At 41.7% G+C, this 256,067-nt stretch overlaps 136 non-coding genes across 136 annotated transcripts; 11 read left to right on the forward strand and 125 right to left on the reverse strand.

The window, feature by feature from the left end:
• Positions 1–11,013: 11,013 nt before the first annotated feature.
• On the reverse strand, positions 11,014–11,095 carry trnal-uag (transfer RNA leucine (anticodon UAG)). The gene has a single exon. It is a non-coding gene; the product is annotated as a tRNA-Leu (tRNA).
• Positions 11,096–13,883: 2,788 nt separating this feature from the next.
• trnag-ucc (transfer RNA glycine (anticodon UCC)) lies at positions 13,884–13,955 on the forward strand. Its single transcript has one exon. It is a non-coding gene; the product is annotated as a tRNA-Gly (tRNA).
• Positions 13,956–14,074: 119 nt separating this feature from the next.
• trnaa-ugc (transfer RNA alanine (anticodon UGC)) lies at positions 14,075–14,146 on the forward strand. The gene has a single exon. It is a non-coding gene; the product is annotated as a tRNA-Ala (tRNA).
• A 2,792-nt stretch (positions 14,147–16,938) lies between these two features.
• Positions 16,939–17,010, forward strand: trnag-ucc (transfer RNA glycine (anticodon UCC)). Its single transcript has one exon. It is a non-coding gene; the product is annotated as a tRNA-Gly (tRNA).
• Positions 17,011–17,162: 152 nt separating this feature from the next.
• trnaa-cgc (transfer RNA alanine (anticodon CGC)) lies at positions 17,163–17,234 on the forward strand. Its single transcript has one exon. It is a non-coding gene; the product is annotated as a tRNA-Ala (tRNA).
• A 10,229-nt stretch (positions 17,235–27,463) lies between these two features.
• On the forward strand, positions 27,464–27,535 carry trnag-ucc (transfer RNA glycine (anticodon UCC)). The gene has a single exon. It is a non-coding gene; the product is annotated as a tRNA-Gly (tRNA).
• A 2,937-nt stretch (positions 27,536–30,472) lies between these two features.
• Positions 30,473–30,544, forward strand: trnag-ucc (transfer RNA glycine (anticodon UCC)). Its single transcript has one exon. It is a non-coding gene; the product is annotated as a tRNA-Gly (tRNA).
• A 152-nt stretch (positions 30,545–30,696) lies between these two features.
• On the forward strand, positions 30,697–30,768 carry trnaa-cgc (transfer RNA alanine (anticodon CGC)). The gene has a single exon. It is a non-coding gene; the product is annotated as a tRNA-Ala (tRNA).
• Positions 30,769–35,028: 4,260 nt separating this feature from the next.
• Positions 35,029–35,110, reverse strand: trnal-uag (transfer RNA leucine (anticodon UAG)). Its single transcript has one exon. It is a non-coding gene; the product is annotated as a tRNA-Leu (tRNA).
• A 2,305-nt stretch (positions 35,111–37,415) lies between these two features.
• trnaa-ugc (transfer RNA alanine (anticodon UGC)) lies at positions 37,416–37,487 on the reverse strand. Its single transcript has one exon. It is a non-coding gene; the product is annotated as a tRNA-Ala (tRNA).
• Positions 37,488–44,420: 6,933 nt separating this feature from the next.
• Positions 44,421–44,492, reverse strand: trnaa-ugc (transfer RNA alanine (anticodon UGC)). The gene has a single exon. It is a non-coding gene; the product is annotated as a tRNA-Ala (tRNA).
• A 2,041-nt stretch (positions 44,493–46,533) lies between these two features.
• trnal-aag (transfer RNA leucine (anticodon AAG)) lies at positions 46,534–46,615 on the reverse strand. The gene has a single exon. It is a non-coding gene; the product is annotated as a tRNA-Leu (tRNA).
• Positions 46,616–48,179: 1,564 nt separating this feature from the next.
• trnaa-ugc (transfer RNA alanine (anticodon UGC)) lies at positions 48,180–48,249 on the reverse strand. The gene has a single exon. It is a non-coding gene; the product is annotated as a tRNA-Ala (tRNA).
• A 126-nt stretch (positions 48,250–48,375) lies between these two features.
• Positions 48,376–48,447, reverse strand: trnag-ucc (transfer RNA glycine (anticodon UCC)). Its single transcript has one exon. It is a non-coding gene; the product is annotated as a tRNA-Gly (tRNA).
• A 1,489-nt stretch (positions 48,448–49,936) lies between these two features.
• trnag-ucc (transfer RNA glycine (anticodon UCC)) lies at positions 49,937–50,008 on the forward strand. Its single transcript has one exon. It is a non-coding gene; the product is annotated as a tRNA-Gly (tRNA).
• A 5,385-nt stretch (positions 50,009–55,393) lies between these two features.
• Positions 55,394–55,465, forward strand: trnag-ucc (transfer RNA glycine (anticodon UCC)). Its single transcript has one exon. It is a non-coding gene; the product is annotated as a tRNA-Gly (tRNA).
• A 152-nt stretch (positions 55,466–55,617) lies between these two features.
• On the forward strand, positions 55,618–55,689 carry trnaa-cgc (transfer RNA alanine (anticodon CGC)). The gene has a single exon. It is a non-coding gene; the product is annotated as a tRNA-Ala (tRNA).
• An 813-nt stretch (positions 55,690–56,502) lies between these two features.
• trnal-uag (transfer RNA leucine (anticodon UAG)) lies at positions 56,503–56,584 on the reverse strand. Its single transcript has one exon. It is a non-coding gene; the product is annotated as a tRNA-Leu (tRNA).
• Positions 56,585–57,105: 521 nt separating this feature from the next.
• Positions 57,106–57,187, reverse strand: trnal-uag (transfer RNA leucine (anticodon UAG)). The gene has a single exon. It is a non-coding gene; the product is annotated as a tRNA-Leu (tRNA).
• A 1,111-nt stretch (positions 57,188–58,298) lies between these two features.
• trnal-uag (transfer RNA leucine (anticodon UAG)) lies at positions 58,299–58,381 on the reverse strand. The gene has a single exon. It is a non-coding gene; the product is annotated as a tRNA-Leu (tRNA).
• Positions 58,382–59,516: 1,135 nt separating this feature from the next.
• On the reverse strand, positions 59,517–59,598 carry trnal-aag (transfer RNA leucine (anticodon AAG)). Its single transcript has one exon. It is a non-coding gene; the product is annotated as a tRNA-Leu (tRNA).
• Positions 59,599–60,124: 526 nt separating this feature from the next.
• trnal-uag (transfer RNA leucine (anticodon UAG)) lies at positions 60,125–60,206 on the reverse strand. Its single transcript has one exon. It is a non-coding gene; the product is annotated as a tRNA-Leu (tRNA).
• Positions 60,207–61,387: 1,181 nt separating this feature from the next.
• Positions 61,388–61,469, reverse strand: trnal-uag (transfer RNA leucine (anticodon UAG)). The gene has a single exon. It is a non-coding gene; the product is annotated as a tRNA-Leu (tRNA).
• Positions 61,470–61,990: 521 nt separating this feature from the next.
• trnal-aag (transfer RNA leucine (anticodon AAG)) lies at positions 61,991–62,072 on the reverse strand. The gene has a single exon. It is a non-coding gene; the product is annotated as a tRNA-Leu (tRNA).
• Positions 62,073–64,419: 2,347 nt separating this feature from the next.
• On the reverse strand, positions 64,420–64,501 carry trnal-aag (transfer RNA leucine (anticodon AAG)). The gene has a single exon. It is a non-coding gene; the product is annotated as a tRNA-Leu (tRNA).
• A 526-nt stretch (positions 64,502–65,027) lies between these two features.
• Positions 65,028–65,109, reverse strand: trnal-uag (transfer RNA leucine (anticodon UAG)). The gene has a single exon. It is a non-coding gene; the product is annotated as a tRNA-Leu (tRNA).
• Positions 65,110–66,290: 1,181 nt separating this feature from the next.
• trnal-uag (transfer RNA leucine (anticodon UAG)) lies at positions 66,291–66,372 on the reverse strand. The gene has a single exon. It is a non-coding gene; the product is annotated as a tRNA-Leu (tRNA).
• A 521-nt stretch (positions 66,373–66,893) lies between these two features.
• Positions 66,894–66,975, reverse strand: trnal-aag (transfer RNA leucine (anticodon AAG)). The gene has a single exon. It is a non-coding gene; the product is annotated as a tRNA-Leu (tRNA).
• A 2,347-nt stretch (positions 66,976–69,322) lies between these two features.
• On the reverse strand, positions 69,323–69,404 carry trnal-aag (transfer RNA leucine (anticodon AAG)). Its single transcript has one exon. It is a non-coding gene; the product is annotated as a tRNA-Leu (tRNA).
• A 526-nt stretch (positions 69,405–69,930) lies between these two features.
• Positions 69,931–70,012, reverse strand: trnal-uag (transfer RNA leucine (anticodon UAG)). Its single transcript has one exon. It is a non-coding gene; the product is annotated as a tRNA-Leu (tRNA).
• A 1,181-nt stretch (positions 70,013–71,193) lies between these two features.
• Positions 71,194–71,275, reverse strand: trnal-uag (transfer RNA leucine (anticodon UAG)). The gene has a single exon. It is a non-coding gene; the product is annotated as a tRNA-Leu (tRNA).
• Positions 71,276–71,796: 521 nt separating this feature from the next.
• trnal-aag (transfer RNA leucine (anticodon AAG)) lies at positions 71,797–71,878 on the reverse strand. The gene has a single exon. It is a non-coding gene; the product is annotated as a tRNA-Leu (tRNA).
• Positions 71,879–74,225: 2,347 nt separating this feature from the next.
• On the reverse strand, positions 74,226–74,307 carry trnal-aag (transfer RNA leucine (anticodon AAG)). Its single transcript has one exon. It is a non-coding gene; the product is annotated as a tRNA-Leu (tRNA).
• Positions 74,308–74,833: 526 nt separating this feature from the next.
• Positions 74,834–74,915, reverse strand: trnal-aag (transfer RNA leucine (anticodon AAG)). The gene has a single exon. It is a non-coding gene; the product is annotated as a tRNA-Leu (tRNA).
• Positions 74,916–76,042: 1,127 nt separating this feature from the next.
• On the reverse strand, positions 76,043–76,124 carry trnal-aag (transfer RNA leucine (anticodon AAG)). The gene has a single exon. It is a non-coding gene; the product is annotated as a tRNA-Leu (tRNA).
• A 524-nt stretch (positions 76,125–76,648) lies between these two features.
• On the reverse strand, positions 76,649–76,730 carry trnal-aag (transfer RNA leucine (anticodon AAG)). Its single transcript has one exon. It is a non-coding gene; the product is annotated as a tRNA-Leu (tRNA).
• A 522-nt stretch (positions 76,731–77,252) lies between these two features.
• Positions 77,253–77,334, reverse strand: trnal-aag (transfer RNA leucine (anticodon AAG)). Its single transcript has one exon. It is a non-coding gene; the product is annotated as a tRNA-Leu (tRNA).
• Positions 77,335–78,459: 1,125 nt separating this feature from the next.
• On the reverse strand, positions 78,460–78,541 carry trnal-aag (transfer RNA leucine (anticodon AAG)). The gene has a single exon. It is a non-coding gene; the product is annotated as a tRNA-Leu (tRNA).
• A 524-nt stretch (positions 78,542–79,065) lies between these two features.
• On the reverse strand, positions 79,066–79,147 carry trnal-aag (transfer RNA leucine (anticodon AAG)). Its single transcript has one exon. It is a non-coding gene; the product is annotated as a tRNA-Leu (tRNA).
• Positions 79,148–79,669: 522 nt separating this feature from the next.
• Positions 79,670–79,751, reverse strand: trnal-aag (transfer RNA leucine (anticodon AAG)). The gene has a single exon. It is a non-coding gene; the product is annotated as a tRNA-Leu (tRNA).
• Positions 79,752–81,483: 1,732 nt separating this feature from the next.
• Positions 81,484–81,565, reverse strand: trnal-aag (transfer RNA leucine (anticodon AAG)). Its single transcript has one exon. It is a non-coding gene; the product is annotated as a tRNA-Leu (tRNA).
• Positions 81,566–82,090: 525 nt separating this feature from the next.
• On the reverse strand, positions 82,091–82,172 carry trnal-aag (transfer RNA leucine (anticodon AAG)). The gene has a single exon. It is a non-coding gene; the product is annotated as a tRNA-Leu (tRNA).
• A 522-nt stretch (positions 82,173–82,694) lies between these two features.
• Positions 82,695–82,776, reverse strand: trnal-aag (transfer RNA leucine (anticodon AAG)). The gene has a single exon. It is a non-coding gene; the product is annotated as a tRNA-Leu (tRNA).
• A 521-nt stretch (positions 82,777–83,297) lies between these two features.
• On the reverse strand, positions 83,298–83,379 carry trnal-uag (transfer RNA leucine (anticodon UAG)). The gene has a single exon. It is a non-coding gene; the product is annotated as a tRNA-Leu (tRNA).
• Positions 83,380–83,734: 355 nt separating this feature from the next.
• Positions 83,735–83,816, reverse strand: trnal-aag (transfer RNA leucine (anticodon AAG)). The gene has a single exon. It is a non-coding gene; the product is annotated as a tRNA-Leu (tRNA).
• A 523-nt stretch (positions 83,817–84,339) lies between these two features.
• On the reverse strand, positions 84,340–84,421 carry trnal-aag (transfer RNA leucine (anticodon AAG)). Its single transcript has one exon. It is a non-coding gene; the product is annotated as a tRNA-Leu (tRNA).
• Positions 84,422–84,774: 353 nt separating this feature from the next.
• trnal-aag (transfer RNA leucine (anticodon AAG)) lies at positions 84,775–84,856 on the reverse strand. Its single transcript has one exon. It is a non-coding gene; the product is annotated as a tRNA-Leu (tRNA).
• Positions 84,857–85,431: 575 nt separating this feature from the next.
• On the reverse strand, positions 85,432–85,513 carry trnal-aag (transfer RNA leucine (anticodon AAG)). Its single transcript has one exon. It is a non-coding gene; the product is annotated as a tRNA-Leu (tRNA).
• Positions 85,514–85,866: 353 nt separating this feature from the next.
• trnal-aag (transfer RNA leucine (anticodon AAG)) lies at positions 85,867–85,948 on the reverse strand. The gene has a single exon. It is a non-coding gene; the product is annotated as a tRNA-Leu (tRNA).
• A 1,011-nt stretch (positions 85,949–86,959) lies between these two features.
• trnal-aag (transfer RNA leucine (anticodon AAG)) lies at positions 86,960–87,041 on the reverse strand. Its single transcript has one exon. It is a non-coding gene; the product is annotated as a tRNA-Leu (tRNA).
• A 523-nt stretch (positions 87,042–87,564) lies between these two features.
• Positions 87,565–87,646, reverse strand: trnal-aag (transfer RNA leucine (anticodon AAG)). The gene has a single exon. It is a non-coding gene; the product is annotated as a tRNA-Leu (tRNA).
• A 353-nt stretch (positions 87,647–87,999) lies between these two features.
• Positions 88,000–88,081, reverse strand: trnal-aag (transfer RNA leucine (anticodon AAG)). Its single transcript has one exon. It is a non-coding gene; the product is annotated as a tRNA-Leu (tRNA).
• A 523-nt stretch (positions 88,082–88,604) lies between these two features.
• On the reverse strand, positions 88,605–88,686 carry trnal-aag (transfer RNA leucine (anticodon AAG)). The gene has a single exon. It is a non-coding gene; the product is annotated as a tRNA-Leu (tRNA).
• A 353-nt stretch (positions 88,687–89,039) lies between these two features.
• On the reverse strand, positions 89,040–89,121 carry trnal-aag (transfer RNA leucine (anticodon AAG)). The gene has a single exon. It is a non-coding gene; the product is annotated as a tRNA-Leu (tRNA).
• Positions 89,122–89,697: 576 nt separating this feature from the next.
• trnal-aag (transfer RNA leucine (anticodon AAG)) lies at positions 89,698–89,779 on the reverse strand. Its single transcript has one exon. It is a non-coding gene; the product is annotated as a tRNA-Leu (tRNA).
• Positions 89,780–90,132: 353 nt separating this feature from the next.
• Positions 90,133–90,214, reverse strand: trnal-aag (transfer RNA leucine (anticodon AAG)). The gene has a single exon. It is a non-coding gene; the product is annotated as a tRNA-Leu (tRNA).
• Positions 90,215–90,737: 523 nt separating this feature from the next.
• Positions 90,738–90,819, reverse strand: trnal-aag (transfer RNA leucine (anticodon AAG)). The gene has a single exon. It is a non-coding gene; the product is annotated as a tRNA-Leu (tRNA).
• A 521-nt stretch (positions 90,820–91,340) lies between these two features.
• On the reverse strand, positions 91,341–91,422 carry trnal-aag (transfer RNA leucine (anticodon AAG)). The gene has a single exon. It is a non-coding gene; the product is annotated as a tRNA-Leu (tRNA).
• A 576-nt stretch (positions 91,423–91,998) lies between these two features.
• trnal-uag (transfer RNA leucine (anticodon UAG)) lies at positions 91,999–92,080 on the reverse strand. The gene has a single exon. It is a non-coding gene; the product is annotated as a tRNA-Leu (tRNA).
• A 522-nt stretch (positions 92,081–92,602) lies between these two features.
• trnal-uag (transfer RNA leucine (anticodon UAG)) lies at positions 92,603–92,684 on the reverse strand. Its single transcript has one exon. It is a non-coding gene; the product is annotated as a tRNA-Leu (tRNA).
• Positions 92,685–94,484: 1,800 nt separating this feature from the next.
• trnal-aag (transfer RNA leucine (anticodon AAG)) lies at positions 94,485–94,566 on the reverse strand. The gene has a single exon. It is a non-coding gene; the product is annotated as a tRNA-Leu (tRNA).
• Positions 94,567–100,592: 6,026 nt separating this feature from the next.
• Positions 100,593–100,675, reverse strand: trnal-uag (transfer RNA leucine (anticodon UAG)). Its single transcript has one exon. It is a non-coding gene; the product is annotated as a tRNA-Leu (tRNA).
• Positions 100,676–101,202: 527 nt separating this feature from the next.
• Positions 101,203–101,285, reverse strand: trnal-uag (transfer RNA leucine (anticodon UAG)). Its single transcript has one exon. It is a non-coding gene; the product is annotated as a tRNA-Leu (tRNA).
• Positions 101,286–102,422: 1,137 nt separating this feature from the next.
• trnal-uag (transfer RNA leucine (anticodon UAG)) lies at positions 102,423–102,505 on the reverse strand. The gene has a single exon. It is a non-coding gene; the product is annotated as a tRNA-Leu (tRNA).
• Positions 102,506–104,948: 2,443 nt separating this feature from the next.
• On the reverse strand, positions 104,949–105,030 carry trnal-aag (transfer RNA leucine (anticodon AAG)). The gene has a single exon. It is a non-coding gene; the product is annotated as a tRNA-Leu (tRNA).
• Positions 105,031–106,860: 1,830 nt separating this feature from the next.
• trnal-aag (transfer RNA leucine (anticodon AAG)) lies at positions 106,861–106,942 on the reverse strand. The gene has a single exon. It is a non-coding gene; the product is annotated as a tRNA-Leu (tRNA).
• Positions 106,943–108,122: 1,180 nt separating this feature from the next.
• On the reverse strand, positions 108,123–108,204 carry trnal-uag (transfer RNA leucine (anticodon UAG)). The gene has a single exon. It is a non-coding gene; the product is annotated as a tRNA-Leu (tRNA).
• A 1,131-nt stretch (positions 108,205–109,335) lies between these two features.
• trnal-aag (transfer RNA leucine (anticodon AAG)) lies at positions 109,336–109,417 on the reverse strand. The gene has a single exon. It is a non-coding gene; the product is annotated as a tRNA-Leu (tRNA).
• A 1,179-nt stretch (positions 109,418–110,596) lies between these two features.
• trnal-uag (transfer RNA leucine (anticodon UAG)) lies at positions 110,597–110,678 on the reverse strand. Its single transcript has one exon. It is a non-coding gene; the product is annotated as a tRNA-Leu (tRNA).
• Positions 110,679–111,806: 1,128 nt separating this feature from the next.
• trnal-aag (transfer RNA leucine (anticodon AAG)) lies at positions 111,807–111,888 on the reverse strand. Its single transcript has one exon. It is a non-coding gene; the product is annotated as a tRNA-Leu (tRNA).
• A 1,179-nt stretch (positions 111,889–113,067) lies between these two features.
• Positions 113,068–113,149, reverse strand: trnal-uag (transfer RNA leucine (anticodon UAG)). Its single transcript has one exon. It is a non-coding gene; the product is annotated as a tRNA-Leu (tRNA).
• A 1,129-nt stretch (positions 113,150–114,278) lies between these two features.
• On the reverse strand, positions 114,279–114,360 carry trnal-uag (transfer RNA leucine (anticodon UAG)). Its single transcript has one exon. It is a non-coding gene; the product is annotated as a tRNA-Leu (tRNA).
• A 1,178-nt stretch (positions 114,361–115,538) lies between these two features.
• Positions 115,539–115,620, reverse strand: trnal-uag (transfer RNA leucine (anticodon UAG)). Its single transcript has one exon. It is a non-coding gene; the product is annotated as a tRNA-Leu (tRNA).
• Positions 115,621–116,751: 1,131 nt separating this feature from the next.
• trnal-aag (transfer RNA leucine (anticodon AAG)) lies at positions 116,752–116,833 on the reverse strand. The gene has a single exon. It is a non-coding gene; the product is annotated as a tRNA-Leu (tRNA).
• A 1,179-nt stretch (positions 116,834–118,012) lies between these two features.
• On the reverse strand, positions 118,013–118,094 carry trnal-uag (transfer RNA leucine (anticodon UAG)). The gene has a single exon. It is a non-coding gene; the product is annotated as a tRNA-Leu (tRNA).
• Positions 118,095–119,222: 1,128 nt separating this feature from the next.
• trnal-aag (transfer RNA leucine (anticodon AAG)) lies at positions 119,223–119,304 on the reverse strand. Its single transcript has one exon. It is a non-coding gene; the product is annotated as a tRNA-Leu (tRNA).
• A 1,179-nt stretch (positions 119,305–120,483) lies between these two features.
• On the reverse strand, positions 120,484–120,565 carry trnal-uag (transfer RNA leucine (anticodon UAG)). Its single transcript has one exon. It is a non-coding gene; the product is annotated as a tRNA-Leu (tRNA).
• Positions 120,566–121,694: 1,129 nt separating this feature from the next.
• trnal-aag (transfer RNA leucine (anticodon AAG)) lies at positions 121,695–121,777 on the reverse strand. The gene has a single exon. It is a non-coding gene; the product is annotated as a tRNA-Leu (tRNA).
• A 522-nt stretch (positions 121,778–122,299) lies between these two features.
• On the reverse strand, positions 122,300–122,382 carry trnal-uag (transfer RNA leucine (anticodon UAG)). The gene has a single exon. It is a non-coding gene; the product is annotated as a tRNA-Leu (tRNA).
• Positions 122,383–127,121: 4,739 nt separating this feature from the next.
• On the reverse strand, positions 127,122–127,203 carry trnal-aag (transfer RNA leucine (anticodon AAG)). The gene has a single exon. It is a non-coding gene; the product is annotated as a tRNA-Leu (tRNA).
• A 1,132-nt stretch (positions 127,204–128,335) lies between these two features.
• trnal-uag (transfer RNA leucine (anticodon UAG)) lies at positions 128,336–128,417 on the reverse strand. The gene has a single exon. It is a non-coding gene; the product is annotated as a tRNA-Leu (tRNA).
• Positions 128,418–128,942: 525 nt separating this feature from the next.
• Positions 128,943–129,024, reverse strand: trnal-aag (transfer RNA leucine (anticodon AAG)). The gene has a single exon. It is a non-coding gene; the product is annotated as a tRNA-Leu (tRNA).
• Positions 129,025–131,973: 2,949 nt separating this feature from the next.
• trnal-aag (transfer RNA leucine (anticodon AAG)) lies at positions 131,974–132,055 on the reverse strand. Its single transcript has one exon. It is a non-coding gene; the product is annotated as a tRNA-Leu (tRNA).
• A 1,731-nt stretch (positions 132,056–133,786) lies between these two features.
• Positions 133,787–133,868, reverse strand: trnal-aag (transfer RNA leucine (anticodon AAG)). The gene has a single exon. It is a non-coding gene; the product is annotated as a tRNA-Leu (tRNA).
• A 3,482-nt stretch (positions 133,869–137,350) lies between these two features.
• trnal-uag (transfer RNA leucine (anticodon UAG)) lies at positions 137,351–137,432 on the reverse strand. The gene has a single exon. It is a non-coding gene; the product is annotated as a tRNA-Leu (tRNA).
• A 522-nt stretch (positions 137,433–137,954) lies between these two features.
• trnal-aag (transfer RNA leucine (anticodon AAG)) lies at positions 137,955–138,036 on the reverse strand. Its single transcript has one exon. It is a non-coding gene; the product is annotated as a tRNA-Leu (tRNA).
• Positions 138,037–138,559: 523 nt separating this feature from the next.
• On the reverse strand, positions 138,560–138,641 carry trnal-aag (transfer RNA leucine (anticodon AAG)). The gene has a single exon. It is a non-coding gene; the product is annotated as a tRNA-Leu (tRNA).
• A 521-nt stretch (positions 138,642–139,162) lies between these two features.
• trnal-aag (transfer RNA leucine (anticodon AAG)) lies at positions 139,163–139,244 on the reverse strand. The gene has a single exon. It is a non-coding gene; the product is annotated as a tRNA-Leu (tRNA).
• A 521-nt stretch (positions 139,245–139,765) lies between these two features.
• On the reverse strand, positions 139,766–139,847 carry trnal-uag (transfer RNA leucine (anticodon UAG)). Its single transcript has one exon. It is a non-coding gene; the product is annotated as a tRNA-Leu (tRNA).
• A 521-nt stretch (positions 139,848–140,368) lies between these two features.
• Positions 140,369–140,450, reverse strand: trnal-aag (transfer RNA leucine (anticodon AAG)). The gene has a single exon. It is a non-coding gene; the product is annotated as a tRNA-Leu (tRNA).
• Positions 140,451–140,975: 525 nt separating this feature from the next.
• On the reverse strand, positions 140,976–141,057 carry trnal-aag (transfer RNA leucine (anticodon AAG)). Its single transcript has one exon. It is a non-coding gene; the product is annotated as a tRNA-Leu (tRNA).
• A 522-nt stretch (positions 141,058–141,579) lies between these two features.
• On the reverse strand, positions 141,580–141,661 carry trnal-aag (transfer RNA leucine (anticodon AAG)). Its single transcript has one exon. It is a non-coding gene; the product is annotated as a tRNA-Leu (tRNA).
• An 8,540-nt stretch (positions 141,662–150,201) lies between these two features.
• trnal-aag (transfer RNA leucine (anticodon AAG)) lies at positions 150,202–150,283 on the reverse strand. The gene has a single exon. It is a non-coding gene; the product is annotated as a tRNA-Leu (tRNA).
• Positions 150,284–150,804: 521 nt separating this feature from the next.
• On the reverse strand, positions 150,805–150,886 carry trnal-uag (transfer RNA leucine (anticodon UAG)). Its single transcript has one exon. It is a non-coding gene; the product is annotated as a tRNA-Leu (tRNA).
• Positions 150,887–151,408: 522 nt separating this feature from the next.
• On the reverse strand, positions 151,409–151,490 carry trnal-aag (transfer RNA leucine (anticodon AAG)). The gene has a single exon. It is a non-coding gene; the product is annotated as a tRNA-Leu (tRNA).
• A 523-nt stretch (positions 151,491–152,013) lies between these two features.
• Positions 152,014–152,095, reverse strand: trnal-uag (transfer RNA leucine (anticodon UAG)). The gene has a single exon. It is a non-coding gene; the product is annotated as a tRNA-Leu (tRNA).
• Positions 152,096–152,644: 549 nt separating this feature from the next.
• On the reverse strand, positions 152,645–152,726 carry trnal-aag (transfer RNA leucine (anticodon AAG)). The gene has a single exon. It is a non-coding gene; the product is annotated as a tRNA-Leu (tRNA).
• Positions 152,727–153,248: 522 nt separating this feature from the next.
• Positions 153,249–153,330, reverse strand: trnal-uag (transfer RNA leucine (anticodon UAG)). The gene has a single exon. It is a non-coding gene; the product is annotated as a tRNA-Leu (tRNA).
• Positions 153,331–153,878: 548 nt separating this feature from the next.
• Positions 153,879–153,960, reverse strand: trnal-aag (transfer RNA leucine (anticodon AAG)). The gene has a single exon. It is a non-coding gene; the product is annotated as a tRNA-Leu (tRNA).
• A 1,153-nt stretch (positions 153,961–155,113) lies between these two features.
• trnal-aag (transfer RNA leucine (anticodon AAG)) lies at positions 155,114–155,195 on the reverse strand. The gene has a single exon. It is a non-coding gene; the product is annotated as a tRNA-Leu (tRNA).
• A 522-nt stretch (positions 155,196–155,717) lies between these two features.
• On the reverse strand, positions 155,718–155,799 carry trnal-aag (transfer RNA leucine (anticodon AAG)). The gene has a single exon. It is a non-coding gene; the product is annotated as a tRNA-Leu (tRNA).
• Positions 155,800–156,925: 1,126 nt separating this feature from the next.
• trnal-uag (transfer RNA leucine (anticodon UAG)) lies at positions 156,926–157,007 on the reverse strand. Its single transcript has one exon. It is a non-coding gene; the product is annotated as a tRNA-Leu (tRNA).
• Positions 157,008–158,951: 1,944 nt separating this feature from the next.
• On the reverse strand, positions 158,952–159,033 carry trnal-aag (transfer RNA leucine (anticodon AAG)). Its single transcript has one exon. It is a non-coding gene; the product is annotated as a tRNA-Leu (tRNA).
• Positions 159,034–159,555: 522 nt separating this feature from the next.
• On the reverse strand, positions 159,556–159,637 carry trnal-uag (transfer RNA leucine (anticodon UAG)). Its single transcript has one exon. It is a non-coding gene; the product is annotated as a tRNA-Leu (tRNA).
• A 548-nt stretch (positions 159,638–160,185) lies between these two features.
• On the reverse strand, positions 160,186–160,267 carry trnal-aag (transfer RNA leucine (anticodon AAG)). The gene has a single exon. It is a non-coding gene; the product is annotated as a tRNA-Leu (tRNA).
• A 2,548-nt stretch (positions 160,268–162,815) lies between these two features.
• trnal-uag (transfer RNA leucine (anticodon UAG)) lies at positions 162,816–162,897 on the reverse strand. The gene has a single exon. It is a non-coding gene; the product is annotated as a tRNA-Leu (tRNA).
• Positions 162,898–163,446: 549 nt separating this feature from the next.
• On the reverse strand, positions 163,447–163,528 carry trnal-aag (transfer RNA leucine (anticodon AAG)). The gene has a single exon. It is a non-coding gene; the product is annotated as a tRNA-Leu (tRNA).
• A 523-nt stretch (positions 163,529–164,051) lies between these two features.
• Positions 164,052–164,133, reverse strand: trnal-uag (transfer RNA leucine (anticodon UAG)). Its single transcript has one exon. It is a non-coding gene; the product is annotated as a tRNA-Leu (tRNA).
• A 548-nt stretch (positions 164,134–164,681) lies between these two features.
• trnal-aag (transfer RNA leucine (anticodon AAG)) lies at positions 164,682–164,763 on the reverse strand. Its single transcript has one exon. It is a non-coding gene; the product is annotated as a tRNA-Leu (tRNA).
• A 1,126-nt stretch (positions 164,764–165,889) lies between these two features.
• Positions 165,890–165,971, reverse strand: trnal-aag (transfer RNA leucine (anticodon AAG)). The gene has a single exon. It is a non-coding gene; the product is annotated as a tRNA-Leu (tRNA).
• A 521-nt stretch (positions 165,972–166,492) lies between these two features.
• Positions 166,493–166,574, reverse strand: trnal-uag (transfer RNA leucine (anticodon UAG)). The gene has a single exon. It is a non-coding gene; the product is annotated as a tRNA-Leu (tRNA).
• A 1,944-nt stretch (positions 166,575–168,518) lies between these two features.
• trnal-aag (transfer RNA leucine (anticodon AAG)) lies at positions 168,519–168,600 on the reverse strand. The gene has a single exon. It is a non-coding gene; the product is annotated as a tRNA-Leu (tRNA).
• Positions 168,601–169,122: 522 nt separating this feature from the next.
• trnal-uag (transfer RNA leucine (anticodon UAG)) lies at positions 169,123–169,204 on the reverse strand. The gene has a single exon. It is a non-coding gene; the product is annotated as a tRNA-Leu (tRNA).
• Positions 169,205–169,753: 549 nt separating this feature from the next.
• trnal-aag (transfer RNA leucine (anticodon AAG)) lies at positions 169,754–169,835 on the reverse strand. The gene has a single exon. It is a non-coding gene; the product is annotated as a tRNA-Leu (tRNA).
• Positions 169,836–170,384: 549 nt separating this feature from the next.
• trnal-aag (transfer RNA leucine (anticodon AAG)) lies at positions 170,385–170,466 on the reverse strand. Its single transcript has one exon. It is a non-coding gene; the product is annotated as a tRNA-Leu (tRNA).
• A 522-nt stretch (positions 170,467–170,988) lies between these two features.
• trnal-uag (transfer RNA leucine (anticodon UAG)) lies at positions 170,989–171,071 on the reverse strand. Its single transcript has one exon. It is a non-coding gene; the product is annotated as a tRNA-Leu (tRNA).
• A 548-nt stretch (positions 171,072–171,619) lies between these two features.
• Positions 171,620–171,701, reverse strand: trnal-aag (transfer RNA leucine (anticodon AAG)). Its single transcript has one exon. It is a non-coding gene; the product is annotated as a tRNA-Leu (tRNA).
• Positions 171,702–172,827: 1,126 nt separating this feature from the next.
• On the reverse strand, positions 172,828–172,909 carry trnal-aag (transfer RNA leucine (anticodon AAG)). The gene has a single exon. It is a non-coding gene; the product is annotated as a tRNA-Leu (tRNA).
• A 522-nt stretch (positions 172,910–173,431) lies between these two features.
• On the reverse strand, positions 173,432–173,513 carry trnal-uag (transfer RNA leucine (anticodon UAG)). Its single transcript has one exon. It is a non-coding gene; the product is annotated as a tRNA-Leu (tRNA).
• A 1,944-nt stretch (positions 173,514–175,457) lies between these two features.
• On the reverse strand, positions 175,458–175,539 carry trnal-aag (transfer RNA leucine (anticodon AAG)). The gene has a single exon. It is a non-coding gene; the product is annotated as a tRNA-Leu (tRNA).
• A 1,176-nt stretch (positions 175,540–176,715) lies between these two features.
• Positions 176,716–176,797, reverse strand: trnal-uag (transfer RNA leucine (anticodon UAG)). The gene has a single exon. It is a non-coding gene; the product is annotated as a tRNA-Leu (tRNA).
• An 8,760-nt stretch (positions 176,798–185,557) lies between these two features.
• trnal-aag (transfer RNA leucine (anticodon AAG)) lies at positions 185,558–185,639 on the reverse strand. The gene has a single exon. It is a non-coding gene; the product is annotated as a tRNA-Leu (tRNA).
• A 522-nt stretch (positions 185,640–186,161) lies between these two features.
• Positions 186,162–186,243, reverse strand: trnal-uag (transfer RNA leucine (anticodon UAG)). The gene has a single exon. It is a non-coding gene; the product is annotated as a tRNA-Leu (tRNA).
• Positions 186,244–190,561: 4,318 nt separating this feature from the next.
• trnal-uag (transfer RNA leucine (anticodon UAG)) lies at positions 190,562–190,643 on the reverse strand. The gene has a single exon. It is a non-coding gene; the product is annotated as a tRNA-Leu (tRNA).
• A 534-nt stretch (positions 190,644–191,177) lies between these two features.
• Positions 191,178–191,259, reverse strand: trnal-aag (transfer RNA leucine (anticodon AAG)). The gene has a single exon. It is a non-coding gene; the product is annotated as a tRNA-Leu (tRNA).
• Positions 191,260–191,784: 525 nt separating this feature from the next.
• On the reverse strand, positions 191,785–191,866 carry trnal-uag (transfer RNA leucine (anticodon UAG)). The gene has a single exon. It is a non-coding gene; the product is annotated as a tRNA-Leu (tRNA).
• A 533-nt stretch (positions 191,867–192,399) lies between these two features.
• On the reverse strand, positions 192,400–192,481 carry trnal-aag (transfer RNA leucine (anticodon AAG)). The gene has a single exon. It is a non-coding gene; the product is annotated as a tRNA-Leu (tRNA).
• Positions 192,482–193,006: 525 nt separating this feature from the next.
• On the reverse strand, positions 193,007–193,089 carry trnal-uag (transfer RNA leucine (anticodon UAG)). Its single transcript has one exon. It is a non-coding gene; the product is annotated as a tRNA-Leu (tRNA).
• A 521-nt stretch (positions 193,090–193,610) lies between these two features.
• Positions 193,611–193,692, reverse strand: trnal-aag (transfer RNA leucine (anticodon AAG)). Its single transcript has one exon. It is a non-coding gene; the product is annotated as a tRNA-Leu (tRNA).
• A 523-nt stretch (positions 193,693–194,215) lies between these two features.
• trnal-uag (transfer RNA leucine (anticodon UAG)) lies at positions 194,216–194,297 on the reverse strand. The gene has a single exon. It is a non-coding gene; the product is annotated as a tRNA-Leu (tRNA).
• An 11,596-nt stretch (positions 194,298–205,893) lies between these two features.
• On the forward strand, positions 205,894–205,965 carry trnaa-ugc (transfer RNA alanine (anticodon UGC)). Its single transcript has one exon. It is a non-coding gene; the product is annotated as a tRNA-Ala (tRNA).
• A 25,535-nt stretch (positions 205,966–231,500) lies between these two features.
• trnal-aag (transfer RNA leucine (anticodon AAG)) lies at positions 231,501–231,582 on the reverse strand. Its single transcript has one exon. It is a non-coding gene; the product is annotated as a tRNA-Leu (tRNA).
• Positions 231,583–232,077: 495 nt separating this feature from the next.
• Positions 232,078–232,159, reverse strand: trnal-aag (transfer RNA leucine (anticodon AAG)). The gene has a single exon. It is a non-coding gene; the product is annotated as a tRNA-Leu (tRNA).
• Positions 232,160–232,671: 512 nt separating this feature from the next.
• trnal-aag (transfer RNA leucine (anticodon AAG)) lies at positions 232,672–232,753 on the reverse strand. Its single transcript has one exon. It is a non-coding gene; the product is annotated as a tRNA-Leu (tRNA).
• A 494-nt stretch (positions 232,754–233,247) lies between these two features.
• trnal-aag (transfer RNA leucine (anticodon AAG)) lies at positions 233,248–233,329 on the reverse strand. Its single transcript has one exon. It is a non-coding gene; the product is annotated as a tRNA-Leu (tRNA).
• Positions 233,330–234,629: 1,300 nt separating this feature from the next.
• On the reverse strand, positions 234,630–234,711 carry trnal-aag (transfer RNA leucine (anticodon AAG)). Its single transcript has one exon. It is a non-coding gene; the product is annotated as a tRNA-Leu (tRNA).
• Between the last annotated feature and the right edge of the window lie 21,356 nt (positions 234,712–256,067).

Below are 256,067 nucleotides of genomic sequence, written 5' to 3' on the forward strand. Positions count from 1 at the left end.
TCTATAATGGTCCTTTGGCATGTATGAATGGGTCCCCCAAAGTAAGCTATTTAAAGCTTTTGGGAGGGGGCCCACACACACACACACACACACACACACACACACACACACACACACACACACACACATATATATATATATATATATATATATATATACAGACAAAAAAGCAACATAGTCCACATTTTAGTCGACTCATGCAGAGACAGCATGGGGTTAAGTTGTAACTCGAGCCTTACAGAATGTAAATAGATGGATGAGGCAGATCTACTGCCCCCATGTGGTCATGGTTGGGGCTGTTGTGTTTTTTTATTGTTTTTCACACCACATCCTGAATTAGGTTGCCTACATGTGCTGGAATATGATTAAACAAGGCATCCTCAGTGTAAAAGCCAGTTTTTGAGTTTTTATTTTTGGTTCTCTGTTTTTCCAGTGAAAAACAGCCAAGGCCTCTGACTCCTTTTTTTCGCCTTTTCTTTTCAATTTTTTTTTATTGGATCTCATTAAAATATTTGACATTATCAAAGCTTTTAAAGTTAAACTGTATGTTTCCCCATGAAATTCAGGGGACGTATGAAGTTGCTCTAAAGTACTTTAAAAAATGAACTTGGGGTTGTATATTTCTGTGTATCGTTAATGCTCAACTTTCAAATGCAAACTCAAACATACTTTATTAATCCCAGAAAGGAAATCAATTGTTGCTGAAGTCTTCATGATTTAAGCCTCCTCAAAGAGAGGTTTATGGGCAGGAAGGATCTCTATGTTGCAGCAGACCTGAAGAACCTCTGACTGAATATATGTATAGATGACCATACATAGTCTTTTTGAAAGAAAGCCTGTAACTAGGTGGTGTGCTAGCATAAAAGAGACATTTTAATGGAAAAACTAAACGGGATGGGAATTCCCCATTCAGATGTATAATGTGCGTCGGCATAGCTATATAGATCATTTGAACCATTGCCTGCCCATTCATGTGGTAGTACACCATGTACGGTCCTCTGGTAATGTTTGCTGTATTGGTGAAACTCTTGGCGTGTAGATATCCCACTGCAGGGTTATATTAGCCATCTGCTGCTCCCCATTTTACTAAACCACCGACAATCTGCAAGCCAGTCAAGTCAAAGTATAAGCAACATCCATGCTGGGACTCCACAGCTATGCTTCCACCCTCAGGATATGACAGGCAATGCCCGACTTTCAGGACATGCATTGGTGCGTGGGGAAGTAGTCCAACCTACATTCCCAATTTGCATTGGTAAGTTTAGCTCAGCATTTTGTCAGCTAGTTTCAAGTTGTCGGTTAACCAAAGACTGGTCACAGGCGGCATGATCAACAGTGCCAATATGTAGCTGCAAGGAGAGTCCTTTCCAGACCCACTGGAATAGGCCTACAACACAGCAGGTCCCAATACAGTCCAGTGACCTCTAGACAGGCCTTGCCCAGGTCCCCCCCATTTCTGTACCTTTATTATAAACAAGAATTCCCAAAACCATGTACTAGTCAAAATCTTTATTGGACAAAGCTGATTCAGCATCTTTTATGCAAACTGACAGAGGACACATCTCTGCCAGGCTTGAGACACCTTAGTATTTCCTGCAGAAGTCTAGGAGGCAGCTTGGAAGACTTTTTTCTGCTGCACAGAACCATGGTTGTCAGAAGCATGCTCTTTCAAGTAGTGGATGGCCTGAGAGTAATCTTTGCCCTTCTCATGGTGCTGGCTGAAGGTAGTCTGGGTGCCAGGAGGGTACAGGCCATAAAGGAGGTTGTAGTCAAAGTATGGATAGGGGTAAGCTGAAAAACCACCCACGCCAGACTGGGGAACCACCACCACACTTGTGAATCCCTGCTGTCCTTGGCCCAGTTGGTCGGCAGGGTAACCAAATTCTTCCGTCTGCTGCTGGAAGTTGCCAAGTTCAGCTTCCCTCGTAACACTGGAAGCTTCGCCTGCCTGGAAGCTAGGTTCAGGTTGTGGTAGAGGGGCTGAGAGTAGAAAGTCACTGGCACCCATGGTCTGGGCATCATCTGCTGCTTCAGTCAGGCTTTGGGGAGGAACAGCCCACTGGGTTTCTGTGGAAAAACAAGTGAGAATAAACTACCCAACCACAATAGTACTATGGCTCTACAGAATTTGGTGGACGAGACTGACCAGCTCCAGCTGGTCCTGGACCAACAGCTCCTGCTTGAAAGGGTACAGCCGAACCTGAGACAACATAGCCAGGCTGAAGGGGTACAACTGAGGCAGTGCCAACAGCTCCAGTCTGAAGGGGCATAGCAGACCCAGAACTGACGGCTCCAGTCTGAAGGGGCATAGTAAAGCCAGAACTGACGGCTCCAGTCTGAAGGGGCATAGTAAAGCCAGAACTGACGGCTCCAGCCTGAAGGGGCATAGCAGACCCAGTACTGACGGCTCCAGCCTGAAGGGGCATAGTAAAACCAGTACTGACGGCTCCAGTCTGAAGGGGCATAGCAGACCCAGAACCAACATAGTATCCCACAGCAGGTGCAGTTGAGTCCAGGCTGCTCACTACTGGAGTTGTGTAGCCAACACGATGATGGGGGTTAGCATCTTGGACAAGTACTGGTGCAGAGACCAGTCTAGGAGCATTGTACAGTACTGGTGCTGAACGACCTGTGGATGCTCCCTGGTAGGAGGCAAAGTTACCACCAGCACTGCCGTCACCACCACTCTGTTGGTGAGATTTTGATCCTGAAGAAAGAAAAAAAACAAATGATTTAAGCCGAGTGTGATACTACACGTCGTGTCTTCAGCAGATCAAAACCTACCTTTCAAATGCATCCCACATGACGCTTCAAACAACAATGAACAGAGGGAAACCCTGAAAGCGTTAAAAACAAGAACACAATCGAATTAGAAACTTCCAGAACCAGCCGCTTCAAACCAAGACCTCAACAAACCTCAGGAAGAAGCCTGCAGTCTTCATAGTGAAAGCCAGAAGTAAAGGAAGCTGCACGGCGGATAGTTTTTAGATGTTTCCAGAAACCAGTTCTGACCAATCACAGCTTAACGGGCTAACGACACACAGCTGCTGTTGTCTGCCTTCCAGTAACCGTTGTCATCTCAGCTGATGCTCCAACTGTGTACGTTTACATTGACCACAATACTCCAATCATACTCAGAACAAGGAAAGACTCGGATTAACAAACTTTCATGTAAATAGCAACTTTAAACTAATTAAGTCTCTTGGCCGTAACGTATCACTGCAATTCCTGTTTGTTGTTTGCAGTCTGTTGCTGTTTGCACAGTGTCACGGGCTCTGGTTCTTCAAATCTTTTTAATCTAAACTTAGCTTTTGCAAAGCTAGAACAGTTTACTATTCATCGTTGATAGGCGATAATAAAAGTAACCCAGGTTTTCTGTTCAACACTGTAGCCAGGCTGACAAAGAGTCACAACTCTGTTGAGCCAAGAATTCCTGTAGCTCTCAGTTGTGAAGACTTCATGAGCTTCTTAAACAGAAAAAATAATCAAAATTAAAGCTGCAAGCAGCGATGAACGGGCCCTCGCACCCTTGTGCACGTTCAGGCGTGCTGCAGTGGAAGCTCTTGTATGACTTGCATGTTGATGTCTTCAGGCCTGGCCATTTAGCGGATGACACCTCCCTCGACTCTCTATATCAAACCATTCAAAAGTTATGGCAGAAAGTAGGAACTATCAGATATCAACCAATCAGATGAAGAGGCGGGGCTAATTTGCACCAATTATGTTCAGGACTCAAAACTGAATCTGATGACAGCACCCACGACTCTCTATGTCAAACCATTCAAAAGTTATAAAAGAAAATAGGGACTATCAAATATTGACAAATCAGATGAAGGGGCGGGGCTAATTCCTGCCAATGAAAGTCAAGTTCTCAATACCAAGCCCGATGACACCACTCACGAGTCTTTATGTCAAACCATTCAAAAGTTATGGCAGAAAGTAGGAACTATCAAATATGGACCAATCACATAAAGGGGGGGGGGGGGCGTGCTTTTTGGCGTCTAGCGTCGCCACAGTAACGCTTTTGACTGACAAAAGTAATGCGCAACGTCGCAGGATCGAGACGCACATTTTGATGTATAACACACCTGGGTGCACGTTACGGTTCGGTCGAGGAAGCGGCCGAAGAAATGGCATAAATTGCACCAAAATTACACGATTAATTGAAAATGGCCGACTTCTTCGGTTTCGGCCATGGCGCTACTTGACTTTTCTTGAAGTTGCGACATGATACAGGTGTGTACCAATTTTCGTGCATGTACGTCAAACCGTATTGTGGGGCTTGAGGCACAAAGTTTTTTCTGTCTGAACCAATCAGATGAAGGGTGGGCGCGCTTTTTGGCATCTTGTGTCGCCACAGTAACGTTTTTGAAAGAAAGCCTGTAACTAGGTGTGCTAGCATAAAAAGGAGACATTTTAATGGAAAAACAAAACTGGATGGGCATTCCCCATTCAGATGTATAATGGGTGTAGGCATAGCTATATAAACCATTTGAACCATTGCCTGCCCATGCATGTGGTAGTACACCATGTATGGTCCTGTGGTAATGTTTGCTGTATTGGTGAAACTCTTGGCGTGTAATATCCCACTGCAGGCTTATATTAGCCATCTGCTGCTTCCCATTTGACTAAGCACCGACAATCTGCAAGCCAGTCAAGTCAAAGTATAAGCAACATCCATGCTGGGACTCCACAGCTATGCTTCCACCCTCAGGATATGACATGTAATGCCTGACTTTCAGGACACGTATTCATGCGTGGGGAAGTAGTGTAACCTACATTCCCAATTGGCATTGGTAAGTTTAGCTCAGCATTTTGTCAGCTAGTGTCAAGTTGTCAGTTAACCAAAGACTGGTCACAGTTGATATGATCAACAGTGCCAATATGTAGCTGCAAGGAGAGTCCTTTCCAGACCCACTTGTTCTATGGCCAGCTTAGATGGAACAGGCCTACAACACAGCAGGTCCCAATACAGTCCAGTGACCTCTAGACAGGCCTTGCCCAGGTCCTCACTGGTCTCCCCATTTCTGTACCTTTATTATAAATAAGAATTTCCAAAACCATGTACTAGTCAAAATCTTTATTGGCCAAAGCTGATTCAGCATCTTTTATGCAAACTGGCAGAGGACACATCTCTGCCAGGCTTGAGACACCTTAGTATTTCCTGCAGAAGTCTAGGAGGCAGCTTGGAAGACTTTTTTCTGCTGCACAGAACCATGGTTGTCAGAAGCATGCTCTTTCAAGTAGTGGATGGCCTGAGAGTAGTCTTTGCCCTTCTCATGGTGCTGGCTGAAGGTAGTCTGGGTGCCAGGAGGGTACAGGCCATACAGGAGGTTGAAGTCAAAGTATGGATAGGGGTAAGCCGAAAAACCACCCACGCCAGACTGGGGAACCACCACCACACTTGTGAATCCCTGCTGTCCTTGGCCCAGTTGGTCGGCAGGGTAGCCAAATTCTTCCGTCTGCTGCTGGAAGTTGCCAAGTTCAGCTTCCCTCGTAACACTGGAAGCTTCTCCTGCCCTGAAGCTAGGTTCAGGTTGTGGTAGAGGGGCTGAGAGTAGAAAGTCACTGGCACCCATGGTCTGGGCATCATCTGCTGCTTCAGTCAGGCTTTGGGGAGGAACAGCCCACTGGGTTTCTGTGGAAAAACAAGTGAGAATAAACTACCCAACCACAATAGTACTATGGCTCTACAGAATTTGGTGGACGAGACTGACCAGCTCCAGCTGGTCCTGGACCAACAGCTCCTGCTTGAAAGGGTACAGCCGAACCTGAGACAACATAGCCAGGCTGAAGGGGTACAACTGAGGCAGTGCCAACAGCTCCAGTCTGAAGGGGCATAACAGACCCAGAACTGACGGCTCCAGTCTGAAGGGGCATAGTAAAGCCAGAACTGACGGCTCCAGTCTGAAGGGGCATAGTAAAACCAGTACTGACGGCTCCAGTCTGAAGGGGCATAGCAGACCCAGAACCAACATAGTATCCCACAGCAGGTGCAGTTGAGTCCAGGCTGCTCACTACTGGAGTTGTGTAGCCAACACGATGATGGGGGTTAGCATCTTGGACAAGTACTGGTGCAGAGACCAGTCTAGGAGCATTGTACAGTACTGGTGCTGAACGACCTGTAGATGCTCCCTGGTAGGAGGCAAAGTTACCACCAGCACTGCCGTCACCACCACTCTGTTGGTGAGATTTTGATCCTGAAGAAAGAAAAAAAACAAATGATTTAAGCCGAGTGTGATACTACACGTCGTGTCTTCAGCAGATCAAAACCTACCTTTCAAATGCATCCCACATGACGCTTCAAACAACAATGAACAGAGGGAAACCCTGAAAGCGTTAAAAACAAGAACACAATCGAATTAGAAACTTCCAGAACCAGCCGGAAACAGTTGCTTCAAACCAAGACCTCAACAAACCTCAGGAAGAAGCCTGCAGTCTTCATAGTGAAAGCCAGAAGCAAAGGAAGCTGCACGGCGGATAGTTTTTAGATGTTTCCAGAAACCAGTTCTGACCAATCACAGCTTAACGGGCTAACGACACACAGCTGCTGTTGTCTGCCTTCCAATAACCGTTGTCACCTCAGGCTGACACCACCTCCACCTTTAAAAACAGACTTACACATTTTGGGTAGTTAGTGTAAACTCTAGTGTGTCTGGGCCAGTAATCATAGCTGCAGCTACAGGCCGAGACTAAAACAGTTCATCTTAAACATAGCTTAATTGTAGATTAACTGCCATAGGCCTGCTGCTGACATCCTGGCCTGCAGTCCCACCCTTTGACCACCTCAGTGTCCTTTCTCTGTTCTTCATTCTCTCTGTCTATTCTCTTTTCCTGCTCTGCCCAGCTGGCCTTCGGCAGACGGGTCCCCCCTTATGAGCTAGGTCCTGCTCAAGGCTTCTCTCTCAAAGGGGAGTTTTTTCTTAGCACTGTTTGGCTTTAGGTTTTTTCTGCCACTAGGGGAGTTTTCCCTCTCCATTGTTTTTATGTTTATGTAATATTTGCTTGGGGGTCATGTTCTGGGTCTCTGGAAAGCGCGGGGATACAATTTAAGTTGTTTTTTTCAGTAAGTGGTGAGTGGTGTGCACTGAACAACCTGGCACTGAACACCACCAAAACCAAGGAGCTCATCCTGGATTTCAGGTGGAACCGAGCCGCCCCCGTCCCCCTGTACATGAACGGTGACTGTGTGGAGCAAGTGCAGTCCTTCAAGTTCCTGGGCGTCCACATCACTGCAGGCCTCTCCTGGTCTGTCAACACCACTGTACTGGTGAAGAAGGCTCAGCAGCGGCTGCACTTCCTGAGGGTGCTCAGGAAGGTGAACTTGAACACACAGCTGCTGGTGGCCTTCTACCGGTCCACCATAGAGAGCCTGCTGACCCACGCCGTGACAGTGTGGCACTCCAGCTGCACGGAAGCAGACAGGAAGAGGCTGCAGAGGGTGGCAAACACAGCACGGAAGATCATCGGCTGCCCTCTGCCCTCTCTGCCATCCCTGTCTGACATCTACAGCTCCCGCTGCCTCAACAGGGCAAGGAACATTGTAAAGGACAACACCCACCCCGGTTTCCACTTCTTTGACCTGTTGCCCTCTGGGAGGCGCTTCAGATCCTTACGATCCCGAACAAACAGACTCAGGGACAGCTTCTTCCCCAAAGCTGTGAACTTTCTGAACTCATAAGCTACCTCACACTGTGCAATATTTTCTATTTCCTGTCCACAATGTCCCAATATTCCTTACCTATCTATGTGCAATACTCTTCCATCCTTTCAGTGCAATATTCTTCCACCCATCCAAGTGCAATATTCCTCCACCCACTCATGTACATTTTTATCCTCCCATTCACTCTTTTCTTATAGTGTGTGTATATATATATATATATATATATATATATATATATATATATATATATATATATATATATACACATATATATATATATATATATATATATATATATATATATATATATATATATATATATATATACATATATATATATATATATACATATATATATATATATATATATATATATATATATATATATATATATATATATATATATATATTTATGTTTACTTTTTTTGTTCATTTTTGTTGTTTACAGTACTTGCTTATATAGTCTTGCATTTGTGCACTTTGACGGAGCTGCTGCCTAATTTCATTGTAGAAGTATAATAATAATAAAGGCTTTCTATTCTATTCTATTCTATTCTATTCTATTCTATTCTATTCTATTCTATTCTAAGTAACAATCACATTAACAAGGTTGGTCCGCGGATCAACCGGATGGACGTCACTTATCGGTGAGCCATCAGTCCCGCTGAAGGGCTGCAGTCTGCGTGCGGTGAGCAGCACTGACACACACATCACACACCGGGTCGTAGCGAATTTGGTCATATTATTTAAACTGTGTTTTGTGATTAATAATTACAGTTAATGATCAGTTACGTGTTTCACATGAACAGAGTTTGTAGTGGCCGGTTGGCTAATGAACACTTGACTTAGTGCTATTTACATGGTAATCTTCTCAAGTCTGAATGCATGGGTAACCACAGACCATTGGTCCAGTAACCACCTAACTAAAAGCAATTAACTCATGGTAATTGTAGCCCATATGGCCTGCAGGCAATTTCCGGTCTCTCAAGTGGACTGATTGTAAGGGAAGTCCTTATAAGGATACTCCTTGAAGGGGAAGTCCTTATAAGGAAAAGGTCCACCTGGTTTCAGTAAGTACGTTCCTCAGGGAAGACTGGCTTTCCTTTTTTTTTTTAAATGCAGGACCACTTGTCCCACCTCCGGTAAAAATAATAGTTAATACATAACTGTGGAAAATTGGAGAAAATACGCCAAATGATAGGAGGGGCCCGGGGAGGAGTAACCCCAGGCCCCTAATTGGATAAAAGGTGGAAACTTTCAGTGAAACTTCAGACTTAGCTCCGGAGCTACTTCTCATGCATGGTACATTGTAACCCCTACAATAAACCATCAGTGGACTGTGAACCAGCTGAATCCGTCTCATCATTGATTCTTCGTGACTTCTCTTGAATTTATTGATATAGGTATTAGACTTATTTAAAGAAGTATAGTTTATTGAGTAATTGGGCATCCAGTACAAGTCACAACAAGTTCAGGTAAAAACGACAGTTAAATCAGCAAAAATGTCAGTTAGTGCACATAGTAAAATAAATGCATTGATGATGAATGTAATCTGTAGATTACAGACCAGACAGTATGTATGGGATTGAAAATAAAAGACTGCCTGAGTATGGCATGTTACATAATCAATATATTCTCATTCAACAGATACCTTGCAACTGGGGATTTGTTTCGCACAATAGCATGCAGCTACCGTGTGGGGCATTCCACAGTGTGCAGTATTGTGGCAGAAGTATCCAGGGCAATATGGGATTGCCTGTTGGAAGACAACATGCCTGTTCCATCCACTGAAGATTGGAGGGCCATTTCAGCTGACTTCTTCCACCGCTGGAACTTTCCAAACTGTCTGGGGTCGATAGACGGAAAGCATATAGTGATCTATGCTCCAAGGAACTCTGGATCACTCTTCTACAACTACAACCGGCGGGTCATTAATATGAGCCCTGAAAATGTTGAGGCATGTGTGAAGGCTACCTGTATCCTTCATAATTTCATCAGGAGAAACAGCAGGACCAGGAGTGAACCAGTGCCAGCGTCAGAGGAGGAGGTCTCAGTGCTGCAGGTCTTGAGAAGAACAGGGAGCAACAATGCTGCGCGGGAGGCCATCCGTGTGAGGGAGGTCTACGCTTCCTACTGTTCAGCTGAGGGTGCAGTAGCGTGGCAGCCCAGGGAATGATCTTCCACCAAAGGTTCTTTTAAGAACCATCCACCGAAGGTTCTTTTAAGAACCAGCCAACAAAGGTTCTTTTAAGAACCATCCACCAAAGGTTCTTTTAAGAACCAACCACATTAAACTAAGCAGCATTTCACTGGATTCATTGGTAAATGTGTATGTTGGAATCAGATTTTCAGATAACTTCTAAGTCTGAAGAAAAAACATAAAATCTCCTTATTAAAAGTTAAAAGAGAGATAAGTTTGTCAGTAGTGGGGTTGCACCTGTGAACAGATGCTGAAGTGCAGCCTGAGTAATACAGTAAGACCCAGTCTTTTTACACTTCCTCCACTCTTATAATTAGTACCGTCACAACACACCAGCTCCCACATCAGCTCTTCACATCTTGTTGCTGCTTTTCTCTCTTCTGTTGCATTCAAAACAACTACAATTTCTTGCTCCTACAGCGCCTCCACCTGGAGAAAACGATTAATTACAGCACTCACTGCAGCTTCACAAACTCAACTCATATATTCATTTCACCATCTTGCTCCACACACTTGTTGCTTCATTTTATTTCACTAATTAAATAAACACATTGAAATTTGATAATGTCCCTTTGACCACCGCTATACAGAGGGTTGTGTCAGGAACAGCATCCGATGTAAAACTTTTGCCAAATCAAACATGCGAATCAACATGTGATAATATTGGATCACATTATTAGATTAGACCCACAGGAAATATATTAATCACATTTTCTTGTGTGTCAGTGTCTACATCTGAAGACACTCGGCAGGTGAAGAGATTGTGTGTGACGCCTCGCCAGACAGAGCATCATTCCTATCTGACAGTTTGTGTGATGCCTCAACAAACAACATGGGAGCTGCAGACTCAAATCAACGTTCCACCTGTGAACCTGATGAATGACCTGCGTCAGGAGTTTGAGGTCAACTTCCCCTGGACTGCTGTGCCAAACTAAACCAGTACCCAGGACTTCAGAGGACAGAGACACGTCCTCTGACTACATTGCTTCAACTGTCCCTTGTACATTTCAATGGGGACAGCAGTAAAATAAATAAAATAATCAACATTAGATAAAAGAGATAAAAGAGATAAAATCAAAAAACTTTTTAAAATAATGAAATAAAGACCAATAAAGAAGAGCAGAATACCCCAACTGCTTTGAAGCCTTGATGGCAGTGGTGGGATTTGAACCCACGCCTCTTCCGAGACTGGAGCCTAAATCCAGCGCCTTAGCCCGCTCGGCCACACTACCACTTAAAGACGGAAAAAAAGCTGCTTTTTCTTTCCAGTTAATTTCCCTGTATTTTTCCCATTTTCATGTAAATTCACAACAAAGGTGATCTCAAGTCTCCATCCACTCATAGGTTTGTGCATTAACTTAAAATGGTTCCCATCTTGAATCTCAGACTGCTATTAGAACAAAGACATTGGATCCACTTTAAATGGACCAGAGATTGTTTCTTATCATAGTCTGCTTCGTTTGGATAATTGTCAAACTCATCTCAAAAGACCGTTGAGTGTGAACCGTCCCTGTCGTGTGCATTAGCGCACGCCTGTAATCCAAGTTATTGGAAGGTTGAGGTTGGTGGATTGTTTGAGCTCAGAGCTGCAGTGGACTATGCCGATCACACAAGTTAAGAAATGACAGCGTATACAAAGTGTCAGAAAGATTCCTGTAACAGTCAATATTTGTTGTTTTTACCAAACCAATGATCATCCCAAAGAAGGTTTAGTATTTGATGTAACATGTAGTCATCAACATATCTTTGAAGCCTTGATGGCAGTGGTGGGATTTGAACTCACGCCTCTTCCGAGACTGGAGCCTAAATCCAGCACCTTTCGAGATTGTTTCTTATCATAGTCTGCTTCGTTTGGACGTGTCAAACTCATCTCAAAAGACCGATGTGTGTGAAACGTCCCTCCAGACGGGCTGGTCTGAGTATTTCAGAACCTGCCGATCTCAGCAGCAGAACCACACTGGGTTCCACTCCTGTCAGCTAAGAACAGGAAACTGAGACTACATTTCACTCAGGCTTACCAAATTTGGACAACAGAAGTTTGAAAAGAGGTTGCCTGGTATGATGAGTCTCAATATCGGCTGCGACATTCAGATGGTATGGTCAGAATTTGGCATCAACAACAAGAACGCATGGATCCATCCTTCCTTGTATCAACGGTTAATGCTGGTGGTGGTGGTGTAATGGTTTGGGGGATATTTTCCTCGCACTCTTTGAGCCCATCAGTACCAATTTAGCATTGTGCCAATGCCACAGCCTACCCGTTCATTGTTGCTGACCATGTCCATCCTTTTATGACCGCAGTGTACCCATTTTCTGATGCCTACTTCCAGCAGGATAACGCAACGTGTCATAAAGCCGGAATCATCTCAGACCGGTTTGTTGAACATGACAATGAGTTCACTGTCCTCAAATGGCCTCCACAGTCACCACATCTCAAACCTATAGAACACCTTTGGGATGTGGTGGAAGGGGAGATTCACATCATGGATGTGCAGCCGACAAATCTGCAGCGTTATGCCATCATGTCAATATGGACCAAACTCTCTGAGAAATGTTTCCAATACCTTGTTAAATCTATGCCACGAAGGATTAACGCAGTTCTGAAGGGAAAAGGGAGTCCAACCAAGTACTAGCAAGGTGTACCTAATAAATTGGCCATTGATTGTATATAGACTCATCTCTAACCCTCAGGACACCATTGTTCAAAAGCAATCCGGCAAGATTGATCCAGTGGGGCTCAAAGGAGTAGGATCCTGAAATCTGGCTGTTTCAAGTAAGGGTGAATAAATACATATCCAGTTTACAATCAGCCCATGAATTTAAACGCTTTATTATGGCTAATCAAATTTACCCTCTCTGTTTAAAGGTTAGGAGGAGTTATGCAACATTGCCACCTTCGGAATTTCACGCAGACAGTCCAGGTCATAATTCACCCTGAAGTCCAGAAAAGCACTGCTGTCCAAGTGAATTCAAAACAGAGCAAAGCAAAGAAGCAGCATTGTTGAGGTTAGGGTCCCCCAGCATCTAGTCATCTAGTCCTGCCTTTTGCTGCAAAGCAGACAGACAAACCTCAGTCCCATTGAAATCCTGTTTTGCCCTGTGTTGTCAATGTCAATGTCAATGTCAATTTTATTTATAAAGCACATTTAAAAACGACCGAGGTCGACCAAAGTGCTGTACAGCATACAAGAAAATAAAACAATAGAAAAAGAAAAACACAGTACACAGTGTAGAAACAATAAAATCCCTAACATACTAAAATGATCAATAAAATAGTAATAAAAAATAGATAATAGAGAATAGACAACAAAGAACAGACACATAAAGTGCACAGTTGCCGAAATCAGTGGTGGACAGTAACGGAGTAAATTTATTTGAGTACTGTACTTAAGTACATATCCAGAGGATTTGTACTTTACTTGAGTATTAGATTTCTTTGGTACTTATTACTCTTACCTGAATACATTTCCAAGACAAATATTTTTACTTTTACTTGAGTAAATTTCTAGGAAGGCTGAAAAGTACTCGTTACTTTCAGGTCTGTTCTTTTTTCTTCTTCCCTAAAATCCTATTGGACAAAAGCTGTTTTTGTCAATCTATCACAGTGCACGCTCTCCACTGGGATGTACGTAAAGCGGAAATACGTCAAGCCTCCTCAAAACGATACCACCAAAGTAGCCTGCGTTTGTCAAGACAGAGCCGCAACAAGTCAAGACATAGACGCAACAATTAATTTAGAAAAAATATAGTAATTTACTGATGTGGAAAATAAGAAATGTACTCTTACTCTTACTCTTACTTTTACTTAAAGTAAATTTAAAAGCATTTACTTTTGGATACTTAAGTACCTTTAAAAGCAAGTACTTTTCTACTCTTACTCGAGTAATATTTTGACTGAGCTACTTTTACTTGTAACGGAGTAAATTTTGACCAGTAGTATTTGTACTCTTACTCAAGTACTGGGGTCGAGTACTCTGTCCACCTCTGGCCGAAATTATGACGTTTATGTGCCACATCTGTGCGATGGTGGTATAGTGGAGAGCATAGCTGCCTTCCAAGCAGTTGACCCGGGTTCGATTCCCGGCCATCGCAGCATGTCTTTTGTGAAAAGTCTGAATTTTCACAGGTTTGGATTTTGGACGGATAGAAATAAAGAGGCCACTTCCACTGGATACAGGGCTGCATATGCCACCTCAGGACCACCCATCGAAGGGGATGTAGCTCAGTGGTAGAGCGCATGCTTTGCATGTATGAGGCCCCGGGTTCAATCCCCGGCATCTCCATTAATTGTGTTTATAAATGGCATGAACTAAGAAAGGATAATTAGCAACACTTATTGTTACATAAAGGAGGAATTATGTTCACAATTAGACAAACTCACAAGATGAATTGGGCTTGCTATTTAACATCAATGCCTTCAAAAAGCTTTAGTGGTCATGAGGAATATATATGGGACACATACATATGTATGCATTCACACTCACCAGCCACTTTATTAGGTAAAATAACATCTCCAACTGCACTTCAATGAAAATTTCTAACCAGCCAATCACATGGCAGCAACTCAATGCAATTAGGCACCTAGACATGGTCAAGAGAATCTCCTGTAGTTCTAACCAAGCATGGGGAAGTGCGGTAATTTCAGTGACTTTAAACGTGGCGTTGTTGTTGGTAACAGACGGGCTGGTCTGAGTATTTCAGAACCTGCTGATCTACTGGGATTTTCACGCAAAAACCTCTCTGGGGTTTACAGAGAATGGCCGCAAAATGACAAAATATCCAGTGAGCGGTAGTTCCTTGGGGGCAAATGCCTTGTGGATGCCAGAGGTCAGAAGAGAATGGCCAGACTGGTTGTAGCTGATAGAAAGGCAACAGTAACTCAAACAACCACTCGTTACAACTGAGGTATGCCGAAGAGCATCTCTGAACGCACAACACGTCGAACCTTGAGGTTGATGGGCCTCAGGAGCAGAACCACACTGGGTAGCACTCCTGTCAGCTAAGAACAGGAAACTGAGACTACATTTCACTCAGGCTCACCAAATTTGGACAACAGACGTTTGGAAAAAGGTTGCCTGGAATGATGAGTCTCAATATCGGCTGCGACATTCAGATGGTATGGTCAGAATTTGGCATCACCAACAAGAAAGTGTTACAGGTCCAGGTCGAAGACCCATAGACAGATAAGGTATTGCTACCGGAAAGGCATGTTAAAACAGGAGTAAAAGACAGAGACGATCACAACGTGTTTCTCCAGTCAGCCTTCCTTAGTAGAATGAGGCATATTTATTACAGCCTGAATTATTATTGTCTTTTTTCATCTCTGGCTTGTTCTTTTCTTTTTTTTTCAATAAATCAAAAATAACATAGTCACAATTCTTCTTTTCTTTTCATTACATCATCTCACAATTCACATTTTGTCATCATAACCACCTTTCAGTCACATTCACATCTTAGTTAACTGTTAAATTCAATTGGCAGCTGTTCACCAAAACATAAAAAATACTGGGAGTGTCCCTTTAAGTGTCTGTCATATAGACAGTAGTGCACACATTGTGTAAGTGTCAAACTAGCATAATGCTATAAATATCTTATCATAGGCCTATAACATACAAACATACTTGGCTAGTATGTTTGTGCATGACTAAGTTCAACTTGGCTCTGGAAAAACGTTTTTATCTGAACTGCTTAAAGTGCATTAAAATAAAGAAACACATTTTACATTCAAAATACTGTCATCAAAAATCGTTTTTAACACTTCTTCAATTAATTCAAAGAATGTTCTAGAACCCAAAAACAAGGTCTGCCCTTGCACAGACAGAGGTGGGGAACCACCATTTTAGGCAGCAGCAAACTAAACAGAAAATAAACGGACTGGACCTGGTCACACAGTCACTCAAATCAACACATTAGCTTCACAAAAATCGATCTCACAGGGAAACAATAACTTTAGCAACAACTGTAGGCAGTTTAAGACACTTTGGTTACGTACAAACCTGTTAAAACAGGAGTAAAAGACAGAGACGATCACGTGTTTCTCCAGTCAGCCTTCCTTAGTAGAATGAGGAAGTACTCGGTCCGTCCAGCAGGTGGTCTCTGAGAGAGCTGTGAATCGTCTTACTGCCCTCTAGTGGTGGCACACTAGGATTGTCCCACTGTTCAGTGTTTTTGAGAGAGCTTGAAAGTAATAATTGTCCATGTTGCTTCAAGCAGAAATGTAACTCTTTTTTACAGAAAATATAATCTTTCACAATAAAACGAAAATAAACAACAAAAATGTGACCATACATTTTGTGTGCGTCACAAAAGCATGGATCCATCATGCCTTGTATCAACAATTAATGCTGGTGGTGGTGGTGTAATGGTTTGGGGGATATTTTCCTGGCACTCTTTGAGCCCATCAGTACCAATTTAGCATTGTGCCAATGCCACAGCCTACCCGTTCATTGTTGCTGTTCATGTCCATCCCTTTATGACCGCAGTGTACCCATTTTCTGATGCCTACTTCCAGCAAGATAACGCGACGTGTCATAAAGCCTGAATCATCTCAGACCGGTTTGTTGAACATGACAATGAGTTCACTGTCCTCAAATGGCCTCCGCAGTCACCAGATCTCAAACTTATAGAACACCTTTGGGATGTGGTGGAAGGGGAGATTCACATCATGGATGTGCAGCCGACAAATCTGCAGCAACTGCGTTATGCCATCATGTCATTATTTACCAAACTCTCTGAGAAATGTTTCCAGTAATCTTGTTAAATCTACCCAGTACTAGCAAGGTGTACCTAATAAATTGGCCATTGATTGTATATAGACTCATCTCTAACCCTCAGGACACCATTGTTCAAAGCAATATGGCAAAATTGATCCAGTGGGGCTCAAAGGAGCACTGATGTCCAAGTTAATTCAAAACAGAGCAAAGCAAAGAAGCAGCATTGTTGAGGTTAGGGTCCCCCAGCATCTAGTCATCTAGTCCTGCCTTTTGCTGCAAAGCGGACAGACAAACCTCAGTCCCATTGAAATCCTGTTTTGCCCTGTTTTGGTGAAATTATGACGTTTATGCATCACATCTGTGCGATGGTGGTATAGTGGTGAGCATAGCTGCCTTCCAAGCAGTTGACCCGGGTTCGATTCCCGGCCATCGCAGCATGTCTTTTGTGAAAAATCTGAATTTTCACATTTCAAAATTCATCCATCAGGTTTGGATTTTGGAGGGATAGAAATATAGAGGCGACTTTCACTGGATACAGGGCTGGATATGCCCCCTCACTACTTTCCTCTCAGGACCAGCCATCAAAGGGGATGTAGCTCAGTGGTAGAGCGCATGCTTCGCATGTATGAGGCCCCGGGTTCAATCCCCGGCATCTCCATTAATTGTGTTTATAAATGGCATGAACTAAGAAAGGGTAATTAGCAACACTTATTGTTACATAAAGGAGGAATTATGTTCACAATTAGACAAACTCACAAGATGAATTGGGCTTGCTATTTAACATCAATGCCTTCAAAAAGCTTTAGTGGTCATGAGGAATATATATGGGACACATACATATGTATGCATTCACACTCACCAGCCACTTTATTAGGTAAAATAACGTCTCCAACTGCACTTCAATTAAAATTTCTAACCAGCCAATCACATGGCAGCAACTCAATGCAATTAGGCACCTAGACATGGTCAAGAGAATCTCCTGTAGTTCTAACCAAGCATGGGGAAGTGCGGTAATTTCAGTGACTTTAAACGTGGCGTTGTTGTTGGTAACAGACGGGCTGGTCTGAGTATTTCAGAACCTGCTGATCTACTGGGATTTTCACGCTAAAACCTCTCTGGGGTTTACAGAGAATGGCCGCAAAATGACAAAATATCCAGTGAGCGGTAGTTCCTTGGGGGCAAATGCCTTGTGGATGCCAGAGGTTGTAATGGAAAATTTTGGTATAACACTGTCTGTTGCCTGTTTTCATTCCTATGCCAAGGTCATGTTCCTTTGACACAGATCATGGCACGGTTGCCAGGGTGATGGGTGATGTTTTGTCTTTTCCTGCTCTCAACTATAAAATAACCTGTCGCTAATCTTCTTCAGCTCACTCAGGACTGACGGTTTGTGTGACCGGTTGGACTGTGTGGCTCCGTTCAATTGAATGTTTGTCCTCTTTTCATTAAATCTTCGAAAGACAGCTGAGGTGTCCTGACATTCTTTTTGAACAACAATTTTTGCCACCACAATTTGGCGACCACGAAGGGACCTCATCTGTGCCGGATTTTTTCCTTCTCTCCTCCGGAATCGAAGGTGTTTTAAGCATGCAACAACCTCGTACTCCCCCATCAAGTGAAGGTCGAGTGAGGGCCTCTCGTCCGGAGGGGGGTTGGGAAGGTCCCCGCACCGACTGGGGTCGAACGAACCCGGTGGCTTCAGAAACGCCTCGCTGTTCTTTTGGGTGAGTTTTGGAAAGAAAACGGCCGAAATAAGGTGCGCGCTAACGTCTCCTCTCTGCCTATTCTGCTGATGTTGCCGGTGGTCCAAGTATTTGGAACCGGGGAGGGCTGGTCCAGCCAGGGTTTGAGGACCTTGGGCTGTTTGTTATCAATTTGGCGACCACGAAGGGACCCGAACCCTCAATCTTCTGATTCGAAGTCAGAAGAAGGAGAAGGAGTTAGTGATCGAAGGGCCAGATTTTGTCTGGGGGCGTCGTAGAATGCCTATCAATTCTAGCGGAAGAAGGAATTTTGTTTGTTACTGACCTAGGAGTTAGTGATCGAAGGGCCAGATTTTGTCTGGGGGCGTCGTAGAATGCCTATCAATTCTAGTGGAAGAAGGAATTTTGTTTGTTACTGACCTAGGAGTTAGTGATCGAAGGGCCAGATTTTGTCTGGGGGCGTCGTAGAATGCCTATCAATTCTAGTGGATGAGGGAATTTTGTTTAAGAGAAAAAGACTCGCCTTTCGGTACGACATCAGCAGTGGGTCGCCAGACGTGACGGATCACGAGTGCTCCTGTAGCCGTGGTTTGAGAGGGAGACTACTTCAAGTCGGGAACTTGAGGGCTCTGGATTCGGGGAATCCGAGTGTGCCAGACGGGGTCTGGGGGCGGCTAGGATGCCTCATTCAATCCTAGAAGGAGTCGGAGGTTTTGTGTTTGTGCTCTGAGCTGTCTGTTAATGTCTGGCTTACAATCTTGACTGTCTGGAGGATAACAAATAATTTTGAGAAATAATTGGAGTTGGAATGTTTTCCTGTTGATTATGTCGTGGGCTTCTGCGTCTAGAATCCGGTTTGAGTTAAGTGGGTAATCCGAAGTATACCTGGTAGGATTTAAAAGATGCAGCATTTGGAAGCAAACGGGTAATCCGAAGTACTACTCTTCTGTAGGATTTAAAAGATGCAGGACTCCAGTCAAATCTGAACCGTGACTTTTTCTAATATATTTTTAATCCAACTTTCTCTGTGAAAGAGCTGCGCGAGTGTTTCCGGCTGTTGTGACGTCACAAACCCTGATAAGCGGAAGACCTTGGTTAGCCATGGTGTTGTTTTTTTTGTGTTTTTTTTTTTTTTTCTCTCCTTCTGAAAATTTAGACTCGCAACACGTCTGAGAGGATCAAATAATCAGTTGTGGAGGCCAGTTTTTCAACAAGCCTTCTGGGAGTAATTTCTCCGAAGGACCAGATTTTTCAGCACTAAATGTGAGATATATGATAGTTAATTATGGAAAAGAATAGAACCCACAACCTTTGTCGGAGCTGTGGGTCAGACAACTTAAATTCCCAAAATAAAGAAAACACGAGAAACAGGAAGCCTGAGCGTTAAACAGCTGGAGGCTTTGCAGGTTAGACCAGTTATCACTCGCTAAAAAGAAGAATGAAAAACAAATTTAGATAGATTTAGACGTTGCTGAGTGAGGCAGACACCCAAACAGACTGTGCCCCAGTGTGTGAAGCTGGACCCGGTCTGGACTCTGCGCCCCCCGCCCCCCCCCGCCCCCCCAACTAGCGCCGGGACCTCAGGCAGAGCTCACCAGCGCCTGGACTTCAACCAGCTGCGTCTGTTTGCCCCCCACTGCCCCCAACTCCACCCGTGGGAGCACCCCTCCCTCATCTTCACCCGTTTCAACCATCGGAGAGATGAGGAAAAGTGCTGAAAAGGACATTTTTGACTGGCAGAGAGCCTGCGTTTCGCCAGGAAAATTGTGAGACTATTGCTGCAAAAGGCTGAAGGAGGCAACGGGAGAAAAGGGGGGCCGGACTGTCTAGGGGTGGCGAGGAGAGCCGGTGAGGTGTCCGGTGGAAACGCAGAGGCCGGCTGTGCTGTGAGGTCTGCAGAACACGTGAGCACCTGAATACTAAATACACATACACACAAGAACCTTGTTTTTCATTTAATAGGTCTGGATTTTATGTTTAATGTCAAAAGGGAAGGGAAATCAGCACTTGTCTGTTTAAGATTAGGTTATGATTTAAGATTATAACGTAATTTATTAATAGACGTTGGAATTGAGTATTGTGTCAGGAGAGGTTATTCATGACGTGTGGGTACACACCCCAATGCTGTTGTAGCTGCTTTCCCGTGATTGGTATCGTCTCAGACGTGGTTATTGATAAATAAAAAACTTCAAGTTACGTGAAGACAATTGTAAAATTAAATAAGTATCGGTAATTTTACTCATGCCGAACTGTTAGAGAGTTAGAGGCTTCATTATAATACTTTCAGCTGTTAGAACAATGTTGCAGGGGCTGGTTTATACTTTTTGTTTATTCTACAGCAGGAAAACTCTTGCATCACATGCCAGACTGGTACGCCTCATTCCCGGTTAATTAAAAATGAGGTACAAATAAGATGAGGTGATATAAATGGACTAAAAGTGAAATGGATTCGACCTGAATTCACACACTATTTTCTGTCAGGTTCCGGTAGAACGTTTTAGTTTTATTTATTTTTTGCTCGGCATTCCAGTCCATCCTAACAGTCAATTTTGTTTGCTGTTGTTTTGATGGTAAAATTTTGTTTGCTGTTGTTTTGATGGTAAAACTTTGTTTGCTGTTGTTTTGATGGTAAAATGTTACACGTTTGTTTTGATGGTAAAATGTTACACGTTTGTTTTGATGGTAAACTGTTACACGTTTGTTTTGATGGTAATATGTTATACGTTCACTCGTGTGGGGTCGGCTCGACCGGGGGTCAAGAGACCTGGTGACCAGCAGGAGTCTGGGAGACCCGGTGACCAGCAAGGAGGAGGGGTAGCTGATGTAAGAGACACTCCTCTCGATGGATCTAGTGGAATGGGAATTTTTGTTTGCCTGTTTTGGCTAATGGTTCTCCTGTCCAATGTTTTTGTCTAGTGTTCATGACTGGAACTGTTTATTGAATTGGGATTCCTGTAAATGCATTAAAGTGGGTTTGAGTCCCGCTGAGGGGTTGAGTTGAAGGTCAGGGACCTTCGGGGGTCTGGGACCCCCCCCTTTTTTAGCTAGGGATTTAAATTGCCAGATAAACTTGGATGTTGATGGCGTGGCTTCGTGAAGATACTATGTTGACATGAGCCTGAAAAACATAAACAGAGATGTTGAGATTGTGAACCCCCTCATGTATGTGAAATTCAGCATTAACTGCTGATGCGCCTGCGCTCTGTGTGTGCGTGTGTAAACGCGTGGGTGTGTGTGGGTGTGTAAGCTCCGTGTCGCTTGTCTGACTGCGCGTTCACGCAGGGAGCGTTCACGTGAGGCTGCGTGGATGGGAGAGAGATGTTGTCTCGTTTTCCTTTCTGTTGACATTTTTTTTTTTTTTTTTGTTAAATGGATACAAGTAAAATAGTTTTTTACTCGTTCTTTTCCCTGTGTGGGGAATTGATGATGTGGAATTGTCAGAATTGGGTTGATTTACTGTTCGAATGGTTGCAGGTTACTTTTGTGATACTGTATTTGAACCGGATTGTGGGTCAAGGACGTATAAGGCCTTTGAGTAGCCCATTTTTTAAAATACTTAAAATAAAGATATTTTTGGCCATTTTCCAAACATTTGAAATGTAGTGTACACGTACATGTATGTGAAAGCTTCAAACAAAGGTATTTTAGTGTTTTTAAACCTACATCTATAGGGCAACGACCCTGGTTTTTGTTGTATGGAAATGGGATTCTTGCCGTTGAGCTGTGTATGATTGTGTATGATTGTGAAAAGCATGTTACATATCAATCATTTTCCTTTATTTTGTCTGTCGTGAAGTCACATACTGTTGATTGACGGTTTCGTCAGGAGTGGGTTTCGTCCCGTAAAATGAGTGCCCTGTGTTTTTTTTTTTGGATATGGGTCAATGACAAATAAGGCTTCCGCAGAAGGTATTTTTAAAAGAACTCTGTTGTGTCTACAATATTTTAAGATTATTGCATTCCAGTGGCCAGGTATTTAGTATCTTTAGCGTCCAATTTTACTTTTAAAGACGTAATAATAATTATACAAATATACAAATGAATGCATTTAATACAATATCTATTCACATCATAGTTGTCAACCATTTGTTCACTTTAACCTATTATTTATTGGTTTAAGTGAATGTTTTATGTGGTCGCACCACCTGACATCAGTTGTGCCACCTGACTTTTACAGCTAATTTTAAATTAGACGGGCTTCTACTTGGACACCTGTATTGGCTACCTTGGCTGTCAAGTTCATACTTGTCATTTTTAAATAGAATAGAGAGTTTTATGATAGAATCACATTTTCCTGGTTTTACATTGGTTGTACCATTTGACATTTTGGGGGTTTGAGATGCCAAAATGTAAAGTAACATATATTATCTGAATGTACCTGGAAGGTATTCAAACTAAATAGGTTTTATAGAATAAAGTGATATATGTCATAAATTGATTAACATTATTTTAAAGGGAAATAATGCACCCGGACACAATATGCATGCCATGTCGTTGACCCATATAGTGTTCATGAGCCTACTGTCATTGGCTCTGAGGGGCAGTTTGGAAGTGCTTATTGCGGTATGTTGTTGTTATCTTGGTTGCGAGTGAGTCCTGAGACGAATGCGTTAAAGATTCTCTGGACCTGTTGACCCATTTTGGCTGAACAGGGGCATCAAGCCGGCCTGTCCGAACTGCAGTTTGTTGCCACAAGGGTTGCGTTTCTGGGTCATGTCATTTCGGGGGAGGGCAGATCCCTCTCACCTGGCAGAATTACGGCCATTCAAAAGGAGAAACGCCAGAACTGATCATTAAGAAACAAATGATGTAAATTCTGGGCTCCACCAGGTATTGTCGACAGTGGGTCTCGCATTATGCGGAAATTGAGGCACCATTGGCAGCAATTGCCCATGGAGAAGGCCTACAAGCATCAGACCCTGGTACCTGGACTGACGAGGCTGACGACGCCTTCACTGACCTGAAACTGACGTTACAGACGCCTCCACTACCTGGACTGCCTGACTGTTCACGACTTTTCGTCCAGACTGTGGACGGAAAGGGGGGTTACATGACTTCAAGTGCTACAGCAAGTTCTTAACCCTTACCCTTTTGCCAACAGCGGATGATGGAGAACCACTCGCAACGCTAACATCCATTTGTTCCCCAAGACCTGAATTTGAGTGAGGTTGCAATTGACAATGCTGACTTTGATCTTTTTTGTTGTTGGTTCTGCTTCCAGGGCTCCTGCTACGTGAGTTAACATTGCAGGTTTTGCTTTTGGGGCTTTTGTCCCCGATACGTTTTTTTTATTTTTCCACAGGTAGACCCATAGCGCATCACGTGGATACAATGTTCCTGCCTACACAAATTGCTGTGTGTAAATGTGATGATCACACTAACAATCTGATTTTGTCTCTCAATGAAATGTTCAAGCTGACGCAGCTGCAAAAGATACTGCGTCCAAACAACCCCTTGTCGCTAAAAGTACGATCTGTCTCCCTGCTACTTCCGTCCTCGGCTGTGACCTCGGTTGAGATTGGTGAATTGTAACTAAGGGCTTTGCACACTGAAATATGGTCCTGGGAGGATGCGGACTGCAGGGTAATTAACAGGGTGTGAATGGGGCCCGACGGCCGATCATGTCTCCCCAAGTATTTTTTCCCTCACTTTGCTTAATTGACACACGGTTTCATGTGTCAAGGGGTGGGGGATGGTGAGTGAAATACGCAATAGGAGTGAATATGAAGACACAACTCGCCCCCACCAGACAGACGTTTCAACATTTGCAGATGGATTTCATTGAACTTACACCCAGTGAAGACAAAAAGTTTGTTTTTGGTTATCATTTGCATGTTTTCTAAATGGATTGAAGCTTTTCCCACGACAAGACAGGACTCCGCCGCAGTGGCCAAGGCTTTGATGCACCTGATAATTCCCAGGGATTCCCGGGGGATTCTGGCGAAAAATCAGTTCAGACAATGGCGCTCCGTTTGTGAGCGCGGCACTGAAACAGGTCGGTGAGTACATGGGCATAGATATAAGACAACATTGCGCCTACCACCCAGCTTAATGTGGTGCTAATGTGGCGCGCCAGAGAAGCAAAAAAATGGCCTGAGCCCCTTTGAAATCCTGTTTCAAGAGACCTTTAAACAGGGATTGGGCCCGTTTAAGAGGCAGCAGCAAGAAACGGGCCTTTGTGAAGACGAAATGTTACGATATTGTGCAACCTTGTCGTCTGTTTTGTCTGATATCAACAAGCAGGTTAAGGCGGCCCTCCCCAAACCGGCAGAGACGAAACTCCATGACCTCGGAGTGGAGACTACATCGTGGTCAAAGACTTCAGACGTAAACACTGGAAAGCTCGGAGGTGGAACAGACCGTTCCAAGTGCTTCTGGTGACGGAGACAGCAGTCGAGGTTGCAGAGAGACGTACCACGTGGATCCACGCCAGCCACTGCCGACGGGTTCCTGATCCACGCGCACGCCATGCACCTGATCGAGAGGCCACGGCCGTACCATCCCCTTAGGCGGCTCGGATGCGGCCTAAGGGTGGCGACCAGCGTCCTGCTGGTCGTCTCCATAGGGGTGAGTTTGCTTCTGCTGCTGTTGGAGAGCCTGCACGATCACACGTCACAGACCAACTGCACGACAATCTCACCTCCCCCTGACCACGATTCTGAGGCGGCACCTACCCCTCTTTGGCTGGTGAGAAGGGCTGCTGTTAACACGACCAACATGACCAACACGGCGTTGCAGCTACAGGACAACATATGGTTCCGTACCATGACCACTGTGACGAGGCAGCTGACCAACGAGATCGATGTGACACATGTTGTCGGACACCTGAATGTATTGTTGCATTTGCAGAGGAGGTCCTGGTTTTCCATTTCAGGGTGGGAAACTGCACTGTTCAACCTCTCTGCCCCTGAACTGACTATTCTTTTGGGTTTGTGTGTTTTTCTGTGTTTTATTGTGCCATGGGTGAAGAAATTAGTAGCTTCTGCCATTCCCACCGCACCTGGACGGTTTGCCCAGGAGATGGACCACAATGATGAGTGGGCTCCTCCTTCCATGGAGGATCCAGAGCTACTTTAATTTATATTCTGCATTAATCCTTCCTCAGGTTGATGATGTTTTTTTTCATTTATGCTGTTTTGAACTGATTATGAGCTGTTATGTCCTGTTGACAGGTTGTGAGGGAATCAAGCATTAGCCCCGTGGTACGGTGGGTTAAAACATGGAGGGTTTTGCCAGGACATGTGGAGAATTTTGTCATTTTTTGATTATTATTATTATTATTATTATTATTATTATTATTATTATTATTATTATTATTATTATTATTATTTTACATGTTATCTCATTTTATCCTTGAACTGCATAGTCACACAGTGCCTTTGATTTTTTCTCTTCTCCTTTTCCCTTCATGGACTATTGTGCTGAATGTGATTTGTTTTGGTATTGTTTGAAGTAGATTAGTTTATATTCCATGATGGGTTTTTCCCCTACTGGGGTTTTTTCCTTCCTTATCTATGATAGGGTAGCTAGACAGATTGAGTCTTTTGACTCTCCCCCTTTTTCTAGTGGCGGGAGAGGTTTTGGCTCTTCTGTACCCGTGACCTAAGATCCTCTGTCGGGGTTTCTGTAACTCCCGCGTTGGAGAAGGGGTGTGCTAGCGTTTGGCTGGTGCGCGACAGAGCATATTGGTCGCGGGATAGGTCAGTGCAAAATTTCCTATTTTATTATGGTTTAGCATACAATGCTAAAAGGGGTGGAATGTAATGGAAAATTTTGGTATAACACTGTCTGTTGCCTGTTTTCATTCCTATGCCAAGGTCATGTTCCTTTGACACAGATCATGGCACGGTTGCCAGGGTGATGGGTGATGTTTTGTCTTTTCCTGCTCTCAACTATAAAATAACCTGTCGCTAATCTTCTTCAGCTCACTCAGGACTGACGGTTTGTGTGACCGGTTGGACTGTGTGGCTCCGTTCAATTGAATGTTTGTCCTCTTTTCATTAAATCTTCGAAAGACAGCTGAGGTGTCCTGACATTCTTTTTGAACAACAATTTTTGCCACCACAAGGTCAGAAGAGAATGGCCAGACGGGTTGTAGCTGATAGAAAGGCAACAGTAACTCAAACAACCACTCGTTACAACTGAGGTATGCCGAAGCATCTCTGAACGCACAACACGTCAAACCTTAAGGCGGATGGGCCTCAGCAGCAGAACCACACTGGGTACCACTCCTGTCAGCTAAGAACAGGAAACTGAGACTACATTTCACTCAGGCTCACCAAATTTGGACAACAGAAGTTTGAAAAAGGTTGCCTGGAATGATGAGTCTCAATATCGGCTGCGACATTCAGATGGTATGGTCAGAATTTGGCATCAACAACAAGAAAGCATGGATCCATCCTGCCTTGTATTAACAATTAATGCTGGTGGTGGTGGTGTAATGGTTTGGGGGATATTTTCCTGGCACTCTTTGAGCCCATCAGTACCAATTTAGCATTGTGCCAATGCCACAGCCTACCCGTTCATTGTTGCTGATCATGTCCATCCCTTTATGACTGCAGTGTACCCATTTTCTGATGCCTTCTTCCAGCAGGATAACGCAACGTGTCAAAAAGCCTGAATCATCTCAGACCGGTTTGTTAAACATGACAATGAGTTCACTGTCCTCAATTGGTCTCCGCAGTCACCAGATCTCAAACCTATAGAACACGATGTGGTGGAATGGGAAATTCACATCATGGATGTGCGACCGACAAATCTGCAGCAACTGCATGATGCCATCATGTCAATATGGACCAAACACTCTGAGAAATGTTTCCAGTACCTTGTTAAATCTATGCCACGAAGGATTAACGCAGTTCTGAAGGGAAAAGGGCGTCCAACCCAGTACTAGCAAGGTGTACCTAATAAATTGGCCATTGATTGTATATACACTCATCTCTAACCCTCAGGACACCATTGTTCAAAGCAATCCGGCAAAATTGATCCAGTGGGGCTCAAAGGAGCACTGATGTCCAAGTTAATTCAAAACAGAGCAAAGCAAAGAAGCAGCATTGTTGAGGTTAGGGTCCCCCGGCATCTAGACCTGCCTTTTGCTGCAAAGCGGACAGACAAACCTCAGTCCCATTGAAATCCGGTTTCGCTCTGTATTGACGAAATTATGACGTTTATGTGCCACATCTGTGCGATGGTGGTATAGTGGTGAGCATAGCTGCCTTCCAAGCAGTTGACCCGGGTTAGATTCCCGGCCATCGCAGCATGTCTTTTGTGGAAAATCTGAATTTTCACATTTCAACATTCATCCATCAGGTTTGGATTTTGGAGGGAAAGGAATAGAAAGGCCACTTCCACTGGATACAGAACCCGGGTTCAATCCCCGGCATCTCCATTAATTGTGTTAATAAACGGCATGAAGTAAGAAAGAGTAAATAGCAACCCTTATTGTTACATAAAGGAGGAATTATGTTCACAGTTAGACAAACTCACAAGATGAATTGGACTTGCTGCTTGCTATTTAACATCAATGCCTTCAAAAAGCTTTAATGGTCATGAGGAGTATATATGGGACACATACATATCTATGCATTTACACTCACCAGCCACTTTATTAGGTAAAATAACGTCTCCAACTGCACTTCAATGAACATTTCTAACCAGCCAATCACATGGCAGCAACTCAATGCAATTAGGCACCTAAACATGGTCAAGAGAATCTCCTGTAGTTCAAACCAAGCATCGGAATGGGGAAGTGTGGTGATTTCAGTGACTTTGAACGTGGCATGGTTGTTGGTAACAGACGGGCTGGTCTGAGTATTTCAGAACCTGCCGATCTACTGGGATTTTCACGCAAAAACCTCTCTGGGGTTTACAGAGAATGGTCAGAAAAAGAGAAAATGTCCAGTGAGCGGTAGTTCCTTGGGGGCAAATGCCTTGTGGATGCCAGAGGTCAGAAGAGAATGGCCAGACTGGTTGTAGCTGATAGAAAGGCAACAGTAACTCAAACAACCACTCGTTACAACTGAGGTATGCCGAAGAGCATCTCTGAACGCACAACACGTCGAACCTTGAGGTGGATGGGCCTCAGCAGCAGAACCACACTGGGTAGCACTCCTGTCAGCTAAGAACAGGAAACTGAGGCTACATTTCACTCAGGCTCACCAAATTTGGACAACAGACGTTTGGAAAAAGGTTGCCTGGAATGATGAGTCTCAATATCGGCTGCGACATTCAGATGGTATGGTCAGAATTTGGCATCACCAACAAGAAAGTGTTACAGGTCCAGGTCGAGGACCCATAGACAGATAAGGTATTGCTACCGGAAAGGCATGTTAAAACAGGAGTAAAAGACAGAGACGATCACAACGTGTTTCTCCAGTCAGCCTTCCTTAGTAGAATGAGGCATATTTATTACAGCCTGAATTATTATTGTCTTTTTTTATCTCTGGCTTGTTCTTTTTTTTTTTTTTTCAATAAATCAAAAATAACATAGTCACAATTCTTCTTTTCTTTTCATTACATCATCTCACAATTCACATTTTGTCATCATAACCACCTTTCAGTCACATTCACATCTTAGTTAACTGTTAAATTCAATTGGCATCTGTTCACCAAAACATAAAAAATACTGGGAGTGTCCCTTTAAGTGTCTGTCATATAGACAGTAGTGCACACATTGTGTAAGTGTCAAACTAGCATAATGCTATAAATATCTTATCATAGGCCTATAACATACAAACATACTTGGCTAGTATGTTTGTGCATGACTAAGTTCAACTTGGCTCTGGAAAAACGTTTTTATCTGAACTGCTTAAAGTGCATTAAAATAAAGAAACACATTTTAAATTCAAAATACTGTCATCAAAAATCGTTTTTAACACTTCTTCAATTAATTCAAAGAATGTTCTGGAACCCAAAAACAAGGTCTGCCCTTGCACAGACAGAGGTGGGGAACCACCATTTTAGGCAGCAGCAAACTAAACAGAAAATAAACGGACTGGACCTGGTCACACAGTCACTCAAATCAACACATTAGCTTCACAAAAATCGATCTCACAGGGAAACAATAACTTTAGCAACAACTGTAGGCAGTTTAAGACACTTTGGTTACGTACAAACCTGTTAAAACAGGAGTAAAAGACAGAGACGATCACATGTTTCTCCAGTCAGCCTTCCTTAGTAGAATGAGGAAGTACTCGGTCCGTCCAGCAGGTGGTCTCTGAGAGAGCTGTGAATCGTCTTACTGCCCTCTAGTGGTGGCACACTAGGATTGTCCCACTGTTCAGTGTTTTTGAGAGAGCTTGAAAGTAATAATTGTCCATGTTGCTTCAAGCAGAAATGTAACTCTTTTTTACAGAAAATATAATCTTTCACAATAAAACGAAAATAAACAACAAAAATGTGACCATACATTTTGTGTGCGTCACAAAAGCATGGATCCATCATGCCTTGTATCAACAATTAATGCTGGTGGTGGTGGTGTAATGGTTTGGGGGATATTTTCCTGGCACTCTTTGAGCCCATCAGTACCAATTTAGCATTGTGCCAATGCCACAGCCTACCCGTTCATTGTTGCTGTTCATGTCCATCCCTTTATGACCGCAGTGTACCCATTTTCTGATGCCTACTTCCAGCAGGATAACGCGACGTGTCATAAAGCCTGAATCATCTCAGACCGGTTTGTTGAACATGACAATGAGTTCACTGTCCTCAAATGGCCTCCGCAGTCACCAGATCTCAAACTTATAGAACACCTTTGGGATGTGGTGGAAGGGGAGATTCACATCATGGATGTGCAGCCGACAAATCTGCAGCAACTGCGTTATGCCATCATGTCAATATGGACCAAACTCTCTGAGAAATGTTTCCAGTACCTTGTTAAATCTACCCAGTACTAGCAAGGTGTACCTAATAAATTGGTCATTGATTTTATATAGACTCATCTCTAACCCTCAGGACACCATTGTTCAAAGCAATCCGGCAAAATTGATCCAGTGGGGCTCAAAGGAGCACTGATGTCCAAGTTAATTCAAAACAGAGCAAAGCAAAGAAGCAGCATTGTTGAGGTTAGGGTCCTCCAGCATCTAGTCATCTAGTCCTGCCTTTTGCTGCAAAGCGGACAGACAAACCTCAGTCCCATTGAAATCCTGTTTTGCCCTGTTTTGGTGAAATTATGACGTTTATGCATCACATCTGTGCGATGGTGGTATAGTGGTGAGCATAGCTGCCTTCCAAGCAGTTGACCCGGGTTCGATTCCCGGCCATCGCAGCATGTCTTTTGTGAAAAATCTGAATTTTCACATTTCAAAATTCATCCATCAGGTTTGGATTTTGGAGGGATAGGAATATAGAGGCGACTTTCACTGGATACAGGGCTGGATATGCCCCCTCACTACTTTCCTCTCAGGACCAGCCATCAAAGGGGATGTAGCTCAGTGGTAGAGCGCATGCTTCGCATGTATGAGGCCCCGGGTTCAATCCCCGGCATCTCCATTAATTGTGTTTATAAATGGCATGAACTAAGAAAGGGTAATTAGTAACACTTATTGTTACATAAAGGAGGAATTATGATCACAATTAGACAAACTCACAAGATGAATTGGGCTTGCTATTTAACATCAATGCCTTCAAAAAGCTTTAGTGGTCATGAGGAATATATATGGGACACATACATATGTATGCATTCACACTCACCAGCCACTTTATTAGGTAAAATAACGTCTCCAACTGCACTTCAATGAACATTTCTAACCAGCCAATCACATGGCAGCAACTCAATGCAATTAGGCACCTAGACATGGTCAAGAGAATCTCCTGTAGTTCTAACCAAGCATGGGGAAGTGCGGTAATTTCAGTGACTTTAAACGTGGCGTTGTTGTTGGTAACAGACGGGCTGGTCTGAGTATTTCAGAACCTGCCGATCTACTGGGATTTTCATGCAAAAACCTCTCTGGGGTTTACAGAGAATGGTCGGAAAAAGAGAAAATGTCCAGTGAGCGGTAGTTCCTTGGGGGCAAATGCCTTGTGGATGCCAGAGGTCAGAAGAGAATGGCCAGACTGGTTGTAGCTGATAGAAAGGCAACAGTAACTCAAACAACCACTCGTTACAACTGAGGTATGCCGAAGAGCATCTCTGAACGCACAACACGTCAAACCTTAAGGCGGATGGGCCTCAGCAGCAGAGCCACACTGGGTACCACTCCTGTCAGCTAAGAACAGGAAACTGAGGCTACATTTCACTCAGGCTCACCAAATTTGGACAACAGAAGTTTGGAAAAAGGTTGCCTGGAATGATGAGTCTCAATATCGGCTGCGACATTCAGATGGTATGGTCAGAATTTGGCATCAACAACAAGAAAGCATGGATCCATCATGCCTTGTATCAACAATTAATGCTGGTGGTGGTGGTGTAATGCTGTAACGCTGATGGACAGAAACGCCTATGGTGATTTTTAAAAGAAAAACTTTGGAAGACGTTTCCAGCCGGAGTCATTATAACGGCGAATGAAAAGGGGTGGCTGGATGAAGGGATGATGATCAAGTGGCTGAGACAGGTCTGGAAATTCGGACTGGCGCAGCTGAATTAGCGGAGCTCTTTAATGCAGAAACAGAGGATGAGGACTTTGAAGGATTTGCTTGATGTGTAAAGTGAAATAAAATACAATCAAACTAAGTTTTGCTCCCGCTTTAATTTTTAAATAAGCTCACTTGTGTGTGTGTGTTCTGCAGCACGTGTGATGCGCGCTGCTCCAGCCCGACTTCCTGGTTCCCAAAGTGGGGTCCGATCGAATTTTCCTGGTTCTCGGCCGCTTTATTTTTAAATAAGCACACTTGTGTGCTTGTGTGTGTGTTCTGCAGCGGGTGTGTGTGTTTTGCCGCACGCGTGTGTGCAGCTCCGTGTCTGTAGACTGCGCCTTTTGGGTCGGTGCGCTGTATGTGTGTTTTGAAACCAAAAATTACACATTACATAGTCTTGTTCTATACCTGCCACTATGACTACTGACTCTAACACACTAGAGTTTACACTACCTAGGGATTTACCAACAAAAGAGGAAAGACATGAGAGGAAGTTGTTGGAGACATCCTGCATTTGATGTTTTCAGCCATACTGCGGAAGAACTGTCCTGCATTGATCCTCACAATTCTTGGATTGCAGGGCTACATTCTTGAAGCACCCCACTGTCTGAGCTTGAAGAACCCTTTTTGTGTATGGGCCTGGTAAGGAAAGCATTGACTCAAAGAGTTGAACCTGTTGAGTCAGCAGCTTAGAAGCATCAGTCTCTCTTTTGGAGCAGCCTCGACAGATCACTGAGTTGTGTGACATCATCATACATCACTCCAACTTAGAAGCCTTGATGGCAGTGGTAGGATTTGAACCCACGCTTCATCCGAGACTGGAGCCTAAATCCAGCGCCCTAGACCGCTCAGCCACACTACCACTTATGGATGGTAAAAAGCTGCTTTTTCTTTCCAGTTAATTTCTCTGTATTTTTCCCGTTTTCATGTCAATTCACAACAAAGATGATCTCAAGTCTCCATCCACTCATAGGTTTGTGCATTAACTCAAAATGTTTCCCATCTTGAATCTCAGACTGCTATCAGAACATAGATATTTGATCCACTTTAAATGGACCAGAGATTGTTTCTTATTATAGTCTGCTTCGTTTGGACGTGTCAAACTCATCTCAAAAGACCGAAAAATGTGAAACGTCTCTGCCATGTGCATTGGCGCACGCCTGTAATCCAAGATATTGGGAGGTTGAGGCTGGTGGATTGTTTGAGCTCAGAGCTGCAGTGGACCATGCCGATCGCACAAGTTAAGGAATGACAGCGTATACATAGTTTCAGAAAGATTACTGTAACATTCAATATTTGTTGTTTTTACCAAAACAATGATCATCACAAAGTAAGTGTAGTATATGATGTAACACATAGTCATCAACATATCTTTGAAGCCTGGATGGCAGCGGTGGGATTTGAAACCACGCCTCTTCCGAGACTGGAGCTTAAATCCAGCGCCTTAGACCTCTCGACCACACTACAGCTTATGGATGGAAAAAAGATGCTTTTTTTCCAGTTAATTTCCCTGTATTTTTCCCCATTTACATGTCAATTCACAACAAAGATGATCTCAAGTCTCCATCCACTCATAGGTTTGTGCATTAACTCAAAATGGTTCCCGTCTTGAATCTCAGACTGCTATCAGAACAAAGACATTGGATCCACTTTAAATGGACCAGAGATTGTTTCTTATCATAGTCTGCTTCGTTTGGACGTGTCAAACTCATCTCAAAAGACCGAAAAATGTGAAACGTCCCTGCCGTGTGCATTGGCGCACGCCTGTAATCCAAGATATTGGGAGGTTGATGCTGGTGGATTGTTTGAGCTCAGAGTTGCAGTGGACCATGCCGATCGCACAAGTTAAGGAATGACAGTGTATAGTTTCAGAAAGATCCCTGTAACAGTCAATATTTGTTGTTTTTACCAAACCAATGAACATCACAAAGAAAGTCAGTATTTGATACACATAAGGCCTGATTTACTAAAGGTTTGCGTGTGTAAAAACGTGTGCAAACTTGACAGCACCCGCAAACCAAAGTGCCAGCTGATCTACTAACAGCGTGCAAAGAGGACTGTGCCTCTCAAATGCGCAAAATAGCACACGCAATTCATTTAGTACTTTTGCCCTGATGAATAATCAATATGGGGCGTACCCGCCAGAAATCGCTAAATACTGGGAGGGGAAGATGCAAATTGGTCCATTTACCACGCGCAATGAGATTTACCAAGCCTGAAAGTTATTGCGGGGATTGTGATTGCGTCTGTATTTAATACGTTCGAAAGGAAGGTGCTAATCTCCACATGCAAAAGGAGAAATATTTTATTTGAATGTTAAACCGAGTATTATTCAGCAAAAGGTTGCCACAGGAGGCACATTCATTTTTTATTTGTGATAATAAATAAATCACGTGTTTTCATGGAGAAAAAAGTGTTTCTTATTGTGCGCCTGTTCTGCAGTTGTCATACCCCGGTGTTGTGCCGTATTCAGCATCCCTGCCGTGAAAAGCACCCCCTCGTCTGACAAAAATGATATTCTCATTCCGTGTCATGTTCTGTTTAGCGTCAAGTTTTGTGTTAATGATTCATGTTTAAATGCGCTCATAAATTCCACAATAGTCATACTTTCCCACAATCACAGTCACACATAACAAAAATCGGGTAAATGGTTATTGATGTCATTAATTAATAGCCTGCTTACTGTGTTGTCTTCCATAATATTTGTAAATATATATAATATAAACTCCTAAGTATGTGTTTGTGTGAGTGTGTATATATAAATATATTGAAGTGTCAGTGTGTTGTTTTTTTTCTTGGTCTACTTATCATTGAATATACGAGGGGGTGCTTTTCACGGGAGGGGTGCTGAATACGGCACAACAATTTGCCTCTTCCACTAATATCTCTAACTCCAACTCGTCAAATTTCATTTTGCGCTTGCGACTATATCCTACTTTCCATCCAGACTCTCCATGGTGCAAAGTTTTCGCCGCAAACCGTAAGATGCGCAACACCTCGTTTAAATACTGCTGTTTGCACCTGTTATCAATTGCGCACGCAATCTTAGTTGATCACCGGCAAAACACACAACAACAGCACGCGCAAACTTTTTCAGCAATTCAGCAATTTAGTACTCTTTATTTAGGATCTTAGTAAATCTGGCCCATAGTCTTCAAAATATCTTTGAAACCTTGATGGCAGTGGTGGGATTTGAACCCACGCCTCTTCCGAGACTGGAGCCTAAATCCAGCGCCTTAGACCGCTCGGCCACACTACCACTTACGGATGGAAAAAAGCAGCTTTTTCTTTCCAGTTAATTTCTCTGTATTTTTCCCGTTTTCATGTCAATTCACAACAAAGATGATCTCAAGTCTCCATCCACTCATAGGTTTGTGCATTAACTCAAAATGTTTCCCATCTTGAATCTCAGACTGCTATCAGAACATAGACATTTGATCCATTTTAAATGGACCAGAGATAGTTTCTTATCATAGTCTGCTTCGTTTGGACGTGTCAAACTCATCTCAAAAGACCGAAAAATGTGAAACGTCCCTGCCGTGTGCATTGGCACACGCCTGTAATCCAAGATATTGGGAGGTTGAGGCTGGTGGATTGTTTTAGCTCAGAGCTGCAGTGGACCATGCCGATCGCACAAGTTAAGGAATGACTGCGTATACATAGTTTCAGAAAGATTCCTGTAACAGTCAATATTTGTTGTTTTTACCAAAACAATGATCATCACAAAGAAAGTGTAGTATTTGATGTAACACATAGTCATCAACATATCTTTGAAGCCTTGATCGCAGTGGTGGGATTTGAACCCACACCTCTTCCGAGACTGGAGCCTAAATCCAGCGCCTTAGGATTTAGCTGCTTACTCGACAGGTTCAAGTCTTTGAGTCAATGCTTTCCTTACCAGGCCCATACACAAAAAGGGTTCTTCAAGCTCAGACAGCGGGGTGCTTCAAGAATGTAGCCCTGCATGACAATCCAAGAATTGTGAGGATCAATGCAGGACAGTTCTTCCGCAGTATGGCTGAAAACATCAAATGCAGGATGTCTCCAACAACTTCCTCTCATGTCTTTCCTCTTTTTTTGGTAAATCCCTAGGTAGTGTAAACTCTAGTGTGTTAGAGTCAGTAGTCATAGTGGCAGGTATAGAACAAGACTACCGTATTTTCACGATCATATGGCGCACCGTGTGAAAAGGCGCACCCTCAGTTTTGTGTGTAATTTTTGGTTTCAAAACACACATACGGTGCACCGACCCAAAAGGCGCAGTCTACAGACACGGAGCTGCACACACGCGTGCGGCAAAACACACACACCCGCTGCAGAACACACACATGCTGCGCCAGTCCGAATTTCCAGACCTGTCTCAGCCACATGATCATCATCCCTTCATCCAGCCACCCCTTTTCATTCGCCCTTATAATAACTCCGGCTGGAAACGTCTTATGCAAAATTTTTCTTTTAAAAATCACCATAGGCGTTTCTCTCCATCAGTGTGGCAGGCAAGCACAACATAAATGAGTATGTGTGTGTTTCGCGCCGCAAAACACACACACGCGCATGTCGGGGATCCGGTACCGGGGTTTGTAACCGACAGATATTGCTGAAAATCTCGGAGGGTGAAGCTGATCCGACCTGGGACGGAGTCCCAAAATCCCTGCTCCCAAAGCGGCCGGGAACCAGGAAAATTCGATCGGACCCCGCTTTGGGAACCAGGAAGTCGGGTTGGAGCAGCGCACATCACCGCGGCATCAACCGGGGAATGTGACCGGTTCCGACCGGCCGGGACCGGAGGAACCCGCCTGGACTGGTAGCAGGGACTCCCGGGGAAAGAGATTTCAGCCGGATCTGCCCCGGGGATGCGGCGCGCTGGCCCCGCAACCCCACGGCAGGTGCATCCTCGGTTCCCGACATGCAAAACACACACGCGCTGCAGAACACACACATAAGTGTGCTTATTTAAAAATAGAGCAGGAGCAAAACTTAGTTTGATTGTATTTAATTTCACTTTACACATCAAGCAAATCTTTAAAAGTCTTCAACTTCTGTTTCCGCATTAAAGAGCTCAGTGGATGGTCTCATTCACGTCCGCAACTCACGGGGGCTTCACCCGCCCCCTTCCCAGTAGATCGGCAGGTTCTGAAATACTCAGACCAGCCCGTCTGGTACCAACAACCATGCCACGTTGAAAGTCACTGAAATGACCGCACTTCCCCATTCCGATGCTTGGTTAGAACTACAGGAGATTCTCTTGACCATATATAGGTGCCTAATTGCATTGAGTTACTGCCATGTGATTGGCTGGTTAGAAATGTTCATTGAAGTGCAGTTGGAGATGTTATTTTACTTAATAAAGTGGCTGGTGAGTGTAAATGCATACATATGTGTGTTTCCCATATATACTCCTCATGACCATTAAAGCTTTTTGAAGGCATTGATGTTAAATAGCAAGCAACACGCCTAATTCATCTTGTGAGTTTGTCTAACTGTGGACATAATTACTCCTTTATGTAACAATAAGTGTTGCTGATTACTCTTTCTTACTTCATGCCGTTTATTAACACAGTTAATGGAGATGCCGGGGATTGAACCCGGGGCCTCATACATGCAAAGCATGCGCTCTACCACTGAGCTACATCCCCTTCGATGGGTGGTCCTGAGAGGAAAGTAGTGAGGTGGCATATGCAGCCCTGTATCCAGTGGAAGTGGCCTCTTTATTTCTATCCCTCCAAAATCCAAACCTGTGAAAATTCAGATTTGTCCATCCTTAAATAAATCCATCACATTGTTAATCCCCCTCCTACTCCACAGTTGAAAAGATGAGTCTGTTAGGGATGGAGCAAAATTAATGTTAGCCAGAATTGGGGAAGCGACAAGAGCCTGTTTATGCTTAAAATGGATCCTAAACTGCAACCATATTCTCAGGCAGTCAGATATTACTGGGTTGTTTGTCCAACAGCGTTTACTCAAAGGTAGTGGGGCACAAATTAGGGAGCGGAGTGAAGCTGGTTTACTGGCATATTGTTCCATATGACACCATACTGGACATTCATCATCTGATGTATCCGAGAACCAGAATAAGATTTTTTGGATATTAGCAGCCCAGTAATAATACAAAAAATTGGGGAGGGAGAGCCCACCGTCCTCCTTCTTTCTCTCCAAATTCCCCCTCTGTATTCTGGGTATTTTTTTATTCCAAATAAAAGTAGATATTAACTTATTTAAGTCCTTAAAAAAGGATTTAGGTATGAAGACTGGTATCGCTTGGAACAGAAATAAAAATCTGGGCATGATAGACATTTTTATTGAGTTTATCCTTCCGGCGAGTGACAGAGGGAGTGTCGACCATCTGTCCATATCCTGTTTGGCTCCATTAAATACTCTTTTAAAATTACTGTCGAACAAATCTTTATGCCTGTGTGTGACACAAACCCCCAGATGAGTAAAACTATCCATATTGATGGAAAAAGGGAAATCCTGAAATGACATCTGGCGCGCTTTGGCATTTATAGGGAATAAGACGCTCTTATTTAAATTTAACTTATACCCTGAAATTTGACCAAACCTGGTAATAAGATCGAGAGCAATAGGTATAGTAGTACATGGATCTGACAGAAAGAGGATAAGGTCATCCGCATACAGAGAAACCTTATGCCAGTGTCCCAACCTCCATATCCCAGCTAGGCTACTGGTCTGCCTTAAAATCATAGCCAAGGGCTCGATGGCAATATCGAATAGCAGCGGACTCAATGGACAACCCTGTCTCGTTCCTCTGGAGAGGGAAAAATAGTCCGATATTATCCTGTTTGTTCTCACTGAGGCATAGGGCGCTGTATAAATAATCTTGATCCATGAACAGAACATGGGTCCAAAGCCAAATTTTTCCAGTGTGGTGAGCAAGTATTTATACTCAATCCTGTCAAACGCTTTTTGCGCATCTAAGGATAGAATCACTTCTGGTTCAACGCTGCCAGGTTGATATAAGATGTTGTAAACTCTGCGAAGGTTGTTTGACAACTGTCTGCCTGTAATAAAACCCGTTTGATCCGGATGGATCAGTTTAGGCATAATCTCTTCGAGTCTGCCAGCCAAAACCTTAGTCAAAATTTTATAATCGCAACATAACAAACTTACCGGGCGGTAAGACTCACACACTAGTGGATCTTTATTCTTTTTTAATAATAATGAAATGGAAGCTTGGGTCATAGTGGGGGGTAGAACTTTTTGTAATCAGGGCCTCATTCAATACCTTAGACAACAATGGAATCAGTTTAGGGCCAAATGTTTTAAAAAATTCTATTGGAAACCCATCAGGACCAGGCGCCTTTCCGGGTTTCACTTTCCTAATTGCACTACCAATTTCCATTACGGTTATACTTTTTTCTAATTTTAATTTGTCTGATTCCTCCAACAAGGGCATTTCCAGTTTACTAAAAAAATTCTCGATTGGCTCTCCCTCTACTGCCTCTGAGGTATACAAATTTTCATAAAAATACTTAAAATGGGCATTAATGCCTATTTGGTCTCTTACGATCTTACCTTCCCTGTCTTTTATTGCAGATATATAACCGGCTGCTGCTGATTGTTTGAGCTGGTGGCTCAAAAGCTTACTGGCACGCTCCCCGTTCTCGTATAGCTTGTGACGAGTTCTTAAATGAAGATCCACCGCTTTATCATTCGTCAGAGTATCGAATTCTGTTTGAAGCAGAATCCTTTCTCTGTATAGGTTTTCAGAGGGTGATGTTGAATGGAGTTGGTCTACCTTTTTAATCTTGTCAATTAGCTCAGTAACCCGTTTTGATCTCTTTTTATTTTCCCCAGACGTATATGAGATAATCTGTCCCCTTACATACGCCTTCATGGTCTCGAGGTTATCTCGAGGGACTCATTCATTTCTAGGAAAAAATCTATTTGTGCATTTATGAAATCGACAAATTTTTTATCAGCCACCAGTCGCGAGTTAAGACGCCACGTACGTTTAAAAGGCTTATTTTCCTCAAGCCGTAGCTTCAGAAGTACTGGACAGTGGTCCGAAATGACAATGCTGTCATATTCAACTTCAGTGGTCATGGGTAGTAATTTTTGGTCTATTAAAAAATAATCAATTCTAGAGTAGGTTTGATGCACTGGGGAGAAGAAAGAGAACTGTTTGGATGTTGGATATTTGAACCTCCAAGGGTCTATGATTCCACACGTTTGAAGGAAAGTATTAATGCATCGGGCTGATTTGCTAAGTGGAGTAACCTTTGTACTGGAGCGGTCTTGCCTTGGATCTAAAACGCAGTTGAAATCACCCCCTAATATTAAATCATGTGAATCCAGTCCTGGCAAAAGAGAAAAAAAGGTCTGAAAAAAATCAACCTTATCCCAATTGGGAGCATATACATTTGCCAGCACCACCGACCTATTGAACAGTTTTCCTTGAATGATTACATAGCGACCATTTTTGTCCCTTATAATGTTAGACTCTTCAAAAGGCACATTTTGATGCAAGAGGATAGCCACCCCCCTGCTTTTGTGACCGAATTCAGAGTGAAAAATTTGTGTGAATCCTCCCCGATGGAGTCTTGCTTGATCCTTATTTAAAAGGTTGGTTTCCTGCAAATAAACTATTTCAGCTTTTAATTTGTTTAAATGAGAGAATATCCTACTTCTTTTAGCTGGCTGGTTCAATCCTCTTACATTCCAGCTCACCAGCGTGGTATCAGCCCCAACTGTACTTTTATTCATCATCATCAAGTGGACCTTTCACATAATGACGCATCTCAATGGGGGTTTCTGAGCTTGATGACAGTGATAGCCAAAGGAAAAAAGGGAAGGGGAAAAAAAAAAGAAAGAAAGAGGGGATCCTGAACCAATATCATAAAACACATTTTCGACAAACATTAGGCTGTATGTAACTTCAGCCTTACACTTAGTACACAAACACCTGAACACACACATTACACCGTTTGTCTCTAAATAGAGACCTCCTCCTCTTCCAGTCACCTTCTTCTCCTAACCCGCTTACCATGCGTGCTCCCCATAGGACCAATATAAAACATAACAAATTCTTAACTTTTACAACATATTTATAGTCTCTTGACACAGTCTTCACTTTGACATCAATTTTCCCTTTTTCAACTTTAAATATGGAAATATTTATAGTAAAAGTAAGACAAGCCCGAACGTAACTCTATGAGATAAGAGATGCCCACGAAATTTTCAGACTAAAAGGCAACGTGCATTCAATGTGTCTTAGCCTCATCTCCCCGTTTAATAAAACTTACATCGGCCAGTGGCCACTTACCCAAAGCTGAACATTATGAAGCCTCATGTAACACAGTCTTTAGCACAAAGTCCTTAGCCAGCTTCGTATCTTTAAAGCTTGCCTCTCGACCATCCACCGTGGTTATTCTCAGCGTTGCGGGGTATCTCAGGCCGTAACGGACCCCGTCACAGCCCCGGAGCAGCCTCCGCACCTCAGTGAAGGCTGCGCGTTGTTTGCTCACAGTCTGGGTGAAATCCTGCAGGATCTGGATGTGGTCGCCATCCGCGGTGGTCACTGACTTCATCTCCATCGCCTTCTTCAAAAGTGACTCTTTTTCCGTGAAGTAGTGGCATTTGACTACAAACGCCCGGGGCGGGAGGTTTTCTTGCGTCGGTTTGCTGCGGAGGGTGCGATGCGCCCGGTCTATAGTCGGGAGCTCCTCCAGCTTCAGAGCCTCCTTTAACATCTCAGCTACAAACTGAGAAGGATGTTTCCCATGTTCACGGCCTTCCTTCACCCCCGTTATGCGCACATTACCCGCCGCGACCTCGCCTCCAGATCCTCGCAGCGGTCCCTCAGCGCGGCCAGCTCCATCCTCATCTCCCCGACACCTGCTTCCATGGCGGCAAACGAGTCCCCGCGCCCGCTCAGGTCCTTCTCCAGCGCTGTCACCCGGGACTCGGCCACCGCCACCCGTTTATCGACTTTCTCCACCGCAGCCAGGAGTTCAGTCCTGAATTGGCCAAACTGGCCTTGTAACTCTGCCAGTTGAGCTGTCGCCTTTTCCTCTATTTTCGCCATAAGATCCTGTTTTAAGGACTGAATAGCCAGCAGCACAGCCTGTTGACTGTCCTCATTGACGTCGCCTGCTCCACTCGGTCCAGCCTTAGCATCAGCGTTAGCCTCCAATTCCGACCTGATTCCCTGCTTTTTCGGCATTTTTTCTCTCAACAGCTAAGATAAGTTAGCTATTAATCTGGTTTAGGGAAATGCACAGGGTTGAATATGATAAGTTAAAACGATATGTTGAGCAGTAAAGAGGTTATTTTGTAGTCCTGTGGGGAGCTCTGCCAAAACACATCTTCACATGGCTCTGCTCAGACCGGAAGTCGCACCATCACACAGATGTGGTGCATAAACGTCATAGTTTCGGCAACACAGGGCAAAACCGGATTTCAATGGGGTGAGGTTTGTCTGGGCCGCTTTGCAGCAAAAGGCAGGACTAGATGACTAGATGCTGGGGGACCCTAACCTCAACAATGCTGCTTCTTTGCTTTGCTCTGTTTTGAATTAACTTGGACATCAGTGCTTTTCTGGACTTCAGGGTGAATTATGACCTGGACTGTCTGTGTGAAATTCCGAAGGTGGCAATGTAGCATAACTCCTCCTAATCTTTAAACAGAGAGGGTAAATTGGATTAGCCAGAATAAAGCGTTTAAATTCATGGGCTGATTGTAAACTGGATATGTATTTATTCACCCTTACTTGAAACAACCGGATTTCAGGATCCTGCTCCTTTGAGACCCACTGGATCAATCTTGCCGGATTGCTTTTGAACAGTGGTGTCCTGAGGGTTAGAGATGAGTCTATATACAATCAATGGCCAATTTATTAGGTACACCTTGCTCGTACTGGGTTGGACGGCCTTTTCCCTTCAGAACTGCGTTAATCCTTCGTGGCATAGATTTAACAAGGTACTGGAAACATTTCTCAGAGAGTTTGGTCCATATTGACATGATGGCATCACGCAGTTGCTGCAGATTTGTCGGCCGCACATCCATGATGTGAATCCCCATGTTCCACCACATCGTGTTCTATAGGTTTGAGATCTGGTGACTGCGGAGGCCATTTGAGGACAGTGAACTCATTGTGATGTTCAACAAACCGGTCTGAGATGATTCAGGCTTTTTGACACGTCGCGTTATCCTGCTGGAAGTAGGCATCAGAAAATGGGTACACTGCGGTCATAAAGGGATGGACATGATCAGCAACAATGAACGGGTAGGCTGTGGCATTGGCACAATGCTAAATTGGTACTGATGGCCTCAAAGAGTGAGAGAGAAATTTGGTGAGCCTGAGTGAAATGTACCCTCAGTTTCCTGTTCTTAGCTGACAGGAGTGGTACCCAGTGTGGTTCTGCTGCTGAGGCCCATCCGCCTCAAGGTTCGATGTGTTGTGCGTTCAGAGATGCTCTTCGGCATACCTCACTTGTAAAGAGTGGTTGTTTGAGTTACTGTTGCCTTTCTATCAGCTACAACCAGTCTGGCCATTCTCTTCTGACCTCTGGCATCCACAAGTCATTTGCCCCCAAGGAACTACCGCTCACTGGATATTTTCTCTTTTTCCGACCATTCTCTGTAAACCCCAGAGAGGTTTTTGCGTGAAAATCCCAGTAGATCGGCAGGTTCTGAAATACTCAGACCAGCCCGTCTGTTACCAACAACCATGCCACGTTCAATGTCACTGAAATCACCACACTTCCCCATTCCGATTCTTGGTTAGAACTACAGGAGATTCTCTTGACCATGTCTAGGTGCCTAATTGCATTGAGTTGCTGCCATGTGATTGGCTGGTTAGAAATTTTCATTGAAGTGCAGTTGGAGACGTTATATTACCTAATAAAGTGGCTGGTGAGTGTACATGCAGACATACAGTATGTATGTGTCCCATATATACTCTTGATGACCATTAAAGCTTTTTGAAGGCATTCATATTAAATAGCAAGCAGCAACTCCAATTCATCTTGTGAGTTTGTCTAAAGGCTGAAATATGGTTCTGCGTCACACACACGCAGAGCACACGGCGCAGTCGTGACGCCGTCACGAACCGTTCAGAGTTCTCCGTCTCTCCATTTGGTCGCGGTGCAGTACCCCCCGCGGCCACTAGTTAGCGATCTTTTTCTGAATGGTTTATCCGACTTTTTCCGGTCACAGTAAATCAAAGAAATAAGGACAACTATTGTGCAAAAAACAAAAACAAAAAAAATCACACATAAACGAAGAAAAAAGCCCTGGAAGTTCACTCCTGCTTCAAACCGGAAACCGGAAATGCTTCGCTTTCAAACGAACCAATCACAGGCCTCTCGGTCTGCGTGTGGTCGGCGTCTCCTCGACGCGTAGTTACAATTTTCGGGAGGTGCACGTCACTGACGGCGCATGTGACGGCGTGTCCTCTGCGTGTACAAAAACCACACGCCGTAGACACGGCGTCGTTTTGACGCAGAAGCATAATTCAGCCTTAACTGTGAACATAATTCCTCCTTTATGTAACAATAAGTGTTGCTGATTACTCTTTCTTACCTCATGCAGTTTATTAACACATTTAATGGAGATGCCGGGGATTGAACCCGGGGCCTCATACATGCAAAGCATGCGCTCTACCACTGAGCTACATCCCCTTTGATGGGTGGTCCTGAGAGGAAAGTAGTGAGGTGGCATATGCAGCCCTGTATCCAGTGGAAGTGGCCTCTTTATTTCTATCCCTCCAAAATCCAAACCTGTGAAAATTCAGATTTTCACAGGAAAACTTTGCACCATGGAGAGTCTGGATGGAAAGCAGGATATAGTCGCAAGCGCAAAATGAAATTTGACGAGTTGGAGTTAGAGATATTAGTGGAAGAGGCAAATTGTTGTGCCGTATTCAGCACCCCTGCTGTGAAAAGCACCCCCTCGTATATTCAATGATAAGTAGACCAAGAAAAAAAACAACACACTGACACTTCAATATATTTATATATACACACTCACACAAACACATACTTAGGAGTTTATATTATATATATTTACAAATATTATGGAAGACAACACAGTAAGCAGGCTATTAATTAATGACATCAATAACCATTTACCCGATTTTTGTTATGTGTGACTGTGATTGTGGGAAAGTATGACTATTGTGGAATCTATGAGCGCATTTACAGGCCTCTCGGTCTGCGTGTGGTCGGCGTCTCCTCGACGCGAATCATTAACACAAAACTTGACGCTAAACAGAACATGACACGGAATGAGAATATCATTTTTGTTAGACGAGGGGGTGCTTTTCATGGCAGGGGTGCTGAATACGGCACAACACCGGGGTATGACAACTGCAGAACAGGCGCACAATAAGAAACACTTTTTTCTCCATGAAAACACGTTATTTTTTTATTATCACAAATAAAAAATGAATGTGCCTCCTGTGGCAACCTTTTGCTGAATAATACTCGATTTAAAATTCAAATAAAATATTTCTCCTTTTGCATGTGGAGATTAGCACCTTCCTTTCGAACGTATTAAATACAGACGCAATCACAATCCCCGCAATAACTTTCAGGCTTGGTAAATCTCATTGCGGGTGGTAAATGGACCAATTTGCATCTTCCCCTCCCAGTATTTAGTGATTTCTGGCGGGTACGCCCCATATTGATTATTCATCAGGGCAAAAGTACTAAATGAATTGCGTGTGCTATTTTGCGCATTTGAGAGGCGCAGTCCTCTTTGCACGCTGTTAGTAGATCAGCTGGCACTTTGGTTTGCGGGTGCTGTCAAGTTTGCACACGTTTTTACACACGCAAACCTTTAGTAAATCAGGCCCTATGTGTTATATCAAATACTGAACTTTCTTTGTGATGTTCATTGGTTTAGTAAAAACAACAAATATTGACTGTTACAGGAATCTTTCTGAAACTATACGCTGTCATTCCTTAACTTGTGCGATCGGCATGGTCCACTGCAACTCTGAGCTCAAACAATCCACCAGCATCAACCTCCCAATATCTTGGATTACAGGCATGCGCCAATGCACACGGCAGGGACGTTTCACATTTTTCTGTCTTTTGAGATGAGTTTGACACGTCCAAACGAAGCAGACTATGATAAGAAACAATCTCTGTTCCATTTAAAGTGGATCCAATGTCTTTGTTCTGATAGCAGTCTGAGATTCAAAATGGGAACCATTTTGAGTTAATGCACAAACCTATGAGTGGATGGAGACTTGAGATCCTCTTTGTTGTGAATTGACATGAAAATGGGGAAAAATACAGGGAAATTAACTGGAAAAAAGCTGCTTTTTCCCTCCATAAGTGGTAGTGTGGCCGAGAGGTCTAAGGCGCAGGATCTAGGATCCAGTCTCGGAAGAGGCGTAGGTTCAAATCCCACCACTGCCATCAAGGCTTCAAAGATATGTTGATGGCTATGTGTTACATCAAATACTACACTTTCTTTGCCTGTAATCGCCTGTAATCCAAGATATTGGGAGGTAGATGCTGGTGGATTGTTTGAGCTCAGAGCTGCAGTGGACCATGCCGTGCGCACAAGTTAAGGAATGACAGCGTATACATAGTTTCAGAAAGATTCCTGTAACAGTCAATATTTGTTGTTTTTACCAAACCTATGATCATCACAAAGAAAGTTCAGTATTTGATGTAACACATAGTCATCAACATAACTTTGAAGCCTTGATGGCAGTGGTGGGATTTGAACCCACGCCTCTTCCGAGACTGGAGCCTTAATCCAGCGCCTTAGACCGCTCGGCCACACTACCACTTATCGATGGAAAAAAGCTCCTTTTTTTCCAGTTAATTTCCCTGTATTTTTTCCCATTTTCATGTCAATTCACAACAACGATGATCTCAAGTCTCCATCCACTCATAGGTTTGTGCATTAACTCAAAATGGTTCCCATCTTGAATCTCAGACTGCTATCAGAACAAAGACATTGGATCCACTTTAAATTGACCAGAGATTGTTTATTATCATAGTCTGCTTCGTTTGGACGTGTCAAACTCATCTCAAAAGACCGAAAAATGTGAAACGTCCCTGCCGTGTGCATTGGCGCACGCCTGAAATCCAAGATATTGGGAGTTTGATGGTGGTGGATTGTTTGAGCTCAGAGCTGCAGTGGACCATGCCGATCGCACAAGTTAAGGAATGACAGCGTATACATAGTTTCAGAAAGATTCCTGTAAAAGGCAATATTTGTTGTTTTTACCAAACCAATGATCATCACAAAGAAGGTTTAGTATTAGATGTAACACATAGTCATCAACATACCTTTGAAGCCTTGATGGCAGTGGTGGGATTTGAACCCACGCCTCTCCCGAGACTGGAGCCTTAATCCAGTGCTTTTCTGGACATCAGGGTGAATTATGACCTGGACTGTCTGCGTGACATTGCGAAGGTGGTCTAAAATTAGCTAAGGTGTCTGGGTCAAGAGAAGGTTTTTTAAGTAAAGGTTTAATTACTGAAACCTTTAAAACCTGTGGTACATATCCTAAACTTAGGGATAGGTTAATTTGGTCCAGTATTGTCGTACCAATAAGAGAAAAAATATGTTTGAATAGTCGGGATGGGGTCTAACATACATGTGGTTGACTTAGCTCTATTGACGAGTGAGGTCAGCTCAGGGAGATCTACAGGATCAAAACAGTCAAGGTTCGACGTGTTGTGCGTTCAGAGATGTTCTTCGGCATACCTCAGTTGTAAAGAGTGGTTGTTTGAGTTACTGTTGCCTTTCTATCAGCTACAACCAGTCTGGCCTTTCTCTTCTGACCTCTGGCATCCACAAGGCATTTGCCCCCAAGGAACTACCGCTCACTGGATATTTTCCCTTTTTCCGACCATTCTCTGTAAACCCCAGAGAGGTTTTTGCGTGAAAATCCCAGTAGATCGGCAGGTTCTGAAATACTCAGACCAGCCCGTCTGTTACCATCAACCATGCCACGTTCAAAGTCACTGAAATCACAGCACTTCCCCATTCCGATGCTTGGTTAGAACTACAGGAGATTCTCTTGACCATGTCTAGGTGCCTAATTGCATTGAGTTGCTGCCATGTGATTGGTTGGTTAGAAATTTTCATTGAAGTGCAGTTGGAGACGTTATTTTACCTAATAAAGTGGCTGGTGAGTGTAAATGCATAAATATGTATGTGTCCCATATATACCCCTCATGACCATTAAAGCTTTTTCAAGGCATTGATGTTAAATAGCAAGCAGGAAGTCCAATTCATCTTGTGAGTTTGTCTAGCTGTGAACATACTTCCTCCTTTATGTAACAATAAGTGTTGCTGATTACTCTTTCTTACTTCATGCCTTTTATTAACACAATTAATGGACATGCCGGGGATTGAACCCGGGGCCTCATACATGCAAAGCAGGCGCTCTACCACTAAGCTAAATCCACTTCGATGTGTTGGTCCAGCCCAGTATCCGGTGGAACTCGCCTTTATATTTCTATCCCTCCAAAATCCAAACCTGATGGATGAATGTTGAAATGTGAAAATTCAGATTTTTCACAAAAGACATGCTGCGATGGCCGGGAATGGAACCCGGGTCAACTGCTTGGAAGGCAGCTATGCTCACCACTATACCACCATCGCACAGATGTGGCACATAAACATCATAATTTCGGCAACACAGGGCAAAACCGGATTTCGTGGGACTGGCCCTGCCCCTTCTCAACCTTTCCCCGACCCTACACCCCAACCTGGGACTTGATGATTGGGCCGGAGCTTCGGGAGCTGCATGCTACCCTGCGGTCCCCACCCCTGTTCATCCCATTGCTGCTTCCACCTGCCTGCTGTGCTGTTGCCGTCCCTGACCCACCAGTCTGGCCTTCGGCAGGAGGGTCCCCCCTTATGAGCCTGGTCCTGCTCAAGGTTTCTTCCCTCCTAAAGGGGAGTTTTTTCTTGCCACTGTTTGGCTTAAGGTTTTTCTCCCACTAGGGGAGTTTTTACCTGCCATTGTTTATGTAATAACTGCTCGGGGGTCATGTTCTGGGTATGGGTCTCTGGAAAGCGTCTAGAGACAACTTTTGTTGTATTAGACGCTATATAAATAAAACTGAATTGAATTGAACCTTGAGGCGGATGGGCTTCAGCAGCAGAACCACACTGGGTACCACTCCTGTCAGCTAAGAACAGGAAACTGAGGCTACATTTCACTCAGGCTCAACAAATTTGGACAACAGAAGTTTGAAAAAAGGCTGCCTGGAATGATGAGTCTCAATATCGGCTGCAACATTCGGATGGTATGGTCAGAATTTGGCATAAACAACAAGAAAGCATGGATCCATCCTGCCTTCAATCAACGGTTAATGGTGGTGGTGGTGGTGTAATGGTTTGGGGGATATTTTCCTGGCACTCTTTGAGCCCATCAGTACCAATTTAGCATTGTGCTAATGCCACAGCCTACCCGTTCATTGTTGCTGATCATGTCCATCCCTTTATGGCCACAGTGTACCGATTTTCTGATGGCTACTTCCAGCAGGATAACGCGACGTGTCAAAAAGCTTGAATCATCTCAGACCGGTTTGTTGAACATGACAATGAGTTCACTGTCCTCAAATGGCCTCCGCAGTCACCAGATCTGAAACCTATAGAACACAATGTGGTGGAACGGGAGATTCCCATCATGGATGTGCGGCCGACAAATCTGCAGCAACTGCGTGATGCCATCATGTCAATATGGACCAAACACTCCGAGAAATGTTTCCAGTACCTTGTTAAATCTATGCCACGAAGGATTAACGCAGTTCTGAAAGGAAAAGGGCGTCCAACCCAGTACTAGCAAGGTGTACCTAATAAATTGGCCATTGATTGTATATAGACTCATCTCAAAACCCTCAGGACACCATTGTTCAAAAGCTATCCGGCAAGATTGATCCAGTGGGGCTCAAAGGAGCACTGATGTCCAAGTTAATTCAAAACAGAGCAAGGCAAAGAAGCAGCATTGTTGAGGTAGGGTCCCCCAGCATCTAGTCATCTAGACCTGCCTTTTGCTGCAAAGCGGACAGACAAACCTCAGTCCCATTGAAATCCGGTTTCGCCCTGTGTTGGCGAAATTATGACGTTTATGTGCCACATCTGTGGGATGGTGGTATAGTGGTGAGCATAGCTGCCTTCCAAGCAGTTGACCCGGGTTCGATTCCCGGCCATTGCAGCATGTCTTCTGTGGAAAAATCTGAATTTTCACATTTCAACATTCATCCATCAGGTTTGGATTTTGGAGATAAAGGAATAAAGAGGCCACTTCCACTGGATACAGAACCCGGGTTCAATCCCCGGCATCTCCATTAATTGTGTTAATAAACGGCCTGAAGTAAGTAAGAGTAATCAGCAAACCTTATTGTTACATGAAGGAGGAATTATGTTCACAGTTAGACAAACTCACAAGATGAATTGGACTTGCTGCTTGCTATTTAACATCAATGCCTTCAAAAAGCTTTAATGGTCATGAGGAGTATATATGGGACACATACATATCTATGCATTTACACTCACCAGCCACTTTATTAGGTAAAATAACATCTCCAACTGCACTTCAATGAACATTTCTAACCAGCCAATCACATGGCAGCAACTCAATGCAATTAGGCACCTAAACGTGAGGTGCGAGAGTTGAAAAAGCAGGTTGGTGAGAGAGATGCTAAAATTGTTTTCCTTGAATCCCGTGTTGCTGACCTTGAACAATATTCCCGTATGAATGATCTGATTGTGAGCGGGCTGGAAACAACTCACAGATCATATGCCAGTGTTACTGCTACAAATAATATTAATGATGACCAGCATGAGGCTGAACTAATATCACTCGAGGACCAGGTGATATCTTTCCTTGAGAGCAGAGACATTACTATCAACAGCAGAGACATTGAGAGTTGCCATCTCCTTCCACGCAAAGACAGGAAAATGAAACCTGCCATAATCATTCGCTTTGCAAACAGGAAAAATAAGACTGCATTGCTCAAACAGGGTAAAAAACTGAAAGGAACCAATGTTTACATGAACGATCACCTGACTAAGAAGAATGCTGATATTGCTGCACGGGCACGCTTTCTCAGAAAACAGAGTAAAATCCAATCAACATGGACTTTTAATTGCAAGGTTTACATAAAACTAAATGGCAGATCACCTGAAGAGGCTAAAGTTTTGGTCATCAAGAATCTTACTGACCTGGACAGGTACCAATGAAAAATTGAACTACTGTATAACAATCTAAATAACTGAAATGATTATTACATCTATGCATTTCATGTTGCTTCTTTACCATTTACCATGTCCTTAAACATTCAGAGAAAAGGACTTATCATTGCTCATTTAAATGTATGTAGTTTGAAAAACAAAATTGATGATCTATCTATATTAATTCACAATAACAATATACACATAATAGCCATTTCTGAAACGCATCTTGATTCATCTGTCAACAACTCCGAAATCGATATTACTGGCTACAATATTTTTAGGTATGATAGAGATAGAAGAGGAGGAGGTGTTGCTATTTATATACAAAATCATATACCAGTTAAAACCAGATACGATTTAATGAACACATCTTTAGAGTGTTTATGGTTACAAGTACACCTGCCTAATGTTAAACCTTTGTTTGTGGGATGCTGCTATTGACCTCCCAGTTCTTCAGTGCACTATGTCGATGACATATGTGATATGCTTCAAAAGGTCATAGATGAAGATAAAGAGACATATTTTCTAGGTGATTTAAATATTGATTGGCTTTCCAATACATGTGCTTTAAAAAAAAGATTACTTGTGATGATGAATGTATGTAATGTACGTCAGATTGTACATGTGCCTACCAGGGTATCCTGCAACATCTTGGGTATTATAACATCAACTTGTATAGATCATATATACACGAACGCTAGCGAGCTTTGCTCCAATACTATTTCTATCCCAGTGGGACTAAGTGACCATAATATTGTTGCCACAGTTAGGAAAGCTAAAGTACCTAAAACTGGACCCAAAATATTATTTCAGAGATTGTATAAAGATTTTAACCAAGAGGCTTTTATAAATGACTTAAAAGAGATTAATTGGGAGCCTATATGCATCGTTAATGATACAGATGTTGCACTTGATTTGTTCACAGACATGCTGCTGAAGGTAATTAATATACACGCTCCCTTAAGAAAGTTCACTGTGAGAGCCAACTCTGCTCCTTGGATTGATGATGAAATAAGATCTATGTTAACTCAGAGAGACCATTTTAAACTTTTAGCATCAAAATCTAATAATCCTTTAGACTGGATGAATTACAGAAAACTTAGAAATAAGGTTACAAAATTAAACAGATCAAAAAAGAAGGCTTATTATCAAAACAAAATGTTTGAGTATAGGAATGATGGGAAAAAGCTATGGGGTGTTTTTAACAATATTCTAGGTAGGTCTAAACTTAACCCCCCCTCATTTATTGAGGCTGATGGAGTTTTTATGACCAAGCCCCTTGAAATTGCCAACTATTTTAATAATTATTTTATTCAAAAGGTGTCTACTCTAAGGACAGGGATGGATAACTCTAGTGGTGAACTTTCTTCTAACTTAATTAGAGACAACATTATGAAAGATAAGAATTGTGGGTTTGTTTTAAAATCTGTTTCATTAGACAAAGTCAGTAAACTTCTTATGTCTGTGAAAAATAATACACAATTTGGGCTTGATAACCTAGATGGGAAACTGGTAAGAATTATGGCTGAATACATTGTAGTACCTGTTTGGCATATCTTTAACTGTAGTCTAAGGGAGGGAATATTCCCACAAGCCTGGAAGGTAGCCAAAATCATTCCAATTATAAAAAACCGTATGAGTGTTTTTAATGGAACTAATTGTAGACCTATTAGCATTCTCTCTGTTTTGAGTAAAATATTGGAAAGAATTGTTTTTGATCAAATATTAGAGTACTTCTATGTAAATGGACTTGATTCCATCCATCAACACGCTTATAAAGAAGGCCACTCAACAGGTACTGCACTATCAAATATGACTCAGGAATGGCTTAGTCACATTGATGAGAGAAAAGTAGTTGGAGCTGTGTTACTTGATTTTAGTGCCGCATTTGATGTAATTGATCATGAACTCTTATCCAATAAATTATATGCATATGGCTTTAGTGAAAATGCGGTTAGCTGGCTGAAAAGTTATTTGTCTCAAAGAAAGCAGAGTGTCTATTTTAATGGTAGTTTTTCTACTGCTCTAAATTTACAATGTGGGTTGCCACAAGGGAGCTGCCTAGGTCCTCTCTTATTTTCTGTTTTTATCAATGACATGCCTTTGGTTCTGGACAGGGCAGCCATGACCATATATGCTGATGACTCCACTCTATACACAGCCAATGATAATATTGCTGAACTTAACAGTGCTTTGCAGTGTAATCTTGATTTGGTGTCTGAATGGATAGATAAAAACAAGTTAGTTTTAAATGTACTTAAAACAAAATGCATAGTCTTTGGTTCTAGTCACTCTTTGAGCAAAAAGTTACAATTATCTCTCTCATTGAGAGGTATTGCACTAGAACAAGTCAACAACGTAAAACTTTTGGGCCTAACAATAGATCAAAAACTGGCTTGGACCACACATATTGATAACTTAGTGGTTAAAATGGGCAGAGCCGTGTCTGTGATCAAGCGCTGTTCCCACTTTTTGAATGTTCATTCTATGAGGCAGATTACTAACTCTTTGGTACTATCTAACCTGGACTATTGCTCTATGGTCTGGTCATGCGCTACTAAGAAAGATATTCATAAACTTCAGCTTGTGCAAAACAGATCTGCACGTATGGTCCTTGGCTGTCCGTTCAGAGCCAATGTTAATAAAATGCACAACAAGCTCAACTGGTTGAAAGTAGAAGACAGGCTGTCATCCAATCAGCTCATTTTCTTTCGTAAAATGTGCATTACATCTAAGCCCCGATGTTTATATTCTAAGATGTGCCACGCTGATGAAGTTCATGATCATTACACAAGGCAGGTAACCATGGGCATTTTTGTACTACCAGCTGCAAGATCATGCTCTATGCAAAAAACTGTTCTATATCGTTCTATTTCTTTATGGAATAAGTTGCCGGATTGCTTAAGACACACTACTTCTGTAATGGTTTTTAAAAAACATCTTAAAAAAAGTATGTTGGCTGAATACCATTAAAGTAAACAATTAGCAGTCAGTTAGGTTTTTACTAGGGTTTTTGATTTCATAACATTTAGAATTCTCGTTTTGTTTTGATCTCATGGATACCATGTTTAATTTCAATCTGTCTTGACTTCTAAACATGTTCTAATAGTCTAAACCAAGCTTTGATTGTGTGTTATCTTTAATTGTACCTAGTGATGATTTTTAGAACAGTGTTCTTGTAACACCTGACATTGTCTTATTTTGATTTTATTTTCAATGTTTTGTGCATGTACATTATTTTCATTGTTTTGTGCATGTACGGAGTAGGATGGAGTTGTGTGGTGGGAGGTGGATGGGTGGGTCGGGATTTTGGAGTGCTTAGTATAGTCCAAGCTCATTCAGTTTTATTCACGTAGTAATGTACAAATTTTATATATGTTACATTTATATGTATTTTATGTGTAGACCCCAGGAAGACTAGCTGTTACCATGGGTGACAGCTAATGGGGATCTTAATAAACAATAAACAATAAACATGGTCAAGAGAATCTCCTGTAGTTCAAACCAAGCATCGGAATGGGGAAGTGTGGTGATTTCAGTGACTTTGAACGTGGCATGGTTGTTGGTAACAGACGGGCTGGTCTGAGTATTTCAGAACCTGCCGATCTACTGGGATTTTCACGCAAAAACCTCTCTGGGGTTTAAAGAGAATGGTCGGAAAAAGAGAAAATATCCACTCCTGTCAGCTAAGAGCAGGAAACTGAGGCTAAATTTCACTCAGGCTCACCAAATTTGGACCAAATTTGGACAACAGAAGTTTGGAAAAAGGTTGCCTGGAATGATGAGTCTCAATATCGGCTGCGACATTCAGATGGTATGGTCAGAATTGGGCATCAACAACAAAAAAGCATGGATCCATCCTGCCTTTTATCAACAATTAATGCTGGTGGTGGTGGTGAAATGGTTTGGGGGATATTTTCCTGGCACCCTTTGAGCCCATCAGTACCAATTTAGCATTGTGCCAATGCCACAGCCTACCCGTTCATTGTTGCTGATCATGTCCATCCCTTTACGTTTCCAGTACCTTGTTGAATCTACCCAGTAATAGCAAGGTGTACCTAATAAATTGGCCATTGATTGTATATAGACTCATCTCAACAACATTGCCACCTTCGGAATTTCACGCAGACAGTCCAGGTCATAATTCACCCTGAAGTCCAGAAAAGCACTGATGTCCAAGTTAATTCAAAACAGAGCAAAGCAAAGAAGCAGCATTGTTGAGGTTAGGGTCCCCCAGCATCTAGTCATCTAGTCCTGCCTTTTGCTGCAAAGCAGACAGGCAAACCTCAGTCCCATTGGAATCCTGTTTTGCCCTGTTTTGCCCTGTTTTGGCGAAATTATGACGTTTATGCATCACATCTCTGCGATGGTGGTATAGTGGTGAGCATAGCTGCCTTCCAAGCAGTTGACCCGGGTTCGATTCCCGGCCATCGCAGCATGTCTTTTGTGAAAAATCTGAATTTTCACATTTCAAAATTCATCCATCAGGTTTGGATTTTGGAGGGATAGAAATATAGAGGCCACTTCCACTGGATACAGGGCTGGATATGCCACCTCACTACTTTCCTCTCAGTACCAACCATCAAAGGGGATGTAGCTCAGTGGTAGAGCGCATGCTTCGCATGTATGAGGCCCCGGGTTCAATCCCCGGCATCTCCATTAATTGTGTTTATAAATGGCATGAACTAAGAAAGGGTAATTAGCAACACTTATTGTTACATAAAGGAGGAATTATGTTCACAATTAGACAAACTCACAAGATGAATTGGGCTTGCTATTTAACATCAATGCCTTCAAAAAGCTTTAGTGGTCATGAGGAGTATATATGGGACACATACATATGTATGCATTCACACTCACCAGCCACTTTATTAGGTAAAATAACGTCTCCAACTGCACTTCAATGAAAGTTTCTAACCAGCCAATCACATGGCAGCAACTCAATGCAATTAGGCACCTAGACATGGTCAAGAGAATCTCCTGTAGTTCTAACCAAGCATGGGGAAGTGCGGTAATTTCAGTGACTTTAAACGTGGCGTTGTTGTTGGTAACAGACGGGCTGGTCTGAGTATTTCAGAACCTGCCTACCCGTTCATTGTTGCTGGCCATGTCCATCCCTTTATGACCGCAGTGTACCCATTTTCTGATGGCTACTTCCAGCAGGATAACGCAACGTGTCATAAAGCCTGTGTCATCTCAGACCGGTTTGTTGAACATGACAATGAGTTCACTGTCCTCAAATGGCCTCCACAGTCACCAGATCTCAAACCTATAGAACACCTTTGGGATGTGGTGGAAGGGGAGATTCACATCATGGATGAGCAGCCGACAAATCTGCAGCAACTGCGTTATGCCATCATGTCGATATGGACCAAACAAATATTTGTTGTTTTTACCAAAACAATGATCATCACAAAGAAAGTGTAGTATTTGATGTAACACATAGTCATCAACATATCTTTGAAGCCTTGATGGCAGTGGTGGGATTTGAACCCACGCCTCTTCCGAGACTGGAGCCTAAATCCAGCGCCTTAGACCTCTCGGCCACACTACCACTTATGTATGGAAAAAAGCTGCTTTTTTCCAGTTAATTTCCCTGTATTTCTTCCCATTTTCATGTCAATTCACAACAAAGATGATCTCAAGTCTCCATCCACTCATAGGTTTGTGCATTAACTCAAAAGGATTCCCATCTTGAATCTCAGACTGCTATCAGAACATAGACATTGGATCCACTTTAAATGGACCAGAGATTGTTTCTTATCATAGTCTGCTTCGTTTGGACGTGTCAAACTCATCTCAAAAGACCGAAAAATGTGAAACGTCCCTGCCGTGTGCATTGGCGCACTCCTGTAATCCAAGATATTGGGAGGTCGAGGCTGGTGGATTGTTTGAGCTCAGAGCTGCAGTGGACCATGCCGATCGCACAAGTTAAGGAATGACTGCGTATACATAGTTTCAGAAAGATTCCTGTAACAGTGTATATTTGTTGTTTTTACCAAACCAATGATCATCACAAAGAAAGTTCAGTATTTGATGTATCACATAGTCTTCAACATATCTTTGAAGCGTGGATGGCAGTGGTGGGATTTGAACCCACGCCTCTTCCGAGACTGGAGCCTAAATCCAGCGCCTTAGACCTCTCGGCCACACTACCACTTATGGATGGAAAAAAGCTGCTTTTTTTCCAGTTAATTTCCCTGTATTTCTTCCCATGTTCATGTCAATTCACAAAAAAGATGATCTCAAGTCTCCATCCACTCATAGGTTTGTGCATTAACTCAAAATGTTTCCCATCTTGAATCTCAGACTGCTATCAAAACAAAGACATTGGATCCACTTTAAATGGACCAGAGATTGTTTCTTATCATAGTCTGCTTCGTTTGGACGTGTCAAACTCATCTCAAAAGACCGAAAAATGTGAAACGTCCCTGCCGTGTGCATTGGCGCACGCCTGTAATGGAAGATATTGGGAAGTTGATGCTGGTGGATTGTTTGAGCTCAGAGTTGCAGTGGGCCATACCGATCGCACAAGTTAAGGAATGACAGCGTATACATAGTTTCAGAAAGATCCCTGGAACAGTCAATATTTGTTGTTTTTACCAAACCAATGATCACCACAAAGAAAGTTCAGTATTTGACATATCACATAGTCATCAACATATCTTTGAAGCCTTCATGGCAGTGGTGGGATTTGAACCCACGCCTCTTCCGAGACTGTAGCCTAACTCCAGCGCCTTAGACCTCTCGGCCCCACTACCACTTATGGATGGAAAAAAGCTGCTTTTTTTCCAGTAAATTTTCCTGTATTTTTTCCCATTTTCATGTCAATTCACAACAAAGATGATCTCAAGTCTCCATCCACTCATAGGTTTGTGCATTAACTCAAAATGGTTCCCATCTTGAATCTCAGACTGCTATCAGAACAAAGACATTGGATCCACTTTAAATGGACCAGAGATTGTTTCTTATCATAGTCTGCTTCGTTTGGACGTGTCAAACTCATCTCAAAAGACCGAAAAGTGTGAAACGTCCCTGCCGTGTGCATTGGCGTACGCCTGTAATCCAAGATATTGAGAGGTTGATGCTGGTGGATTGTTTGAGCTCAGAGCTGCAGTGGACCATGCCGATCGCACAAGTTAAGGAATGACAGCGTATACATAGTTTAACAGTAAATGTTTGTTGTTTTTACCAAACCAATGATCATCACAAAGAAAGCGTAGTATTTGATGCAACACATAGTCATCAACATATCTTTGAAGCCTTGATGGCAGTGGTGGGATTTGAAACCCACGCCTCTTCCGAGACTGGAGCCTAAATCCAGCGCCTTAGACCTCTCGGCCACACTACCACTTATGGATGTAAAAAAGCTACTTTTTTTTCCAGTTAATTTCCCTGTATTTTTTTTTACCATTTTCATGTCAATTCACAACAAAGATGATCTCAAGTCTCCATCCACTCATAGGTTTGTGCATTAACTCAAAATCGTTCCCATCTTGAATCTCAGACTGCTATCAGAACAAAGACATTGGATCCACTTTATATGGACCAGAGATTGTTTCTTATCATAGTCTGCTTCGTTTGGACCTGTGTCAAACTCATCTCAAAAGACCGAAAAATGTGAAACGTCCCTGCCGTGTGCATTGGCGCAAGCCTGTAATCCAAGATATTGGGAGGTTGATGCTGGTGGATTGTTTGAGCTCAGAGCTGCAGTGGACCATGCCGATCGCACAAGTTAAGGAATGACAGCGTATACATAGTTTCAGAAAGATTCCTGTAACATTCAATATTTGTTGTTTTTACCAAACCAATGATCATCACAAAGAAAGTTCAGTATTTGATATAACACATAGTTTTCAACATATCTTTGAAGCATTGATGGCAGTGGTGGGATTTGAACCCACGCCTCTTCCGAGAACTGGAACCTTAATCCAGCCCCTTAGACTGCTCGGCCACACTACCACTTGTGGATAGAAAAAAGCTACTTTTTTTTTCCAGTTAATTTCCCTGTATTTTTCCCGTTTTAATGTCAATTCACAACAAAGGTGATCTCAAGTCTCCATCCACTCATAGGTTTGTGCATTAACTCAAAAGGATTCCCATCTTGAATCTCAGACTGCTATCAGAACAAGGACATTGGATCCCCTTTAAACTGGACCAGAGATTGTTTCTTATCATAGTCTGCTTCGTTTGGACGCGTCAAACTCATCCCAAAAGACCGAAAAATGTGAAACGTCCCTGCCGTTTGCATTGGCGCACGCCTGTAATCCAAGATATTGGGAGGTTGATGCTGGTGGATTGTTTGAGCTCAGAGTTGCAGTGGACCATGGCGATCGCACAAGTTAAGGAATGACTGCGTATACATAGTTTCAGAAAGATTCCTGTAACAGTCAATATTTGTTGTTTTTACCAAACCAATGATCATCACAAAGAAAGTGCAGTATTTGATGCAACACATAGTCATCAACATATCTTTGAAGCCTGGATGGCAGTGGTGGGATTTGAACCCACGCCTCTTCCGAGACTGGAGCCTTAATCCAGCGCCTTCGACCGCTCGGCCACACTACCACTTACGGACGGAAAAAAGCTACTTTTTTTTTTCCAGTTAATTTCCCTGTATTTTTTCCCGTTTTCATGTCAATTCATAACAAAGGTGATCTCAAGTCTCCATCCACTCATAGGTTTGTGCATTAACTCAAAAGGATTCCCATCTTGAATCTCAGACTGCTATCAGAACAAGGACATTGGATCCCCTTTAAACTGGACCAGAGATTGTTTCTTATCATAGTCTGCTTCGTTCGGACGTGTCAAACTCATCCCAAAAGACCGAAAAATGTGAAACGTCCCTGCCGTTTGCATTGGCGCACGCCTGTAATCCAAGATATTGGGAGGTTGATGCTGGTGGATTGTTTGAGCTCAGAGTTGCAGTGGACCATGCCGATCGCACAAGTTAAGGAATGACTGCGTATACATAGTTTCAGAAAGATTGTTGTATCAGTCAATATTTGTTGTTTTAACCAAAACAATGATCATCACAAAGAAAGTGTAGTATTTGATGTAACACATAGTCATCAAGATATCTTTGGAGCCTTGATGGCAGTGGTGGGATTTGAACCCACGCCTCTTCCGAGACTGGAGCCTAAATCCAGCGCCTTAGACCTCTCGGCCACACTACCACTTACGGATGGAAAAAAGCTGCTTTTTTTCCAGTTAATTTCCCTGTAATTCTTCCCATTTTCATGTCAATTCACAAAAAAGATGATCTCAAGTCTCCATCCACTCATAGGTTTGTGCATTAACTCAAAATGGTTCCCATCTTGAATCTCAGACTGCTATCAGAACAAAGACATTTGATCCCCTTTATATGGACCAGAGATTGTTTCTTATCATAGTCTGCTTCGTTTGGACCTGTGTCAAACTCATCTCAAAAGACCGAAAAATGTGAAACGTCCCTGCTGTGTGCATTGGCGCAAGCCTGTAATCCAAGATATTGGGAGGTTGATGCTGGTGGATTGTTTGAGCTCAGAGCTGCAGTGGACCATGCCGATCGCACAAGTTAAGGAATGACTGCGTATACATAGTTTCAGAAAGATTCCTGTAACAGTCAATATTTGTTGTTTTTACCAAACCAATGATCATCACAAAGAAAGTTTAGTATTTGATGTAACACGAAGTGATCAACATATCTTTGGAGCCTTGATGGCAGTGGTGAGATTTGAACCCACACCTCTTCCGAGACTGGAGCCTAAATCCAGCACCTTAGAACACTCGGCCACACTACCACTTATGGATGGAAAAGAGCTGCTTTTTTTTCCAGTTAATTTCCCTGTATTTTTTCCCATTTTCATGTCAATTCACAACAAAGATGATCTCAAGTCTCCATCCACTCATAGGTTTGTGCATTAACTCAAAATGGTTCCCATCTTGAATCTCAGACTGCTATCAGAACATAGACATTTAATCCCCTTTAAATGGACCAGAGATTGTTTCTTATCATAGTCTGCTTCGTTGGACGTGTCAAACTCATCTCAAAAGACCGAAAAATGTGAAACGTCCCTGCCATGTGCATTGGCGCACGCCTGTAATCCAAGATATTGGGAGGTTGATGCTGGTGGATTGTTTGAGGTTTTGACTGTAATCCAAGATATTGGGAGGTTGATGCTGGTGGATTGTTTGAGCTCAGAGTTGCAGTGGACCATGCCGATCGCACAAGTTAAGGAATGACAGCGTATACATAGCTTCAGAAAGATTCCTGTAATAGTCAATATTTGTTGTTTTTACCAAACCAATGATCATCGAAAAGAAAGTTCAGTATTTGATGTAACACATAGTCATCAACATATTTTTGGAGCCTTGATGGCAGTGGTGGGATTTGAACCCACGCCTCTTTCGAGACTGGAGCCTAAATCCAGCGCCTTAGACCTCTCGGCCACACTACCACTTATGGATGGAAAAAAGCTGCTTTTTTCCAGTTCATTTCCCTGTATTTTTTCCCATTTTCATGTCAATTCACAACAAAGATGATCTCAAGTCTCCATCAACTCATAGGTTTGTGCATTAACTCAAAAGGATTCCCTTCTTGAATCTCAGACTGCTATCAGAACAAAGACATTGGAGCCACTTTAAATGGACCAGAGATTGTTTCTTATCATAGTCTGCTTCGTTTGGACGTGTCAAACTCATCTCAAAAGACCGAAAAATGTGAAACGTCCCTGCCGTGTGCATTGGCGCACGCCTGTAATCCAAGATATTGGGAGGTTGATGCTGGTGGATTGTTTGAGCTCAGAGCTGCAGTGGACCATGCTGATCGCACAAGTTAAGGAATGACTGCGTATACATAGTTTCAGAAAGATTCCTGTAACAGTCAATATTTGTTGTTTTTACCAAAACAATGATCATCACAAAGGAAGTGTAGTATTTGATGTAACACATAGTCATCAACATATCTTTGAAGCCTGGATGGCAGTGGTGGGATTTGAACCCACGCCTCTTCCGAGACTGGAGCCTTAATCCAGCGCCTTAGACCGCTCGGCCACACTACCACTTATGGACGGAAAAAAGCTACTTTTTTTTTACAGTTAATTTCCCTGTATTTTTTCCCGTTTTCATGTCAATTCATAACAAAGATGATCTCAAGTCTCCATCCACTCATAGGTTTGTGCATTAACTCAAAAGGATTCCCATCTTGAATCTCAGACTGCTATCAGAAAATAGATATTTGATCCACTTTAAATGGACCAGAGATTGTTTCTTATCATAGTCTGCTTCGTTTGGACGTGTCAAACTCATCTCAAAAGACCGAAAAATGTGAAACGTCCCTGCCGTGTGCATTGGCGCACGCCTGTAATCCAAGATATTGGGAGGTTGATGCTGGTGGATTGTTTGAGCTCAGAGCTGCAGTGGACCATGCCGATCGCACAAGTTAAGGAATGACAGCGTATACATAGTTTCAGAAAGATTCCTGTAACAGTCAATATTTGTTGTTTTTACCAAAACAATGATCATCACAAAGAAAGTGTAGTATTTGATGTAACACATAGTCATCAACATATAAACGAGACTGGAGCCTTAATCCAGCGCATTAGACCGCTCGGCCACACTACCACTTATTGATGGAAAAAAGCTGCTTTTTTTCCAGTTAATTTCCCTGTATTTTTTCCCGTTTTCATGTCAATTCATAACAAAGATGATCTCAAGTCTCCATCCACTCATAGGTTTGTGCATTAACTCAAAAGGATTCCCATCTTGAATCTCAGACTGCTATCAGAAAATAGATATTTGATCCACTTTAAATGGACCAGAGATTGTTTCTTATCATAATCTGCTTCGTTTGGACGTGTCAAACTCATCTCAAAAGACCGAAAAATGTGGAACGTCCCTGCCGTGTGCATTGGCGCACGCCTGTAATCCAAGATATTGGGAGGTTGATGCTGGTGGATTGTTTGAGCTCAGAGCTGCAGTGGACCATGCCGATCGCACAAGTTAAGGAATGACTGCGTATACATAGTTTCAGAAAGATTCCTGTAACAGTCAATATTTGTTGTTTTTACCAAACCAATGATCATCACAAAGAAAGTTTAGTATTTGATGTAACACGAAGTGATCAACATATCTTTGGAGCCTTGATGGCAGTGGTGAGATTTGAACCCACACCTCTTCCGAGACTGGAGCCTAAATCCAGCACCTTAAAACTCTCGGCCACACTACCACTTATGGATGGAAAAGAGCTGCTTTTTTTCCAGTTAATTTCCCTGTATTTTTTCCCATTTTCATGTCAATTCACAACAAAGATGATCTCAAGTCTCCATCCACTCATAGGTTTGTGCATTAACTCAAAATGGTTCCCATCTTGAATCTCAGACTGCTATCAGAACATAGACATTTAATCCCCTTTAAATGGACCAGAGATTGTTTCTTATCATAGTCTGCTTCGTTGGATGTGTTAAACTCAACTCAAAAGACCGAAAAATGTGAAACGTCCCTGCCATGTGCATTGGCGCATGCCTGTAATCCAAGATATAGGGAGGTTGATGCTGGTGGATTGTTTGAGGTTTTGACTGTAATCCAAGATATTGGGAGGTTGATGCTGGTGGATTGTTTGAGCTCAGAGCTGCAGTGGACCATGCCGATCGCACAAGTTAAGGAATGACAGCGTATACATAGTTTCAGAAAGATTCCTGTAACATTCAATATTTGTTGTTTTTACCAAACCAATGATCATCACAAAGAAAGTTCAGTATTTGATATAACACATAGTTTTCAACATATCTTTGAAGCATTGATGGCAGTGGTGGGATTTGAACCCACGCCTCTTCCGAGAACTGGAACCTTAATCCAGCCCCTTAGACTGCTCGGCCACACTACCACTTGTGGATAGAAAAAAGCTACTTTTTTTTTCCAGTTAATTTCCCTGTATTTTTCCCGTTTTAATGTCAATTCACAACAAAGGTGATCTCAAGTCTCCATCCACTCATAGGTTTGTGCATTAACTCAAAAGGATTCCCATCTTGAATCTCAGACTGCTATCAGAACAAGGACATTGGATCCCCTTTAAACTGGACCAGAGATTGTTTCTTATCATAGTCTGCTTCGTTTGGACGCGTCAAACTCATCCCAAAAGACCGAAAAATGTGAAACGTCCCTGCCGTTTGCATTGGCGCACGCCTGTAATCCAAGATATTGGGAGGTTGATGCTGGTGGATTGTTTGAGCTCAGAGTTGCAGTGGACCATGGCGATCGCACAAGTTAAGGAATGACTGCGTATACATAGTTTCAGAAAGATTCCTGTAACAGTCAATATTTGTTGTTTTTACCAAACCAATGATCATCACAAAGAAAGTGCAGTATTTGATGCAACACATAGTCATCAACATATCTTTGAAGCCTGGATGGCAGTGGTGGGATTTGAACCCACGCCTCTTCCGAGACTGGAGCCTTAATCCAGCGCCTTCGACCGCTCGGCCACACTACCACTTACGGACGGAAAAAAGCTACTTTTTTTTTTCCAGTTAATTTCCCTGTATTTTTTCCCGTTTTCATGTCAATTCATAACAAAGGTGATCTCAAGTCTCCATCCACTCATAGGTTTGTGCATTAACTCAAAAGGATTCCCATCTTGAATCTCAGACTGCTATCAGAACAAGGACATTGGATCCCCTTTAAACTGGACCAGAGATTGTTTCTTATCATAGTCTGCTTCGTTCGGACGTGTCAAACTCATCCCAAAAGACCGAAAAATGTGAAACGTCCCTGCCGTTTGCATTGGCGCACGCCTGTAATCCAAGATATTGGGAGGTTGATGCTGGTGGATTGTTTGAGCTCAGAGTTGCAGTGGACCATGCCGATCGCACAAGTTAAGGAATGACTGCGTATACATAGTTTCAGAAAGATTGTTGTATCAGTCAATATTTGTTGTTTTAACCAAAACAATGATCATCACAAAGAAAGTGTAGTATTTGATGTAACACATAGTCATCAAGATATCTTTGGAGCCTTGATGGCAGTGGTGGGATTTGAACCCACGCCTCTTCCGAGACTGGAGCCTAAATCCAGCGCCTTAGACCTCTCGGCCACACTACCACTTACGGATGGAAAAAAGCTGCTTTTTTTCCAGTTAATTTCCCTGTAATTCTTCCCATTTTCATGTCAATTCACAAAAAAGATGATCTCAAGTCTCCATCCACTCATAGGTTTGTGCATTAACTCAAAATGGTTCCCATCTTGAATCTCAGACTGCTATCAGAACAAAGACATTTGATCCCCTTTATATGGACCAGAGATTGTTTCTTATCATAGTCTGCTTCGTTTGGACCTGTGTCAAACTCATCTCAAAAGACCGAAAAATGTGAAACGTCCCTGCTGTGTGCATTGGCGCAAGCCTGTAATCCAAGATATTGGGAGGTTGATGCTGGTGGATTGTTTGAGCTCAGAGCTGCAGTGGACCATGCCGATCGCACAAGTTAAGGAATGACTGCGTATACATAGTTTCAGAAAGATTCCTGTAACAGTCAATATTTGTTGTTTTTACCAAACCAATGATCATCACAAAGAAAGTTTAGTATTTGATGTAACACGAAGTGATCAACATATCTTTGGAGCCTTGATGGCAGTGGTGAGATTTGAACCCACACCTCTTCCGAGACTGGAGCCTAAATCCAGCACCTTAGAACACTCGGCCACACTACCACTTATGGATGGAAAAGAGCTGCTTTTTTTTCCAGTTAATTTCCCTGTATTTTTTCCCATTTTCATGTCAATTCACAACAAAGATGATCTCAAGTCTCCATCCACTCATAGGTTTGTGCATTAACTCAAAATGGTTCCCATCTTGAATCTCAGACTGCTATCAGAACATAGACATTTAATCCCCTTTAAATGGACCAGAGATTGTTTCTTATCATAGTCTGCTTCGTTGGACGTGTCAAACTCATCTCAAAAGACCGAAAAATGTGAAACGTCCCTGCCATGTGCATTGGCGCACGCCTGTAATCCAAGATATTGGGAGGTTGATGCTGGTGGATTGTTTGAGGTTTTGACTGTAATCCAAGATATTGGGAGGTTGATGCTGGTGGATTGTTTGAGCTCAGAGTTGCAGTGGACCATGCCGATCGCACAAGTTAAGGAATGACAGCGTATACATAGCTTCAGAAAGATTCCTGTAATAGTCAATATTTGTTGTTTTTACCAAACCAATGATCATCGAAAAGAAAGTTCAGTATTTGATGTAACACATAGTCATCAACATATTTTTGGAGCCTTGATGGCAGTGGTGGGATTTGAACCCACGCCTCTTTCGAGACTGGAGCCTAAATCCAGCGCCTTAGACCTCTCGGCCACACTACCACTTATGGATGGAAAAAAGCTGCTTTTTTCCAGTTCATTTCCCTGTATTTTTTCCCATTTTCATGTCAATTCACAACAAAGATGATCTCAAGTCTCCATCAACTCATAGGTTTGTGCATTAACTCAAAAGGATTCCCTTCTTGAATCTCAGACTGCTATCAGAACAAAGACATTGGAGCCACTTTAAATGGACCAGAGATTGTTTCTTATCATAGTCTGCTTCGTTTGGACGTGTCAAACTCATCTCAAAAGACCGAAAAATGTGAAATGTCCCTGCCGTGTGCATTGGCGCACGCCTGTAATCCAAGATATTGGGAGGTTGATGCTGGTGGATTGTTTGAGCTCAGAGCTGCAGTGGACCATGCTGATCGCACAAGTTAAGGAATGACTGCGTATACATAGTTTCAGAAAGATTCCTGTAACAGTCAATATTTGTTGTTTTTACCAAAACAATGATCATCACAAAGGAAGTGTAGTATTTGATGTAACACATAGTCATCAACATATCTTTGAAGCCTGGATGGCAGTGGTGGGATTTGAACCCACGCCTCTTCCGAGACTGGAGCCTTAATCCAGCGCCTTAGACCGCTCGGCCACACTACCACTTATGGACGGAAAAAAGCTACTTTTTTTTTACAGTTAATTTCCCTGTATTTTTTCCCGTTTTCATGTCAATTCATAACAAAGATGATCTCAAGTCTCCATCCACTCATAGGTTTGTGCATTAACTCAAAAGGATTCCCATCTTGAATCTCAGACTGCTATCAGAAAATAGATATTTGATCCACTTTAAATGGACCAGAGATTGTTTCTTATCATAGTCTGCTTCGTTTGGACGTGTCAAACTCATCTCAAAAGACCGAAAAATGTGAAACGTCCCTGCCGTGTGCATTGGCGCACGCCTGTAATCCAAGATATTGGGAGGTTGATGCTGGTGGATTGTTTGAGCTCAGAGCTGCAGTGGACCATGCCGATCGCACAAGTTAAGGAATGACAGCGTATACATAGTTTCAGAAAGATTCCTGTAACAGTCAATATTTGTTGTTTTTACCAAAACAATGATCATCACAAAGAAAGTGTAGTATTTGATGTAACACATAGTCATCAACATATAAACGAGACTGGAGCCTTAATCCAGCGCATTAGACCGCTCGGCCACACTACCACTTATTGATGGAAAAAAGCTGCTTTTTTTCCAGTTAATTTCCCTGTATTTTTTCCCGTTTTCATGTCAATTCATAACAAAGATGATCTCAAGTCTCCATCCACTCATAGGTTTGTGCATTAACTCAAAAGGATTCCCATCTTGAATCTCAGACTGCTATCAGAAAATAGATATTTGATCCACTTTAAATGGACCAGAGATTGTTTCTTATCATAATCTGCTTCGTTTGGACGTGTCAAACTCATCTCAAAAGACCGAAAAATGTGGAACGTCCCTGCCGTGTGCATTGGCGCACGCCTGTAATCCAAGATATTGGGAGGTTGATGCTGGTGGATTGTTTGAGCTCAGAGCTGCAGTGGACCATGCCGATCGCACAAGTTAAGGAATGACTGCGTATACATAGTTTCAGAAAGATTCCTGTAACAGTCAATATTTGTTGTTTTTACCAAACCAATGATCATCACAAAGAAAGTTTAGTATTTGATGTAACACGAAGTGATCAACATATCTTTGGAGCCTTGATGGCAGTGGTGAGATTTGAACCCACACCTCTTCCGAGACTGGAGCCTAAATCCAGCACCTTAAAACTCTCGGCCACACTACCACTTATGGATGGAAAAGAGCTGCTTTTTTTCCAGTTAATTTCCCTGTATTTTTTCCCATTTTCATGTCAATTCACAACAAAGATGATCTCAAGTCTCCATCCACTCATAGGTTTGTGCATTAACTCAAAATGGTTCCCATCTTGAATCTCAGACTGCTATCAGAACATAGACATTTAATCCCCTTTAAATGGACCAGAGATTGTTTCTTATCATAGTCTGCTTCGTTGGATGTGTTAAACTCAACTCAAAAGACCGAAAAATGTGAAACGTCCCTGCCATGTGCATTGGCGCATGCCTGTAATCCAAGATATAGGGAGGTTGATGCTGGTGGATTGTTTGAGGTTTTGACTGTAATCCAAGATATTGGGAGGTTGATGCTGGTGGATTGTTTGAGCTCAGAGCTGCAGTGGACCATGCCGATCGCACAAGTTAAGGAATGACAGCGTATACATAGTTTCAGAAAGATTCCTGTAACATTCAATATTTGTTGTTTTTACCAAACCAATGATCATCACAAAGAAAGTTCAGTATTTGATATAACACATAGTTTTCAACATATCTTTGAAGCATTGATGGCAGTGGTGGGATTTGAACCCACGCCTCTTCCGAGAACTGGAACCTTAATCCAGCCCCTTAGACTGCTCGGCCACACTACCACTTGTGGATAGAAAAAAGCTACTTTTTTTTTCCAGTTAATTTCCCTGTATTTTTCCCGTTTTAATGTCAATTCACAACAAAGGTGATCTCAAGTCTCCATCCACTCATAGGTTTGTGCATTAACTCAAAAGGATTCCCATCTTGAATCTCAGACTGCTATCAGAACAAGGACATTGGATCCCCTTTAAACTGGACCAGAGATTGTTTCTTATCATAGTCTGCTTCGTTTGGACGCGTCAAACTCATCCCAAAAGACCGAAAAATGTGAAACGTCCCTGCCGTTTGCATTGGCGCACGCCTGTAATCCAAGATATTGGGAGGTTGATGCTGGTGGATTGTTTGAGCTCAGAGTTGCAGTGGACCATGGCGATCGCACAAGTTAAGGAATGACTGCGTATACATAGTTTCAGAAAGATTCCTGTAACAGTCAATATTTGTTGTTTTTACCAAACCAATGATCATCACAAAGAAAGTGCAGTATTTGATGCAACACATAGTCATCAACATATCTTTGAAGCCTGGATGGCAGTGGTGGGATTTGAACCCACGCCTCTTCCGAGACTGGAGCCTTAATCCAGCGCCTTCGACCGCTCGGCCACACTACCACTTACGGACGGAAAAAAGCTACTTTTTTTTTTCCAGTTAATTTCCCTGTATTTTTTCCCGTTTTCATGTCAATTCATAACAAAGGTGATCTCAAGTCTCCATCCACTCATAGGTTTGTGCATTAACTCAAAAGGATTCCCATCTTGAATCTCAGACTGCTATCAGAACAAGGACATTGGATCCCCTTTAAACTGGACCAGAGATTGTTTCTTATCATAGTCTGCTTCGTTCGGACGTGTCAAACTCATCCCAAAAGACCGAAAAATGTGAAACGTCCCTGCCGTTTGCATTGGCGCACGCCTGTAATCCAAGATATTGGGAGGTTGATGCTGGTGGATTGTTTGAGCTCAGAGTTGCAGTGGACCATGCCGATCGCACAAGTTAAGGAATGACTGCGTATACATAGTTTCAGAAAGATTGTTGTATCAGTCAATATTTGTTGTTTTAACCAAAACAATGATCATCACAAAGAAAGTGTAGTATTTGATGTAACACATAGTCATCAAGATATCTTTGGAGCCTTGATGGCAGTGGTGGGATTTGAACCCACGCCTCTTCCGAGACTGGAGCCTAAATCCAGCGCCTTAGACCTCTCGGCCACACTACCACTTACGGATGGAAAAAAGCTGCTTTTTTTCCAGTTAATTTCCCTGTAATTCTTCCCATTTTCATGTCAATTCACAAAAAAGATGATCTCAAGTCTCCATCCACTCATAGGTTTGTGCATTAACTCAAAATGGTTCCCATCTTGAATCTCAGACTGCTATCAGAACAAAGACATTTGATCCCCTTTATATGGACCAGAGATTGTTTCTTATCATAGTCTGCTTCGTTTGGACCTGTGTCAAACTCATCTCAAAAGACCGAAAAATGTGAAACGTCCCTGCTGTGTGCATTGGCGCAAGCCTGTAATCCAAGATATTGGGAGGTTGATGCTGGTGGATTGTTTGAGCTCAGAGCTGCAGTGGACCATGCCGATCGCACAAGTTAAGGAATGACTGCGTATACATAGTTTCAGAAAGATTCCTGTAACAGTCAATATTTGTTGTTTTTACCAAACCAATGATCATCACAAAGAAAGTTTAGTATTTGATGTAACACGAAGTGATCAACATATCTTTGGAGCCTTGATGGCAGTGGTGAGATTTGAACCCACACCTCTTCCGAGACTGGAGCCTAAATCCAGCACCTTAGAACACTCGGCCACACTACCACTTATGGATGGAAAAGAGCTGCTTTTTTTTCCAGTTAATTTCCCTGTATTTTTTCCCATTTTCATGTCAATTCACAACAAAGATGATCTCAAGTCTCCATCCACTCATAGGTTTGTGCATTAACTCAAAATGGTTCCCATCTTGAATCTCAGACTGCTATCAGAACATAGACATTTAATCCCCTTTAAATGGACCAGAGATTGTTTCTTATCATAGTCTGCTTCGTTGGACGTGTCAAACTCATCTCAAAAGACCGAAAAATGTGAAACGTCCCTGCCATGTGCATTGGCGCACGCCTGTAATCCAAGATATTGGGAGGTTGATGCTGGTGGATTGTTTGAGGTTTTGACTGTAATCCAAGATATTGGGAGGTTGATGCTGGTGGATTGTTTGAGCTCAGAGTTGCAGTGGACCATGCCGATCGCACAAGTTAAGGAATGACAGCGTATACATAGCTTCAGAAAGATTCCTGTAATAGTCAATATTTGTTGTTTTTACCAAACCAATGATCATCGAAAAGAAAGTTCAGTATTTGATGTAACACATAGTCATCAACATATTTTTGGAGCCTTGATGGCAGTGGTGGGATTTGAACCCACGCCTCTTTCGAGACTGGAGCCTAAATCCAGCGCCTTAGACCTCTCGGCCACACTACCACTTATGGATGGAAAAAAGCTGCTTTTTTCCAGTTCATTTCCCTGTATTTTTTCCCATTTTCATGTCAATTCACAACAAAGATGATCTCAAGTCTCCATCAACTCATAGGTTTGTGCATTAACTCAAAAGGATTCCCTTCTTGAATCTCAGACTGCTATCAGAACAAAGACATTGGAGCCACTTTAAATGGACCAGAGATTGTTTCTTATCATAGTCTGCTTCGTTTGGACGTGTCAAACTCATCTCAAAAGACCGAAAAATGTGAAACGTCCCTGCCGTGTGCATTGGCGCACGCCTGTAATCCAAGATATTGGGAGGTTGATGCTGGTGGATTGTTTGAGCTCAGAGCTGCAGTGGACCATGCTGATCGCACAAGTTAAGGAATGACTGCGTATACATAGTTTCAGAAAGATTCCTGTAACAGTCAATATTTGTTGTTTTTACCAAAACAATGATCATCACAAAGGAAGTGTAGTATTTGATGTAACACATAGTCATCAACATATCTTTGAAGCCTGGATGGCAGTGGTGGGATTTGAACCCACGCCTCTTCCGAGACTGGAGCCTTAATCCAGCGCCTTAGACCGCTCGGCCACACTACCACTTATGGACGGAAAAAAGCTACTTTTTTTTTACAGTTAATTTCCCTGTATTTTTTCCCGTTTTCATGTCAATTCATAACAAAGATGATCTCAAGTCTCCATCCACTCATAGGTTTGTGCATTAACTCAAAAGGATTCCCATCTTGAATCTCAGACTGCTATCAGAAAATAGATATTTGATCCACTTTAAATGGACCAGAGATTGTTTCTTATCATAGTCTGCTTCGTTTGGACGTGTCAAACTCATCTCAAAAGACCGAAAAATGTGAAACGTCCCTGCCGTGTGCATTGGCGCACGCCTGTAATCCAAGATATTGGGAGGTTGATGCTGGTGGATTGTTTGAGCTCAGAGCTGCAGTGGACCATGCCGATCGCACAAGTTAAGGAATGACAGCGTATACATAGTTTCAGAAAGATTCCTGTAACAGTCAATATTTGTTGTTTTTACCAAAACAATGATCATCACAAAGAAAGTGTAGTATTTGATGTAACACATAGTCATCAACATATAAACGAGACTGGAGCCTTAATCCAGCGCATTAGACCGCTCGGCCACACTACCACTTATTGATGGAAAAAAGCTGCTTTTTTTCCAGTTAATTTCCCTGTATTTTTTCCCGTTTTCATGTCAATTCATAACAAAGATGATCTCAAGTCTCCATCCACTCATAGGTTTGTGCATTAACTCAAAAGGATTCCCATCTTGAATCTCAGACTGCTATCAGAAAATAGATATTTGATCCACTTTAAATGGACCAGAGATTGTTTCTTATCATAATCTGCTTCGTTTGGACGTGTCAAACTCATCTCAAAAGACCGAAAAATGTGGAACGTCCCTGCCGTGTGCATTGGCGCACGCCTGTAATCCAAGATATTGGGAGGTTGATGCTGGTGGATTGTTTGAGCTCAGAGCTGCAGTGGACCATGCCGATCGCACAAGTTAAGGAATGACTGCGTATACATAGTTTCAGAAAGATTCCTGTAACAGTCAATATTTGTTGTTTTTACCAAACCAATGATCATCACAAAGAAAGTTTAGTATTTGATGTAACACGAAGTGATCAACATATCTTTGGAGCCTTGATGGCAGTGGTGAGATTTGAACCCACACCTCTTCCGAGACTGGAGCCTAAATCCAGCACCTTAAAACTCTCGGCCACACTACCACTTATGGATGGAAAAGAGCTGCTTTTTTTCCAGTTAATTTCCCTGTATTTTTTCCCATTTTCATGTCAATTCACAACAAAGATGATCTCAAGTCTCCATCCACTCATAGGTTTGTGCATTAACTCAAAATGGTTCCCATCTTGAATCTCAGACTGCTATCAGAACATAGACATTTAATCCCCTTTAAATGGACCAGAGATTGTTTCTTATCATAGTCTGCTTCGTTGGATGTGTTAAACTCAACTCAAAAGACCGAAAAATGTGAAACGTCCCTGCCATGTGCATTGGCGCATGCCTGTAATCCAAGATATAGGGAGGTTGATGCTGGTGGATTGTTTGAGGTTTTGACTGTAATCCAAGATATTGGGAGGTTGATGCTGGTGGATTGTTTGAGCTCAGAGCTGCAGTGGACCATGCCGATCGCACAAGTTAAGGAATGACAGCGTATACATAGTTTCAGAAAGATTCCTGTAACATTCAATATTTGTTGTTTTTACCAAACCAATGATCATCACAAAGAAAGTTCAGTATTTGATATAACACATAGTTTTCAACATATCTTTGAAGCATTGATGGCAGTGGTGGGATTTGAACCCACGCCTCTTCCGAGAACTGGAACCTTAATCCAGCCCCTTAGACTGCTCGGCCACACTACCACTTGTGGATAGAAAAAAGCTACTTTTTTTTTCCAGTTAATTTCCCTGTATTTTTCCCGTTTTAATGTCAATTCACAACAAAGGTGATCTCAAGTCTCCATCCACTCATAGGTTTGTGCATTAACTCAAAAGGATTCCCATCTTGAATCTCAGACTGCTATCAGAACAAGGACATTGGATCCCCTTTAAACTGGACCAGAGATTGTTTCTTATCATAGTCTGCTTCGTTTGGACGCGTCAAACTCATCCCAAAAGACCGAAAAATGTGAAACGTCCCTGCCGTTTGCATTGGCGCACGCCTGTAATCCAAGATATTGGGAGGTTGATGCTGGTGGATTGTTTGAGCTCAGAGTTGCAGTGGACCATGGCGATCGCACAAGTTAAGGAATGACTGCGTATACATAGTTTCAGAAAGATTCCTGTAACAGTCAATATTTGTTGTTTTTACCAAACCAATGATCATCACAAAGAAAGTGCAGTATTTGATGCAACACATAGTCATCAACATATCTTTGAAGCCTGGATGGCAGTGGTGGGATTTGAACCCACGCCTCTTCCGAGACTGGAGCCTTAATCCAGCGCCTTCGACCGCTCGGCCACACTACCACTTACGGACGGAAAAAAGCTACTTTTTTTTTTCCAGTTAATTTCCCTGTATTTTTTCCCGTTTTCATGTCAATTCATAACAAAGGTGATCTCAAGTCTCCATCCACTCATAGGTTTGTGCATTAACTCAAAAGGATTCCCATCTTGAATCTCAGACTGCTATCAGAACAAGGACATTGGATCCCCTTTAAACTGGACCAGAGATTGTTTCTTATCATAGTCTGCTTCGTTCGGACGTGTCAAACTCATCCCAAAAGACCGAAAAATGTGAAACGTCCCTGCCGTTTGCATTGGCGCACGCCTGTAATCCAAGATATTGGGAGGTTGATGCTGGTGGATTGTTTGAGCTCAGAGTTGCAGTGGACCATGCCGATCGCACAAGTTAAGGAATGACTGCGTATACATAGTTTCAGAAAGATTCCTGTAACAGTCAATATTTGTTGTTTTTACCAAAACAATGATCATCACAAAGGAAGTGTAGTATTTGATGTAGCACATAGTCATCAACATATCTTTGAAGCCTGGATGGCAGTGGTGGGATTTGAACCCACGCCTCTTCCGAGACTGGAGCCTTAATCCAGCGCCTTAGACCGCTCGGCCACACTACCACCTATGGACGGAAAAAAGCTACTTTTTTTTTACAGTTAATTTCCCTGTATTTTTTCCCGTTTTCATGTCAATTCATAACAAAGATGATCTCAAGTCTCCATCCACTCATAGGTTTGTGCATTAACTCAAAAGGATTCCCATCTTGAATCTCAGACTGCTATCAGAAAATAGATATTTGATCCACTTTAAATGGACCAGAGATTGTTTCTTATCATAGTCTGCTTCGTTTGGACGTGTCAAACTCATCTCAAAAGACCGAAAAATGTGGAACGTCCCTGCCGTGTGCATTGGCGCACGCCTGTAATCCAAGATATTGGGAGGTTGATGCTGGTGGATTGTTTGAGCTCAGAGCTGCAGTGGACCATGCCGATCGCACAAGTTAAGGAATGACTGCGTATACATAGTTTCAGAAAGATTCCTGTAACAGTCAATATTTGTTGTTTTTACCAAACCAATGATCATCACAAAGAAGGTTTAGTATTTGATGTAACACGAAGTGATCAACATATCTTTGGAGCCTTGATGGCAGTGGTGAGATTTGAACCCACACCTCTTCCGAGACTGGAGCCTAAATCCAGCACCTTAGAACTCTCGGCCACACTACCACTTATGGATGGAAAAGAGCTGCTTTTTTTCCAGTTAATTTCCCTGTATTTTTTCCCATTTTCATGTCAATTCACAACAAAGATGATCTCAAGTCTCCATCCACTCATAGGTTTGTGCATTAACTCAAAATGGTTCCCATCTTGAATCTCAGACTGCTATCAGAACATAGACATTTAATCCCCTTTAAATGGACCAGAGATTGTTTCTTATCATAGTCTGCTTCGTTGGACGTGTCAAACTCATCTCAAAAGACCGAAAAATGTGAAACGTCCCTGCCATGTGCATTGGCACACGCCTGTAATCCAAGATATTGGGAGGTTGATGCTGGTGGATTGTTTGAGCTCAGAGCTGCAGTGGACCATGCTGATCGCACAAGTTAAGGAATGACTGCGTATACATAGTTTCAGAAAGATTCCTGTAACAGTCAATATTTGTTGTTTTTACCAAAACAATGATCATCACAAAGGAAGTGAAGTATTTGATGTAACACATAGTCATCAACATATCTTTGAAGCCTGGATGGCAGTGGTGGGATTTGACCCCACGCCTCTTCCGAGACTGGAGCCTTAATCCAGCGCCTTAGACCGCTCGGCCACACTACCACTTATGGACAGAAAAAAGCTACTTTTTTTTTACAGTTAATTTCCCTGTATTTTTTCCCGTTTTCATGTCAATTCATAACAAAGATGATCTCAAGTCTCCATCCACTCATAGGTTTGTGCATTAACTCAAAAGGATTCCCATCTTGAATCTCAGACTGCTATCAGAAAATAGATATTTGATCCACTTTAAATGGACCAGAGATTGTTTCTTATCATAGTCTGCTTCGTTTGGACGTGTCAAACTCATCTCAAAAGACCGAAAAATGTGAAACGTCCCTGCCGTGTGCATTGGCGCACGCCTGTAATCCAAGATATTGGGAGGTTGATGCTGGTGGATTGTTTGAGCTCAGAGCTGCAGTGGACCATGCCGATCGCACAAGTTAAGGAATGACTGCGTATACATAGTTTCAGAAAGATTCCTGTAACAGTCAATATTTGTTGTTTTTACCAAACCAATGATCATCACAAAGAAAGTTTAGTATTTGATGTAACACATAGTCATCAACATATCTTTGGAGCCTTGATGGCAGTGGTGGGATTTGAACCCACGCCTCTTCCGAGACTGGAGCCTTAATCCAGCGCCTTAGACCTCTCGGCCACACTACCACTTATGGATGGAAAAAAGCTGCTTTTTTTCCAGTTAATTTCCCTGTATTTCTTCCCATTTTCATGTCAATTCACAAAAAAGATGATCTCAAGTCTCCATCCACTCATAGGTTTGTGCATTAACTCAAAAGGATTCCCATCTTGAATCTCAGACTGCTATCAGAAAATAGATATTTGATCCACTTTAAATGGACCAGAGATTGTTTCTTATCATAGTCTGCTTCGTTTGGACGTGTCAAACTCATCTCAAAAGACAGAAAATTGTGAAACGTCCCTGCCGTGTGCATTGGCGCACGCCTGTAATACAAGATATTGGGAGGTTGATGCTGGTGGATTGTTTGAGCTCAGAGCTGCAGTGGACCATGCCGATCGCACAAGTTAAGGAATGACTGCGTATACATAGTTTCAGAAAGATTCCTGTAACAGTCAATATTTTTTGTTTTTACCAAAGCAATGATCATCACAAAGAAAGTTTAGTATTTGATGTAACACGAAGTGATCAACATATCTTTGGAGCCTTGATGGCAGTGGTGGGATTTGAACCCACGCCTCTTCCGAGACTGGAGCCTTAATCCAGCACCTTAGACCGCTCGGCCACACTAGCACTTATGGATGGAAAAAAGCTGCTTTTTTTCCAGTTAATTTCCCTGTATTTTTTCCCATTTTCATGTCAATTCACGACAAAGATGATCTCAAGTCTCCATCCACTCATAGGTTTGTGCATTAACTCAAAATGGTTCCCATCTTGAATCTCAGACTGCTATCAGAAAATAGATATTTGATCCACTTTAAATGGACCAGAGATTGTTTCTTATCATAGTCTGCTTCGTTTGGACGGGTCAAACTCATCTCCAAAGACCGAAAAATGTGAAACGTCCCTGCCGTGTGCATTGGCGCACGCCTGTAATCCAAGATATTGGGAGGTTGATGCTGGTGGATTGTTTGAGCTCAGAGCTGCAGTGGACCATGCCGATCGCACAAGTTAAGGAATGACTGCGTATACATAGTTTCAGAAAGATTCCTGTAACAGTCAATATTTGTTGTTTTTACCAAACCAATGATCATCACAAAGAAGGTTTAGTATTTGATGTAACACGAAGTGATCAACATATCTTTGGAGCCTTGATGGCAGTGGTGAGATTTGAACCCACACCTCTTCCGAGACTGGAGCCTAAATCCAGCACCTTAGAACTCTCGGCCACACTACCACTTATGGATGGAAAAGAGCTGCTTTTTTTCCAGTTAATTTCCCTGTATTTTTTCCCATTTTCATGTCAATTCACAACAAAGATGATCTCAAGTCTCCATCCACTCATAGGTTTGTGCATTAACTCAAAATGGTTCCCATCTTGAATCTCAGACTGCTATCAGAACATAGACATTTAATCCCCTTTAAATGGACCAGAGATTGTTTCTTATCATAGTCTGCTTCGTTGGACGTGTCAAACTCATCTCAAAAGACCGAAAAATGTGAAACGTCCCTGCCATGTGCATTGGCACACGCCTGTAATCCAAGATATTGGGAGGTTGATGCTGGTGGATTGTTTGAGCTCAGAGCTGCAGTGGACCATGCTGATCGCACAAGTTAAGGAATGACTGCGTATACATAGTTTCAGAAAGATTCCTGTAACAGTCAATATTTGTTGTTTTTACCAAAACAATGATCATCACAAAGGAAGTGAAGTATTTGATGTAACACATAGTCATCAACATATCTTTGAAGCCTGGATGGCAGTGGTGGGATTTGACCCCACGCCTCTTCCGAGACTGGAGCCTTAATCCAGCGCCTTAGACCGCTCGGCCACACTACCACTTATGGACAGAAAAAAGCTACTTTTTTTTTACAGTTAATTTCCCTGTATTTTTTCCCGTTTTCATGTCAATTCATAACAAAGATGATCTCAAGTCTCCATCCACTCATAGGTTTGTGCATTAACTCAAAAGGATTCCCATCTTGAATCTCAGACTGCTATCAGAAAATAGATATTTGATCCACTTTAAATGGACCAGAGATTGTTTCTTATCATAGTCTGCTTCGTTTGGACGTGTCAAACTCATCTCAAAAGACCGAAAAATGTGAAACGTCCCTGCCGTGTGCATTGGCGCACGCCTGTAATCCAAGATATTGGGAGGTTGATGCTGGTGGATTGTTTGAGCTCAGAGCTGCAGTGGACCATGCCGATCGCACAAGTTAAGGAATGACTGCGTATACATAGTTTCAGAAAGATTCCTGTAACAGTCAATATTTGTTGTTTTTACCAAACCAATGATCATCACAAAGAAAGTTTAGTATTTGATGTAACACATAGTCATCAACATATCTTTGGAGCCTTGATGGCAGTGGTGGGATTTGAACCCACGCCTCTTCCGAGACTGGAGCCTTAATCCAGCGCCTTAGACCTCTCGGCCACACTACCACTTATGGATGGAAAAAAGCTGCTTTTTTTCCAGTTAATTTCCCTGTATTTCTTCCCATTTTCATGTCAATTCACAAAAAAGATGATCTCAAGTCTCCATCCACTCATAGGTTTGTGCATTAACTCAAAAGGATTCCCATCTTGAATCTCAGACTGCTATCAGAAAATAGATATTTGATCCACTTTAAATGGACCAGAGATTGTTTCTTATCATAGTCTGCTTCGTTTGGACGTGTCAAACTCATCTCAAAAGACAGAAAATTGTGAAACGTCCCTGCCGTGTGCATTGGCGCACGCCTGTAATACAAGATATTGGGAGGTTGATGCTGGTGGATTGTTTGAGCTCAGAGCTGCAGTGGACCATGCCGATCGCACAAGTTAAGGAATGACTGCGTATACATAGTTTCAGAAAGATTCCTGTAACAGTCAATATTTTTTGTTTTTACCAAAGCAATGATCATCACAAAGAAAGTTTAGTATTTGATGTAACACGAAGTGATCAACATATCTTTGGAGCCTTGATGGCAGTGGTGGGATTTGAACCCACGCCTCTTCCGAGACTGGAGCCTTAATCCAGCACCTTAGACCGCTCGGCCACACTAGCACTTATGGATGGAAAAAAGCTGCTTTTTTTCCAGTTAATTTCCCTGTATTTTTTCCCATTTTCATGTCAATTCACGACAAAGATGATCTCAAGTCTCCATCCACTCATAGGTTTGTGCATTAACTCAAAATGGTTCCCATCTTGAATCTCAGACTGCTATCAGAAAATAGATATTTGATCCACTTTAAATGGACCAGAGATTGTTTCTTATCATAGTCTGCTTCGTTTGGACGGGTCAAACTCATCTCCAAAGACCGAAAAATGTGAAACGTCCCTGCCGTGTGCATTGGCGCACGCCTGTAATCCAAGATATTGGGAGGTTGATGCTGGTGGATTGTTTGAGCTCAGAGCTGCAGTGGACCATCCCGATCGCACAAGTTAAGGAATGACTGCGTATACATAGTTTCAGAAAGATTCCTGTAACAGTCAATATTTGTTGTTTTTACCAAACCAATGATCATCACAAAGAAAGTTTAGTATTTGATGTAACACGAAGTGATCAACATATCTTTGGAGCCTTGATGGCAGTGGTGAGATTTGAACCCACACCTCTTCCGAGACTGGAGCCTAAATCCAGCACCTTAGAACTCTCGGCCACACTACCACTTATGGATGGAAAAGAGCTGCTTTTTTCCAGTTAATTTCCCTGTATTTTTTCCCATTTTCATGTCAATTCACAACAAAGATGATCTCAAGTCTCCATCCACTCATAGGTTTGTGCATTAACTCAAAATGGTTCCCATCTTGAATCTCAGACTGCTATCAGAACATAGACATTTAATCCCCTTTAAATGGACCAGAGATTGTTTCTTATCATAGTCTGCTTCGTTGGACGTGTCAAACTCATCTCAAAAGACCGAAAAATGTGAAACGTCCCTGCCATGTGCATTGGCGCACGCCTGTAATCCATGATATTGGGCGGTTGATGCTGGTGGATTGTTTGAGCTCAGAGTTGCAGTGGACCATGCCGATCGCACAAGTTAAGGAATGACTGCGTATACATAACTTCAGAAAGATTCCTGTAATAGTCAATATTTGTTGTTTTTACCAAACCAATGATCATCACAAAGAAAGTTCAGTATTTGATATAACACATAGTTTTCAACATATCTTTGAAGCCTTGATGGCAGTGGTGGGATTTGAACCCACGCCTCTTCCGAGAACTGGACCGTTAATCCAGCCCCTTAGACCGCTCGGCCACACTACCACTTTTGGATGGAAAAAAGCTGCTTTTTTTCCAGTTAATTTCCCTTTATTTTTTCCCATTTTCATGTCAATTCACAACAAAGATGATCTCAAGTCTCCATCCACTCATAGGTTTGTGCATCAACTCAAAATGTTTCCCATCTTGAATCTCAGATTGCTATCAGAACATAGATATTTGATCCACTTTAAATGGACCAGAGATTGTTTCTTCTTATCATAATCTGCTTCGTTTGGACGTGTCAAACTCATCTCAAAAGACCGAAAAATGTGAAACGTCCCTGCCGTGTGCATTGGCGCACGCCTGTAATCCAAGATATTTGGAGGTTGATGCTGGTGGATTGTTTGAACTCAGAGCTGCAGTGGACCATGCTGATCGCACAAGTTAAGGAATGACTGCGTATACATAGTTTCAGAAAGATTCCTGTAACAGTCAATATTTGTTGTTTTTACCAAAACAATGATCATCACAAAGAAAGTGTAGTATTTGATGTAATACATAGTCATCAACATATCTTTGAAGCCTGGATGGCAGTGGTGGGATTTGAACCCACGCCTCTTCTGAGACTGGAGCCTTAATCCAGCACCTTAGACCGCTCGGCCACACTACCACTTATGAATGGAAAAAAGCTACTTTTTTTTTACAGTTAATTTCCCTGTATTTTTTCCCGTTTTCATGTCAATTCATAACAAAGATGATCTCAAGTCTCCATCCACTCATAGGTTTGTGCATTAACTCAAAAGGATTCCCATCTTGAATCTCAGACTGCTATCAGAACAAGGACATTGGATCCCCTTTACACTGAACCAGAGATTGTTTCTTATCATAGTCTGCTTCGTTTGGACGTGTCAAACTCATCTCAAAAGACCGAAAAATGTGAAACGTCCCTGCCGTGTGCATTGGCGCACGCCTGTAATACAAGATATTGGGAGGTTGATGCTGGTGGATTGTTTGAGCTCAGAGTTGCAGTGGACCATGCCGATCGCACAAGTTAAGGAATGACTCCGTATACATAGTTTCAGAAAGATTCCTGTAACAGTCAATATTTGTTGTTTTTACCAAACCAATGATCATCACAAAGAAAGTGTAGTATTTGATGCAACACATAGTCATCAACATATCTTTGAAGCCTGGATGGCAGTGGTGGGATTTGAACCCACGCCTCTTCCAAGACTGGAGCCTTAATCCAGCGCCTTAGACCGCTCGGCCACACTACCACTTACGGATGGGAAAAAAGCTGCTTTTTTCCAGTTAATTTCCCTGTATTTTTTCCCATTTTCATGTCAATTCACAACAAAGATGATCTCAAGTCTCCATCCACTCATAGGTTTGTGCATTAACTTAAAATGGTTCCCATCTTGAATCTCAGACTGCTATCAGAACAAAGACATTGGATCCACTTTAAATGGACCAGAGATTGTTTCTTATCATAGTCTGCTTCGTTTGGACGTGTCAAACTCATCTCAAAAGACCGAAAAATGTGAAACTTCCCTGCCGTGTGCATTGGCGCACGACTGTAATCCAAGATATTGGGAGGTTGATGCTGGCGGATTGTTTGAGCTCAGAGCTGCAGTGGACCATGCCGATCGCACAAGTTAAGGAATGACTGCGTATACATAGTTTCAGAAAGATTCCTGTAACAGTCAATATTTGTTGATTTTACCAAAACAATGATCATCACAAAGAAGGTGTAGTATTTGATGTAACACATAGTCATCAACATATCTTTGAAGCCTTGATGGCAGTGGTGGGATTTGAACCCACGCCTCTTCCGAGACTGGAGCCTTAATCCAGCGCCTTAGACCGCTCGGCCACACTACCACTTATGGACTGAAAAAAGCAGCTTTTTTTCAAGTTAATTTCCCTGTATTTTTTCCCATTTTCATGTCAATTCACAACAAAGATGATCTCAAGTCTCCATCCACTCATAGGTTTGTGCATTAACTCAAAATGGTTCCCATCTTGAATCTCAGACTGCTATCAGAACATAGACATTTAATCCCCTTTAAATGGACCAGAGATTGTTTCTTATCATAGTCTGCTTCGTTGGACGTGTCAAACTCATCTCAAAAGACCGAAAAATGTGAAACGTCCCTGCCATGTGCATTGGCACACGCCTGTAATCCAAGATATTGGGAGGTTGATGCTGGTGGATTGTTTGAGCTCAGAGTTGCAGTGGACCATGCCGATCGCACAAGTTAAGGAATGACTGCGTATACATAGTTTCAGAAAGATTCCTGTATCAGTCAATATTTGTTGTTTTAACCAAAACAATGATCATCACAAAGAAAGTGTAGTATTTGATGTAACACATAGTCATCAACATATCTTTGGAGCCTTGATGGCAGTGGTGGGATTTGAACCCACGCCTCTTCCGAGACTGGAGCCTAAATCCAGCGCCTTAGACCTCTCGGCCACACTACCACTTACGGATGGAAAAAAGCTGCTTTTTTTCCCAGTTAATTTCACTGTAATTCTTCCCATTTTCATGTCAATTCACAAAAAAGATGATCTCAAGTCTCCATCCACTCATAGGTTTGTGCATTAACTCAAAATGGTTCCCATCTTGAATCTCAGACTGCTATCAGAACATAGACATTTAATCCCCTTTAAATGGACCAGAGATTGTTTCTTATCATAGTCTGCTTCGTTGGACATAGTTTCAGAAAGATTCCTGTAACAGTCAATATTTGTTGTTTTTACCAAAACAATGATCATCCCAAAGAAAGTGTAGTATTTGATGTAACACATAGTCATCAACATATCTTTGAAGCCTTGATGGCAGTGGTGGGATTTGAACCCACGCCTCTTCCGAGACTGGAGCCTTAATCCAGCGCCTTAGACCGCTCGGCCACACTACCACTTATGGATGGAAAAAAGCAACTTTTTTTTTCGAGTTAATTTCCCTGTATTTTTCCCATTTTCATGTCAATTCACAACAAAGATGATCTCAAGTCTCCATCCACTCATAGGTTTGTGCATTAACTCAAAATGGTTCCCATCTTGAATCTCAGACTGCTATCAGAACATAGACATTTGATCCCCTTTAAATGGACCAGAGATTGTTTCTTATCATAGTCTGCTTCGTTTGGACGTGTCAAACTCATCTCAAAAAACCGAAAAATGTGAAACGTCCCTGCCGTGTGCATTGGCGCACGCCTGTAATCCAAGATCTTGGGAGGTTGATGCTGGTGGATTGTTTGAGCTCAGAGTTGCAGTGGACCATACCGATCGCACAAGTTAAGGAATGACAGCGTATACATAGTTTCAGAAAGATTCCTGTAACAGTCAATATTTGTTGTTTTTACCAAACCAATGATCATCACAAAGAAAGTGTAGTATTTGATGCAACACATAGTCATCAACATATCTTTGAAGCCTGGATGGCAGTGGTGGGATTTGAACCCACGCCTCTTCCGAGACTGGAGCCTTAATCCAGCACCTTAGACCGCTCGGCCACACTACCACTTATGGATGGAAAAAAGCTGCTTTTTTCCAGTTATTTTCCCTGTATTTTTTCCCATTTTCATGTCAATTCACAACAAAGATGATCTCAAGTCTCCATCCACTCATAGGTTTGTGCATTAACTCAAAATGGTTCCCATCTTGAATCTCAGACTGCTATCAGAACATAGACATTTAATCCCCTTTAAATGAACCAGAGATTGTTTCTTATCATAGTCTGCTTCGTTGGACATAGTTTCAGAAAGATTCCTGTAACAGTCAATATTTGTTGTTTTTACCAAAACAATGATCATCACAAAGAAAGTGTAGTATTTGATGTAACACATAGTCATCAACATATCTTTGAAGCCTTGATGGCAGTGGTGGGATTTGAACCCACGCCTCTTCCGAGACTGGAGCCTTAATCCAGCGCCTTAGACCGCTCGGCCACACTACCACTTATGGATGGAAAAAAGCAACTTTTTTTTCGAGTTAATTTCCCTGTATTTTTCCCATTTTCATGTCAATTCACAACAAAGATGATCTTAAGTCTCCATCCACTCATAGGTTTGTGCATTAACTCAAAATGGTTCCCATCTTGAATCTCAGACTGCTATCAGAACATAGACATTTGATCCCCTTTAAATGGACCAGAGATTGTTTCTTATCATAGTCTGCTTCGTTTGGACGTGTCAAACTCATCTCAAAAAAACGAAAAATGTGAAACGTCCCTGCCGTGTGCATTGGCGCACGCCTGTAATCCAAGATCTTGGGAGGTTGATGCTGGTGGATTGTTTGAGGTTTTGACTGTAATCCAAGATATTGGGAGGTTGATGCTGGTGGATTGTTTGAGCTCAGAGTTGCAGTGGACCATGCCGATCGCACAAGTTAAGGAATGACTGCGTATACATAGTTTCAGAAAGATTCCTGTAACAGTCAATATTTGTTGTTTTTACCAAACCAATGATCATCACAAAGAAAGTGTAGTATTTGATGCAACACATAGTCATCAACATATCTTTGAAGCCTGGATGGCAGTGGTGGGATTTGAACCCACGCCTCTTCCGAGACTGGAGCCTTAATCCAGCACCTTAGACCGCTCGGCCACACTACCACTTATGGATGGAAAAAAGCTGCTTTTTTCCAGTTAATTTCCCTGTATTTTTTCCCATTTTCATGTCAATTCACAACAAAGATGATCTCAAGTCTCCATCCACTCATAGGTTTGTGCATTAACTCAAAATGGTTCCCATCTTGAATCTCAGACTGCTATCAGAACATAGACATTTAATCCCCTTTAAATGGACCAGAGATTGTTTCTTATCATAGTCTGCTTCGTTGGACATAGTTTCAGAAAGATTCCTGTAACAGTCAATATTTGTTGTTTTTACCAAAACAATGATCATCCCAAAGAAAGTGTAGTATTTGATGTAACACATAGTCATCAACATATCTTTGAAGCCTTGATGGCAGTGGTGGGATTTGAACCCACGCCTCTTCCGAGACTGGAGCCTTAATCCAGCGCCTTAGACCGCTCGGCCACACTACCACTTATGGATGGAAAAAAGCAACTTTTTTTTTCGAGTTAATTTCCCTGTATTTTTCCCATTTTCATGTCAATTCACAACAAAGATGATCTCAAGTCTCCATCCACTCATAGGTTTGTGCATTAACTCAAAATGATTCCCATCTTGAATCTCAGACTGCTATCAGAACATAGACATTTGATCCCCTTTAAATGGACCAGAGATTGTTTCTTATCATAGTCTGCTTCGTTTGGACGTGTCAAACTCATCTCAAAAAACCGAAAAATGTGAAACGTCCCTGCCGTGTGCATTGGCGCACGCCTGTAATCCAAGATCTTGGGAGGTTGATGCTGGTGGATTGTTTGAGGTTTTGACTGTAATCCAAGATATTGGGAGGTTGATGCTGGTGGATTGTTTGAGCTCAGAGTTGCAGTGGACCATGCCGATCGCACAAGTTAAGGAATGACTGCGTATACATAGTTTCAGAAAGATTCCTGTAACAGTCAATATTTGTTGTTTTTACCAAACCAATGATCATCACAAAGAAAGTGTAGTATTTGATGCAACACATAGTCATCAACATATCTTTGAAGCCTGGATGGCAGTGGTGGGATTTGAACCCACGCCTCTTCCGAGACTGGAGCCTTAATCCAGCACCTTAGACCGCTCTTCCACACTACCACTTATGGATGGAAAAAAGCTGCTTTTTTCCAGTTAATTTCCCTGTATTTTTTCCCATTTTCATGTCAATTCACAACAAAGATGATCTCAAGTCTCCATCCACTCATAGGTTTGTGCATTAACTCAAAATGGTTCCCATCTTGAATCTCAGACTGCTATCAGAACATAGACATTTAATCCCCTTTAAATGGACCAGAGATTGTTTCTTATCATAGTCTGCTTCGTTGGACATAGTTTCAGAAAGATTCCTGTAACAGTCAATATTTGTTGTTTTTACCAAAACAATGATCATCCCAAAGAAAGTGTAGTATTTGATGTAACACATAGTCATCAACATATCTTTGAAGCCTTGATGGCAGTGGTGGGATTTGAACCCACGCCTCTTCCGAGACTGGAGCCTTAATCCAGCGCCTTAGACCGCTCGGCCACACTACCACTTATGGATGGAAAAAAGCAACTTTTTTTTTCGAGTTAATTTCCCTGTTTTTTTCCCATTTTCATGTCAATTCACAACAAAGATGATCTCAAGTCTCCATCCACTCATAGGTTTGTGCATTAACTCAAAATGGTTCCCATCTTGAATCTCAGACTGCTATCAGAACATAGACATTTGATCCCCTTTAAATGGACCAGAGATTGTTTCTTATCATAGTCTGCTTCGTTTGGACGTGTCAAACTCATCTCAAAAAACCGAAAAATGTGAAACGTCCCTGCCGTGTGCATTGGCGCACGCCTGTAATCCAAGATCTTGGGAGGTTGATGCTGGTGGATTGTTTGAGCTCAGAGTTGCAGTGGACCATACCGATCGCACAAGTTAAGGAATGACAGCGTATACATAGTTTCAGAAAGATTCCTGTAACAGTCAATATTTGTTGTTTTTACCAAACCAATGATCATCACAAAGAAAGTGTAGTATTTGATGCAACACATAGTCATCAACATATCTTTGAAGCCTGGATGGCAGTGGTGGGATTTGAACCCACGCCTCTTCCGAGACTGGAGCCTTAATCCAGCACCTTAGACCGCTCGGCCACACTACCACTTATGGATGGAAAAAAGCTGCTTTTTTCCAGTTAATTTCCCTGTATTTTTTCCCATTTTCATGTCAATTCACAACAAAGATGATCTCAAGTCTCCATCCACTCATAGGTTTGTGCATTAACTCAAAATGGTTCCCATCTTGAATCTCAGACTGCTATCAGAACATAGACATTTAATCCCCTTTAAATGAACCAGAGATTGTTTCTTATCATAGTCTGCTTCGTTGGACATAGTTTCAGAAAGATTCCTGTAACAGTCAATATTTGTTGTTTTTACCAAAACAATGATCATCACAAAGAAAGTGTAGTATTTGATGTAACACATAGTCATCAACATATCTTTGAAGCCTTGATGGCAGTGGTGGGATTTGAACCCACGCCTCTTCCGAGACTGGAGCCTTAATCCAGCGCCTTAGACCGCTCGGCCACACTACCACTTATGGATGGAAAAAAGCAACTTTTTTTTTCGAGTTAATTTCCCTGTTTTTTTCCCATTTTCATGTCAATTCACAACAAAGATGATCTCAAGTCTCCATCCACTCATAGGTTTGTGCATTAACTCAAAATGGTTCCCATCTTGAATCTCAGACTGCTATCAGAACATAGACATTTGATCCCCTTTAAATGGACCAGAGATTGTTTCTTATCATAGTCTGCTTCGTTTGGACGTGTCAAACTCATCTCAAAAAACCGAAAAATGTGAAACGTCCCTGCCGTGTGCATTGGCGCACGCCTGTAATCCAAGATCTTGGGAGGTTGATGCTGGTGGATTGTTTGAGCTCAGAGTTGCAGTGGACCATACCGATCGCACAAGTTAAGGAATGACAGCGTATACATAGTTTCAGAAAGATTCCTGTAACAGTCAATATTTGTTGTTTTTACCAAACCAATGATCATCACAAAGAAAGTGTAGTATTTGATGCAACACATAGTCATCAACATATCTTTGAAGCCTGGATGGCAGTGGTGGGATTTGAACCCACGCCTCTTCCGAGACTGGAGCCTTAATCCAGCACCTTAGACCGCTCGGCCACACTACCACTTATGGATGGAAAAAAGCTGCTTTTTTCCAGTTAATTTCCCTGTATTTTTTCCCATTTTCATGTCAATTCACAACAAAGATGATCTCAAGTCTCCATCCACTCATAGGTTTGTGCATTAACTCAAAATGGTTCCCATCTTGAATCTCAGACTGCTATCAGAACATAGACATTTAATCCCCTTTAAATGAACCAGAGATTGTTTCTTATCATAGTCTGCTTCGTTGGACATAGTTTCAGAAAGATTCCTGTAACAGTCAATATTTGTTGTTTTTACCAAAACAATGATCATCACAAAGAAAGTGTAGTATTTGATGTAACACATAGTCATCAACATATCTTTGAAGCCTTGATGGCAGTGGTGGGATTTGAACCCACGCCTCTTCCGAGACTGGAGCCTTAATCCAGCGCCTTAGACCGCTCGGCCACACTACCACTTATGGATGGAAAAAAGCAACTTTTTTTTTCGAGTTAATTTCCCTGTATTTTTCCCATTTTCATGTCAATTCACAACAAAGATGATCTTAAGTCTCCATCCACTCATAGGTTTGTGCATTAACTCAAAATGGTTCCCATCTTGAATCTCAGACTGCTATCAGAACATAGACATTTGATCCCCTTTAAATGGACCAGAGATTGTTTCTTATCATAGTCTGCTTCGTTTGGACGTGTCAAACTCATCTCAAAAAACCGAAAAATGTGAAACGTCCCTGCCGTGTGCATTGGCGCACGCCTGTAATCCAAGATCTTGGGAGGTTGATGCTGGTGGATTGTTTGAGGTTTTGACTGTAATCCAAGATATTGGGAGGTTGATGCTGGTGGATTGTTTGAGCTCAGAGTTGCAGTGGACCATGCCGATCGCACAAGTTAAGGAATGACTGCGTATACATAGTTTCAGAAAGATTCCTGTAACAGTCAATATTTGTTGTTTTTACCAAACCAATGATCATCACAAAGAAAGTGTAGTATTTGATGCAACACATAGTCATCAACATATCTTTGAAGCCTGGATGGCAGTGGTGGGATTTGAACCCACGCCTCTTCCGAGACTGGAGCCTTAATCCAGCACCTTAGACCGCTCGGCCACACTACCACTTATGGATGGAAAAAAGCTGCTTTTTTCCAGTTAATTTCCCTGTATTTTTTCCCATTTTCATGTCAATTCACAACAAAGATGATCTCAAGTCTCCATCCACTCATAGGTTTGTGCATTAACTCAAAATGGTTCCCATCTTGAATCTCAGACTGCTATCAGAACATAGACATTTAATCCCCTTTAAATGGACCAGAGATTGTTTCTTATCATAGTCTGCTTCGTTGGACATAGTTTCAGAAAGATTCCTGTAACAGTCAATATTTGTTGTTTTTACCAAAACAATGATCATCCCAAAGAAAGTGTAGTATTTGATGTAACACATAGTCATCAACATATCTTTGAAGCCTTGATGGCAGTGGTGGGATTTGAACCCACGCCTCTTCCGAGACTGGAGCCTTAATCCAGCGCCTTAGACCGCTCGGCCACACTACCACTTATGGATGGAAAAAAGCAACTTTTTTTTTCGAGTTAATTTTCCTGTATTTTTCCCATTTTCATGTCAATTCACAACAAAGATGATCTCAAGTCTCCATCCACTCATAGGTTTGTGCATTAACTCAAAATGGTTCCCATCTTGAATCTCAGACTGCTATCAGAACATAGACATTTGATCCCCTTTAAATGGACCAGAGATTGTTTCTTATCATAGTCTGCTTCGTTTGGACGTGTCAAACTCATCTCAAAAAACCGAAAAATGTGAAACGTCCCTGCCGTGTGCATTGGCGCACGCCTGTAATCCAAGATCTTGGGAGGTTGATGCTGGTGGATTGTTTGAGCTCAGAGTTGCAGTGGACCATACCGATCGCACAAGTTAAGGAATGACAGCGTATACATAGTTTCAGAAAGATTCCTGTAACAGTCAATATTTGTTGTTTTTACCAAAACAATGATCATCACAAAGAAAGTGTAGTATTTGAGGTAACACATAGTCATCAACATATCTTTGAAGCCTTGATGGCAGTGGTGGGATTTGAACCCACGCCTCTTCCGAGACTGGAGCCTTAATCCAGCGCCTTAGACCGCTCGGCCACACTACCACTTATGGACGGAAAAAAGCAGCTTTTTTTCGAGTTAATTTCCCTGCATTTTTCCCATTTTCATGTCAATTCACAACAAAGATGATCTCAAGTCTCCATCCACTCATAGGTTTGTGCATTAACTCAAAATGGTTCCCATCTTGAATCTCAGACTGCTATCAGAACATAGACATTTGATCCCCTTTAAATGGACCAGAGATTGTTTCTTATCATAGTCTGCTTCGTTTGGACGTGTCAAACTCATCTCAAAAGACCGAAAAATGTGAAACATCCCTGCCGTGTGCATTGGCGCACGCATGTAATCAAAGATATTGGGAGGTTGATGGTGGTGGATTGTTTGAGCTCAGAGTTGCAGTGGACCATACCGATCGCACAAGTTAAGGAATGACAGCGTATACATAGTTTCAGAAAGATTCCTGTAACAGTCAATATTTGTTGTTTTTACCAAACCAATGATCATCACAAAGAAAGTTCAGTTTTTGATATATCACATAGTCTTCAACATATCTTTGAAGCCTGGATGGCAGTGGTGGGATTTGAACCCACGCCTCTTCCGAGACTGGAGCCTTAATCCAGCACCTTAGACCGCTCGGCCACACTACCTCTTATGGACGGAAAAAAGATGCTTTTTTTCCAGTTAATTTCCCTGTATTTTTCCCGTTTTCATGTCAATTCACAACAAAGATGATCTCAAGTCTCCATCCACTCATAGGTTTGTGCATTAACTCAAAATGGTTCCCATTTTGAATCTCAGACTGCTATCAGAACAAAGACATTGGATCCACTTTAAATGGACCAGAGATTGTTTCTTATCATAGTCTGCTTCGTTTGGACATGTGTCAAACTCATCTCAAAAGACCGAAAAATGTGAAACGTCCCCGCCGTGTGCATTAGCGCACGCCTGTAATCCAAGATATTGGGAGGTTGATGCTGGTGGATTGTTTGAGGTTTTCACTGTAATCCAAGATATTGGGAGGTTGATGCTGGTGGATTGTTTGAGCTCAGAGTTGCAGTGGACCATGCCGATCGCACAAGTTAAGGAATGACTGCGTATACATAGTTTCAGAAAGATTCCTGTATCAGTCAATATTTGTTGTTTTAACCAAAACAACGATCATCACAAAGAAAGTGTAGTATTTGATGTAACACATAGTCATCAACATATCTTTGGAGCCTTGATGGCAGTGGTGGGATTTGAACCCACGCCTCTTCCGAGACTGGAGCCTAAATCCAGCGCCTTAGACCTCTCGGCCACACTACCACTTATGGATGGAAAAAAGCTGCTTTTTTTCCAGTTAATTTCCCTGTATTTCTTCCCATTTTCATGTCAATTTACAAAAAAGATGATCTCAAGTCTCCATCCACTCATAGGTTTGTGCATTAACTCAAAATGGTTCCCATCTTGAATCTCAGACTGCTATCAGAACAAAGACATTGGATCCACTTTAAATGGACCAGAGATTGTTTCTTATCATAGTCTGCTTCGTTTGGACGTGTCAAACTCATCTCAAAAGACCGAAAAATGTGAAACGTCCCTGCCGTTTGCATTGGCGCACGCGTGTAATCCAAGATATTGAGAGGTTGAGGCTGGTGGATGGTTTGAGCTCAGAGCTGCAGTGGACCATGCCGATCGCACAAGTTAAGGAATGACTGCGTATACATAGTTTCAGAAAGATTCCTGTATCAGTCAATATTTGTTGTTTTAACCAAAACAACGATCATCACAAAGAAAGTGTAGTATTTGATGTAACACATAGTCATCAACATATCTTTGGAGCCTTGATGGCAGTGGTGGGATTTGAACCCACGCCTCTTCCGAGACTGGAGCCTAAATCCAGCGCCTTAGACCTCTCGGCCACACTACCACTTATGGATGGAAAAAAGCTGCTTTTTTTCCAGTTAATTTCCCTGTATTTCTTCCCATTTTCATGTCAATTTACAAAAAAGATGATCTCAAGTCTCCATCCACTCATAGGTTTGTGCATTAACTCAAAATGGTTCCCATCTTGAATCTCAGACTGCTATCAGAACAAAGACATTTGATCCCCTTTAAATGGAGCCGGGGCCGGTTCTAGGGGGGGGCAGGGGTGGGCTGTGCCCACCCAAACGTGCGTCCTGCCCACCCAATCAAAGTTATGGGGATCCTTTATTTTTTTATAATAAAATTTTTTTTATATATATATATATAAAAATATCACAAAATATCTGTACCGTTTCTGATTGGGTGGGCATTGCGCATCATTTTTAGACAGAACAATGAACGCATACCGCAAAAGTTGTGTCTCGGAGACGTGAGACGTGTTCAGAACAGCACACAGAGCACACACTGAAGGCTGATTTATGGTTCCGCGTTACACCAACGCAGAGCCTATGGCGTAGGGTACGCGGCGACGCGCACCGTTCTTGCGCGTCGCCGCGTGCCCTACGCCGTAAGGCTGATTTATGGTTCCGCGTTACACCAACGCAGAGCGGTGAAGGCGAGGGCGGAGAGCGCCGGTGCGGGTGGCGGTGTGCTGCGGTCCTTTCAGGCTCTGGAGCCACCAGCCTGCCGCGGGACCTTTTAAATCAACGCAGAGCCTACGCCGTAGGGTACGATTGATTGATAAAAAAAGAAAAAGAAAAAAACATTAAATAAATGCAGCCTCAACAGGGCACAAGCCAGTGTCCTGTTTGTGCCGCTGTTCTGCCATTTTTTGCTGCTTTGCCAAAAAATGCTACCTAATGGTTTTCTACCTTTGTAAAGCTACAATTTTACTGTGTTTTACTCCCTAAACCACTTCCTTTCCCCCAAGTGGTCCTTGTCTCTTGCCAGGTCGTCATTGTAAATAAGAATGTTCTTAATGACCTGCCTGGTTAAATAAAGGTGAATGACTGAATGAATATCAAATAAAGCGATATAATTGTTTTTTTTCTCTTTATCGTATAATGTTCACAAAGTGTAATGCAATTCATGTCATGGGTAGTGTATTTTGAAGGATCAAATACTCAACATCCCATATTATCCATTTTACATCGTGCAAGAAATGATTGGCGGGGCAATCAAACTTTGAAAATCTACTGTGCGCATGCGCAGAACCACAAGTAGCATTTCTCGGCAGGTAGCAAAGATTGGCAGAACACCGGTCCCAAGCCCGGGTAAATGCAGAGGGAAGTGTCAGGAAGGGCAATTGGGTTAGCATACTGTGGAGAATATACAGTAGATGAACTGATATGATGATAGCATAGTTTTCAATGCATTTCGGGGGTTTGAACCCCCAAAATTTTTTCACCCTCGCCCACCCTACATTTCAATCTGCCCACCCTAGTGGGCCTCGCTAAATCCGGCCCTGAATGGAGCAGAGATTGTTTCTTTATCATAGTCTGCTTCGTTTGGACATGTCAAACTCATCTCAAAAGACCGAAAAATGTGAAACGTCCCTGCCGTGTGCATTGGCGCACGCCTGTAATCCAAGATATTGGGAGGTTGAGGCTGGTGGATTGTTTGAGCTCAGAGCTGCAGTGGACCATGCCGATCGCACAAGTTAAGGAATGACTGCGTATACATAGTTTAAGAAAGATTCCTGTATCAGTCAATATATGTTGTTTTAACCAAAACAATGATCATCACAAAGAAAATGTATTATTTGATGTAACACATAGTCATCAACATATCTTTGGAGCCTTGATGGCAGTGGTGGGATTTGAACCCACGCCTCTTCCGAGACTGGAGCCTTAATCCAGCACCTTAGACCGCTCGGCCACACTACCACGTATGGACTGAAAAAAGCTACTTTTTTTTTACAGTTAATTTCCCTGTATTTTTTCCCGTTTTCATGTCAATTCATAACAAAGATGATCTCAAGTCTCCATCCACTCATAGGTTTGTGCATTAACTCAAAAGGATTCCCATCTTGAATATCAGACTGCTATCAGAACAAGGACATTGGATCCCCTTTAAACTGGACCAGAGATTGTTTCTTATCATAGTCTGCTTCGTTCGGACGTGTCAAACTCATCCCAAAAGACCGAAAAATGTGAAACATCCCTGCCGTTTGCATTGGCGCACGCCTGTAATCCAAGATATTGGGAGGTTGATGCTGGTGGATTGTTTGAGCTCAGAGTTGCAGTGGACCATGCCGATCGCACAAGTTAAGGAATGACTGCGTATACATAGTTTCAGAAAGATTCCTGTAACAGTCAATGTTTGTTGTTTTTACCAAACCAATGATCATCACAAAGAAAGTTTAGTATTTGATGTAACACGAAGTCATCAACATATGTTTGGAGCCTTGACTGCAGTGGTGACATTTGAACCCACACCTCTTCCGAGACTGGAGCCTAAATCCAGCACCTTAGAACTCTCGGCCACACTACCACTTATGGATGGAAAAAAGCTGCTTTTTTTCCAGTTAATTTCCCTGTATTTTTTCCCATTTTCATGTCAATTCACAACAAAGATGATCTCAAGTCTCCATCCACTCATAGGTTTGTGCATTAACTCAAAATGGTTCCCATCTTGAATCTCAGACTGCTATCAGAACATAGACATTTAATCCCCATTAAATGGACCAGAGATTGTTTCTTATCATAGTCTGCTTCGTTTGGACGTGTCAAACTCATCTCAAAAGACCGAAAAATGTGAAACGTCCCTGCCATGTGCATTGGCGCACGCCTGTAATCCAAGATATTGGGAGGTTGAGGCGGTAACACTTTACAATAAGGGTCCCTTAATTAACGTTAGTTAATGCATTATTAAGCATTAATTAACAGTTTAATAATAGTTAAATAACCATTATTATGTATTACTTAACATTAATTAGCATATTAGTTAATGCATTAATAAACAGTTAGTTAATGCATTATTAAGCATTAATTAACAGTGTAATAATAGTTAAATAACCATTATTATGTATTACTTAACATTAATTAGCATATTAGTTAATGCATTAATAAACAGTTAATTAATGCCTACTGCTCAGAGTTAATTAATACATTAGTAAGCATTAATAAACGTTACATGATGTAATTATTTATCCTTATGTATGCATTACTTAGTATTAAGTAATACATTAGTTAATACATAAGTAAAACGTTAATAATGTCCCTAGTAATCATTTACTAATGGTGTTTATTTGGAGTGAATATGCATTAAGTAACAGCTACCTAATACATCTACTAATCATTCGCTAATGGTGTACATGTTTACTGGATGGGCATTATTAAACAACTATTTAGAGTCTTAAGTAATCATTTCCTAATGGTGCTGTGTATGTGTATGCGTTCACCAAGGTACATGGAAACACCATGACACACACAGGGAATTATCAAGGCTAAATTGGGAGAAAAAGAGGGGAAAATGCTAAATAAAAATGGACACATTTGGGATGAATCATTTTTGGAAATGAACATTCATTTGGACCGTACTGGTCCTTCTGGTACATCCCTCTATCAGCGTGCAGGGCTTGAATTTAGCACTCGCCACTTGCCATTTGCGACCCAAATTCCTCAAGTGGCGAGACAGATTTTCTTGCCACTTGGCTAGTTAGAAAAATCGAGATTCCCAACTTTTGTGCCATTTATAAATCAAATTGAGATTCCCAATACTGTGCGCACCATCGCACCTTTTTATTTTTTATTCTTGATGTCAACTCCGGGTGAACCGTCTGAGTCTGACTCTGAAGAATGAATAGTAAACACTCTGAAGAACAACTGGAGAAAATGGACCAATGCAATGTCTCAGTTTGACCAGCAGGGGACACACTGTATAGTTCCTTAAATGGTTTAGCTGTTGTCTTGTGGTTGTCTTAAGACAGGCTAGGTTGGTTGTTGTAGTCTTAATAAGACACTTTCGAGCTAATAATAAAAAGGCTGCTTGTTTTTAAATTCACTTGTTCGTTCTCATTTGGACATTTTTATCCAGCCCAGAATAAACACATTATTTATACAATACACCTGCTGCATTATAGAATATACAGACAGGACAGGATCAAAGTGTTACTTTGAAGGTGTAATGCTATATATTCCTCCATAAATGTTAGATTTACAATTAAGTAGGCAACTACTGAAATTAAATTATACAAGAACACATCATGCATTTTCCACCAATAGTATAGTAGTACACTGAATGATAATTGTAGCGTATAGAAAAACAGGATTGATGTAATATGGTACTACGATGACTGCTATATACAAGTGATGTCGAAATACAAAAGTAAAGCAACGTTTTGGTTTTGGCTAGTAAAAAATCTGGTTGGCTAATAACTTTTTTCATCTGCGGCCTCCAGCAGGGAGCAGGGTGCGGATTTTTATTTTAAAAGTTGTACCAGCGCTCCTGCTCCATCCCGCTCCAATTTAGCTCCAGGGCCACCCATACCTGACCTACAACCAGCTTGTTTTCTAGCTCGATCTGTTTGTTATCGAAAAGTATGTCATTGATTAAATTATTATTCAAACTGTGGGAGGGAAGAGATCTGAAACAGAACTCATACTGGAATCTGACGATGCCAGGTTTGGGTTTAAGTGTACAACGCTGCTTTTTTGGACAGGTCTGTGAGCAAGGAGCAAGAAAATTCTCACCTGCTCTGTTTCCCTCACATGCTCTGGTCCACCATCCTAATGTGGAGATCTATACTGTATTTTTTAGCCTGGTATTTGGCTATACTTTGTGTGTATAAAAAGAGTTAAAAACTGCAAGATCTAACTGCTGTCTGAGCGTCGATCAGCTGAGCCAGAGCACAATGGGTGGGGCACTACACAGCTGTAGCAGCATATGTGTATGTTTTATAACATCGGCAAGAAAAAAAAACATTGTTGATTGTCTTCTCAATCGCAGTGAAACGATTGGATTGCCGATCGACAGAAGCCAAGTTGAAACAGCAGCCCATCATTTATAATGTTCATGCTTATAGTGATGAAAAACAGAATGGGACAGAATCATTCCTATAGAAACTCTTAAATTTGGCTATAGTAATCATCCATTCCATGGAAATCTTGCATTTTACTTTGTCTAATCAGATTTGTCAACTTTATTCCTGCTAACATTATAAATGTATCTGACACAAGGTTAATAATCTTGTTTCTTGTTCTGTCATTTTCCCCAAAACACAGTATTGAAGGGGCAGGATGGCTGGGGGCTGGAAGCGGAGGAAGTGGGTGTTCGGGATGCTGGGGGTGCAAAGCACGCGGAGGCGGCCAGGGCGAAGACATCCAGGGAAGCCGGTGCTTCGCTTGGTGGAGAAGAGGGGGAGGAGAGAACTGGTGCCACTCATAGCTCATCATGTCAAAAGGGAGCAGATATTTCCAGGGAGGATAAACAGAGGGTAGCCTATCATACTGTGTTATTGTATTATGTTACTAAATAATGTTTGTTCAAAGATCTCCTCTGTGCGAAATGTTGTTACGTATCTGTGTGTGTATGTATATATATATATATATATATATATATATATATATATATATATATATATATATATATATATATATATATATATATATATATATATATATATATATTAGGGCTGTCCAACTTAAAGCGTTAACGACACGTTAACTTAACGTTCTCTTAACGCCGACAATTTTTTTAACGCACAAAAAAAAAAAAAAGTCTGGTGAACTGAAAGATGGAGAGGGAAAAGCGACTTTTGAACAGCAAGTTCACTTTCAAAAAGATGCCAGATGGTTCGCTGGACAAGACTGAAGTTATTTACATGTACCATCGATTTGAAATTAATTACCAACGAAGTACGTCGAGTCTCAAATACCAGAGAGCGCCGCGCTGCTCCGCTCCCCCCCCTCGTCAAAATCAGACAACGCTGGATAGCAGCTTGCAAAAAAGGACGAGTCAAATCAAATCAAACTTCATTTGTGAAGCGCTTTTCTTACAAAATAAGAAATGCAACACAAAGCGCTTTACATAAAACATAAAAGTCAACAATGCTCCCCCCCGCCGCCGCACACACACACACACACGCGTGCGCACAGACGACGGGCGCACACTGCGATTCTCACGAGTGCACTGAGGATTCAGGTGAGGAAACGGCTGAGTTACTCCCCTTACATGTGCACTTTATTCGTTTGTAATTTATTTTTTGTATCCCCCTGTTTTGATCCCACTTAGGAGATGGGGATATTTTTGAGCCTTTTATTTTCCTCCATATGAGGTTAGACATAATCACATGGAAAATGTAACTGACCAATGCACTTCTTGTACAATGTTTGTGATGCATGTGGTTCATTGTTTTACTTTGAGCTGCTTAAAAAAACAAGGAATCTTAAGTTAGTCTTTACAAGTGTAAAGTTGGGGACTACATTGTGTTTGTATTTATGAAGGAATGTTACATTCAGGTCAAAAGCCTTTTTTGTGGCAAGTTGAATAAACATTGGCATAAAGCAGCATATTTTCCCTTTCTCATGTTGTTAAAGGGATTAAAAAACATAAAAACCTTGAGGTAATTTAGAACAGCACAAAATGTGTGAATAAATTTGCAATTAATATGCGATTAATCGCAGTTAATTACAGAAATCATGGATTAATTGAGATTAAAAATTTTAATCGTTGGCCAGCACTAATATATATATATATATATATAAATTTATTCACAAAATGTGTGAATAAATTTGCAATTAATATGCGATTAATCGCAGTTAATTACAGAAATCATGGATTAATTGAGATTAAAAATTTTAATCGTTGGCCAGCACTAATATATATATATATATATATATATATATATATATATATATATATATATATATATATATATATATATATATATATATATATATATATATATATATATATGTTGTATACATATAACAAATGTTATCTATTAAAATCTGTTTTATTTTGTTTTAAATAAAAAGTGTAAACTTCTTTATATGTGATTGCTTAATTTACTAATGGTTAACTATGGTCAAGTAATGCTTATGAGGCAGTTAAGCATTAATAATGTGTTACCTAAGGGATAAATGTGTTACACTTTACAATAAGGGTCCAGCAAGCCTTTACTAATGGTTAATTATGGTTAAGTAATGCTTATGAGGCAGTTAAGCATTAATAATGTGTTACCTAAGGGATAAATGTGTTACACTTTACAATAAGGGTCCAGCAAGCCTTTACTAATGGTTAAGTAATGGTTATGAGCCACTCCTATACATTTATTAAGGTTTATGTCAGGTTACCGTTCATAAGGTCAGGTAAGCTACCTGATAACATACACAGCACCATTAGGAAATGATTACTTAAGACTCTAAATAGTTGTTTAATAATGCCCATCCAGTAAACATGTACACCATTAGCAAATGATTAGTAGATGTATTAGGTAGCTGTTACTTAATGCATATTCACTCCAAATAAACACCATTAGTAAATGATTACTAGGGACATTATTAACGTTTTACTTATGTATTAACTAATGTATTACTTAATACTAAGTAATGCATACATAAGGATAAATAATTACATCATGTAACGTTTATTAATGCTTACTAATGTATTAATTAACTCTGAGCAGTAGGCATTAATTAACTGTTTATTAATGCATTAACTAATATGCTAATTAATGTTAAGTAATACATAATAATGGTTATTTAACTATTATTACACTGTTAATTAATGCTTAATAATGCATTAACTAACTGTTTATTAATGCATTAACTAATATGCTAATTAATGTTAAGTAATACATAATAATGGTTATTTAACTATTATTAAACTGTTAATTAATGCTTAATAATGCATTAACTAACGTTAATTAAGGGACCCTTATTGTAAAGTGTTACCGGTTGAGCCTTGATGGCAGTGGTGGGATTTGAAACCCACGCCTCTTCCGAGACTGGAGCCTAAATCCAGCGCCTTAGACCTCTCGGCCACACCACCACTTATGGATGGAAAAAAGCTACTTTTTTCTTCCAGTTAATTTCCCTGTATTTTTTTTTACCATTTTCATGTCAATTCACAACAAAGATGATCTCAAGTCTCCATCCACTCATAGGTTTGTGCATTAACTCAAAATGGTTCCCATCTTGAATCTCAGACTGCTATCAGAACAAAGACATTGGATCCACTTTAAATGGACCAGAGATTGTTTCTTATCATAGTCTGCTTCGTTTGGACGTGTCAAACTCATCCCAAAAGAACGAAAAATGTGAAACGTCCCTGCCGTTTGCATTGGCGCACGCCTGTAATCCAAGATATTGGGAGGTTGCGGCTGGTGGATTGTTTGGCCTCAGAGCTGCAGTGGACCATGCCGATCGCACAAGTTAAGGAATGACTGCGTATACATAGTTTCAGAAAGATTCCTGTAACAGTCAATATTTGTTGTTTTTACCAAACCAATGATCATCACAAAGAAAGCGTAGTATTTGATGCAACACATAGTCATCAACATATCTTTGAAGCCTTGATGGCAGTGGTGGGATTTGAAACCCACGCCTCTTCCGAGACTGGAGCCTAAATCCAGCGCCTTAGACCTCTCGGCCACACTACCACTTATGGATGGAAAAAAGCTACTTTTTTCTTCCAGTTAATTTCCCTGTATTTTTTTTTACCATTTTCATGTCAATTCACAACAAAGATGATCTCAAGTCTCCATCCACTCATAGGTTTGTGCATTAACTCAAAATGGTTCCCATCTTGAATCTCAGACTGCTATCAGAACAAAGACATTGGATCCACTTTAAATGGACCAGAGATTGTTTCTTATCATAGTCTGCTTCGATTGGACGTGTCAAACTCATCCCAAAAGAACGAAAAATGTGAAACGTCCCTGCCGTTTGCATTGGCGCACGCCTGTAATCCAAGATATTGGGAGGTTGAGGCTGGTGGATTGTTTGGCCTCAGAGCTGCAGTGGACCATGCCGATCGCACAAGTTAAGGAATGACTGCGTATACATAGTTTCAGAAAGATTCCTGTAATAGTCAATATTTGTTGTTTTTACCAAACCAATGATCATCACAAAGAAAGTGTAGTATTTGATGGAACACATAGTCATCAACATAACTTTGAAGCCTTGATGGCAGTGGTGGGATTTGAAACCCACGCCTCTTCCGAGACTGGAGCCTAAATCCAGCGCCTTAGACCTCTCGGGCACACTAACACTTATGGATGGAAAAAAGCTACTTTTTTTTTCCAGTTAATTTCCCTGTATTTGTTTTTACCATTTTCATGTCAATTCACAACAAAGATGATCTCAAGTCTCCATCCACTCATAGGTTTGTGCATTAACTCAAAATGGTTCCCATCTTGAATCTCAGACTGCTATCAGAACAAAGACATTGGATCCACTTTAAATGGACCAGAGATTGTTTCTTATCATAGTCTGCTTCGTTTGGACGTGTCAAACTCATCTCAAAAGACCGAAAAATGTGAAACGTCCCTGCCGTTTGCATTGGCGCACGCGTGTAATCCAAGATATTGGGAGGTTGAGGCTGGTGGATTGTTTGAGCTCAGAGCTGCAGTGGACCATGCCGATCGCACAAGTTAAGGAATGACTGCGTATACATAGTTTCAGAAAGATTCCTGTAACAGTCAATATTTGTTGTTTTTACCAAACCAATGATCATCACAAAGAAAGCGTAGTATTTGATGCAACACATAGTCATCAACATATCTTTGAAGCCTTGATGGCAGTGGTGGGATTTGAAACCCACGCCTCTTCCGAGACTGGAGCCTAAATCCAGCGCCTTAGACCTCTCGGCCACACTACCACTTATGGATGGAAAAAAGCTACTTTTTTTTTCCAGTTAATTTCCCTGTATTTTTTTTTTACCATTTTCATGTCAATTCACAACAAAGATGATCTCAAGTCTCCATCCACTCATAGGTTTGTGCATTAACTCAAAATCGTTCCCATCTTGAATCTCAGACTGCTATCAGAACAAAGACATTGGATCCACTTTATATGGACCAGAGATTGTTTCTTATCATAGTCTGCTTCGTTTGGACCTGTGTCAAACTCATCTCAAAAGACCGAAAAATGTGAAACATCCCTGCCGTGTGCATTGGCGCAAGCCTGTAATCCAAGATATTGGGAGGTTGATGCTGGTGGATTGTTTGAGCTCAGAGCTGCAGTGGACCATGCCGATCGCACAAGTTAAGGAATGACAGCGTATACATAGTTTCAGAAAGATTCCTGTAACATTCAATATTTGTTGTTTTTACCAAACCAATGATCATCACAAAGAAAGTTCAGTATTTGATATAACACATAGTTTTCAACATATCTTTGAAGCATTGATGGCAGTGGTGGGATTTGAACCCACGCCTCTTCCGAGAACTGGACCCTTAATCCAGCCCCTTAGACCGCTCGGCCACACTACCACTTATGGACAGAAAAAAGCTACTTTTTTTTTCCAGTTAATTTCCCTGTATTTTTCCCGTTTTAATGTCAATTCACAACAAAGGTGATCTCAAGTCTCCATCCACTCATAGGTTTGTGCATCAACTCAAAATGTTTCCCATCTTGAATCTCAGACTGCTATCAGAACATAGACATTTGATCCACTTTAAATGGACCAGAGATTGTTTCTTCTTATCATAGTCTGCTTCGTTTGGACGTGTCAAACTCATCTCAAAAGACCGAAAAATGTGAAACGTCCCTGCCGTGTGCATTGGCGCACGCCTGTAATCCAAGATATTGGGAGGTTGAGGCGGGTGGATTGTTTGAGCTCAGAGCTGCAGTGGACCATGCCGATCGCACAAGTTAAGGAATGACTGCGTATACATAGTTTAAGAAAGATTCCTGTATCAGTCAATATTTGTTGTTTTAACCAAAACAATGATCATCACAAAGAAAGTTTAGTATTTGATGTAACACGAAGTGATCAACATATCTTTGGAGCCTTGATGGCAGTGGTGAGATTTGAACCCACACCTCTTCCGAGACTGGAGCCTAAATCCAGCACCTCGGCCACACTACCACTTATGGATGGAAAAGAGCTGCTTTTTTTTCCAGTTAATTTCCCTGTATTTTTTCCCATTTTCATGTCAATTCACAACAAAGATGATCTCAAGTCTCCATCCACTCATAGGTTTGTGCATTAACTCAAAATGGTTCCCATCTTGAATCTCAGACTGCTATCAGAACATAGACATGTAATCCCCTTTAAATGGACCAGAGATTGTTTCTTATCATAGTCTGCTTCGTTGGACGTGTCAAACTCATCTCAAAAGACCGAAAAATGTGAAACGTCCCTGCCATGTGCATTGGCGCACGCCTCTAATCCAAGATACTGGGAGGTTGATGCTGGTGGATTGTTTGAGGTTTTGACTGTAATCCAAGATATTGGGAGGTTGATGCTGGTGGATTGTTTGAGCTCAGAGTTGCAGTGGACCATGCCGATCGCACAAGTTAAGGAATGACAGCGTATACATAGCTTCAGAAAGATTCCTGTAATAGTAAATATTTGTTGTTTTTACCAAACCAATGATCATCACAAAGAAAGTTCACTATTTGATGTAACACATAGTCATCAACATATCTTTGGAGCCTTGATGGCAGTGGTGGGATTTGAACCCACGCCTCTTTCTAGACTGGAGCCTAAATCCAGCGCCTTAGAACTCTCGGCCACACTACCACTTATGGATGGAAAAGAGTTGCTTTTTTTCCAGTTAATTTCCCTGTATTTTTTCCCATTTTCATGTCAATTCACAACAAAGATGATCTCAAGTCTCCATCCACTCATAGGTTTGTGCATTAACTCAAAATGGTTCCCATCTTGAATCTCAGACTGCTATCAGAACATAGACATTTAATCCCCTTTAAATGGACCAGAGATTGTTTCTTATCATAGTCTGCTTCGTTGGATGTGTTAAACTCAACTCAAAAGACCGAAAAATGTGAAACGTCCCTGCCATGTGCATTGGCGCACGCCTGTAATCCAAGATATTGGGAGGTTGATGCTGGTGGATTGTTTGAGGTTTTGACTGTAATCCAAGATATTGGGAGGTTGATGCTGGTGGATTGTTTGAGCTCAGAGCTGCAGTGGACCATGCTGATCGCACAAGTCAAGGAATGTCTGCGTATACATAGTTTCAGAAAGATTCCTGTAACACTCAATATTTGTTGTTTTTACCAAAACAATGATCATCACAAAGGAAGTGTAGTATTTGATGTAACCCATAGTCATCAACATATCTTTGAAGCCTGGATGGCAGTGGTGGGATTTGAACCCACGCCTCTTCCGAGACTGGAGCCTTAATCCAGCGCCTTAGACCGCTCGGCCACACTACCACTTATGGACGGAAAAAAGCTACTTTTTTTTTCCAGTTAATTTCCCTGTATTTTTCCCGTTTTAATGTCAATTCACAACAAAGGTGATCTCAAGTCTCCATCCACTCATAGGTTTGTGCATCAACTCAAAATGTTTCCCATCTTGAATCTCAGACTGCTATCAGAACATAGACATTTGATCCACTTTAAATGGACCAGAGATTGTTTCTTCTTATCATAGTCTGCTTCGTTTGGACGTGTCAAACTCATCTCAAAAGACCGAAAAATGTGAAACGTCCCTGCCGTGTGCATTGGCGCACGCCTGTAATCCAAGATATTGGGAGGTTGAGGCGGGTGGATTGTTTGAGCTCAGAGCTGCAGTGGACCATGCCGATCGCACAAGTTAAGGAATGACTGCGTATACATAGTTTAAGAAAGATTCCTGTATCAGTCAATATTTGTTGTTTTAACCAAAACAATGATCATCACAAAGAAAGTTTAGTATTTGATGTAACACGAAGTGATCAACATATCTTTGGAGCCTTGATGGCAGTGGTGAGATTTGAACCCACACCTCTTCCCAGACTGGAGCCTAAATCCAGCACCTCGGCCACACTACCACTTATGGATGGAAAAGAGCTGCTTTTTTTTCCAGTTAATTTCCCTGTATTTTTTCCCATTTTCATGTCAATTCACAACAAAGATGATCTCAAGTCTCCATCCACTCATAGGTTTGTGCATTAACTCAAAATGGTTCCCATCTTGAATCTCAGACTGCTATCAGAACATAGACATGTAATCCCCTTTAAATGGACCAGAGATTGTTTCTTATCATAGTCTGCTTCGTTGGACGTGTCAAACTCATCTCAAAAGACCGAAAAATGTGAAACGTCCCTGCCATGTGCATTGGCGCACGCCTGTAATCCAAGATATTGGGAGGTTGATGCTGGTGGATTGTTTGAGGTTTTGACTGTAATCCAAGATATTGGGAGGTTGATGCTGGTGGATTGTTTGAGCTCAGAGTTGCAGTGGACCATGCCGATCGCACAAGTTAAGGAATGACAGCGTATACATAGCTTCAGAAAGATTCCTGTAATAGTCAATATTTGTTGTTTTTACCAAACCAATGATCATCACAAAGAAAGTTCACTATTTGATGTAACACATAGTCATCAACATATCTTTGGAGCCTTGATGGCAGTGGTGGGATTTGAACCCACGCCTCTTTCTAGACTGGAGCCTAAATCCAGCGCCTTAGAACTCTCGGCCACACTACCACTTATGGATGGAAAAGAGCTGCTTTTTTTCCAGTTAATTTCCCTGTATTTTTTCCCATTTTCATGTCAATTCACAACAAAGATGATCTCAAGTCTCCATCCACTCATAGGTTTGTGCATTAACTCAAAATGGTTCCCATCTTGAATCTCAGACTGCTATCAGAACATAGACATTTAATCCCCTTTAAATGGACCAGAGATTGTTTCTTATCATAGTCTGCTTCGTTGGATGTGTTAAACTCAACTCAAAAGACCGAAAAATGTGAAACGTCCCTGCCATGTGCATTGGCGCACGCCTGTAATCCAAGATATTGGGAGGTTGATGCTGGTGGATTGTTCGAGGTTTTGACTGTAATCCAAGATATTGGGAGGTTGATGCTGGTGGATTGTTTGAGCTCAGAGCTGCAGTGGACCATGCTGATCGCACAAGTTAAGGAATGACTGCGTATACATAGTTTCAGAAAGATTCCTGTAACAGTCAATATTTGTTGTTTTTACCAAAACAATGATCATCACAAAGGAAGTGTAGTATTTGATGTAACACATAGTCATCAACATATCTTTGAAGCCTGGATGGCAGTGGTGGGATTTGAACCCACGCCTCTTCCGAGACTGGAGCCTTAATCCAGCGCCTTAGACCGCTCGGCCACACTACCACTTATGGACAGAAAAAAGCTACTTTTTTTTTACAGTTAATTTCCCTGTATTTTTTCCCGTTTTCATGTCAATTCATAACAAAGATGATCTCAAGTCTCCATCCACTCATAGGTTTGTGCATTAACTCAAAAGGATTCCCATCTTGAATCTCAGACTGCTATCAGAAAATAGATATTTGATCCACTTTAAATGGACCAGAGATTGTTTCTTATCATAGTCTGCTTCGTTTGGACGTGTCAAACTCATCTCAAAAGACCGAAAAATGTGGAACGTCCCTGCCGTGTGCATTGGCGCACGCCTGTAATCCAAGATATTGGGAGGTTGATGCTGGTGGATTGTTTGAGCTTAGAGCTGCAGTGGACCATGCCGATCGCACAAGTTAAGGAATGACTGCGTATACATAGTTTCAGAAAGATTCCTGTAACATTCAATATTTGTTGTTTTTACCAAACCAATGATCATCACAAAGAAAGTTTAGTATTTGATGTAACACGAAGTGATCAACATATCTTTGGAGCCTTGATGGCAGTGGTGAGATTTGAACCCACACCTCTTCCGAGACTGGAGCCTAAATCCAGCACCTTAGAACTCTCGGCCACACTACCACTTATGGATGGAAAAGAGCTGCTTTTTTTCCAGTTAATTTCCCTGTATTTTTTCCCGTTTTCATGTCAATTCATAACAAAGATGATCTCAAGTCTCCATCCACTCATAGGTTTGTGCATTAACTCAAAATGGTTCCCATCTTGAATCTCAGACTGCTATCAGAACATAGACATTTAATCCCCTTTAAATGGACCAGAGATTGTTTCTTATCATAGTCTGCTTCGTTGGATGTGTTAAACTCATCTCAAAAGACCGAAAAATGTGAAACGTCCCTGCCATGTGCATTGGCGCACGCCTGTAATCCAAGATATTGGGAGGTTGATGCTGGTGGATTGTTTGAGGTTTTGACTATAATCCAAGATATTGGGAGGTTGATGCTGGTGGATTGTTTGAGCTCAGAGTTGCAGTGGACCATGCCGATCGCACAAGTTAAGGAATGACTGCGTATACATAGTTTCAGAAAGATTCCTGTATCAGTCAATATTTGTTGTTTTAACCAAAACAATGATCATCACAAAGAAAGTGTAGTATTTGATGTAACACATAGTCATCAACATATCTTTGGAGCCTTGATGGCAGTGGTGGGATTTGAACCCACGCCTCTTTCGAGACTGGAGCCTAAATCCAGCGCCTTAGACCTCTCGGCCACACTACCACTTACGGATGGAAAAAAGCTGCTTTTTTTCCAGTTAATTTCACTGTAATTCTTCCCATTTTCATGTCAATTCACAAAAAAGATGATCTCAAGTCTCCATCCACTCATAGGTTTGTGCATTAACTCAAAATGGTTCCCATCTTGAATCTCAGACTGCTATCAGAACAAAGACATTTGATCCCCTTTATATGGACCAGAGATTGTTTCTTATCATAGTCTGCTTCGTTTGGACCTGTGTCAAACTCATCTCAAAAGACCGAAAAATGTGAGACGTCCCTGCTGTGTGCATTGGCGCAAGCCTGTAATCCAAGATATTGGGAGGTTGATGCTGGTGGATTGTTTGAGCTCAGAGCTGCAGTGGACCATGCCGATCGCACAAGTTAAGGAATGACAGCGTATACATAGTTTCAGAAAGATTCCTGTAACATTCAATATTTGTTGTTTTTACCAAACCAATGATCATCACAAAGAAAGTTCAGTATTTGATATAACACATAGTTTTCAACATATCTTTGAAGCCTTGATGGCAGTGGTGGGATTTGAACCCACGCCTCTTCCGAGAACTGGACCCTTAATCCAGCCCCTTAGACCGCTCGGCCACAGTACCACTTATGGATAGAAAAAAGCTACTTTTTTTCCAGTTAATTTCCCTGTATTTTTCCCGTTTTAATGTCAAATCACAACAAAGGTGATCTCAAGTCTCCATCCACTCATAGGTTTGTGCATCAACTCAAAATGTTTCCCATCTTGAATCTCAGACTGCTATCAGAACATAGATATTTGATCCACTTTAAATGGACCAAAGATTGTTTCTTCTTATCATAGTCTGCTTCGTTTGGACGTGTCAAACTCATCTCAAAAGACCGAAAAATGTGAAACGTCCCTGCCGTGTGCATTGGCGCACGCCTGTAATCCAAGATATTGGGAGGTTGAGGCGGGTGGATTGTTTGAGCTCAGAGCTGCAGTGGACCATGCCGATCGCACAAGTTAAGGAATGACTGCGTATACATAGTTTAAGAAAGATTCCTGTATCAGTCAATATTTGTTGTTTTAACCAAAACAATGATCATCACAAAGAAAGTGTAGTATTTGATGTAACACATAGTCATCAACATATCTTTGGAGCCTTGATGGCAGTGGTGGGATTTGAACCCACGCCTCTTCCGAGACTGGAGCCTTAATCCAGCGCCTTAGACCGCTCGGCCACACTACCACTTATGGACTGAAAAAAGCAGCTTTTTTTCAAGTTAATTTCCCTGTATTTTTTCCATTTTCATGTCAATTCACAACAAAGATGATCTCAAGTCTCCATCCACTCATAGGTTTGTGCATTAACTCAAAATGGTTCCCATCTTGAATCTCAGACTGCTATCAGAAAATAGATATTTGATCCACTTTAAATGGACCAGAGATTGTTTCTTATCATAGTCTGCTTCGTTTGGACGTGTCAAACTCATCTCAAAAGACCGAAAAATGTGGAACGTCCCTGCCGTGTGCATTGGCGCACGCCTGTAATCCAAGATATTGGGAGGTTGATGCTGGTGGATTGTTTGAGCTTAGAGCTGCAGTGGACCATGCCGATCGCACAAGTTAAGGAATGACTGCGTATACATAGTTTCAGAAAGATTCCTGTAACAGTCAATATTTGTTGTTTTTACCAAACCAATGATCATCACAAAGAAAGTTTAGTATTTGATGTAACACGAAGTGATCAACATATCTTTGGAGCCTTGATGGCAGTGGTGAGATTTGAACCCACACCTCTTCCGAGACTGGAGCCTAAATCCAGCACCTTAGAACTCTCGGCCACACTACCACTTATGGATGGAAAAGAGCTGCTTTTTTTTTCCAGTTAATTTCCCTGTATTTTTTCCCATTTTCATGTCAATTCACAACAAAGATGATCTCAAGTCTCCATCCACTCATAGGTTTGTGCATTAACTCAAAATGGTTCCCATCTTGAATCTCAGACTGCTATCAGAACATAGACATTTAATCCCCTTTAAATGGACCAGAGATTGTTTCTTATCATAGTCTGCTTCGTTGGACGTGTCAAACTCATCTCAAAAGACCGAAAAATGTGAAACGTCCCTGCCATGTGCATTGGCGCACGCCTGTAATCCAAGATATTGGGAGGTTGATGCTGGTGGATTGTTTGAGGTTTTGACTGTAATCCAAGATATTGGGAGGTTGATGCTGGTGGATTGTTTGAGCTCAGAGTTGCAGTGGACCATGCCGATCGCACAAGTTAAGGAATGACAGCGTATACATAGCTTCAGAAAGATTCCTGTAATAGTCAATATTTGTTGTTTTTACCAAACCAATCATCATCACAAAGAAAGTTCAGTATTTGATGTAACACATAGTCATCAACATATCTTTGGAGCCTTGATGGCAGTGGTGGGATTTGAACCCACGCCTCTTTCGAGACTGGAGCCTAAATCCAGCGCCTTAGACCTCTCGGCCACTCTACCACTTATGGATGGAAAAAAGCTGCTTTTTTCCAGTTCATTTCCCTGTATTTTTTCCCATTTTAATGTCAATTCACAACAAAGATGATCTCAAGTCTCCATCAACTCATAGGTTTGTGCATTAACTCAAAAGGATTCCCTTCTTGAATCTCAGACTGCTATCAGAACAAAGACATTGGAGCCACTTTAAATGGACCAGAGATGGTTTCTTATCATAGTCTGCTTCGTTTGGACGTGTCAAACTCATCTCAAAAGACCGAAAAATGTGAAACGTCCCTGCCGTGTGCATTGGCGCACGCCTGTAATCGAAGATATTGGGAGGTTGATGCTGGTGGATTGTTTGAGCTCAGAGCTGCAGTGGACCATGCTGATCGCACAAGTTAAGGAATGACAGCGTATACATAGTTTCAGAAAGATTCCTGTAACATTCAATATTTGTTGTTTTTACCAAACCAATGATCATCACAAAGAAAGTTCAGTATTTGATATAACACATAGTTTTCAACATATCTTTGAAGCCTTGATGGCAGTGGTGGGATTTGAACCCACGCCTCTTCCGAGAACTGGACCCTTAATCCAGCCCCTTAGACCGCTCGGCCACAGTACCACTTATGGATAGAAAAAAGCTACTTTTTTTCCAGTTAATTTCCCTGTATTTTTCCCGTTTTAATGTCAAATCACAACAAAGGTGATCTCAAGTCTCCATCCACTCATAGGTTTGTGCATCAACTCAAAATGTTTCCCATCTTGAATCTCAGACTGCTATCAGAACATAGATATTTGATCCACTTTAAATGGACCAAAGATTGTTTCTTCTTATCATAGTCTGCTTCGTTTGGACGTGTCAAACTCATCTCAAAAGACCGAAAAATGTGAAACGTCCCTGCCGTGTGCATTGGCGCACGCCTGTAATCCAAGATATTGGGAGGTTGAGGCGGGTGGATTGTTTGAGCTCAGAGCTGCAGTGGACCATGCCGATCGCACAAGTTAAGGAATGACTGCGTATACATAGTTTAAGAAAGATTCCTGTATCAGTCAATATTTGTTGTTTTAACCAAAACAATGATCATCACAAAGAAAGTGTAGTATTTGATGTAACACATAGTCATCAACATATCTTTGGAGCCTTGATGGCAGTGGTGGGATTTGAACCCACGCCTCTTCCGAGACTGGAGCCTTAATCCAGCGCCTTAGACCGCTCGGCCACACTACCACTTATGGACTGAAAAAAGCAGCTTTTTTTCAAGTTAATTTCCCTGTATTTTTTCCATTTTCATGTCAATTCACAACAAAGATGATCTCAAGTCTCCATCCACTCATAGGTTTGTGCATTAACTCAAAATGGTTCCCATCTTGAATCTCAGACTGCTATCAGAAAATAGATATTTGATCCACTTTAAATGGACCAGAGATTGTTTCTTATCATAGTCTGCTTCGTTTGGACGTGTCAAACTCATCTCAAAAGACCGAAAAATGTGGAACGTCCCTGCCGTGTGCATTGGCGCACGCCTGTAATCCAAGATATTGGGAGGTTGATGCTGGTGGATTGTTTGAGCTTAGAGCTGCAGTGGACCATGCCGATCGCACAAGTTAAGGAATGACTGCGTATACATAGTTTCAGAAAGATTCCTGTAACAGTCAATATTTGTTGTTTTTACCAAACCAATGATCATCACAAAGAAAGTTTAGTATTTGATGTAACACGAAGTGATCAACATATCTTTGGAGCCTTGATGGCAGTGGTGAGATTTGAACCCACACCTCTTCCGAGACTGGAGCCTAAATCCAGCACCTTAGAACTCTCGGCCACACTACCACTTATGGATGGAAAAGAGCTGCTTTTTTTTTCCAGTTAATTTCCCTGTATTTTTTCCCATTTTCATGTCAATTCACAACAAAGATGATCTCAAGTCTCCATCCACTCATAGGTTTGTGCATTAACTCAAAATGGTTCCCATCTTGAATCTCAGACTGCTATCAGAACATAGACATTTAATCCCCTTTAAATGGACCAGAGATTGTTTCTTATCATAGTCTGCTTCGTTGGACGTGACAAACTCATCTCAAAAGACCGAAAAATGTGAAACGTCCCTGCCATGTGCATTGGCGCACGCCTGTAATCCAAGATATTGGGAGGTTGATGCTGGTGGATTGTTTGAGGTTTTGACTGTAATCCAAGATATTGGGAGGTTGATGCTGGTGGATTGTTTGAGCTCAGAGTTGCAGTGGACCATGCCGATCGCACAAGTTAAGGAATGACAGCGTATACATAGCTTCAGAAAGATTCCTGTAATAGTCAATATTTGTTGTTTTTACCAAACCAATCATCATCACAAAGAAAGTTCAGTATTTGATGTAACACATAGTCATCAACATATCTTTGGAGCCTTGATGGCAGTGGTGGGATTTGAACCCACGCCTCTTTCGAGACTGGAGCCTAAATCCAGCGCCTTAGACCTCTCGGCCACTCTACCACTTATGGATGGAAAAAAGCTGCTTTTTTCCAGTTCATTTCCCTGTATTTTTTCCCATTTTAATGTCAATTCACAACAAAGATGATCTCAAGTCTCCATCAACTCATAGGTTTGTGCATTAACTCAAAAGGATTCCCTTCTTGAATCTCAGACTGCTATCAGAACAAAGACATTGGAGCCACTTTAAATGGACCAGAGATGGTTTCTTATCATAGTCTGCTTCGTTTGGACGTGTCAAACTCATCTCAAAAGACCGAAAAATGTGAAACGTCCCTGCCGTGTGCATTGGCGCACGCCTGTAATCCAAGATATTGGGAGGTTGATGCTGGTGGATTGTTTGAGCTCAGAGCTGCAGTGGACCATGCTGATCGCACAAGTTAAGGAATGACAGCGTATACATAGTTTCAGAAAGATTCCTGTAACATTCAATATTTGTTGTTTTTACCAAACCAATGATCATCACAAAGAAAGTTCAGTATTTGATATAACACATAGTTTTCAACATATCTTTGAAGCCTTGATGGCAGTGGTGGGATTTGAACCCACGCCTCTTCCGAGAACTGGACCCTTAATCCAGCCCCTTAGACCGCTCGGCCACAGTACCACTTATGGATAGAAAAAAGCTACTTTTTTTTCAAGTTAATTTCCCTGTATTTTTCCCGTTTTAATGTCAAATCACAACAAAGGTGATCTCAAGTCTCCATCCACTCATAGGTTTGTGCATCAACTCAAAATGTTTCCCATCTTGAATCTCAGACTGCTATCAGAACATAGATATTTGATCCACTTTAAATGGACCAGAGATTGTTTCTTCTTATCATAGTCTGCTTCGTTTGGACGTGTCAAACTCATCTCAAAAGACCGAAAAATGTGAAACGTCCCTGCCGTGTGCATTGGCGCACGCCTGTAATCCAAGATATTGGGAGGTTGAGGCGGGTGGATTGTTTGAGCTCAGAGCTGCAGTGGACCATGCCGATCGCACAAGTTAAGGAATGACTGCGTATACATAGTTTAAGAAAGATTCCTGTATCAGTCAATATTTGTTGTTTTAACCAAAACAATGATCATCACAAAGAAAGTGTAGTATTTTATGTAACACATAGTCATCAACATATCTTTGGAGCCTTCATGGCAGTGGTGGGATTTGAACCCACGCCTCTTCCGAGACTGGAGCCTAAATCCAGCGCCTTAGACCGCTCGGCCACACTACCACTTATGGATGGAAAAAAGCTGCTTTTTTTCCAGTTAATTTCCCTGTATTTTTTCCCATTTTCATGTCAATTCACAACAAAGATGATCTCAAGTCTCCATCCACTCATAGGTTTGTGCATTAACTCAAAATGGTTCCCATCTTGAATCTCAGACTGCTATCAGACAATAGATATTTGATCCACTTTAAATGGACCAGAGATTGTTTCTTATCATAGTCTGCTTCGTTTGGACGTGTCAAACTCATCTCAAAAGACCGAAAAATGTGAAACGTCCCTGCCGTGTGCATTGGCGCACGCCTGTAATCCAAGATATTGGGAGGTTGATGCTGGTGGATTGTTTGAGCTTAGAGCTGCAGTGGACCATGCCGATCGCACAAGTTAAGGAATGACTGCGTATACATAGTTTCAGAAAGATTCCTGTAACATTCAATATTTGTTGTTTTTACCAAACCAATGATCATCACAAAGAAAGTTTAGTATTTGATGTAACACGAAGTGATCAACATATCTTTGGAGCCTTGATGGCAGTGGTGAGATTTGAACCCACACCTCTTCCGAGACTGGAGCCTAAATCCAGCACCTTAGAACTCTCGGCCACACTACCACTTATGGATGGAAAAGAGCTGCTTTTTTTCCAGTTAATTTCCCTGTATTTTTTCCCGTTTTCATGTCAATTCATAACAAAGATGATCTCAAGTCTCCATCCACTCATAGGTTTGTGCATTAACTCAAAATGGTTCCCATCTTGAATCTCAGACTGCTATCAGAACATAGACATTTAATCCCCTTTAAATGGACCAGAGATTGTTTCTTATCATAGTCTGCTTCGTTGGATGTGTTAAACTCATCTCAAAAGACCGAAAAATGTGAAACGTCCCTGCCATGTGCATTGGCGCACGCCTGTAATCCAAGATATTGGGAGGTTGATGCTGGTGGATTGTTTGAGGTTTTGACTATAATCCAAGATATTGGGAGGTTGATGCTGGTGGATTGTTTGAGCTCAGAGTTGCAGTGGACCATGCCGATCGCACAAGTTAAGGAATGACTGCGTATACATAGTTTCAGAAAGATTCCTGTATCAGTCAATATTTGTTGTTTTAACCAAAACAATGATCATCACAAAGAAAGTGTAGTATTTGATGTAACACATAGTCATCAACATATCTTTGGAGCCTTGATGGCAGTGGTGGGATTTGAACCCACGCCTCTTTCGAGACTGGAGCCTAAATCCAGCGCCTTAGACCTCTCGGCCACACTACCACTTACGGATGGAAAAAAGCTGCTTTTTTTCCAGTTAATTTCACTGTAATTCTTCCCATTTTCATGTCAATTCACAAAAAAGATGATCTCAAGTCTCCATCCACTCATAGGTTTGTGCATTAACTCAAAATGGTTCCCATCTTGAATCTCAGACTGCTATCAGAACAAAGACATTTGATCCCCTTTATATGGACCAGAGATTGTTTCTTATCATAGTCTGCTTCGTTTGGACCTGTGTCAAACTCATCTCAAAAGACCGAAAAATGTGAGACGTCCCTGCTGTGTGCATTGGCGCAAGCCTGTAATCCAAGATATTGGGAGGTTGATGCTGGTGGATTGTTTGAGCTCAGAGCTGCAGTGGACCATGCCGATCGCACAAGTTAAGGAATGACAGCGTATACATAGTTTCAGAAAGATTCCTGTAACATTCAATATTTGTTGTTTTTACCAAACCAATGATCATCACAAAGAAAGTTCAGTATTTGATATAACACATAGTTTTCAACATATCTTTGAAGCCTTGATGGCAGTGGTGGGATTTGAACCCACGCCTCTTCCGAGAACTGGACCCTTAATCCAGCCCCTTAGACCGCTCGGCCACAGTACCACTTATGGATAGAAAAAAGCTACTTTTTTTCCAGTTAATTTCCCTGTATTTTTCCCGTTTTAATGTCAAATCACAACAAAGGTGATCTCAAGTCTCCATCCACTCATAGGTTTGTGCATCAACTCAAAATGTTTCCCATCTTGAATCTCAGACTGCTATCAGAACATAGATATTTGATCCACTTTAAATGGACCAAAGATTGTTTCTTCTTATCATAGTCTGCTTCGTTTGGACGTGTCAAACTCATCTCAAAAGACCGAAAAATGTGAAACGTCCCTGCCGTGTGCATTGGCGCACGCCTGTAATCCAAGATATTGGGAGGTTGAGGCGGGTGGATTGTTTGAGCTCAGAGCTGCAGTGGACCATGCCGATCGCACAAGTTAAGGAATGACTGCGTATACATAGTTTAAGAAAGATTCCTGTATCAGTCAATATTTGTTGTTTTAACCAAAACAATGATCATCACAAAGAAAGTGTAGTATTTGATGTAACACATAGTCATCAACATATCTTTGGAGCCTTGATGGCAGTGGTGGGATTTGAACCCACGCCTCTTCCGAGACTGGAGCCTTAATCCAGCGCCTTAGACCGCTCGGCCACACTACCACTTATGGACTGAAAAAAGCAGCTTTTTTTCAAGTTAATTTCCCTGTATTTTTTCCATTTTCATGTCAATTCACAACAAAGATGATCTCAAGTCTCCATCCACTCATAGGTTTGTGCATTAACTCAAAATGGTTCCCATCTTGAATCTCAGACTGCTATCAGAAAATAGATATTTGATCCACTTTAAATGGACCAGAGATTGTTTCTTATCATAGTCTGCTTCGTTTGGACGTGTCAAACTCATCTCAAAAGACCGAAAAATGTGGAACGTCCCTGCCGTGTGCATTGGCGCACGCCTGTAATCCAAGATATTGGGAGGTTGATGCTGGTGGATTGTTTGAGCTTAGAGCTGCAGTGGACCATGCCGATCGCACAAGTTAAGGAATGACTGCGTATACATAGTTTCAGAAAGATTCCTGTAACAGTCAATATTTGTTGTTTTTACCAAACCAATGATCATCACAAAGAAAGTTTAGTATTTGATGTAACACGAAGTGATCAACATATCTTTGGAGCCTTGATGGCAGTGGTGAGATTTGAACCCACACCTCTTCCGAGACTGGAGCCTAAATCCAGCACCTTAGAACTCTCGGCCACACTACCACTTATGGATGGAAAAGAGCTGCTTTTTTTTTCCAGTTAATTTCCCTGTATTTTTTCCCATTTTCATGTCAATTCACAACAAAGATGATCTCAAGTCTCCATCCACTCATAGGTTTGTGCATTAACTCAAAATGGTTCCCATCTTGAATCTCAGACTGCTATCAGAACATAGACATTTAATCCCCTTTAAATGGACCAGAGATTGTTTCTTATCATAGTCTGCTTCGTTGGACGTGTCAAACTCATCTCAAAAGACCGAAAAATGTGAAACGTCCCTGCCATGTGCATTGGCGCACGCCTGTAATCCAAGATATTGGGAGGTTGATGCTGGTGGATTGTTTGAGGTTTTGACTGTAATCCAAGATATTGGGAGGTTGATGCTGGTGGATTGTTTGAGCTCAGAGTTGCAGTGGACCATGCCGATCGCACAAGTTAAGGAATGACAGCGTATACATAGCTTCAGAAAGATTCCTGTAATAGTCAATATTTGTTGTTTTTACCAAACCAATCATCATCACAAAGAAAGTTCAGTATTTGATGTAACACATAGTCATCAACATATCTTTGGAGCCTTGATGGCAGTGGTGGGATTTGAACCCACGCCTCTTTCGAGACTGGAGCCTAAATCCAGCGCCTTAGACCTCTCGGCCACTCTACCACTTATGGATGGAAAAAAGCTGCTTTTTTCCAGTTCATTTCCCTGTATTTTTTCCCATTTTAATGTCAATTCACAACAAAGATGATCTCAAGTCTCCATCAACTCATAGGTTTGTGCATTAACTCAAAAGGATTCCCTTCTTGAATCTCAGACTGCTATCAGAACAAAGACATTGGAGCCACTTTAAATGGACCAGAGATGGTTTCTTATCATAGTCTGCTTCGTTTGGACGTGTCAAACTCATCTCAAAAGACCGAAAAATGTGAAACGTCCCTGCCGTGTGCATTGGCGCACGCCTGTAATCCAAGATATTGGGAGGTTGATGCTGGTGGATTGTTTGAGCTCAGAGCTGCAGTGGACCATGCTGATCGCACAAGTTAAGGAATGACAGCGTATACATAGTTTCAGAAAGATTCCTGTAACATTCAATATTTGTTGTTTTTACCAAACCAATGATCATCACAAAGAAAGTTCAGTATTTGATATAACACATAGTTTTCAACATATCTTTGAAGCCTTGATGGCAGTGGTGGGATTTGAACCCACGCCTCTTCCGAGAACTGGACCCTTAATCCAGCCCCTTAGACCGCTCGGCCACAGTACCACTTATGGATAGAAAAAAGCTACTTTTTTTCCAGTTAATTTCCCTGTATTTTTCCCGTTTTAATGTCAAATCACAACAAAGGTGATCTCAAGTCTCCATCCACTCATAGGTTTGTGCATCAACTCAAAATGTTTCCCATCTTGAATCTCAGACTGCTATCAGAACATAGATATTTGATCCACTTTAAATGGACCAAAGATTGTTTCTTCTTATCATAGTCTGCTTCGTTTGGACGTGTCAAACTCATCTCAAAAGACCGAAAAATGTGAAACGTCCCTGCCGTGTGCATTGGCGCACGCCTGTAATCCAAGATATTGGGAGGTTGAGGCGGGTGGATTGTTTGAGCTCAGAGCTGCAGTGGACCATGCCGATCGCACAAGTTAAGGAATGACTGCGTATACATAGTTTAAGAAAGATTCCTGTATCAGTCAATATTTGTTGTTTTAACCAAAACAATGATCATCACAAAGAAAGTGTAGTATTTGATGTAACACATAGTCATCAACATATCTTTGGAGCCTTGATGGCAGTGGTGGGATTTGAACCCACGCCTCTTCCGAGACTGGAGCCTTAATCCAGCGCCTTAGACCGCTCGGCCACACTACCACTTATGGACTGAAAAAAGCAGCTTTTTTTCAAGTTAATTTCCCTGTATTTTTTCCATTTTCATGTCAATTCACAACAAAGATGATCTCAAGTCTCCATCCACTCATAGGTTTGTGCATTAACTCAAAATGGTTCCCATCTTGAATCTCAGACTGCTATCAGAAAATAGATATTTGATCCACTTTAAATGGACCAGAGATTGTTTCTTATCATAGTCTGCTTCGTTTGGACGTGTCAAACTCATCTCAAAAGACCGAAAAATGTGGAACGTCCCTGCCGTGTGCATTGGCGCACGCCTGTAATCCAAGATATTGGGAGGTTGATGCTGGTGGATTGTTTGAGCTTAGAGCTGCAGTGGACCATGCCGATCGCACAAGTTAAGGAATGACTGCGTATACATAGTTTCAGAAAGATTCCTGTAACAGTCAATATTTGTTGTTTTTACCAAACCAATGATCATCACAAAGAAAGTTTAGTATTTGATGTAACACGAAGTGATCAACATATCTTTGGAGCCTTGATGGCAGTGGTGAGATTTGAACCCACACCTCTTCCGAGACTGGAGCCTAAATCCAGCACCTTAGAACTCTCGGCCACACTACCACTTATGGATGGAAAAGAGCTGCTTTTTTTTTCCAGTTAATTTCCCTGTATTTTTTCCCATTTTCATGTCAATTCACAACAAAGATGATCTCAAGTCTCCATCCACTCATAGGTTTGTGCATTAACTCAAAATGGTTCCCATCTTGAATCTCAGACTGCTATCAGAACATAGACATTTAATCCCCTTTAAATGGACCAGAGATTGTTTCTTATCATAGTCTGCTTCGTTGGACGTGACAAACTCATCTCAAAAGACCGAAAAATGTGAAACGTCCCTGCCATGTGCATTGGCGCACGCCTGTAATCCAAGATATTGGGAGGTTGATGCTGGTGGATTGTTTGAGGTTTTGACTGTAATCCAAGATATTGGGAGGTTGATGCTGGTGGATTGTTTGAGCTCAGAGTTGCAGTGGACCATGCCGATCGCACAAGTTAAGGAATGACAGCGTATACATAGCTTCAGAAAGATTCCTGTAATAGTCAATATTTGTTGTTTTTACCAAACCAATCATCATCACAAAGAAAGTTCAGTATTTGATGTAACACATAGTCATCAACATATCTTTGGAGCCTTGATGGCAGTGGTGGGATTTGAACCCACGCCTCTTTCGAGACTGGAGCCTAAATCCAGCGCCTTAGACCTCTCGGCCACTCTACCACTTATGGATGGAAAAAAGCTGCTTTTTTCCAGTTCATTTCCCTGTATTTTTTCCCATTTTAATGTCAATTCACAACAAAGATGATCTCAAGTCTCCATCAACTCATAGGTTTGTGCATTAACTCAAAAGGATTCCCTTCTTGAATCTCAGACTGCTATCAGAACAAAGACATTGGAGCCACTTTAAATGGACCAGAGATGGTTTCTTATCATAGTCTGCTTCGTTTGGACGTGTCAAACTCATCTCAAAAGACCGAAAAATGTGAAACGTCCCTGCCGTGTGCATTGGCGCACGCCTGTAATCCAAGATATTGGGAGGTTGATGCTGGTGGATTGTTTGAGCTCAGAGCTGCAGTGGACCATGCTGATCGCACAAGTTAAGGAATGACAGCGTATACATAGTTTCAGAAAGATTCCTGTAACATTCAATATTTGTTGTTTTTACCAAACCAATGATCATCACAAAGAAAGTTCAGTATTTGATATAACACATAGTTTTCAACATATCTTTGAAGCCTTGATGGCAGTGGTGGGATTTGAACCCACGCCTCTTCCGAGAACTGGACCCTTAATCCAGCCCCTTAGACCGCTCGGCCACAGTACCACTTATGGATAGAAAAAAGCTACTTTTTTTTCAAGTTAATTTCCCTGTATTTTTCCCGTTTTAATGTCAAATCACAACAAAGGTGATCTCAAGTCTCCATCCACTCATAGGTTTGTGCATCAACTCAAAATGTTTCCCATCTTGAATCTCAGACTGCTATCAGAACATAGATATTTGATCCACTTTAAATGGACCAGAGATTGTTTCTTCTTATCATAGTCTGCTTCGTTTGGACGTGTCAAACTCATCTCAAAAGACCGAAAAATGTGAAACGTCCCTGCCGTGTGCATTGGCGCACGCCTGTAATCCAAGATATTGGGAGGTTGAGGCGGGTGGATTGTTTGAGCTCAGAGCTGCAGTGGACCATGCCGATCGCACAAGTTAAGGAATGACTGCGTATACATAGTTTAAGAAAGATTCCTGTATCAGTCAATATTTGTTGTTTTAACCAAAACAATGATCATCACAAAGAAAGTGTAGTATTTTATGTAACACATAGTCATCAACATATCTTTGGAGCCTTGATGGCAGTGGTGGGATTTGAACCCACGCCTCTTCCGAGGACTGGAGCCTTAATCCAGCGCCTTAGACCTCTCGGCCACACTACCACTTATGGATGGAAAAAAGCTGCTTTTTTTCCAGTTAATTTCCCTGTATTTCTTCCCATTTTCATGTCAATTCACAAAAAAGATGATCTCAAGTCTCCATCCACTCATAGGTTTGTGCATTAACTCAAAATGGTTCCCATCTTGAATCTCAGACTGCTATCAGAACAAAGACATTTGATCCCCTTTAAATGGACCAGAGATTGTTTCTTATCATAGTCTGCTTCGTTTGGACATGTCAAACTCATCTCAAAAGACCGAAAAATGTGAAACGTCCCTGCCGTGTGCATTGGCGCACGCCTGTAATCCAAGATATTGGGAGGTTGAGGCTGGTGGATTGTTTGAGCTCAGAGCTGCAGTGGACCATGCCGATCGCACAAGTTAAGGAATGACTGCGTATACATAGTTTGAGAAAGATTCCTGTAACAGTCAATATTTGTTGTTTTTACCAAACCAATGATCATCACAAAGAAAGTGTAGTATTTGATGCAACACATAGTCATCAACATATCTTTGAAGCCTTGATGGCAGTGGTGGGATTTGAAACCCACGCCTCTTCCGAGACTGGAGCCTAAATCCAGCGCCTTAGACCGCTCGGCCACACTACCACTAATGGATGGAAAAAAGCTACTTTTTTTTTCCAGTTAATTTCCCTGTATTTTTTTTTACCATTTTCATGTCAATTCACAACAAAGATGATCTCAAGTCTCCATCCACTCATAGGTTTGTGCATTAACTCAAAATGGTTCCCATCTTGAATCTCAGACTGCTATCAGAACAAAGACATTGGATCCACTTTAAATGGACCAGAGATTGTTTCTTATCATAGTCTGCTTCGTTTGGACGTGTCAAACTCATCTCAAAAGACCGAAAAATGTGAAACGTCCCTGCCGTTTGCATTGGCGCACGCGTGTAATCCAAGATATTGGGAGGTTGAGGCTGGTGGATTGTTTGAGCTCAGAGCTGCAGTGGACCATGCCGATCGCACAAGTTAAGGAATGACAGCGTATACATAGTTTCAGAAAGATTCCTGTAACAGTCCATATTTGTTGTTTTTACCAAACCAATGATCATCACAAAGAAAGTTCAGTATTTGATATATCACATAGTCTTCAACATATCTTTGAAGCCTTGATCGCAGTGGTGGGATTTGAACCCAAGCCTCTTCCCGAGACTGGAGCCTTAATCCAGCCCCTTAGACCGCTCGGCCACACTACCACTTACTGATGGAAAAAAGCTGCTTTTTTTCAAGTTAATTTCCCTGTATTTTTCCCTTTTTCATGTCAATTCACAACAAAGGTGATCCCAAGTCTCCATCCACTCATAGGTTTGTGCATTAACTCAAAAGGATTCCCATCTTGAATCTCAGACTGCTATCAGAACGTAGATATTTGATCTCCTTTAAATGGACCAGAGATTGTTTCTTATCATAATCTGCTTCGTTTGGACGTGTCAAACTCATCTCAAAAGACCGAAAAATGTGAAATGTCCCTGCCGTTTGCATTGGCGCACGCCTGTAATCCAAGATCTTGGGAGGTTGAGGCTGGTGGATTGTTTGAGCTCAGAGCTGCAGTGGACCATGCCGATCGCACAAGTTAAGGAACGACTGCGTATAGACGAATCCGGCGACCGGTTTGTGTGCGCCGCCATCTTGCGGCGGCGCCATCGCTGCGGTGGCAGGTGTCAATCTGCCACCGCAGCGCTGTTATTGTAACCTGACGCTCTACAGCATCATTATAGCTGGATTGATGATGTTAGACAGTGGCCTTCCATAAATAATGAAGGTATCTTAAATTAATGCTGATGTTAATTTATAAATAATGATTTGTTTGAGCGATAAGCAGGAAAGAATAGAGGAATAGGGAGATAAGGGAGTGTATGATTAAACACTGTAATATAGCTCTCTCCACCTCCTCTCCTTACGAGGCACGTCTGAACAATTAAATATTACCTGTTTATGTTTTGTTTTATTTTAGGTATCCAAGAATATTTTATTGATCGCCTGGCGTCCGATGACGAAAAAAAAAACGCAATTACAGGTCTCTAATTGAAGGGCAGAACTATCTCAGCTCCGGATGATACAGAATACATACATACATAACCCCAATCTGCAGATAAAACTAGGTTGTTGAGGAAAAAATATCAACTCTATTTGTAGCTGCAGAAGAAAAAAATAATCTCACGAGGAAAAGAAAAATATTGCTCACGCGATCGGAGCCTCTTCAGCATAAAAAAAAAGAAAAGAGAAGTAAGAGTAATAAAAAAGATGTACTGTATGTTGTTATATTATACTAATTTATTGAAACACATGGCGAGTCAAACATTTACCAAAGCAGCTGCCAAACACTAAACAAGGTAGTAAGACGGTGGTTCTGCAGAACTGCGGCAGTAAATCCTCATCGGAGCTTCATTCTTTAGTAGTGATTTCATATGAACCCAAACCGTTAATAATCATTATTTTCTCCATATACCGCTCCCTGGCTTCCTTGTTTAAGGTATCCAGGTAAATTCCAGTTCCTTTCCAGCAGTTTAACATCTTTTTTTGCGTTCCGTCTGTTCACTTGGTGAAACAGAAAAGTCGTTTTGAAAGTCCCCCCCGTCTTCATTCACTATCAAAACAAATGCACGTGACGGGACAGGAGTGTTCCGATGATACAAATACATTAAGAGAGCCTGGCAGGGAGCGGAGTAATAGATCCATACGTATATATGTCTATGGGCTGGAGCGGAGGAGCGGAGCCGCCACCGCAGTAATGGCGGCCGCTCGACTTCCGGGTTTCGCCGGATTCGTCTATACATAGTTTCAGAAAGATTCCTGTAACAGTCAATGGCCGGGTTTCCCAGATCCAACCTCTCTTAAGGATTTAAGAGAGGTTCAAAGAAGGTTTCAACTTAGAAGGTACCCTAAGATACGCGTGTTTCCCAGATGACTTCTTAACACCGTTCTTTAGTTTCGCTCTTTCAGAAGCTCTTTGGAGGAGCTGTCCGGTTCTGAAACCAAATCAATCTATGCCAGGCAAATCGATCACCGATCACTATCAGCGCATTTTCACACGCAGCACTGCTCCCTAACGCACTAATTCCCTGCTGCATGTGCGTTATAATGAAAAATTAAGATGATAAATATAATTCCATGACCCTTTTTCATGATGAAAACAAGACTGCAACTAAATAAGTAGTCTTGGTAAGAGAATAATGAGGAAATGTCTTGTTTTTATTAAATGTGAAAGATGGACGAAAGGAGAAATTAACTTAACGATCATTCAGCATATAGGACCACATTGTATCCTCCTGACTAGTAAAACAGAATCCTTCCCCTCAAAAAAATATTCTGAAGTTTATTTAGCTGCTTGACCGTTTTCACTATTGCATTCATCAACGTTGTATTTGCGGATGTTTGGAGACCAGTGTTGTGACTAACGTTATTTAGTAGCGGGTTACAGTAACGCCGTTAGTTTTGCGGTAACTAATACTCTAACGCATTAGGTTTTAAATTCAGTCACGCAATTACCGCTACCAAACGGTGCGTTACTCCGTTATTTCTGGCTACAGTGAAGCTTTTTTTCCGCACACGCGGAGACCATAGGAAACGTAGTGGGCGTGTGTTCAAAAACATGACGGTCATGAGCCAAGAGAAGGAGAGTTTCGCAACGTGGAATTACAGCAATCCCTGGTTTTTCGCAGGGGTTATGTTCCAAAAAGAACCCGTGATAAGTGAAATTCTTTTTACAATTATAGAGAGCTTCAAACTGCAGAGATCAGCCCCGCCTCGCACGTATTCCACTGCTCTCCTGACTGCTGACATCCCGACTCTGTAGCGTCTTTTTATCCTAAACCCCGCGGTGTAGGTGTATTTTTTCAAGAGAAGAAAATAGTTATGGGTCGTTGTCTTCGCTCTTTTTTCTTCTGGGCAAAAAGATTCTTATAAACCGACACCATTGGTTATATTTGAGACTGTAATGAACGATTCATTAAAGGCTCCTGTTCTTCAGCTGCTGCTGAAGCTCATTGGCTGTTCTCAGCTTGTTGCTAAGCAACCAACGTTATTGACACAGGAAGTGAAGAAGTGGGGAGACTGTTTAGAATGCAGAACACGATGCACAATGCAAATCCATACAGTACCTGCTGAAATGAAGGCTAGAGGGTTATTAATGGGAGCATTTTAAAAAATGTTTTTATTTAAAGAAACTAAAAAGTAACTTTTCATGGTAATGCATTACTTTTTGGTCTAAGTAGCTGAGTTACTGAGTTACTTTTTAATGAAGTAACTAGTAACTGTAACTAGTTACTATTTTTCAGTAACTAGCACAACACTGGTGGAGACAGGCAGCGCTGCTCCTCAATGCACTAATTCCCTGTCATCACACATGTGGGCTCGGGCTCGGGCTCGGGCAGGAGGATCGGTGTCACAGCTGCCTGGACAGCCCGGTCCGACAGCACGTCCAGGGGATTGAAGTGCTGACGCACGAATGCGTTCATGAAAACAGTTCTGCTTCGCGCACGGCGACACGGTTGATTTGCAGCGAGAACATGCCGTATAGCAGCCAAATTATCAAATAAATGATATTCATGATGATCGTTTTATTTTTGCGTAATGCATAAATCATATACCGGAACACAGTTGTTATTCCTTATTTTTCTTTTTTTTCCCCCTTTGCTGTCATCAATGAATGCTAAACAATATAAATATAAAGTATAAAACTAATTCACTAAGATGGTTGTAAAGACTGGGTCAGCAGCATCTTTCATTTCCTTCTTAATGAAAGAGATTCTTAAGCTAAGAGCGACTCTGGGAAACGCGATTTTCTTTCGCAGGCTCCTTAAGAAGGTTTGAAAGAAGTCTTTCGCTGTTAAGAGCTACTTAACTGATCTGGGAATCCCGTTTTCATGTCAATTCATAACAAAGATGATCTCAAGTCTCCATCCACTCATAGGTTTGTGCATTAACTCAAAAGGATTCCCATCTTGAATCTCAGACTGCTATCAGAACAAGGACATTGGATCCCCTTTAAACTGGACCAGAGATTGTTTCTTATCATAGTCTGCTTCGTTTGGACGTGTCAAACTCATCCCAAAAGACCGAAAAATGTGAAACGTCCCTGCCGTTTGCATTGGCGCACGCCTGTAATCCAAGATATTGGGAGGTTGATGCTGGTGGAATGTTTGAGCTCAGAGTTGCAGTGGACCATGCCGATCGCACAAGTTAAGGAATGACTGCGTATACATAGTTTCAGAAAGATTCCTGTATCAGTCAATATTTGTTGTTTTAACCAAAACAATGATCATCACAAAGAAAGTGTAGTATTTGATGTAACACATAGTCATCAACATATCTTTGGAGCCTTGATGGCAGTGGTGGGATTTGAACCCACGCCTCTTCCAAGACTGGAGCCTTAATCCAGCGCCTTAGACCGCTCGGCCACACTACCACTTATGGATGGAAAAAAGCTACTTTTTTTTTACAGTTAATTTCCCTGTACTTTTTCCCGTTTTCATGTCAATTCATAACAAAGATGATCTCAAGTCTCCATCCACTCATAGGTTTGTGCATTAACTCAAAAGGATTCCCATCTTGAATCTCAGACTGCTATCAGAACAAGGACATTGGATCCCCTTTAAACTGGACCAGAGATTGTTTCTTATCATAGTCTGCTTCGTTTGGACCTGTGTCAAACTCATCTCAAAAGACCGAAAAATGTGAAACGTCCCTGCCGTGTGCATTGGCGCAAGCCTGTAATCCAAGATATTGGGAGGTTGATGCTGGTGGATTGTTTGAGCTCAGAGCTGCAGTGGACCATGCCGATCGCACAAGTTAAGGAATGACAGCGTATACATAGTTTCAGAAAGATTCCTGTAACATTCAATATTTGTTGTTTTTACCAAACCAATGATCATCACAAAGAAAGTTCAGTATTTGATATAACACATAGTTTTCAACATATCTTTGAAGCCTTGATGGCAGTGGTGGGATTTGAACCCACGCCTCTTCCGAGACTGGACCCTTAATCCAGCCCCTTAGACCGCTCGGCCACACTACCACTTATGGATGGAAAAAAGCTACTTTTTTTTTCCAGTTAATTTCCCTGTATTTTTCCCGTTTTAATGTCAATTCACAACAAAGGTGATCTCAAGTCTCCATCCACTCATAGGTTTGTGCATCAACTCAAAATGTTTCCCATCTTGAATCTCAGACTGCTATCAGAACATAGACATTGGATCCACTTTAAATGGACCAGAGATTGTTTCTTATCATAGTCTGCTTCGTTTGGACGTGTCAAACTCATCTCAAAAGACCGAAAAATGTGAAACGTCCCTGCCGTGTGCATTGGCGCACGCCTGTAATCCAAGATATTGGGAAGTTGAGGCGGGTGGATTGTTTGAGCTCAGAGCTGCAGTGGACCATGCCGATCGCACAAGTTAAGGAATGACTGCGTATACATAGTTTAAGAAAGATTCCTGTATCAGTCAATATTTGTTGTTTTAACCAAAACAACGATCATCACAAAGAAAGTGTAGTATTTGATGTAACACATAGTGATCAACACATCTTTGGAGCCTTGATGGCAGGGGTGGGATTTGAACCCACGCCTCTTCCGAGACTGGAGCCTAAATCCAGCGCCTTAGACCGCTCGGCCACACTACCACTTATGGATGGAAAAAAGCTACTTTTTTTTTCCAGTTAATTTCCCTGTATTTTTTCCCGTTTTCATGTCAATTCATAACAAAGATGATCTCAAGTCTCCATCCACTCATAGGTTTGTGCATTAACTCAAAAGGATTCCCATCTTGAATCTCAGACTGCTATCAGAACAAGGACATTGGATCCCCTTTAAACTGGACCAGAGATTGTTTCTTATCATAGTCTGCTTCGTTTGGACGTGTCAAACTCATCCCAAAAGACCGAAAAATGTGAAACGTCCCTGCCGTTTGCATTGGCGCACGCCTGTAATCCAAGATATTGGGAGGTTGATGCTGGTGGAATGTTTGAGCTCAGAGTTGCAGTGGACCATGCCGATCGCACAAGTTAAGGAATGACTGCGTATACATAGTTTCAGAAAGATTCCTGTATCAGTCAATATTTGTTGTTTTAACCAAAACAATGATCATCACAAAGAAAGTGTAGTATTTGATGTAACACATAGTCATCAACATATCTTTGGAGCCTTGATGGCAGTGGTGGGATTTGAACCCACGCCTCTTCCAAGACTGGAGCCTTAATCCAGCGCCTTAGACCGCTCGGCCACACTACCACTTATGGATGGAAAAAAGCTACTTTTTTTTTACAGTTAATTTCCCTGTACTTTTTCCCGTTTTCATGTCAATTCATAACAAAGATGATCTCAAGTCTCCATCCACTCATAGGTTTGTGCATTAACTCAAAAGGATTCCCATCTTGAATCTCAGACTGCTATCAGAACAAGGACATTGGATCCCCTTTAAACTGGACCAGAGATTGTTTCTTATCATAGTCTGCTTCGTTTGGACCTGTGTCAAACTCATCTCAAAAGACCGAAAAATGTGAAACGTCCCTGCCGTGTGCATTGGCGCAAGCCTGTAATCCAAGATATTGGGAGGTTGATGCTGGTGGATTGTTTGAGCTCAGAGCTGCAGTGGACCATGCCGATCGCACAAGTTAAGGAATGACAGCGTATACATAGTTTCAGAAAGATTCCTGTAACATTCAATATTTGTTGTTTTTACCAAACCAATGATCATCACAAAGAAAGTTCAGTATTTGATATAACACATAGTTTTCAACATATCTTTGAAGCCTTGATGGCAGTGGTGGGATTTGAACCCACGCCTCTTCCGAGACTGGACCCTTAATCCAGCCCCTTAGACCGCTCGGCCACACTACCACTTATGGATGGAAAAAAGCTACTTTTTTTTTCCAGTTAATTTCCCTGTATTTTTCCCGTTTTAATGTCAATTCACAACAAAGGTGATCTCAAGTCTCCATCCACTCATAGGTTTGTGCATCAACTCAAAATGTTTCCCATCTTGAATCTCAGACTGCTATCAGAACATAGATATTTGATCCACTTTAAATGGACCAGAGATTGTTTCTTCTTATCATAGTCTGCTTCGTTTGGACGTGTCAAACTCATCTCAAAAGACCGAAAAATGTGAAACGTCCCTGCCGTGTGCATTGGCGCACGCCTGTAATCCAAGATATTGGGAAGTTGAGGCGGGTGGATTGTTTGAGCTCAGAGCTGCAGTGGACCATGCCGATCGCACAAGTTAAGGAATGACTGCGTATACATAGTTTAAGAAAGATTCCTGTATCAGTCAATATTTGTTGTTTTAACCAAAACAACGATCATCACAAAGAAAGTGTAGTATTTGATGTAACACATAGTGATCAACACATCTTTGGAGCCTTGATGGCAGGGGTGGGATTTGAACCCACGCCTCTTCCGAGACTGGAGCCTAAATCCAGCGCCTTAGACCGCTCGGCCACACTAGCACTTATGGATGGAAAAAAGCTGCTTTTTTTCCAGTTAATTTCCCTGTATTTTTTCCCATTTTCATGTCAATTCACGACAAAGATGATCTCAAGTCTCCATCCACTCATAGGTTTGTGCATTAACTCAAAATGGTTCCCATCTTGAATCTCAGACTGCTATCAGAAAATAGATATTTGATCCACTTTAAATGGACCAGAGATTGTTTCTTATCATAGTCTGCTTCGTTTGGACGTGTCAAACTCATCTCAAAAGACCGAAAAATGTGAAACGTCCCTGCCGTGTGCATTGGCGCACGCCTGTAATACAAGATATTAGGAGGTTGATGCTGGTGGATTGTTTGAGCTCAGAGCTGCAGTGGACCATCCCGATCGCACAAGTTAAGGAATGACTGCGTATACATAGTTTCAGAAAGATTCCTTTAACAGTCAATATTTGTTGTTTTTACCAAACCAATGATCATCACAAAGAAAGTTTAGTATTTGATGTAACACGAAGTGATCAACATATCTTTGGAACCTTGATGGCAGTGGTGAGATTTGAACCCACACCTCTTCCGAGACTGGAGCCTAAATCCAGCACCTTAGAACTCTCGGCCACACTACCACTTATGGATGGAAAAGAGCTGCTTTTTTCCAGTTAATTTCCCTGTATTTTGTCCCATTTTCATGTCAATTCACAACAAAGATGATCTCAAGTCTCCATCCACTCATAGGTTTGTGCATTAACTCAAAATGGTTCCCATCTTGAATCTCAGACTGCTATCAGAACATAGACATTTAATCCCCTTTAAATGGACCAGAGATTGTTTCTTATCATAGTCTGCTTCGTTGGACGTGTCAAACTCATCTCAAAAGACCGAAAAATGTGAAACGTCCCTGCCATGTGCATTGGCGCACGCCTGTAATCCAAGATATTGGGAGGTTGATGCTGGTGGATTGTTTGAGCTCAGAGTTGCAGTGGACCATGCCGATCGCACAAGTTAAGGAATGACAGCGTATACATAGCTTCAGAAAGATTCCTGTAATAGTCAAAATTTGTTGTTTTTACCAAACCAATGATCATCACAAAGAAAGTTCAGTATTTGATATAACACATAGTTTTCAACATATCTTTGAAGCCTTGATGGCAGTGGTGGGATTTGAACCCACGCCTCTTCCGAGAACTGGACCCTTAATCCAGCCCCTTAGACCGCTCGGCCACACTACCACTTTTGGATGGAAAAAAGCTGCTTTTTTTCCAGTTAATTTCCCTGTATTTTTTCCCATTTTCATGTCAATTCACAACAAAGATGATCTCAAGTCTCCATCCACTCATAGGTTTGTGCATCAACTCAAAATGTTTCCCATCTTGAATCTCAGACTGCTATCAGAACATAGATATTTGATCCACTTTAAATGGACCAGAGATTGTTTCTTCTTATCATAATCTGCTTCGTTTGGACGTGTCAAACTCATCTCAAAAGACCGAAAAATGTGAAACGTCCCTGCCGTGTGCATTGGCGCACGCCTGTAATCCAAGATATTGGGAGGTTGATGCTGGTGGATTGTTTGAGCTCAGAGCTGCAGTGGACCATGCTGATCGCACAAGTTAAGGAATGACTGCGTATACATAGTTTCAGAAAGATTCCTGTAACAGTCAATATTTGTTGTTTTTACCAAAACAATGATCATCACAAAGAAAGTGTAGTATTTGATGTAATACAAAGTCATCAACATATCTTTGAAGCCTGGATGGCAGTGGTGGGATTTGAACCCACGCCTCTTCTGAGACTGGAGCCTTAATCCAGCGCCTTAGACCGCTCGGCCACACTACCACTTATGGATGGAAAAAAGCTACTTTTTTTTTCCAGTTAATTTCCCTGTATTTTTTCCCGTTTTCATGTCAATTCATAACAAAGATGATCTCAAGTCTCCATCCACTCATAGGTTTGTGCATTAACTCAAAAGGATTCCCATCTTGAATCTCAGACTGCTATCAGAACAAGGACATTGGATCCCCTTTAAACTGAACCAGAGATTGTTTCTTATCATAGTCTGCTTCGTTTGGACGTGTCAAACTCATCTCAAAAGACCGAAAAATGTGAAACGTCCCTGCCGTTTGCATTGGCGCACGCCTGTAATCCAAGATATTGGGAGGTTGAGGCGGGTGGATTGTTTGAGCTCAGAGCTGCAGTGGACCATGCCGATCGCACAAGTTAAGGAATGACTGCGTATACATAGTTTAAGAAAGATTCCTGTATCAGTCAATATTTGTTGTTTTAACCAAAACAATGATCATCACAAAGAAAGTGTAGTATTTGATGTAACACATAGTGATCAACACATCTTTGGAGCCTTGATGGCAGGGGTGGGATTTGAACCCACGCCTCTTCCGAGACTGGAGCCTAAATCCAGCGCCTTAGACCGCTCGGCCACACTAGCACTTATGGATGGAAAAAAGCTGCTTTTTTTCCAGTTAATTTCCCTGTATTTTTTCCCATTTTCATGTCAATTCACGACAAAGATGATCTCAAGTCTCCATCCACTCATAGGTTTGTGCATTAACTCAAAATGGTTCCCATCTTGAATCTCAGACTGCTATCAGAAAATAGATATTTGATCCACTTTAAATGGACCAGAGATTGTTTCTTATCATAGTCTGCTTCGTTTGGACGTGTCAAACTCATCTCAAAAGACCGAAAAATGTGAAACGTCCCTGCCGTGTGCATTGGCGCACGCCTGTAATACAAGATATTGGGCGGTTGATGCTGGTGGATTGTTTGAGCTCAGAGCTGCAGTGGACCATCCCGATCGCACAAGTTAAGGAATGACTGCGTATACATAGTTTCAGAAAGATTCCTTTAACAGTCAATATTTGTTGTTTTTACCAAACCAATGATCATCACAAAGAAAGTTTAGTATTTGATGTAACACGAAGTGATCAACATATCTTTGGAACCTTGATGGCAGTGGTGAGATTTGAACCCACACCTCTTCCGAGACTGGAGCCTAAATCCAGCACCTTAGAACTCTCGGCCACACTACCACTTATGGATGGAAAAGAGCTGCTTTTTTCCAGTTAATTTCCCTGTATTTTTTCCCATTTTCATGTCAATTCACAACAAAGATGATCTCAAGTCTCCATCCACTCATAGGTTTGTGCATTAACTCAAAATGGTTCCCATCTTGAATCTCAGACTGCTATCAGAACATAGACATTTAATCCCCTTTAAATGGACCAGAGATTGTTTCTTATCATAGTCTGCTTCGTTGGACGTGTCAAACTCATCTCAAAAGACCGAAAAATGTGAAACGTCCCTGCCATGTGCATTGGCGCACGCCTGTAATCCAAGATATTGGGCGGTTGATGCTGGTGGATTGTTGGAGCTCAGAGTTGCAGTGGACCATGCCGATCGCACAAGTTAAGGAATGACTGCGTATACATAGTTTCAGAAAGATTCCTGTAAGAGTCAATATTTGTTGTTTTTACCAAACCAATGATCATCACAAAGAAAGTGTAGTATTTGATGTAACACATAGTCATCAACATATCTTTGAAGCCTTGATGGCAGTGGTGGGATTTGAACCCACGCCTCTTCCGAGACTGGAGCCTTAATCCAGCGCCTTAGACCGCTCGGCCACACTACCACTTATGGATGGGAAAAAAGCTGCTTTTTTCCAGTTAATTTCCCTGTATTTTTTCCCATTTTCATGTCAATTCACAACAAAGCAGTGTTGGGGTAGTTACTCAAAAAAAGTAATCCATTACATATTACTAGTTACTTTTAAAAAAAGTAATCCCTTACACTACTTAGTTACTGGTTGCTGAAAGTAACTAGTTACACTACTAGTTACATTACTTTTGGATTACTCCGCAATATCACCTGAGCTGCACCATAACTCAATTTGCCAATGAACAACATATACAGGACAGTCTCAGAAAATAAGAATATTGTGATTTTCTGTAATGCAATTACAAAAACAAAAATGTCATACATTCTGGATTCATTACAAATCCACTGAAATATTGCAAGCCTTTTATTATTTTAATATTGCTGATCATGGCAGCTTAAGAAAACTCAAATATCCTATCTCAAAACATTTAGAATATTCTGGGAATCTTAAACTGTAAGCTATAATCAGCAATATTAAAATAATAAAAGGCTTGCAATATTTCAGTTGATTTGTAATGAATCCAGAATGTATGACTTTTTTTTTTTTTTTTTTTTTTTTTTTTAAATTGCATTACAGAAAATAAAGAACTTTATCACAATATTCTAATTTTCTGAGACAGTCCTGTAGTTGGAACCAGTGTTTTTCCTGCATTCAAAGTAGGAGGCCGCCTCATTTCGTGCCGCCCCCAGCTGTCAAAACTCCGACGTCATGAAAATTGTTATTTTCTGGCATAGCAGGCGTTGGACTGGATGGATGTTATTTTGACTGCAGTTGCAGCATTGCGCCGCTATGGGGGCGCTGTATCAACGACACAGCACCAGCAGAAGAAGACGAAATCTCCAGAATTATTTTCCTTGTTTTTCCGCTATTTGTTGTACTAAAAATCGTCGTCCTGGTTTTCCCTGGCTGTTCAAACAGGTAAATATTGTTTCTTTAGCATCCGAGCATGTCTTGTTGTTTATAAGTCTTATATTCGGTATATACACAGTACTTTAAAGGCGACCTGGCGACTAGGAGAAGCAAGAGTGCAGGTGAAACAGTGCAATTAACGTTACAGGCAGTTAAAAAGTAATACATCATGTTACCGACGAGATGCGGCAATTTTGTCAGGGCTGAAAGTAGTGCACAAATATGCATGAAAGGTGATAGCGAGGGTCAGAGTGCAGGACGGGAGGCGAGGGGAACGTTAAGCCTGATTTATGGTTCTGCGTTAAATCGACGCGGAACCTACGGCGCAGGGTACGCGGCGACGTGCACAGTACGCAGTAGGTTCTGCGTTGGTGTAACGCAGAGGCATAAATCAGCTTTCAGTCAGTTTCCAAGTCATTATGGAGCATATCAACGCGAAGCCAACTTGTACGTGATTTAAACATGACTTTTTATTCATCTCTACAGATCTTCTCAAAAACACAGAGCCAGTGGGTTTGACAAACGGTGGCTGAACCAATTTACCTGGGTCGGGCTTACTGAGGAAGGTTTGGTCTGTTATTTATGCCAAAAGCACTGTGTCCCCATGGAGCAGGCACTATCACTATGTATGTCTGTATCAAAATAAATACAAAAATACTTAATGCATGAATTGTTTTGTTTAAGGTGAAGACACATCTGCACAGCAGACTGAAGGAGAGGCATTTGGATGTCTGTTGTAAGGAGGCCATGATGACCCAGACCAGGACCAGGACCAGGACCATGACCAGGACCATCCATGGACCAGACCAGGAGGCCTTGGACTACAAGGAGCATGAGGATCTACGGATGGAAAAATAGGAGGCTGAAATGTTCTCTGTCTGGTTGCAAGATTTGTCAGTAAATGTCTGAAACCCTACAAAAACTCAAAATCTTACCGAGGCTACTTGTCTTATCTCCAGTCAAAATGTTTTATTTCTAGTCCAAAAAAAATCATTACATTTAAAATAAGACAGTCACTTAAAAAGTAACTCGTTCTAGAAAACCATTTTCATCAGTGAAGATCTTCTCTTGTTCCATGGGCAGTTTTTTTTTTTCCTTTTTATTTTTGGTAAGATTGAGTTCTTATATTTGTATTTATATTTTTATGTTAATAAAATAATGCTTCAACTTGATGATTGTCATATTGTTTTTACATCTAATTTTCATATAATTACATTCTTTGTAAATTGGTTTCTTGGGAAAAAGGGACAGATTAAATAAGATTCTTTTTCTTTCTGCTCCCTTTCATTCAGAATTTAGGAATGTTTTTGTTTATATTAAATTGTTTTATTTTATCAATTAATGAAATAAAGAATAAATAAATAAATTTTAAATCCTATTAGAACTCCCAAAATGCAAAATATCTTGTAAAAAGTGTTTGCTTGAGCCAGTTGAAGGCACGGTTTACCCGCACGCGTGTGATCAGGATGGTGCCACCTCTGCGTCAATTAGAGCCAGGAAAAACCCTGGGAACCTTATTACTGCAGTGCCCAGATAAGCACAAATGTGTAATGTAATGAGGAGGACATACACAGGATCTCTCTTTTATGCACTTTAATACAACAAACAATAAATAACTTAAGAAGTCGTCCTTCCAACCACCGAGTGCAAACAAAGTTATTTTAAATTATATCAATAAACAAAATAAGATAATGGCCCTCATCACAATATCAGACAATGAATGAGATTTCAATTGAACATAACTGAACATGTGAACTACAGCGTTAGAGGGCTAGAGGGTGTCGCATATACAGGACTGTCTCAGAAAATAAGAATATTGTGATTTTCTGTAATGCAATTACAAAAAAGTCATACATTCTGGATTCATTACAAATCAAGTGAAATATTGCAAGCCTTTTATTATTTTAATATTGCTGATTATGGTTTACAGTTTAAGAAAACTCAAATATCCTATCTCAAAAATTTAGAATATTCTTTTCTTGCAATATTTCAGTTGATTTGTAATGAATCCATATTTCAGTTGATTTGTAATGAATCCAGAATGTATGACATTTTTGTTTTTTAAAATTGCATTACAGAAAATAAATAAATCAATTCACAACAAAGATGATCTCAAGTCTCCATCCACTCATAGGTTTGTGCATTAACTCAAAATGGTTCCCATCTTGAATCTCAGACTGCTATCAGAACATAGACATTTGATCCACTTTAAATGGACCAGAGATTGTTTCTTATCATAGTCTGCTTCGTTTGGACGTGTCAAACTCATCTCAAAAGACCGAAAAATGTGAAACGTCCCTGCCGTGTGCATTGGCGCACGTCTGTAATCAAAGATATTGGGAGGTTGATGGTGGTGGATTGTTTGAGCTCAGAGTTGCAGTGGACCATGCCGATCGCACAAGTTAAGGAATGACTGCGTATACATAGTTTCAGAAAGATTCCTGTAAGAGTCAATATTTGTTGTTTTTACCAAAACAATGATCATCACAAAGAAAGTGTAGTATTTGATGTAACACACAGTCTTCAACATATCTTTGGAGCCTTGATGGCAGTGGTGGGATTTGAACCCACGCCTCTTCCGAGACTGGAGCCTAAATCCAGCGCCTTAGACCGCTCGGCCACACTACCACTTATGGATGGGAAAAATGCTGCTTTTTTCCAGTTAATTTCCCTGTATTTTTTCCCATTTTCATGTCAATTCACAACAAAGATGATCTCAAGTCTCCATCCACTCATAGGTTTGTGCATTAACTTAAAATGGTTCCCATCTTGAATCTCAGACTGCTATCAGAACAAAGACATTGGATCCACTTTAAATGGACCAGAGATTGTTTCTTATCATAGTCTGCTTCGTTTGGACGTGTCAAACTCATCTCAAAAGACAGAAAAATGTGAAACTTCCCTGCCGTGTGCATTGGCGCACGCCTGTAATCCAAGATATTGGGAGGTTGATGCTGGTGGATTGTTTGAGCTCAGAGTTGCAGTGGACCATGCCGATCGCACAAGTTAAGGAATGACTGCGTATACATAGTTTCAGAAAGATTCCTGTAACAGTCAATATTTGTTGTTTTTACCAAAACAATGATCATCACAAAGAAAGTGTAGTATTTGATGTAACACATAGTCATCAACATATCTTTGAAGCCTTGATGGCAGTGGTGGGATTTGAACCCACGCCTCTTCCGAGACTGGAGCCTTAATCCAGCGCCTTAGACCGCTCGGCCACACTACCACTTATGGATGGAAAAGAGCAACTTTTTTTTTCGAGTTAATTTCCCTGTATTTTTCCCATTTTCATGTCAATTCACAACAAAGATGATCTCAAGTCTCCATCCACTCATAGGTTTGTGCATTAACTCAAAATGGTTCCCATCTTGAATCTCAGACTGCTATCAGAACATAGACATTTGATCCCCTTTAAATGGACCAGAGATTGTTTCTTATCATAGTCTGCTTCGTTTGGACGTGTCAAACTCATCTCAAAAGACCGAAAAATGTGAAACGTCCCTGCCGTGTGCATTGGCGCACGCCTGTAATCCAAGACATTGGGAGGTTGATGCTGGTGGATTGTTTGAGCTCAGAGTTGCAGTGGACCATACCGATCGCACAAGTTAAGGAATGACAGCGTATACATAGTTTCAGAAAGATTCCTGTAACAGTCAATATTTGTTGTTTTTACCAAAACAATGATCATCACAAAGAAAGTGTAGTATTTGATGTAACACATAGTCATCAACATATCTTTGAAGCCTTGATGGCAGTGGTGGGATTTGAACCCACGCCTCTTCCGAGACTGGAGCCTTAATCCAGCGCCTTAGACCGCTCGGCCACACTACCACTTATGGACAGAAAAAAGCAGCTATTTTTCGAGTTAATTTTCCTGTATTTTTCCCATTTTCATGTCAATTCACAACAAAGATGATCTCAAGTCTCCATCCACTCATAGGTTTGTGCATTAACTCAAAATGGTTCCCATCTTGAATCTCAGACTGCTATCAGAACATAGACATTTGATCCCCTTTAAATGGACCAGAGATTGTTTCTTATCATAGTCTGCTTCGTTTGGACGTGTCAAACTCATCTCAAAAGACCGAAAAATGTGAAACGTCCCTGCCGTGTGCATTGGCGCACGCCTGTAATACAAGATATTGGGAGGTTGATGCTGGTGGATTGTTTGAGCTCAGAGTTGCAGTGGACCATACCGATCGCACAAGTTAAGGAATGACAGCGTATACATAGTTTCAGAAAGATTCCTGTAACAGTCAATATTTGTTGTTTTTACCAAAACAATGATCATCACAAAGAAAGTGTAGTATTTGATGTAACACATAGTCATCAACATATCTTTGAAGCCTTGATGGCAGTGGTGGGATTTGAACCCACGCCTCTTCCGAGACTGGAGCCTTAATCCAGCGCCTTAGACCGCTCGGCCACACTACCACTTATGGACTGAAAAAAGCAGCTTTTTTTCAAGTTAATTTCCCTGTATATTTCCCATTTTCATGTCAATTCACAACAAAGATGATCTCAAGTCTCCATCCACTCATAGGTTTGTGCATTAACTCAAAATGGTTCCCATCTTGAATCTCAGACTGCTATCAGAACATAGACATTTGATCCACTTTAAATGGACCAGAGATTGTTTCTTATCATAGTCTGCTTCGTTTGGACGTGTCAAACTCATCTCAAAAGACCGAAAAATGTGAAACGTCCCTGCCGTGTGCATTGGCGCACGTCTGTAATCAAAGATATTGGGAGGTTGATGGTGGTGGATTGTTTGAGCTCAGAGTTGCAGTGGACCATACCGATCGCACAAGTTAAGGAATGACAGCGTATACATAGTTTCAGAAAGATTCCTGTAAGAGTCAATATTTGTTGTTTTTACCAAAACAATGATCATCACAAAGAAAGTGTAGTATTTGATGTAACACACAGTCTTCAACATATCTTTGAAGCCTTGATGGCAGTGGTGGGATTTGAACCCACGCCTCTTCCGAGACTGGAGCCTAAATCCAGCGCCTTAGACCGCTCGGCCACACTACCACTTATGGATGGGAAAAAGCAGCTTTTTTTCAAGTTAATTTCCCTGTATATTTCCCATTTTCATGTCAATTCACAACAAAGATGATCTCAAGTCTCCATCCACTCATAGGTTTGTGCATTAACTCAAAATGGTTCCCATCTTGAATCTCAGACTGCTATCAGAACATAGACATTTGATCCCCTTTAAATGGACCAGAGATTGTTTCTTATCATAGTCTGCTTCGTTTGGACGTGTCAAACTCATCTCAAAAGACCGAAAAATGTGAAACGTCCCTGCCGTTTGCATTGGCGCACGCCTGTAATCCAAGATCTTGGGAGGTTGATGCTGGTGGATTGTTTGAGCTCAGAGTTGCAGTGGACCATACCGATCGCACAAGTTAAGGAATGACAGCGTATACATAGTTTCAGAAAGATTCCTGTAACAGTCAATATTTGTTGTTTTTACCAAAACAATGATCATCACAAAGAAAGTGTAGTATTTGATGTAATACAAAGTCATCAACATATCTTTGAAGCCTGGATGGCAGTGGTGGGATTTGAACCCACGCCTCTTCTGAGACTGGAGCCTTAATCCAGCGCCTTAGACCGCTCGGCCACACTAGCACTTATGGATGGAAAAAAGCTACTTTTTTTTTACAGTTAATTTCCCTGTATTTTTTCCCGTTTTCATGTCAATTCATAACAAAGATGATCTCAAGTCTCAATCCACTCATAGGTTTGTGCATTAACTCAAAAGGATTCCCATCTTGAATCTCAGACTGCTATCAGAACAAGGACATTGGATCCCCTTTAAACTGAACCAGAGATTGTTTCTTATCATAGTCTGCTTCGTTTGGACGTGTCAAACTCATCTCAAAAGACCGAAAAATGTGAAACGTCCCTGCCGTTTGCATTGGCGCACGGCTGTAATCCAAGATATTGGGAGGTTGATGCTGGTGGATTGTTTGAGCTCAGAGTTGCAGTGGACCATGCCGATCGCACAAGTTAAGGAATGACTGCGTATACATAGTTTCAGAAAGATACCTGTAACAGTCAATATTTGTTGTTTTTACCAAACCAATGATCATCACAAAGAAAGTGTAGTATTTGATGTAACACATAGTCATCAACATATCTTTGAAGCCTGGATGGCAGTGGTGGGATTTGAACCCACGCCTCTTCCGAGACTGGAGCCTTAATCCAGCGCCTTAGACCGCTCGGCCACACTACCACTTATGGATGGAAAAGAGCTGCTTTTTTTCCAGTTAATTTCCCTGTATTTTTTCCCATTTTCATGTCAATTCACAACAAAGATGATCTCAAGTCTCCATCCACTCATAGGTTTGTGAATTAACTCAAAATGGTTCCCATCTTGAATCTCAGACTGCTATCAGAACATAGACATTTAATCCCCTTTAAATGGACCAGAGATTGTTTCTTATCATAGTCTGCTTCGTTTGGACGTGTCAAAGTCATCTCAAAAGACCGAAAAATGTGAAACGTCCCTGCCATGTGCATTGGCGCACGCCTGTAATCCAAGATATTGGGAGGTTGATGCTGGTGGATTGTTTGAGCTCAGAGTTGCAGTGGACCATGCCGATCGCACAAGTTAAGGAATGACTGCGTATACATAGTTTCAGAAAGATTCCTGTAACAGTCAATATTTGTTGTTTTTACCAAACCAATGATCATCACAAAGAAAGTGTAGTATTTGATGTAACACATAGTCATCAACATATCTTTGAAGCCTTGATGGCAGTGGTGGGATTTGAACCCACGCCTCTTCCGAGACTGGAGCCTTAATCCAGCGCCTTAGACCGCTCGGCCACACTACCACTTATGGATGGGAAAAAAGCTGCTTTTTTCCAGTTAATTTCCCTGTATTTTTTCCCATTTTCATGTCAATTCACAACAAAGCAGTGTTGGGGTAGTTACTCAAAAAAAGTAATCCATTACATATTACTAGTTACTTTTAAAACAAGTAATCCCTTACACTACTTAGTTACTGGTTGCTGAAAGTAACTAGTTACACTACTAGTTACATTACTTTTGGATTACTCCGCAATATCACCTGAGCTGCACCATAACTCAATTTGCCAATGAACAACATATACAGGACAGTCTCAGAAAATAAGAATATTGTGATTTTCTGTAATGCAATTACAAAAACAAAAATGTCATACATTCTGGATTCATTACAAATCCACTGAAATATTGCAAGCCTTTTATTATTTTAATATTGCTGATCATGGCAGCTTAAGAAAACTCAAATATCCTATCTCAAAACATTTAGAATATTCTGGGAATCTTAAACTGTAAGCTATAATCAGCAATATTAAAATAATAAAAGGCTTGCAATATTTCAGTTGATTTGTAATGAATCCAGAATGTATGACTTTTTTTTTTTTTTTTTTTTTTTTTTTTTAAATTGCATTACAGAAAATAAAGAACTTTATCACAATATTCTAATTTTCTGAGACAGTCCTGTAGTTGGAACCAGTGTTTTTCCTGCATTCAAAGTAGGAGGCCGCCTCATTTCGTGCCGCCCCCAGCTGTCAAAACTCCGACGTCATGAAAATTGTTATTTTCTGGTATAGCAGGCGTTGGACTGGATGGATGTTATTTTGACTGCAGTTGCAGCATTGCGCCGCTATGGGGGCGCTGTATCAACGACACAGCACCAGCAGAAGAAGACGAAATCTCCAGAATTATTTTCCTTGTTTTTCCGCTATTTGTTGTACTAAAAATCGTCGTCCTGGTTTTCCCTGGCTGTTCAAACAGGTAAATATTGTTTCTTTAGCATCCGAGCATGTCTTGTTGTTTATAAGTCTTATATTCGGTATATACACAGTACTTTAAAGGCGACCTGGCGACTAGGAGAAGCAAGAGTGCAGGTGAAACAGTGCAATTAACGTTACAGGCAGTTAAAAAGTAATACATCATGTTACCGACGAGATGCGGCAATTTTGTCAGGGCTGAAAGTAGTGCACAAATATGCATGAAAGGTGATAGCGAGGGTCAGAGTGCAGGACGGGAGGCGAGGGGAACGTTAAGCCTGATTTATGTTTCTGCGTTAAATCGACGCGGAACCTACGGCGCAGGGTACGCGGCGACGTGCACAGTACGCAGTAGGTTCTGCGTTGGTGTAACGCAGAGGCATAAATCAGCTTTCAGTCAGTTTCCAAGTCATTATGGAGCATATCAACGCGAAGCCAACTTGTACGTGATTTAAACATGACTTTTTATTCATCTCTACAGATCTTCTCAAAAACACAGAGCCAGTGGGTTTGACAAACGGTGGCTGAACCAATTTACCTGGGTCGGGCTTACTGAGGAAGGTTTGGTCTGTTATTTATGCCAAAAGCACTGTGTCCCCATGGAGCAGGCACTATCACTATGTATGTCTGTATCAAAATAAATACAAAAATACTTAATGCATGAATTGTTTTGTTTAAGGTGAAGACACATCTGCACAGCAGACTGAAGGAGAGGCATTTGGATGTCTGTTGTAAGGAGGCCATGATGACCCAGACCAGGACCAGGACCAGGACCATGACCAGGACCATCCATGGACCAGACCAGGAGGCCTTGGACTACAAGGAGCATGAGGATCTACGGATGGAAAAATAGGAGGCTGAAATGTTCTCTGTCTGGTTGCAAGATTTGTCAGTAAATGTCTGAAACCCTACAAAAACTCAAAATCTTACCGAGGCTACTTGTCTTATCTCCAGTCAAAATGTTTTATTTCTAGTCCAAAAAAAATCATTACATTTAAAATAAGACAGTCACTTAAAAAGTAACTCGTTCTAGAAAACCATTTTCATCAGTGAAGATCTTCTCTTGTTCCATGGGCAGTTTTTTTTTTTCCTTTTTATTTTTGGTAAGATTGAGTTCTTATATTTGTATTTATATTTTTATGTTAATAAAATAATGCTTCAACTTGATGATTGTCATATTGTTTTTACATCTATTTTTCATATAATTACATTCTTTGTAAATTGGTTTCTTGGGAAAAAGGGACAGATTAAATAAGATTCTTTTTCTTTCTGCTCCCTTTCATTCAGAATTTAGGAATGTTTTTGTTTATATTAAATTGTTTTATTTTATCAATTAATGAAATAAAGAATAAATAAATAAATTTTAAATCCTATTAGAACTCCCAAAATGCAAAATATCTTGTAAAAAGTGTTTGCTTGAGCCAGTTGAAGGCACGGTTTACCCGCACGCGTGTGATCAGGATGGTGCCACCTCTGCGTCAATTAGAGCCAGGAAAAACCCTGGGAACCTTATTACTGCAGTGCCCAGATCAGCACAAATGTGTAATGTAATGAGGAGGACATACACAGGATCTCTCTTTTATGCACTTTAATACAACAAACAATAAATAACTTAAGAAGTCGTCCTTCCAACCACCGAGTGCAAACAAAGTTATTTTAAATTATATCAATAAACAAAATAAGATAATGGCCCTCATCACAATATCAGACAATGAATGAGATTTCAATTGAACATAACTGAACATGTGAACTACAGCGTTACAGTAGATTTTTTTTTTCATCCTACTCAACGTGCTTATCCAAGAAATGGTTATACCTCAGCAGGAGGAGTCTCTCAAACCGTTTGTCGGACAACCTGTTCCTCCTCGGAGTCAGTACCAGGCTGCCCAGGCTAAAGAGCCTCTCAACCGGTGTACTAGAGGGTGTCGCATATACAGGACTGTCTCAGAAAATAAGAATATTGTGATTTTCTGTAATGCAATTACAAAAAAGTCATACATTCTGGATTCATTACAAATCAAGTGAAATATTGCAAGCCTTTTATTATTTTAATATTGCTGATTATGGTTTACAGTTTAAGAAAACTCAAATATCCTATCTCAAAAATTTAGAATATTCTTTTCTTGCAATATTTCAGTTGATTTGTAATGAATCCATATTTCAGTTGATTTGTAATGAATCCAGAATGTATGACATTTTTGTTTTTTAAAATTGCATTACAGAAAATAAAGAACTTTATCACAATATTCTAATTTTCTGAGACAGTCCTGTAGTTGGAACCTTATTACTGCAGTGCCCAGATCAGCACAAATGTGTATTCTAATGAGGAGGACATACACAGGATCTCTCTATCTTTAATGCAACAAACAATAAATAACTTAAGAAGTCGTCCTTCCAACCACCGAGTGCAAACAAAGTTATTTTAAATTATATCAATAAACAAAATAAGATAATGGCCCTCATCACAATATCAGACAATGAATGAGATTTCAATTGAACATAACTGAACATGTGAACTACAGCGTTACAGTAGATTTTTTTTTCATCCTACTCAACGTGCTTATCAAAGAAATGGTTATACCTCAGCAGGAGGAGTCTCTCAAACCGTTTGTCGGACAACCTGTTCCTCCTCGGAGTCAGTACCAGGCTGCCTAGGCTAAAGAGCCTCTCAATCAGTGCACTAGAGGGTGTCGCTGTGTTGTACTTCAGTGATAAAGTTTTTATTGTGGGGAAACGGTGCAGGATATCCATCTCTGACCCCGACTGCAAATAGTCAATGACTTCAGTTTCGTAGTTGTAGGGGGCTAGATCCTCCTCCTCAAAGTCAAAAAAGTCATTCCTGCTTGTGCTGGAGGTGGGTGTCTGAGGTGTATGTACAACCTGCTCGTTGTGGGAGGAAGCACGGCATTCAGTGATCAGCAATGTCTTTAAGCCATCTCTCCTCTCTTCTTCTTTCAGCCACCGCATTTTAAACCTTGGTAGTGTGACAGCAGCTAGGAGGGCATCTTTGCTGTCCAGCACCAGCTCAAATCGCTTCTTGATGGCCTGCAAATTTGATATGGAAAGATTTAATGAGCGTGGCTGTGTACAGTATAATTTGCAGTGCACAATATAAGATTAATCTACTTATCTGTTATTGCCATGTGAGTAAATGAGGGATTGTGATATATCTGTGGGTTCACTTCAAAAAATTATTTAAGAATAATAATGCATTTACATTTTATGGTGCTTCATGTAGTGTACATTCATTTATTAGATTTTTATATGTATGTAATATCTTATGAAGTGTACTGTCCACATGAATGGACCTTTTATTAGGGCCCGAGCACCTTCAGTGCGAAGGACCTATTGTATCTGTAGGAATTTTTCTTTCTTTCTTTCTTCTGACGAAAGGAGGGCCTTTTTGCCCCCCTAAACGTGCCCAAAAAGTCACCAAATTTTGCATGTAAGTCAGGCCTGGCGAAAAATTTGATATTTAATGGTTTGCATTAATGGGCGTGGCAAAATGGCTCAACAGCGCCCCCCGGAAAACTTTGTGCCTCAAGCCCCACAATACGGTTTGACAGACATGCACGAAAATCGCTACACACCTGTATCAGTACACAACTTAAAGAAAAGTCTCTTGGCGACATGGCCGAAACCGAACAGGAAGTCAGCCATTTTGAATTAATTGTGTCACTTTGGCGCAATTTATGCCATTCCTTCGGCAGTTAATACGGCCCGAACCGTAACGTGCCCCCAAGTGTGTTATACATCAAAATGTGCGTCTCCATCCTGCGACAACACGCATTACTTTTCTCTTTCAAAAGCGTTACCGTGGCGACGCTAGACGCCAAAAAGCGCGCCCACCCTTCATCTGGTTGGTTCAGACAGAAAAAACTTTGCGCCTCAAGCCCCACAATACGGTTTGACGTACATGCATGAAAATCGGTACACACCTGCATCATGTTGCAACTTAAAGAAAAGTCTCTTGGCGCCATGGCCGAAACCGAACAGGAAGTCGGCCATTTTGAACATTCTGAATTAATCGCGTAATTTTGGAGCAATATGAGCCATTCCTTCGAGAATTAATACGGCCCGAACCGTAATGTACACCCAGGTGTGTTATACATCAAAATGTGCGTCTCTATCCTGCGACTACGCGCATTACTTTTCTCTTTCAAAAGTGTTACCGTGGTGACGCTAGACGCCAAAAAGCGCGCCCCCCTTCATCTGATTGGTCCATATTTGATAGTTCCCCAAAAGTCACCATATTTTGCATGCAAGGCAGGCCTGGCGAAAAATTTGATATTTCATGGTTTGCATTAATGGGCGTGGCAAAATGGCTCAACAGCGCCCCCCGGAAAACTTTGTGCCTCAAGCCCCACAATACGGTTTGACGTACATGCACGAAAATCGGTACACACCTGTATCATGTCGCAACTTAAAGAAAAGTCTCTTGGTACCATGGCCGAAACTGAACAGGAAGTCGGCCATTGTGAATTAATTGTGTAATTTTGGCGCAATTTATGCCATTCTTTCGGCAATTAATACGGCCCGAACCGTAACGTGCACCCAGGTGTGTTATACATCAAAATGTGCGTCTTCATCTTGCGACTACCCGCATTACATTTCTCTTTCAAAAGTGTTTTACCGTGGCGACACTAGACGCCAAAAAGCGTTCCCCCCCTTCATCTGATTGGTCCATATTTGATAGTTCTCCAAAAGTCACCAAATTTTGCATGCAAGCCAGGCCTGGTGATAAATTTGATATTTCATGGTTTGCATTAATGGGCGTGGCCTAACGGCTCAACAGCGCCCCCTAGAATACTTTTCTGTGCCATAACTTTTGAATGGTTTGACATAAAGAGTCGTGGGTGGTGTCATGGGACTTCGTATTGAGTCCTTGACCATAATTGGTGCAAATTAGCCCCGCCTCTTCTTCTGATTGGTTGTCCCGATTTTCTGCTATAACTTTTGAATGGTTTGACATAGAGAGTCGTGGGTGGTGTCATCAGATTCTGTATGGAGTCCTTGACCTTCATTGGCCTGAATTAGCCCCGCCCCTTCTTCTGATTGGTTGTCCCTTTTTTCTGCTATAACTTTTGAACGGTTTGATATAGGAAGTCATGGGTGGTGTCATTTCTGATATGCTTATGGGGGGCAGTGGCGGTGAGTGCGAGGGCCCGTTCATCGCTGCTTGCAGCTTTAATTCATTTTATTGTCTTAATAATATACTTCTGATGTGATTTTTGTCTGCCTGCCTAAGGTCAAAGAAATTGATCAGCAATTAACTCTGATGCAATTACTTTTAATTTGTACTGTCCCTGTAAAAAATAAACAAAATAAATACATGCATAAAATTCATAAAATAATGCTTTTGACTTTCAAATTCAAGATTAGAAAACATCATACCTGTACTATGGCATTAGGCAGGCCTGCTGTCATCTGGGAGAGCCCACCTTGCAGTGCCAGTGTCCTTGACATCAGAATCTCCAGCGTTGGCATGAGACTGCCATAATAGCAGTTATCTTCGCCTTGTAATATGTCCAAAGCCACTGTGAGCGGTTTCATGACTGTGCAGTATTCCTTAAGGAACTGATATTCCCGTTCAGTCAAGGCTTTCATTTCTAGTCGACTGCATAGAGTGTTCAACTCTGAGATGGGAATGTCAATGATGCGGGACAGGGCATCATGGAAGGAGTTCCATCTTGTTGTTGTTGGTACGATGAGTTTTCTTTTGCATATACTCTCAACAAGTTCAGATGCCACAGTAGAACGGCTGGTTTTATTCCAGAGGGCAGAACACTTCCCGGTTGCACTTCTGTAAACAGCTCTGGAGTCGCAGTTTGCTGTGAGCCATTTGTCAGCATCATTACTCGAAATCAAATTAAGTGTGTGCGATGCACATCTCAGGTGGGGGGGCAGAGAAAACTGTCCCTCTGCATCGGCACCGCTGGAGAGCACATCTTCAACATCTGTGAACCTCACATCTTCATCCTCAATCTCCTCGTCTGAATCTGGCGCTGTCTCAAACATTTTGAAAGCTTTAATAAAATTTGACCCGTTGTCAGTTACAGTAGCAGTCACCTTGTGAGACAATCCATACGCTGAGTGAACCTGTTCAATTTCGCCGGCTACAACATCATACGTGTGTCGTCCTTTTACTCTTCTGCAGGCAATTGCAGCTTTCTCACGCTGGATATTGCTTGGGTTAATCCAGTGGGCAGTCATACCTAAATAGCTTTTATTGTGGCTAGTCCAGATGTCAGCGGTAGTTGACACATACTCTAAACTCTCAAAAGTTTTTTTAAGTTCAGTTTCCATCTTGACATAGCACTTATCCAGGTAGCTTGCAAAAGTTTTCCTGTCTGATGAAAGCGGCTTCCTCACCTGTATTTTGCTCAGGATGTTACGGAAACTCGGTGATTCCACTGTTGAAATAGGCAACATCTCTTCCACGACGTATGCTGCTACAAGCCTCTGTATCTCGACTGTTGTCGATGCATGTTTTTGAAAATCAAGTCTCATCTGCTTGGATGGTGTCGGCTTGTTTTCCTCAGCGTCACTCGGGGTCCGTCCTTCTTTAGCCACTAGCTTGGTGTTAGCATGTTGCCGCTGCAGGTGCTTCGACAGATTTGAGGTGCTGTTTGTGGCAGTGGATAGTTGCCTCTGGCCAGGGCAGAGTTTACACTTCACTGTCACATTCTTTCCCTTTAGCTCAACAAATTTGAAATAGTGCGCATATCTCCACCCGTCAAAAGACGTCCTGAGCGGCTCTTCCATGTTCGCTTCTTCCATGTTCGCTTTTTCCATTGTTCGCTTCTTCTCTTCATGAACTCGCGCTTCTTCTCTTCATGAACTCGCGCTTAAATGACTACTAGGTCACGTAAAATCCCGTAAAATCCCGTAAAATCCCGTTAAGTCAGACAAGTGTTGAGCAGCGCATGAAGACACATGAAAGGCAATTTTGATTTTCTTTTTTGTTCTCCCGTTCTACATGTAGCTGAAAAGCTTAAAGTAACTAATGTAACGTATTTTTTTTTGTCTTAGAGTAACTGTAACGGGATTACCCAAATTACAACTGTAACGCGTTACATTACTGCGTTACTGGCGCATGTAATCCCGTTACAGTAACGCGTTACTTTGTAACGCGTTACACCCAACACTGCAACAAAGATGATCTCAAGTCTCCATCCACTCATAGGTTTGTGCATTAACTTAAAATGGTTCCCATCTTGAATCTCAGACTGCTATCAGAACAAAGACATTGGATCCACTTTAAATGGACCAGAGATTGTTTCTTATCATAGTCTGCTTCCTTTGGACGTGTCAAACTCATCTCAAAAGACCGAAAAATGTGAAACTTCCCTGCCGTGTGCATTGGCGCACGGCTGTAATCCAAGATATTGGGAGGTTGATGCTGGTGGATTGTTTGAGCTCAGAGCTGCAGTGGACCATGCCGATCGCACAAGTTAAGGAATGACTGCGTATACATAGTTTCAGAAAGATTCCTGTAACAGTCAATATTTGTTGTTTTTACCAAAACAATGATCATCACAAAGAAAGTGTAGTATTTGATGTAACACATAGTCATCAACATATCTTTGAAGCCTTGATGGCAGTGGTGGGATTTGAACCCACGCCTCTTCCCAGACTGGAGCCTTAATCCAGCGCCTTAGACCGCTCGGCCACACTACCACTTATGGACTGAAAAAAGCAGCTTTTTTTCAAGTTAATTTCCCTGTATATTTCCCATTTTCATGTCAATTCACAACAAAGATGATCTCAAGTCTCCATCCACTCATAGGTTTGTGCATTAACTCAAAATGGTTCCCATCTTGAATCTCAGACTGCTATCAGAACATAGACATTTGATCCACTTTAAATGGACCAGAGATTGTTTCTTATCATAGTCTGCTTCGTTTGGACGTGTCAAACTCATCTCAAAAGACCGAAAAATGTGAAACGTCCCTGCCGTGTGCATTGGCGCACGTCTGTAATCAAAGATATTGGGAGGTTGATGGTGGTGGATTGTTTGAGCTCAGAGTTGCAGTGGACCATGCCGATCGCACAAGTTAAGGAATGACTGCGTATACATAGTTTCAGAAAGATTCCTGTAAGAGTCAATATTTGTTGTTTTTACCAAAACAATGATCATCACAAAGAAAGTGTAGTATTTGATGTAACATGTAATCTTCAACATATCTTTGAAGCCTTGATGGCAGTGGTGGGATTTGAACCCACGCCTCTTCCGAGACTGGAGCCTAAATCCAGCGCCTTAGACCGCTCGGCCACACTACCACTTATGGATGGGAAAAATGCTGCTTTTTTCCAGTTAATTTCCCTGTATTTTTTCCCATTTTCATGTCAATTCACAACAAAGATGATCTCAAGTCACCATCCACTCATAGGTTTGTGCATTAACTTAAAATGGTTCCCATCTTGAATCTCAGACTGCTATCAGAACAAAGACATTGGATCCACTTTAAATGGACCAGAGATTGTTTCTTATCATAGTCTGCTTCGTTTGGACGTGTCAAACTCATCTCAAAAGACCGAAAAATGTGAAACGTCCCTGCCGTGTGCATTGGCGCACGCCTGTAATCCAAGATATTGGGAGGTTGATGCTGGTGGATTGTTTGAGCTCAGAGCTGCAGTGGACCATGCCGATCGCACAAGTTAAGGAATGACTGCGTATACATAGTTTCAGAAAGATTCCTGTAACAGTCAATATTTGTTGTTTTTACCAAAACAATGATCATCACAAAGAAAGTGTAGTATTTGATATAACACATAGTCATCAACATATCTTTGAAGCCTTGATGGCAGTGGTGGGATTTGAACCCACGCCTCTTCCGAGACTGGAGCCTTAATCCAGCGCCTTAGACCGCTCGGCCACACTACCACTTATGGATGGAAAAAAGCAACTTTTTTTTTCGAGTTAATTTCCCTGTATTTTTCCCATTTTCATGTCAATTCACAACAAAGATGATCTCAAGTCTCCATCCACTCATAGGTTTGTGCATTAACTCAAAATGGTTCCCATCTTGAATCTCAGACTGCTATCAGAACATAGACATTTGATCCCCTTTAAATGGACCAGAGATTGTTTCTTATCATAGTCTGCTTCGTTTGGACGTGTCAAACTCATCTCAAAAGACCGAAAAATGTGAAACGTCCCTGCCGTGTGCATTGGCGCACGCCTGTAATCCAAGATCTTGGGAGGTTGATGCTGGTGGATTGTTTGAGCTCAGAGTTGCAGTGGACCATACCGATCGCACAAGTTAAGGAATGACAGCGTATACATAGTTTCAGAAAGATTCCTGTAACAGTCAATATTTGTTGTTTTTACCAAAACAATGATCTTCACAAAGAAAATTCAGTATTTGATATAACACATAGTCTTCAACATATGTTTGAAAGATTAATGGCAGTGGTGGGATTTGAACCCACGCCTCTTCCGAGACTGGAGCCTAAATCCAGCGCCTTAGACCTCTCGGCCACACTACCACTTTCGGACTGAAAAAAGCTACTTTTTTTCCAGTTAATTTCCCTGTATTTTTTCCCGTTTTCATGTCAATTCACAACAAAGGTGATCTCAAGTCTCCATCCACTCATAGGTTTGTGCATTAACTCAAAAGGATCCCCATCTTGAATCTCAGACTGCTATCAGAACATAGACATTTGATCCCCTTTAAATGGACCAGAGATTGTTTCTTATCATAGTCTGCTTCGTTTGGACGTGTCAAACGCATCTCAAAAGACCGAAAAATGTGAAACGTCCCTGCTGTTTGCATTGGCGCACGCCTGTAATCCAAGATATTGGGAGGTTGATACTGGTGGATTGTTTGAGCTCAGAGTTGCAGTGGACCATGCCGATCGCACAAGTTAAGGAATGACAGCGTATACATAGTTTCAGAAAGATTCCTGTAACAGTCAATATTTGAAAGATTCCTGTAACAGTCAATATTTGTTGTTTTTACCAAAACAATGATCATCACAAAGAAAGCGTAGTATTTTATGTAACACATAGTCATCAACATATCTTTGAAGCCTTGATGGCAGTGGTGGGATTTGAACCCACGCCTCTTCCGAGACTGGAGCCTTAATCCAGCGCCTTAGACCGCTCGGCCACACTACCACTTATGGACGGAAAAAAGCTGCTTTTTTTCCAGTTAATTTCCCTGTTTTTTTTCCTGTTTTCATGTCAATTCACAACAAACATGATCTCAAGTCTCCATCCACTCATAGGTTTGTGCATTAACTCAAAATGGTTCCCATCTTGAATCTCAGACTGCTATCAGAACAAAGACATTGGATCCACTTTAAATGGACCAGAGATTGTTTCTTATCATAGTCTGCTTCGTTTGGACGTGTCAAGCTCATCTCAAAAGACCGAAAAATGTGAAACTTCCCTGACGTGTGCATTGGCGCACGCCTGTAATCAAAGGTATTGGGAGGTTGATGGTGGTGGATTGTTGGAGCTCAGACCTGCAGTGGACCATGCCGATCGCACAAGTTAAGGAATGACTGCGTATACATAGTTTCAGAAAGATTCCTGTAACAGTCAATATTTGTTGTTTTTACCAAAACAATGATCATCACAAAGAAAATTCAGTATTTGATATAACACATAGTCTTCAACATATGTTTGAAGCCTTAATGGCAGTGGTGGGATTTGAACCCAGGCCTCTTCCGAGACTGGAGCCTAAATCCAGCGCCTTAGACCTCTCGGCCACACTACCACTTTCGGACTGAAAAAAGCTACTTTCTTTCCAGTTAATTTCCCTGTATTTTTTCCCGTTTTTTGTCCTTTCACAACAAAGGTGATCTCAAGTCTCCATCCACTCATAGGTTTGTGCATTAACTCAAAAGGATTCCCATCTTGAATCTCAGACTGCTATCAGAACATAGACATTTGATCCCCTTTAAATGGACCAGAGATTGTTTCTTATCATAGTCTGCTTCGTTTGGACGTGTCAAACTCATCTCAAAAGACCGAAAAATGTGAAACGTCCCTGCCGTTTGCATAGGCGCACGCGTGTAATCCAAGATATTGGGAGGTTGATGCTGGTGGATTGTTTGAGCTCAGAGCTGCAGTGGACCATGCCGATCGAACAAGTTAAGGAATGACAGCGTATACATAGTTTCAGAAAGATTCCTGTAACAGTCAATATTTGAAAGATTCCTGTAACAGTCAATATTTGTTGTTTTTACCAAAACATTGATCATCACAAAGAAAGCGTAGTATTTTATGTAACACATAGTCATCAACATATCTTTGAAGCCTTGATGGCAGTGGTGGGATTTGAACCCACGCCTCTTCCGAGACTGGAGCCTTAATCCAGCGCCTTAGACCGCTCGGCCACACTACCACTTATGGACGGAAAAAAGCTGCTTTTTTTCCAGTTAATTTCCCTGTTTTTTTTCCCGTTTTCATGTCAATTCACAACAAACATGATCTCAAGTCTCCATCCACTCATAGGTTTGTGCATTAACTCAAAATGGTTCCCATCTTGAATCTCAGACTGCTATCAGAACAAAGACATTTGATCCCCTTTAAATGGACCAGAGATTGTTTATTATCATAGTCTGCTTCGTTTGGACGTGTCAAACTCATCTCAAAAGACCGAAAAATGTGAAAAGTCCCTGCCGTGTGCATTGGCACACGCCTGTAATCCAAGATATTGGGAGGTTGAGGCTGATGGATTGTTTGAGCTCAGAGCTGCAGTGGACCATGCCGACCGCACAAGTTAAGGAATGACTGCGTATACATAGTTTCAGAAAGATTCCTGTAAGAGTCAATATTTGTTGTTTTTACCAAAACAATGATCATCACAAAGAAAGTGTAGTATTTGATGTAACACACAGTCTTCAACATATCTTTGAAGCCTTGATGGCAGTGGTGGGATTTGAACCCACGCCTCTTCCGAGACTGGAGCCTAAATCCAGCACCTTAGAACTCTCGGCCACACTACCACTTATGGATGGAAAAGAGCTGCTTTTTTTCCAGTTAATTTCCCTGTATTTTTTCCCATTTTCATGTCAATTCACAACAAAGATGATCTCAAGTCTCCATCCACTCATAGGTTTGTGCATTAACTCAAAATGGTTCCCATCTTGAATCTCAGACTGCTATCAGAACATAGACATTTGATCCCCTTTAAATGGACCAGAGATTGTTTCTTATCATAGTCTGCTTCGTTTGGACGTGTCAAACTCATCTCAAAAGACCGAAAAATGTGAAACGTCCCTGCCGTTTGCATAGGCGCACGCCTGTAATCCAAGATATTGGGAGGTTGATGCTGGTGGATTGTTTGAGCTCAGAGCTGCAGTGGACCATGCCGATCGAACAAGTTAAGGAATGACAGCGTATACATAGTTTCAGAAAGATTCCTGTAACAGTCAATATTTGAAAGATTCCTGTAACAGTCAATATTTGTTGTTTTTACCAAAACAATGATCATCACAAAGAAAGCGTAGTATTTTATGTAACACATAGTCATCAACACATCTTTGAAGCCTTGATGGCAGTGGTGGGATTTGAACCCACGCCTCTTCCGAGACTGGAGCCTTAATCCAGTGCCTTAGACCGCTCGGCCACACTACCACTTATGGATGGAAAAAAGCTGCTTTTTTTCCAGTTAATTTCCCTGTATTTTTTCCCGTTTTCATGTCAATTCACAACAAACATGATCTCAAGTCTCCATCCACTCATAGGTTTGTGCATTAACTCAAAATGGTTCCCATCTTGAATCTCAGACTGCTATCAGAACATAGACATTTGATCCCCTTTAAATGGACCAGAGATTGTTTCTTATCATAGTCTGCTTCGTTTGGACGTGTCAAACTCATCTCAAAAGACCGAAAAATGTGAAACGTCCCTGCCGTTTGCATAGGCGCACGCCTGTAATCCAAGATATTGGGAGGTTGATGCTGGTGGATTGTTTGAGCTCAGAGCTGCAGTGGACCATGCCGATCGAACAAGTTAAGGAATGACAGCGTATACATAGTTTCAGAAAGATTCCTGTAACAGTCAATATTTGTTGTTTTTACCAAAACAATGATCATCACAAAGAAAGCGTAGTATTTTATGTAACACATAGTCATCAACATATCTTTGAAGCCTTGATGGCAGTGGTGGGATTTGAACCCACGCCTCTTCCGAGACTGGAGCCTTAATCCAGCGCCTTAGACCGCTCGGCCACACTACCACTTATGGACGGAAAAAAGCTGCTTTTTTTCCAGTTAATTTCCCTGTTTTTTTTCCCGTTTTCATGTCAATTCACAACAAACATGATCTCAAGTCTCCATCCACTCATAGGTTTGTGCATTAACTCAAAATGGTTCCCATCTTGAATCTCAGACTGCTATCAGAACAAAGACATTTGATCCCCTTTAAATGGACCAGAGATTGTTTATTATCATAGTCTGCTTCGTTTGGACGTGTCAAACTCATCTCAAAAGACCGAAAAATGTGAAAAGTCCCTGCCGTGTGCATTGGCACACGCCTGTAATCCAAGATATTGGGAGGTTGAGGCTGATGGATTGTTTGAGCTCAGAGCTGCAGTGGACCATGCCGACCGCACAAGTTAAGGAATGACTGCGTATACATAGTTTCAGAAAGATTCCTGTAAGAGTCAATATTTGTTGTTTTTACCAAAACAATGATCATCACAAAGAAAGTGTAGTATTTGATGTAACACACAGTCTTCAACATATCTTTGAAGCCTTGATGGCAGTGGTGGGATTTGAACCCACGCCTCTTCCGAGACTGGAGCCTAAATCCAGCACCTTAGAACTCTCGGCCACACTACCACTTATGGATGGAAAAGAGCTGCTTTTTTTCCAGTTAATTTCCCTGTATTTTTTCCCATTTTCATGTCAATTCACAACAAAGATGATCTCAAGTCTCCATCCACTCATAGGTTTGTGCATTAACTCAAAATGGTTCCCATCTTGAATCTCAGACTGCTATCAGAACATAGACATTTGATCCCCTTTAAATGGACCAGAGATTGTTTCTTATCATAGTCTGCTTCGTTTGGACGTGTCAAACTCATCTCAAAAGACCGAAAAATGTGAAACGTCCCTGCCGTGTGCATTGGCGCACGCCTGTAATCCAAGATCTTGGGAGGTTGATGCTGGTGGATTGTTTGAGCTCAGAGTTGCAGTGGACCATACCGATCGCACAAGTTAAGGAATGACAGCGTATACATAGTTTCAGAAAGATTCCTGTAACAGTCAATATTTGTTGTTTTTACCAAAACAATGATCATCACAAAGAAAATTCAGTATTTGATATAACACATAGTCTTCAACATATGTTTGAAAGATTAATGGCAGTGGTGGGATTTGAACCCACGCCTCTTCCGAGACTGGAGCCTAAATCCAGCGCCTTAGACCTCTCGGCCACACTACCACTTTCGGACTGAAAAAAGCTACTTTTTTTCCAGTTAATTTCCCTGTATTTTTTCCCGTTTTCATGTCAATTCACAACAAAGGTGATCTCAAGTCTCCATCCACTCATAGGTTTGTGCATTAACTCAAAAGGATCCCCATCTTGAATCTCAGACTGCTATCAGAACATAGACATTTGATCCCCTTTAAATGGACCAGAGATTGTTTCTTATCATAGTCTGCTTCGTTTGGACGTGTCAAACGCATCTCAAAAGACCGAAAAATGTGAAACGTCCCTGCTGTTTGCATTGGCGCACGCCTGTAATCCAAGATATTGGGAGGTTGATGCTGGTGGATTGTTTGAGCTCAGAGTTGCAGTGGACCATGCCGATCGCACAAGTTAAGGAATGACAGCGTATACATAGTTTCAGAAAGATTCCTGTAACAGTCAATATTTGAAAGATTCCTGTAACAGTCAATGGCCGGGTTTCCCAGATCCAACCTCTCTTAAGGATTTAAGAGAGGTTCAAAGAAGGTTTGAACTAAGAGAGAACCCTAAGATATGGGTGTTTCCCAGATGACTTCTTAACACCGTTCTTTAGTTTCGCTCTTTCAGAAGCTCTTTGGAGCAGCTGTCCGGTTCTGAAACCAAATCAATCGATGCCAGGCAAATCGATCACCGATCACTATCAGCGCATTTTCACACGCAGCACTGCTACTTAACGCACTAATTCCCTGCTGCCTGTGCGTTATAATGAAAAATTAAGATGATAAATATAATTCAATGACCCTTTTTCATCCAAACGGTGCGTTACTCTGTTATTTCTGGCTACAGTGAGGCTTTTTTTCCCCACACGCAGAAACCGGGAGGAAACGTGGTGGGCGGGTGTGTGCGTTCAAAAACATGAGCCAAGAGAAGGCGAGTTTCGCAAATCGCAACGTGGAATTACAGCAATCCCTGGTTTTTCGCAGGGGCTATGTTCCAAAAAGAACCCGTGATAAGTGAAATTCTTTTTACAATTATAGAGGGCTTCAGATTGCAGAGATCATCCCCGCCACGCACGTATTCCTGCTCTTCTGATGCTGCTGCATCCCGCAGGTGGGTTTTTTCAAGAGAAGAAAATAGTTATGGGTCGTTGTCTTCGCTCTTTTTTCTTCTGGGCAAAAAGATTCTTTAATATAAACCGACACCATTGATTATATTTGAGACTGTAATGAACGATTCATCAAAGGATCCCGTTGATCAGCTGCTGCTTCCCTGTCATCACATAGATGCGCTCGGGCGCGGCGCAGGAGGATCGGTGTCCCGGCTGCCTGGACAGCGCGGTCCGACAGCACGTCCAGGGGATTGAAGTGCTGACGCACGAATGCGTTCATAAAAACAGTTCTGCTTCGCGCACGGTGACGCGGTTGATTTGCAGCGAGAACATGATGTATAGCAGCCAAATCATCAAATAAATGATATTCATGATGATCGTTTTATTTGTGCGTAATGCATAAAGCATATACAGGAACACACTTGTTATTCCTTATTTTTCTTTTTTTTCCCCCTTTGCTGTCACCAATAAATGCTAAACAATATAAATCTAAAGTATAAAATAGATCAAAACTTGTGCGGGGTGCATTGTTTTAATATCTCATTGCTTGGTGTAATATTGTTTTGCCTGACGCGGCTGGATCTGTGAGTCTTTGTTCACTAAGATGGTTGTAAAGACTGGGTCAGCAGCATCTTTCATTTCCTTCTTAATGAAAGAGATACTTAAGCTAAGAGCGACTCTGGGAAACGCGATTTTCTTTCACAGGCTCCTTAAGAAGGTTTGAAAGAAGTCTTTCGCTGTTAAGAACTACTTAACTGATCTGGGAAACCCTGCCAATATTTGTTGTTTTTACCAAACCAATGATCATCACAAAGAAAGTTCAGTATTTGATGTAACACATAGTCTTCAACATATCGTTGAAGCCTTGATGGCAGTGGTGGGATTTGAACCCACGCCTCTTCCGAGACTGGAGCCTTAATCCAGCGCCTTAGACCGCTCGGCCACACTACCACTTATGGATGGAAAAAAGCTACTTTTTTTTCCAGTTAATTTCCCTGTACTTTTTCCCATTTTCATGTCAATTCACAACAAAGATGATCTCAAGTCTCCATCAATTCATAGGTTTGTGCATTAACTCAAAATGGTTCCCATCTTGAATCTCAGACTGCTATCAGAACAAAGACATTGGATCCACTTTAAATGGACCAGAGATTGTTTCTTATCATAGTCTGCTTCGTTTGGACGTGTCAAGCTCATCTCAAAAGACCGAAAAATGTGAAACTTCCCTGACGTGTGCATTGGCGCACGCCTGTAATCAAAGGTATTGGGAGGTTGATGGTGGTGGATTGTTGGAGCTCAGACCTGCAGTGGACCATGCCGATCGCACAAGTTAAGGAATGACTGCGTATACATAGTTTCAAAAGATTCCTGTAACAGTCAATATTTGTTGTTTTTACCAAAACAATGATCATCACAAGGAAAATTCAGTATTTGATATAACACATAGTCTTCAACATATGCTTGAAGCCTTAATGGCAGTGGTGGGATTTGAACCCACGCCTCTTCCGAGCCTGGAGCCTAAATCCAGCGCCTTAGACCTCTCGGCCACACTACCACTTTCAGACTGAAAAAAGCTACTTTCTTTCCAGTTAATTTCCCTGTATTTTTTCCCGTTTTTTGTCAATTCACAACAAAGGTGATCTCAAGTCTCCATCCACTCATAGGTTTGTGCATTAACTCAAAAGGATTCCCATCTTGAATCTCAGACTGCTATCAGAACATAGACATTTGATCCCCTTTAAATGGACCAGAGATTGTTTCTTATCATAGTCTGCTTCGTTTGGACGTGTCAAACTCATCTCAAAAGACCGAAAAATGTGAAACGTCCCTGCCGTTTGCATAGGCGCACGCGTGTAATCCAAGATATTGGGAGGTTGATGCTGGTGGATTGTTTGAGCTCAGAGCTGCAGTGGACCATGCCGATCGAACAAGTTAAGGAATGACAGCGTATACATAGTTTCAGAAAGATTCCTGTAACAGTCAATATTTGAAAGATTCCTGTAACAGTCAATATTTGTTGTTTTTACCAAAACAATCATCATCACAAAGAAAGCGTAGTATTTTATGTAACACATAGTCATCAACATATCTTTGAAGCCTTGATGGCAGTGGTGGGATTTGAACCCACGCCTCTTCCGAGACTGGAGCCTTAATCCAGCGCCTTAGACCGCTCGGCCACACTACCACTTATGGACGGAAAAAAGCTGCTTTTTTTCCAGTTAATTTCCCTGTTTTTTTTCCCGTTTTCATGTCAATTCACAACAAACATGATCTCAAGTCTCCATCCACTCATAGGTTTGTGCATTAACTCAAAATGGTTCCCATCTTGAATCTCAGACTGCTATCAGAACAAAGACATTTGATCCCCTTTAAATGGACCAGAGATTGTTTATTATCATAGTCTGCTTCGTTTGGACGTGTCAAACTCATCTCAAAAGACCGAAAAATGTGAAAAGTCCCTGCCGTGTGCATTGGCACACGCCTGTAATCCAAGATATTGGGAGGTTGAGGCTGATGGATTGTTTGAGCTCAGAGCTGCAGTGGACCATGCCGACCGCACAAGTTAAGGAATGACTGCGTATACATAGTTTCAGAAAGATTCCTGTAAGAGTCAATATTTGTTGTTTTTACCAAAACAATGATCATCACAAAGAAAGTGTAGTATTTGATGTAACACACAGTCTTCAACATATCTATGAAGCCTTGATGGCAGTGGTGGGATTTGAACCCACGCCTCTTCCGAGACTGGAGCCTAAATCCAGCACCTTAGAACTCTCGGCCACACTACCACTTATGGATGGAAAAGAGCTGCTTTTTTTCCAGTTAATTTTCCTGTATTTTTTCCCATTTTCATGTCAATTCACAACAAAGATGATCTCAAGTCTCCATCCACTCATAGGTTTGTGCATTAACTCAAAATGGTTCCCATCTTGAATCTCAGACTGCTATCAGAACATAGACATTTGATCCCCTTTAAATGGACCAGAGATTGTTTCTTATCATAGTCTGCTTCGTTTGGACGTGTCAAACTCATCTCAAAAGACCGAAAAATGTGAAACGTCCCTGCCGTGTGCATTGGCGCACGCCTGTAATCCAAGATATTGGGAGGTTGATGCTGGTGGATTGTTTGAGCTCAGAGTTGCAGTGGACCATACCGATCGCACAAGTTAAGGAATGACAGCGTATACATAGTTTCAGAAAGATTCCTGTAACAGTCAATATTTGAAAGATTCCTGTAACAGTCAATGGCCGGGTTTCCCAGATCCAACCTCTCTTAAAGATTTAAGAGAGGTTCAAAGAAGGTTTGAACTAAGAGAGAACCCTAAGATATGGGTGTTTCCCAGATGACTTCTTAACACCGTTCTTTAGTTTCGCTCTTTCAGAAGCTCTTTGGAGCAGCTGTCCGGTTCTGAAACCAAATCAATCGATGCCAGGCAAATCGATCACCGATCACTATCAGCGCATTTTCACACGCAGCACTGCTACCTAACGCACTAATTCCCTGCTGCCTGTGCGTTATAATGAAAAATTAAGATGATAAATATAATTCAATGACCCTTTTTCATCCAAACGGTGCGTTACTCTGTTATTTCTGGCTACAGTGAGGCTTTTTTTCCCCACACGCAGAAACCGGGAGGAAATGTGGTGGGCGGGTGTGTGCGTTCAAAAACATGAGCCAAGAGAAGGCGAGTTTCGCAAATCGCAACGTGGAATTACAGCAATCCCTGGTTTTTCGCAGGGGCTATGTTCCAAAAAGAACCCGTGATAAGTGAAATTCTTTTTACAATTATAGAGGGCTTCAGATTGCAGAGATCATCCCCGCCACGCACGTATTCCTGCTCTTCTGATGCTGCTGCATCCCGCAGGTGGGTTTTTTCAAGAGAAGAAAATAGTTATGGGTCGTTGTCTTCGCTCTTTTTTCTTCTGGGCAAAAAGATTCTTTAATATAAACCGACACCATTGATTATATTTGAGACTGTAATGAACGATTCATCAAAGGATCCCGTTGATCAGCTGCTGCTTCCCTGTCATCACATAGATGCGCTCGGGCGCGGCGCAGGAGGATCGGTGTCCCGGCTGCCTGGACAGCGCGGTCCGACAGCACGTCCAGGGGATTGAAGTGCTGACGCACGAATGCGTTCATAAAAACAGTTCTGCTTCGCGCACGGTGACGCGGTTGATTTGCAGCGAGAACATGATGTATAGCAGCCAAATCATCAAATAAATGATATTCATGATGATCGTTTTATTTGTGCGTAATGCATAAAGCATATACAGGAACACACTTGTTATTCCTTATTTTTCTTTTTTTTTCCCCTTTGCTGTCACCAATAAATGCTAAACAATATAAATCTAAAGTATAAAATAGATCAAAACTTGTGCGGGGTGCATTGTTTTAATATCTCATTGCTTGGTGTAATATTGTTTTGCCTGACGCGGCTGGATCTGTGAGTCTTTGTTCACTAAGATGGTTGTAAAGACTGGGTCAGCAGCATCTTTCATTTCCTTCTTAATGAAAGAGATACTTAAGCTAAGAGCGACTCTGGGAAACGCGATTTTCTTTCACAGGCTCCTTAAGAAGGTTTGAAAGAAGTCTTTCGCTGTTAAGAACTACTTAACTGATCTGGGAAACCCTGCCAATATTTGTTGTTTTTACCAAACCAATGATCATCACAAAGAAAGTTCAGTATTTGATGTAACACATAGTCTTCAACATATCGTTGAAGCCTTGATGGCAGTGGTGGGATTTGAACCCACGCCTCTTCCGAGCCTGGAGCCTAAATCCAGCGCCTTAGACCTCTCGGCCACACTACCACTTTCAGACTGAAAAAAGCCACTTTCTTTCCAGTTAATTTCCCTGTATTTTTTCCCGTTTTCATGTCAATTCACAACAAAGGTGATCTCAAGTCTCCATCCACTCATAGGTTTGTGCATTAACTCAAAAGGATTCCCATCTTGAATCTCAGACTGCTATCAGAACATAGACATTTGATCCCCTTTAAATGGACCAGAGATTGTTTCTTATCATAGTCTGCTTCGTTTGGACGTGTCAAACTCATCTCAAAAGACCGAAAAATGTGAAACGTCCCTGCCGTTTGCATAGGCGCACGCCTGTAATCCAAGATATTGGGAGGTTGATGCTGGTGGATTGTTTGAGCTCAGAGCTGCAGTGGACCATGCCGATCGAACAAGTTAAGGAATGACAGCGTATACATAGTTTCAGAAAGATTCCTGTAACAGTCAATATTTGAAAGATTCCTGTAACAGTCAATATTTGTTGTTTTTACCAAAACAATGATCATCACAAAGAAAGCGTAGTATTTTATGTAACACATAGTCATCAACACATCTTTGAAGCCTTGATGGCAGTGGTGGGATTTGAACCCACGCCTCTTCCGAGACTGGAGCCTTAATCCAGCGCCTTAGACCGCTCGGCCACACTACCACTTATGGATGGAAAAAAGCTACTTTTTTTTCCAGTTAATTTCCCTGTACTTTTTCCTGTTTTCATGTCAATTCACAACAAACATGATCTCAAGTCTCCATCCACTCATAGGTTTGTGCATTAACTCAAAATGGTTCCCATCTTGAATCTCAGACTGCTATCAGAACAAAGACATTGGATCCACTTTAAATGGACCAGAGATTGTTTCTTATCATAGTCTGCTTCGTTTGGACGTGTCAAGCTCATCTCAAAAGACCGAAAAATGTGAAACTTCCCTGACGTGTGCATTGGCGCACGCCTGTAATCAAAGGTATTGGGAGGTTGATGGTGGTGGATTGTTGGAGCTCAGAGTTGCAGTGGACCATGCCGATCGCACAAGTTAAGGAATGACTGCGTATGCATAGTTTCAGAAAGATTCCTGTAACAGTCAATATTTGTTGTTTTTACCAAAACAATGATCATCACAAAGAAAATTCAGTATTTGATATAACACATAGTCTTCAACATATGTTTGAAGCCTTGATGGCAGTGGTGGGATTTGAACCCAGGCCTCTTCCGAGACTGGAGCCTAAATCCAGCGCCTTAGACCTCTCGGCCACACTACCACTTTCGGACTGAAAAAAGCTACTTTCTTTCCAGTTAATTTCCCTGTATTTTTTCCCGTTTTTTGTCAATTCACAACAAAGGTGATCTCAAGTCTCCATCCACTCATAGGTTTGTGCATTAACTCAAAAGGATTCCCATCTTGAATCTCAGACTGCTATCAGAACATAGACATTTGATCCCCTTTAAATGGACCAGAGATTGTTTCTTATCATAGTCTGCTTCGTTTGGACGTGTCAAACTCATCTCAAAAGACCGAAAAATGTGAAACGTCCCTGCCGTTTGCATAGGCGCACGCGTGTAATCCAAGATATTGGGAGGTTGATGCTGGTGGATTGTTTGAGCTCAGAGCTGCAGTGGACCATGCCGATCGAACAAGTTAAGGAATGACAGCGTATACATAGTTTCAGAAAGATTCCTGTAACAGTCAATATTTGAAAGATTCCTGTAACAGTCAATATTTGTTGTTTTTACCAAAACAATGATCATCACAAAGAAAGCGTAGTATTTTATGTAACACATAGTCATCAACATATCTTTGAAGCCTTGATGGCAGTGGTGGGATTTGAACCCACGCCTCTTCCGAGACTGGAGCCTTAATCCAGCGCCTTAGACCGCTCGGCCACACTACCACTTATGGACGGAAAAAAGCTGCTTTTTTTCCAGTTAATTTCCCTGTTTTTTTTCCCGTTTTCATGTCAATTCACAACAAACATGATCTCAAGTCTCCATCCACTCATAGGTTTGTGCATTAACTCAAAATGGTTCCCATCTTGAATCTCAGACTGCTATCAGAACAAAGACATTTGATCCCCTTTAAATGGACCAGAGATTGTTTATTATCATAGTCTGCTTCGTTTGGACGTGTCAAACTCATCTCAAAAGACCGAAAAATGTGAAAAGTCCCTGCCGTGTGCATTGGCACACGCCTGTAATCCAAGATATTGGGAGGTTGAGGCTGATGGATTGTTTGAGCTCAGAGCTGCAGTGGACCATGCCGACCGCACAAGTTAAGGAATGACTGCGTATACATAGTTTCAGAAAGATTCCTGTAAGAGTCAATATTTGTTGTTTTTACCAAAACAAAGATCATCACAAAGAAAGTTCAGTATTTGATGTAACACACAGTCTTCAACATATCTTTGAAGCCTTGATGGCAGTGGTGGGATTTGAACCCACGCCTCTTCCGAGACTGGAGCCTAAATCCAGCACCTTAGAACTCTCGGCCACACTACCACTTATGGATGGAAAAGAGCTGCTTTTTTTCCAGTTAATTTCCCTGTATTTTTTCCCATTTTCATGTCAATTCACAACAAAGATGATCTCAAGTCTCCATCCACTCATAGGTTTGTGCATTAACTCAAAATGGTTCCCATCTTGAATCTCAGACTGCTATCAGAACATAGACATTTGATCCCCTTTAAATGGACCAGAGATTGTTTCTTATCATAGTCTGCTTCGTTTGGACGTGTCAAACTCATCTCAAAAGACCGAAAAATGTGAAACGTCCCTGCCGTGTGCATTGGCGCACGCCTGTAATCCAAGATCTTGGGAGGTTGATGCTGGTGGATTGTTTGAGCTCAGAGTTGCAGTGGACCATACCGATCGCACAAGTTAAGGAATGACAGCGTATACATAGTTTCAGAAAGATTCCTGTAACAGTCAATATTTGTTGTTTTTACCAAAACAATGATCATCACAAAGAAAGTGTAGTATTTGATGTAACACATAGTCATCAACATATCTTTGAAGCCTTGATGGCAGTGGTGGGATTTGAACCCACGCCTCTTCCGAGACTGGAGCCTTAATCCAGCGCCTTAGACCGCTCGGCCACACTACCACTTATGGATGGAAAAAAGCATCTTTTTTTCGAGTTAATTTTCCTGTATTTTTCCCATTTTCATGTCAATTCACAACAAAGATGATCTCAAGTCTCCATCCACTCATAGGTTTGTGCATTAACTCAAAATGGTTCCCATCTTGAATCTCAGACTGCTATCAGAACATAGACATTTGATCCCCTTTAAATGGACCAGAGATTGTTTCTTATCATAGTCTGCTTCGTTTGGACGTGTCAAACTCATCTCAAAAGACCGAAAAATGTGAAACGTCCCTGCCGTGTGCATTGGCGCACGCCTGTAATCCAAGATCTTGGGAGGTTGATGCTGGTGGATTGTTTGAGCTCAGAGTTGCAGTGGACCATACCGATCGCACAAGTTAAGGAATGACAGCGTATACATAGTTTCAGAAAGATTCCTGTAACAGTCAATATTTGTTGTTTTTACCAAAACAATGATCATCACAAAGAAAATTCAGTATTTGATATAACACATAGTCTTCAACATATGTTTGAAAGATTAATGGCAGTGGTGGGATTTGAACCCACGCCTCTTCCGAGACTGGAGCCTAAATCCAGCGCCTTAGACCTCTCGGCCACACTACCACTTTCGGACTGAAAAAAGCTACTTTTTTTCCAGTTAATTTCCCTGTATTTTTTCCCGTTTTCATGTCAATTCACAACAAAGGTGATCTCAAGTCTCCATCCACTCATAGGTTTGTGCATTAACTCAAAAGGATCCCCATCTTGAATCTCAGACTGCTATCAGAACATAGACATTTGATCCCCTTTAAATGGACCAGAGATTGTTTCTTATCATAGTCTGCTTCGTTTGGACGTGTCAAACTCATCTCAAAAGACCGAAAAATGTGAAACGTCCCTGCTGTTTGCATTGGCGCACGCCTGTAATCCAAGATATTGGGAGGTTGATGCTGGTGGATTGTTTGAGCTCAGAGTTGCAGTGGACCATGCCGATCGCACAAGTTAAGGAATGACAGCGTATACATAGTTTCAGAAAGATTCCTGTAACAGTCAATATTTGAAAGATTCCTGTAACAGTCAATGGCCGGGTTTCCCAGATCCAACCTCTCTTAAGGATTTAAGAGAGGTTCAAAGAAGGTTTGAACTAAGAGAGAACCCTAAGATATGGGTGTTTCCCAGATGACTTCTTAACACCGTTCTTTAGTTTCGCTCTTTCAGAAGCTCTTTGGAGCAGCTGTCCGGTTCTGAAACCAAATCAATCGATGCCAGGCAAATCGATCACCGATCACTATCAGCGCATTTTCACACGCAGCACTGCTACTTAACGCACTAATTCCCTGCTGCCTGTGCGTTATAATGAAAAATTAAGATGATAAATATAATTCAATGACCCTTTTTCATCCAAACGGTGCGTTACTCCGTTATTTCTGGCTACAGTGAGGCTTTTTTTCCCCACACGCAGAAACCGGGAGGAAACGTGGTGGGCGGGTGTGTGCGTTCAAAAACATGAGCCAAGAGAAGGCGAGTTTCGCAAATCGCAACGTGGAATTACAGCAATCCCTGGTTTTTCGCAGGGGCTATGTTCCAAAAAGAACCCGTGATAAGTGAAATTCTTTTTACAATTATAGAGGGCTTCAGATTGCAGAGATCATCCCCGCCACGCACGTATTCCTGCTCTTCTGATGCTGCTGCATCCCGCAGGTGGGTTTTTTCAAGAGAAGAAAATAGTTATGGGTCGTTGTCTTCGCTATTTTTTCTTCTGGGCAAAAAGATTCTTTAATATAAACCGACACCATTGATTATATTTGAGACTGTAATGAACGATTCATCAAAGGATCCCGTTGATCAGCTGCTGCTTCCCTGTCATCACATAGATGCGCTCGGGCGCGGCGCAGGAGGATCGGTGTCCCGGCTGCCTGGACAGCGCGGTCCGACAGCACGTCCAGGGGATTGAAGTGCTGACGCACGAATGCGTTCATAAAAACAGTTCTGCTTCGCGCACGGTGACGCGGTTGATTTGCAGCGAGAACATGATGTATAGCAGCCAAATCATCAAATAAATGATATTCATGATGATCGTTTTATTTGTGCGTAATGCATAAAGCATATACAGGAACACACTTGTTATTCCTTATTTTTCTTTTTTTTCCCCCTTTGCTGTCACCAATAAATGCTAAACAATATAAATCTAAAGTATAAAATAGATCAAAACATGTGCGGGGTGCATTGTTTTAATATCTCATTGCTTGGTGTAATATTGTTTTGCCTGACGCGGCTGGATCTGTGAGTCTTTGTTCACTAAGATGGTTGTAAAGACTGGGTCAGCAGCATCTTTCATTTCCTTCTTAATGAAAGAGATACTTAAGCTAAGAGCGACTATGGGAAACGCGATTTTCTTTCACAGGCTCCTTAAGAAGGTTTGAAAGAAGTCTTTCGCTGTTAAGAACTACTTAACTGATCTGGGAAACCCTGCCAATATTTGTTGTTTTTACCAAACCAATGATCATCACAAAGAAAGTTCAGTATTTGATGTAACACATAGTCTTCAACATATCGTTGAAGCCTTGATGGCAGTGGTGGGATTTGAACCCACGCCTCTTCCGAGACTGGAGCCTTAATCCAGCGCCTTAGACCGCTCGGCCACACTACCACTTATGGATGGAAAAAAGCTACTTTTTTTTCCAGTTAATTTCCCTGTACTTTTTCCCATTTTCATGTCAATTCACAACAAAGATGATCTCAAGTCTCCATCAACTCATAGGTTTGTGCATTAACTCAAAATGGTTCCCATCTTGAATCTCAGACTGCTATCAGAACAAAGACATTGGATCCACTTTAAATGGACCAGAGATTGTTTCTTATCATAGTCTGCTTCGTTTGGACGTGTCAAGCTCATCTCAAAAGACCGAAAAATGTGAAACTTCCCTGACGTGTGCATTGGCGCACGCCTGTAATCAAAGGTATTGGGAGGTTGATGGTGGTGGATTGTTGGAGCTCAGACCTGCAGTGGACCATGCCGATCGCACAAGTTAAGGAATGACTGCGTATACATAGTTTCAAAAGATTCCTGTAACAGTCAATATTTGTTGTTTTTACCAAAACAATGATCATCACAAAGAAAATTCAGTATTTGATATAACACATAGTCTTCAACATATGCTTGAAGCCTTAATGGCAGTGGTGGGATTTGAACCCACGCCTCTTCCGAGCCTGGAGCCTAAATCCAGCACCTTAGACCTCTCGGCCACACTACCACTTTCAGACTGAAAAAAGCTACTTTCTTTCCAGTTAATTTCCCTGTATTTTTTCCCGTTTTCATGTCAATTCACAACAAAGGTGATCTCAAGTCTCCATCCACTCATAGGTTTGTGCATTAACTCAAAAGGATTCCCATCTTGAATCTCAGACTGCTATCAGAACATAGACATTTGATCCCCTTTAAATGGACCAGAGATTGTTTCTTATCATAGTCTGCTTCGTTTGGACGTGTCAAACTCATCTCAAAAGACCGAAAAATGTGAAACGTCCCTGCCGTTTGCATAGGCGCACGCCTGTAATCCAAGATATTGGGAGGTTGATGCTGGTGGATTGTTTGAGCTCAGAGCTGCAGTGGACCATGCCGATCGAACAAGTTAAGGAATGACAGCGTATACATAGTTTCAGAAAGATTCCTGTAACAGTCAATATTTGAAAGATTCCTGTAACAGTCAATATTTGTTGTTTTTACCAAAACAATGATCATCACAAAGAAAGCGTAGTATTTTATGTAACACATAGTCATCAACACATCTTTGAAGCCTTGATGGCAGTGGTGGGATTTGAACCCACGCCTCTTCCGAGACTGGAGCCTTAATCCAGCGCCTTAGACCGCTCGGCCACACTACCACTTATGGATGGAAAAAAGCTGCTTTTTTTCCAGTTAATTTCCCTGTATTTTTTCCCGTTTTCATGTCAATTCACAACAAACATGATCTCAAGTCTCCATCCACTCATAGGTTTGTGCATTAACTCAAAATGGTTCCCATCTTGAATCTCAGACTGCTATCAGAACATAGACATTTGATCCCCTTTAAATGGACCAGAGATTGTTTCTTATCATAGTCTGCTTCGTTTGGACGTGTCAAACTCATCTCAAAAGACCGAAAAATGTGAAACGTCCCTGCCGTGTGCATTGGCGCACGCCTGTAATCCAAGATATTGGGAGGTTGATGCTGGTGGATTGTTTGAGCTCAGAGTTGCAGTGGACCATGCCGATCGCACAAGTTAAGGAATGACAGCGTATACATAGTTTCAGAAAGATTCCTGTAACAGTCAATATTTGAAAGATTCCTGTAACAGTCAATATTTGTTGTTTTTACCAAAACAATGATCATCACAAAGAAAGCGTAGTATTTTATGTAACACATAGTCATCAACATATCTTTGAAGCCTTGATGGCAGTGGTGGGATTTGAACCCACGCCTCTTCCGAGACTGGAGCCTTAATCCAGCGCCTTAGACCGCTCGGCCACACTACCACTTATGGACGGAAAAAAGCTGCTTTTTTTCCAGTTAATTTCCCTGTTTTTTTTCCTGTTTTCATGTCAATTCACAACAAACATGATCTCAAGTCTCCATCCACTCATAGGTTTGTGCATTAACTCAAAATGGTTCCCATCTTGAATCTCAGACTGCTATCAGAACAAAGACATTGGATCCACTTTAAATGGACCAGAGATTGTTTCTTATCATTGTCTGCTTCGTTTGGACGTGTCAAGCTCATCTCAAAAGACCGAAAAATGTGAAACTTCCCTGACGTGTGCATTGGCGCACGCCTGTAATCAAAGGTATTGGGAGGTTGATGGTGGTGGATTGTTGGAGCTCAGACCTGCAGTGGACCATGCCGATCGCACAAGTTAAGGAATGACTGCGTATACATAGTTTCAGAAAGATTCCTGTAACAGTCAATATTTGTTGTTTTTACCAAAACAATGATCATCACAAAGAAAATTCAGTATTTGATATAACACATAGTCTTCAACATATGTTTGAAGCCTTAATGGCAGTGGTGGGATTTGAACCCAGGCCTCTTCCGAGACCTGGAGCCTAAATCCAGCGCCTTAGACCTCTCGGCCACACTACCACTTTCGGACTGAAAAAAGCTACTTTCTTTCCAGTTAATTTCCCTGTATTTTTTCCCGTTTTTTGTCAATTCACAACAAAGGTGATCTCAAGTCTCCATCCACTCATAGGTTTGTGCATTAACTCAAAAGGATTCCCATCTTGAATCTCAGACTGCTATCAGAACATAGACATTTGATCCCCTTTAAATGGACCAGAGATTGTTTCTTATCATAGTCTGCTTCGTTTGGACGTGTCAAACTCATCTCAAAAGACCGAAAAATGTGAAACGTCCCTGCCGTTTGCATAGGCGCACGCGTGTAATCCAAGATATTGGGAGGTTGATGCTGGTGGATTGTTTGAGCTCAGAGCTGCAGTGGACCATGCCGATCGAACAAGTTAAGGAATGACAGCGTATACATAGTTTCAGAAAGATTCCTGTAACAGTCAATATTTGAAAGATTCCTGTAACAGTCAATATTTGTTGTTTTTACCAAAACAATGATCATCACAATGAAAGCGTAGTATTTTATGTAACACATAGTCATCAACATATCTTTGAAGCCTTGATGGCAGTGGTGGGATTTGAACCCACGCCTCTTCCGAGACTGGAGCCTTAATCCAGCGCCTTAGACCGCTCGGCCACACTACCACTTATCGACGGAAAAAAGCTGCTTTTTTTCCAGTTAATTTCCCTGTTTTTTTTCCCGTTTTCATGTCAATTCACAACAAACATGATCTCAAGTCTCCATCCACTCATAGGTTTGTGCATTAACTCAAAATGGTTCCCATCTTGAATCTCAGACTGCTATCAGAACAAAGACATTTGATCCCCTTTAAATGGACCAGAGATTGTTTATTATCATAGTCTGCTTCGTTTGGACGTGTCAAACTCATCTCAAAAGACCGAAAAATGTGAAAAGTCCCTGCCGTGTGCATTGGCACACGCCTGTAATCCAAGATATTGGGAGGTTGAGGCTGATGGATTGTTTGAGCTCAGAGCTGCAGTGGACCATGCCGACCGCACAAGTTAAGGAATGACTGCGTATACATAGTTTCAGAAAGATTCCTGTAAGAGTCAATATTTGTTGTTTTTACCAAAACAATGATCATCACAAAGAAAGTGTAGTATTTGATGTAACACACAGTCTTCAACATATCTTTGAAGCCTTGATGGCAGTGGTGGGATTTGAACCCACGCCTCTTCCGAGACTGGAGCCTAAATCCAGCACCTTAGAACTCTCGGCCACACTACCACTTATGGATGGAAAAGAGCTGCTTTTTTTCCAGTTAATTTCCCTGTATTTTTTCCCATTTTCATGTCAATTCACAACAAAGATGATCTCAAGTCTCCATCCACTCATAGGTTTGTGCATTAACTCAAAATGGTTCCCATCTTGAATCTCAGACTGCTATCAGAACATAGACATTTGATCCCCTTTAAATGGACCAGAGATTGTTTCTTATCATAGTCTGCTTCGTTTGGACGTGTCAAACTCATCTCAAAAGACCGAAAAATGTGAAACGTCCCTGCCGTGTGCATTGGCGCACGCCTGTAATCCAAGATCTTGGGAGGTTGATGCTGGTGGATTGTTTGAGCTCAGAGTTGCAGTGGACCATACCGATCGCACAAGTTAAGGAATGACAGCGTATACATAGTTTCAGAAAGATTCCTGTAACAGTCAATATTTGTTGTTTTTACCAAAACAATGATCATCACAAAGAAAGTGTAGTATTTGATGTAACACATAGTCATCAACATATCTTTGAAGCCTTGATGGCAGTGGTGGGATTTGAACCCACGCCTCTTCCGAGACTGGAGCCTTAATCCAGCGCCTTAGACCGCTCGGCCACACTACCACTTATGGACGGAAAAAAGCAGCTTTTTTTCGAGTTAATTTCCCTGTATTTTTTCCCATTTTCATGTCAATTCACAACAAAGATGATCTCAAGTCTCCATCCACTCATAGGTTTGTGCATTAACTCAAAATGGTTCCCATCTTGAATCTCAGACTGCTATCAGAACATAGACATTTGATCCCCTTTAAATGGACCAGAGATTGTTTCTTATCATAGTCTGCTTCGTTTGGACGTGTCAAACTCATCTCAAAAGACCGAAAAATGTGAAACGTCCCTGCCGTGTGCATTGGCGCACGCCTGTAATCCAAGATCTTGGGAGGTTGATGCTGGTGGATTGTTTGAGCTCAGAGTTGCAGTGGACCATACCGATCGCACAAGTTAAGGAATGACAGCGTATACATAGTTTCAGAAAGATTCCTGTAACAGTCAATATTAGTTGTTTTTACCAAAACAATGATCATCACAAAGAAAATTCAGTATTTGATATAACACATAGTCTTCAACATATGTTTGAAAGATTAATGGCAGTGGTGGGATTTGAACCCACGCCTCTTCCGAGACTGGAGCCTAAATCCAGCGCCTTAGACCTCTCGGCCACACTACCACTTTCGGACTGAAAAAAGCTACTTTTTTTCCAGTTAATTTCCCTGTATTTTTTCCCGTTTTCATGTCAATTCACAACAAAGGTGATCTCAAGTCTCCATCCACTCATAGGTTTGTGCATTAACTCAAAAGGATCCCCATCTTGAATCTCAGACTGCTATCAGAACATAGACATTTGATCCCCTTTAAATGGACCAGAGATTGTTTCTTATCATAGTCTGCTTCGTTTGGACGTGTCAAACTCATCTCAAAAGACCGAAAAATGTGAAACGTCCCTGCTGTTTGCATTGGCGCACGCCTGTAATCCAAGATATTGGGAGGTTGATGCTGGTGGATTGTTTGAGCTCAGAGTTGCAGTGGACCATGCCGATCGCACAAGTTAAGGAATGACAGCGTATACATAGTTTCAGAAAGATTCCTGTAACAGTCAATATTTGAAAGATTCCTGTAACAGTCAATGGCCGGGTTTCCCAGATCCAACCTCTCTTAAGGATTTAAGAGAGGTTCAAAGAAGGTTTGAACTAAGAGAGAACCCTAAGATATGGGTGTTTCCCAGATGACTTCTTAACACCGTTCTTTAGTTTCGCTCTTTCAGAAGCTCTTTGGAGCAGCTGTCCGGTTCTGAAACCAAATCAATCGATGCCAGGCAAATCGATCACCGATCACTATCAGCGCATTTTCACACGCAGCACTGCTACCTAACGCACTAATTCCCTGCTGCCTGTGCGTTATAATGAAAAATTAAGATGATAAATATAATTCAATGACCCTTTTTCATCCAAACGGTGCGTTACTCCGTTATTTCTGGCTACAGTGAGGCTTTTTTTCCCCACACGCAGAAACCGGGAGGAAACGTGGTGGGCGGGTGTGTGCGTTCAAAAACATGAGCCAAGAGAAGGCGAGTTTCGCAAATCGCAACGTGGAATTACAGCAATCCCTGGTTTTTCGCAGGGGCTATGTTCCAAAAAAAACCCGTGATAAGTGAAATTCTTTTTACAATTATAGAGGGCTTCAGATTGCAGAGATCATCCCCGCCACGCACGTATTCCTGCTCTTCTGATGCTGCTGCATCCCGCAGGTGGGTTTTTTCAAGAGAAGAAAATAGTTATGGGTCGTTGTCTTCGCTCTTTTTTCTTCTGGGCAAAAAGATTCTTTAATATAAACCGACACCATTGATTATATTTGAGACTGTAATGAACGATTCATCAAAGGATCCCGTTGATCAGCTGCTGCTTCCCTGTCATCACATAGATGCGCTCGGGCGCGGCGCAGGAGGATCGGTGTCCCGGCTGCCTGGACAGCGCGGTCCGACAGCACGTCCAGGGGATTGAAGTGCTGACGCACGAATGCGTTCATAAAAACAGTTCTGCTTCGCGCACGGTGACGCGGTTGATTTGCAGCGAGAACATGATGTATAGCAGCCAAATCATCAAATAAATGATATTCATGATGATCGTTTTATTTGTGCGTAATGCATAAAGCATATACAGGAACACACTTGTTATTCCTTATTTTTCTTTTTTTCCCCCCTTTGCTGTCACCAATAAATGCTAAACAATATAAATCTAAAGTATAAAATAGATCAAAACTTGTGCGGGGTGCATTGTTTTAATATCTCATTGCTTGGTGTAATATTGTTTTGCCTGACGCGGCTGGATCTGTGAGTCTTTGTTCACTAAGATGGTTGTAAAGACTGGGTCAGCAGCATCTTTCATTTCCTTCTTAATGAAAGAGATACTTAAGCTAAGAGCGACTCTGGGAAACGCGATTTTCTTTCACAGGCTCCTTAAGAAGGTTTGAAAGAAGTCTTTCGCTGTTAAGAACTACTTAACTGATCTGGGAAACCCTGCCAATATTTGTTGTTTTTACCAAACCAATGATCATCACAAAGAAAGTTCAGTATTTGATGTAACACATAGTCTTCAACATATCGTTGAAGCCTTGATGGCAGTGGTGGGATTTGAACCAACGCCTCTTCCGAGACTGGAGCCTTAATCCAGCGCCTTAGACCGCTCGGCCACACTACCACTTATGGACGGAAAAAAGCTGCTTTTTTTCCAGTTAATTTCCCTGTTTTTTTCCCGTTTTCATGTCAATTCACAACAAACATGATCTCAAGTCTCCATCCACTCATAGGTTTGTGCATTAACTCAAAATGGTTCCCATCTTGAATCTCAGACTGCTATCAGAACAAAGACATTTGATCCCCTTTAAATGGACCAGAGATTGTTTCTTATCATAGTCTGCTTCGTTTGGACGTGTCAAACTCATCTCAAAAGACCGAAAAATGTGAAACGTCCCTGCCGTGTGCATTGGCACACGCCTGTAATCCAAGATATTGGGAGGTTGAGGCTGATGGATTGTTTGAGCTCAGAGCTGCAGTGGACCATGCCGACCGCACAAGTTAAGGAATGACTGCGTATACATAGTTTCAGAAAGATTCCTGTAAGAGTCAATATTTGTTGTTTTTACCAAAACACTGATCATCACAAAGAAAGTGTAGTATTTGATGTAACACACAGTCTTCAACATATCTTTGAAGCCTTGATGGCAGTGGTGGGATTTGAACCCACGCCTCTTCCGAGACTGGAGCCTAAATCCAGCACCTTAGAACTCTCGGCCACACTACCACTTATGGATGGAAAAGAGCTGCTTTTTTTCCAGTTAATTTCCCTGTATTTTTTCCCATTTTCATGTCAATTCACAACAAAGATGATCTCAAGTCTCCATCCACTCATAGGTTTGTGCATTAACTCAAAATGGTTCCCATCTTGAATCTCAGACTGCTATCAGAACATAGACATTTGATCCACTTTAAATGGACCAGAGATTGTTTCTTATCATAGTCTGCTTCATTTGGACGTGTCAAACTCATCTCAAAAGACCGAAAAATGTGAAACGTCCCTGCCGTGTGCATTGGCGCACGTCTGTAATCCAAGATATTGGGAGGTTGATGGTGGTGGATTGTTTGAGGTTTTGACTGTAATCCAAGATCTTGGGAGGTTGATGCTGGTGGATTGTTTGAGCTCAGAGTTGCAGTGGACCATACCGATCGCACAAGTTAAGGAATGACAGCGTATACATAGTTTCAGAAAGATTCCCCTTAACAGTCAATATTTGTTGTTTTTACCAAAACAATGATCACAAAGAAAATTCAGTATTTGATATAACACATAGTCTTCAACATATGTTTGAAACATTAATGGCAGTGGTGGGATTTGAACCCACGCCTCTTCCGAGACTGGAGCCTAAATCCAGCGCCTTAGACCTCTCGGCCACACTACCACTTTCGGACTGAAAAAAGCTACTTTTTTTCCAGTTAATTTCCCTGTATTTTTTCCCGTTTTCATGTCAATTCACAACAAAGGTGATCTCAAGTCTCCATCCACTCATAGGTTTGTGCATTAACTCAAAAGGATTCCCATCTTGAATCTCAGACTGCTATTGTCACAACCCTGGCTCAAAGGCCATGACAAAAGAAGGGGAAAGGACGCAACGTACTAGTAAATTAAGATATTTATTAAGGTAAACAAATAAGATAAGGAATGGGATGTGTAAAGTCAGTAAAATCAGTAGTATGCATGTGGATGTGTGTAAATGTGCTGTAGGGTGTTGTGTGTGCAAAAGGCTCAACAAAACCAAAAGGAGTGCTGCCAGGATGAAAAGAGAGAGAGGGAGAAAGACTGAAGCCCCAGCCTTTTCTCTTCCTGAGGAGCACCCAGCCCAGGTGCTCCAGATCTAGCAATCAGCTGGCTCCACCTCGAAGAGGAAAACAGAGAGAGAGGGACTGAGACACAATATAACAGGCCATCACACCCCCCCCCATAAAGTCAATGTTTCCCATGGAACCATTGGCCTTCACCCACAACCAAAGAACAAATCACACTAATGACAAAACACAAGCCTATCACCGTCATCCTGCCTGCAGCCCACCACTGTGCCCCATCTCAGCAACCCTGGTACCTGAGAAGCAGATTAAGAGGATGAGAGCACAGAGCAGTTTAACAGGCAGAACAGACAGTTATTTGACTTGAATAACACAAGGACAAACTAACACAAAGGTGCACGTGATAATGCATCTGCAATAACATTGTCTGTTCCTTTTATATGTCTAATGTCCAGGTCATAGGCCTGCAAAAATAGAGACCATCTTACAAGCCTCTGATTGGGACATCTAAGAGACCGAAGAAATGTCAGAGGGTTGTGGTCAGTGAAAACCACCAGGGGTGCTCGAGCTCCTCCAACATAAACTTCAAAATGTTGTAAGGCCCAAACAAGTGCCAACGCTTCCTTCTCTATTACAGAATAGTTTGACTGATAACTATTAAACTTCCTAGAGAAGAAGCTGACTGGTCTCACCACACCCTGGTTTCCCCCCTGCAGCAGGACGGCACCTGCTCCCACCTGGCTGGCGTCCACTTGGAGCATAAATACCTGGTCAAAACATGGAGCTGCTAATACAGGAGAAGAACACAATAAAGATTTTACACTATCAAAAGCTTGCTGGCATTCAGCTGACCAGACAAATTTAGCCTTGGCCTTTAACAATTCAGTCAATGGGAACACAACAGTGGAGAAGTTTTTGCAAAAACACCTATAATAACCCACTAAACCCAGGAACCTTTGCAGTTCTTTTTTCGTAGTGGGTTGTGGATACTTGGCCACAGCCACGACCTTGGCCTGGAGCCACACAGCCCTGTCCCACCACCCGGCCGAGGTACGTCACTGTAGCTCGCGCAAAGACGCACTTGGCAAGGTTGACAGTAAGGCGCGCTTCAGCCAACCGGTCAAACAGCGCCCGAATACGCTGAAGATGCGAGTGCCACGTATCGCTATAAACAACCAGATCATCGAGATAGACTGAGCAACCCTGCAAACCCGACACTATCCGGTTCATTAGTCGTTGGAACGTCGCAGGGGCATTCTTAAGCCCAAAAGGCATAACCTTATAACTGTACAGGCCAGACGGAGTGATGAATGCACAGACCTCTTGCGCACGCTCAGACAGAGGCACCTGCCAATAACCCTTAAGCAGATCGAACTTGCTGACAAATTTGGCCGAGCCTACCTGGTCAATACAATCGTCTATTCGTGGTAATGGAAATGAATCAGACTTTGTAACAGCATTTACTTTGCGGAAGTCTGTACAAAATCGAGGTGTGCCATCATGCTTCGGCACCAAAATACAAGGCGAAGACCAACTAGATGACGACGGAGCAGCTATATTATTTTGGAGCATATACTCAACCTCCCCATCTAAATGCTCACGTTTACCCGGCGCCACCCGGTAAAACTGTTGTTTAATGGGCCGAGCATCTCCAACATCCACCTCATGCTCAATCCAGTCGGTCTGCGTGGGAATGTCACTGAACAAACAGGGATACTTACGCACCAAACATGTCAGTTCACTGCGCTGCGACGCGGACAGGTGACCCAACAACTGGTCCAAATTATCAAGCGAGTCCGAATTTCTTAACCGCCCGCACAGCAAGCTTTCATCCGGCTCTGGCACACCGTCACATTCATCCGCCAGCGAAGCCACAGCAAGAGCCGGGCGCACCCCGTCACTCAGCTCCTGACTCAAACTCGGCTCAGCACGGGTGTAATACGGCTTCAAAAGATTTATATGACAAAGACGTTTAGCTTTCCGCCGACCGGGTGTTGCTATAATATAGTTCAAATCAGAGACCTTTTCAACCACACTGTATGGACCTGTATATTTTGCTTGGAAAGGCGAACCAACGATAGGCAAAAGTGCCAGAACCTGGTCGCCTGGACTGTAGTCATGACGCACGAAACGACGGTCATACAACTTTTTCATTTTTTCTTGGGACACAGACAATTTTTCCCGTGCCATACAACCAGCAACAAACAATCGATGACGGAACCCGTTTACATATTCCAACAAACTGCTAGGCGGGTCAGTATCAACGCAGTCCCCCTTCAGCACTGCTAACGGACCCCGCACAACATGTCCAAAGACCAACTCATTTGGGCTAAATCCTGTGCTTTCTTGCACTGCCTCTCGCGCAGCCAACATGAGCCACGGGAGCCCCTCTTCCCAGTCTCTATCCATCTCCGTGCAATAGGCACGTAGGAGAGACTTAAGCGTCTGATGGAACCGCTCGAGGGCCCCCTGGCTCTGCGCATGATAAGCTGTCGATTGGTTCTGTCTAATACGCAGCAGCCTCAACACTTGCCCAAACAAGTTAGACGAAAAGTTTGACCCCTGGTCACTCTGAACCACTTTGGGGATACCAAACACTGAAAAAACTGCGACAATGCCTTAACCACAGCCTTAGTTGTAATCGACCTCAAAGGATATGCCGCCGGATAGCGGGTGCTCTGACACATCACCGTCAGCAGATATTTACAGCCAGACGTGGACGGCGGCAACGGACCCACACAGTCCACAATGAGGTGCGTAAAAGGCTCACTCGCAACCGGGATAGGTTGCAGCGGCGCCGGCTTGAGACTCTGATTAGGCTTTCCAGTTAGCTGACAAACATGGCAGGTTTTAATGTACGCGGACACATCATGCTTAACGCGCGGCCAAAAGAAGTGTTTCAAAATGTTCAAATACGTTTTGCACACACCAAAGTGTCCACACTCATCATGTGCCACCTTCAAGACAAGAGGACGGAACTTCACTGGCACTACCAACTGGAAAACGTCACCCTTCACACACTCATTAACAACAGGGACCCACTTCCTGAAAAGCACGTCATTATGCACCAAGTAACCATGTGCAGCACTAGATATTTCCGAAGCAGACAAGGCACGCTCAAACACCTCTTTCAATGACAAATCATTACGCTGCTCCTGTACAACTTCCCCGTGTGACAAGGATAAAGGCAGTTCAGATAACAAAGGAACCTCTAGAGCTACATCACTGTTACTGTCAGGCCCTACCGGATCAGCGTTGCTCATAGCTCGCGTAATTACGCATGATGACGAAACGTCTGGCAACACACCGGAGCTCTCCTCAGACACAAACTCAGACTGACAAGATGTAACTACAGGCGATGGAGGCGGGTCGGCGAGAGGTGTGGACGGAGTATCAGACCAAACCCGTCTACCAGCAAGGCCGTTGCCCAAAATCAAATGCACACCATCAATAGGCAACGCCGGCCGCACCCCAACAGCCACCTCGCCTTTAACCAGCTCACATTCAAGGAACATTTTATGCAACGGAACAGGGAGAATTTTTAACCCCATCCCCCGACTGAGAACACGGTCACCAGTGTCAGACTCTTCAGACAAAGGTAAAACGGAGTCAACAATGTAGGAATCATACGCCCCAGTATCCCTCAGAATTTTAATGGGGACCTTCACATCACTCCCTACAAGTGACACAAAACCATCACGAACGAAATGAGCATAAGCTGCCAACACATCTGGTTCACAGGAGTGAGGAACAAACACCTCCGACACACAGCAACTCTTAACAGGTGCAGCAAAGGCAGCAGGCCTAACACCAGATCTCCTTCCCCCAGCTTTAGATTTTAACACAGGACAATCCGCCTTCCAGTGCCCTTTCTCATGGCAATAGTTACAAACATTGCCACTGTCAAAACTGCCACCTGCCTTGGAGTCAAACCTCCCAAAACCAGCTTTCTTTGAACGCTGCCTCTCAAACGTGTCATCAGCCCCAGTTCCACGCCCCCCAACATCACGAGCAACAGGGCGCTCCCTGAAACTGCTTTTATGAAGCAGCATATACTCATCCGCTGATACAGCAGCATCAGCAGCAGTAGTGACTTTCTGCTCTATGATGTACGTGGCTATGCGTTCTGGCAAAGAATTTTTCAACTGCTCCAGAATCATCAGATCACACAAACTGTTAAACTCAGTGACGTCAAGCGCAGCTAACCACCGCTTAAAGTGAGTGGACAGGTCCCTAGTGAACTCCACATAGGTCTGACCATTTTTCCTCTCCCAGGACCGAAATCGCTGGCGATATGCCTCCGGCACGAGTTCGTATACTTTAAGCACCGCCGCTTTTATCTTAACGTAACTAGAGCTGTCCTCAAGGCTCAAAGACGAATAAGCCTCCTGCGCTTTCCCTGAGAGGACACACTGTAACATCAGGGCGCAGTCTGCATCAGACCAATTTCTAGCCTTGGACACACGCTCAAACAGTAGAAAAAAAGTATCTGGATCCCTTGCATTAAACTGCGGCAGCCAACGCAAATTGTTTATATCAAAGCGATCCACAGAAGACTTAGACCCCTGCTCGCCCTTAACAGACACATGCTTCTGCAACTCCAACTGTGCCATCTCTGACTCATGGCGAAATCTCGCTATTTCAATCCGTGTTTTACTTTCCAATTCATGTGTTTTACTTTCCAATTCATGCGTTATATTTTCCAATTCATGTTTTCTAAGTTGTAACAACAAAATCTCCCTCTGCTGCTCAAAAGTTAACCCGTGTGCAGGCACAGCCACCGTAGGTGCAACAGAAGCAGTGGCCTCACCAAAATCTGAATCAAAAACCACTTCTTCCTCGCCTGACATGAGCTCAAGCGACACCAACTTAGATTTTATAGCAGTTTTAATATTATCCTTGAGACGCCTGTCTCCCACAACCTCCACTGAAAAATGATCTGCAACCGCGAGCAACTGCTCCTTTGAAAGCGCATCCAAAGCCTCCTGAGACGGATTGGCAATAAATGCGTCCACCACAGACATGATAAATACTCAGACCGAACAACAAGAACAAACTTTACGCACACAACCGGACCCGACAAGCAACTGTGTGCACCAAAGAGGAATAATCCTCCGCTCGGCTTGGAGTTCCCCGCTATTTTTTCCAAAACAAAGTGAAAAGGTTAACCCAAAAATAATGAAACAAAAGGAGATGGAGATCCCAGCCAAAAAGAACAAAAGAAGGGTCAGCACAGGGCCAGCCACGCAATGGGCTGTCGGACCACGTACTTTCCCCACTAAATAAGAAAAACCAAGGTAAACCCATAACCAAACAAAACCGATAACAGGACTACCGGCAATCTCCAACTCAAACTAAAATAAGAAAAACTCCGCACCAATTCACAGACAACTACGCACAGCCACCCTGTCGGTCCAGCTGAAAATAGCGCAAACAGGACAGACAAGCCAAAAAGCTCCCTCAAAAGAAACAGGTAAGTAACCCAAAACTTCGTGCAAAGCCACAAACAAACTTAGTTACTTACCCTGCAAAAGCACTCCAAACTTAAAGTCCTTTCCCTTAAACAAACAAACAACCGTGCAGCCACCTGCACTAACAAAACTGTGGGCACGCACTCCAAACTAATTACGCACACCTGTGCCAAACCAAACTGCAGCCCAAAACAGGCCCTTAACAAGCTGCTACAACTTTATCAAACCTAAAGCTGCAAGCACTAAACTGCACAACTAGGTATTAAACAATGGCGCACACTTCACTCATTAAAGCTTACCTAGACACAAAATAACCGGGAAAAACACGGCACGAGCCCCCATTTGTCACGCCGGTTACTCACCAAACAGCTATGGACGAGCCCCCATTTGTCACAACCCTGGCTCAAAGGCCATGACAAAAGAAGGGGAAAGGACGCAACGTACTAGTAAATTAAGATATTTATTAAGGTAAACAAATAAGATAAGGAATGGGATGTGTAAAGTCAGTAAAATCAGTAGTATGCATGTGGATGTGTGTAAATGTGCTGTAGGGTGTTGTGTGTGCAAAAGGCTCAACAAAACCAAAAGGAGTGCTGCCAGGATGAAAAGAGAGAGAGGGAGAAAGACTGAAGCCCCAGCCTTTTCTCTTCCTGAGGAGCACCCAGCCCAGGTGCTCCAGATCTAGCAATCAGCTGGCTCCACCTCGAAGAGGAAAACAGAGAGAGAGGGACTGAGACACAATATAACAGGCCATCACACTATCAGAACATAGACATTTGATCCCCTTTAAATGGACCAGAGATTGTTTCTTATCATAGTCTGCTTCGTTTGGACGTGTCAAACTCATCTCAAAAGATCGAAAAATGTGAAACGTCCCTGCCGTTTGCATTGGCGCACGCCTGTAATCCAAGATATTGGGAGGTTGATGCTGGTGGATTGTTTGAGCTCAGAGTTGCAGTGGACCATGCCAATTGCACAAGTTAAGGAATGACAGCGTATACATAGTTTCAGAGAGATTCCTGTAACAGTCAATATTTGTTGTTTTTACCAAACCAATGATCATCACAAAGAAAGTGTTGTGCTCGCCCATGTGCCCATGTGAACTTATAAAATGTATGAACACTTTGTGAATGTGTATATTCAACTTTGAAACGGCTCAGCTGAAAATCGGCTGCAATGTGCCTCCTGGTGATCTCGGCCGAGATAGTCCGTTTGCGACCCCCACTGCCTAGCCCGAGATAGCAAGTTTATGACCCCTAGAGGGGGGGTCAAAACAGATCAAAGCAAGCAAGGAAAGTTTCTGCCAGTGAAACAGACTCCCTGGGGATTTACGACACCCCCTGGGGGGGAGCCGGACACAGCGGAGCCCGAAAACCAGGCCTCCAAAATGGTACTGCTTCTTAAATACCAGCAACCCCCCCAGCCTGGAACCAGCTTTAATGTGCCTCTTTGAACAGGCCTCCGTTGCCATGAACTACAACCCCCAGCATGCCTTGTGTGGGAGGGGGGCGGCGCCTACAAGCGGCGCGCATCCAATCACAAACGAGGCACCGATGACGTCACCGCAGCGCGCGTAGGATCAAAACTCTGCAGCTGCTCCCTTTCTCGCTCTCTTCCGATCACCCTCTCATCCTGAGCAGCTAGACCTTTGGCTGCGTGCCAAAGATCCCATCTCCTCCTCCCCCCCTGGGAGGGGGGAGAGAAGATCCAGCGGAGCGTTGCTCCACGGCCGGCCCATGCTCTGCATGCTCTCGCTCCAGCTTGGCCTGGAGATCCGCTGCGGTCACGGAGCGAGGCAGCGCTCCGGCCCTCCTGCTCCTCTTAACCTTTTCTCTGCTTGAGTTCCCTTAGCCCGGAAGCCAGATTCTTCCAGATCCGTGAGCCCGCGCCTTGGTGAAAGACGGCGACGGCCCTGATTCCAGTGGACTGTCCTCGCACGCCTGGAGACGCGTCAAGCGGCTCCGTGATCGGAGAGACCTGCCCGGCTGTGAGACGCAGAAAGACTGCATCTCTTTTCAAAGGAGTAACGTGGAGAGCAAGCTGAGCAGCTGCCCGCCCCGGGGAACCCCTGCAGGATCGTCCTGCCCGTGGGGTCTCCACAGGACTGAGCCGAGCCGAGCCGCATGGTGGAGCCGAGAGAAACGAGGCCGCATCGGACTGGAACCCCGACAGAGCCCGCAGCCCAGATCCAGAATCCAGAGGAGACGTGAGGTGGCGTGTGGGCGATCAGTCAGTTAGAACGGTGTAAAGCTGAACTTATGTTTAATGAGATTACTGTATGCGTATTACTGTACGTTATCATTATTGTGTTCTTTATCATCATTTTTATTATTGCTTTGATTTCTTTTTCCCATTCCATGCATTGAACTTTCATTTCATTTTTTTTATTGATTGTTGTTTTCCTAGTTAATTAATTGTTTTATAATTCTTAAGTAGTGTGCCGTCAGGATTTATTGGGTATCTATTCACATCTTCTTTGATACCCGTATGTAAATAAATTCTGATTGATTTTTAACGAGTGGTTGTTGTTATTTCATGCAAGCTTTGGTCACAAATTGATTTGTTTAAGGAGAGCCTAGTGTTCGGATATCACGCCTTCATTGTTATTCTGTAAGATATAGTAAGATTTGCTGTTCTGCAGGATAATTCAAATCATATTGAGACTGATTTTCTGCTGTTTAGTTATCAAATTTCCCCCGGAGTAAGGCATCGGGGGTGGTGCCCCGAGAATTATTATCATTTTGATAATTCAAATTGATAAATAGTCCACTTTATTAATTATTAATAATTCTTTAATAGAATTATCATTAGCCTTCGATAACTGGACAGCCAAGCTACCCGAGATGCACAACAAAAGCGTAGTATTTTATGTAACACATAGTCATCAACATATCTTTGAAGCCTTGATGGCAGTGGTGGGATTTGAACCCACGCCTCTTCCGAGACTGGAGCCTTAATCCAGCGCCTTAGACCGCTCGGCCACACTACCACTTATGGATGGAAAAAAGCAATTTTTTTTTCGAGTTAATTTCCCTGTATTTTTCCCATTTTCATGTCAATTCACAACAAAGATGATCTCAAGTCTCCATCCACTCATAGGTTTGTGCATTAACTCAAAATGGTTCACATCTTGAATCTCAGACTGCTATCAGAACAAAGACATTGGATCCACTTTAAATGGACCAGAGATTGTTTCTTATCATAGTCTGCTTCGTTTGGACGTGTCAAGCTCATCTCAAAAGACCGAAAAATGTGAAACTTCCCTGACGTGTGCATTGGCGCATGCCTGTAATCAAAGGTATTGGGAGGTTGATGGTGGTGGATTGTTGGAGCTCAGACCTGCAGTGGACCATGCCGATCGCACAAGTTAAGGAATGACAGCGTATACATAGTTTCAGAAAGATTCCTGTAACAGTCAATATTTGTTGTTTTTACCAAAACAATGATCATCACAAAGAAAATTCAGTATTTGATATAACACATAGTCTTCAACATATGTTTGAAGCCTTAATTGCAGTGGTGGGATTTGAACCCACGCCTCTTCCGAGACTGGAGCCTAAATCCAGCGCCTTAGACCTCTCGGCCACACTACCACTTTCGGACTGAAAAAAGCTACTTTCTTTCCAGTTAATTTCCCTGTATATTTTCCCGTTTTCATGTCAATTCACAACAAAGGTGATCTCAAGTCTCCATCCACTCATAGGTTTGTGCATTAACTCAAAAGGATTCCCATCTTGAATCTCAGACTGCTATCAGAACATAGACATTTGATCCCCTTTAAATGGACCAGAGATTGTTTCTTATCATAGTCTGCTTCGTTTGGACGTGTCAAACTCATCTCAAAAGACCGAAAAATGTGAACCGTCCCTGCCGTGTGCATTGGCGCACGCCTGTAATCCAAGATCTTGGGAGGTTGATGCTGGTGGATTGTTTGAGCTCAGAGTTGCAGTGGACCATACCGATCGCACAAGTTAAGGAATGACAGCGTATACATAGTTTCAGAAAGATTCCTGTAACAGTCAATATTTGTTGTTTTTACCAAAACAATGATCATCACAAAGAAAATTCAGTATTTGATATAACACATAGGGGTAAATCCACAAAGAACAGATTGCGCCCGCAAATAGCGCTGTGAATTGCGCTGCTTTAGCGCCCGCAATTTGCCCCGCTTTAAGGTCCTATTCACAAAAGATTTTGCTCTAATGATATACCGGAGCAAACACGCCCATAAAGTTTTGCGGCTGAGTGCAATTTGCACTTGTCTGAGTGAGCGGAGCTGTTTCCAGTGTTCTCCATATTTCAGCACACAGATTGGTCCATAATGGAAACTGCAGAAATAAAAAATAAAGTCGAGCCACAGTGCCACTGAATTTCACTGAGATCTGAGATCGAGATGTTGTGGATGAGGTGGACGACAGGAAAACGACATTATTTGGTGGTCACAGTAAAAGTAGAAAAATACATAATATAAAATAAAGCGAGTGAGTAGCAGAACGCCGTTGCTGCGCGGAACGCCGTGAGTGCCCCGGCGCAACAGGGGGGGGGGCATGTCCCCCCGTCTTTTCAAAATCATGTTTTTGTCCCCCCCACTTTTTACAGTTTAAAAACTAACGGTAGGATCAGCCATTAACTGCAAATCACACCCTGTGAGAAGGGCCCGGCAGACCCACTTCACCCCCCGCCCCCCCTCCTCCTCTCCCGTCTCCCCTCAGAGCTGCTCAGGGCGGGTTTATGGTTCTGCGTCACCAACGCAGAGCCTACGGCGTAGGCGCGCGTCGCCGTGTACCCTACGCCGTAGGCTCTGCGTTGGTGACGCGGAACCATAATTTAGGCTTACCCGCACGTAAAGGTTTCACGCGCGCGTAAAACTCATTAGGCCTATAAAAAAATCTGTGTCCCTTTAGGGAAGAAATGAGGGGCTCCGTGGAGCCCCTAAACGCTATACGAAGCCCCTCATTTGTTCTGTCCTAAAGCAGTGGAGGAGGTTCCCGGCGTGTCATCGCGGCTGCAGCAGCACCAGCAGAGTCCTGACTGACGCTTCAAACACAGAGGGACACGATCAGCGCTATTTTTATTATAAGTCTGATATATGTTGTGATATGTGATAAATCCTGACAAAAGGATTGCGCGGCTTTTGCGGCCGCTAAACCGGTGCAAATGAGACAAAAAGAGAGCGTCTAATTAAAGCACCCGCAAAGGGCGAATTGCTCCACAAACTGCGCTGCCAAGCAAATAGTGGCAGTCTGCGCCGGTGCCATTTGCATGCATGCAAATTAGGTAATATTCATACATTCGGCGCAAAATTGCCCCCTTTCTATGCAAATAAGCCTCATTGCAAAAAGCGCCTAATTCAGAAAGGCCAGAGCTATTTGCCACACGCAAAAATAGTGGAGCAAATACCGTGTTTCAGAAGCGTGTATTAAACTGCGCGCAAACTCCTCACTCCCCGTCTGTCTCTGTTTCTTTCTCTCTCTCCAATGTCATTCAAGCCTGTGTGATACTGAATGATATTAATGGTGAAATCTACATTCAGACATGACTGTAGACAGTCAGATCAAGTGGGGTTGTGGACTTATCGGATTTAAAAATAAAAGTAACAGGACGGAGTTCAGGATTCATCCATACATAAGGGGCTGCTTTATTACAAACAATTCCACCATATAAACATATAAATCTAGAATGTGTGTGTTTAACAGCTGGCCTGTAGGTGTGTGTAGCAAAACAAAAAGAACATGAATTACCATTAGATCCTGATCTGATCCCGATCCGGTGTTAATGAAGTTACTGGTGCTGTGCCTTGTGCGTAAATGCGCACAGCCTCTTAACATTTGACATTTCATTAGCTTATGTCATACAGACACTGAGGTCTTTTGATTGTGTGTGTGGAGATGATGGCTATGTTCTACCACACGATGGTGGCCAGTGCACTCTTTTTTTTAAACCTTATATGTTTATTTTAATATTATGAATGTGCTTTTATTGTCTGAATGGAAGTGTGGTTGATTTTTATGTTTATGTTTTGATGAGCTGCTGGACGATTGAATTTCCCTTTGGGGATGAATAAAGTTCTATCTATCTATCTAGCTACATGCGAAATACTAGAGAAGTACAAATACGTGAAAGTTGAGGCTGTTGTGCTCTCTGAAGTTTTCATTATGGACCAATCTGTGTGCTGAATTACGGAGAACACTGGAAACAGCTCCGCTCACCTACTCAGAAAAGGGCAAATTGCACTCAGGTGCAGAGATTTATGGGCGTGTTTGCGCCGGTATATCATTAGAGCAAAATCTTTTGTGAATAGGACCTTAAAGCGGGGCAAATTGCGGGCGCAAATGCAGCGCAATTCACAGCGCTATTTGCGGGCGCAATCTGATCTTTGTGGATTTACGTGCGAAGAGCCCCGCTCCCCCTCCTCCCTCCTCCCTCAGTGCTGTTCAAGGCTGATTTATGGTTCCGCGTTAAATCGACGCAGAGCAACGCGCACCGTTCAGTGCGCGTCACCGCATCTTTCAGCCCCTTTTGTGCGCAAGCAAGCTTTATAGATGAGGTCCCAGATCAGGATCTGACGGTAATTCATGTTCTGTGTTTTGCTACACACACCTACAGGTCAGCTGTTAAACACACACATTCTAGATTTATATGTTTATATGGTGGAATTGTTTGTAATAAAGCAGCCCCTTACTGTATGGATGAATCCTGAACTCCGTCCTGTTACTTTTATTTTTAAATCCGATAAGTCCACAACCCCACTTGATCTGATTGTCTACAGTCATGTCTGAATGTAGATTTCACCCTTAATATCATTCAGTATCACACAGGCTTGAATCATATTGAAGAGAGAGAGAAAAAGAGCTGCAGGGGGAGTGAAGAGTGATTTTGCGCGCAGTTAATACACGCTTATGAAAGACGGTATTTGCTCCACTATTTTTGCGTGTGGTAAATAGCGCTGGCCTTTCTGAATTAGGCGCTTTTTGCAATGAGGCTTATTTGCATAGAAAGGGGGCAATTTTGCGCCGAATTTATGAATATTACCTAATTTGTATGCATGCAAATGGCACCGGCGCAGACTGCCACTATTTGCTTGGCAGCGCAGTTTGTGGAGCAATTCGCCCTTTGCGGGTGCTTTGTGAATTAGACGCTCTCTTTTTGTCTCATTTGCACCGGTTTAGCTGCCGCAAAAGCTGCGCAATCCTGTGGATTTGGCCCATAGTCTTCAACATATTTGCACCTCACATCCATAACATCACCCGGACTGCATTCTTCCACCTCCGCAACATCTCCAGACTCCGTCCAGCACTGTCCCAATCCAGCACCGAAATCCTGGTCCACTCATTCGTCACATCCCGTATCGATTACTGTAATGCTCTCCTCACTGGCCTCCCAACCAAACTCACCAACAAACTACAACTCATACAGAACTCGGCCGCCCGGATCATCACCCTCTGTGACCTACTAAAAGATTACACTCCCTCCCGCACCCTCCGCTCAACCTCTGCTGGACTTCTTTTCACTCCCACCTCACACCTTAGCATGGGTGCCCGAGCTTTCAGTTGCACGGCACCCAGACTCTGGAACTCCCTCCCCCCATACATAAGACAAATAGACTCCATCACCACATTTAAAACGCAACTCAAGACTCACCTGTTTAAACTTGCCCATTCACTTTGACCGGTCACCACACACTACTTCCCACCATACTGTTCTGTTATCTGTACTGTTGCTCCTCGGTTGTCTATTGTATGTATTGTGTATGTGTGTATGTATTATAATTTCTATTGTATTTCTATTGTATTTCCTGTATTCTATTGTTTTGTTTTTATTCTGTAAGGTGACCGTGGGTGACATGAAAGGCGCCGCTAAATAAAATGAATTATTATTATTATTATTATTATTATATGTTTGAAGCCTTAATGGCAGTGGTGGGATTTGAACCCACGCCTCTTCTGAGACTGGAGCCTAAATCCAGCGCCTTAGACCTCTCGGCCACACTACCACTTTCGGACTGAAAAAAGCAACTTTTTTTCCAGTTAATTTCCCTGTATTTTTTCCCGTTTTCATGTCAATTCACAACAAAGGTGATCTCAAGTCTCCATCCACTCATAGGTTTGTGCATTAACTCAAAAGGATTCCCATCTTGAATCTCAGACTGCTATCAGAACATAGACATTTGATCCCCTTTAAATGGACCAGAGATTGTTTCTTATCATAGTCTGCTTCGTTTGGACGTGTCAAACTCATCTCAAAAGACCGAAAAATGTGAAACTTGCCTGCCGTTTGCATTGGCGCACGCCTGTAATCCAAGATATTGGGAGGTTGATGCTGGTGGATTGTTTGAGCTCAGAGTTGCAGTGGACCATGCCGATCGCACAAGTTAAGTTAAGTTTCAGAAAGATTCCTGTAACAGTCAATATTTGAAAGATTCCTGTAACAGTCAATATTTGTTGTTTTTACCAAACCAATGATCATAACAAAGAAAGTTCAGTATTTGATGTAACACATAGTCTTCAACATATCTTTGAAGCCTTGATGGCAGTGGTGGGATTTGAACCCACGCCTCTTCCGAGACCGGAGCCTTAATCCAGCGCCTTAGACCGCTCGGCCACACTACCACTTATGGATGGAAAAAAGCTACTTTTTTTTCCCCGTTGATTTCCCTGTATTTTAGTCCCGTTTTCATGTCAATTCACAACAAAGATGATATCAAGTCTCCATCCACTCATAGGTTTGTGCATTAACTCAAAATGGTTCCCATCTTGAATCTCAGACTGCTATCAGAACATAGACATTTGATCCCCTTTAAATGGACCAGAGATTGTTTCTTATCATAGTCTGCTTCGTTTGGACGTGTCAAACTCATCTCAAAAGACCGAAAAATGTGAAACGTCCCTGCCGTTTGCATTGGCGCACGCCTGTAATCCAAGATATTGGGAGGTTGATGCTGGTGGATTGTTTGAGCTCAGAGTTGCAGTGGACCATGCCGATCGCACAAGTTAAGGAATGACAGCGTATACATAGTTTCAGAAAGATTCCTGTAACAGTCAATATTTGTTGTTTTTACCAAAACAATGATCATCAAAAAGAAAATTCAGTACTTGATATAACACATAGTCTTCAACATATGTTTGAAGCCTTGATGGCAGTGGTGGGATTTGAACCCACGCCTCTTCCGAGACTGGAGCCTAAATCCAGCGCCTTAGACCTCTCGGCCACACTACCACTTATGGATGGAAAAAAGCTGCTTTTTTCCAGTTAATTTCCCTGTATTTTTTCCCATTCTCATGTCAATTCACAACAAAGATGATCTCAAGTCTCCATCCACTCATAGGTTTGTGCATTAACTCAAAATGGTTCCCATCTTGAATCTCAGACTGCTATCAGAACAAAGACATTGGATCCACTTTAAATGGACCAGAGATTGTTTCTTATCATAGTCTACTTCGTTTGGACGTGTCAAACTCATCTCAAAAGACCGAAAAATGTGAAACTTCCCCACCGTGTGCATTGGCGCACGCCTGTAATCCAAGATATTGGGAGGTTGAGGCTGGTGGATTGTTTGAGCTCAGAGTTGCAGTGGACCATGCCGATCGCACAAGTTAAGTTAAGTTTCAGAAAGATTCCTGTAACAGTCAATATTTGAAAGATTCCTGTAACAGTCAATATTTGTTGTTTTTACCAAACCAATGATCATAACAAAGAAAGTTCAGTATTTGATGTAACACATAGTCTTCAACATATCTTTGAAGCCTTGATGGCAGTGGTGGGATTTGAACCCACGCCTCTTCCGAGACCGGAGCCTTAATCCAGCGCCTTAGACCGCTCGGCCACACTACCACTTATGGATGGAAAAAAGCTACTTTTTTTTCCCCGTTGATTTCCCTGTATTTTAGTCCCGTTTTCATGTCAATTCACAACAAAGATGATATCAGGTCTCCATCCACTCATAGGTTTGTGCATTAACTCAAAATGGTTCCCATCTTGAATCTCAGACTGCTATCAGAACATAGACATTTGATCCCCTTTAAATGGACCAGAGATTGTTTCTTATCATAGTCTGCTTCGTTTGGACGTGTCAAACTCATCTCAAAAGACCGAAAAATGTGAAACGTCCCTGCCGTTTGCATTGGCGCACGCCTGTAATCCAAGATATTGGGAGGTTGATGCTGGTGGATTGTTTGAGCTCAGAGTTGCAGTGGACCATGCCGATCGCACAAGTTAAGGAATGACAGCGTATACATAGTTTCAGAAAGATTCCTGTAACAGTCAATATTTGTTGTTTTTACCAAAACAATGATCATCAAAAAGAAAATTCAGTACTTGATATAACACATAGTCTTCAACATATGTTTGAAGCCTTGATGGCAGTGGTGGGATTTGAACCCACGCCTCTTCCGAGAACTGGAGCCTAAATCCAGCGCCTTAGACCTCTCGGCCACACTACCACTTATGGATGGAAAAAAGCTGCTTTTTTCCAGTTAATTTCCCTGTATTTTTTCCCATTCTCATGTCAATTCACAACAAAGATGATCTCAAGTCTCCATCCACTCATAGGTTTGTGCATTAACTCAAAATGGTTCCCATCTTGAATCTCAGACTGCTATCAGAACAAAGACATTGGATCCACTTTAAATGGACCAGAGATTGTTTCTTATCATAGTCTACTTCGTTTGGACGTGTCAAACTCATCTCAAAAGACCGAAAAATGTGAAACTTCCCCACCGTGTGCATTGGCGCACGCCTGTAATCCAAGATATTGGGAGGTTGAGGCTGGTGGATTGTTTGAGCTCAGAGCTGCAGTGGACCATGCCGATCGCACAAGTTAAGGAATGACAGCGTATACATAGTTTCAGAAAGATTCCTGTAACAGTCAATATTTGTTGTTTTTACCAAAACAATGATCATCACAAAGAAAGTTTAGTAATTGATGTAACACACAGTCATCAACATATCTTTGAAGCCTTGATGGCAGTGGTGGGATTTGAACCCACGCCTCTTCCGAGACTGGAGCCTTAATCCAGCGCCTTAGACCGCTCGGCCACACTACCACTTATGGATGGAAAAAAGCAACTTTTTTTTTCGAGTTAATTTCCCTGTATTTTTCCCATTTTCATGTCAATTCACAACAAAGATGATGTCAAGTCTCCATCCACTCATAGGTTTGTGCATTAACTCAAAATGGTTCCCATCTTGAATCTCAGACTGCTATCAGAACAAAGACATTGGATCCACTTTAAATGGACCAGAGATTGTTTCTTATCATAGTCTGCTTCGTTTGGACGTGTCAAACTCATCTCAAAAGACCGAAAAATGTGAAACGTCCCTGCCGTGTGCATTGGCGCACGCCTGTAATGGAAGATATTGGGAAGTTGATGCTGGTGGATTGTTTGAGCTCAGAGTTGCAGTGGACCATGCCGATCACACAAGTTAAGGAATGACAGCGTATACATAGTTTCAGAAAGATTCCTGTAACAGTCAATATTTGTTGTTTTTACCAAACCAATGATCATCACAAAGAAAGTTCAGTATTTGATATATCACATAGTCTTCAACATATCTTTGAAGCCTTGATGGCAGTGGTGGGATTTGAACCCACGCCTCTTCCGAGACTGGAGCCTAAATCCAGCGCCTTAGACCTCTCGGCCACACTACCAATTATGGATGGAAAGAAGCTACTTTTTTTCCAGTTAATTTCCCTGTATTTTTTTTCCCATTTTCAAGGAATGACAGCGTATACACAGTTTCAGAAAGATTCCTGTAACAGTCAATATTTGTTGTTTTTACCAAACCAATGATCATCACAAAGACAAAGACTCCGACCTCCACCTTTTCCAGAAGGAGTCTGCCAAGCTCTGGACCTGGCGCCATTGTACCTTGCACAGATGATCCAACTCAAAGTCTCCCAATGGTGCAGGAGAAACACTCGCCTTCTGGGTGAGCAGAGTGGCGGGTGAAAGTATTTCAGGTACCTCAGCATCGTATGAGATTGGGACCAGAGGTCGAGCGTTCATGATAGCCATAACCTCAGCCATTAAGGTTGATAGGACTTCATGAGACAGTCTGGTAGCACCATCTTTTACTAGCAGTCCATCCAAGATGCGTCTTGCCACTCCGATTAGCCTCTCCCAAGCTCCTCCCATGTGCGAGGAGTGGGGAGCATTGAAGGTCCACGTACATCCCTGCTCCTGCAGGTAGTTCTTGATCTCAGGGTCGTCAGTGTTTACTTGAAGTTCTCTACATGCCCCAATGAAATTGGTGCCTCTATCGGACCTGAGGTGTTTGACAGGTCCACGTATGGATAGGAAGTGCCTCAAGGCGTTGATAAAGCTTGAGGTCGACATGGATTCAATAACTTCAAGGTGCACAGCTCTTGTACTTAGACAAGCAAAAATGACCGCCCACCTCTTGCTCTCGACAGCTCCACCTCGTGTCTGCCGGGTGGTGACACTCCATGGACCAAAAACATCAAGCCCTACATGAGTAAAGGGCGGGTCCATTGCCAACCTGTCAGTTGGCAGGTCAGACATCTTTTGGACTTCTTTCTTGCCTTTCAACTTCTTGCAGATGATGCATTTGAATATAATGCTAGAGATGAGTCTCCTCCCTCCTACTATCCAGACACCAGAAGTGTGCAATGCACCCTCTGTGAAGTGGCGACCTTGGTGGGCTACTTTGTCATGATAGTGTCGGACCAGGAGAGTGGTTACATGATGGCCAGCTGGTAGGATGAGTGGATGCTTCTCGTGGTCTTCCAAATCTGCTCTGTGTATCCGACCTCCAACTCTGATCAAACCACTCTTCTCAATGAAGGGATCCAGCTTCGCAAGGGGACTTTGGCAGCGCACTTTGGTAACTTGAGTTAAGCATTTCAGCTCCTCTTTATACACATCCTCCTGCACAGCCTTGAAAATACACATCTTTGCTTGACAACGCTCTGTGGTGAGTGGCTGACTGCAGTGATGCCACCCCTTACATCTATCAGTCCTACTCTCTTTGGAGAATGACTTGGCTACATGAACAAGACTTGCTATGCCTCTTACTAGGCTCTTCCAAACAGAAAAGCGTTCAAACCTTGCTGCCCCAAGTGACAGCGCTGTGGTCTTAGTTACGAGACAGGTGACTTGGGGCCTGATGTCTTTGTCTACATCTGGCTGCACAAGCTCAAATGACTCTACTTCATCATCCTGTCTTGGACTCGGCTGACTGAGAAAAGGAGGACCCAGCAACCAAATGGATGAGGCCAAGTAAGCTGCTGAAAAAGGCCTGGTTCCATGGTCTGCAGGATTTTTGTCAGTTAACACGTACTGCCACTGTTTTGGTTCGGTGGAGCTCCGAATGCGGGCTACTCGATTAGCTACATAGGTATAGAACCTTCGTGAACTGTTGTAGATGTACCCCAGCACGACACGACTGTCTGTGAAGAACCTGACTGCCTGCAACTCTATATCTAGTTCAGACTGGATCACTTCTGCCAGCTCAACTGCCAGGACTGCAGCACACAACTCAAGGCGTGGTATGGTGTGCATGGGGTAAGGAGCCAGCTTTGACTTTCCCATTATAAAGCCTACATGCCATTTTTCGGAGTCCAAGACACGCAGGTAGGCTACAGCAGCTATAGCCATAGTAGACGCGTCCGCAAAAACACATAGTTCTGTCCATTTACGACACACCACGGAGACTGAAACGTATGCCCTCTGAATGTGAACTTGTTCCAGCTCAGTTAAGAAGTTTGTCCATGCCTTCCACTGTATCTCTTTCTCTGGTGGGAGAGGTGTGTCCCACTCATACTGCTCTGAAGAAATGTCTCTTACCAATGCTTTGCCTTGGGGGAAGCAAATCCAAGGGGATCATAGAGACTGTTTACAGTGGACAGTATACCTCTCCGAGTGAATGGTTTCACATCTCTAGAAACTCTGAAGGTGAAACTGTCAGTCTGGAGTTCCCAGCTTAAACCCAAACTCCTCTGTAGGGGCAAAGGGTCAGCTCCCAAATCTAAATCCTTAAAGTCACTTGCTCGTTCCTCTATAGGAAAGGCCTCCACGCTTGTGCTATTTGAAGCGATCTTGTGAAGTCTTAAGTTGGACTCAGCCAGCAGGGTCTTGGTGCGCTGCAGGAGATCGATAGCTTCAACCTCGTTCGACACTGAGGCGAGTCCATCGTCGACATAAAAATTTCTGTAGACGAAATCTTTTGCATCTGTGCCATGTTCGGTTTCTCCATGTTCTGCAGCTTTCCCCATCCCATATGTTGCTACAGCTGGGGACGGGCTGTTCCCGAACACGTGCACAGTCATCCAGTAGTCAATAATCTCCTTATCCGGATCATTATCTCGGTGCCACAGAAACCGGAGGAAATTGCGATGGTCCTCTCTGACTTTGAACCCATAGAACATTTGTTCTACATCGGCTGTGATGGCTATTCGCTCCCTCCTGAACCTTAGTAGAACACCAACTAGAGTGTTGTTAAGGTTGGGTCCACTGAGAAGCACATCATTCAATGATGTTCCTTTATAATCCGCGCTGGAATCAAAAACCACTCTTATTTTCCCTGGTTTCTGGGGGTGGTATACACCAAAAGTCGGCAAATACCAACACTCCTGCCCTCGCTGTAGTTGAGGAGCTGGTTCTGCCTGGCGGTTGTCAATGACCTTCTGCATGAAGTCAAAGAAGTGCTCTTTCATGTCAGGTCTCCTTCTGAATGGCCGCTGGAGAGAGAGAAGTCTCTGGGAGGCCTGTTCTCTGTTATTCGAAAGGAGCCTGTGAAGTGAACGAAAAGGTAGTGGAGCCACCCAGTGGTTTTCATCATCCATGTACATTTCATTGTCCATAATCCTCAGAAAATCTCTGTCATCGACTGACAAGGCTGGTTTTTCATCCTCAGGTGTTTTCTGAAACACGTTTTTTCCCAGACCATCCTGACATGTCTCTTCACAGATCGCCTCACTGTGAGATGGCATTTGAAGACCACCCTGAGTCCGACTCTTGAACTTTTCCTTTATGTGGATGTTGTTGGTGCATGGCTTAAGGAAAGAGGAACGTCCACTTTGAAGGAGGTATGTCTTGTAGGTGTTGACTTCCTCTGTCCCTCGAGCTCCACCTAGGCATAACTCCCCAACTATGACCCAGCCAAGGTCAAGACGCTGGGCGTACGGTGAGTTGTGAGGCCCGTTACGTTGTTCACGTACCTTGTGCAAACTCAAAATATCCCTGCCTAGCAGCAGCAAGATCGGAGCAGTGGTGTCAAGTGGCGGGATCTTATCAGCCACTGGTCTGAGGTGAGGAAAATATTGAGTGCACTCAGGAGTCGGGATTTCTGATCTGTCATCCGGCAAGTAGTTACACTCTAACAAGGTGGGAAGTGTCACCTTGGTTTTCCCATCAAGTGATTCCACTATGATGTTGCTCGCTTTTCTCCCTGCAGTCTCCACTGTGCCGGAGCATGTCTTTAGAGTGTAGGGGGATGCACTGCTTTTAATGTTCAACAGATCAAAGAACTCTGATTTTACTAGAGACCGATTGCTTTGGTCATCTAGTACTGCGTACACCCTGTGAGACTTACTTGGATAGTCGGTGTGAGAAACCTTGACCAAGCAGATTTTTGAACAGGATATGGGCTTGGCACCGCTGCATATCTCGGTGCACTTGGAAGTGACTATCGGGGTTGCAAGATCTTCACTCTCCCCGCTTTGCTTGTCCTCAGGTGAGTATTCAGCCTGTCCACCAAACAACCATGGAGCTGGACCTGGATGCATGGCTGAAATATGTTTTTCACTTTCACACTCTGTGCATTTAAGCATGCTCTTGCAATCTTTGGCCATATGTTTGGTGCTAGCACAACATCGAAAACAAATGAAATTCTCCTTTAAGTATGTTTTCCTGTCATCAAGATGTTTTCCTCGAAACCCACTGCATTTTGACAGCGGGTGAGGTTTGTTATGTACGGGGCACTGTTTGTCCGGTTCATTCTTCTTCACAGTTGTGCTGTTATAAGATGAACTAGTTGTGGCAGCGACATCAGTTTTCCTAACTGTCACAGCTGCTTTTCGGAAGTAGTTTGGTGCCTTTTCAACCTTGAGTTGGTTGGGAGTAGAGGAAAGGTTAAATGCAAAACTGGGGTCGTTGCGGGTCTTAGCCTGGGAACATACAAAGTCAACAAAAAAGTTGAATGGTGGGAAAGGAACATGATAATCTTTCTTATATCTGGATCCTTGTGTGATCCAGCGTTCCCGCAGTGAGAAGGGAAGCTTTTCGACTATTGGATTCACACCTCTAGCTGTATCCAGAAACATGAGTCCAGGTAAGAATCCCTCAGCTTTTGCAGCTCCTATCTCTCTTAACAAGTCACCTAAGTCCCTGAGCTTGTGTGTGTCCTTGTTAGAAATAGATGGGAAAGTGTCTAGTTCATTCAGTAGGGCACCTTCAATCACCTCTGGACTTCCATATGTTTCCTCCAAGCGCTCCCATACCATATAAACACCTGCTCGAGGATTATTTACATGTACTGACCTTATCCGCTTGGCTTGAGATGATGACTCGGGCCCCAGCCATTTGACCAGTAGGTTGAGCTCTTCCTGCTCAGATAGGTTGAGCTCCTTTGTGGCTGCGAGGAAAGATGCTTTCCACGCCCAATAATTTTCTGGGCTATCATCAAAGGCGAGGAGTCCAGAGCTCACCATTTCTCTTCTCATGAGATACTGGGCCAAGTCAGGGGTGTGAGGTGTTGAAGGTGAGTATTTCTTATACTGAGCAGTGGGAGAGGTTGGAAGAGTAGCTGCTGTATACCTCTTTTGAGTGCCAGGAGTAACAGGTGAGCAATCCTGCTCTGGCAACGATACCCTACGGGTGTGGGGAGGTGCGTAGCCTCTTCCAGCAATGCGTTTGTGTTCACTTCCCTCATTGAAGGACTCATACAGTGTATCTTGTGCCCTATGGCTTGGGGGTTGTGTTTTCACTGTGTCATGATGAACAACTGGTTGCAGCGGCAAAGCATCTTGAAACTCTTGTGGAGCATGTACATCAAATGACTGTGTTTCTATATAGTCTTTGGTACGTTGTTGTGGATCTTCAAGAGCTAAACCCTTTAACCCACCATGAGAGCATTCTCCCTCATATTCGCTGGCTGCTGCTGCTTCTTCCAATATTGCTGCCTCTTTTGATGCTGCAGTCGCTTCTTTTTCTTGTTTCAGCACGTGAAGACTTGCTTCTATTGCAGCTTTTTCTTTCATCATGGCCGCCTCTTTTTCTGCAAAGGATACTTTAATTTTTGCTGCTTCTGCCTTAGCTCTGGCCCTTGCCAGTGCTGCACTTGTGGCTGAAGTCCGGGATGATGTTCTGGAAGACCTTTGTGAAGCTGAGACTCGAGACCTCGTCTCCAGTTGTGACCGACGCTCTCCTTGGTCGCTCATCTTGCAATGTTTCTGCGTGCTTTTCACAGTTGTTCAATTGCCTTTTCCTGTGGTGTGGTCAACATTTTACTATTCTGTCCTGGCTGACAGATAGCGAACAAATTTGAGAGACCAAGTAGATTTGACTCAAGTCGCTTTACTGAATCTTCTCAGTCATATTTTTGTAAAACTGCAACACAATAAAATAAACACAATGTTACAAATGCAATTAAATGTATGCAACAACACTCTTCTTCCTTTCCAGGTTATAAATCAGGTAAATAAAATACTCTATTAAATAAAGTCAGCATCCTTTTTACAGTATGCTTCTACAGGTGAGTAACATAGCAGAACATAAGCACAGTAAACTGCAAGAACACATAGCCTAAATGAGGCTTCACAAAGAACTGAATTAGCCACAGTAGCTTAACTAGCCTAATGCTAGCGGTTAGCCTCGCGGTTAGCATTAGCATCGTTAGCACGTTTTTCGTACTCAAAACAAATGTCTCAAACACTATACTTAAATCACAGTGCCACAAACAACTAAACAAACGTTCTCAATTATAGGTTACTCACTGTTGGTTCCACTTTAAGGCTCAGACAACCAACTTCTGTGGTGGAGCACTGAGAGCCTGCATGCACTCTGCAACGGATCATTAAACTGCAGTAACTCAAAATCACCAACAGGGGGAAACATAACTTCAGTCACTGACAGGAGTCAGAACACTCCCCGCTTGGTATACCTATGTTATACCACTATTTACACCTTTTCAGTGGCATAAGACAAACAACATCACTAATAGGTCTAAGATACTCTTTAATCGTCCCTTGGCTAAGAGTCTTCACTATGACCTTACGGACCTTGCCGTCCGAGCTGACGATGGCCTTAACTATATGTCCAAGAGGCCACTCATTACGTTTTGCTTGAACGTCCTTTACCAAAACAATGTCACCTTCTTGGAGGTCAGGCTTCTCTGAAGTCCACTTCCTGCGTGGTTGAAGGGTTGCCAAGTACTCCGACCTCCACCTTTTCCAGAAGGAGTCTGCCAAGCTCTGGACCTGGCGCCATTGTACCTTGCACAGATGATCCAACTCAAAGTCTCCCAATGGTGCAGGAGAAACAATCGCCTTCTGGGTGAGCAGAGTGGCGGGTGAAAGTATTTCAGGTACCTCAGCATCGTATGAGATTGGGACCAGAGGTCGAGCATTCATGATAGCCATAACCTCAGCCATTAAGGTTGATAGGATAGTTGATAGGGGGAAACATAACTTCAGTCACTGACAGGAGTCAGAAAATCTTGAATCTTAAACTGCTATCAGAGCAAAGACATTGGATCCACTTTAAATGGACCAGAGATTGTTTCTTATCATAGTCTTTTTCATTTGGACGTGTCAAACTCATCTCAAAAGACCGAAAAATGTGAAACGTCCCTGCCGTGTGCGTTGGCGCACGCCTGTAATCCAAGATATTGGGAGGTTGATGCTGGTGGATTGTTTGAGCTCAGAGTTGCAGTGGACCATGCCGATCGCACAAGTTAAGGAATGACAGCATATACATAGTTTCAGAAAGATTCCTGTAACAGTCAATATTTGTTGTTTTTACCAAAACAATGATCATCACAAAGAGAGTTCAGTATTTCATATATCAAATCAAATCAAATCAAATCAAACTTTATTTATATAGCACTTTTCCTACAAATAATGAAACACAAAGTGCTTAACAGAAAAAAAAAAAAAAAAAACAACAAGAAAAAACAAATAAACATAAAACTTATTAATGCTCCCCCCCCCACACTACAATTCACCTAAATTCCTGAATTACACACACAGACACGCACGCAGACACATGGTGTAGACATGGCTAGGCACAGAGGATCCAGGTGACGAAACGGTAACAGGGAGCTGTCCACGCCAGGAGGTCTCATAGCCCGCAGCTACAAGGGGGGGGGCCCACAGAGACCATCCCGGCCCGGACGGAAAGAGGAGTCCACACCACAGCGGTGAAGCCGTGGTGCAGAGCTCCACAACCATCCAGGCAAGAACCACCCCCGGGACGACCCCCTGCAGGCCAGAGTCACTCCCAGCATGGAGGCTCCCCATGAGGAAACACTGGAGATAAAAGCTACAAGAAAACAGGATAAAATACACTAAAGGAGTTTATAAAAAACATAAAACATACAAACATAAAATCCTAAAAGTATGTCTAGAAAGTAAGACATTAAAAACTAAAATAATAAAACAGTAAAATGTATAAAATAGACCATAAATAACAACTAAAATATTTAGATAAAACATTGAGATTAAACAAAAATAAAATACGATAAGAAAGGATAAACTAAATATAAAACAGAGCAGTAAGATTCAATAAAAATAAGGGTGAGCATAAGAAATGTAAAAGAGTTAAATGAGTCAGTTAAAAGCCTGATTAAAGAGATGGGTCTTGAGCCTCTTTTTAAAAACATCAACAGTCTCTGCGGCCCTGAGGTTCTCCGGGAGGCTGTTCCACAATCGGGGACCATAAAAACTGAATGCCGCCTCCCCGTGTGTCCTGGTTCTAACTTTTGGTATGGTTAAAAGGCCAGCACCGGAGGACCTCAGGGTCCGCGAGGGTCGATAGGGTAAAAGTAGTGCAGACAAATAAGAAGCCCCAAGACCATTAAGACACTTAAAAACTAGTAAAAGAACCTTAAAATCGATCCTGAAGCGCACGGGGAGCCAATGCAGCGATTTTAAAACAGGTGTAATGTGCTCCCGCCCTCTGGTCCTCGTCAGCACGCGTGCGGCTGAATTCTGTAATAATTGTAGGTTGTACATGTTCTTTTTAGGAAGACCAGAGAGCAGGGCGTTACAATAATCTAAACGACATGAGATAAAAGCATGCATTAGCACCTCCGTACTGGCCTGAGAGAGAAACGGGCGGACTCTGGCTATGTTCTTAAGATGGTAAAAACCGATCTTTGTTATGTTTTTAATATGTGGAATAAAAGTGAGCTCAGAGTCAAAAATCACGCCCAGATTTTTAACTGATTTTGAGGGTTTAAAATCCTGTAACTTTGGTAAAAGTTTCTCTCTCTGGCCTTTACCGATGAGTAAAATCTCTGTTTTGCCCTGGTTGAGCTGTAGGAAGTTTGCTGCCATCCATGACTTGATGTCTAAAATACATTTAAAAAGGGCATCAATTGGCCCAGTGTCATCAGGAGACACGGCGATGTACAGTTGCGTATCGTCAGCGTAACTATGGAAGCTGATGCCGTGTCTCCTGATGACGTCCTCAAGGGGCAGCATGTACAGATTAAAAAGAGTTGGACCTAAAATTGACCCTTGGGGAACCCCACACTTTATCTTATAGGTTCCTGAGGAACATGTATCCATACTTACGAAGAAACTTCGATCAGTGAGGTAGGACGTGAACCATTTAAGAACAGTACCAGAGAGACCGACCAGGTGCTTCAGTCTGTTTAATAAAATGTGATGGTCTACTGTATCGAAGGCGGCGGTTAGATCCAGCAGAACCAAGACTGTGAGTTTTTGGTTATCTAAATTGCACCTGATGTCATTTAAAATCTTTAAAAGTGCTGTCTCTGTACTGTGGTTCATCCTAAAACCGGACTGATGAGCCTCTAAAATGTGTGTTGAGTTTAAAAATTCATTCACTTGATTAAAAACAAGTTTTTCTAAAATTTTACTTAAAAACGGTAAGTTGGATACAGGCCGGTAGTTATTTAAAACATTGGGGTCCAACCCACTCTTCTTCAGAAGGGGCTTCACCACCGCCGTTTTAAAGGCGGCGGGGAAGGCACCCGTCTGAAGAGAACAGTTGACCAAATACAAAAGCTGTTCCTCAAAGAACCCATAGAGTGTTTTAAAAAACGGTGTGGGAATGTGGTCTAAAAGGCAGGTTGTGGGCTTTACCTTGGAGAAAACTCTACAAAGTGTCCCCGCATCAACCAAGGCAAAACTCTCCAGTGTTTCCTCAGGTAAAAGCATTGATCCAGGTGTGTTAAGAGTTAAAATCTGTTGAGATAAAAGACTGGATCTAATGTCATCAATTTTACCCCTGAAGTGGTCTGCAAAATCCTCACAGAGGGCATCTGTTGCTGTCTTATGGGATCTGTTCAGGTTTCCATTTGTTAGAAGATCTATTGTGGAGAAAAGGAATTTGGAATTGTTTTTGTTATTTAGAATTAGGTTTTTGAAATGGGCGGTTCTTGCTTTTTTAATACTGTTATTGTAGTACTTAAGGTGTTGGCAAAAAATGTCATAATGAACTGTTAATTTTGATTTCCTCCATCTTCTTTCGGCACTCCTGCAGTTTCTTTTTAGTTTCTTTATTTCCTCAGTTCTCCATGGGGGTGTAGGTTTTATGCTAATTCTTTTAGTTAAAATCGGAGCCACTGAGTCCAGCGTTGTTTTGAGTATTTTGTTAAAATTGTCAACGATAAAATCACAGGGAGATGGTAAAATTTCTGCAGGAGTGTTCTGTAAAATCTGGATAAAATTTGCAGCCACTTCAGGAGTTAGGTTACGTTTCCTCACCGTTCTCACCGGGGCCTCCCGCTGGTTAAAACTGGTGATGTTAAAAAACACGCAAAAATGGTCAGACACAGCCAGGTCCACAACAGAGCACGCACCCAGGGACAGGCCGTAGGTTATGACCAGGTCCAGGGTGCGCCCTCTGCTGTGGGTCGGCTGTGTGACATGTTGCTTAAAATCTAGACAGTTTAAAAGGTTTAAAAATTCTCTGGATACTGGGTCTGAGATGTTGTCTAAGTGCAGATTAAAATCACCAGTTATTAAGATCCTGTTGTAAGAGGTGTGAATAATTGATAAAAGTTCAGAGAATTGGCTGATAAAACAGGTGGAATACTGTGGGGGTCTGTAGACCGTTATGCAGAGAATTGGGGGGTTGCTAAAAACAAAAGCATGATATTCAAATGATGTGTAGCTGTTAAAAGGAACTGCATTGGATGACATAGTTGTTTTTGTTATTGATGCAGTTCCGCCCCCTCTCTTGCCCCCCCTGGTAGAAAATAGAAAGTTAAAATCTGGCGGGGAGGCCTCAGTGAGAACAACAGGTGCATCTGTGCCAAGCCATGTCTCTGTAAGGAGAATACAGTCCAGTTTCCTGTCTAAAATCAGGTCATTTATAATAAAGGATTTGTTTAAAAGAGAGCGCACGTTCAGCACAGCCATCTTGATGTCTGTGCCGAACGCGCGCTCATCATGGTGCTTTAATGGAACATTAAAAACATAGCTCGATCTAAAAACATTCCTGTGCTTTGTTTTTCTGCTTGAGATGAGTGTTTTGATAATGTGGGTGTCCAGAGATTCTGGTGACAGGGGTGGTGGTGGTGCTGTACAGGTGTGTGTGGTGGGTGGGGGTGAGTGAGATGTGCTCCTATGTGTCTGTGTGTTAGCAGTGAGTCATGAGGTGGTGGTGCAGGACTGTACTGTCAGGTACACATAGTATTCAGCATATCTTTGAGGCCTGGATGGCAGTGGTGGGATTTGAACCCAGTTTGAATCCAGTTAATTTCCCTGTATTTTTTCCCATTCTCATGTCAATTCACAACAAAGGTGATCGCAAGTCTCCATCCACTCATAGGTTTGTGCATTAACTCAAAAGGATTCCCATCTTGAATCTCAGACTGCTATCAGAGCATAGACATTTGATCCCCTTTAAATGGACCAGAGATTGTTTCTTATCATAGTCTGCTTCGTTTGACATCGCAGCATGTCTTTTGTGAAAAATCTGAATTTTCAAAGGTTTGGACTTTTGGAGGGATAGAAATAAAGAGGCCACTTCCACTGGATACAGGGCTGCATATGCCACCTCACTACTTTCCTCTCAGGACCAACCACCAAAGGGGATGTAGCTCAGTGGTAGAGTGCATGCTTTGCTTGTATGAGGCCCAGGGTTCAATCCCCGGCATCTCCATAAAATGTGGTAATAAACTGCATAAAGTAAGAAAGAGTAATCAGCAAAACTTTTTGTTACATAAAGGAGGAATTATGTTCACAGTTAGACAAACTCACAAGATGAATTGGAGTTGCTGCTTGCCTTGCCTTCAAAAAGCTTTAATGGTCATCAAGAGTATATATGGGACACATACATACTGTATGTCTGCATTTACACTCACCAGCCACTTTATTAGGTAATATAATGTATCCAACTGCACTTCAATGAAAATTTCTAACCAGCCAATCACATGGCAGCAACTCAATGCAATTAGGCACCTAGACATGGTCAAGAGAATCTCCTGTAGTTCTAACCAAGCATCGGAATGGGGAAGTGCGGTGATTTCAGTGGCATGGTTGTTGGTAACAGACGGGCTGGTCTGAGTATTTCAGAACCTGCCGATCTACTGGGATTTTCACGCAAAAACCTCTCTGGGGTTTACAGAGAATGGTCGGAAAAAGAGAAAATATCCAGTGAGTGGTAGTTCCTTGGGGGCAAATGACTTGTGGATGCTAGAGGTCAGAAGAGAATGGCCAGACTGGTTGTAGCTGATAGAAAGGCAACAGTAACTCAAACAACCACTCGTTACAAGTGAGTTATGCCGAAGAGCATCTCTGAACGCACAACACGTCGAACCTTGAGGCGGATGGGCCTCAGCAGCAGAACCACACTGGGTACCACTCCTATCAGCTAAGAACAGGAAACTGAGGCTACATTTCACTCAGGCTCACCAAATTTGGACAACAGAAGTTTGGAAAAAGGTTGCCTGGAATGATGAGTCTCAATATCGGCTGCGACATTCAGATGGTATGGTCAGAATTTGGCATCAACAACAAGAAAGCATGGATCCATCATGCCTTGTATCAACAATTAATGCTGGTGGTGGTGGTGTAATGGTTTGGGGGATATTTTCCTGGCACTCTTTGAGCCCATCAGTACCAATTTAGCATTATACCAATGCCACAGCCTACCCGTTCATTGTTGCTGATCATGTCCATCCTTTTCCTTATTTACAAATGACCTGTCTTGGGCTACTAAATATGCCACTACAGTACTTTATGCCGATGATTCTACTTTATATTACGCTGCACCGTCATGCAACATACTTAATGAGCCCACATGGAAAGAACCTATATGATGCATATATGCAACTATATGTAACCTATATGCTACATATAAGCATCATATATGCGCATATATACCACATAAATGCCTGGTATATGCTCCATATAGGCTGCATATATCTCACATATAGGTCAAAATCAGGTGCATATATGTGCATATACAGGGCATATAGGTCTCCTATATAGCTTGTTTATACCCTCATATAGGTCATATATGTTCATTATACAAGCCATATATGTCTCCTATATAGCTTGTTTATACCCTCATATGTCATATATGTTCATTATACAAGCCATATAGGTCTCCTATATAGCTTCTTTATCCATATATAGGCTTATCTGTTCATAATACAAGACATAAGTCTCCTATATAGCTTCTTAATATGTAGACCCTGTGTCCCATTATTATAGGCCACATGAGTACAGTTTCCTGCATACAGTAAATGTTTCAGCTCAGTGGCAGATTCTGCCTGCTGCATGAATCACATCTAATGGATGTAATGTGATAACATTAAATATCATGCAAGACTAAATTAGCACATTTGGGATGTGTACATCAACACAATGGTAACGTCATCACATTTGCTCCTAAATACATGTGACAAGGCAATGATTATGGAATATGGCAAGTGAGGAAAACAAGCTAATTTTCAATACAAATGGCTAAACCTTTATTTCCTGAATCATTAACAAGGTTATGAATTCTTTCTTAGGCATGGTTTCCATGACAATAAAATGTGTATTGTGGTAGAATAAAATGGATAACGAACAAGTTTGATTAATCCCATGTTTATTGAAAACATTGAGCATCTAAGAAAGCATTTCACTGTGGTTAACAAATTTGAATACAAAGTTTACATTTCTGTTAGTTTCAACAAACAGACACTTTTCTTTTATCTGACATGCTTGTACAGCAACTAAATTTCCCAGACTTTTCCCCACAGGGATAAAATACAAAGGATTCTTAAATTGACTGCAAATGTCATGTTTCTCTTTTTTGTAGTACTTCCCTATTGCATATGTTGTCTCTCCCTGTCCTAGATCACAGTGAATGAATGTCTTCACAGAGAAAACACTTTCCTTTTCATCAGAAAGAATGACCGTGTATGAATTTCTCCGGAAAGTACGGGAGTAGTTTTGTGAGTGAACCATTTCTGAGTTAACCACTGCTCTGCTAAAATACTTGACAGGGACTCTAGTTGGTAGGTTAACGATGCTATTCAACGCCAGGAAATCGTCATTCTTGATCATACAAATGTTAGGCCTACCCAGACATGTAACACCATCAGAGCGGCTGACTTGTGTAACCCTTTTTTTTGCACATGAAAATGACTCTAAGAGAGCTGAATACTCAGAGGATCCCCCCAGGGCTTTTTTGGAAAATGATGGAAATGCCACCTGTAGCCAAACTGTTTTCATTATTTGTAGAGAAACCCCCTGACTACTCTTTACCATATCCAGAAGGACCCCGTTGTAGGACTCAAAGACAAATGCAGACTGTGCCCAGAGGGGTCCCCAGTTCTTTACAGTATTTGGTAGATGAAGGCACAAATGTACATTGAAAGTGACATTATTTGTGCCGTAAAGGCTTGCCATTTCTTGCACAAACTCTGTCAGCCACTTCTCAGATTCGGATATCTGCAGTGGGGCTATATTCTCGCCAAGTAGAATAGAGACCCCCATTACCAACTTAAACCAATGCTTTAAGTAGCTCTCAGGTAAGATCCCTTTCAATGTTGGTATGCTGTAATATAACATCCACATGTACCATTCATGTGCCTTCCAGAACTTTCTGTCTTTCATTGAGCGGGGGACACGAGAAATATTACATGGGGGTTTGATGGAAGTCAAAATGGCATCAATTTGTTCAATTGAGCGTCCAATATACCATGGAGATTGGTTGTTTTCAGGATTTAACCACAGTGTGGCGATGCTTCTAACTACACCCAGAAGCACACTGTGCATATAATCAGGAACACAGCCATCGATAATATTAAAATCAGGCAGATTACACAGAATGCTAGGCCCTTTCACTCCCAATGAGGGGTTTCCACTCGCAATAGCCTGTTCTACCTGATTGTCAGTTTGGGAAGGAGTTCTTAACTCAACGTTTTCATAAGGATAAGCCCTTACACGCCCCCTCCGTTTTAAAACACTTGTGCCTTTCTGTGTACAGAAAGAGCACCCAAACTCTCCATTAAACTGTTTGAAATTCTGAAGCATTGGACGAGCAACTGAATCTGCCACCATGATAGTGACTACTACTTTGCTTGTGACTTCACCACTGTCACTTTGCCATGTAAGACCATTAGAATACAAATCTTTGCATTCATCAACAAATGGTTTCAGATAGGTGTTCATATTCGGTTTGTTTGGACCAAACCACAGGCCACTCAGCATAAGGTGTTTTCCCCGTAGTTCTATTGGCAGTTCATTAATAGTGCATAGAATTGGCCACAAACTTGTTGGGTTTGATTTGTGCACTGGCACTCCATCAACATTGAAAGCCAGTGATATGTTATCTTGTGAGGCAAGCAATGGTAGTTTTTTGTACAGATTTCCATCGTATATATCTTTGATGGAGTCACCAATCCTCTCAAATCTGTGTTTTAAGTGTTTCCCTAATTGGTGGTCCTCAAGCAGTTTTTGGATTTGAGCTTTTAGTGGCAGGTACAAAAAACACTGATCTTTCTGTGCATGTGCTTTTGATATGTTCTGGTCACAAACTGGGCATTTGACATTGAAGGGACCTTCCTGCATCCTTACGTTGCACGTCTTGCAGACATAGTGTATCTCTAGTAAGTCTTTCACTGATTCGAATGATTTGAAGAACAGGTACTTAGAACCACTCACTGACAGCCCATCAGGCCCACTACTGAAGTTGATGAGCTGCAGAATGTCCTCCAAGGCTTTGTTTGTCAGTCCGTGTTTGAGTTTTAATGCCAGCAGCAGCAGTTCCACCTGTTCTTTAGTTGGTTTCTGGTCTGCGGTTGGAGATGAAGAGCTTGGTCCTGATCTTCTGGGAAAGACATAGGGCTAGGTACTGGTTGGTTCATCTGTGAAACATAGGATCAGCAGTGTCACAAATTTGAGAAGAATCACACAAATCTATTTTTTCTGCTGTTGGTAGGGGTGGGAAGGTAGAGGGGTGGGGAGAGGGGGTATTGGAGTGTGTCAATGTGTGAGCTACCTGAGACATTGGAGAGAGACAACCCAAAACCAAATCAAAATGGAATGCTACCTAGTATTAAACAGAGAATACACACTAGCAGACCTGAGTACGGTGAAAGACCCAAAACATAGGAAAGCCTTGACTAGGTACAGACTCAGCGATCACAGCCTTGCAATAGAAAGACAGAATGTGCACCCACAAAATGTGCGAGACACATACTTCCCGCAGTTCACACAAACCCGAAGTGAGTTTGTAAATATGACCAATGATGAAAAACTCCCATTCCTATTGGGGTAGGGGTATCGAATCAAATCAACGATTAATATGATATACAACACACTTTTGATTGGTATTATTAAAGAATAGATATAATGGCCCGAAGTCAAGTTTCCTTTCTTTTTGTGAGCGGTTTACATACACTAGTGACTAAACATGTGTGGTCATTGTGGGCCAACTTACTGTGTCATCAGGAGCAGTAGAGGCCTGGGGTTCCTGATTGGTTGAAGAGTCCACAGGTTGAGCTTCTTCATCTCCCTCATCATCAAGCATTCTCCTAAAAAGAAAATTATCTGTTACTGGAAATTACTAATTGCACTAAGAGGCTATCATTGATTGGAGTGATAGAAATGGCAGTAAAAGTGAACCATTTCTCGTTCCGTTCTGGAATTAGTTCAAGCTTTGCTTTTTGCTTTTTAAGGCAGTGGTGGCCTAGTGGTTAGAGGAGCGGCCTTGATACTGGAAGAACCCCTGTTTGATTCCCAAATTCATCAATCATGAATAACAGCTGAATAACACTTGAGCAAGGCTTCCTGCAGGGTCTGTCTGTAAATAACTTAGTCCAACACCCTGGGTAAACTACAAACTTTGCTTTACTTTGCTACCTAGGTTTGATGAACAGGACAATGAACTTTTTTCATTTTTTATTTTTATTTATTTTTTATTTATTTTTATTTATTCATTTTTTTTTGGGGGGGGGGGGGGGGGGGGGAGCATGCAAGATACACATTTGTGTACAAACTAACTTGAATCCCTTTGTTCCTAGTGAATCCAATGATGTTTCAAAGTAATGGGCATGGGAAGCTACAAACTGTGTACAGACACACTAAACCAACGTTATAAATGTTTTTACAATTACAATTTTACAATGTTTTTACAGTTAGAGAATCATGACTGAAGTTAGGATACATGGTATTCAGATTATTGGATAGCATTTCCATCAAGCTACTCCACAGCTAGCCTCGAGTTAGCTTTAGGCTACTCCAGAGCTAGCTAACCAGGACAATGTAGAACTAGCTTACCTTCGTCTTCTTGTTTTTGTCCTTTTTGGAATTGGTGCTTCGTCATCCTCGTGGTATGCTTTGTAACGCTTCGGACCCATGCCGGTGCTTCTTTTACAGTGAAAAATAAAATGTAAGTGAAAAAAAAGTTGGGTCTCACGGAGTGCAAAGCTTCTTCTTCTTCTTCTTATTGGGTTTAGAGTGCAAAGCTTGCCGCTCTGTTTCTGTTATAAACTGCTCCCCCGGAAGTGGAAAAAACTAGCGCGACTACATCCGGTTTGAATCAGCTATTCAATAACAATTATTAAACGATTTCATCATAGAATAATACAAACACTCAAAAAAACACTTTTGCTTTAAAGGTTGTTTTTGTTTAATCCTACCATGTTTAAAGGCAACTGGTGCCTTGAAATTTGGCGCAGCGCTGCACAAATATATATAAGTTACTGAACACACCCACCCATTTCCTAGCTAGACCGGATGCAAACAGCAAATAAAAATAAATAAAATAAAAATGATCCCAGATTACATACAAAGCGGGGCCAACCTCGAATTTTCATTTTCGAATTTTCCGTGTATTTCCGTTTCCGTCTGAGCGTCCGTTGTGCCGGCTTCTGTCCAGGCGGGAGGAGCATTGCATTATGGGCAGTGTCTCGTAGGCGGTGTGTGTGAAGTTTGAACTGTGTATTTGTAGCTGTAGCTGGAAGTTTGATCATAGAGAATATTATGGCAGAAAAGCCAGAAATTAAACATGCCATTGTCGAATGGACAGAGGGGTTCGATAAAGGGATGCGGAGTATAGTGAAGATCGATTGTATCCGTAATTTTTCTGTTTCTGATTTTCTGAGCGTGGAAGAGTCAGACGAGGACTACCCAAAATTGGTTGAATGGCAACAAGGAAGAAAACCATGGCCCGTTTATCAGGCTCGAATTCTACATGTGGCAAGTATGTGACATTATGTTTCAATGTAAAATATATCACATGTTTGAGTATTGCATACCATCTGTAGCATAACCTTAGTGATGTTATTGGGTTTCGATAACTAATGTCACGGGGCTTAACATGCTGACAACGTATCTGTTAAAACAAGAGCTGACAGTCTGAGTAGTACCACTCGACTCGTTCAATACTTCTGAAGTAGTGTGCAAACTGTGCATGCAGTGCAAGTTATATCTTTTGCCATTCTATCTTTGCACAGGTAGGACTGTAGGGAAGATTGTAATAAAAGAAGATGGGGGGAAAGACTGGTATATTGCACAGACTACAGAGAATGATAAAAATAAAATAAAAATTAACAGAGCAAAAAAAAAAAAAAAAAAAAAAAAAACAAGAAGCAAAACGGAATGTGCAGTTGAGGCTTTCACTGATCTTTTAAATGTTATTCATGTCCTCACTGTACTGCATTACTGCTATTATTTTAATTGCTTTTCTTTTGTTTTCTTTTCTCTCACTGCTCTGTAAAGCACTTTGAGCTGCATTTCATGTCATGAAAGGTGCTATACAAATAAAGATTATTATTATTATTATTATTATCCATTAAATGCTCTGATTAAATGCACACACATGACTAAGTGTGAATCGTGCATCAGCTGGATAGTTATGCTGATACGGCACAGGATTAAGTGTGAAGTAGCGAGCATCATGGCCATAAAAAGGTCCACACAGAGTAGGCTATTTGAAAATAGAAAGCCCATGACGATCAATGTCATTTTATATCTTATTTCCAAGCCAGCTTTAAAACGACCATGGCATGTGGAGTGGTTAGCACTTCTGCCTCACAGCAATAAGGTCATGGATTCGAGCCCTAGTCCATACCATGTCCTTTCTGTGTGGAGTTTGCATGTTCTCTCCATGTTCTGGGTTTTCCCAGATGAACAAGTATTTTAGGGTTAATACTCCTGTCAGTGTGTGTGAGCCACTGGCAATTCCAATCTGGAGTTCAAGGGACATCAGTTGCAAATTTGCCTCTGGTGCATTAATTACTGTGCATTGTACTCAAATAAATAATAATAATAATAATAAACCTGTAGGACACTAGATCTGAGACTATGTTAGATTGGGTACATGTCATGATGACATTTTGATTTCCTTGCACCAGGACACATAAAGACTCTGGAGAAACAACTCCAGGATATGGAGAGTGCGGAGAATGATGAGCCTGAGCCCCAAACTGCAAAGAGGCAACACATCCCAAACCCCAAGTACCCCAAGCAGCAGTCTCTAAAGAAAAAGGTAAACTGGGCCAATTGTTGGTTTCATTACACAATAGCTTAAATATATTTTAAAATTAAATTTGAAGATGATTTTTTAAGGCTAATGGAAATTGAAATCCATAAACATTGTGTGTATCCACTTGAATACTTTATTTGATTTATTAATATTATCTGCAGGCTTTATTTTTATTTTCTTAATATGTAGAACAATCAATCTGGTAGGCTTCAAGTCCCATGCAACATTTTGCTGCGAACAGCAGCAACTATAATTTAGGCTATACTAGTACAGTTTGTTTAGGCCAGGGGTCGACAAACGTTTAGATGTTTTTTTTATTTTCTTGATAGTCAGTGTTCAGAGTTTGAATGAGTGTAGAATTGTGTGCAGGATGTCATTTGCAAGATGTGAGGGAACCTAAACTAATTTACATTTATTTTAAAAGAAAGACGTACCCTCCGCTTCAAACTTATGGCAGTGTGCCAGTGATCACCCTGTGAATGTTGGCACCACTGCCTAAGGTCGTCTACCCCTGGTTTGAACTATAGTAAGCACAATAGTTCTTGAGAAGTAGGAAGTTATCGGTTTTGTGCATCTCCGGTTCTGAGTAATAGTGGCAGACATGCCACGGTGGTCTGCTGCCCACTCGCAGGCCCACCCTCGCATTAGGTTAATTGTCACGACATTGATTTGGGTCTTAAAAAAAGAAAAAGAAAAAGAGGTCTTTAAAAAAAAGGTCTTAAAAAGTCTTAAATTTGACTTTTGAAATGGTGCAGGAACCCTGGGGTATAAAGTAGGCAACTTTGTCTTTCTGTCTCTTTATCTGTCTCAACTCCCAGGGTCCTGAAGAGGATGCCAGTCAGGATGGCCCACCACGAACCAAAAAGGTACCCAAACTGACGGCATCCAGTGTGTGGTCAGTCTTGTTCATTGTATTGTTCTAATTGAAAGTGTCAGTTTGCTCTCATCAGTACTCTGTATTGGTGAATTCTCGGAGGAAAGAGTACTCGTACTACTCAGAAAAATGGTATCGTCCCATCCCTACTTCCTAGAATAAACCGAATGAAATTGAATACCATTAGCTATTGTTCTTCACTCTCTCCCTCTCTTTGTTCTCATAGATGGCTTCACAGTACAGAGCCAACGTTGATGAAGCGATGTGGGAAGAGAGGAAAATTGAGCAAATGCAGCGCAACCTGCAGGAATTAAGAAAGGAAAATGAAGAGCTCAAAAGAGAAAACAGTAGGCTCAACGCCTTCATTGTTGATCGTAAGTATTCACCTTTTCAATATTAAACCCAAGAAGGGTTTTGTTCTGGAGTAGATCGACACTGCAATGTCAGAGAAGTACTTTTAAACTTTGTGAGTAAAACAACCAATGCTCTGTTGTTAGCTGGGGAGGTAGTGTCGTTCGTGGCTAGTGGCTGTAGCGGCCTGTTAGGATGGTGTGTATCACAGTCAGTGGACCTTTCTGTCCAACTAGTTTTATGACCTCTTCTGACAAGTGTGGCAGATGGCATCAAAGCTTCCTGCTGTTCTGAACAACATATTTCCTACAGCTGTGAACACAAGCTACGCAAGCCTACATACATCAAATAGTTTGAGGGCAATTTTTTTAATGGAAAATGTGGTTGAAACTTTGGATTGTATCCAAAGTTGCCATAGTAGACTTTATCGCAAATACTGTAACTGTAAATACTGTAACTGTAACGCTAATTAAACCACTGCCTGTGTTTACAACTATGCCACCTTTGCAAAGGAGTATGAACGGGCTATAGATGATGGTGTAGCTTGCATTCGCAGCGGCGCGAAAAGTCTGTTCCGGAGTTTAAGTAAGGGTACTGTGTTGCTTTCTGCTATTTTGATCTGATGATTGTTATTGTTTCTCTATAACCTCATTCTAGAAATTCCTGAAATGAAAAGGGACATTGCAACAATTGCTCAAAGGGTAAGTTTATCTGATTTCAAGACTTTTTGTTTTCACACTATCACTATCAGGGTTACAATACTGCTGCTTTGCAGTGAGGCTCAGGAAAGTTTGAATGTGAGGAGTTGTGCCACGCAGTCGTTTAATCTGGTTGCCAACAAAGATTTTCGTTAGTGAAGTAGTCCGAGAATGACCGAATGATAATCAAGCAGAGCTGTATTATTATTATTGTTGTTGTTGTTACCCTTATTGTTATTATTATTACCTTTATTGTTATTGTTATTTATTTGGGGGACACATACACATGTAGGGACTTTTGATGTTGTGCTAATGGTGTTGATGGTGTTAATAGCTTGCTGTATTTGCACTTTAATTTATTGAAGAGTATAACAACATTTTCTTCTATGAACAAGATTGAAAGGACTCCTGGTGCACGGGAAGGGAACATGGAAACCACTTGTTCAGATAGGCTGGTGAGTAATCCTTTCCTACTCAGTCTTTAGTTCATTTATTTTACTTATTACTGAAGCAGAGCTATAGGGATTGGTGTTTCGATGATAATTTGTGTAAATAGCGTTTTTGTGTCACGTTTTATGTTTTGCAAAGCCACCCCTGTAAATATGAATCTATATAGGCTTTTTTTAAATAAAGGTAATGTCTTACAACATTTTTTTTTTCTTCTCTAAGCCTGAAGATGAGCACTCTAGAGAGACATCACAGGTGTGTTTGACTCTTCAATTCCTCAGATTTTTCTGTACTAATTCTACTTATCCGCCCCCTTACCTCCTACCCCACAACCTTTCCTCCTCGCCTCCCTCCTCCCACCCACCTTCTTTCTACCTTTCCCACCATGGTCCTATAGTCGTCCTCACTACTGTCAATGTGTTTTCCTCTCTAACTAGACTTCGACACCTGAGCGGACCTCGACTTTGACACCTGAGCGGACCTCCACCAAACAGGTGAATAGAATTGTATGTAGTAAAGATTGATATAAACTAATATTTATTATATTGTCAATGAGTCTTAAAAGTGTTTTGTTCTCTAACTAGACTCCAGCGACACCAGGGACCTCCTCTCAAGGGACACCTCCGACCTTGGCGACCATAAAGGTGAATAGCATTTTATGTCGTAAGGAAGGATGGATATAAACTATGAAGCAGTTTGCCTACTACTTGTAACTGACTTGGGTCAGTGTTCGGTGCAATTTTTATGTTGGGATGGTTGTGTAATTTACTTGCTCTACTAGTGCAAAGTCCCTATGGAATTTCATTTTGGTTCCCCTCCACCTCCCCCACCCACTGTTCCGCCACACCCATCCTACCCCCCCCCCCCCCCCCCCCCCATCCCCTCCACCTCTCTCCCCCATCCTTTTCCTCCTTGCCTCAAACCCCCCACCCCGCCTTCCCTCTACCTCCCCCACCATGGTCCTATGGTCGTCCTACTGTCATTTAGTATAGATTTGCATACCATATTTTATTATTGTTTCTTATTGTTAAGAGTCTAACAGGGGTTTTATTCTCCAAATAGAATGCTAGGACACCTGGGCCAGCAGCGGAAGCTACAAGTCCCGGAAATGGAAACGCCAACAAAGTAAGACTATCCTCCCTCCCACCAGTTACTCTGCCTGCTCAACATCCACTGTCTTCTCTCCTTCCCTGCTCTCCATCCTCCTCTTCTGTTCTGCTTATTTCTTGCTTTCCCCCAGCCTGTCCTCCTTTACTCTTTTGATAAAATCTAGGGAAATTATTAGTTTGTTGGATTGCTTTAGCAATATCTTTAAGATATTGAAGAGCTCCACAGAGATATGCATGGCGGAATGAGAGAATTGTCGAAACCGTTGGATTGTCAAAACCGTTGGATTGTCAAAACCGTTGGCGAACTCGTGGACATCTTAATGAATGAATTGAAACAAGCTTTTGGGCTTTCAGTTTGGCCGGTCCCTCACTCCCAACAGGAGCAATTGAAAAAAAAAATATATATATAAAATAATATCTCAACTCTTAGAGATAAGTAAATGGGGAAGTAAATAGACCAGGTTGAAAAAACCTTTTTCTTTAATTATTGGTATCAATACGAATTGTCATCTTGTAACCATAACCAAACATGAACATGTTTCTTGCCGGTAAAAGAATAATGCAATCTAAACTATTTTTCAGATCGAAGTTGTAAAGAACTCTGGGGTGTTCTGCAATAAAGAGGCCTGGAAGTCAGCCCAGCAGTCCAGCACCTCTACCGGCATGGTGCGGAACCTCTTGATGGGAACCTTTGAGGTCACAACACTGCTGAAAAGCAACCTGAACGGTACAAAAATGCTTTTTCTGACATCAAACAGTCCTATTATACACACTTAAAGAAACTTGGGAGTACATTTTTGGTTATAAAACTGTCATGTCAATGTGGATGTTTCTACATTGCCCATGTTATAGGGTTTTGCACATATTAGTCACCTTATTCAGTACCCCGTTTGCAGGTCTGTGTGGGAACCATTTTTAGTTACCTCGTGTCCCTGGACAACACTGCTCTTGATGAACTATTTGTGTCTTAACATTAGTTGCTACCAATCAGCATGATTGCCAACCTTCATTTGACCCACCTTTCATAATAATTTTGAAATCTTACTTTAAGGTGGAAAGTCAACTCGAGGTGATGGGGAGCAGTTGCTCGCCTTGGATAAAGATAAAAAGAACGCCATTATAGGTGAGTAAATTAATGAATTGAGAAGGGAAAACAATATAGAGATTCAATAAGTTGACTACTACATCTTTGTATCAATGTCTATAGCCATCCATGGAGGCGGCATCAGGTAGGACACCCATCATTGGTATCTGCTTGGCACCTATAATACTAATTCATTGCTTGGCTCACTTCTTGATCACAGCTCGCTTCTAGTAGAGCCATGTCTCTGGGCTATACTTAACACCTTTTAGATGTGTAGTCACACAGTGTCTGGTAACTCACTAATTAATTTCGACTCCTGGTTACTCCATGACACTTAATTGTTGTCGTCAGTTATGGAAAAAGTACTTGTATTCTTTACTTGAGTAAAAGCTATCAATAATGCAATATAGAAATACTCTGCTACAATTAAAACATTCAACATGCACTTGAGTAAAAGCATGAAATTGTTGGCATCAATATGTACTTAAAGTACCAAAAGTAAAAGTAGAAAATGTTTGAAAATAGCAGATCTACAAGCTTGTACATTGGCTATTTTCAAATATAAATAGAATAAAATGAGGCTAAAGTGGTTCATGTATGTTTTATAATAATATAATTTAGATCTGGAAAGTAACTAAAGTTCTCAAATAAATGTAGAGTGGAGTAAAATTACAATGTATCCATCTGAGATGTATTGGAGTAGAAGTATTGGATATTGGAAATACTCAAGTAAAGTACAAATACCTCAAGACTGCACTTGAGTACAGAAGTTAAATACATGTTCTTTACACCACTGGTTGTCGTCTGCGGCGTTAAAAAAAATCATATTCACCTTTCCTTCACCTTCACCCATAATCCTATCTCATAGGCATATCTTGCTATTCTAGGAATAGAAGCTGGCTGGTGTGTGTGTGTGTGTGAATGAAAACATTTCATTAGGGCAATGTAAAGCTTTTTAGGTACCGTTGGGTGCAGAAGAGTGCTATGTAGACTGTCCATTTCCCATTGTAAGCATGTTGGGTTTCTGATGAAGCACTATAATTATCTTGCAAAAATTCAATTGCTATAATGATCAAAAGATTTGACAATCACTTCGAATCTTGGTACTTGCAGGGCCAAATTCAGAGGGCAGCTCCCGTAGATTAAAGGAAAAATACGCCTGAAACGACACTTGGACCATATTTAGAGCTTGGTAAATGATTTTAAACTCACCAGAGGAGTTTCAATGTCTTTCATTTTATTGTTTATTTAAAAAGGGACAGGTCACAACAAATGTGTAGTGATAGCTTAAAGCTAATTTGCATCCGTCGTCCCTAGACGCACTTGCCATCGGAAACTTCACAGAGATTTTCAGAGATGATTATAGTCCAAATTGTCCATGACACACAGCGTAATGCAAATACGGGGCACAGAAATTCCAGGTTCTAAATATAGGCTCTAAATTATTTATTTTCTGCCGTGTGACGGCTCATACAGTCATAAAATGATCTGTATAAACACTCGGTTGACACCCGAAAAGCATTGTGCCATGTTGACAAATTGGACTATAATCATCCCTGAAAATCTATGCAACGCTTCCGAAGGAACTCGATTGATACCTCCGAGTTTAAAATCATTTGCCAAGCTGTAAATACGGTCGTTTCGGGCATAATTTTCGTTTAAGAAGCTGTCTGCCTCTTAAAAAGTAGAGTGTAGACTTCTACAGTCTAATTATTTTTGTCTTCTCTGTAGAGGCTACAATGAAGAAGTGGCCGGGAGTGTCCAGCGGCCAACTTGGGGCAGCCATCAACCAAAAGCTGACAGAGCTCCGAAGAGCACACAAAAAATAATAATATTTGGCTATCTTTTTATTTTTCATTGTATTTGATTTTTGTTTCTGTTTATTGCCACTTGAAAGCATGCACTTTTTTGTTTCTGTTTATTTGAAAGCTAATGTTGCACTTTTTTGTTTTTTGTTTATTGCCACTTAAGCTAATGTTGCACTTTAAAATAATTTTTAAATAAAGTGTTTAAGTTCTACATTTGGGTTTTTATTGGATTTTATTAATGTACACCTATTGCCTATTTAACCTATTTTATAGATGATATAGGTATGTAACATATATGTGTATGTAGCATATAGGTACCTATATAAGAACCTATATGCTGCATATATGTTTGTAATATAGGACCGCATATAAAAAATTGGCCCCTTTCCTATATGTATATGTACATATATGTACATATATCTACCATATATGTACATATATGTACATATATGTACATATACATATAGGAAAGGGGCCAATTTTTTATATGCGGCCCTATATTACAAACATATATGCAGCATATAGGTTCTTTCCATGTGTGAGGTCTTGAGTAGAGAGCTAAAAGTGGTGCATGACTGAGTAGTATGCAATAGACTTGCCCTTAACATTTCCAAGACCAAATGTATGGTGCTGGGTACAAGGCATAGGCCAGTTAACAGGCCTATGCTTGATTTAAAGTTGAGTAATTCGCCAGTTAAACAAGTTGAAAATACAAAACTCCTTGGAGTGATGATAGACTGTGCTCTGTCTTGGTCAAACCATATTAATTATATTGTGTCAAAAATGGGCAGAGCAATTGGTATAGCCAGGAAATATGTTGCTTGTGTTGCCCAACCACTTTTATGTCAGATTGTTCAGAGTCTTGCTCTATGTCATCTTGACTATTGCTCCACCGTGTGGTCATCTGCTGCTAGTGGTGACCTGAGGAAGCTCCAGGTTGTCCAGGGGTCCGTTTCACATAGTAGGTTCAACAAACTCTGAGTCTAATCCTGAACTCTTAGTTGATCTACTCTGAGATCGGAAACTCTGAGTTTTCGGTTCCAGAACAGCGGATTTGAGGTAATTTACTCAACTCTAAGTAGTTTCACCGGGAGTTAAGCACGAGCGTGAGGGAAATAAAAAGCCAGCATCAGTAGATCGCTGATACAAGGATTCACCATGGCAACCGGCGACACAAAAGAGCGACATACATTTTCTTTTTTTTCTTTTTAACTTTATTTATCTTTTCAATTTACAAAATCCCTTTGAGGAAACGTTAGTTTGCATCTGAAGATCCACATACTTCACGCCACTGGAGTTAGAAGTGTTAATACGTGCATATGGCGAGTATGAGAGCATATTTTGAAAAAAAAAAATGAAATTTTATTGTCAATTAGATCAGGGCCGTCAATTGGGTACGGCAGCTGCCACACCTCGGCTTCAGGGGAGAATGTAAATGTTTTTTTTTAAATACATTTATGGAATTACTCTGTATCTATTTGTATTGATGTATTCTATTACTTCATACATATAAAATAACTACAAATGCATATCAGAACAACATGATGGATTTCAGTAGGTATTATCTATCCCAACACTTGTACTCCCCCCTCATATCTTGAAATGTCCCAGCGTCCCTGACGACAGTGGTCGCTATCAATCTCGTTTTTAGTGCGCTCTGCAGATATAATATATGTCCTGCCATTTTCTTTCTTTTTATTTAAATTGATTTATTTTGTTATATTTATGTTACTTATGTAATGACTTATGCACTTCATCCACTTTATGTCTCATACTGTATTTGTTTATTTAATTCCTTGATGCCTGACTGTCCACGGTCAATGTTCTGACTGTAATTGGAACTTTTAAATAAAGTTTTAAATAAAGTTAAAAAAAAGTGCGCTCTGCAGTGTTACTAACTTACAAAAATTTAAATGAAGCAGACAACCACGCAATAAAAAAAAAAGAAAGAAGGCAAGTGATGGGTCCAGAATATATTAACGAGGCTGTTAGCCACTGATGGATTAATTATGCAAGTTCATCTCAAAGTAAGATATAAATCCTCTTATACATCTGTTTAAGGGAAATATTTGACTTTTTTTTACTCTCCCTCTCCTTTTTGCATTTGGACTTTAACTGTTTGAAGTTAAACTGGGATGTCCCTGTGATATTGTTGCACTGACATAGTGAATAAAATACGTTGCGTTTGTCAGATACGCCTTTTCTGCTCTCTAACTCTGCCGCTTGCTGTCCGTGGTGCAGAAAACGGATGTGTATTGCGTAAAGACCCATTGGCTGAATTGACGCCACTGAGGGAGGAGACAGAGAGAAACTCCAGGTTCGCTGAAATAAACCTGGTCCCGACCAGGTTAGATTCAGAGAGTCTGTTACTACGGTAACTGACCGAGAGCTTAAGTTACCTCTCTTTGTGAAACAGGCTAGAGTTACCTCTCTTTCTCTGGTTTAAGTTACCTCCCTTTGTGAAACGGAAAACTCAGAGTTTCCCTCATTTCAGGGTTAACAGACTCAGAGTTCTCACTAAACCTGCTTTGTGAAACGGGCCCCAGAACAGGGCAGCACGGTTAGTTCTCGGCTGCTCACCTAGGTCTAATGTGAGCCACATGCATGCCAGCCTTTCTTGGCTTACAGTAGATAAAAGGTTGTATTTTAATAAGCTTGTACTGTTCAGGTCAGTCATAATCTGTAAAAGTCCTGTTTTTACTTATAGTCAAATAGTTTATAGCAATACTGTGCATGATCACAACACTAGAGGTTCCAGTAATGGACATCTTGTACTACCAGGGGTCCGTTTCACAAAGCAGGTTCAACAAACTCTGAGTCTAATCCTGAACTCTTAGTTGATCTACTCTGAGATCGGAAACTCTGAGTTTTCGGTTCCACAACAGCGGATTTAAGGTAATTTACTCAACTCTAAGTAGTTTCACCTGGAGTTAAGCTCGAGTGTGAGGGAAATCAAAAGCCATCATCAGTAGAGCGCTGATACAAGGATTCACCATGGCAACCGGCGACAACAAAAGAGCGACATACATTTTCTTTTTTTTCTTTTTAACTTTATTTATCATTTCAATTTACAAAATCCCTTTGAGGAAACATCAGTTTGCATCTGAAGATCCACATACCCCACGCCACTGGAGTTAGAAGTGTTAATACGTACGTATGGCGAGTATGAGAGCATATTTTGGAAAAAAAAAAATGAAATTTTATTGTCATTTAGATCAGGGCCGTCAATTGGGTACGGCAGCTGCCACACCTCGGCTCCAGGGGAAAATGTAAATGTTTTTTTTTTTTAAATACATTTATGGAATTACTCTGCATCTATTTTTATTAATTTATTCTATTACTTCATACATATGAAATAACTACAAATGCATATCAGAACAACATGATGGATTTCAGTAGGTATTATCTTTCCCAACACTTGTACCCCCCTTATATCTTGAAATGTCCCAGCGTCCCTGACGACAGTGGTCGGTCGCTATCAATCTTGTTTTTAGTGCACTCTGCAGTGTTAACTTACAAAAATGAAAAGGAAGCAGACAACCACGCAATTTTTAAAAAAAAGAAAGAAGGCAAGTGATGGGTCCAGAAGATATTAACGAGGCTGTTAGCCACTGATGGATTAATTATGCAAGTTCATCTCAAAGTAAGATATAAATCCTCTTATACCTCTTATACCATATCTGTTTAAGGGAAATATTTGACTTTTTTTTACTCTCCCTCTCCTTTTTGCATTTGGACTTTAACTGTTTGAAGTTAAACTGGGATGTCCCTGTGATATTGTTGCACTGACATAGTGAATAAAGTGAACGAGTTAAATTGCGTTTGTCAGATACGCTTTTTCTGTTCTCTAACTCTGCCGCTTGCTGTCCGTGGTGCAGAAAACGGATGTGTATTGCGTAAAGACCCATTGGCTGAATTGACGCCACTGAGGGAGGAGACGGAGAGAAACTCCAGGTTCGCTGAAATAAACCTGGTCCCGACCAGGTTAGGTTCAGAGAGTCTGTTACTACGGTAACTGACCGAGAGCTTAAGTTACCTCTCTTTGTGAAACAGGCTAGAGTTACCTCTCTTTCTCTGGTTTGAGTTACCTCCCTTTGTGAAACGGAAAACTCAGAGTTTCCCTCATTTCAGGGTTAACAGACTCAGAGTTTTCACTAAACCTGCTTTGTGAAACGGACCCCAGGTCCAAAGACAAATGCTTTAAAGAGAACTTTCATATATCGATCATTGGCTCTTTGGAATACCCTGCCCCAAAACCTCTGCAATACCCTTTTCAGTAAACTTACTTTTAAAAAGAAGTTAAAATTGTATTTGTTACTGTAAGGTTTTTTTTTGTATTTTGTTTTTTGTTTTTTTGTTTACCATGCTTTTTTAACAACTCCCATCATGTAACTTGTTTTTAAATTGTAAGGTTTTTTAGTACTGAATACTGATATTAATTAGGGCCCGAGCACTTGCAGTGCGAAGGCCCTATTGTATCCGTAGGAATTTTTTTTCTTTCTTCTTTCTTTCTTCTTTCTTTCTTTATTTCTTCTGACGAAAGGAGGGCCTTTTTGCCCCCCTAAACGTCCCCAAAAAGTCACCAAATTTTGCATGCAAGTCAGGCCTGGCGAAAAATTTGATATTTAATGATTTGCATTAATGGGCGTGGCAAAATGGCTCAACAGCGCCCCCTTGAAAACTTTGTGCCTCAAGCCCCACAATACGGTTTTTCGTACATGCACGAAAATCGGTACACACCTGTATCATGGCGCAACTTAAACAAAAGTCTCTTGGGGTCATGCCCGAAACCGAACAGGATGTCGGCAATTTGGAATTAAACGTGTCATTTTGGCGAAATGTATGCCATTCTTGGGCAGTTAATTCAGCCCGAACCGTAACGTGCACCCAGGTGTGTTATACATAAAAATGTGCGTCTCCATCGTGCGACACCACGCATTACTTTTCTCTTTCAAAAGCGTTACCGTGGAGACGCTAGACGCCAAAAAGTGCGCCCACCCTTCATCTGATTGGTTCAGACAGAAAAAACTTTGAGCCTCAAGCCCCATAATACGGTTTGACGTACATGAACGAAAATCGGTACACACCTGTATCATGTCGCACCTAAAAGAAAAGTCTCTTGGCGCCATGGCCGAAACCGAACAGGAAGTCGGCCATTTTGAACATTCTGAATTAATCGCGTAATTTTGGAGCAATATATGCCATTCCTTCGAGAGTTAATTCAGCCCGAACCGTATCGTGAACCCAGATGTGTTATACATCAAAATGTGCGTCTCCATCCTGCGACTACACGCATTACTTTTCTCTTTCAAAAGTGTTACCGTGGCGACGCTAGACGCCAACAAGCGCACCCCCCCTTCATCTGATTGGTCCATATTTGATAGTTCCCCAAAAGGCACCAAATTTGGCATGCAAGCCAGGCCTGGCGATAAATTTGATATTTCATGGTTTGCATTAATGGGCGTGGCAAAATGGCTCAACAGCGCCCCCCGGAAAACTTTGTGCCTCAAGCCCCACAATACGGTTTGACGTACATGCACGAAAATCGCTACACACCTGTATCATGTCGCAACTTAAAGAAAAGTCTCTTGGAGCCATGGCCGAAACCGAACAGGATGTCGGCCATTTTGAATAAATTGTGTCATTTTGGCGAAATTTATGCCATTCATTCGGCAGTTAATTCAGCCCGAACCGCAACGTGCACCCAGGTGTGTTATACATCAAAATGTGCGTCTACATCCTGCGACACCACGCATTACTTTTCTCTTTCAAAAGTGTTACCGTGGCGACGCTAGACGCCAAAAGGCGCGCCCCCCCTTCATGTGATTGGTCCATATTTGATAGTTCTCCAAAAGTCACCAAATTTTGCATGCAAGCCAGACTTGGCGATAAATTTGATATTTCATGGTTTGCATTAATGGGCGTGGCCTAACGGCTCAACAGCGCCCCCTAGAATACTTTTATCTGCCATAACTTTTGAATGGTTTGACATAGGAAGTTGTGGGTGGTGTCATGGGACTCTGTAATGAGTCCTTAAGCTTCGTTGGCCTTAATTAGCCCCGCCCCTTATTCTGATTGGTTGTCCTGATTTTCTGCTATAACATTGGAATGGTTTGACATAGAGAGTCCTGGGTGGTGTCATCAGATTCTGTATGGAGTCCTTGACCTTCATTGGCCTGAATTAGCCCCGCCCCTTCTTGTCATTGGTTGTCCTTTTTTTCTGCTATAACATTTTAATTGTTTGACATAGGAAGTCGTGGGTGGTGTCATCAGATTCTGTATGGAGTCCTTGACCTTCATTGGCCTGAATTAGCCCCGCCCCTTCTTCTGATTGGTTGTCCCGATTTTCTGCTATAACTTTGGAATGGTTTGACATAGGGAGTCGTGGGTGGGGTCATCAGATTCTTTATGGAGTCCTTGACCTTCATTGGCCTGAATTAGCCCCGCCCCTTCTTCTGATTGGTTGTCCCTTTTTTCTGCTATAACTTTTGAATGGTTTGACATAGGAAGTCGTGGGTGGTGTCTTTTCTGATATGCTTATGGGGGGCGGTGGCCGTGAGTGCGAGGGCCCATTCATCGCTGCTTGCAGCTTTAATTAATGTTGTATTTGTAAATCTATTTTGTATGTCTTTTATGTGGACCCCAGGAAGACTAGCTGGTTGCTACGGCGCCAGCTAATGGGGATCCCTAATAAAATCAAATCAAATCAAATCAAATCCCTTTATGACCGCAGTGTACCCATTTTCTGATGCCTACTTCCAGCAGGATAACGCGCCGTGTCAAAAAGCCTGAATCATCTCAGACCGGTTTCTTGAACATCACAATGAGTTCACTGTCCTCAAATGGCCTCCGCAGTCACCAGATCTCAAACCTATAGAACACGATGTGGTGGAAGGGGAGATTCACATCATGGATGTGCGGCCGACAAATCTGTAGCAACTGCGTGATGCCATCATGTCAATATGAACCAAACTCTCTGAGAAATGTTTCCAGTACCGTGTTAAATCTATGCCACGAAGAATTAATGCAGTTCTGAAGGGAAAAGGCCGTCCAACCCAGTACTAGCAAGGTGTACCTAATAAATTGGCCATTGATTGTATATAGACTCATCTCTAACCCTCAGGACACCATTGTTCAAAAGCAATCCGGCAAGATTGATCCAGTGGGGCTCAAAGGAGCAGGATTCTGAAATCTGGCTGTTTCAAGTAAGGGTGAATAAATACATATCCAGTTTACAATCAGCCCATGAATTTAAACGCTTTATTCTGGCTAATCAAATTTACCCTCTCTGTTTAAAGGTTAGGAGGAGTTATACAACATTGCCACCTTCGGAATTTCACGCAGACAGTCCAGGTCATAATTCACCCTGAAGTCCAGAAAAGCACTGATGTCCAAGTTAATTCAAAACAGAGCAAAGCAAAGAAGCAGCATTGTTGAGGTTAGGGTCCCCCAGCATCTAGTCATCTAGTCCTGCCTTTTGCTGCAAAGCGGACAGATATACCTCAGTCCTATTGAAATCCTGTTTTGCCCTGTATTCCCGAAAGTATGACGTTCATGTGCCACATCTGTGCGATGGTGGTATAGTGGAGAGCATAGCTGCCTTCCAAGCAGTTGACCCTGGTTTGATTCCCAGCCATCGCAGCATGTCATTTGTGAAAATTCTGAATTTTCACAGGTTTGGATTTTGGAGGGATAGAAATAAAAAGACCACTTCCACTGGATACAGGGCTGCAGTGGAACATGCCGATCGCACAAGTAAAGGAATGACAGCGTACACATAGTTTCAGAACGATTCCTGTAAAAGTCAATATTTGTTGTTTTTATCTCATCACAAAGAAAGTTTAGTATTTGATATAACACATAGTTTGCAACATGAATGAATGAATGAATTAATCTTTATTTCGGCTTGTACAGAACAAGATGAAAAGGAAGAGAAAAAAAAAAATCAACATTTCTTTTGCCGAAAAGGTGTAGGCTGAAGCCGTAGCTTATAGTGCCTACCCTTTTTTCTTTTGATCAGCAAAAAAATATGAGACATTATCTTTTACTCAGTGAAAACAAACAATACATAAAGAAGAGAAAAAAAAATAAATAAATAAGTAAGACAAAATATTAAATTGACATTTCACATCCTAGAATGTTTTTGATAGTATACTTTATAATTATAGTGTTTTATATTTATTTACAATATTTTCTTTAAACAATTTCTTAAACTTGACGATAGAGCGACACATTTTTAGGTTGTTATTACAACTATTCCAAATTTCTTTTGCCTTAACTGATGTACATCTCTTTTTAATATTTGTTCTTGCTGTCGTCAACTCAAACATGAGTTTCCCCCTCAGATCATAACAGGTTTCTTTTATCTGGAACAGGTCCTGAATGCAGTTTGGAAGCAGTTTCTGCTGGGCTTTAAAGGCAAATAAAACAGTTTTCTGCTCTACTATATCATGGAATTTTAAGATATTATATTTAATAAAAAGATTATTTGTTGGTTCATAATAGTCGGTTTTATTAATTATCCTTAACGCTCTTTTCTGTAATAGAAAAATAGGGTTTGTATTTGTTTTGTAGGTGTTACCCCATATCTCCACACAATAAGTCATGTATGGAACTATGAGTGAGTTATACATTAAAAACTGTGCTCTTTGACAGAAAAAATAATTTGTTTTATTTACTATTGCTAGGGTTTTAGACATTCTTGATTTTACACTATTTATGTGTGATTTCCAGCTAAGTTTATCATCAATTATTACCCCCAGGAACTTATTTTCATATACTCTTTCTATTTCCATACCACTAATTTTAATTGTTATATGATTATTTTTTTTTCTAGTGCCAAAAATTATGAACTTAGTTTTAGTTAGGTTTAATGATAACTTATTGATATCAAACCATGCCTTCACATTTTTCAGTTCTCCTTCCACCACATTCAGCAGCTGTTCCAAATTCTTCCCTGAACAATAAAGGTTTGTATCATCAGCAAACAAGACATAATTTATTATTTTAGACACTTTACAAATATCATTTATATATAATATGAACAATTTAGGACCTAGCACTGAACCTTGTGGGACACCGAAGGTGACTCTTTCTAGTTCTGATTTATCATTATTTAACTCAACATATTGAAATCTGTCATCAAGATAACTCTCTATCCATGAATTGGCAATCCCTCTGACACCATATCTCTCTAATTTATTTAATAAAAGTTTATGATCTATGGTGTCAAATGCTTTCTTCAGGTCAATAAACACCCCCACTGTATATTCCCCTTTCTCAATAGCAGTTGAAATTTCCTCTACTAGTTTCATCACAGCCATTGAGGTGGACCTGTTACCTCTGAACCCATATTGATTATTGCTTAGCAGATTGTGTTTATCTATGAATTTATCGAGTCTATTGACAAACAATTTTTCTATTATTTTTGAGAATTGAGATAATAACGAAATTGGTCTGTAATTATTAAAAAGGTGTCTATCTCCGTTTTTGAAGATGGGTATTACTTTGGCGGTTTTCATTTTATTAGGGAAGATTCCAGTTTGAAATGATAGATTACATATATAGGTCAGTGGTTTTACTATGTTTACTATAATATTTTTAACTAAAGACATATCTATATCTGTCCAATCAGCAGACCTTTTATCTTTGAATTTATGCACAATATCAAGTATGTCTATTTCTTTAACTTCACTTATATAAATTGTATAATAATTTCGTTCAACTAGATCTACTAAGCCTTCCTTATTTGCCGGCTCCACAATCTCATTTGCCAGGTTATAACCCACATTTGAGAAGTATGTATTAAATTCATTGACTATTTCCTTTGGATTATTTACTGTTGTTTTTTTATCCTTCGTAAAATAATTGGGATAGTCTGCTTTGCCCTTACCTTTCCTAATTACACTATTTATTACCTTCCATGTCCCCTGTGTATTACTCCGATATTGTTGCAGTAATTTATAATAATGCTCTTTCTTCTGAATTCTTATAATTTTTAATAATTTATTTTTATAAGTTTTGTATCTATTTTCGGTTTCTTTCGTTCTATGTTTTAAAAAGTTTTTATATAATAGATTTTTCTTTTTGCATGCATTTTCAATCCCCCTTGTTATCCAGGGGTTATTTTTGTTCTTGGGCTTTGCAGCTTGTTTTCTTAAGGGACAGTTCTTGTCATAAAGGTCCAGTAATGTGGCTAGGAAAGCATCATATGCTTTGTTGGGGTCTTTGTTAACATAGACCTCCTGCCAGTCCTGCTCACTAAGGTCCACATTAAGGGCTGCAATGGTTTCCAGTGTTTTCAATCTGGAAAGGTTATAGATGTTTTGCTTGGGTTCTTTTTTGGCCTTGAAGAAATTATGTAAGATGGCAAAAACGGGAAGATGGTCACTGATATCATTCAACAGCAGTCCCCCTGTTATTTCAATATCAATTTCATTAGTAAATATATTATCTATCAAAGTTGCTGAGTCTATTGTGATTCTGGTTGGTTTTAGTATTATAGGAAAGAGGCTACTGCTATACATTTGATTTATAAAGTCTATTGTTTTATTATTTCCATGTAGATTTAGAATATCTATATTAAAATCCCCACAAACTATATTCACTTTGTTATTATTTATATTACTAAACATATCAGCTATTTTATTATTAAATCTATCTAAACAAGTACCAGGAGTTCTATATATGCAGCTGATCATTATATTTTTAGCTTTTTCGTTAATAATTTCAATAGTTAAGTATTCTATAAGATTTTCTATTTTATTTGACATGCTTTTGACCATTTTACATTTTAAAGCAGTATCAACATATATTGCAACACCTCCTCCTTTTTTACTGTCTCTATTTGTTGTAAAAATCTCATAGCCATCAAGATCCATATCGTAGCCTTTGTTGTCATCAAGCCAAGTCTCTGAAATTGCTATAATGTTAAATTTCTTAAACTTCCCAAGATATTTTTTAATTTCTGTGAAGTTTCTGTATAGGCTTCTGCTGTTGAAATGCACTAGTGACAGGGCACCTTCCATGTTGACATTACTAATAAATTGTTCATCTGTATAGTATTCACAGTTATTACTCATAGTATTATAGAAATTATTGTCTGGATCAAGATTTTGGTCAATACCATAAAGTTTGTGCTCATTGCGATCAAAGGTTTTAAAATTCAAATTTTCATATTTACTATATAAACTGTTCACATTTCCCTCTAAGCATGATGTATCTGTGTCTGTGTCTATGATTTCTCCATCCTCCACTCCTCCAAACAATCATCAACACAAAACGCCATAATTACTTTGTATGGGCAACAATTGCTCTCCGCACATATCTTAGAAGCCTTGATGGCAGTGGTGGGATTTGAACCCACGCCTCCTCCGAGACTGGAGCCTTAATCCAGCGCCTTAGACCTCTCGGCCACACTACCACTTATGGACAGACCTGTATTTTAATTCCTCTGTATTTTTTCCCATTTTCATGTCAATTCACAACAACGATGATCTCAAGTCTCCATCCACTCATCAATTTGTGCATTAACTCAAAATGGTTCCCATCTTGAATCTCAGACTGAAATTGGATCCACTTTCAATGGACCAGAGATTGTTTCTTATCATAGTCTGCTTCGTTTGGACGTGTCAAACTCATCTCAAAAGACCGAAAAATGTGAAACGTCCCTGCCGTTTGCATTGGTGCACGCCTGTAATCCAAGATATTGGGAGGATGATGCTGGTGGATTGTTTGAGCTCAGAGTTGCAGTGGACCATGCCCATCGCACAAGTTAAGGAATGACAGCATATACATAGTTTCAGAAAGATTCCTGTAGCAGTCAATATTTGTTGTTTTTACCAAACCAATGATCATCACAAAGAAAGTTCAGTATTTGATATAACACATAGTCTTCAACATATCTTTGAAGCCTTGATGGCAGTGGTGGGATTTGAACCCACGCCTCTTCAGAGACTGGAGCCTTAATCTAGCGCCTTAGACCGCTCGGCCACACTACCACTTATGGATGGAAAAAAGCTGCTTTTTTTCCAGTTAATTTCCCTGTATTTCTTCCCATTTTCATGTCAATTCACAAAAAAGATGATCTCAAGTCTCCATCCACTCATAGGTTTGTGCATTAACTCAAAATGGTTCCCCTCTTGAATCTCAGACTGCTATCAGAACAAAGACATTGGATCCACTTTAAATGGACCAGAGATTGTTTCTTATCATAGTCTGCTTCGTTTGGACGTGTCAAACTCATCTCAAAAGACCGAAAAATGTGAAACGTCCCTGCCGTGTGCATTGGTGCACGCCTGTAATCCAAGATATTGGGAGGTTGATGCTGGTGGATTGTTTGAGCTCAGAGTTGCAGTGGACCATGCCGATCGCACAAGTAAAGGAATGACAGCGTACACATAGTTTCAGAACGATTCCTGTAAAAGTCAATATTTGTTGTTTTTATCTCATCACAAAGAAAGTTTAGTATTTGATATAACACATAGTTTGCAACATATCTTAGAAGCCTTGATGGCAGTGGTGGGATTTGAACCCACGCCTCCTCCGAGACTGGAGCCTTAATCCAGCGCCTTAGACCTCTCGGCCACACTACCACTTATGGACAGACCTGTATTTTAATTCCTCTGTATTTTTTCCCATTTTCATGTCAATTCACAACAACGATGATCTCAAGTCTCCATCCACTCATCAATTTGTGCATTAACTCAAAATGGTTCCCATCTTGAATCTCAGACTGCTATCAGAACAAAGACATTGGATCCACTTTAAATGGACCAGAGATTGTTTCTTATCATAGTCTGCTTCGTTTGGACGTGTCAAACTCATCTCAAAAGACCGAAAAATGTGAAACGTCCCTGCCGTTTGCAGTGGCGCACGCCTGTAATCCAAGATATTGGGAGGTTGATGCTGGTGGATTGTTTGAGCTCAGAGCTGCAGTGGACCATGCCGATCGCAAAAGATAAGGAATGACAGCGTGTACATTGTTTAACAGTCAATATTTGTTGTTTTTACCAAACCAATGATCATCACAAAGAAAGTTCAGTATTTGATATAACACATAGTCTTCAACATATCTTTGAAGCCTTGATGGCAGTGGTGGGATTTGAACCCACGCCTCTTCCGAGACTGGAGCCTTAATCCAGCGCCTTAGACCGCTCGGCCACACTACCACTTATGGATGGAAAAAAGCAACTTTTTTTCCAGTTAATTTCCCTGTATTATTCCCGTTTTCATGTCCAAACCTGTCCAGCACAGCAAAGAGATAATCTCAATTGACGCGGTCGAATGCTTTCTCTGCATCAAGAGAGACAACGCATTCAGGAATAGCCTCAGAGGCGGAGTAGATAATATTGAACAGTCGCCTTGTGTTGAAGTAAGACTGTCTACCTTTAATGAAGCCAGTTTGGTCTTCAAATATAATTGTGGGGAGGGCATTCTCCAGCCTATGGGCTAGGACTTTAGCTAAGATTTTAGCATCCATGTTTAAGAGGGAGATTGGCCTGTAGGAGGCGCATTCAGTTGGATCCTTCTCTTTTTTAGCTATGAGGGTGATACAGGCCTCTGAAAAAGAAGGAGGGAGGGAACCGTGGCTGAAGGATACACAAGGTACTGTAGATAGCAATGGGGAAAGCAGAGTCAAAAATTTATTTAGAAATTCTGCCGGGAAGCCGTCAGGGCCAGGGCATTTACTCGACTGCAGTGAAGAAATGGCTAGAGTTATCTCCATCAGGGAAATCGATTCTTCTATTGTCTTCCTTAGATCTGGTGAAAGACTGGGAATACTGAGACTATTTAAAAAGTCAGCAATCTCATCTCGATCAGTCTGAGATTCCGAGGTGTATAGCTGGGTTTAAAAGTCCCTGAATGCTTCATTTATAAGTAAGTGATCTGTAGTAACATGGCAATTTGGTAATCGAATTTTAGAAATATTTTGTTTAGCCTTAGAGCCTTTAAGTTGGTTGGCTAATAATTTGTCAGATTTGTCTCCATAAACATAAAACCTGGTTTTACTTTTCGTGTCAATTCACAACAAAGATGATCTCAAGTCTCCATCCACTCATAGTTTTGTGCATTAACTCAAAATGGTTCCCATCTTGAATCTCAGACTGCTATCAGAACATAGACATTTGTTCCACTTTAAATGGACGAGAGATTGTTTCTTATCATAGTCTGCTTCGTTTGGATGTGTCAAACTCATCTCAAAAGACCGATGAGTGTGAAACGTCCCTGCCGTGTGCATTGGCGTATGCTTGTTATCCAAGTTATTAGAAGGTTGAGGCTGGTGTTTGAGCTCAGAGCTGCAGTGGACCATGCCGATCGCACAAGTTAAGGAATGACAGCGTATACATAGTTTCAGAAAGATTCCTGTAAAAGTCAATATTTGTTGTTTTTACCAAACCAATGATCATCACAAAGAAAGTTTAGTAATTTATGTAACACATAGTCATCAACATATCTTTGAAGCGTTGATGGCAGTGGTGGGATTTGAACCCACACCTCTTCCGAGACTGGAGCCTTAATCCAGCGCCTTAGAACGCTCGGCCACACTACCACTTATGGATGGAAAAGGCTGCTTTTTCTTTCCAGTTAATTTCCCTGTATTTTTCCCGTTTTCATGTCTATTCACAACAAAGGTGATCTCAAGTGTCCATCCACTCAGGGGGTGTGAGTGGATATATATATACATATATATTGAATTGAATTGAATTGAATTGAATGATTGTTTATTTCGTTCAGCAGCAACATCATAAAAAAAGAACAAACATAAACAAAACAGAAAAAATAAATTAAACTATGGCTGAACGAAAAGGGACAGACATATATATATATATATATATATATATATATATATATATATATATATATATATATATATATATATACATATACATATACATATATATATATATATATATATATATATATATATATATATATATATATATATATATATATAAAAGTGTAAACTTCTTTATATGTGATTGCTTAATTTACTAATGGTTAACTATGGTCAAGTAATGCTTATGAGGCAGTTAAGCATTAATAATGTGTTACCTAAGGGATACATGTGTTACACTTTACAATAAGGGTCCAGAATAGTATTTACTAATATATACATATACATATATATATATATATATATATATATATATATATATATATATATATATATATATATATATATATATATATGGTGTGTATATATATATACACACACACACTACTCACAATAAGTTAGGGATATTGTTATTTACGCCTGCTGGACACGGGGAAGCGGCTGGTCATTTCCGGGCCGCTTCCCCCGCCGCGCTACGGGGACGTCACCACCAGTCGCCTCCGTCAGCTGCACCGGTGGCTGAAGGGATACTGCTTGGACCAAGGTATCCCATATGTGGACAATTTTATGGCTTTTTTAAACAGACCCCACCTTTTTAAACAAGACGGCCTCCATCCAAACCAGGTGGGGTCACGGCTTTTATCAGTAAACATTGACCTGACAGTCCAGTCCTGCACCACCACCTCATGACTCACTGCTAACACACAGACACATAGGAGCACCTCTCACTCACCCTCACCCCCACCCACCACATACACCAACACCACACACACCTGTACAGCACCACCACCACCCCTGACACCAGAATCTCTGGACACCCACATTATCAAAACACTCATCTCAAGCAGAAAAACAAAGCACAGGAATGTTTTTAGATCGAGCTATGTTTTTAATGTTCCATTAAAGCACCATGATGAGCGCGCGTTCGGCACAGACATCAAGATGGCTGTGCTGAACGTGCGCTCTCTTTTAAACAAATCCTTTATTATAAATGACCTGATTTTAGACAGGAAACTGGACTGTATTCTCCTTACAGAGACATGGCTTGGCACAGATGCACCTGTTGTTCTCACTGAGGCCTCCCCGCCAGATTTTAACTTTCTATTTTCTACCAGGGGGGGCAAGAGAGGGGGCGGAACTGCATCAATAACAAAAACAACTATGTCATCCAATGCAGTTCCTTTTAACAGCTACACATCATTTGAATATCATGCTTTTGTTTTTAGCAACCCCCCAATTCTCTGCATAACGGTCTACAGACCCCCCCAGTATTCCACCTGTTTTATCAGCCAATTCTCTGAACTTTTATCAATTATTCACACCTCTTACAACAGGATCTTAATAACTGGTGATTTTAATCTGTACTTAGACAACATCTCAGACCCAGTATCCAGAGAATTTTTAAACCTTTTAAACTGTCTAGATTTTAAGCAACATGTCACACAGCCGACCCACAGCAGAGGGCGCACCCTGGACCTGGTCATAACCTACGGCCTGTCCCTGGGTGCGTGCTCTGTTGTGGACCTGGCTGTGTCTGACCATTTTTGCGTGTTTTTTAACATCACCAGTTTTAACCAGCGGGAGGCCCCGGTGAGAACGGTGAGGAAACGTTACCTAACTCCTGAAGTGGCTGCAAATTTTATCCAGATTTTACAGAACACTCCTGCAGAAATTTTACCAGCTCCCTGTGATTTTATCGTTGACAATTTTAACAAAATACTCAAAACAACGCTGGACTCAGTGGCTCCGATTTTAACTAAAAGAATTAGCATAAAACCTACACCCCCATGGAGAACTGAGGAAATAAAGAAACTAAAAAGAAACTGCAGGAGTGCCGAAAGAAGATGGAGGAAATCAAAATTAACAGTTCATTATGACATTTTTTGCCAACACCTTAAATACTACAATAACATTATTAAAAAAGCAAGAACCGCCCATTTCAAAAACCTAATTCTAAATAACAAAAACAATTCCGAATTCCTTTTCTCCACAATAGATCTTCTAACAAATGGAAACCTGAACAGATCCCATAAGACAGCAACAGATGCCCTCTGTGAGGATTTTGCAGACCACTTCAGGGGTAAAATTGATGACATTAGGGGCTTCCGGCTTAGCTATACATGGGGTGAGACGTGCTTAGCGGAGCTGCTGCAGAGTTAATGTAATTCTCCATTTTTTGGCACTATTTGAATTACTCCCACGGCTTGGGTTTGAACCAATTTTTTTTTTCAACGCGGTTACATCGTGAACTCACCAGAAAAATGCCTCCAAAGTCCATCAAAGAGGGGAATAACCCTCCAGCTAACCCGCGGCCTGCTGCTCATGCTGTCTCCTCGCCCCGCGGTGATTCTCCTCCTCCGGAGAGCACCTGCGCTGCGCCGGATCCCGCCGCGGAGTTCAGCCAGCTCAAGAAGGAACTACTCTCCGCGCTTCGCAACGATGTTGCGGCTATATTTAAGACAGAGCTTCAAGTAGCACTGAGTGACAATTTAACTTCTATTAAGTCCGAGCTGCTTTCACTTAAAGCTGATCTCTCCGGCAGTATTTCCTCCATGAAGGCGGACGTCGCGGGTCTTACAGCCACGGTTGCTGGGATGGAGCAGTCTCTCTCAAGCTGCTCAGACGACATAGTTGCTCTCCAGAAAAAAGTTGATCACTTGTCGAAAGAATGTGTGAGGCTGGAGGACAGATGCGAGGATTTGGAGTCAAGGTCTCGTCGGCAGAACATACGGATTATTGGTGTCCCGGAGGAGGATCCTGACTCTTCATCTGCAGCCGGTGTTTCCAGGCTGTTATCGGAAGCCTTCGCCCTCGACGCGGAACCGGTGGTTGACAGAGCCCACCGCACCCTCATGCCGAGACCCCAGCCCGGTGCCCGGCCCCGCGCAATAGTGGCTAAGCTCCATTATTACGCGGACTGCGCTGACATCCTCAGAAAGGCGAGAGAGCGGCAGCGGATAACGGTTCGGAATATGACCATCTCCGTGTTCCCGGACCACACCGCCAAGACGGCGCGGGCGCGCGCTGCCTTTAATGAGGTGCGCCGTCAGCTGCGGGAGATTGAAGGAGTCCGGTATGGATTGCTGTACCCCGCCCGGCTGCGTGTAACCCATAACGGCCAGCAACGTGACTTCACGGCGCCAGATGAAGCCTTGGCATTCATCAAGAAAATAAAAAAAGTGACTACCAGCTAGTTTTCTGGGACGATTTATCCAGCTTGCTGTCTATGCGGGACTCTGGCCCTGGGTGAGTGAGTGAGTCAATTCATAAAACGGGACTTTATGTCTTAATTTTTTTTTTTTTTTTTTTTTTTTTTTTCTTTCTTTCTTTCTTTCTATTTATCTATCAATGGGTACAGCACTGTTTAAAATTGTAGGCCTAATCATTTCTCTGGTATGATGCCTTGATTGGAAATATGCACACACCCTTGTCTATTGTTTAATTTGTGTGTATGTGTGTGCGTGTCTGTGTGGGTGTGCGAGTGCATATATGTCTATATCATTGTTCTACAGGCCAAAGATCTACTTAATTTAATTAATGTTTGTTGTTACCCTGACAAGACAGCGATTGTCAGAATGGCTCAGACTGTTGGTCTTATATGCCTCATATTTTTTTTTTTTTCTTTCTTTCTTTCTTTCTTTCTTTCTTTCTTTCTTTCTTTCTTTCTTTCTTTCTTTCTTTCTTTCTTTCTTTCTTTCTATCTATCAATGGGAACAGCACCGTTTAAAATTGAAGGCCTAATTATTTCTCTGGTATGATGCCTTGTTTAGAAATATGCACACACCCCTGTCTATTGTTTAATTTGTATGTATGTGTGTACGTGTCTGTGTGGGTGTGCGAGTGCATATGTATATATCATTGTTCTACAGGCCAAAGATCTACTTAATTTAATTAATGTTTGTTGTTACTCTGACAAGACAGCGATTGTCAGAATGGCTCAGACTGTTGGTCTTATATGCCTCATATTTTATTTATTTATTTTTTTTTAAGGTTTTAACTCTGCAGGAGCTGACTTTGTTTTTGTTTTTGTATTTAGCTTCATAGTCGAAAGTTTTTTTTTTTGAGAATGGCTTCCGTTGAAGCCTGCACGGCTGTTTCCATCGTTTGGGGATGGGATCATCAAATGTGCGACGGGTGGGTGGGCGGGAGTTATGGGTTGTTGGCTTTCGGATTATGTCTCTGTAGGTATGTATATACTCCTGAGTTTTGTTTGTTTTGGTTTTCCTTTTTACCCCTTTTTCTTATATTTCTTCTTGTGGTGGGTGAGTCTGTCTTATTTTCTCTCAAAGAATGCCCATATGAACGATCGTAATCTGCACAAGCCTGATACTGGATCAATCATCAGATTCACTAGCTGGAATGTTAGAGGTGTGAATAATCCAATTAAACGATCAAAGATTTTTTCACATTTGAAACGCTTGGACACTGACATAGCTTTCCTTCAGGAAACTCATTTGCGAAATAAAGATCATTTTAGACTCAAACGTGCCTGGGTGGGTGATATTTTTCATTCAAATTTTGATTCTAAGTCTAGAGGAGTAGCAATTTTGATCAACAGAAGAGTTAATTTCTCCGTCTCCAGGACAATATCCGATAAGAATGGTAGATATCTTATTGTGGCGGGCACTTTATACTGTAACCCTGTATTGTTGGTGAATATATATGCCCCAAATTTTGATGACCCCAATTTTACAGATAGGCTGTTTGGCAACCTCCCTTTCTTAAATACGCATATTACAATTCTGGGCGGTGATCTGAATTGTGTTATTAATCCTTCTTTGGACCGCTCGAATCCTCGTACTTTGACTCAATCCTCTATGTCAAAATCTATTACCGATTTTACAGTCAAGAACGGGCTTGTTGATCCGTGGAGGTTCTCACATCCTGGAGATAAGGAATTTTCTTTTTTTTCACAAGTACATCAGTCATATTCACGTACTGACTATTTTTTTGTTGATGGCTCTCTTCTTTCCAAAGTTACTTCTGTCATATACCACCCAATTGTTATTTCAGATCACGCCCCTCTAACTTTGAATATAACATTGTCTGAGCGCCCCCGTTTTTCTTCTCCCTGGAGGTTTAATCCATTGCTTTTATCCGACGATGCATTTAATGTTTCTATATCTGCTTCAATAGATGATTTCATTGCATTAAACAAAACAGATTCTACCAGTTTTTCGCTAGTATGGGAATCACTCAAAGCATATTTGCGAGGACAGATTATCTCTTATTCAGCATATGCCAGTAAAATCCGCAGGGCTAAATTACAGGAGCTCACATCTAAAATTCAGGACATAGACAGACTTAATTCAGTTAACCCAAGTCCGAATTTACTGAAACAACGGCTTGATTTGCAGTCAAAATTCGATCTTATAGCAACAGCCGATTCTGAACGGCTCCTATTACGCGCTCATGCCAACTATTATGAACACGGCGATAAACCAAGCAGGTTATTGGCTCATCAATTAAAAAGGCAAGCAACGTCGAGACTGATTCCTAGCATTAGAGAATCTACTGGCACACTTACCACCGATCCAGTCGCCATCAACACGATTTTTAAGTCATACTACTCCTCTCTATATGAATCAGAATCTCCACTTGACACAGCAGAAATGACCTCCTTTCTTGAAAGTATCACTGTTCCCACTATCAATTTGGATGTGGCTAATGGCCTCGATGCTCCTTTTAGCTTGCAAGAAATTGTTGCCGCCATTGAAGCTACGCAAAGCAACAAGGCCCCTGGAGTTTTTCAAAAAATTCAAAGACAAATTAGCCCCCCTTCTACTCTCAATGTACAATGAGTCCCTTGATCATGGCTCATTGCCTCCTTCTTTAATGCAGGCGTCCATTGCCCTTCTTTTGAAGAAGGACAAAGACCCTGAATCATGCACTTCTTACAGGCCCTTGTCTTTACTGAATGTGGATGTCAAAATTTTAGCAAAAGCACTAGCAATTCGTCTTGATAAGATCCTTCCTAGCATCATATCTGAGGAGCAGAATGGTTTCATCAAGGGACGCCAGCTCTTTTATAATGTTCGTACACTCCTAAATGTGATTTTCTCTAAAGATTCTTCCCCACTTCCTGAAGTTGTTATCGCGATTGATGCTGAAAAAGCGTTTGATCGTGTCGAATTTAACTATCTTTTTGCAACACTTCATAAATTCGGATTTGGACACAGGTTTATATCTTGGATTAGACTTCTTTACACTTCCCCTCAGGCCAGCATTCACACCAATGACAACTACTCCACTTATTTTACATTATCACGTGGCACGAGACAGGGCTGCCCTCTCTCCCCTTTGCTTTTCGCTCTATCCGTCGAACCACTTTCAATTGCTTTAAGAACTCTTCCTTTATTTCGCGGAATCTCTAGGTCCAATGTGGAACTCAAATTGTCACTTTATGCAGACGACCTCCTTTTATATGTATCTGACCCTTTAACCAGCATTGCACCAATATTATCTCTGTTGAAGAATTATGGATCCTTCTCCGGCTATAAGGTCAATCTTCACAAGTGTGAATGCTTCCCCATAAACACTTCTGCTTTACTACTCAAACAATCTGACATCCCCTTTAAACTCAGCCCGTCGGGCTTTAGATACTTAGGGATTAATGTGACCCGCACTCTGCCCTCTCTTTTCACCGCTAATTTTTCCTCACTGGTAACTCGAGTAAAGGCGGACTTACAGAGGTGGAACTCCCTACCATTGTCGCTGATAGGAAGAATTAACACAGTAAAGAGATGACTGTATTGCCTAAATTTCTTTTTTTGTTCCAATGCACTCCTTTATTTCTACCAAAATCTTTTTTTAAATCACTTGACCAAATTGTTTCCAATTTTTTATGGGCCGGTAAGACACCCAGAGTGAGGTATTCGCTTCTCCAAAAATTTAAATTTAATGGGGGTCTAGCACTACCAAACTTTTTGCTTTACTATTGGTCAGCGCATATTCACAAACTAATTTACTGGCTTCAGTCTCCTGAGTTATTATGGTGCAGATTGGAGGCTCAGTCACTCTCTTCATCCTCTGTAACGGCCCTACTCTCCTCCTCTTTACCATTGAATCCCTCTAAGTTCACAAATAGCCCTGTGGTACTTTCCTCCCTTAAGATTTGGTCACAGTTTAGGCGCCATTTTAAATTTGCTTCTCCATCCGCCTATACACCTGTTACTAAGAATCATCTGTTCCCTCCATCACTAATAGACACCACTTTTATGATTTGGCACAGCCGGGGCATTAAGCACTTCAGGGATCTGTATAAGGATGGGATCTTTTCCACATTTTCAGATCTGAGGTCAAAGTTCAATTTGCCTGCCTCCCATCTGTTTCGCTACTTCCAGCTTCGACACTGTGCCTCTGCTCTGTTTCCATGCTTCCCTTCCCTTCCTGCTAACCAACCGTGGGATGATCTTCTAACAATGAAACTTAGTCAAAAGTCTCTCATATCTAGGATATATGCACTGTGTACGACATTTGATGGTCACTCTGTAGATAAAGCTTGGGAGGGTTGGGGACGGGAATTGGGCCTGGACTTCACAGGGGAGCGGTGGGATAAAGCTATCCGTAGCATACGATCTAGCACGCCTTGCGCTAGACTTGAACTTATTCAATTCAAGGTGCTGCATAGAGCCCATCTATCAAAATCCCGATTATCCGAAATATATCCCAATGTTGCAGACTTATGCGACAGATGCCAGGGCTCTCCCTGCAATTTAAGTCACATGTTTTTCTCCTGTCCTAGATTACAGAAATTTTGGAGTGACTATTCTGTGATCATGTCTAAAGTTCTGGTGAAAAACGTTGTTATGGCCCCCCTCATAGCAATATTCGGACTTTCGGTAGACTCCTCACATATCAGCCCCGTACAGTCAGAAGTATTGGCTTTCACATCTCTTCTAGCTAGACGTCGTATCCTACTCTCATGGAAATCCCCCAAGTCTCTGTCTATTGCTCTTTGGCTTAGTGATGTTATGTTTTTTCTAAAATCTGAAAAGGTGAGATATTCAGTAAAAGGCAACTCATCTAAATTTGTTCGTAAATGGCAATCTTTCGTAGATTATTTTAACTCATTGAAGACTCTACCCACCGACTGATCCCTCCCCCTTACCTTAATTTTCTTTTCATTTCTTTCATTTATTTATTTGTTTTGATTATTGTTATTTATGCTGCATTTTATGCTGCTTGCTTTTTTTTTTTTTTTTTTTTTTTTTTTTTTTTTATTATTATTTCCAGTTAATAGGATATTAGTGATGGGCATTTGCATTTATCACTGCATTTGTTTTTGTATGCCGCATTTGCTCATCCATACTCTCCTCCATTGTTCATTTGTTGCTCATCTGTTTATTTTTTTTTATTTAACTCTACAGAGACTCTGTTCTTAGTTCTGTGTGTTTATAAAAAAAAAAAAAAAGGGACAATGTATAATGCATAATTCGTATTTTTGATTATTTGTGTCCATGTTGTCATTTTATGTTGTTTTCTTTGCTAAAAAGATCAATAAAAAAAAAAAATTGATGACATTAGATCCAGTCTTTTATCTCAACAGATTTTAACTCTTAACACACCTGGATCAATGCTTTTACCTGAGGAAACACTGGAGAGTTTTGCCTTGGTTGATGCAGGGACACTTTGTAGAGTTTTCTCCAAGGTAAAGCCCAACACCTGCCTTTTAGACCCCATTCCCACACCGTTTTTTAAAACACTCTATGGGTTCTTTGAGGAACAGCTTTTGTATTTGGTCAACTGTTCTCTTCAGACGGGTGTCTTCCCCGCCGCCTTTAAAACGGCGGTGGTGAAGCCCCTTCTGAAGAAGAGTGGGTTGGACCCCAATGTTTTAAATAACTACCGGCCTGTATCCAACTTACCGTTTTTAAGTAAAATTTTAGAAAAACTTGTTTTTAATCAAGTGAATGAATTTTTAAACTCAACACACATTTTAGAGGCTCATCAGTCCGGTTTTAGGATGAACCACAGTACAGAGACAGCACTTTTAAAGATTTTAAATGACATCAGGTGCAATTTAGATAACCAAAAACTCACAGTCTTGGTTCTGCTGGATCTAACCGCCGCCTTCGATACAGTAGACCATCACATTTTATTAAACAGACTGAAGCACCTGGTCGGCCTCTCTGGTACTGTTCTTAAATGGTTCACGTCCTACCTCACTGATCGAAGTTTCTTCGTAAGTATGGATACATGTTCCTCAGGAACCTATAAGATAAAGTGTGGGGTTCCCCAAGGGTCAATTTTAGGTCCAACTCTTTTTAATCTGTACATGCTGCCCCTTGGGGACGTCATCAGGAGACATCAGCTTCCATAGTTACGCTGACGATACGCAGCTGTACATCGCCGTGTCTCCTGATGACACTGGGCCAATTGATGCCCTTTTTAACTGTATTTTAGACATCAAGTTATGGATGGCAGCAAACTTCCTACAGCTCAACCAGGGCAAAACAGAGATTTTACTCATCGGTCCCGAAGGCCAGAGAGAGAAACTTTTACCAAAGTTACAGGATTTTAAACCCTCAAAATCAGTTAAAAATCTGGGCGTGATTTTTGAGTCTGAGCTCACTTTTATTCCACATATTAAAAACATAACAAAGATCGGTTTTTACCATCTTAAGAACATAGCCAGAGTCCGCCCGTTTCTCTCTCAGGCCAGCACGGAGGTGCTAATGCATGCTTTTATCTCATGTCGTTTAGATTATTGTAACGCCCTGCTCTCTGGTCTTCCTAAAAAGAACATGTACAACCTACAATTATTACAGAATTCAGCCGCACGCGTGCTGACGAGGACCAGAGGGCGGGAGCACATTACACCTGTTTTAAAATCGCTGCATTGGCTCCCCGTGCGCTTCAGGATTGATTTTAAGGTTCTTTTACTAGTTTTTAAGTGTCTTAATGTTTTTGGGCCTTCTTATTTGTCTGCACTACTTTTACCCTATCGACCCTCGCGGACCCTGAGGTCCTCCGGTGCTGGCCTTTTAACCATACCAAAAGTTAGAACCAGGACACACGGGGAGGCGGCATTCAGTTTTTATGGTCCCCGATTGTGGAACAGCCTCCCGGAGAACCTCAGGGCCGCAGAGACTGTTGATGTTTTTAAAAAGAGGCTCAAGACCCATCTCTTTAATCAGGCTTTTAACTGACTCATTTAACTCTTTTAAATTTCTTATGCTCACCCTTATTTTTATTGAATCTTACTGCTCTGTTTTATATTTAGTTTATCCTTTCTTATCGTATTTTATTTTTGTTTAATCTCAATGTTTTATCTAAATATTTTAGTTGTTATTTATGGTCTATTTTATACATTTTACTGTCTTATTATTTTAGTTTTTAATGTCTTACTTTCTAGACATACTTTTAGGATTTTATGTTTGTAGATAGATAGATAGATAGATAAAGCTTTATTTATGTGTCACCCCCCAGCGTACAATATCATTATACATTAATAAAATTGGCAATAATAAAAAGTTGAGGGCCACTCACTAAGAGTTGTGAGACACAATACATATTCATATCGATAAAAAGTAACATACATTAAAGTATTAAAATCATTTGACTGTTACAAAAATCACAGTCATATTACAATAAAAACTCAATGGCTTAATCAATTAGGTCTACAATAAAAGGAGGAAAAGGGGAAATTAAGGGCCAGTACATATAAAAGCTGCTCTACGCTTTAGGATGAGGTGGCAGGCTTTGGCTGATTCGTTAAAGAGATGTTTAGCTGCTAAAATGTCACATACTTTATTAACATCATCGAGGTCTTGAAAATGTTCCTGATTCTTTGAAAATGAGATAAAAAGGTCCTCGCGAATGTCTTTGTAAAGTTCACAGTGTAGAAGGACATGGGACTCAGATTCAATGGAACCGCTGTTACATAGTGTGCAAACACGCTCCTGTATTGGAATGTTGGTATATCTACCGGTTTCAAGAGCCAATGGAGCAACTCCACACCTAAACTTGGCAAGGGCACTTCTATGCTGCCTGGGCATAATACTTTGTACATACGGCTCTGTATCAAAGGCATTCTTAAAGGTACAGTAAGTGCGAAGCTTGTTTCCCTCTGCTCTATTTATCTGCAGGAGCCATTTCTCCTTCTCTGCCTCTGCAACTGCTTGGTCAAGCCTGTTTAGATCGTTACTTGAGAGGACTAGGTCAGTGCTGGCGAGGTGGGATAGATGCAGAGAGGAGAAATATGTCCGTACCGTATGGGGATAGTTTTTCACATTTCTCATCTGATTAGCCCACAAAAACACACGCTTACATAACCGGTTATCTGGCATACTGCATAGTCTCTTCCAGTTCTTAAAAATACATGACCACTGGTGTTGCCAGGTCGTTTTCCATCCCATGTCACCTTGTATGGCAGCATTTGGGGTATATTTACCAACACCCAGAAAGAAGCGGCATGCTCTATTAAAGACTGCATTGATACAGGAGTAACTTCTGTAACCCCATACTGCGGATGCATAAGTAAGGATGGGTAGGACCAAAGAGTCAAAAAGTTTAGTAAAACATTTAAAGGGGAAACCACCCAAAACTTTACTTTTAGCTATAATTGCTCCTAGAGCTCTGTTGGCATAGAGGGCTAGTTGCCTAGCGGTTACATTGTAGTCTAAGAACTCAGTGAGCAGTAATCCTAAATATTTATACTCTTTGGTGACCTCTAGTGGGAAAGACCCGCAAGAGAAGCTGAAGCAGGTCAGGGGCTTTGCTGGGTTTCTGAAGTGCACTACTTTGGTTTTATCCACATTTATATTTAAATTCCATTTTTGGCACCAACTATGAACCAATGAGAGCATCTCCTGTAGCTCCTCTTCTGATTCTGAGATCAGGACTATATCGTCCGCGTAAAGGAGTACAGAGATGTTTTCATTTTCCATAGGTACACCTTTTCCTAGGGCCTTAATTGCTAATGTTAGGTCATTTATGTACATTGAAAATAACACTGGTGACAAAATACAACCTTGTTTCACACCGATGTCAACTGGAAAGGGATCTGTAAGATTTCCATTTATACGGACACAGCATTTCACACCCTCATATAAAGAAATCAGACAGTTAAGGATATTACCATTCAGACCTAAACTTCTCAGCTTTTCCCATAGCTTATCTCGATTAATATGGTCAAATGCTTTCGAAAAATCAATGAATGAGCAGAACGTAGACTTCTTCAGCTTTTTCCTTGAGTCAATTATAGTAGTTAGGGTGGAAATGTGATCTATACAACTCCGTTCCTTTCTGAACCCATTTTGCTCATCTGTTATGATGCTGTTGGACTCCGCCCACTCAGAAATCCTGTTGTGCAACACACAGCAAAACAGTTTGTATACAGAAGAGGTCAAAGTAATCCCTCGATAATTTGCTGGTATTCTTTTATCCTTACCCCCGCCTTTATAAATAGGGTTGATAATACCAAATTTCCACATTTCTGGGATTGTTCCATAAAGAAAACATTGATTAAATAACTTGTGCAGTAAACCAAGTGCATTGCCATTTTTCAGTACATCAGCAGGTAACCCATCATAACCATATGCTTTCCGTTTCTTGACTGCTTGCAGAACTTTAATAATCTCCAGCTCACTAATGGGCTGGTTCAGAGTTGTGTCAGGGCTATATCGGGGGGGTTCTCCGACTCTGGATGGGGTGGGGTTACTAAGTTTATTAGACTGAAACAAGCTGGCAAACTCACTCCTCCAGGTCTCTAGCACTACTTCTTTATCAGTGTGTGGTGAACCATCAGGCCCCAGGACCTCCATAGGGATGTTATCATGCCGCTCGTTACCCACACCAAGCTGATTAACTTGGTTCCAGAAGGTCTTCGGGTCATTACTTTCTAGCTCCTGGATATTCTCCTGTTGTTGTCTCCAGTGTAGTCTTTTTGCCGATTGGACTGAGCGGTCAAACTGTCTCTGTCTGTCCTTCATCATCGCCCTAGCCCTCGTTCTTGTAGGACCGGGGGGGCAAGATGTCCATTCCTTTTCTGCTGCACAAAGAGAGTTCCATAGGGAGGAGTGCTCATCTGTCCACCAGGCCTTTTTTGTTCTCCTCTTTTTATTTGAGCGACCAGACAGGATGATAATGTCCTTGTGGGGTATCTGTGTTCGCATCTCCAATTTAACAATGTCGCAGAACTTGGCATACACAGAGTCAACAGTGTGCTGGTTGGCCATAGGGGACTCTAACTGGGCTATACAGTTCCTCAGTGCTGCCTGACAGCTGTCGCTTGACAGGAAGTGATCTGGGATTGTGGACAAATCAAAAGCAGTAAAAGAGACCCCATCCCCGTTCCTCTGTTTGGAGGACTGAGGGTGAGAATGTGCTGCTGGGAGGGTCATAACGCAGGTAAGGCAGGAGTGGTCTGGGATTACTCTGGCTGTGTCCATGATTGAAATACATCCAGCTTGAGTGAAAAGATCCCTGCTTCTGGTTACATTGAAGTCACTGAACCACTGCAGATTCTCATAGGGAACGATGAAATAATCAACAACTGACAGCCCCTTAGATGACACACAGGTGAAATCATTCATACAGTAATTTCGCCCATTAAGAATACAGCAGTTTGCACTAATAAGAAATTGTGTGAGCAGTTCACCATAGGAGTTGGATGAAAAGTCCACTACATTCCGTTCTCCCACCAAATCAACGCCCTCAATATAATCCAAAGTATCTGCGCAACGACTGTTGAAATCTCCCATTATATAAAAGGGGCCAAGTTTCTGGAAGCTGTAGACATTAGTGAGGAGATTTTCATAGAAGTCTGCTGCATCCACCTGCCTGGTGGAGTTGGCTGGAGGTAAATAGCACACCGCCACACTGAATGTTTGGTTAATGTTGAGGTGGGGCTTAGCAGTCAGTTTTACCCACAATATGCCTTCCACAGAATTTTCTAGCATTTCACAGTGGTAGTCCTGGGATATATTGTCTCTTATGAATATGCCCACACCCCCTGATCCAGAGCGAGCCCGATGGTGAAGTCTAGTTCTGTTCTGCCCAAACCAACTATACCCAGTCATGGAGGCAACATTGGTCCCAGTCAAGTGTGTTTCAGCAACTCCTATTATATCTATGCCCATGTGGTTAATACACTGTGAACGAGTTTTATAGTTATCTGATGAGGTGTTGGTGTTCCAGCTCTGTACATTCCAAAACCCACAGACAACCTAGGCAGGTTCTTGAGAGGTGGTGTTGTTTGGATGGAGAGTCTTTTTCACAATCCGCCCACCTCTTACTGTAAGTTTATCTGTCCCCATCTCCTTTAGGATGGCATGGAAGTTGGACTCCATCGCACGCTGTTCATGGGGAATGTCATGATTTATGTACACAGACTTATACACAGGATGTTTCTTTAGTGATGCTTTTTTCTCCATTACAGTCTTTTTGTTCTCCTGAGAGCCGAGCTTGGCGATTATCACTCCCGGTTTGTTATTATAAGACTGTTTCCTTTCAGCTGACACACACTCCATGTCTCTGATCTTTAGTCCGTCTTTTATCAGACAATTCACAGAGTTGGTCACTACTTCATTGTCTCTATGTGGGAGATTTCTAATAACCACATTAAGGGAAATGTCTCTCTTACCGGGTGGGTCACTCTCCAGGTGTTTCAGCCGAGCATCAAGTTCACTGACATCGGCAATCAGCTGTGGTTCTGAGGCAGGGAAATCAATCACCTTTGCCTCCAGACAGGAGACCCGGCTGCATAGGTCCGCAATGTCCTCCTTAAATTCTCGGCGGATTTCTTCCATATTCTCCTTGACAGCCGCTGCCACTTTGTCTGCAATAGTATCCTCCAGACTTTGCATTTTGTTGCTGAGCCTGGATTCCATACTCTTTATTGCACTGAGAATCTCCCGGTTCCCTTTGGATTCCTCACATTCCTCTATGTTTAATTCGGTGTCCAGTTTCTTGTCTGAACGCAGACCCGACTTGCCTGTCTTTGCCGCCATCAGGAATCAACAGGGGCAAAAGGTTTGAATCTGGCAGGTAGCCTGGCCTAGGCTTGGGGAGGTCTGGCTGGGTTTGGCTGGATGTAAGTTAACTGTGTTTTAGGTTGAGTCAAACAAAACTATTTGCTCAACTTGACACAGTAGCCTTCAGCACCTTTTAAACATCAAACACCACTGGCTTTGAACAATATTTCCAAAGAATTATCTTACTTTTGATGAAATCCAACAAACAAACTTCTCAGTATGTTTTATGTTTTTATGTTTTTTATAAACTCCTCTAATGTATCTTATCCTGCTTTCTTGTAGCTTTTATCTCCAGTGTTTCCTCATGGGGAGCCTCCATGCTGGGAGTGACTCTGGCCTGCAGGGGGTCGTCCTGGGGGTGGTTCTGGCCTGGATGGTTGTGGAGCTCTGCACCACGGCTTCACCGCTGTGGTGTGGACTCCTCTATCCGTCCGGGCCGGGATGGTCTCTGTGGGCCCCCCCCCTTGTAGCTGCGGGCTATGGGACCTCCTGGCGTGGACGGCTCCCTGTTACCGTTTCGTCACCTGGATCCTTTGTGCCTAGCCATGTCTACACCATGTGTCTGCGTGTGTGTCTGTGTGTGTAATTTAGGTGAATAGTAGTGTGCTTTTGTCTGCGGGGAGGGGGGGGGGGGGGGGGGCGCATTAATGAGTTTTATGTTTATTTGTTTTTCTTGTTTTTTTTGTTAAGCACTTTGTGTTTCATTATTTGTATGAAAAGTGCTATATAAATAAAGTTTGATTTGATTTGATTTGATTTACATGAGTGCTTTTCTTATCTGGTCTGAATGAAATACGTAAAAGTTCCCTTTAAGTAAGACAGTTTACATTTCTTTCAAGTGAATTTTGAAAAGTGTATTACAAGCCAGTTACACTGGCATATTCTATGTATTTAAAGTTTAGGTTTGCACGAATCAAGTAAAAATCATCTAGGTAAATTGTAGGTGCTATTTTAAGTAAAATTTGACATTTTTGATTAGAAATTTGACACGTGTGTCAGTATATCATATTATATATAGGTCAGGGCATTGGGCTTCCCTGCAGTTTAACTGTCTTAGGAATTTAGATTTATTCATAGCTTACAAGTTTTACTGGTACCCATAAAGTGAGACAACACTGATGCAGACATGTCAACTTCAAAAATTGCTTTATTTAAAAAGTAAAATATATATAGAAATGTAAAGTGGACAGTGCTGTGCAACAATAAGCAATAAGCAATAGTTGAAATGAAATGTTCATTTCTGTTGAGCCTCCATCAGAGACACCATGCGTCCCATCAGTCCAACGTATGCGGTGGACTGCTCACGCAGTTCCTGCAGCAGCGCAGTGTGCATGTTTGTGCTGTGCTGCAGAAACATTTTGTCCACTCTCTCAAGGTAGTCCAACACGTCCACCGTGTCTCTTTTGCATTTCCCTGTGGAAAAAAGAGCAATAACATTTAAACTACAACTTCTACTCTGCACCACACATTACTATCGAGTACATTTGACTTATTTCAATTGTTAGTATTTGTAACTTTCTCCATGGAGAGTTGCCAGACCAAACAATATTATTTAATATCCAGAGTGATAGATACATGCCACAGTGGTAAGTGAGAGACTGTGTTTTTTGGCCAGGGCCTGGCTGTAGTAGGCCTCTATATCTCTATGTTTTGAATACCATCTGGTGTAACAGACTCGTTACTATATACCCAGTACAACCAATCTTACCCGGTCTGGACTGGTCTGGGCCTGATGTGTGGCTTGAGGAGGAAGATGGCGATGGTGAGCTACTCCTCAGGGGAGTTGAATGTAGTGTTAGCCGCTCCTCGGACTCACCCAGGTCTGTGAAGTCTATAAGCAACAAAAAAGAAGAGAACAGTGCTTTAGTAAACAAACTTACCAACTGCACTTAATACAATATTAGCGTTTTATGCGACCAAATGTAAGGTAAAGTTGTTAGATTAAACAATGGCTAATCTACAAAGTAGCATGCTAACGTTAGCTATTGTTGTAGGCAACATTACCCAAGTAACACTGATTTCAGAAAGTAATAGTTCAATAAGTTAAGCTACAGTTGGCGAAACATTTGATCAATAAACTTACCAGCCTCTGTGGAGTTTTGCTGCAGCATTGTGTCCTCAAGGATTGATTCCAGCATGGCCATCGCTCCCTCTAGACGCTCCCTCTAGCTTCCGCTGAATCTCCGCGGAGGACCACACTGCCAGGAGGCAGATTGTCTCCTCCACGGACCACTGCTGCTTCTGCTTTACATCCATTTTAACGTTAGATTTTAACAGTCTGTTAAGTTAACCGCCGTCTTCAACGCTCCGTTGTTTAAAAATGGCGCTCTTCCGTGTTTACTCTGCTTTGGTTGTTCAGTAACACCCCCCCCCCCCCCACCCCCTGACGTAAGCACGTAGCCCCTGACGTAACGTGGTTCTTTCCTCTAGACCAGCAAAGAGTTGGTTCTTGTCTAGCACCAGTTTTGAGAGCCAGGAGCCGGTGCTTAGACTGTGGAAAACCAAAGAACTGGTGCTATATCTGGCTCTAGCCCAGAACCAGCCCTGGAACCAGCTTGGTGGAAAAGGGGTATCAGAGCAGATACCTCGTTGCTGCTGCAACTTTCACGCAAACGCATCGATTTAACTGACGTTTGCAGAGACGTAACTGACATTTGCAGCGACGTAATGACGTGGCTCCCCTTAGCACCGAGCTGTGGAAAAATAAACCGGTTCTCAGCTTTTTCGCAAGTTGAACCAGTTTGTAACCAGCACCAGCACTGGTCCGGAACCAGCCCTAGAACCGGTTTGTGGGAAAAGGGGTATCTGTTTGCTGAAGCGTCAGCGTGGTTACCGCCCATTGCAGGTTAAGACCACATAAGGTAACGACCTGCGAGTCTACCTGCGAGTTATGACAACAAGCAGAGTTATGGGGGAGGGAGGGGAGGCACGACAGGTGATGGGAGGGTAGCCTACCAGGGATGGGTTTCCCAGTCAACCTTTTGTTTGTGTTTTGTTTTTGTTTTTTTTTCCTTTTCTTTCAGTCGTTTTATTTTATTTTAAGTTTCACGATAATATAATTCATTGCATCTGATATGTTTTTATTTTATTCTTGTATAATATCCTTTTATAGCCATTTTGTAAAACGTTACTTTTGTATGTAGAAAAAAAGCCTGGAATGTATTAACAAATATATGTCTAAATGATCAATAAAAAGACTTGTGGAAAAAAAAACAAGCAGAGGTGTGAGTGTCCAACCCCGTACAACTAAAGTAGATGCGAAATGTGTCTCAAAAAATGTTTGTGTCCACTAGAGGGCAAATAAGTCATTTTGGTAACACTTTACAATAAGGGTCCCTTAATTAACGTTAGTTAATGCATTATTAAGCATTAATTAACAGTTTAATAATAATTAAATAACCATTATTATGTATTACTTAACATGAATTAGCATATTAGTTAATGCATTAATAAACAGTTAGTTAATGCATTATTAAGCATTAATTAACAGTGTAATAATAGTTAAATAACCATTATTATGTATTACTTAACATTAATTAGCATATTAGTTAATGCATTAATAAACAGTTAGTTAATGCATTATTAAGCATTAATTAACAGTGTAATAATAGTTAAATAACCATTATTATGTATTACTTAACATTAATTAGCATATTAGTTAATGCATTAATAAACAGTTAATTAATGGTGGCACCTAATGGTGCTGTGTATGTTATCAGGTAGCTTACCTGACCTTATGAACGGTAACCTGACATAAACCTTAATAAATGTATAGGAGTGGCTCATAACCATTACTTAACCATTAGTAAAGGCTTGCTGGACCCTTATTGTAAAGTGTAACACATTTATCCCTTAGGTAACATTATTAATGCTTAACTGCCTCATAAGCATTACTTAACGATAATTAACCATTAGTAAATACTATTCTGGACCCTTATTGTAAAGTGTAACACATTTATCCCTTAGGTAACACATTATTAATGCTTAACTGCCTCATAAGCATTACTTAACCATAATTAACCATTAGTAAAGGCTTGCTGGACCCTTATTGTAAAGTGTAACACATTTATCCCTTAGGTAACACATTATTAATGCTTAACAGCCTCATAAGCATTACTTAACCATAATTAACCATTAGTAAATACTATTCTGGACCCTTATTGTAAAGTGTAACACATGTATCCCTTAGGTAACACATTATTAATGCTTAACTGCCTCATAAGCATTACTTGACCATAGTTAACCATTAGTAAATTAAGCAATCACATATAAAGAAGTTTACACTTTTATATATATATATATATATATATATATATATATATATATATATATATATATATATATATATATATGTATATGTATATGTATGTATGTATATATATATATATATATATATATATATATATATATATATATATATATATATATATATATATATATATATATATGTATGTATATATATATATATATATATATATATATGTATATATATATATATATATATAGGCGAGAGCGATGTTTGCTTTTCTTCGCCTTTTTCTCCTTATCCTGTCAGAGCTGGATTCAGAGCTGGATTCAGAGTCATCCTCACTGTCGTCTTCACTGTCATGCTGCATCTCAGATCCCCTCATCGCTTCATCATCACTGTCTTCTCTTCTGGACTGTTGAGCCTCCTTGAGACATGTCAAAGCTATGGATGCAAGGATTGATAGTTGATTACATCAGTTTGATTGCTTATTGTATACAAACACCTACAACAACAAACACAGCTATGACACAACTTTCGCACCCACAGCGTACACACCCATCATTCTTCGAGACACCCTCGAGCATCCCTTAAAATTAATATACACTTTTTACCCATAGTCCAAATTTGCCTCATTGACTACCATCTCATAAAAGTGCAATAAAAATGTAATACATATTTATTTTCACTTTCACCACATAAAATCTTTTCAACAACTTCAGACCTGGCCATAGATATAAAGTTAATTATAATCTTTAAACATTATTTTTACAACTCCTGATTTTTTCAATAGAAAAATCACAAAATATGCAATATTTTCAAAAATTAGGTTCAAAGTGAAATATATTACAGCATTGACTATGTCAATAATTGATAACATTTATTTTGATGCATTATTATTTTTGGAACAATGATTGTTCATTTAAAAAAACTTACACTCTTTACCTTCATGTCCAAATTTGCCCCATTGACTCCCATTATAACCACATATTTTTTGTACTGTAATTCTTACCTATTATATTTTTTTTCAGACGAATTCCTAATAAATCTAAGCCTCTACCTTCAAAATACAGAGAAAACAGGTTTTATGTCTGGTGACCCCCCCAAAACTAGCAGGGGCAGCAGAGCTTCATCACATCAAGTTTCAGTGACGTCTCATCCATCCCGCTCCCGTGTTTAGTTGGGGTCTTTCGTTTAAAAAAGTGTCAGCCTTCACGAGGTGTATTAGCTTCTACACACACCCAGTTACATGACTGAGAAGTCAGTCTTTCAAATTTAACGACGTAAACTTCTTCTTCTCCATTATTCAAGTGTTACTGAGTCAAATATGCAGCATCTTTTTGAAAAGTTTACATTTTGTCAGAATTATGTATTTGTTATGACAACTCGAATTGTGAACTTTTCAAAAAAAAGTGTCATAAAGTTAACATTAAGAGCTAACAGTTTAACGTAGTTAGATTAATCTTACCATGTTTTCCAGATGAATTTCCCTTTTCCGCTTTTTTCTTGTGTGTGGTTAGCCTGGTCCTGCGAGGTGAGACTCCGAGCTCATCCATCTGGAGACGCTTCTGTAGATGGGGCCGCGGTCAGTGCGCGCAAAGAAAAAAAGTGCGGCGTGCGGCGTTCAGGCCAATTCGGAACTAAGGCTTTTAACTAAGGCCTAATATTGGTGCTCCTAATCGGGAAATTCAGAGTCTTCTTGGAGAATCAGTTTTCTGACATCACACAACAATGTCTAATGTCAATGCCTGGAACGCTTTGAAGACAGAAATGGGAGTTTTCAATGTGGAAACCCAGAGTTCTGAGGTGTCATGAACGCAGCATTAGCGCGCACCAGAACGCAGGAG

Source organism: Cololabis saira, chromosome 2 (genome assembly GCF_033807715.1).
Source record: "Cololabis saira isolate AMF1-May2022 chromosome 2, fColSai1.1, whole genome shotgun sequence".
Classification (NCBI taxonomy): Eukaryota; Metazoa; Chordata; class Actinopteri; order Beloniformes; family Belonidae; genus Cololabis; species Cololabis saira.